Below are 254,117 nucleotides of genomic sequence, written 5' to 3'. Positions count from 1 at the left end.
CCATGAGCCCCTGTCCGCCATGGTAATGACGGACATCTGGAACGCCACCCTGTGCTGTTCTTCAGCCACCTTGTGGTCAGTGCAGAGAATACATCTCCATGCATTGCAACTATGAATGTACGGCAGAGTTTGCATGGGATTTCCTGCTGCACTTTCTCCACAGCAGCTGTTCCTTCCCCAACTGGAAGGCTTTTAACTGTTGTTTTTTTTAAAAGAGTGTTGTAAAAATAGTACAATATTGACAAGACTCTTAGTGTGATTTGGCAGCCACAGACATAACCCTAGTTGGCCCTCTGGAATTGTTAGCGTGTACAGCAGGGATCTGCAGCCGTTTCAGTTTAAAGAGCCAAACTCAGAGGGAGGGCCGGCTGAAGGAAGCCCATTTGCATCACTGAAAAGACACAATTTAAACGTGATTGGTACTTGACGTTGGGGTTAATCGTCCATAAAGTTTGTGCCGGCCAAACACTGCTTGCTGAAACTGGCACACACAAGTTCTCATGATAAGTAATAAATATGCACAGGAGCACCGTGTACCATTGTTTTAGCACATTGCCATAAACCCATGCAGGGTTCACACTTGGATTTCTGGCACCTGTTCCCATCCTTCTCTTTCCTTTCTGTAAGGCATCTCTAAGAAGTCTTCTAGTCCTATAAAAATCTTTGCCAGCCTATGTCCTCCATCTACGGATTGTTGTAGTATCCCACCTAACCCTCCAATACACCTTAACATATAAACTTTGTGGGAATGTTTTTAAAGTGGTATATTTGGTTTCATAGCGAGCAACATTTGGCTATCTTGTCCTTCTTCAAGCCCCTGCATCAGCCCTGACCTGGATGACCCACGCTACATGGCTTATGTAAGATCCGAGAAGAGATGCAATGTCAACCCTCGTTAGTGCTTGGATGCCAGGCCGCCAAGGAAAAAGAAGAGTTCGTTTTTATACCCCGCTTTGAGACTCCTTTGGGCAGTGAAAAACAGGGTGTAAAAACAATAATGCACGTTTTAAAAAGGAGTGTTTTAAACAGGGGCATCAGTGATCTGAGCATTAACAGCATCAGTGATCTGAGAACAATTAAAAACTGAATGCATCACCCACCCTGGGCTACAAATGCTCATAGATCCGATGTACAACACAGCCAGGGTTAATGGGGTCTGAATGCAAAAGGGGATTTAGGGTGGGGCTCGTCCCCTTGCCTAATCTTGCCAGGGCATGAGCAGCTTCCTTTCTGTCCCTGGTGAATCCCTGATGACTGGGATTGCCAAACACAGAGTTAAAAGTGATGAAAATGTAATGCACATATGCTTCACAAATTAAGTGCCAACAATTGTAGACTTTGCATTTCCATTCACAGTTCTTCCGAGTGAATTAAAGCCCTCGTATAGATGCCACAAGCAACTTGGAGTAGGCCGTGAAATATAAATTCATCCAAGCAGGTTTGTTATGCCTTTTTCACAAGAGGCTTCTTCATACAGCAGCAGACGAAGCTTAATATATAAAATGCAATCCATTCCGCATGCAGCCTTAATTTCCTGTCAGTCTGATCTGGCACCCTGGCTCTTTTGTCTTTCTTAAAGGAAGGAATGAACCTTCTAAGCAGTCCTGAGATCTGCCTACCGGCACTCCCTTCCACCCAGAGTTGGTGTGCACCGTAAAAGATCTAATGACCGTATCCAGTTTTTTAAAAAATGCAGCCAATGTTTCCAGATCAAGTTCTGCCTGATTCATCCAGGAGGAAGAAGAGGAGGAAGTAGGGCAGCAAACTCATGGGGTTGGAGAATGGACTGTGCTCCTTCAAATTGTGTATGAAGATCACTTTAAAAAATGCTCTCCAGTTTTAAAAAAGGAAATGTTTTGCAAGGATTTATTTATTTATTGGATTTATTTCCCGCTGCTATCGGCAAGCCATCTTGTGGCAGCTTACATAAATAGAGATAAAAGTTCACATAAAAGTTAAAACCATTCTCAGCCTCCTGATTATAAAACAGAACCCAGGTCCAGGGGTGCTGTCAATCCAATCCTTATACAGTAGATGTCTAACCTGGAGGAGCCCCTAAGATCTTCTGTATCCTGACCTCAACTGAAGACCTGTCAGAAGAGCTCCATCTTACAAGTCCTGTGGAACTGTACTAGTTCCCTCAGGGCCCTTGGGTCTTCTGAAAGCTCATTCCACCAGGTTGGGGCCAGGACCAAAAAGGCTCTGGCCCTGGCCCTGGTTGAGGCCAGGTGAACCTCCTGAGGACCAGGCACCGCTAACAAGTTAGAACCTGCAGCAGAAAATTAGATGGTCCCATCTGGTGCTCCAAGTGGGATGCCCCCCCCCCCTTTGGCAGCTAGAGGCTTGTGTCATCATGCAGAAATATGATCAATGCTATGGGCCAGCACACATGAAGATTGCTATCTGGACCAGCCATGTCTGGGAGAAAAGTTACATGTGTTCCAGCACAAACTGCTTGAGATGCTAGAGCTTTACAACCCAATTCCCTGGACATTTAACTGAACTGCAAAAAGTAGCCATGCATTATCTGTATAGAGATTTGTGGTGTTGAAGAAAGAAGATCATTGCTTCTATCTCAACTGGGTTTCAGTTTTCACAGTTGAGAACCTCTAGGGTGGAGTCTGCACAAATCTTTTATTCCAGTCCCAGGTCGATTCAGTCCCTGCCATCTCCACTGAATGTGATTTCCATTTTGATTTTGTCTGATTTAAATTTTCCCTCTGCAATAAGCATGATTGATCCAGAGTGACCCTACCTTTATCCAGCAATATCCTGGAGTGGTTTTAACCCTCAATATTTGAAGAATCGGATTTAGAAAGCATGAGAAAGCATGCGGAGCTCCGGCTGCTTCAAATTTGTTCCTGAACTCGTGGTAGAGAAGCCCTGATTGGCCAAGGCTGCCCAGGTGACAAGCTTGCCTTAAAGGGAAAGTCCCTAATTTCTCTCAGCAGAAGCTCCCAGAAGCCCTAACTTCTGTCAGTAGAGATTTGCCTCTTGGTTTTTTTTTTCTCCCTCCTCTCCAATCCTCTTACCCCCCCCCCCTTCAAGAAAACAAAGAAAGAGGCTCCGGCTGTGCTTGGCTCCCCACTCCCCTTCTGAACTTCCCTAACCAAGTGCAGAATACTTTTCTGTTTCAATGGAAGGGGGGGAGAGGAAGACCCAAGTTCAATTCGATCTGAATTCAGCAGGATCCACAATGGAATAAACAAAGTAAGTGCAGATTCAGCCAATGCTGCTTTAACCCTTGGTAAGGAAAAAAGACCAGCAGTATAAAGGATGCCTGTCTTTTCCCCCTGCTGAAACTTCGAGCAATACTGCAGGGAGCATTTTCAACTGGGGAAACATTACAGCAAGAGGATAATTAATATTCCACCTCCATAAGTGCTTTATCCTAGTTGCACATATAGCAGGTGCTACGGGCTGCGGGATTCCACAGGCCACACAGTGTTGTGCAGATAGGGGACCTTCACACTCTGATTTTTAGGGGGTCTTCATACTTATGTGGCTTGTGGGCCGCAATGGAAAAAAACGTTATACTCATCCTCTGTTGGTAACTGACATGCCCATCACTCATTGAGCATGTGTGCAGACCACCAGTCGCCCAAGTGTGAAGGTCCCTTGAGATAGCGGGGCATTGTGCTTGCACATCCTACCAAGGTTCAAAAATATTTCAGCACAGTGAAGTGGTTAGTTGTTTCCAAAGTTCCAGCTATCCCAGGGAGGGGTCCAGCACAAATAACAGTGCCAGCTGTGCTCTGGTAGGGCCCCACGAATCCTTAAACCAGGTCTGTTAACCGTCCAGCACCACAAGGGCATTGGGTGAAGATCTACAGATGGTGGTTCTCTGCAGTCTTGGAGAAACCAAGCCTGAACAAGCCACGGATTTGCAACACATTGTAAGTGGTTAAAGTGCTGGCCTAGGATCTGGGAGAGCCCGGTTCGAATCCCCAGTCTGCTATGGGAGTTGGCGAGATAAACTCAGCCTAGAGGTCCTCTTTCTCAACCTAACCTTACTTTACAGGGTTGTTGCTGTGAAGAGGAAGGGGGAGTGATGTTGTAGTCTGTTTTGGGTTCCTATTGGGTAGGACAGTAGGGTAGGAATAAATATAAAATCAATTTTTAAAAATAAATAAGAAGGGTTTCTTTTTTAAAAGGCTGCCACTTGGCCACCCAAAAATATTGTTTCCTTTTCTGCTTTACTGAAATCAGCCACTAGGTGTCAGGAGGCACCTCTGTAACCAGGGCAATAGAGCAAAAACCAAACATACAAATATTTAAGGCAGGGGTAGTCAAACTGCGGTCCTCCAGATGTCCATGGACTACAATTCCCGTGAGCCCCTGCCAGCATTCATGGGAATTGTAGTCCATGGACACCTGGAGGGCCGCAGTTTGGCTACTCCTGCTTTAAGGTCTCATTAAAGTCTGCATTCCTTAATCGAGGGTCTGAGAACCCTTGGCTGTGGTGTTTCGAGAGTTATCCAGAGGCCACCATGGGTGAGCTTTCTGTAAGGATGGTGTGTGAGCCCCTTCTCCTGCTCATCTCTCACAAGTAAAAAAATTCTAGGAATTTGGGCCAGGAATTCTGCCGCTTAGCAGAGAGGAAGGCTATTTCTCATTCAGAGACAATAACAACCAATAGCACTTTCCAGTTGAATATGGGAAATTTAGCTGCTGAATACATATAACTGTTTCCGTTCCCTGCACTTCAAACAAGATACTATAGCCTTGGAGAAGGTGCCGAAAAGGGCAACTAAAATGATTGAGGGGATGGAGAACCTCCTCTAGGAAGAAAGGTGAAAGAGGCTGGGGCTCCTTAGCTTGGAGAAACTATGATAGACGGCTGACATGACAGAGGTGGACGAAACTAAGCATGTGATGGGGAAGTTGGAGAATGAAGTCCTTCCTTCTCCCCTTTTCTCACAATACAAGAACTTGTGGGTGCTCAAGAGATAAAAGGAAGTACTTCTTTGCCCCAGAAGTAATTAGCTGTTTTAGGAAGCAGTGGCAGCAACAAGCATCGAGAGCATCAAGAGAGCACTGGCTAAACATAGGGTGCAGAGGTTCTTAGCCGCAAGCCATAGGTGGGACACTAGGCCTGGGGCAGTAAGGCGCTGTATTCCTGGTGCTTCTCTAATTTGCTCCCAGGCTTCCAGCATGGCCTTTTTCTTTTTGATATCATATTTTTGTTTCAGTTGTTTGATCTCCATTATTAGAGTCCCAGTAGGGTTAACCCTATAACAAGCGTGCATCCTCTCAGTGTCTTTTTGAGGGACCTGCACTCCTGATCAAACCGGATTTTAGAATAGCCATGCGCGTGCTTGCTTGATTCTGATTGGAAGCCGTAACTTCTTCAGGTATTCCTGGTGTTTACGGGGCAGCACTGGGATGCTTCTGGAGTTCTGGCCCTACTGGTGGACCTCCTGATGGCACCTGGGTTTGGGCTACTGTGTTGGATTGGATGGGCCACACTGGCCTGATCCAGCTTGCCTTCTCTTATGCTCTTACTATCTTATAGGATAGTTTTGGAGAGGAGCAAACCAACTATGTCATTAGAAGGCAAGATGTTATGGCTAAAGCTCACTTACTTTGGACACATCATGTGATCAAACTCGTTGGAGAAATCATTAATGCTCGGCATGGTCAGCGGCAAAAGGAAACATGGTCGCCAAAGCATCCGCTGGCTCGACACGATCAAAGCCGACACAGGGATGACTATGAACCAACTGAAAGAGGCAGTCAGAGTGGAGAAAATTTTCCTATAGAATCGCCGAGGGTTGGACACGACTGAACGGATAACATCATCATGCTCTTACTTGGTCTTTCAAGGATTATCTTTGCCTACTCTGATTGGCAGGCCTTTGCCTACTCCCCAGGCCTTTCACGTCACCTGGTGCCTAGTCCTTTCAACTGGAGATGCTGGGGATTGAACCTGGGGCATGGCAAATCAGGCACTCTACTACTGAGCCTCACCCTGCTATCTGAGAACAGCTGCATCATATTACTCTTGTGTATGTCCCCTTAACTCTGCCCTTCAACATACATTTTGCACCAGCAGACATTGTAAGCATGCCATCTGCCGGGAATCCCCAGCTCGGCTGGAACCCTCCGTACGGTGCTTTCTCTCTGCCCTGCCATGGAGCAGCTGCTCCCCATCCTTCATCTGCTTTGACACCCATTTATTCTCCCCGGTCCAGAGGCAGTGGTCACATGGGAATGACTCGATGGTTCAGTTATCCAGCTCGGCTAATGAGTCACGTGGGATGTGTTCTCGGTCCCCGCAAGCTGCGATCAGGAAACTGCCCTCCCAGCCTCTCTCACCATGGGGACCTGCTCACAAACAGCCGTATCGCTCAGCCTCATAGCATTCCTGGGTCTGTGTGTGCTCGGCTGATAGGACCCAAGCTGGGCGGGACCATTTGGCCCCAGCTGCTCCTGACAGGATAAGAGAACCCAGGGGAGATTCTTGGTACTTCCCTGCTTGGGACAAGGCAGGAGTCCCTGGAATGGATTCTTTCCTCACAAGTAGAACTGTTTATCAACCGGGCCCAACAGCTTCTAAGAGAGGCTATTCAGGCATGCTCTGTAACTCTCCAGAGCAGCGAAGAGACACGGTTTCTCTGTTTTCCCTTCCAACGACGGGGCTGTTTGATGCACTGTGGACTGTACCCCTCCCAAGAAGCACATCCGGAAGAAGTTCCTGACAGTTAGAGCTTTTTCTCAGTGGAACAGGCTTCAGGATGTCACAGAACGGCTGGACAGGCTCACCATGCCCACAGATCATTACCCCTTCCTTCTCATCCATGTAGGAACAGATAATACTGCCCAGCAGAGCATGGAACATATTAAGAAAGACTTTGTGGATCTGGGGGGAAAGGTAAGCAGGGGTAGTCAACCTGTGGTCCTCCAGATGTCCATGGACTACAGTTCCCATAGACTACAGTTCCCATAGGTTCCCATAGGTTCATGGGAATTGTAGTCCATGAACATCTGGAGGACCACGGGTTGACTCCCCCTGAGGAAATGGACCTGGGACCGCAGGTTGTGTTTTCATGAATCCTTCCTGAAAGTGGCCGTGACTTAGGAAGAGAGAGAAAAATCATGCAAGTAAATGACTGGCTACGTCACTGGTGGTGTTTGGCAGGGTTCATCCGGAAAACTTGGGTGCCCACTTGTATCCCAGAAAATCAACAGATAGTAAGCGGAATGCACACTTTCCCAGTTTTGTGTATAAACAATGGTCCCATGACCACTGCAAAACCTTTTGCACATGCTGTATGTGCCCAGTCTTGTTTCTATAATAAATTTAAAAATTGTCTAAACAAATGACAACAAAGAAGCCCACCAAATTGTGAAAGATGTCATTGATAAATTGTTGGAACCCTGCAGGTGCATTGCAGTACCCAAATAGGTACATCTGAGCAGTAACTACAGATCCGGTAATGACTTAACTCAAGAGTCCTTGTTCCCCAGTCCTTAAGCTGTAAGTAATTGTCTGCTTCTTTCATTCTTTTACCATAATGGGCACTTGTGGTTTATTGGGAAACAGCTCAAGCTTTGACAAACCCTTTGTTTTGATGTTAGGCACTACTAAGAGATACCTTGCAAAATATGCAATAGCAGTTTGCATGAGAAATAAACAGAAAGTGCTTTGAGCAGGAACAGGGATTGCACATTTCCCTGCAATTTAAAACAACCAAATAAAACAGTTAATTCCACACAAATAAATGTTGTTGATGATTATCGTTTTATCTTGCCCAACCACATTTCAAAGAAAAAGAAGAATTGGTTTTTATGCCCCGCTTTTCAATACTCAAAGGAGTCTTAAAGCGACTTACAATTGCCTTCCCTTCCTCTCCCCACAACAGACACGCTGTTAGGAAGGTGAAGCTGAGAGAGCTCTGAGAGAACCATGACTAGCCCAAGGTCACTCAGCTGGCTGCATGTGGAGGAGGATTTGGGAATCAAACCTAGTTCTCCAGAGGTTGCCACTCTTAATCACTATACCCCCCTAGCTCCACTTTCTTCCTGTAAGCTTTCTCTATTGTTGTTAATTAAATTTGTAGACCGCTGGTTTACATCATATTACAATCTAGTTAAAATACAATAAAACAGTTAAAGCAATCCTCTTTTATCTCACTTCTCAGCCACTTGTTCTGGAGAGGGAAGGAGGGAGAGTGAGCATGGTATAGTGGTCAAGAGTGGTCCAATCTGGTGAGCCGGGTTTGATTCCCCACTCCTCCTCCACATGAAGCCAGCTGGGTGACCTTGGGCTTGCCAGAGCACTGAGAAAGCTGTTCTGATTGAGAGTCCTGTCAGAAGCTCTCTCAGACTCGCCTACCTCAATTGTAGGGAGAGGGAGAGAAGGCAATTGTAAGCCACTTTTGAGACTCCTTCAGGCAGTGAAAAGCGGGGTATAAAAACTCTTCTTCTTCTTTCTTTATTTATTTACTTGTTGTGCCCTCAACCATATGCCTAGTGGAAATAGTGCCATTTCACAGGCCCTGCGGAACTTGAGTAGTTCCATCAGGACCCAGATCTCGACTGGCAACTGATTCCACCAGGTGACAACCAAGGCCAAATAAGGACCTCAGTGAGGTCTTCCGTAATTCTTTCAGGCCCGGGACCACCAACGTTTTGGATTTGAAGACTGTGACAGTCTTCTGGGAGCATATTGGGAAAGTCGGACCCTCAGATAAGCAGGGGCCTGCCCGTATAAGGCTGCTTCTTCCCCTGCAATTTGTATAAGAGCAAGAACAGGTATTATAATAATGCGTTTTTTTAAAAAAATCTGCCAGCCAATTTATGCTAAGTGCTGTCAAGTCGCTTCCAATTTATGGCGCCCTATTAATGTCCTCCAAAATGTCCTATCATTAACAGGTTTCACAGCCACTTAATAGGGGGTGCTTTTTTCCACTTAATGTATCTATGACATTTTTCATGGATTGATCCAGATGATTTGTTAAACATGGCCACTTACTGCAAAGACTTCCTTGGCTTATCACAGTCCATGTTTCTAAAATGCTTAAATATTATCATTTCCATAAAATGCCCCCATGACATCTTAATGTAGGGCAATAAGCATTCCCCCTATTAGGCTCTTGCTTTCAGAGGCCTAGGTGGGGCAGATAAGGAGAGGTTTTGCGGGTCTGTCCATGCTAACTCTGCACATGCTCTTTTTAATATCCGGGGGAGGGGCCTCTTTAGTTATGCTTTTCTGTCTCTATTTTGGGTTTTAGGTGAGGACAAGCCTCTGCTGAATCTAGACAAGCCTGATTTAGCATGGCCAGTGGCATCCACCCATAAATTAGCAACCTTCCAAGGGTGTAAGGTGTTTGTTGTATATTATCTGCTTCTAGTCTCAGCACTTTTTCGTTCCTAGTTGTGCTTCCAAAAGATCTTCCTGGATCCCCGTTTTCTCCCCACCCCTGCAACTAGACTTTCCTACACAGTACTTTTCGGCTATCCCTCCTCCTCCCCCCCTCCCCCCCATTATTTGGTAATTGTACCCTACCTTTGGAAACCACCCTATCTTTTCAATACAGAATAGGAATACAGAATAGGAATGCTATCTTCCAGGTGAGACATGGGGATAGCCTGGAGTTATAACTCATATCTAGACTATACAGCAGCCTTTTTCAATCTTTTTAACCATTGAGAAATCCTGGAAACTTTCTTCAGGCTTCGAGAAACCCCGTAAGTGGAATGATCATGTAGAATATGGTTGGGAAACAGAGCTATGTACATTCCTATCTGGGGCCCCTTCCCTTCCTACCCTCTCCAGGCCCATCATTGGCCATTTGGGGGCAGGGTGGGTGGGTCAATATGACCATATGTTCATATCACCTAGTAGATTTGTAACAAATTTAAAAAAATTATAAAACTAATTCCACATATCCAGGAAACCCTTCCAGGGCTGCCAAGAAACCCCAGGGCTGTCAAGAAATCCCAGGGTTTCATGAAACCTTGGTTGAGAAAGCTTGTTATAGTTTACCCTGGAGCAAATGAATGCTTTGCAGGGGAGACTCTATGACAAGGGTGGCCAAACTGTAGCCCTCTAGATGTCCATGGACTCCAATGCCCAGGAGCATTTGCTGGCAATGCCTCATGGGAGTTATAGTCCATGTACATCTGTAGAGCAATTGTTTGGCCACCCCTGCTCTATCTGTACCCCACTGAGATTCCTGTCCTCTCCAGATTCCATCCCCAAATCTAAGTAGTTCCCAACCTGGATCTGGCAGTCCTGCCCCTTCATCCTCTATGGGTGGCTCAGGTGGAATTGGCAGCCCTAATACAGAGTGGTGGCTGAAGTCTTTTCTCCATTGGCCCTGTGCTCCTGATCTGAATTGGGCATCAAGTGCATGGGAATTGAGAAGAGCCTGACTGTCACACAGCATGGGGGCTTCTGATCTAACCTGTGGACTCTGTCAGGTGTGAATGGGCTGTGGGGAGTTGGGTTTAAATCCTGACCCAGCTGTGATGCTGATGCAGAGATCTTAGGCCAGTCACTCACTCTCTTAGCCTAGTCCACCTCAAAGGATTGTCATGAAAATAAAATGAAGTGGGGGTTATGATGTCTGCTCTGCTGAGCTTCTAGGAGAGAAACGAGCCAGGAAATTTGACCACAGAACTAGGAGGCTGCATCAACAGAGGCATCACCTCAAAATAGAAAAATGTCATAGTCCCGCTGTAAAGAACATTGGTAAGACCCTACCTGGATTCCTGTGTGCAGTTCTGGAGGCCTCACTTCAAAAAGGATGTAGACAAAGTTGAGAGGGTTCACAGGAGAGCAATAAGGATGATCTGGGGCCAGGGGCCAAACCCTATGAAGAAAGGCTGGGGGATTTGGGCATGTTCAGCCTGGAGAAGAGGAGGTTGAGAGGGGACATGACTGTTCTCTTGAAGTATTTGAAAGGTTGTCACTTAGAGGAGGGCAGGGAGTGGTTCCTGTTGGCAGCAGAGGATAGGACCCACAGTAACGAGTTTAAACTACGTGTAGACCAGCTAGATATCAGAAGAAAAAAATCACAGAGTAGTTCAGCAGTGGAAGGAGCTACCTAAGGAGGTAGTGAGCTCCCCCTCACTGGTGGTCTTCAAGCCCTGAATTGACAGATGTTTATCCTGGATGCTTGAGGCTGATCCTGCATTGAACAGGGGGTTGGCCTAGATGGCCTATATGGACCCTTCCCACTCTAGGATTCTATCATTCTAAATGTTCTTGGTCCAGTATCTCTGTAGCCTCACAGAGGTTTCTTTGGGCCATTTAATTTCCTCGAACCCCCTGCAGCGATGATCCAACAGCTGCCAGAACAATTACACTGCTCATCTCAGACCAGTTGGAATGTTGACCTGTGGATTTGTATAGTGTGTGGTTTGGCCTGTGAGCATGCTTTCAGGCACATGCCTGCTTGGCCATTCAGTTGAAGCTGAGTTTACTTTCAAAATAAGCCTTTCTACAATGCCCGGCCATTGGCAAAGCTGTGACTCAGCTCCTCTGAACGCGCATGCATGCAGCTGATAATTCCTGAAGAGGTGGCTGCCATAAGCATAAGGCCAGATTCACTTTCCCAAGTATAGCCCCACTTCTGCACACAGCGTTGCTTGGCTCTTCTTGGAAAACAATTACAATGATGATGATTTTATTTCTAAACTGCCTCTCATCCCTGGGCTTGAGGCGGTTTACAACATATTAAAAAACATGCACATATACTTTATTAATAACATTTACATTCTAAAAATTAACCACTAAAACCTTATTTTAGACAATTAATTTTAACTACCTATTGCCCCAGCCCCTCTGCCAACTTTTTCTCTCCCCCTGCTCCCCAGTTGAATATGTAGGTACTTCATTGGCATGGACAGTAGGGGTGTGGGGAAGAACTGCAAGGATCAGAGGAAGACCCTTCCAGTAGGTCAGCCTGGCCTCAACTGCAGGCCTCTTAAAATCCGTAACCTGGAACATCTATCTCGCTTAAAGCTAAAGGTGCAAGATGCCCTGCTGCAAGGTTACTTTGAGGAAAAGAAACATGATCCAGAGGACCTGCGTTTCTTTGGCATAGAATCGGTATCCTTGGACACTAATTGCAGAACTGACATAAATAAATTGCCGCTTCAACGGGAGAATTTCTACATCTTCAGTTTCGACAGTTTGTTTCCAAATGGTTTAAATACTACTTGGGACCTTTCATGCCACTTATGAGACTGCACCTTTAATTAGGTCAACCCTGGGTGTACCTGGCATTTAGCACTACTGTTAAATACTTTAATGTAAGGGGGAGTAATGGGTTTTACTTGCCAAAGAGCAGTAAAAATGCCTCCTTGAAACTGTGAGCCTTTGGGATTGTATATGGTAAGATACATTGAATTGTTTTATAATATTCTTTACATTGTAATGTATGATAGAATCATAGAGTTGGAAGGGACCTCCTGGGTCATCTAGTCCAACCCCCTGCAATATGCAGGACACTCACAACCCTATCGCTCATCCACTGTACGTTTATTGTTTATTGTTACTGCAATAACCAGTGGAGAAGTTCATTTTGTGCTTATATTTTATACTTTTCTCACAGAAATAATTGGAAAAAATGGAAATTTAAACAAAGTAGGTGGAAATTCTACTGCATGTTTAATTTATTATTGTATACCTATTAATGATTAATAATACTGTAATGATTATTTTGAAGATTATTCCACTGTTGAAGAAAGAATTGAATATGTGAAACTGAAATATTGAACATATCTGGAACCCATTTGGGTTATTTTCATAATTATTTTCAACACATAGATATGATGATGGAAATATCTATTAAAATATAATTAATATATTTTATTAAATTAGAAGTGAATAATATATTCGCATTCATCAAAATAAAAGAGAAATTAGGATAGCCAACTAGTTGAAGTTTTCTTTTATCAAGGCCCTAGTCTCAGGCAGCAGATCATTCCACCAGGTTGGAGCCAGGGCCAAAATGACCTGGGCTCTGGTCAAGGCCAGGCAGATGGTTTTGAGGCCAGTAACTCTAAATAAGTTTGTGCCAGATGACCTAAGTGCTCTCCAACTTAAGTGAGTTTGTCCAGCACAGATTGAATGAGACTCAACAATTGTAGTAGGGTTGCCAACCTCCAACTGATCTCTAGACAAGAAAACATTTTCCCTGGAGAAAACAACTGTTTTGAAGAGCATACCCTATGGCATGATACCCTGCCAAGATCCCTCCCCTATCAGAACTTTACCTGCTCCAGGCTTCACCCCCAAATCTCCAGGAATTTCCCAATCTAGGCAACCTTAATTTGCAGCCTCACAAATGGGGACCGGATGCCATTGAAGAACAAGGATTCATGCTTGCTTTGATCTGAAGCAAGGATTTTCCAGCTATTTACAGTGAAACAGCCAAGCTATTCAGAATTCAGAACAAGAGGCTATTGCAGAGTCAATTTGTACAGCTGAGCATCTGGAGTTTAACATTGCAGATAATCAATGTATGAAGTAATAACCCATCAAGGTTGTGCCGCCCAAATACTTGTTTTTGCGAGTCCTATATTAGGGACCCTGAAGAAGGAAGACAGGAGGAGAATAGATGCTTTTGAACTATGGTGTTGGAGACGAATGCTGCGAATCCCATGGACAGCCAAAGTTACCAACAAGATAGTTTTAGAGAGGAGCAAACCAACTATGTCATTGGAAGGGAAGATATTACGTCAAAAGCTCACTTACTTTGGACACATCATGCGATCAAACTCGTTTGAAAAATAATTAATGCTCGGCATGGTCAGCAGCAAAAGGAAACGGGGTCGCCAAAGGATCTGCTGGCTTGACACAATCAAAGCCGATACAGGGATGACCATGAACCAATTAAAAGAAGCAGGTAGAGACAGGGATGTGTGGTGAAGACTTTCCTATAGAATCACCGAAGGTCGGACACGACTGAATGGATGACATCATCATCATCATATTAGGGAGTGGCGCATACAAGGTCTTACAATGGGATTAACCTCTGCCGTTGGTTTAGCATACTTGCATAAATCTACACCTGGTTCACCCTTGGATTCCTTGCAACTGTCCCCCTCTATTACTTCTCTTTCTGAAAAGCATTTCTCAGAAGCCCTTATCTCCTATAGAAACCTTTACCTGCCATCCCCTTCACTTCCTGCCTATTTTAGCATCCCACCCACCTCTTCAATAGACCTTAACTTCAAGATTTCATTTTTTTTCCTTTCAAAAGAGCCCCATTTTCATGGAATCATAGAATCATAGAGTTGGAAGGGGCCACACAGGCCATCTAGTCCAACCCCCTGCTCAACACAGGATCAGCCCAAAGCATCCAAGAAAAGTGTGTATCCAACCTTTGCTTGAAGACTGCCAGTGAGGGGGAGCTCACCACCTCCTTTGGTAGCCTATTCCACCGCTGAACTACTCTGACTGTGAAAATTTTTTTTCTTGATATCTAGCCTATATTGTTGTAGTTTTGTTCTGCATTCTGGAGTCATAGATTAATGACCTGTAATATGGAGGAAAGGTGATGCTTCCTCCCAGTAGCAACCCCCCTGGGCAGGTGTGTCAGGACACTGTTCACATGTTTATTGTTTTTCTGATCTTGCCATGCAATGTTTCTTTGACCTGTCTTCATGGTTACCATGTGATGTTTCCTTGACCTGTTTATTTGCCTTGCTTTAATTGTGTAGTAGTTTTTTGTTTTTTGTTTTAGATTAGGAGGCCTTTATTATTATATCTGTTGAGAGTGCTTTATTATCTGGACATCACTTGGCTGTTGTATTTTGTTAGGAATGCTTGAAGTATCTAGGTGGTTACACACACTTAGGCATGGGAATCTAGGTTTGGGAAACTGTTTTGTATGTTGTATAACATACCAAAATTCAAACTGTGGGGAAGGGATTTCGGGGGAAGCATAAAGGTATGCTTGTAAACTTGCTTTTCAGTTTTAGCCAGAAAAACCCTTGCTTCTGTTCACCATTTCTCTGCACTTGCATCGTCCCAATTATCAGTCTCCTTCCCGCTTGATGTGTGTGTGTGTGTGGGGGGGGGTCAGGTGAAGCTCCAGCCAGCACTGAAGGAGCATAAGGTTGGAGGGTGCTTTATTTCCTGCCTTTTGTTTCCTGACAATACAGCCAGAGTGAGCCAGGGGAGGGGCAAGTGGAGCACAAGGCTGCTTGTTTATCTTTCTTTTCCTGCATGAATGCGGGGGGGGGGGGGGAGGCAGCAGCCTCACAGAGAACAAGGAGGGGAAAGTAAGTCCAAAAGGTAAACTTTGGCTCATAGAAGTGTGGGCACAATCACTTTAAAACAGAACCCAAAATGAGGGCAAAACTATATCCTGAAAGGGAATGGCAACTGGGAACAAGTTTTCCTGCAATCTTTGAATTGACACCCTGACGAATCAGCAACAGATCGCTTCACTACATCAGTGTTGGAGGCCCAGAGAAGGGGAAGGAAGTTAATCTGGCAAACGCTGACATCTACACTTGCTTTCAGAGTGCTGTTCTCAGATGTAGCGAGTTATATCCACTCCTGGATATCAGGAGAAAAAGTAGTGTCACCACAGACTCAATCATGGATGTTGCAGAGGGAAAATTTAAAGCGCCCCAAATTAAAATGAAATCGAATGAAGTGCAGAGCGGGAGGGTGTGTGTATTATTGGGACTGGGAGAGGATAAAAAGCCAAGTGCAGACTTGACCTAGAATTAAGTAGACCAGAATGCTGGACTAGATGGACCCTCACTAATCTGAACCAGCAAGGTTCTTCTTATGTTCTTACAAGCTTGCTGGGTGACCTTAGATCAGCCCTACCTTTTCCCTCTTATTCATTTAAAACATTTATATGCCACCTTATTCCCTTGGATTCAAGGTGTCCAACTATGCAACATCAGGCTACAAGAACAAAAAGCAGTTAACAAGGCTTTATAAATGCTCTGTTTTAAAACATACTGCATGTTTTATTAAATACACATATTACAGATCAAACTACTAGACATGCATAATAAAAACCGCACCATTATCAACTTGCAGAATTAAAAATGCTCTCCCCATGTACACACAACACAATATATTTTTAATGCAGTTTTCCAAAGTGCTGAAACCATTACTTTCTGCCTACCTTGCAGGGTGGCTGTAGGGAAAAAAGTGAGAAGGGGAGAACCTTGTAAAACACCCCTTGAAGCAGGGGTAGTCAAACAGCGGCCCTCCAGATGTCCATGAACTACAATTCCCAGGAGCCCCTGCCAGCATTCGCTGGCAGGGGCTTCTGGGAATTGTAGTCCATGGACAACTGGAGGGCCGCTGTTTGACTACCCCTGCCTTGGAGGAACCGTGGGGATAAAAGCTCACTAAATAATTCAAGACCTAAAAGTGGTGATGGATCTCTGATCCGTATCATGCTTTGCTTCGGCAGTTCTTTAGAACCCAGTCGAGCAACTGTCGTTCCTGTCGTGGAAATCCAGCGTCTGCTTGTAATGCTGCTCTTGTTGAATTCCTGTTGCGATCCTCCTTCCCTGCAGCTGCTCGGTTTGCTTTTATGCCGGCAAGCAAATAGTCTTGCAGCGGGTTCCTTCTGACTGATGTCACATCTCAATGATACCACAGGGCAGCCTGGGATGGCTGAACAGGTATTTGCCCAATTAAATGTACATGCTTAAATGATTCTCTGAGCTGGAGGGCAGCCTTGGCTTCCTTTGACCTGCTGGTTTTGCAACAGGGATTTAAAAAGAGGCCTGTTACAAGGATGTGGCCTGGCTGGTCAACCCTCCTTGCTCAGTTTCTGGCTCTCTGATTGCTCTCCATTCTACTTGATAATAAGGACTTCACTTACTTTGCATTCCTTTCCTCTGATCCTGTATCATCCAATTGATTGCATTGATTTGTGTGTGTGTTCCGTAAAGCTGACTTCCAAAACATCCGATTATTAATAGCCTCGCTTGGGTCTTGCAGGCTGAAGGCTGTACCTTCCTTGAGTGAATCAGCTCATCTCATATTGGGTATTTCTCTTTTCTTGCTGCCTTCAGCTTTTCCTAGAATGATTGTCTTTTCCACTGATTCCTCTCCACTCATGATGTGACCAAAGTATAGTAGCTTAGTCCAGGGCTAGTCAACCTGTGGTCCTCCAGATGCCTATGGACTACAATACCCATGAGCCCCTGTCAGCATTTGCTGGCAGGGGATCATGGGAATTGTAGTCCATGATTCTGGATCCCCAGGTCCCACCTGGAGGCTGGCATCTCTAAGACTGTTTACGCACTGAGAACTTCACTGCCCCAGCTCCCATGCAGGAGCACAAATAGAGGGGGGCTGAGGTGCACCAGTACAAATGCTCTCCCGTGTGGGTGCAGGAAGAGGTGGGGCCATGATTAAAACTGCAGCCTGCAGCCTGGCATGAAACCTCCAGTGCATAAACAGTCTAATGGGAGACCATCAAGAAAACCCAGCATCGTCGTAAATCGGCTGCAACTTGAAAGTGCTTTCAGCCAGTTTGTAGAGTATTACTTTGGTTCTTTTAAAAAGGCAACCAGCTCTTGATGCATTCAGATCAGTGGGTGTAGCACCGAGGGAGGGAGGACTTATGCATGGCTTTGCAAATAGAATCTGACCACTCCCTGACACAGTTAATAACTACTGACAGGGAGAAAGGCAGGTAGAGTGCTGCTCCTGCTGAAAAGCAATGCTTTACATACGTCCAATTAATACTTTTGAAAGCTGGGTGGGAGCTTTTGAGTATTCTAAGTGTGTATGTGTATATATATGCTCAAAATTGCAAAAATAAAACCACCCTGTAAAACCAATTATTCTAGGAGGAGGGATGTTTAAACACAGATCATCCTGCAGTGCAATGCTATGTATCTTTACTCAGAACCAAGCCCTCCTTTGTTAGTGGAACTACTTCCTGAGTAAGCGTGCCTTGCATTACAGCTTTAATCAGATTGCTTATTTCGGGCCCAAACGGTCAGGTTACATAGCAGCATCTTTGGAAATATTTCTATTACATCTTGTTTGTTATATGTATATACCTGAAGAACTGTGTGACTTCAAGGCTTGCTCCCACAATTTTATTGGATTGGTCCAGTTGGGTCCAGGAGATCTCCTGGAATTACAACAGGTTCAAGTGGGTAGCCGTGCTGGTCTGAAGCAGCACAACAAAACAAAATCAGAGTCCAGTGGCACCTTTAAGACCAACAAAGAATTACAACAGTTAGTGTTCAAACTAATGTTCCTCTGGAGAAAGTGGCCACTTTGGAAGCTGCCTTTATTCATTTGTGCAGCGCCACACAATGTGTAAGGTTGCCAGTCTTTAGGTAGTAGCTGGAGACCTCCTGTCATTACAGTTATCTCCAGTTGATAGAGATCAGTTCCCCTGGAGAAAATGGCTGCTTTAGAAGGTGAACTCTATGGCATTCAAGGCTGCGCACAAGGTATTTTTTAACACCTGCCCTGAAGATTTAAAAAAAAGAAAAAAATATAAAACATTACTCATTGAATCAATGAAAACCTATTAACAATGGTACAAGAGAGAGAAAAATAACAGAGTTAAGAGATTCAAGAAAAAGTGAGAACTAATCAAGAAGTTTCACAAAGGTTATTACAACACACACACACCCCTTTAAAAATCCTGATGGAATTATAGCACACTGAAGTCCCCTCCTGCCTCAAATGCCGTCCTTCCCAGGCTGTACCCCCAAAAGTCCCCTAGAATGTCCTAACCCTGACCTGGCAACCATAGCCCCCCCCCCCCCCCCCCTGTAGCTATGCCTATGTCATAACAGCAAAAAATGCCACAAATATTCTAAAGAGACTCTCTCTCTTCCTGGAAACCTCTCCTAACCGGCCACTGTATACAGAAACCACTCTGGCAGGGTACAAGCAGTCTAGCAGTTCTGTGTGTTTTGGGCAAGGGCAAAGTTCTGTTGGTCTATTTCCAGGCTCCCCCAACAGCCTTGCGTGCCATAAACCCTGTCGGGAGGAAACCCAAGACCTCTGATGAAACAAACTTTGATCATAAACTTTGATCATAATTTCCTGGAGGTTTGTGGGCAGAGTCTGGGTTTTTTGAATTGGGGGGGAAGGGGGTTAGGGACTTGAGCGCAGTAGCTTGCGTGGAGTCCCCCCTCCAAAGCAGCCATCTCCTCCAGGGGAACTGATCTCCGTCGCCTGGAGATCAGTTATAATCCCAGCTCTACAGGCCCCACGGGGAGACTGGCAACCCCACGAGGGCTTGTTAACCATTTCGGTGGACAACCAGATGCAGCCACATTTCACGGGCTTTGTGCTTTGGGGTTGAAAATCGTGGGACGCGACCCCCGTTCTTAAGAGCCTGCTTGAAAGCGGCGTTCTGGGACGGCGCATGACGTCACGGCGGTACCCCGCGCTCCGAGATCTTATTGCATCACGACCCTTCTGAGCCAATCCGAAAGTATTGAGTCCCCCTCCGAGCAACTCGTTACATAGCATTTTTGTTTTTTGGGATTGGTTTATTTACTTATTTACTTATTTATGTTCATGCCTGCCTGCACTCACTCCACCCCCACCCCCCCCAACACACGAGTTTCTTCCCCTCCGCCCCGGACAGCACGGCGCCCCTCGGCTTCGCTCCGTCCCAAGAAACTCCGTCGGCGGTGACAGGCGGGGCAGGCAACCAGTGACCGGCGGCAACGGGGAGCGGGGGCGTGGCCGGAGCGCGGCCGTGACGTCAGAGGAGGCCGGCCTCCCGCTGGTGCAGGTGGCGAGGGGGAAGGACGGGCGCTGGAGGGGAGCGCCTTAAGTCTCCCGGGAGCGTCCTGGCTGGGGTCGCGGCAGGGACGGCCTTAGGTAAGGCTCGGCTGAGCCGCGGCGGGAGCTCCGGGGCGCCTTCTGGGAAGAGAAGCTCCCCAGTCTCGGAGCGCTCCGGCGGCGGCAGGTTGCGAGGGACTAGCGGCTTGGCTTGGCAAGCCCCGAAGAGGCCGGCGGAGGCGGCCACTCCTGCCCAGCGGACGTCCAGGGAAGTTGGTCCCTTTGCGGCCATGCGCTCGCCCTGCTGCCCTTTGGAGCCGCCTAACTGGGAGGGGGCGATTCTTTTTTTTGGGGGGGGGGCGCGTCGGCCACTTTCCCGACTTGTTGCCTTCGGAGCCGGAGCGCGGCGTCGGGGCTTTGGCCCGGAGGCGGCGTCGGGGCTGCGATGACTTTGCATTTCTGGGCTGGAGCGGCCGCTGACGTTCTTGCGATTACTCAGCAGCGGAGAGGGCGAAGGAGGCTGCCGGGGAACTTCCTCGCCAAGGCATTGGCGGCGGCGGCGGCTTCTCGGGCGAACTTGCGCGTCGAGGGCAGCTTCCCACCTGCTCTACTCCACGCCGGGGAGTTGAGCCGTTTGGGAGGAGAGGCGCGGAGGACTGGGGAGGAACCCCGCCGCTCCTTTCTGTCTCCCTCCCTTCCCCGCCCGCCCTGCAAGGCTGCGCCCTCCAGACAGGCTTGCGGATCCCACAGAGCTCCGAGCCAAGGCGCGGCCGGAGGTGGGTGCCGCCAGGGACGGCACTGCGGAACTGCTGCGTGTCGCCTGGAACGACGGCCAGCCACGCGCCTTGCCGCGGAAGGGCGGCTCAGGACGGAGCCCCGAGGCAAACTTTCTCTCCCGGGCGATGGGAAAGAAACAGAAAGCTCTTGTCGCCTTCCGCTCAGAGTTTTGACTTGTCGTTGGTGGTTGGGGCGAGTGGGGCTGAGAGTGGGAAGTGTCACAAGTCGCAGGCCGCTCTGTAAGGCAGGGGTGGCCAAACTGGGGCTCTCCAGAAGTCCCTGGACTACAATTACCATGAGCCCCGCAGGGGCTCATGGTAATTGTAGTCCAGGGACTTCTGGAGAGCCCCAGTTTGGTCACCCTTGCTGTATGGTGTCCAGGGCATGACACGTTCGTGGGTGGTCTGGGCGTTGCCTACCCCCGCATAGGGACCAAGACTCCCTTTGGTGGGTCTCCACTTCAGGCACTTAGCTTTCCAAATTTTGAGGACATGGGGCTAAGCACTAGGCTTCCTTGGTAATCTCCCATCCAAGTACAAATCAGGGCTGAACAGTGTAGCTTCCGAGGTTGGCCTAGGCTGGGCCGGCCAGACTATGGAATTGGGGAGGCTGTTGCAGGGACTAAAGAAGTGGGGTCAGCAGTTCTGTTGGGAGACAGTAGGAATCAATAAGAGCTGTCCACAGCCTAGACAAGCAGAGGGTACAGCCACTGGCCTTGGGAAGTTTGCCAAGCCATAAGGCTGGGAGCAGGAATGTAATTTGTACCTTAATAGCATTTTGGAGTGTTTTAGGCACTTTGCATTGCAGGAAATCTTTACCATAACCCTGTAAAGTAGGCCAGTATTACTACTGTTTCTATGTCGCAGACTGCAGAGTGTCTGAGGCTGGCTGGGAACTGGCTTGCTTTAGATCAACCTGGCCGTTCTCAACCTTTTTTTGGGGGGGTCACAGCCATTTTAGGAGCTCTTCTCAAATACCAGGGCCCCCTGCAGGAGGCTAGCTGCTGGTGCAGTGAGCGGGCCTAAAAAAGGCCTAAGCTAAGGGTGAAATAATTGTACTCAACTTTTATTTATTATTATATATACCGCCCTCCCTGGGGGCTCAGCTTGTCTTATAAATACATGATACAGATTTCTAAAACATTTGACCAAGAGAAGTATATGCATTTTTTTGTGTGGAATGTATTAATTCAAGCACACACAAAGGAATGAATGACATGATTTCTGTTTCTTTCCCTTGATGAATGTCACAGTCTAGCAATGAATGACATCATCATATGTTATAAAAAGGATATTTCTTCAGTTCTGTTACCAGCCCCCCCCCTCCCCACAAACCCTTTGGTCTCTCCTCACATTTTTCAGTCTGTGGCTCCCTTCAAATGTGCCAGGGCCCCCACTGAAAATGGCTACTTTGATCACTGAATGACTTCATTATAGCAGAGGGAACAATTCAACCTCCCCAATCTCAGGAAATTACCTTGTACTGAATCATGCCATTTGTCAATCAAGATTGGTCTTGGAGGGTCTCAGGACTTTCTTATCACCGATGTGGTCCTTTTAACTGGAGATGCTGCGGATTGAACCTGGGCCCTTGTGCATGCCAAGCAGATCCTGTATCACTGAGCCATAGCTCCTCTCCTTGCACATGAAGCTGCCTTATGCTGAGTCAGACCTTTAGTGTATCAAGGTCAGTATTGTCTATGCTGACTGGCAGCAGCTCTCCAGAATCTTAAGATATGAGCTTTTAAACTGAATATGTTGAGTATAAAACCCAGGACGTTCTGCATCAAAAGCAGCTTTATTGCTGCTCTGCATGCCAAATGTCCATCCGAACTCCTTCTCTTCATCTTTCTAAGCAGATAGATTCAAGTGGGTTGCCCTGTTTGCCTGAACTAATAGAGTCCTGTGAGTCCCGTGACACCCTTAAGACCAGCAAAGTTTAATTCTGGGTATAAGCCTTTGAGTGTATGCAAACTTTGTTGTTCATCCCCCTGTTACACATGGGGTGGGGATAAAAAGTGGGCCTAGGGGAAGTGGTACACTTATGAACATTGCAGGAATCAACTCAGCGCAACCTACTGAAGAGCACATGAATTACACTGCAAATCCTAGATTCAGGGGGGTAGCTGTGTTGGTCTGAAGCAACAGAACAAAATTTGAGTCCAGCCGCACCTTTAAGACCAAAGTTTATTTGACGTGTAAGCTTTCGTGTGCATGCACACTTCTTCAGATATGGTGAAATGGAATTTAACAAGCCATACACATAGGTAGAGGGGTGAGAGGCAAATTAACATACGACATAATGAATTTTTTTAAAGATGCAAGAACATAACAGGAACAGCAATCTTGAGTTTGTGCTAGGGATTCCCAACCAGGGGCCCTTGGCCCCCTGGGGTTCAGGGGAGGTCTGAAGGAGATCCATGGATGCTCTGAAGTGTTTTGTGGTATGGGTGTGTGTGTCTGGGTTGTGTTCTGAGCTCCCACTCTTCTTTCCGGCCTACATGAGGCAGAGCCAGTGTAGTAGTAGTAAAGGCAGGGGGAGGGAGCAAAAGGAGGGCTAAGGGTGCAGATAGTGATGTCACTTCTGGAGGCGTGGCCAGCTAATATCCCCTCCAGGGCGCCTCAAAGTCTGAAAAATTATTTCAGGGCCTCCTCCACAGTCAAAAGGTTGAAAAAGACTGGTTTATATGGTCACCATTGGTTTGGAATTAATTCCAGGGGGCAATGTCGTAAAACCAGTAAATATATCAGAATTGGAGACTGATGTGTAAATGTAAAAGGTAAAGATATCCCCTGTGCAAGCACTGAGTCATGTCTGACCCTTGGGGTGACGCCCTCTAGCGTTTTCATGGCAGACTCAATACGGGGTGGTTTGTCAGTGCCTTCCCCAGTAATTACTGTTTACCCCCCCCCCCCCAGCAAGCAAGCTGGGTACTCATTTTACCGACTTCGGAAGGATGGAAGGCTGAGTCAACCTTGAGCCGGCTGCTGGGATTGAACTCCCAGCCTCATGGGCAGAGCTTCAGACTGCATGTCTGCTGCCTTACCACTCTGCGCCACAAGAGGCTCTATCTGCATGTATCCTTCTTAATTGTGCAGTGCTAAGAGTAATTCCCCGAGACCCTGTTGTTACGCCCCGTCTGTCTCCTACATAGCTACTGCAGTTCCTGTTGACTGTAAACCGCACCCCTAGACTCACAAAACCAGTGATGAAGGACGTAGTTTTATACAGGTCATCAAACCAGTGAGATGCATGGAAGAGCTGTGTTGGAATGTAGTCCCCATAAAAATCGATGTTGAAACAACCTGTTCTTCCTTCTTTGGCCACTCCCCTGTTATGAATTATTACTGCTGGGGGAAATCAGAGGAATAAGCGCTGTCCTAAAATAACCGGGGGTGCGTTTTTTTTTGCCACAGGTGGGGTCTTCCATGTTTATGCTGAGCTTTGGGGTAGGCTTTCTGAGAGTAATTAGTTCACTGAGCTGGCCCTAACGGGGTTGGGTGTCGGTGAGAAAGACCAATTAGTGTGGCTTAGCTTAATGATCTGGTTAATAATTAAGCCTTGTTCTTTAGGCAGCTGTGCTTGCTGAGCAAAACAAACGTGTGCTCTGAGGCCAAGGAGAGCCTCATCAATGCTCCAGCTCTCAACATTTACCAGAAGTACAATGTCAAAAAACAACACTTAATAGCTCAGCCTAGACTGATCCTGTCCGAGCTTGAAAGCTAATCAAGTTGGGCCTGGTTAGTACTCAAATGGGACACTAGCAAGGAGGATGGGAAGGGCGCTCCATAGAAGACTGCAATGGAAAACCGTCTCTGGTTGTCACTTGCCTTGAAAACCCCATGAAGTGGAGTTTCATAGGGTTGGCATGAGCCAATTAATTCTGGATGGCAGACTTGACCCTACAATGTGGGGAGAACGATTTTTAGAAGGCGCTTGCTAGATAATGAAAAGATGGTATACAAAATCTGCTGTTGAGTTCCAGTCTTATTTACTTGATTTATACCACACCTTTCTTTATAATGGAAAATGTACATCATTCTCCTCTCTTCCATTTTATCCTCACTGGAACCCTGTGAGGCAGGTTAGGTGGACAGTATGTGTCTAGCCCAAGGTCATCCAGAGGTCTTTCATGGGATTTGAGGTCTTCCATGGGATTCCATGGGTCCCCCGTGGATCTAGCTGCTACAGTCCCAGACCTCTCCGCATTCACATCCAGGTTATTCCCATTGCCCATTACTAAGGTGCAATGCAGAAGGAGGCGGCTGGATTGGCAAATAGACAAGAAGTAGAGCATTATATAGTCTTATTTTGGTTTTAATTGTGATTTCATAGTATTATATGTGGAATATACATTGTAAACTGCCCCGAGCCTGCTTGCAGGGTGGGGTGGTCTACAAAACAAAAATATTCTCCTGATAGTCTGACTCACAGAGGTTATGTGGGACACATACCTGCTCTGGAGTTACCTGGTCAGGGCCCCTCACAAACACACACATAGAGACACCCTCCGCTTCTCTCCTCCCGTTTCCCCTTTTACCTCTTGGTTTCCCAACCTCCCTCCCTCACAAGCAAACAAACACACTCCCTCCTCCTGCTTACCTGCTTCTCCGCTGCTCTCTTGGCTCCCGTGGGTCACACAGCAGCTGCCTAGGCTCCAGGGGCTGCTGTGGGCACTGGATGAGCCCTTCCACTTCATGGGTGGGACTGTGGACATCACATCCATCTACATATCCGTTTTATGAGGCATGCCAGAAGATGTGTCCCACATCAGTAAATAATAACACAATATGCTGACTCTCAGTGCCCCACATAAGACAAAATTTTGCAGAAACAAGGGAGAGAGGTATGCTCCCTTCAGTCTCAAGTGAAAGATATGGAATAGGGGACAACCTATACCAGGTTGCCTTGCTGGTACCTCCCACGGTATATCTTTTGTATTACTCATCAGTTAAATAGGGAAAGTGCTTTGCTTTGGAGAAAAGGCAGTTTGGGTTACAAGCAAGTGGGTACCAGCAAACACATTGTATAACCTCATGCCCATGGGTACTGTGTTGGAGATTGTGAACCTTGTATGTACTTGTGAGGGGGAGTAGCAATGGATGTACATTTAGTTTGACTATATGCGACTGCCCCTTTAAGACTGAACCAATACAATTCTGGGAAAATGGAGATGGCAGTTAGTAGACTTCCGTTTTAGGGTTGCCAGGCACCCCCGGCAACTGGCGTGCAACTGAGACTTAAAGGCAGTAAAACTAGGCCTGAGGCTGCATCCCTGGTGGCATCACTTCCTACATGCACCAGAAGTGATGTCATTATGTCAGTAGCAACACTGGGATGTTCTGGTGGCCTGGTCACCTGATCAGCACTGGGCGGGAGGGGGCCTGGGGGTCTGGAGAGGGCGATTCCCCGCCCCTAGCAACTTCTATTCTGTGCTGATGTGATTTGGGTTCTGAAAGTGTTTTAGTTAGTTCTGGTTTGTTCTTAAGAAATCAAGCATTTCAACATTTCTGACGCCTCCCACCTTTCCCCCTGATTGGAGCGTAGCATAGCATATCGCATGTAAGGCATCAATAGTCTGGGATCATGCAGTGGAACTGGAATTAACGGTGCCTTTCCCGTTCGTAATTCCATGGGTGTGGATACAGATCCCGACTTACAGGCAAACTTTGGAAATCAATTGTGCCAAAAAAGTTTAAAGCCTGCGGAAGATGTGCTTAAATATTTCTTAGGTAGAGTGCTTTACTCAGACATCGACAAAAGAAGCGTATTCCATTGTGGTGTACCACTGTGCGGAGGAAATACACTTGGTGACCTTTGGCCTTTTATTTTCTCTCGGCGTAGCCTACCTTACAAGGCTGTTGTGAAGATAAATTTGAGGCGGGCAGAACCTACTCTGCCGTTCTGAGGTCTTTAGAGGAATGATGGGCTAAAAATATCTTTGGTAGTAATTAGCTCTCCTTGAGGGCTATAGTGTTTGGTACTTGATGGTATTGTTTTAAACTGAAGGAATGATATCTACCGTTAAGCTGTCCTGTTAGGACCCTTTAAAATGGCTGCTACAAATTCTCGTATCTGCTCGGAAATTTTCAAATCACAAACATCAGAACAGATTTGAAAAACAAGTCCTGCTTAAGGAACTTTGACGTCCCTGAACTCAGATGTGGCCGGTCTCTTTCCCAAGACCCTGGCTTGTGATAAATGCCATCAGACTGGGTACCTGGAACAACAGCTGTGCAATGAGGCACTCATGCCGTTGGCCTTCCAACTCCTGGGGAGAGTACTGCATGCTGTTCTCAGTGGAGCCGGTCCAAGAACAATGCGCCCTGTTGCACAGCAGAGGTTCTGCTCAGCTGTTCAGCTGTACTCCAAGCTACTCTTGCAGCAACTGATAACAGTTTAAGGTGCTACAAGAATCATAGAATCATAGAGTTGGAAGGTACCTCATGGGTCATCTAGTCCAACCCCCTGCACTATGCAGGACACTCACAGCCCTATTGCTCATCCACTGTCACCTGTCACCCCCTTGAACCTTCACACAATCAGCCTTTCCGTCAGATGGCAATCCAGCCTCTGTTTAAAAAATTTCCAAAGATGGAGAACCCACCACCTCCCAAGGAAACCTGTTCCACTCTAACTGTCAGGAACTTCTTTGGGATGTTTAGATGGATTTCTTTTGAATTAATTTCATCCCGTTGGTTCTGGTCTGTCCCTTCTGGCTAGCATTTGGATGGGAGACCACCAAGGGGTAGCAGGGTCATGACTTGGAGGCATGCAAATGCAAAACCATCTTTGAATACCTCTTGCCCTGAAAACTCACTGGGATCGCAGGAAGTCAGCTGTGACTTGGGTCACTATATACATCACTTGTTACCAGGAAATGTGCTTGGCCTGATCATAGGAACAAGATGCAATTCAGTAAGGAGAAGGTCAGAGTTCTGCATCTGAATCACTAAAATGAGAAGCAGGCATGCTAGATGTAAGATACACTTCTGGGTAACAGTGTGTGCAAACAAAATACTGTTGTCCTTGTGGACTGTAAGCTACAGAGAGCCAGTTTGGTATAGTGGTTAGGAGTGCGGACTTCTAATCTGGCATGCCAGGTTCGATTCTGCATTCCCCCACATGCAACCAGCTGGGTGACCTTGGGCTCGCTATGGCACTGATAAAACTGTTCTGACCGGGCAGTGATATCAGAGCTCTCTCAGCCTCACCCACCCCACAGGGTGTCTGTTGTGGGGAGAGGAATGGGAAGGCGACTGTAAGCCGCTTTGAGCCTCCTTCGGGTAGGGAAAAGCGGCATATAAGAACCAACTCTTCTTCTTCTTCTTCTACATATGAGCAGTGTGATACAGCTGTAAAAAAGGCGAATGCAGTCCTGGGCTGTATCAACAGAGGCAAAATTACATGATGCCGTAATCTCGCTGTACCAATGTAGCTCCTAGAAGAACTAAGGGCCCTGATGGAGCTCACTTTAGTTCTGCAGGGCCTGCGAGATGGAGCTTTTCTACCAGGCATTTGGTTGAGTCCGGATGACAGCTAAGATCAGGGGCCCCTCCTCAGATTGGCTGGGACATCAGGCCTTTCCCCCTATTTACATCTTAATATCCTGAGTCTGGGATAGGGTGGAGATTTGGAATAGATGGGGGGTGGGGGAGGGTAGCACTGTCATGGAAGAAAGAATGGGTTTTCTTTATATTTTACTCTTGGGTTTTTTATGTTGTTACCCGCCACAAGCCAGCTTGCTGGGACAGGGGGTAAGAAAGAATCTAATAATAATAATAGATATCAAGAAAAATGTTTTCACAGTCACGGTAGTTCAGCAGTGGAATTGGCTGCTTGAGGGGGTAGTGAGCTGGCAGTCTTTAAGCAGTGGCTGGACAGATGTTTATCCTGGATGCTTTAGGCCAGGGGTAGTCAAACTGCGGCCCTCCAGATGTCCATGGACTACAATTCCCACTGGCAGGGGCTCCTGGGAATTGTAGTCCATGGACATCTGGAGGGCCGCAGTTTGACTACCTCTGCTTTAGGCTGATCCTGCATTGAGCAGGGGGTTGGACTAGACAGTCTGGATAGCCCCCCCCCTCTGCCTCTATGATTCTGTAACCAAAACCTTGAATCTGATCAGCCTGGTGCCAGTGCAGCTAGGAGAGGACAGGTCAAATATGGACTCTTCATTGGTTCCTGGTAAGGACCTGTGCAGCTGCATTGGGGACCAGTTGAAAATGTTCAGAGCCCTTTCAAAGGTAACCCTGCATAGAGTGAGTTGCTGTAATCTGATCTTGGGGTGATCATTGCATGGATCACGGTGGCTAGGTCAGCTGTCAACAGATAGGGTGTAGTTGTTGCGCCTGGTGAAGATGATAAAAAGCCAGGCACCCAGCATTTGTGATCTGGACCTCCATAGATAAGGAGGCATCGCACCCGGACCCTTGACAGTTGTTGAAGTTGTTAACTGAGCTCTGTCAAGAGATGAGAGTTGTAGTAAAACATCTGGGTCATACCGGCCCAGCCTGAGGATCTCTATTTTGGCTGGATTTAATTTCAACCAACTCTGCTTGAGCCAGTCTGCCACAGCCTCCAAACATCTGGCTAGGAAGCTTGGGGGTGTCGACAGATTGCTGTCCATATAGCTGGGTGACATTAGCATTTTGATGACACCCAAAGCCAACACCCGAGTGTGAGGATGCATATAGATGTTAAATAACATTTGAGAGAGGAGAGCTCCCTGCTGAATCCCACATCTTGGGGCATGCTGCTGGGAGGTTCTCTCCCCTAATGTCATCCTCTGTCCGTGACCTTGGAGGAAAGATTGAAGACCTTGGAGGAAAGATTGGGCATCATCTTGAACTCCCATGTTTGCTAGGATATGGGCTAACAGGCTGTCAAATGCTGCTGTTAGATCTAACATTAGTGCTGACCTGCCTAGATCCAACTTTCTCCAGAGTTTGGCTATAAGGATGACCAGAGCATTTCCACCTGATGGCCAGGACAGAAGCTGGACTGAAGTGGATCAGAGGCTGATGTTTCATCCGGGAAGATCTGTAATTGTTCTGTGACCACACACTCAACCCCTTTACCCAGAAATGGCAGATATGAGACTGTGTGGTAGTTGACTGGGTAAGATGGATCCACCATCGTTTTTTTTTTTCAAAAGTGGCCCTTCAGTACTTTTGGGAAAGTCCCTGAAGTTATGGACAAGTTGATAATAGCGAGGAACCTGGGTCCCCTCACTACCAACTTCTACAAGCCATGAGGCATATGGTAGGCTAAGCTTTTGCCAGAGTTCTGTTCACATGGGACACGGAAAGCAGACTGAAGTGCTCGAAACGAGAACTCTGAAGACACCCAAGGGGCTTCCAGTTTCATTTCTGCATCAAGGTCAGCAGTCAAGTCATGGTGGAGCGATGACATCTTCTCTGCAAAAAAGCTCTCACGTGCCTAAAAGCTGGAGTCCAGTTGTAACATTTCGGACGGTCCTGTAGATCGGAATGCCAGGGATCGAATAGTTTTAAATGATAATGCTGGGTGTGAGCTAGTGGAGGCAATAGAAGTCGCAAAATATTCCCTTTTTGTGGCCTTTACTGCCATCTCATAAGCATTTTATAAGATGTACTTCAGGTTTCGTCTTGGGTTTGCTGCTAAACTTGCTCTCGCTGTTCCAGTTTCTGTTTCCAAACATGCAGTTTCAGGATACATGGAGCTGTCTTGGGTTGGAAGTGGAGAAGGCGTCACGGAACAATCCAGTTGATGGCTTCGGAGAGACAGCCACGCCAGTCCTCCACCAGCTCATTCACTAAGTTGCTGGGTGGCATTGGATCCCACAGAGCATTCCAGAAACCTATTAGATCCATTAGTCTCTTTGGGCAAGCAAAAATTTGTTCTCCATCTATACAGGGTGGGAGCGAGACATTTTCTTGGCCCTTCAGTGGTCTGACCATGGCATTCCCACAGATTGTACCAGACCAACCAAAGATCAAATCCAGGGTGTGGCCTGCTTGGCAAGGGACCAGTAACAAATTAGGAGAGTCACAGTGTTATGGCTGATACCAGGTTTGAGACCTGCAGGGTGTTGGTTTTCTCTGCGTGAACATTGAAATTCCCAGTAACAATTATCCCTGGGAACTGTAAGGCCCACTCAACCACAATCTGCAGGAGGTTTGGTATGGCATCTATTGGCGCATTAGGCGGTTGGTACACCAGCCGGGCAGCCAAACTCTGCTTCCCACACCAGGCCCACATATTCAACCCCTGGGATCCTTGGAGCACGAGTGCCTGGAGAAAGACTGCTGAATCATACGTGCTAGATCCATATTTTGCTCTGCAAAGAAACTGCAGAGCAGTGGTGTTTTTTATAGACCTGGCATTGCACAACACCGCTGTTGGAGAAAGGTTATTATTCTTGCAAGAGCGCACTTAAAACTAATAAAACATTATATAAAATTAGCAAATCAACCTCCAACCCATTTAGTCAGGCTTAGTTTCCATTACTATTTGGAAAGAAATGGTTGCCATGATTCGTTTTCTCCCATCCTGAGTATTCATGCTTTGCCGTCACTTGATGTGATTAAATGATGGACGTTCGATGAAATTCAGTCTTGGGTTCAAGAGAAGGATGCAGCATGTGATTCTGATTTGGTACGAAATTCAGAATTTTCTGTATGGTATCCTAGGCTTAAATCTAATAGATTCTTTTATTGTTATCTTAATGATTTATTCAAGGCTCCACTAAGGAAGGCCTTTACTTAGGCCTGGTTCCAAACCCTTCCACCAGCAAATTTATAGGGGAGATTTAATAGTTTTCTGCTAGATAAGCACTTGTGACCTTGTGCAATTATATTGTCCTCTATGATTCTATCCGACCTAGACTGAAACAAATACTGTTCTGTATTTCTTGTTCGGATGAGGATCGCATTAAATTTCTCTTGGCAGACGTGTTCTTAATGGTCACACTGAAGGCAGCCGTGTTTATATTATTATCTATGTCTATTAGGAAATAGTTTTTTTCTGAAACAATCTAGAGTGGATGACGTATAATTATACAACTGTACAACTATACAACTGCATGTTATTTTTTGACTGTATTTTAAACTTTTATATTAAGTTTTAAATCTTTTAATCAGAATTCAGTTTAACTATTGTCTGTTGATGTTTTCATTTTAATTGTTTTTATTTGGTTGTTAAAAGATTGTGACAATTTTATCCATCTATCATCTATCATCTGTCCATCTTTCCGTCCATCCACCCCATCTAATCTTTGCCCTCCCAATGAACCAGCTCAGGACGGTGTAAATTAAGACCAACAGCACCTTTAAGTGCAACAAAGATTTATTCAAAGTATGAGCTTTCGTGAAGGTCTTAAAGGTGTTATTGGACTCAAATTTTGTCGTGCTACTTCAGACCAACATGGCTGCTCACTTGAATCCGTGGTAATTAGAGGTGAAGGTTCAAATGATTGCAGTGCAGGAACAAGCACCGTGTCATATCTTTTACAAGGGCCAACCAAATTGACACAAAGCCTTGGGCAAGCTCACCAGACCAGTCCACCAGGCTGGCTGTTACAAAATTCTGCATCATTTGAAGCAGATTTTACAGGCCATGATATAACCATGTGACCTTATTGGCATCCTCTGTGAGATGCATGCAGTTGCAATGGTTTATTTGCTGGTGTTCTCTGGGAAGTAGAGTTCTGGTGGTGTCTGCTTTCGGACCCCACATTGGAAGTACTGCAACTGGTGGTAGTCTGGCTGGTCCCTTTTCAGAGTTACAAGAACTTAAAAAGAGACCTGCTGGATCAGACCAATAGTCCATCTAGTCCAGCATCCTGGCTCACACAGTGGCCGACCAGTTCCTCTGGAAGGCCAACAGCACGGCATAGAGGCCAGGCTTTCTCGGATGTTGCCTCCTGGTACTGGTATTCAGAGGATTACTGCTTCTGAATGTGGAGGTTCCCCTCAGTCACCATGGCTATGAATCTTATCCTTCGTTAAAGCTGCTTATTCTTGTGGCCATCACTACATCCTCTGACAGAGAACTGCACATTTTAACCACTCTCTGTGTAAATTAGTATTTCCTTCTGTCCATCCTTTACCCTGCTGCCCATCGGCTTCATTGGATGCTCTCGAGTTCTAGTGTTTTGGGAGAGGGAGAAAAGTTCTTTGTCAACTCTCTTACATCTGATGCATAATTATAAGAATTGCTGGGCCAGATTGAAGTCTGGTCAGCCAGTGGAAAGAATAGAAGTGCCTAGAAAAATAGGCTGAAATGGGGGAGGATGTGTTGCTGGGTTGGGAAGAGGGAGATGATGACAAACTAGTAAAGGAACAAGGACTCTGCCCAGGATGCCAGTTTGAAGTCCATGCCAAATTTAAACTAGACCTTAGATCCCAGTTCTGCTTTTTGATGTGAGAACATCCACTGGTGCCCCACCTCGAACGGAAATGATAATGGATGTCACGTCTGTAAGACAACCCCCAGGTAGTGCGTCAGTAGATAGGGGTGGCTGTGGGGTGGGCGGCTGAGGTGGTGGAAGAAGATGGGTAGCAACTGGCGAGGCCCAGCGCTGAGCCTAGTTTGCTCTGCCGCTGTCAGGATGAAGGAGCCGGGGAAAAAAGCAGGCCCAGGGTGAGTAGCTGAGGTAGCAGTGGAGGAATGAAGGAGCCAGGGACAGGAGCAGGCCTGGGCTCAGAAGACGGACAGTAGTGGCTGGCGAGGCCTGCAGTGCGCCCTGTTGCTCTGCTACTCCTGCCCAACTTCCATACCCGGTCCCACCCTCAGGAGAGCAGGGTGGCCGTGGAGGCCCAAAAAGGCAGCTTTTGGGTGGGCGACCGAGGCGGCGGAGTCTGTGTGTCCGTGCATGTGAGTGTATCTGTGTGTCTGAAAGAGAGACGGGGGGAGGAAGGCAAGGAGGAGGTTGGGGAAGCAAGAGGGAGGGAGAGAGAAGGGGGGGAAGGAACCTGTGTGTATGCATGTCTGTGTGTCTGAGAGAGAGACAGCAGGTGAGGGAGCAGGGAGGAGGTGAGGGAAGCCTTCATGCCAGGATAAAGGGGCGGAGGCAAAAAGCAGGAACCCCGGAACAGGTATATGTTCCCACATAACCTGTGAGAATCTGATGGTCACTATATTTTTCGTGTAGGAGCAAGAGATTAACTGCTGCACTCTCTTGTCTACATTTCAGTTGAGTCTTTCAGCATGATGGGTGGTTTTTTTTTTAATGAATGTTGCCAGAAGATCAGAGAAGGAAAGAAGTGGGTCACAGTAGGGAAGACAAATAATTGTCGCAAAGCCCCAGTGGGTTAGTTGGCTTGCCCAGTGGATTATGCTGTTAACGTTTTGGGTTTAGGCTCAGCTACGGCTGAAGCGTTCCCGTTCAAACCGGCAGCCCGTTTGGTAAACCCTGGAACTGGTTCCCTTGTGGTTTGTGCAGGAAAACCTGAACTTGATTCACACTGTGGTGGCTTGCAAAGCAGGGAGGAGCCCACGGAGCTGTTGTCGCTCAAGCTGTGATTTCCTGTGTGCTCACCCAGGCAGAGTCAGTCATGATGGTTTGAAATGGGGCTTGCTTCTGAGTAAACATGCACACGATTGAGGTGCCCTGCCCGTTGCAAAATGTGTGGAACTTATGTGGAGGAATAAAATGACCGGAATGAGTAGTCGCAGCTGAGCTCACGTAGCTTTGTGGCGAAGAGGCTGTGAAATGGGAAGTCATGGGTTCGAGTTGTCTCTCGGATGTGAACCCTCCGTGCGACCTGTTTATTTTAGCCTCAGCTCTCCCTGTGTAAAGTGGGAAGCCAGCCTACTGTAAGGGGCTGTTGCAAAGATCACAAGATACACTATCTTAAATACATAGGACTCTGAAAGTGCAGTTTGATGTAGTGTTTAGGAGCGCGGACTTCTAATCTGGCATGCCAGGTTCGATTCTGCGCTCCCCCACATGCAGCCAGCTGGGTGACCTTGGGCTCCCCACAGCACTGATAAAGCTGTTCTGACCGAGCAGTAATATCAGACCTATGTCAGCTGCACCCACCTCACCGGGTGTCTGTTGTGGGGAGACGAAAGGGAAGGCAACTGTAAGCCGCTTTGAGCCTCCTTCGGGTAGAGAGAAGCTGCACATAAGAACCAACTCTTCTTCTTCTTCTTCAGTAATATCAAGGCTCTCTCAACCTCACCTCCCTCACAGGGTGTCTGTTTTGGGGAGAGGAAAGGGAAGGTGACTGTAAGCCACTTTGACCCTCCTTCGGGTAGAGAGAAGCGGCATATAAAAACCAACTCTTCTTCCTCAGTGCTCCTGAAACCAGGGATTCCCCAAAATTTTTGAGCCTGCAGGCACACTTGGACAGGGAGTGATGGGAGGCAGGTCCAGCCACAAAACCCATTTGCCTCCGCTTAATTTCAGCAAGGCAGTACAGATCTTTGTGCTGTGGTGGCAGCTGCTAGCAACCCATAGCCTTGCTGAGCAAAGCCCTATCTGGTTTCGCTCACTTTCTAAAAACACTTGGCAAACACCAGAAAAGCGGTTGGCGGGCATCACGTTGGAGACCCCGGCCTTGAGCAGTAAGAATAGGGCCTAAGAAGAATACCCTGTTCTGAATTTTCATGTTCAATCGCAGTGGCTGGCACCCTTAGTCTGTTGTTTTCTAACTCTTTACGGATATATTCAAGTGGGTAACCGTGTTGGTCTGAAGTAGCACAACAAAATCAGAGTCCTGGAGCACCTTTCAGACCAACATAGATTTATTCAAGGTGTGAGCTTTCGAGTGCATGCACACTTCCTTATAAGTGCTTGCACTCGAAAGCTCATGCCTTGAATAAATCTTTGTTGGTCTTAAGGGTGCTACCAGACTTCGTCTTTATGAATATGGTGTTGGAATAGACAATGTCTGGTATACAAACATGAGAAGAGAAGAAGACCCTGAAGGTGGCAGCAAGAGGGCTGTTAGATAGGTCAGAGAGTTCAGGACCTTTCTCTCCTGTTAAGTGTGCTTTCCTGTCTGTCCCTAGATTGCTACTCTTAGGGCAATATCCTGCTTCTTCTCAGAAGCTTCGGTCTCTCTTCTACTAAGGTAGCCGTGTAGAGCAGACTCCTGTCCCTATCCCTCTGCTGCACTATCACAGACTGTAGTTCCATAAATAAATATTTGTATCTCTTTTGTCCTAAAATACAATGTGTGCATATCTATGACTTATTTACTCTGCTAACATATGGAAGGCTAGACAAACCTTCCCTATAAAAATGATCCCATAATTTAGTTTGCACGGTCCATTCTTAGAGGGGCTTGTGAGCGTATTGCTAAGAGAAACAGGCATTGGGTCAGACTATTAGTTCAAGACATTGACCTGACTTTTCTTTTTGTAAAAACTCTGGTCCCATTCAGAGATACAGATTTTCAAATAATGCTTAAGCGTTTAGTTTGGTTTGTGTGTGTGTGTGTGTGCTTGAGGTTCTGTATTCACGCCTTGTCCTGTGACTCAATGAATGTGGTTAAGGAAAGAACACAGTTTGAAATATGGGTTTCGGGAGGTGGTGGGTTCTCCATCTTTGGAAATTTTTAAACAGAGGCTAGATAGCCTTCTGACGGAGAGGCTGATTCTGTGAAGGCTCAAGGGGGTGGCAGGTTACAGTAGATGAGCGATTGGGATGTGAGTGTCCTGCATAGTGCAGGGGGTTGGACTAGATGACCCAGGAGGTCCCTTCCAGCTCTATGATTCTGTGATAATAATGAAAGGTTGCCGGTGACTTTTTCTGTAAGGAAATGCATTGAGAATGTTGCAAAGCGTTAAGCATGGGTCTCATCAGAGCTTATGCATGTGCAAATTTATTTATTTACTTTATTTGTAGCCTTCGTAGACTCGGAGACAGACTACAAGGTATAGAAACCGTGCGAGAAAACATTGTAAGACAAACAATAAACAATGTAGATTCAGGTGGGTAGCCAGATAGTTCTGGAGCAACCGAACACAGTTTGAATCCATTGCTATCTTTAGGATCAAGTGAAGATTTATTGAAAGTGCACGTACAGTTCCTCAGACACCAGTGTGTGCCCACAAAAGCTTGCACAATAAACAATGTGATGAGGATGAATTGGGCTATGTTCTTTAGATTGTACTTACAAGCATGTGCTATGCTTATTCCTGGAGAAAACATGGGTTCTGGATCCATTCCACTCTGGGTTCCGGCCTGGTCATGGGGTGGAAATGGCTCTGGTCACTCTTGCAGATGACTTCCAGAGGTAGCTGGACTGAAGGGGTCCAGCAGGACTGAAGGGGTCAGGGCTAGTCGTGTTACTAGATCTTATGGCAGCGTTTGACATAGTTGATCCTGAGCTTTTAGCGTGCCACCTCACCAACACTGGGATATGGGGATCAGCCTTGCAACAGCTGATCTCCTTTCTGGTCCCCTTTCTTCAAGGTCAAGGGCAGAGGGTCACTGTTCGGGAGGAATAATTGTGTTGCTGTGGACTCCGATGCAGGGCGTGGTACTTTCCTCAATCTTATTTAACATCCCTTTGTGCCCTTTTGCGCAGCTAGACTGGAGGTAGGGGCTTGGGGGTCAATAGTATGAGAGAGCCAACTTGGTGTAGTGGTTAGGAGTGCGGACTTCTAATCTGATGAGCTGGGTTGATTCCCCGTTCCTCCTTCACATGCAGCCAGCTGGGTGACCTTGGGTTAGCCAAAGCTCTGATAAAGCTATTCTGACCAAACAGTAGTATCAGGCCTCTTTTAGCCTCACCTCCCTCACAGGGTGTCTGTTTTGGGGACAGGAAAGGGAAGGCAACTGTAAGCCGCTTTGAGACTCCTTCGGGTAGAGAAAAGTAGCATATAAGAACTAACTCTTCTTCTTCAGTAATATCAGGGCTCTCTCAACCTCACCCACCTCACAGGGTGTCTGTTGTGGGGAGAGGCAAGGGAAGGCGACTGTTAGCCACTTTGAGACTCCTTCTGGTAGAAGAAAAGTGGCATATAAGAACCAGCTCTTCTTCTTAGCTGATGACTCCCAGCCTTATCTGCTTATGAGCAGCTGGCTGGATACCCCCCTCCCCAGATTCATTGGCCAGGTGCCTGGAAGAGGGGATGGAATGACTCTAGCAGAGCCACCTAAAACTGAGCCCCACAAAGACAGAGGTCTTGTGGATGGGAAGGAAAAGCCCAGAAGACAAAGCCTGTCGCCCTTGACGGTGCACAATTAAAAGGGTCATGCTCTGTCAGGAACCTGGGGGTGATCTTTGATGCTTCCCTTTCAATGGAGGCAGAGATCATGAAGGTATTTTTTCATCTCCATCAGGAGAAGCTACTAACACCCTAAACGACCCTGGAAAATCTAGACTCAGTGATCCATGCGACAGTCACCTCTAGGCTAGATTACTGTAACTATCTCTATGCGGGTCTGCCCTTAACCCTGACTTGATAACTGCAGCTACTACAAAATGCAGCAACACGGGTCTGTCCTAGGACACCATGGAGGGTTCACATTCTCGAACTGTCCTCCAGCAGCTGCACTGGTTGCCAGTTGAATTCCAGATCAGGTTTAATGTTTTGCTTCTGACCTTCCAGACCTTACGCTGTCTGGGCCCTGCGTATCTGAGGAACTGCCTTTCCCAGTATGTCCCCGGAAGAACATTGTGATCTTCTAACATCAACATTTCCCCCTCCTCTGACAAAGACTGCCAAGGATTCTTGGCTTTCAAAACCATCGGTATAGATTGTTGAACTAGGGAGGAGGTAATGTAGTTTTACCCAATTAGGTAATGAGTGGTTTGCCCAGTTAGGAATGTTGCAGCGAGAGAACTTTTCTCCCAGTTTCCCAGATCACTGGACACGGAATGAAACTGGTGGACAGTAGATGCTGGTGAGACAGAAGGAAGCACTTCTTCACATGATGCAGAGTTCACTGTGGAACTCAATGCTGCAAGAGAGCATAACAGTCTAAATGCCTTTTAAAGGGGGATTTCCTAGCAGTCAGGTCTGTTAATCACAGTGGGCCTTTATGTTTGTGGGGCTGGGGCAGGAGCTTTGGCCCCTGTGGGTCTTCTAGGGCAGGGGAAGTCAACCTGTGGTCCTCCAGATGTTCATGGACTACAATTCCCATGAGCCCCTGCCAAACGCTGGCAGGGGCTCATGGGAATTGTAGTCTGTGAACATCTGGAGGACCACAGGCTGACTACCCCTGTTCTAGGATGTCTGGTTGGCTCCTCTGGGAGATGAAATGCTGCATGAGATGGGTTTGTGGGAATGATTGATCAGTGATCTTCAAGACTTCACAGCCGTGAGGTCTAGAATTTTGCTTTTTGGTTTAGCAGCAATCCATGTTTATTTAGATAGGAGTTAACTGAACGACAAGCGTGGAATGACTTAAAGCATTTATTCTTGGGGAAATGTCAGCGTTATGTTAGGTTGTGTGTAATATACATTCAGGTAACTTGGTGAATGGTGAGTGCTACCCATCATGCATTGCTGATGAGCACCCTTTTACAGCCCCCTGAGATGCTTGCTCTTCCTCCCTGTGTAGATATGTTCCACCCCAAAGTTTGGAGAATGTAGCTTCATTTTGCCAAATGACTACACTTTTGGTGCAATATCCGCACCTTCTAAAATACCAGAATACTATTGCTGTTTGAGTGTTGACGTAAGATTTGAAGGATCCAGGTTCAAATCCTCACTTGCCAAAAATCTTGCGGGATGATCGTGCCCCGGGTAACTCTCCTCACCTAGCCTACCTCACAAGGTTGTTGTGAGGATAAAGTTGTGAAGGGGAGAAGGACATTGGAAGCAGTTTTTGGTCTGTGTTGTGGAGACAAGCAGGGACTTAAATACCTACATAAACATAATTGTTTTCTAGATGGCAACAGCTTGTTGGGAGGGAAAGAAATCAAACACGGTATAAGAAATGGATGGAGTTGCTATAAAAATATACTGCTTTTCCTGCCTGCCTTGCCTCATGTCCAGGTGATGCAACTCCCCCACCGTCTGAAGTTACTTTCTGTGGTTCTTCCCAGCTGGCAGATACCCTGGCGGGGTGGCCTCTGCCAGCTGGCCGAGGGTGAGAACAGGCTGCCGTTTCATTGCTCACAATGCATTTGGGGGTGTTTTACATAATCTGGACTTGCAAAACTGGCTCGGGAGCTTGGAAAATCTTGTGTGCTATTGTCTACTGTTCAGAGGTTAAGTAAACTTCCCGGATCGCTGTCCAACTGTTTCTGGGCTGCAGCAGAAAGGAGACCAGGCTTTTCCCTGCCAATGTGCGTGGGTGGTGGTTGGCCCAATTCTCTCCCGAAGAAACTATTTCTGTCTCTGCCAGAGGTTCTGTGCTGCTTCTCGTGGCTTCGTCAGGTCCTGTTCAGAGGGGCAGAATCCTCTGTCCAGTTAGTGAAAATAACCTGGAGTCTTGCGGCACCCGAAACGCTCCCAAAATGGTATAGCAGCATAATCTCCTGTAGAATTTTCTTTGTTCTGTTTTATGTTTTGTATTAGTTAGTGGAATTGCGTTGAGCCATAAGGGAAAGGCAGGGCGCAGTTTAAGGTACTGGCGACCACATGCAAAGCCCTTCATGGCCTTGGTCCCTATTATCTGTGGGACCACCTCTCCCCCTACACTCCACCATGATGGCTTCACTGATCTGACCAGGGTCTGTCTGTTTGTCCCTCTCTCCCTCCCATGTGGCTCAGGGAGGTTTACAGAAAAGGTTAGATGATTAACAGCACACAAGGTAGTTTGGTAACTGTGTCAACAATCTTAACATCAACCCACATAGTATGACATATCAAGTTTAGGTAACTATATCAGTGATCTTAACGTTTAACAATCATAATGTGAGATGTTTAGGTAAACATTTCATCCACAATCCCAGAAAGTGTGCTTATATGGATAGGAGGGGTCGGGGCCAATAGACGTGGTCACTGACCTCAACCAGATGCTTGGCAGAAGAGCTGTATTTTACAGGCCCCGCGGAACTATGATAGCTCGGACAGGGCCCAAATCTCCTCTGGGAGCACGTTCCACCAGGTGGGGGCCGGGATAGAGAACAACCTGGCCATGGTTGAGACCAAATGTGTTTGCTTGGGCCCAGGGATCACTAGCCAGTTGGTGTTGGCTGAGTGTCATGCTCTTTGGGGGTATAGGCAGAAAGATGGTCTCTCAGGTACTCTGGACCCAAACCACATACAGCCTTAAAGGTAGTTACCAAGACTTGAAGCCTGATCTGGTATTCAGCTGGTAGCCATTGCAGCTATTGGCACATGGGCCGGATGTTGGCCCTCCAAGGTGTTCCCATGAGAACCCTGGCCACTGCATTCTGGACCAGTTGTAGTGTCTGGGTCAGGGATAAGGGTAGGCCTGCGTCGGGTGAGTTGCAGAAATCCAGTCTAGAGGTGACTGTCACATGGATCACTGTAGCTAGGTGTTCCGGGGCCAAGTAGAGTACTAGTAGTCTGGCTTGGTGCAGGTGGGAAAAAAGCCAGCTGTGCTAGTTTTGTGACTTGCGTCTCCACAGAGAGGGAGGTGTCTAGGGTCATGCCCAGATTTCTGGTGGAGTGAGCCGCTGACAGCTGCACCCCATCCAGGCGCCAGCCTGCCAGTGGGCAAAATCAACAACTGCCACTACATGTGCCTTCTCTGTTGTGACTCCTGCTTTATGGAGAAGCCTGCCTGAGGTCAGGAAGAGCCCCACTCTCCTGGCTTTCCACAATCTATGCAAAATTTAATTATTAAAGAGGACCTTTCTGCACTGGTAACAGGGCTGCACAGTACAAAATGGGTTTACAAACTTGGAGAAATGATTAGGGACTGTGGTCAGTACTGTGTATAGCAGCATAAGCAGGATCTCATGTAATTTTTTCACTGCTCACTGCTTCGCGGTGGCCAAACTGTGGCTCTCCAAATGCCCATGGACTACAATTCCCATGAGCCCCTGAATGCCAGACTCGCCCCGTGAGAGAGCCAGACTATAAAGGTAAAGGTATCCCCTGTGCAAGCACCGAGTCATGTCTGACCCTTGGGGTGACGCCCTCTAGCGTTTTCATGGCAGACTCAATATGGGGTGGTTTGCCAGTGCCTTCCCCAGTCATTACCGTTTTACCCCCCAGCAAGCTGGGTACTCATTTTACCGACCTCGGAAGGATGGAAGGCTGAGTCAACCTTGAGCCGGCTGCTGGGATCAAACTCCCAACCTCATGGACAGAGCTTCAGGCAGCATGTCGGCTGCCTTACCATCCTGCGCCAAAAGAGGTTTAGTGAGCCAGACTATACCTAACGCAGTTATTTATTTAAGTTATTTATAGTCCACCTTTCACATGGGGCTGGTTTCACATGGCAGGTATCACAGATTGAGTCTGCTATTACAAATCCCAAAACATAAACAGCAATAAAACCAAATAAAACCAGTCTAACTACCCCCCTGTTATAAAAATCAGGTGATGAGGCTGGAGAGTGGAGAGATGTTTATTAGTATAAGCACCCGATGGTGTTTTATTTACAGAAATGTAAAGCAATGTTTTATTTGTATGTTTTTTATTGGGATTGTATTGGTTTTAATGATTGTGAGTCAGCCACTGCGAGCTGTCTGGGCTGGGACAGATAGAAATCAATCAAATTACTAAATAAATACATGAATGCATACATACAACCTCAGTGGCTGTAAGAAAATTACAGATAAATACAATGATCACATCATTTGAAAATCCTCATTAAAAAGTCAACTATACCAGTTGAGAGATCTAATCAAAAGTTGGGGTCAGAAAACTTTATCATTATTAATAATATGTATTTTAGCAGGTCTTTGGAATAGCAAGAGGCTGGTTAGCAAAGGAAGAGAAGAACTAGGTGATGGTGGGGGAGGGAACTGAAGTTCATGCTCTGAAAGAGAATTGCCACAAGAATAATACTGAAGGCCGTCAGATATCCTGAAGGCATGAGTTTGGTGTGTTCTTGCACCCTCCCTCCCTTTTGCCCATGTTTCCAGAGTGTGGCTGATAGCTTCTTGGGTTGTGTAACTATCAGTCAAACTCCGGTTTGGTCATAGAACTTGGGGGTTTGCACAGACTGGGTTAGAATCTGGGTTAGAAGCCTGCATTTGAATGTCAAGGCATACTGGAGCGTGATGGCTTCTCAAATCTGAAACCTTTGTGCACAGGAAGGGAGAGGAGAAGAGGCAGCAAAGAAGCAGTTTCTGTGCACATCATGGAGGAATTGCATTTGTCATGAACCTTGAAAGTGACTGTTGCCTTCTCCAGTAGCTGAATTATTCCAGAATCTCTACAATAGTAACTCTGCTTTTCTTGTCTTTTTCTTCTCTCCTTCTTGCTGCTACTGATACCAGCTTTATTGGATCACAGCAAGCATTGTGAGCAAATCCAAGTTGACCAGATGAGCCAGCTATGAAGAATGTGGCAGACATATATGCACAGGGATTAACATATACAAGGTGAGGACCAGGACATGTGGGCTGAAGAACCTCTCCAGCCCCATTCTCATGACTGTTTGTCATTGTGTTTAAATCAGACCAGAGTTTGTCCAGACATTGGAGAAGACCTTGTGGGGACACAAATAGAATCATAGAATCCTAGAGTTGGAAGGGACCATACAGGCCATCTAGTCCAACTCCCTGCTCTATGTAGGATCAGCCTAAAGCATCCAGGATAAGGAACTGTCCAGCCACTGCTTAAAGATCACCAGTGAGGGGAGCTCACCACCTCCTTTGGCAGCCTATTCCACTAATATTTTACTGATATCTAGCCAGTACCGTTCTACATGTAGTTTAAAGCCATTCATGCAGGTCCTATCCTTTGCTGCCCACAGGAATTTCTCCCTCCCCTCCTCCAAGTGACAACCCTTCAAATATTCCAAGAGAGCAATCCTGTCCCCTCTCAACCTTTCCTTCAGACTAAACATTCCCAAATCCCTCAGCCTTTCCTCGTAGGGCTTGGTCCTCGTCACTCTCCTCTGCACCCTCTCAGTTTTGTCCACATTCTTTTTGAACGGAGACCTCCAGAACTGCACACAGGACTCCAGGTGGGGTCTGACCAGGGTGGTATACAGGGGGACTTTAACATCATTTTTTTAAATGAAGTGTTGACTTCCTTTAAAACACAGTGGTGGAACTCTAATCCAGGACACTAAACAATTTGTCATTACTTTCCAGGAGGTAGCCATGCCCACATCTCTGTGCTGCCTGTGAGTTAGTATATCCCTTCTTTTGGCATAACGTGCCCTGCCCATCCAGAAAAAGACCCGTTGCTGAGTTCCAATCAATTTCTGTTCCTTGTCCGCCCTAATGTAAGCGTCTGTTCTTGCTGCACAGCAGCACACAAGAGGAAAATCCTCTTCTTACAAGTGATTTGCGATTCATTTGGGTTAGCCGGCAGGTCCGTAATTACTCTTGGCCATAGATGACCCCAACTGGATTTGGGCAAGCGGTCTGGAGTAGGAGTTCTGCATTTCTCCCTGCTGAATCTCGGAGCTGCTGTCTGTAGCCAGCGCAAAGCAATGCTCTGAAGCTGGAGGCCAGGGGTGTGTGTTTTAAAGCCAGGCAAGAAGGAAGGTGCATAGTGTGCAAAAGTCAAAACAACCAAGCAAAATGCAACTGTGTGAGCTGACTGTTCACAGCCCTGCATTTTGCTTGGTTGTTTTGACCCTGGTGCAGGCATTATGGAACAGTTCCTCCTACCTGGTGTTGTGACCAGGGATGCAGGCAGGTCAGCCACCTTTCAAGGACCTTAACTAGCATTTAGGGCAGGGGTAGTCAAACTGCGGCCCTCCAGATGTCCATGGACCACAATTCCCAGAAGCCCCTGCCAGCAAATGCTGGCAGGGGCTTCTGGGAATTGTAGTCCATGGACATCTGGAGGGCCGCAGTTTGACTACCCCTGATTTAGGGTAATGGAAAATTGTGGCTGCTTCTAAAATGCCTTCCTGAATAACCTTTTTGTAAAAAAAAAAAAAAAAAACCTCAAAGAAATGATCTGCTGCCTATAGGGATGCATGTATTTGATTAAAAACTGCTTTCTTTTCCAGATCCCCAGGAGATAATTCCCCACCACCACCACCACGAGCAGTCCCTATTTCTTTTCTAGAGCAGGGGTCCCCAGTGTGGGGCCTGTGGATGCCAGGCTACCTGCTAACAACTTTCCTGGTCCCCACCAAATGTTTTTAAGAAAGTGGGTGTGGCCCATAGGACTTTTGCCCAGCAGGGCTTCTGATTGGCTGTGCAGATTTAAAAGAAAAAAGCCAAATAAACTGCCATAACACAAGGATCATGGTGTGATTGGTGGTAAGCTGTGTGCGTGCAAGAAATTATTCTTAAACAATGTTCCTTTTAAAAGGCATCCTGCTAATTAAAGTTTCTGTCTGACATGATGGAGAGTTTAATGTTAGAGTTTTTCCTGATGTTTTGAAGTTGGCTCTGCTTCCAGAAGCAGCCATTTTGTGTTTTCGCAATGCAGAGGGGTCATGTGATCATACTGAAATTTTAGAATAATTCACACCTTCATAGATGCAAACCTGTTATTTCCCCCGGGATACTCGGGAGACGATGTCTCCACTCCTCCAAGAGCAGTTCCTGTTTCTAAGAGTGTGATTTCCAAAGACCAAACTCATCTCCAAGAAATCCAGGTTTCCAAGGCAGTCCACTTTGGACTCTAATCGCCATAGTCTAGGCCTGGATGTGAAAAAATCTGGGAAGGAGCTACACTCATGGGCTTATTCTGGCTATAACACAGGTTAACGCCTTTCCAGCAGGGGAGAAAGATAAAATGGCCTCCGTTTTTAAGAAAGTTTTTTCAAGATCCCAGTCCCAATCCTCTCAGGGGCTTTCAGGCACAAAACCAGCACTTGGAATGAACCCTTAACCAAAGGTATTGGTTAAAATGGATGTAACCTGATCCCTGCAGTCAGCCCTACCCCTTTGACCAACTAAACTCATCTCCAAGAAATCCAGGTTTCCAAGGCAGTCCACTTTGGACTCTAATCGCCATAGTCTAGGCCTGGATGTGAAAAAATCTGGGAAGGAGCTACACACTGGCAGGCATTGATTCAAGGGCAGGATTTTAGATAACCACCGGGCCTTTTGCAGGAGCTCCAGGTGATGATGGCTCCTGAGCACCTTTGTTCATTGCTAGGCCACTCGGTTGTGGGAAACCTGAAAACACCTGATGACCTTACAAAGTGCTCCGTGGTTGTAGGATTATTGCCTTTTGCTTATCTCAGAATGGCTTGAGTGGCTCGATAGGAGAGGAAGTGGAAGTAGACATTGTTCATGCAGATGGGGAGACACCATAAGAAGATGAAGGACGGTGAGCTGGGTTAGGGGACCAGCCCTGTAAACACAGGCTGGTGTTCGTACTCAGCTCAGCCTGGCATTGGCTGCTTTATGCTTGCCCTGTTCACATGTTACAGTGACTATACAAGTATGTGCATGCATGTATAGTGGATACAAATCTATGTGCATGTACTTGCTTATAAGAAATGTGGCTTCAGTTGGGAAATACGTCGGGAGTAGGTGCCAGTTTGATTGGACTTGACTTATTTGATTTTTATACTGTCCTCCCGGCAAGCTGGCTCAGTGCAGCATGGTCAGCAAGACTGCGGGCCAGGAAAACCATACTCCCCTTTGCTGCTATTCAACCCTACCTTGGGGGATTGCATGAACAACCTGGCATGTATACCAGTTTGGCTAGTTGTCAAACCCCTGTGTCCTGACATCTGATTTCAGTGGCTGATTCAATATTCCCATGGCTGATTTACTGTGGTTGAGAGAGGAGAGTTATACTGTACTAAAGTGGACTTAGATGTGTGTTGAAGGTTCAGTAAACCAGACCCGGCTCTGGTCACCTTCCACAGCTGAAGAGACATTCAGTTCCCAGAAACTTCAAGACTTCAAGAGCCAGTTTGGTGTAGTGGTTAGAAGTGTGGACTTCTAATTCGGCGAGCTGGGTTCGATTCTGCACTCCCCCACGTGCAGCCAGCTGGGTGACCCTGGACTCGCCACAGCACTGAGAAAGCTGTTCTGACCGAGCAGTAATATCAGGGCTCTCTCAGCCTCACCTCCCTCGCAAGGGGTCTGTTGTGGGGAGAGGAAAGGGAAGGCGACTGTAAGCCGCTCTGAGACTCCTTCGGGGTGAGAAAAGCGGCATATAAGAATCAACTCTTCTTCTTAGGGTTTAGCAAATGTTTGCTGTAGAAGGTTTTATGGTCTCAAAAGATTTGTCTGAATTTTTTTTTGGGGGGGGGGGAGGCTGCGACAAAGCAGAATTCCTACTGGGAAAAGCACCATAAGAGTCGATGTTCTCTTGGAGAGCCTTTGGCTAAATGTCATAAACCTGCTGTATGATGACTCATGCATGTTTCTATATTCAAGTGACTCTGTTGGAGGATGCAAAGTAACACTGAATTGGTGAGAAGTAGGGCAGACTGGCACGTCCTGTGCAAGTGCTGGAAAAGCGCCAAAGACGGCACCAGCTAGAGAATTCAGGAACCTGGGTATCTTTCCTTGCTTAGTTTTGTAGGAGGAAACTGGTCCTAGTCCTCAAGACTTCTTTGGCAATTTTGAAAGTATAGCCTAACCATTGTTGAATCGCAACAAAAATAGAGTCCAACAGCACCTTTAAGACCAACAAAGGTATATTCAAGGCGTGAGCTTTCGAGGGCATGCTGTGGCTGGAAATCCATGCGCTTTAGTTGCTAGCATTCCCAGCATGTTGATGTACTTCATGGCTAGCATTGCTGGCATGTATATACGCAACTTGGTGTTATTATGTGTACTGTACTCCCATTACCTAAATATAGCAGCATGATTCACACTAAGGTAGGGAACCTTTGATCACCTCTCTCATGCCAAAGAACTGCTGACTTGGCTTCTGTATCCCCAGCTTAAAGAGATGCATCCAATTTGCGCAGAAATTAAAGGGTCTTTGATGAGATGGTGAAGTTTCTTCAGATGTTTGGAAGAAGTACTGAAACTCAATACGGGGGAAAGCTGAGAGAGGGAAATAGCACACACGAGAAGCCATGCTAACAACAGGCAGGCATCAAGAGTACTAAATATTCGATTGCCCATGGTAAGATGCAAGTGCTCACACACAATACCATTCAGCCTGTAGCACTGAAGAAGGGGGCAGGTAAGAGACCAAAAAGAAGTACAGCAAGAAGATGAACAGGGTTTAGAGCTATCCACCTGCCTAGGTTAAAAGAAGGAGAAGAGTTGGTTCTTATATGCCGCTTTTCTCTACCTGAAGGAGTCTCAATGCGGCTTACAGTCGCCTTCCCTTTCCTCTCCCCACAACAGACACCCTGTGAGGGAGGGTGAGGCCGAGAGAACCCTGATATCACTGCTTGGTCAGAACAGCTTTATCAGTGCTGTGGGGAGCCCAAGGTCACCCAGCTGGTTGCATGTGGGGGAGGAGCAGAGAATCAAACCCGGCTCGCCAGATTAGACGTCCACACTCCTAACCACTACACCAAGCTGGCTAAGGTTATTCAGGAAGGCAGGGGTCTCAGATAACGTGAGTTTGGACCCCAAAGGTTATTTCAAGAGGGAAGAGCAATGAGAAGAGGCAGGAGGTATGTCATGTGCGGTGGAAACAGAAAAAAAAACTTCTGTTGCTGTACTCAAGGGCAGGAATGTTTGGAATGGAACATTTGGAAACTTCTCTTCTAGGATAGATTTGTGCTTCAGTTATAGGTTTTGGTGCTTGAATGGTAGTAAAAGTGGCTTTGCCTTATGCTTGGCTCAGGGGAGCTAAGAGTAATGCTTCCTAATGGTCAAGGGTGAGAAGGGGTCATGGTTCCCAAATTCAAATTCAAAAAACCTTGAATGGCATATAAAACATCATGATTCTTAGGTTCTCAAAGTACTGGGAACATTTCTATATAAGGCATTCATTGAGCTGGGGATTTCATCTACAACTGACGTGTTCTCGGTCAGTGTGAATGGAGAAACTTTTAACTGAGAATGCTAATACGGGCCTAGGATTTCATCAGCACGAGTGGTAATGCGGTAGGAGCCTGTGCATCTGACAGTATCTTGATTAATTTATTGGGAGGTCCTGCAGAATGGTCCAGAGGCTTTGCTTCCCAAGACAGCCTTTGTTTCCTTGAACGTGATGGCATTATGTGGTATTATCTCTGATTTTGTCGCTACTCTGCTTGCTTCCCTCCTCTGTGTGATAGCTGAAACTTGCTTTCTGGGTCTCAGGTGACTGGCAGCTTGGTCTCAGTGGTCACAGCTCTGTCTGTGAGCTGTTCGCCAGGGTCCATAATGTACTCAAATGCAACCAGCTTACTGTGATTCCAGCAAGGACCTTTCAAGACAAGTGAAAAACAGAGGGATTGAACCCAAGAGCTTCCTGAACCTGTGTGGTGTAATGGTGAAGAGTGGCAGACTCTAATCTGAACAACTGGGTTTGATTCCCCACTCCTCCACATGAAGCCTTAGGCCAGTCACAGTTTTCTCAGAGGGGGAAAGGAAGGCAGTTGCTGAAAACATCTGATGACCTTCCAAAATGCTCTGTGGTTGTAGGACTCAGGCATTTTGCTGTTCGTTTGTGACACACAAGAGCCACTGCATTCATTTGGTTGGGAGGGGTGTCAAAGTTTTGGCATTGTGGGGCTATTTAAAAAAAACAAACAGGTTGTCATGGATGCTGTTGTCTACTGAGCCAATGAAATAAATACATCCAACTGTATGGTCTCTGCATACACCGGAAGCATCTGTTCAGGGCTTCACCTGATCTTATTGGATGGTTCTTTTTTCCATTGGAGATGCCAGGGATCAAACCTGTGACCTTCAGTTCGTAAAGGCGGGGCAATGACCTCTTCTGGAACACCAAGTAACAGTGTTCAGGAAGTGTTTCTAGGAATCCTGGAGTTCATTGGCAAGAAAATTGATGATGATGGATAAGTTCCTTGAGAGACATTGTGTTTCTCACTGCTTCCAAGAGGTGTGTTCTGGGCCACACACAGAGCTGGGACTAACTTCCCATTCACAGTAGTAATATGACTAACCTTGTATTTCTGGATCCTTTGCAATGGGTAGGCATTCCTAGCAAGACAGGTCCATGTCGAAAGAGTCCCTGAAGGTAGGGAAGTTTTAAACCAGGGGTAGTCAAACTGTGGCCCTCCAGATGTCCATGGACTACAATTCCCAGGAGCCCCTGCCAGCATTCGCTGGCAGGGGCTCCTGGGAATTGTAGTCCATGGACATCTGGAGGGCCACAGTTTGACTACCCGTTTTAAACAATGGCTGACTAGACGTGAGGTGGGACCAGACAATGAGAAGGTTCCCCGATACTCTCCCTGGCCTTGCTGGAGTTGCAGCTGGTCAGAAAAGAAGATACTAAACTAGGTTGGACGATGGCTAGACTCCAGGGCTGGACTAGATGGCCCTTTCCGTTCTCTTCCAGCTCTCTGTGATTCTGATTCAGTCCTTCAGAGGGGGTTGGAATCTTAGTAGTGGAGCTTATCCTCTGGATGTATAAGGCCCCTGGTTCAGTCCTTGATGTGGGAAATTAAATGGATGTCAGGTGCTGGACAGACCCCTGGAGAGACAGCCTATCCAAGGAGATGCTGCTGAACTAGATGGACCGAGGTGATGAGGCAGTTTCTTGTGTTTGTGTCTTAGGGACTATGCACGATAAAGTTCTCATATCCACCACCAGAGCTGGTTTTTTTGCGCCTCCCTGATGCATGATGGCCTTTTTCTACTCGCTGCCATGGTATGTGGGAGAAGTGGCATTGTTTTCTCTCCCTACACCATTTCAGAATGCTCACAATGCCACAGGTGACTCCATTAAGTAATATTAATTAATTAATTAATTTTTATATTTATTCCCTGCCACTCCCGAAGCCGGCTCGTGGCAGGTTATATAAGTCCATAAAAGCAAGTTAAAGCCCCCATTAAAAGGACATAAAAATTACAATCACGGCAAAGTAGAAAAGAAGAAGAAGAAGAGTTGGTTCTTATATGCCGCTTTTCCCTACCCGAAGGAGGCTCAAAACGGCTTACAGTCGCCTTCCCATTCCTCTCCCCACAACAGACACCCTGTCGGGTGGGTGAGGCTGAGAGAGCCCTGATATCACTGCCCGGTCAGAACAGTTTTATCAGGGCTGTGGCGAGCCAAAGGTCACCCAGCTGGTTGCATGTGGGAGAGCGCAGAATCGAACCCGGTATGCCAGATTAGAAGTCCACACTCCTAACCACTGCACCAAACTGGCTCTCATGTACCCCAAAGTAGAAAACATGTCAGAAATATAACCCCACCCCAACCCTACCACTAGAAAGGGGAGGAAGGGGGGCTAGATGGCTCAAGATGTTACGTAACGTTGGACGGTGGAGGGGGGGTGCGTATATTAAATTTCTTAGAATTCTCACAGTAGCTCCAGTAGTGGGTCCAAAGGACAATTTAAGCCTACAAAACCCCACCTACTACACATGGTGCCTATTGTGGGAAAAGGAAGGGAAAGGCGATTGTAAGTTGCTTTGAGACTCCTTAAGGTAGAGAAAAGTAGGGCATAAAAACCTACTATTCTTCTTTACATTGCACATCCCGTTTAAAGTTCCTATAGTGGATGAAAGAATGTTGTAATATCCTTGTCCTGACTGGGATGGCCCAAGCTAGCCTGTTCTTGGAAGCTAAGCAGAGTCAACCATGGTTTGCATCTGGATGGGAGAGCACGATGGATATACAGAGTTGCCACATGGAGGCAGTCAATGGTAAACCAATGTTGTTTGTATTTTGCCTTGAAACCCCCTGTGGGGTCACCATAAGTTGTAGCTTGGTGGTGCTTTACACTGAGAATCAAAAGGCTCATGAAACTTTGACTCTTACCTTCCTGGTGTGGTGAAGTTGACAGAAGCAAAACTGTTGAAGCTGGTCTCCTACCAAACTCCTTAAGGTGCTACTGGACTCTGATTTTATTGTGCTACTTCAGACCAACACGGCTACTCATTTGAATCTACCAAACTCCCTAGGAGCTCTAGCCCAGGCCCTTCTCTTCCTTTTGAAAATTGCTTCTTTACAGAGAACTTTGGGGAGAAAACACTCTCTATTCTAGTTTTTATCATATTTTGCCCTTTTTTGAGTAGCTTCATTGCTAGTGGGTCCCCCCCCCCTTTTAACAGTGTGTCTATTCTTCCTGCAGTTCAAGCAGCTTTGAGGGCTTGGGGTGGGGGGGTGGGGGGAGGAATTGCCGGGCCCTTTTAAAATACATTAAATAATAAAGGGACAAGGGAGCAAAACTGAGCAAAATTGGAGTAAGTGGTAATTGAGAACAATTTGCAACGGCCCCAGTTTGATAAAATGTACGTGGAACAAAATATATGCGGAAGAACTGACTGGGAATAGAAGTAGCCTTTTAAAAAGAAAAAGCCCATTCCCTCTCCCCCTCCTCCAATTTGATAAATACGCACGAAGAAACCTCTGGGCGTTGAGTGCAGAGTTAGCATTCTAAATAGTAAATATCTGATTACCGGTTGTCTCTCCAGTACCAGCTTGCTTAAGTACAGTATTAGGCCTCAGAGCAAGCCAGGGCGAAATGTGACCCACTTGTTTGCTTTCTCCCCCCTCCCCCCTCCCTGCCACATGGTCCTGTAACGTGACTTTCCCGCGGGGTTGTTGACGTTGTAAGGGGCCGCACGTGGCGTGTGGAATGTAAGCCTCTCTCTGGCAGGACCGCCTTGCCCCTTGCCGTTCCGTGGGTCGCGTACTTCTTCAGGCTGGCAGATGGAGGGAACAATTGCTCCGGGATTTCTTGAGATGCAGAGCCCAAGATCAGAAGAGAACAAGGGGGAGAGGACTTGCACGCAAGGGAGTTGGAGTAATCTGCCACCCACGGGTGTGTGCTGTGCTTGCCATTAGAGCTGTGCGTGTGCTCACCTGCTGGAGCATGTGCGCGCACACACACGCCGTCCTGCGTTCTGATTTGCCATTCGTTTGTGACACACAAGAGCCGCTGCGTTCATTGGGCTGGGAGGGGTGTCAAAACGTAGGCGTTTGGGGGATATAAAATAAAACAGGTTGTCTCCCGTGACGTCCGCTCAGAAGTCAGACTCATGAAGTCGCTCCGGCGAGCACCTTCTGTATATTTTGGGGGACATGAGATTGGCTGTGTGTGTGCTCCTTATCTCAGTTTGGTTTACCCCCCTAAGCTGATGCTGTTTCTCGGTGTGGCTCCAAAGCCACACAAAAACAGTGGATTTGAGAGCACAGCCCTGCATAAGGCTTTATCCCTCATTCTGTTTTCAGACAAGCCTTCTGTCAGCTGTCTGAAGTGCGCATGACTGCTTGTTCTTTAATGCTGATGGCCGAGCATCCTTTCACTGAGACCGTACGGAAATCCCTGCACGCTCTCCCCCAGGACCCCCCCTCCCCGCATGGACAGGCCCAGCTGCAGTTCTTTAGCTTACAGCCGTTCCGCCATGCAAATCTGCCATCCAGACCCTAAATGAATACAGGGCCGATGTCATCATGTGCCGTAGGGCAATTGGCCCATCTCTGTTTCAAGCTCTGCCTCTTTCTTTCCTGTTCTCTTTATCATATTTCGTTAGATCTTTTTCAGTTGCTACTCATCTGGAGGGTCTTGCGGTGACTTGCAGCGCTTAAACAGTGTCAGCACAAATAAGTTAAAAGCCAACCAAAATTAAATAATATGTACGGTATGATAACATGTATTGTATATAGCCAAAGGGCGTTACCAAGCACAATTAAAACAATATGGCACAGATACGAATAAAACAACATTTCTCCAATATTGCGTACATAAAATTGTAAACATGGGCTACTGAGTTACAATAAGGGGGGGGGGAATGGTGCATCAAGGTGGAGACGCCTGTAAAAATGCTTTCGCTCGGATCTTCCTGGCAGCCAGAGCTAAAAGTGCCACCCTATATGAAATATAGGGGTCGACGTCCGATAAAAGATAGGTGACTCTGTCAAAATCAGAAATAGGGTATAAATAATATGTAGAAAATATTATGATACGACTCTTGAGATCTGTAGCTCCTGCCCCCCTCCTGTTTGACTTGGAGCACCTTAAAAATTTCATGCGTATGCCAATCATATGGACTAGATAACCTGTCTCTTTTAGAAGCTGCTTTACCCCCAGAGTAGGTTGGTTGCCTTGGCATGAATAGTTTGTGACAAACATGCCCGTCCCCCAGCCTCCAGCGGCACCCTGCCACTCTGCCCGCCTCCCCTCCCTGCTCCCATTTGAAGGAGGCATCTCATTTGCACAAGCGTGTTTAATTCTTTATATGTTATAATCTCTGGGACCATCTGCGTCCCTGCCTAGGCTTTGGGAGGGCATAAAGCTCTTGGGATTTATTCCAGAAGGTGAACGTAGAGTGGAGCTGTTTATTCACTCGCTGCCCAGATAATGTTCCCAGGTCAAAGGAGGACAGGTGTTTGTTTGTTTTGCTCCCCCCCCCCCTTTGTTTGATGTTGAAATCTCCAGGCTGAGCTGCTCTCATTGAGGCAGGGAGCTCTTGGCAGGGGGTGGGGGCGGGCAGCATTTGCGACTTAAATTGCACTGATTGCAAAATGCCCCAAATCTGCTCCTTTTCCTGGCCGGGAACTAAAGCCTCTTTCGACAGACCTTCAAACAACAATTCATAAAGCCGGCCAAAAATGAAAGTGAATCAACCACAAAGGTTGTCTTGGAAGATCCAGATTTTTTTTTTTTAAGGGATGCAGGATGTGCAATCTTCTAACATGCTTTGTAGGAAGGCATTTTAACGTGGGTTTTGCTGTGTTTTTGAATGAAATGATGTAAGTCTCCTTGAGACCATGGCGGGACAGGTGGGGAATAAGTCGTTTACTTACAGCCTTTCCCCACTTTTTGACTGTGGAGGAGCCCCTGAAATATTTTTCTGGCTTCAAGGAGCCTTGAAACCAGGCCAGAAGTGATGTCAGCTAGCCACGCCTCCATGCCATGCTGAAGAGGACTGAGGCAGGGAGAGAAATGAGGTGGTTTCCGGTTTCCGGCAGGGGTAGACGTCCAAGACTTCACCCTGTTTCTCAGATCACGCAAACGCCACCCCCAGGTCAATGGAAGCGTCCAGTTCCCTACTTTTTTGACAATGCCAGGAATAGCTTGTGGCTGAGTCCCGAAAGGGAGGAAGTGGAAAAGGGGGAAGAACTATGGGAGGCTGCAAGGGAAGCGTAGAGTACTGGTCCCCAATCCCCGGTCCGGGGACCGTTACCGGTCCATGGATCAGTCGGTACCAGGCCACAGGTCTTCCTCATCCTTCTCCCCAGCTGCTGCCTTGGGGGCTACCCTGCCACTGGCTCACCTTTGGTGCTCTCCAGTGGCTACCATGGCAAATGCTGGCAGGGGTTCATGGGAATTGTAGTCCATGGACATCTGGAGGACTACAGGTTCTGCCTCTGGCTTACACAGTGTTGCAGGCTGAAAGCCAGGGCTAGAAGACCTTAGGCTCATGGACAATCTGGGCCATGAGTAAGGGACAAGGCGGGTGGACTGGCTCAGATGTTTCCTGTCCCCACACTCCTCTTAGCGCCTCTACTATTTATCCGACACCTCTTGGAACTAATTACATCGTTCAGAACAGACTGGGGCTGGGCTGGGATGGTGTTGTGTCTAAGGGCCAAAGTACACAGTAAACATAACATGGATTGCTCAGGACATGGGTGTCAGGACCAGGTTGAAATACATAGGATTGGTGTAGCTCACCTTCAAAGTGTTGTATTGGTTCACACAGCTCCAAATGCTGCTGGAGAAAGGGGAAGAGGAAGAAGAAGAGTTGGTTCTTATATACCGCTTTTCTCTACCCAAAGGAGTCTCAAAGCGGCTTACAGTTGCCTTCCCTTTCCTCTCCCCACAACGAACACCCTGTGAGATAGGGGAAGCTGAGAGAGCCCTGATATCACTGCTCTGTCAGAACAGCTTTATCAGCCCAAGGCCACCCAGCTGGCTGCATGTGGGGGAGTGCAGAATTGAACCCGGCTCACCAGATTAGATGTCTGTACTGGCTCTGGAGGAACTACAGGCTAATTGCTTAAAGCAGTGGTCCGCAACCTTTCTAAGGCTGCGGACCGGTGGGGGGGAGAATGATATGGCGACCGTGCATGCGTGTTTGCGCTATGTGCGGCTGCAATCGCGTATGCGTAGCATTTTTGCGCATGTGTGATTGCGTCGGCGGCCCTGCTTCCCTGTCCCCCCCTCCCACAAAAAGAAGCTTGCAGGGCCGCAAACTAATTGGCAGCCAAAGCGGCCGATTTGCTTGCGGCGGCGGGGAGAGGGAGCCGCGGCCCGGGGCCTTCGCGGCCCAGCACCGGGCCGCAGCCTGGTGGTTGGGGACCACCGGCTTAAAGCACATTTTTTCAACCATGGTTGCACCCTTGCTGGGGTTTCTTGGTAGCCCTGGAATTGTTTCCTGAATGGGTGGTAGTAAATTAATGTTTTGTATATTTCTTAAATTTGTTAAACATTTATTGGGTGATATGACCATATATAATCGTGTTGACCCACCCACCCCTCCCAAAATGGCCAATGACGGGCTTGGAGGGGGTAGAAAGGGGAGGTGCCCCAGGTGGGTGTGTACACAGCTGGGCTTCCCAACCACATTTTACATAATCGCGACACTTCTGGGGTTTCTCGAAGCCTGAAGAATGTTTCAGGGGTTTCCCAATGGTAAAAGGATTGAGAAAGGCTGGCATAAAGCAATACAGGGCTTTCAAAATGAGTCGAACCAGTCCTGTGCGTGACTATCTGTTGGGCTGGGCATCCATGTCCTGACTTGTGCTATATGCTTCTAGTATTTTGGTCTCAAGCAAGTCAGCTGTGATCTGGAAGGTTGCTGATTCAGATCACTCCTTCGTCATAAACTTAGGCAAGCCATGTTTCTCTCTCACCCCACTGCAGTTACCCTTGCCTGCCCTGCAGGGCTGTTTGTAGGGATTTCTACAATTTATATTGAACATGGAAATGGTTTATTAATGATCGCAACATAAGGGGGAAAAGCCCTTTCCGGGAAAGCCAGTTGCATATAAACCATTATTGTTCCGTCTCCTTTGAAATATGAATGGTTCAAAAGTGAGAGAAACTTTTCAAAAAGTTGCAGGGTTGGCTCCTGTGGGCAAGGCCTTGTTCGCAATACTGTGTTCAGTAGTGGTCATCCTATCTCAGAAAGCATATTGTAGAGCTGGGCAAACAACAAAAGATCCAGGAGCTGAAGCCCCTCTCCTCTCAGGAAAGGCTGAAGAGCCTGAGACTTCTCAGATTAGGAAAAGGACAACTACAGGAGGACACAATAGAGATGGACAAAATGGTGGATGAAGAAAACGGATAGAGAGAGCTGTTGCTGCTGCTGTCAAAACACTAGAACTCGGGCATCCTGGATAGGCCATAGACTCACGACGGGTGGAAGGAATTACTTGAGAGCCAGTTGTGGTTAGGGGTGGGGGCTTCTAATCTGGCAAGCTGTGTTTGATTCCACGCTCACCCACATGCAGCCAGCTGAGTGACCTTGAGCTGGCCACAGCACTGAGAAAGCTGTTCTGACCGAGCAGTGATATCAGGGCTCTCTCAGCCTCCCCTCCCTCACAGGGTGTCTGTTGTGGGGAGAGGAAAGGGAAGGTGAGACTCCTTCGGGTAGGGAAAGGCGGCATATAAGAACCAACTCTTCTTCTTATACTACTTTTGTACTCAATGAGTGCTTCAGTTGTGGAATTCACTGCTAGTGGAGGTTGTGATGCCTGTGAACATAGATGACTTTAAAACGGGTTAGACAGATTCAGGGAGGAGAGGGGTCCCTCAGTGCCACCAGCCATGGTTATTGAAAAGAAACGCAGGGCATTTCCGCACCCTTTAAATGTAGTAAAATGCTTACCTAATGTAGTTGTTATATTCTGGCCCATTCATATGCGTCTGGGCAGTAACCGGCTAGCTACATCCTCCATTTTAAAGTGCTAGTTGGGGAATCGCATAAAGTGGATTCCCAACCTATTTAGCGCTAGCTATGGGAGAGCAACCAGCAGAAGGAAGGTATGGAGGCTCAAAGGCGCTAAAAGCACCTATCCGCCTCCCTCTCCCTTGTTCCCAGGGAGGGCAATTTCTTTTTTAAAAGGTCTAACATACTGGAGCAACAAATAGGTGGACAAGCGTGCAGGTGATGCCAGAAATAAATGTCCCCCCCAAAAAAAGTTGTAACACAAAAGCATGCCTCTCTAAAGTCCCCCCCCCAATATAGGCATTTAAACGGGGAACTATGAATTAAAAATAAATTATTGAGGATCTAAAGGATCTTTAAAACATGGAGAAAGGGGATTGGCTGTCTGGATTGATTGACAGGCGGAAGAGAGTCGTGTGAAAAGTGCGTTGCTCTCTTCCACCATTTCCAGCAGCACTTGTGGAGGGTGAGAAGTGCGAAAAGGCGGCAGATGAAAGTGACACAGCCAAAAGGTGAGGAGGGGCTTGGAGGCACGATAATATTTAGTGCTATGCCATTAAGCTGGTGTAACGCTATTTTTTCTGATGTGTTGTAATGCCTTCAATTTAGCACAAGAAAAATACCAGCACAGGGAGGGTAGCCAGAGGTGTGTGTGTGTGCATACGTGTGTCTCGACTGCTATTCCTTTACCCAGAATTCACTGGAATATAGCTTGGGATGCCGTCTTTCATTTATTTCCTGTCTAGGCTTCTAGATCAGAGGTATAACTCACCTTGCCCTGCTTCAAACTTGCGTGCCATGGCTTGTCGGAGTGGCACCAACAGTGTCAACTCACCTGTGTTTCTAGCAGCTGCTGTTACAGAATTTTCCCATTCCACAAAGGTTGCTTTTCCCGGGGTGCTTTCTCACACTGTCAGCAGCAGGGATGTTGCTCGGTTCCTCCCCCGGAGTCCAGGATTGGGTGTGTCTTTTGCAATTAAAGCATGCACCCTTGCCAGTGAGCAGCACAGTTGAGCAACGCACAGGCTCACTCCTTGCTGTTCCCATTCCCATCTGATAAGGAAGCCATGCCTCCCCATTGAAACCAAAGAAATCAAACAGTGACTTAATGGATCATGAGTTCTCTGTATGCCGCCTCTAGCTTTGACCACTGTAATGTGTTTTCAGTGGGGTGGGCTTTGCCTGCTCAAACTTTGCCTGTCCTTTTTATCAACAAGGTGCTTCTTTCAATGAACAAAGCCCCTGTACATCTCATCTTAACCACACTGAACTCTGCTGTGTCCCAGAATGCTCCTAGAAAAGGACCAAGAGCACCTTCTCCAGTGGTCCGGAGTGGGGCAGTCTCTGATTTTGGGAGAAGCTCTCTCCAATTGATAGGCAGGGCTGCCAATCTTTGTGCATTTCCTGGAAGGGGAGGGTCTGCTCTCTTGGATCTCCACTCATTGGCTTTCCCTTAAGGCAGACGGGCGTCATTGACAGCGCTCCTGTAAAGTGCCATGATTCCTATCATAATTTCTACTTTTTCAGAATATATTTTTGTGTTGTTTGTTTCCTGGAGAACAGCTTGGTGTGGTGGTCGAGAGCAGTTGCCTCTAGTCTGGAGAACATGGATTGATTCCCCACTCCTGCAGCTGAGTTTACCGGGTTGGCTGGGCACAGCAAGCCCAAGTCTTAGCTGCACCAACAGCTCTAGGCACAAGTCTTGAATCCCAGTAACAAAAGGTCCTTACTAGAAGCCCTAGTGCGGGTTTCTCTTCTAAAACATTTTTCAAAGGGTGGGAAATGATGGTGCAGGCAGGCCTTTCTGAGTCCGTGTTTCAGGCTTGTGTAGCTCCTAGTTTGGAGCTCCTCCCTCCCCAGCCCAAGTCTCTGCAGGTGGCTCCCAAATGGACTGTTTTGGATCTTTCAGGAGGTAATGGCCAGGCTAACCTCCTAGCATGGATTCGAGAAGAAATGCAAAGAGAAATCTGAGTCGCCGTTAGTGAGGTTATTCCTAACCTAGAGGAGTCTCTTAAATCTGCCACTAGATATGGCAGGCACTCTCCTCTAATGGCGTGTCCCATAGTCCAGGGGTAGTCAACCTGTGGTGCTCCAGATGTTCATGGACTACAATCCCCATGATCCCTTGCAAAAATGCTGGCAGGGGCTCATGGGAATTGTAGTCCATGAACATCTGGAGGACCACAGGTTGACTACCCTGCATAGTCGGTTCCCATTAATCCACCTCAGGTTCATCGTTTCCTTACTTGGAGCCTTAATATAGTTCTTAAGGCACTTTCCTGAGCTCCTTTTGAACCAAAGGCCAGGTGCAGCTTCCAGGGGAGATGGTTCCATAATTGCGAGGCTGCCACTGAAAAGCTCCTCTCTTGTGCACCCACCAGATGTGCTGCTTTGGTTGATGAGACAGTCAGGAGGGCCTTTGCCGTGATCTCAGTTATTGGTTAGAAATTTATGAGAGTCAGCTGTTCTTCAGATACCCTGGTCCCAAGCCATGTAGGGCTTTAAAAGTAAAAAAACCCAAAAAACCCAAAAAAACCCGCCTTGAATTAGGCTTGTGAATGGATAAGGCCCCTCGCAGGGCCTTGCGCTCTGCGGGTGAAAACCTGTTGGTCGTTCCCGGCCCTAGGGAAGCACGCCTGGCCTCGACCAGGGCCAGGGCCTTTTCGGTCCTGGCCCCGACCTGGTGGAATGAGCTCCCGGGAGAGCTGCGGGCCCTGCGGGATCTTTCAACATTCCGCAGGGCCTGCAAGACGGAGCTCTTCCGCCAGGTTTATGGTTGAGGCCGGGGCTGATAATAGATCTATGCCTCCCCCGGGGACTCGGGTTCTGGACCCGAAGCAAAACATCATCAGGACCTCCTCTCCACCCGCTAGTAGTGGGAGGGAGGGGGGGAGTTGAGCTGCCATTCTTGCCATGCCGGCAATATTGGCAATGTTATTATTGTTTTATGGGGTTTTAATGGGGAATTGCGATATTGTTACCCGCCACGAGCCGCAAGGGAGTGGCGGGCTATAAATCTAATAATAATAATAATAATAAGAAGAAGAAGAAGAAGCCAGAATAATTGCTGTAATATTGGGTCACACAATCCCAGTAACTGGCCCTGACCAGGGCCCATTCTGCACACATAGGATAATGCACTTTCAATGTTCTTTGGCAGCTGGATTTTCCTGTGCAGAACAGGAAAATATACTTCTCAAGTGCATTATCTATTGTGTGCAGAATAGGCCCAGCAGTCTAGTTGAAACATTCTGCACTAGCTGCAGCTTCCATATCCTTTTCAAGGGTAACACAAATAGAACGTATTGCAGTAGTTTAGTACAGGGAGGGGGGCATCCTGGACTTTTTATCAGAACTCCAGAATCATTAAAACCACACCTGTCTGCCTGGCTCTGCAGGAATTACCTAAATCAAAAGGCTGCCTCCCCCCAATGTGACCAGAACTAGCTACTTGTTCTATTAGAGTTTGCATAGGAACTTTTACGATACTGTAAGAAGTTCTCGTTCTCATACTGCAGGAATGATTATACAAACTCTCGAAGAAACACTTATATTAGCATAAGAATATCCTCAGCTCCAGTTTCAGTTTGCTGAAGGGGCGGAGGGCAGCTCCCGTGTGGAAAAGCACACCTTTGGAACCAGCCCAAAAGAAAATCCAATTTTTTTTGTTTGGAATGTTTTAACTGTTTTACTTTTAATTTGCAATCTCATTTAAAAATTTTTAATGATAGTATGCTGTTGCCCACCACCTGGAGCCAAGCAAGTGGGAGGGCAGCATACAAATCAAATAAATGAATAAGAACAATTATTTTTTATTTGGGCAGGCACCGTCAACTGGTTAGTGGAAGTTTCTTGAATTGGGCGACAGTCCTCTTAGTTGTATATTTCATGCAAAGCTAGGAGTCAGATTCTGAAGCAGTGAGTACAGTGCAACCCTCTCCTTGGATGCTCAGCAAAGTTATGGTGGGGAGAATGGCTCCATAGAGTGGCTAAACAGTAACATCAGATGTCATAGAGTCAGCTGGGGATTGAAACCATTGTGCGGGAAGTTAAAGAGTACTGTGGTTTCAGGATCAATTATATTCTTTAAAAAAATATCCCTGCCAATTTAACTGTTCCTGCTTTGTGGGAAGAGTTTGGGATTATGGGATGCTGAGAAGTGCTAATTGAATTGATATATATTTGACATATTTGCTAGAGGGTTCAGTCTAAATGCATTTGAACTTGTTGGGAAAATTCCGATTACTGTTGTTTCATCACAACAATGTTTATGTTGTGTAACCACCAGTCAATTGTTCGGACAAAGCGGTAAGAAAGAACGTCTATAGCTCATCTCTTTCCCTCTGCTTGCAGTCTTTTCTTGCTCAGTTGGATTTGATGGGGTTTTTTTGGGGGGGAGGAGGGATTGTCCTTATTTTTATACTAGGGTATGTGCATGCACAAAAGCCTAATCCATGTCAATGGGGAATTGTTGAATTTAAATAGAAGGTGGTCACATACCCTGGACTCAACAAGGACATAGGTTTTTTAAAAATCCAAAAGTAAATAGACAAAATAAATAAAATCAAGGATAGTAGCAGAAGAGGAAAATGTTTACCTCATTGCAGGGGTCTGTCATATCTGCATTAAATATCATGTGGTGGGCTTTGTGTGAAAGTCCAAAACTATCCGGATAACTTTATAATGAAGAAATGGTCTAAACCAGGGAGCCTCACCCTTTTTGAACCTGTTGGCATCTCTAGAATTCTGACACAGGGTGGGCGGTGTAACTACAAAATGGCTGTCACAGGAGGTGGAGCCAACCACAAAAATGTCAAGAGAACATACATAACTGTAGTCGTACCTTGTCAATATTTCAGACAAAAGCTGCATTTTAAACTCTTGGAAAGTGCTCTCAAGTCTATCCTGTAAAAATTCAAGAGACCCTGCCAGACTTCAGAGAAGGGAAACCTATAGATATTTCTGAAATCCAATTTTTAAATAATCTGAACAGTAAATTAATAACTGTTTCCTTGCTTTGCAGCAAGATAGCCCATCACATAAAAACTTTTCTTCTGGCTGCTTCTCAGACGTATCTTTTTTTGGTTATGAGCTTTTGTGTCCTGGATATATGTTTTAAGGGGCAGTTCTTGGCTAATCAACATGTGCCTTTTCTCTTTCCGTTTCTTTCTCATGGATGGATTCTGCTGGCTCATCTGTGGGCTCCCTCCGGCTGGCTCCTCTTCCGGTGAGTACAAGCTTTTTGTCATAGCTGGACATCTTGTTTCTTCTTCTCTGATTTGGAGCATCTGGCTTTACCCTTCAACACATGGAAATAAAATACTTTATACTGTTGGTTTTGTTTGTGCTGGGTACTTGTTTGAAACCAGGAGATGGGACTTAAATGCATTGAAGTTTCGATACTAGCAGGTATCTTCACTGCAGCTGAATAATTTTTTTTAAAGGACACCATGTTGTTGCCCTGAACTCTGTTCCGGATTATGCTTAAACCTTTGAGTGGAAGAAGTACTTTCAGCATTTGGCAGGCGGATTAATATTTGATGCCGTAGGGTGGGTCTACAGGCTATGGGTAGCTCTAGCAATCATTTTAAGAGATGCCTTTCCCCCTCTTTTAATAATGCAGCTGTGATTTCCAGTGCTCCTGAAAAAATTGCTGTTTTTCCAGCATATTTATTTTTTACTTTTGTAAAACGGCATTTCTCCCCCTCAAGTGTATGGCGTTGTATATTGGTGTGTTTTGCCCTGATCTGGGCAGACTCTGCACTGGGCTTTTTAGCCCTTGTGACTCCGAATTTGTGCTTCAGGCAATTCTCAGAAGTTTCTCCAACCTGTGGATTATTTCCCATCCCCCTCACTTTTTGCATCTTGTCCCTTCTCTATACAGCTCAGGATAATGTTCCTGGAATTATAATAATTGAACCACCCTGAACCATGAGAAAAGGCAAGATGTAGATGGTTTAATTAATAAATAAAATATAAATAATTATTGCATATTCTCTTTGCAACAACTCTTAGACATATAATGCACATACAGTTTCCCTGTTGCATTAAAGCACATTGCCCTGGACTCATTCTTGTCTAGAAAAACGGTGTAGGGTGAAAACTTAAACCTTCTTCAACTATACTCTGTAACCATGAACTAGACTGTGACTCCTGCAGTTTTTCGTTAGGAGAAAAACCTTGGGGCTTGCAGAAATGGTGCATCTGTTTAAGCTCTTAATGCTCTGTCTGCTACTCTGCCTTGATAATAAGATAGATCTGGCTTCCTATCCTATCTCCCCTGGGCAATAGACCTGTCGTCACTGCTAGAGAGTAAAGCCAGTTTCAGCTTCTGTGCTTCCCTTGTTATAGCTATGATGAGTGCCAGAATCTCCTTAGTTGCAATGGCATGAAGCAGTTAAAGAGTCTGCTTAGGTAGGTAGGTAGGTAGATAGATATTGATATAGATGATATAGATTAGATAGATAGATAGATAGATAGATAGATAATCTTTAGTTTTCCAGACAAAGTTTAACAAAAACAAGGTGCTTAACGGAAATTGTTTGAGAACTAAAACTTGCAAAAATACCAGGTCTTTTACTGTCTTTTCCCCGCCTTTTTTTTTTGCAATAGCAGACCTGTCATCTCCTGAACCCATTCATACGGTGACTTTACCTTCCTTATATACATACATAGCTTCCACATGGTAATTCATGGAGAGGGGGAGTTAAAAAGCTGAGTGGTCTGGGTGCCTGAGCTTTGCTGGCTAGCAAAGTACCTACAATGGCCAAAATGCTATTAAGGAGGATAAAAGAACAAGAGGAGGCTGACAGAAGGAACCATGGAGACCAAAGCAAACAATGGTGTTATTGCCTTTTTTTGCAAGAAAGGGACAGGATGAACAGCAGTAGATGGTGCATCTTCAGACAGGAAGAACAGGATGGGTCTGAGGGGAAATGCCATGAGAGTGATAGAAGCAAACAAGCAGGCTGGAGGGCCACACAGAAAGAGGTTGGGGGCTGCATGTGGCCTGTGGCCTTAGGTTGGAGACCCCTGTTCTAGATAAGTACATGTTTATCCCACCCTTTCCCCAAGGCATTCAGGGTGATAGTTCTCCCTTTCTCTTTGTATTCTTGTAACAACCCTGTAGAGTAAGGTGACCAGATTTTAACATTAGTAAAGTGGGACACCATTGACCGGGGGGGTTCTTGATTTAAAATTTGGTCTATATGGAGCAACAAAAAATTTCATAGAACGCATAGAACAGAAAAATAGTATTCTACTATATATATTTTAATTTCAACATAAGTACAATTTGCCAGGTGCTCCCAGATGTCCCTCCAAAAGTGGGACGATCTGGTCACCTTACTGTAGAGTAGTTTAGGCTGAAGAAGCATAATTGGTTTAAGGCTACCTGGACCCTTTCCTGTTGTGTGGGTCTTATCAATTTTTGCCTTCTACGATGCCAAGTAAATGTAAGAACTATCATTGCCAGCGTCCAGGTGGGGCCTGGCAATTTCTTGGATTTACAGCAGAACCCCAGACTACAGACATCACTTCCTGTGGAGAAAATGGGTGCTTTGGAGGTTGAACTCTATGATATTACAACTTGCTGAGACTATAAATCAGGGGCCCAAACCTTTTGTAGCCTGTGGGCACATCTGGAATTCTGACAGAACATGGTGGGAACAGCAGCAAAATACTGCACAAAATGGCCGTCACAGGCGGGACAGCAAAAGGATTGTCAATCAGATCTCCGATCTCTGGTAGTCAGTCGGAAACCTTTGCTAGGCAAATGCCCTATCTGGCCCTACCTCTTCCTAAAAAAACTTGATGGGCATGAAAAAAGGTGTTGGCTTGGTGGCACCCTGGCGTCCACAGGCACTACATCGGGGACCCCTGCTATAAATTATTTTTAATTCCCTCCCCAATCTCCCCCACTTTCTCCTCCAAATCTCCAGGAATTTTCCAGCACAGAGTTGGCAACCCTAGTCAGAACCCCAATTTTATCTGGCAAAGGAGTATGAGTGAGCATTGATGAACATTGTTTCCCCTGTATTTTTGCATAGAGTCATTTTATTTTCTGAAGAGGCAGCTGAATTCCTTGGGCGGCCTAACGTCTAGTAATCCATCCGCAGATTTTCAGTCTGCCTGGTATATTAAAAAGGGACAAAGAAATTCACAAGAAAGGTTATAATGAGAGTCTAGTGTGGGTTGTACATCAAGGAGAGTCGGGACAACTTTGAAAAATAGTTGTGTGCTGGGAGTTGCTCCTCAGGTTGATAGTGTGCCTCTCAAGAAGATGGGGATTTTGCCACGACGTGAACCCACTGCTAACTGTTTCAATTACGCTCTTGCCAGAGGAAATAAACGGGGAGAAGAGGAGTGGTTTAGCTTGGATCTGCCTCCGTTAGGAGAATTGCAAAACCATTTCTCATCGTGCTGATCCCTTTGGTATAGTCTTTTCCAGCTATCCTTTTCGGGGGGCTAAAAATTTCCATCCTCAGTCCATCTTCAAATGTAAATGCCAGCGGTTATTTATAGCCTCAGAATAAAATCCTTTTTGCTTTTCATGTTGCAAGAGCATGAGAGGCAGCCAGATTTGATTCTCGTTATATTCTCAGGAGCCTGGTGATATCCCCCCCCCTTTTGTGTGTCTGTGTGTGTGCAAAATCCTAGTTCCTGTTGATGAAAACTGTTTTTGGGTACCAGCTCAGTTTGTTATCATGGGGAAAACAAAAAGCAAATCAGATAACACGCTGACACACAGGTATATGATTTTTCTTTATAAAGAAAATAAACTGATTAAAGGAGGATTTTCCTTTAATAATAATTTTTTTTCTGCACAGTAGCAAGTTGAAACCAGCTAATTACAATTTAATTTCCAGGGATTTAGCTGCATCTAGTTATTCTTGGTATGTTGCCCAAAAGATTGCTAGTTCTTTTAAAATTGTCAACCCAGTCTTGTAATTCAGAAGTTAAATGAATTTAATGCACATTTATTATCCCATAGATAGACTAGAGTTTTTACCGTGATGTGCACCGTGTAATGTTTGTCATTCTTATGAACTAGTTATAACCAGTTACATTCATTAACAGGAGATTTTCCCTCCTTTCCAGGGAAGCTCACTTGACCTCATAACTAGTTGACCTCAGCCAGGGCCAGAGCTTTCTCTATCCTGGCCCCCACCTGCTGGAACGAGCTCACAGAGGAGATCAGGGACCTGACGGAACTTGAACAGTTCCGCAGGGCCTGCAAAGGGAGCTCTTCCACCAGGCATTCGGTTGAGGTCGACCCGTGCCATCACTTCCCAAGTGTCCTTCTCCTGAGCCCCCTCCTATGGCACCCACCATAATTCCGCCCAACCCACTGGGCTATCAGTATGACTTAATTGAATGTTTCCCACATTTTTCTACTGTTCCATGTCACTTGTTGTTTCACTTCATTCATTATTGTTAATCTAAGTCATCTGTATTGTTTCTGTTATGTTTTATGTGAACTGCCCCGAGCCTTATATAATATTTATTATATAAATATAATAAATAAATAACAAAAATATAGGGATTATTTCCCTCCCCCTCTCCTTTGGTCCTGGAATATTTCAAAGCTTTCATGCTTTTTAATGTCATTGTGATTGTTATTAAGCGGTGTTAATTGGTTTTGGGTTTTGGATGTCCTGTTGGCGACCTCCCATGTTTCTGTTGATACCTGGTTTAGCCCTATGGTGTCTTCCTGTAGAGAAAATGCAAGTGTGAACACGACCGACTCCAACCCTGTGTCCTGCTTGCAATATTTACAGTCCTGGAAATTTGCCTTGGTTTCCAACTGGCTTGAAAGTCTTCCAGATGCTTGATAAGGGTCCACAATTTAGCGCTGATCAGAGTTTTCAATGGGGGAGGGAATGCTGCCGAAGCTCTCTAATGAAGAAGTGCTTCACTTCAGTCTTGTTTGTACCGAGCTTAATTGAAGTGAACTCAGATGGTGTATTCTGTTTGGCATTTTGCTTGTAATGAGGCTGCGCTGTTTTAAAAACATGCTAATCTCCAGAAAAACATGCTAATAGCCATAAGAACAGTTTCACTTTGAGCATCCACTCGTTAGGGCTGGTCTGTTGGACTAGTCAACAAAGATTTGGTGGATGGGTCAAATAACGGTAAAAGTTCTTAAAAAATATATTAAAGAAGAAGAAAAGTTGGTTCTTATATGCTGCTTTTCTCTACCCAAAGGAGTTTCAAAGCGGCTTATGTTCGCCTTCCCTTTCCTCTCCCCACAACAGACACACTGTGAGGGAGGTGAGGCTGAGAGAGCCCTGATATCACTGAAGAAGAAGAATTTGATTAGAACAAGCATGTGGAATGATGTGATTCTGTCCAGGATGGAGTGGTAGGAGCTATCAAAGAGATATTTAGAAGTGCCTATTCCCAAAGAAAAAGGATTTCCATTAAGACTTGAAAAGTGCTTAAAATAATCAGGTGGCAAAGCCTTGTCAGTCCTTCTGGGGAGTGAAATTGACACTGTGGTGCCACCATAGAGAAGGCCCCAGTCAATATGCTTGCACGTGTAATAAAGAAAATGACATTAAACCGGGCTGTCTTTCAGGTCCTGACCTGGATGGCCCAGGCTAGTCTGATCTCTTTGGATCTCAGAAGCTAAACAGGGTCCAACCAATTTAGTCCTTGCATGGGAGACTTCTAAAGAATACCAAGGTTGTGACATTGAGGCAGGCAATGGCAAGCAACCTCTGATCATCTCCTGCCTGGAAAACCATCACCATAAATCAGCTGCAACTTGATGGCACTTTACACACACACACCTCTCTGGGGCCTTCCTGGGAGAATTAGGGTCACTACTGAGTAGGTGTGCCATTAGTATTTGTACTACTTCAGTGCTGTGGTGGTGTCCAAGTGATTACGAGGGGTGATCTGAGGCATAGTGGCTGTGGCAGATTGAACTGAACTGAAATATGTGTCAGAGCATGCAAGTGTGTCCAACTCTGGCCAGTGGGATATTATTGGGTTCTGGAGAAAATACGTTATCCAGTTCTATTAGGGACATGTAAGCCTAGTTAAGCTTCTACATGCGTAGAAAGCCCCATTTCACTGAGAGCTATTCACTACTTTCCCTTTTTGCCAGCTAGCATCTAGATATCATTTTGAAAACTGAAACCCTTTCAGAACTAAAATATGAACAAATGACTCGCTCTGTCTTTTTGAGTTCTAAAATGACAGGGTGTTAAAACTCTGGACAGTAGACTACATTTAAAATCTTCAATGTCTGTGCTTAAAAACCCCTCTGAAGCACCAATGCTTAGTTTATTTCTCCCCCTCTGCATTGTTTCTTGTGACCTAATAAACTCCTTTGATCTCTTGGCTGCTCTTTCTTCTCCTTAATCCCTTCACCTCTCTATCCACTTAGCTATTAGCTAAAGGATCCTTTGCTTGTTTCACTTGCCTCATTTCAACTCCACTCTTAATGACCCAATGTTTGTTTTGGGTTGGATGACAACTTGAAAGAATCTGCAATTCAGAAGGATCTGCTGATTCAGATGGCCTCCATTCAAGAAGCTGTCAAGCCCTGAGCCGCCTTAATATAGCCAAATGTCTTTATTTTAGGAGATCTTAGCGTAAGCAGCAAGATATTAATATGCATGACCAGAAACACTTTTTCCATAAAGGGGGTGGGGGGCTGCATCTGTGTATGTTTCAGCGACACGAGCGGTCTATTGTTGGCGGTTGGCATCTCCTGCAGTGCCGTCCCTGCTTTGGAGCCCAAGAGAGAAGGGGAAATGGTTTTGAAATTCCCTGAACACAGATTTGCTGGCAGCTGGCGCTTGACACGCAAATGAAGGGGGAAAGGAGACTGTTTTGAATGAAGCACGTTCTAGTGTCCTTTCTTTCCCTCTTGGAAAGTTATTTTTTTTAAGAAGCACTTCATTGTTTTTTAGACAATTGCAAGATTTTTTTTAAAGGTGGAAGCCTCGTATTTTGATGACACCATAGACACCCTGAAATTAAGGTGAGATTCTCCAATTTGACAGTGGCTTGGCAGTTTTCTCTAATAGTTTGTTATTTATGGGAGGGGTGAGTGGAACGACCACACAGACACAGTCTTTTCTCTAGAGTAATAACAAAAGGAGAATCTAACATTTGCTTACTTATTACTTTTCGCATATATAGCAGCATAAGAGACGAGTTGTTTCCTTGCAAGTAAATAAAGTAGTTTTTCAGCACACCCCTACATGTCTACCCAGCCTCAGCAGCCAAGCATTGCTGCAATCCATCTTTTGCTTTCCCCCCTTCTCTTCCCTCATTCTATCTTTGAGGATATGTGCGTACTCCTCCTTGTCATCCCACCCCCCACCAACGACCCTGTGAGGTAGTCCCACCCAAGCAACCAGCCACGGGATTCCCAGGCAACAGGGTCCTAGCTCAGGAGGGAGGATGTCTGAATGTGGCTCTCCCAGACCGCCTGGCGCCTGCTTCTCACCTCTCCTGCATTTCCAACAGAAGTGGCAGAGTTGAAGGGAAGTCCTGATAGAGAAGATATTTCAGAAACTTCCAAGGGGTGCTTTTATGTCCTCCTGGGATCCCTTTTGTTTCATGATGGGGGAGGGTAGGTTGCTGTCTCCCACCCTCCCCAACTCTCACCCTGCCTCCTGGCTCCATGACCGTTCAGGTCTGTGATGATGACAGCAGCACCCTTTCCCCCCTTCACTCCTCCTGTTCCCAAGGCCAAGATGGTATACACAAGACATCCCAGCTGCCTTTCAATCCATGTGCTGGCCCTCCTCTTCCTCTCTACCCTGCTGCCCCATCCCTTCTTAGGCAAGCTGCCATTCTGCACACCTGCATTCACCAGCTCCCTCATGATCACTGTTTCGCATAACGGTGGAGGTCCCAGTTGCTTGGCTTCATCCCCCTGTGTAGTGGCTTCCCCAGTTCTTGCTGAGCTGTGATGAGAGGAAGCAGGAGAGAAAAAGACAACACCATTCTCTGTATTCTTCTCCAACTTCGCTGCCAATCTTGCCACACTATTTAATCTCAGCCAAGGTATTTTGAGAGCCATTGTGATGTAGTCGTTAAGAGCGATGCCCTGTAATCTGGAGAACCAGGTTTGATTCCCCACTCCTCCACATGCAGCTATCTGGGTGGCCTTGGGCTAGTCACTGTTATCTTAGAGCCATTCTCTTAGAGCTCTTCCGGCCCCACCAACCTCATAGAACGTCTGTTGTGGGGAGAGGAAGGGAAAGGTATTCATAAGCCACTTGGGCACTCCTTCAGGTAGTAAAACGTGGGATTTAAAAAATATCAGCTCCTTTTCTTCTATTTCTGCACTGTAGGAATTTCCTTTCTATTTCTTGATAGTTTCCACCACACACATCTCACTGAGCTCACTCACCTCCTCCAAGCAGCCTCCTGCTTTCCCTTCCTCAAACCAGCTGCTAGATGTTTGCCTACCCATCTTGAAGAGATGAGTTGTGCTTTCTAGGAAGTCAAATGCTGAGATCATGACAATGTTTGCTGGGGAAATAACCGGCATGGTTCTCTAATGTACCAAGAAAAGAAATATACCTAGTTTATATTTGGATATGTATTTGAATATATATATTACAGCTTTTCAAAAAATGTTCTAAGAGAGTATTGTGTGTGTGTGTGGCTGAGAGTGGGATTGTGGAGACGAGCTTCACTTCACTTTACACATTCATTGGAACTCTGAATACCATTATTTCTGAGGTCAAGAGTGTGGGTTTATCTGCTCTTCCCTCTCACAGCAGCCTGAAATGCCCCTGAAATCTTGTTCTTGGAGAGGGGGGGAGGTCCCCTTTCCATCAAGGAACAGGATTGGTGTGGCATTTCAGGCTGCTGCAGATGGGGAGAGGTCATGGCCTGCAGGTGGAATTCTTTGCACCTGTTAAAATGCTATGCTGGATCCAGCCCTATGTAGTGGGTGCATGTATACAAGTGCTGGTCTTTCTCCATGTGACGAGGAATGCTGCTTTTTCTACGTCATGTAAGAAGAGTAGTATGTGCATAAGCATTCAAACAATGCAGATAGGTTGAAGGGGAACCTTGCCACCCCAATCCCATTCTCATCTTCCTGTGTGTGTATGTATTTTCCACTCCCTTTCAGATTTTCTACTATGCTGGAAGAGCATAATTTGTGTCCACTAGCACCTTAAAGCCCAACAAAATTTCCAAAGTGTTTCAAGAGCAAAAGCTCCTTTCATCCAGTATCTAGAGCCTTCCCAGATTTTCAGGATATTTCAAGAGCAAAAGCACCTTTCAGTAAATATCTTATACCCTAGAAATCTTGTTGGTTTTTAAATTGATACTGTAATCAAACCTTGCTCTTCCTTTGCATACCAGGGCTACCCACCTGAAACCATCTACGAGACTAGTGTTACAAGACACTTTTCTTTCCCTTTTCTGTCTCTTTCTATCCTAGGGGATAACTTTGCTCAAACCCTATTTTTTTAAAATGAATATAATAATATGAAAATATCTTTTCCTTTAAAATCAAAGCTTCCTATATTGGTAGAGGAAAGAAGGTGCAAATCGTATATTGATGCTTCAAAAACAAACGTCACAGACTTGCTCAAAAATGTTTTAAATCACAGTCTTTAAACACAGTCCTGCTTGTGCTTTTTGAACATGAGTGAAGAACAATCCCATAATATTTCCCATCGCTTCTTGCTTTGAGAACATTAATATATAGTATTCATTGGCTGCAATGTTAATTCAGCAGAAGCCAAAGTCTCACTAGATGCTGACAGTAACCATGACTGATATCCTTGGATTGCAACCCGCATACAATTTATTCCATCATCATGGATAAATTGCTTATTGCAGTGAATCCTCATGGCAGCAGAACAACTTCTCAAGTTACACTGTTAACTGGTGTACCTTACGGGCTGCTAAAAGTACTGCTAGAAGATATGATATCTCTGTTAGTGTGTGAATGACAGAGCTACACAAAGGAAGGAGCTGGGATTGGACTTGACTTTGATCTGTAGGGTGCTTGCATTTTTTTTGTAAAAAGATGTTGACACATCCAGAGCTTCTGTTAGTGTGCGCATAGTGTGAGTCTGTAAAATGCAGGTGATCAAACATGCGAGGACGGCCCTTTTAAATACCAAGCAGCTGTGGACCATAGAGAGCTGGTGTAATTTATTTGGGTTAAATGTAAAAAAAAAAAAAAAATCCATTGCCTTGGAAGCACAGAAGCTTTATACAGTGAGTGTCCTCAGTCCTCCAAATTTCCAATTTAAGAGGAAATACTTTTCAAACAAGTTACACAGATGATCTGAGTCCAATGGTAACAAGAGAAAGAAATTTTACTTACAAAAATGGAAACATATCTTACATGACACACAAACTTATATAAAGACCAAAGAGGCCCAACATGAAGAAGAGTTAGTACTTATATGCCACTTTTCTCTACCAGAAGGAGTCTCAAAGCAGTTTACAATCACCTTCCCTTTCCTCTCTCCACAACAGACAAACACCCTGTGAGGTAGGTGAGGCTGACAGAGCCCTGATATTACTGCTCGATCAGAACAGCTTTATCAGTGCTGGAGAGCCCAGGGTCACCCAGCTGGGGAGGAGCAGAGAATCAAACCCACTACACCAAGTTGGCTCTAACTAATGAGAGGCTGTATTCAGTGTATTCAACTGAAATAATTATTTTAATCCTTTCCCTCACAGATCCTCTTGCATGCAGAGTTACAATAAACTGCAGTTTTAAAAAATTGAACTGGGAATCACTTTTGCTTTTATCCTTGCTTTAATGAACTTACAGTGGCTTCAGTCAGGTTCACACTTGCAGGTGGTAGACTAAAGTGCATATAACTGAACATTTCTGTGCATAAAAATTTCCATGTAAATAAAAAAGTACTGCAGGGGAAAAGATGCTAGCCAGCACCGTTCTTTGTTTGCTGCATTGGTCTTCTTGCAGGCAGGCTGTGATTCTAAAATGTGATTTCCCCCTTGAGCCTTTATCTGCTATGGTGGTGGAAAGTGCCATCAAGTCACAGATGGCTACCCCTGGTAGGGTCCTCAAGGCAAGAGATGTTCAGAGATGGTTTGCCATTGTCTGCCTCTAGGTAGCAACCCTGCACTTCCTTGGTGGCCCTCCCATCCGAATACTAGCCAGGCCCAACCCTGCCTAGCTTTTGAGATGTAGGCCATTCAGATTGGGGTGGTCAGTCTGTTCTGTCAATTCAAGTCTTTGCAGCTTAATTGCATGCATGAATAAGCCAGGCCTTAAGCAGTTCAATGCAAGGACCACATCTGAATGCAAAAAATATCTGTGAAATTCTTTCAGATGTAGTCAGCATTATAAATAGATTATTCGTTGGTATGCTTCTTTCTGATAAATTTGGTGTTGGTCACTGTTTGAAATAGCAGATGGCATAACATGTTTGTTGAGAATCAGCACTGAAAAGCAGATCCACATGTACCATACCATGAGAGGCAGTGTGGTGTAGAGGTGAGAGTGTCGGTCTAAATAAAATCTGGGAGACCCAGGTCTGGATTCCCGCTCTTGCCATGGGGTTCACCTGCTGACTTTAGGCCAGTTGCACACTCTAAACCTAATCTAACTCTCAGGGTTGATGTGAGGATGCATTGGAGAATAACAGAATGATGTAAGCCATTTTGGACTCCCATTGTGGAAAAAAAAGTGGGATATAAAATAAATTATGGTGATGGAAATTGTATCCTAAAAAACTTGGGACATTTGCCATTTTCCCCCCACTTATGAATCATTGTAACCATGCATGTTTGATGAAGAAAAGGATATCCTTGCATGCTTCTTTTCTGCTTTGAAATGCTACATATAAGGCTGTTATAACTTTATCATGCTGCCCCGAATTCTTTGAAGGGTGGGGTGAGAATGTATCAAATAAATCAATTCAAGGTTAAATGTTCTTTGCTGTAGTGGGTACCTAGTAAGCTTAAGATGACAATTGTGTTGTATAATTTGAATGTCTGAAATCAGGTAGTATAGAACTTGCCTTGAGTATGTTGGAATAAATGTTGCTAGATTTTAAGGGACCACCAGATTCCTGTCTTATTTTGCTGCTACAAACTAACATGGCTACCCATCTAGATTGAAATATACTATAGGAGAACTTCCTTGCCTGCTTCAAAAGTCCCACCTTACTGCTCTTTTCTTGTGCCAGTCTGGGTTACACAGGTGTGTGCTATATATATATGCCATCAAGTCACAACTGGTGGTTTGCCATTGCCTTTATCTGCAGAGACTTCCTTGGTGATCTCCCATTCAAGTTTCAACCTTGCTTAGGTTCTGAGATCTGACACAGTCAGACTGTATCATTCTGTCTTTTCTCCCTCTCCATGTGCAATACATATAATATATATGTACACATCTTTCACCTTGAAGTGAATGAGTAGGGAACAATCCCCTTTGATTTTAAAAGAAAGGTTGTTATTCTGTTGTTATACAAATGTGCAAACTATCTTTCTAATCTTTGCTCTCCCTTTTAAGTAACGTCATGTAGCATTCACCTGTCAAATTAACTACATTTCCAGTGATTTACTGCTCCCTTTCCCGCAAGGTAGCTCCACTGCTTTGGGAGCAATTCCTCCCCTCGGAAATTAGCGTTATTGACTAGACTAGCAGCTGTGACCCATTGGGTTTGGAAGAGGGCCAGGTCTGGAGAAAGAAAGCTGGCCCCAGTGGCACAGAGGTGGAAGAAGATTTCTCTCCCTTCCTTGCTCTCTAACTCGTGGTTAAGCTGTAGGTGTTTGTGGAACCACACTTGCTTCTGTTGAAGGCAGGAGAATGAATGGCTGAGAGGGGGTTGGGGGATGTGGGAGCAGGAGAAGGCTAATGGGAATAAGGGCTAACCACAGATAGAGGCTTCTAACTACTACTTTAGGATCATGGTAACCTATTTCACAAAGCTATTGCACAAAGTTAGCACTGAGCCAAATAAACAAGGGAGGGTGCTATTAGGATTGAAAAACACAGTAACAATTGGGGATGTACTTTTAGCACCTGCAAAATTTCCCCCCTGCTAGTGAAATAGCTGAATTTAACTTTTACATGAGCATTAAAGGAAGAGTGGCCTGCCGCTTGGAGCAAAGGTTTACAAGCAGTGGGTAAAAATGTCAGTGCTTAAGAGTGTTTGTGTGGAAATCACTGCATGCTTTAAAAGGGGGGGAGGAGCCTATAAATGGTGTTGATGCTGAAAGGATGCTGCTGGAGCTGCCTGCCTACCCACCTGCTGATCTGCAGTTCTATATGGGGAGTGTGTTATGTAGTCTGGCCCTGTGGTTTCTTTTTAAAATGTAAGGAATAGGAATGGTGCTAATTTGAACAGAATTATCAGTGTCTTATGCTTGTAAGCAGTTACATCAGCCAATGAAATCTGTTGGCCTCACGATCAAGATGAGGCAAAAGGGAGATCTTTTTTTCACATAGTGGCTAATTATGAAACTTGGAATGTGTGTTTTCCTTGCAGTCATCAGGGAGTATGATAGCCAGTAGCTTAGACTGCAGAAGTTTATAAAATTACTAAACCAGGAAGTGAATAGACACCTCTCCACTTCTGCTTTCCTAATCTAGAAGCACTTGGGGATACCCAATTAAGATTATGGACAGGAAAGATGAAAGATATTTGTTCATCCAATAGTTTATTGTGGAATTCACTAATCTGCTGACTCGGTGGTGGAGAGTGCCATCAAGCCTCAGCCAATCTATCATGACACCATAGGGATTTCAAGGCAGGAGACTAACAGAGGTGGTTTGCCATTCATCTGTCTCTGTACAGTGATTCCTTGGTAGTCTCCCATCCAAGCACAAACAAAATCTGACTCTGCTTATCTTCTGAGATCTGATGAGCTCAGGCTAGCCTGGGCGGTCCGGGTCAGGCACTGCTGGTTTAGGTAGCTTTAAAAGCGGGATTATCTAAATGCATGGAAGTCTGCATCCACATTTTATTGCATAACTGTGTGATAGCAGTCGTTTGTCTTTTGCTGGTGTGGATGAGACAACCCATTTACAAATGGTTGCTAAATAACATAGCCAGCTACATGTCGATTCAGCCCAAGGCTTCCATTAGCTGTGGTAGCTAAGCAGAACCTCTATGTTCAAAGACAGCTTGCCTCTGAATTCCAGTTATTGGGGGTAAACAATAAGAAAAGGTGACATGTTGAGACACATAGTGTCTGAGATATCTGGGAGACCCAGGTTAGAAAGCCAGCTTTCCTTCAAAGCTCTCTAGGTCAGGGGTAGTCAATCTGTGGTCCTCCAGATGTTCATGGACTACAATTCCCATGAGCCCCTGGTAGCAAACCTCTGGCAGGGGCTCATGGGAATTGTAGTCCATGAACATCTGGAGGACCACAGGTTGACTACCCCTGCTCTAGGTGACTGTGGGCATGTGTTCTGAGTTTAGCCCCACCTTGCAGGATAGTTGTGAAGAAAAAATAGAGGGGGTTCACTGTGGGTGGACAGGTAGTTGTGGATTTCCTGCATTCTGCAGGGGTTGGACTAGATGACCCTGGAGGCCCCTTCCATCTCTATGATTCTAGGAGGGAAGTGCTGTCTTGAGCTCCTTGGAGGAGGGGCTGAATAAAAATGCAGTAAATATATACCTAGGTAGCCAGTGTGATCGACTTAATGGGCAACTCCATCTATTTGTGGCAACCCGGTGCTTAAGATGTAAATTATTTTTGTCTTTAGAAAAGTGCTGTGACAGGAAATTATGAGACACACACCGCTCAACTTGATTGCTGGGGGAGAAAACCGTTCCTTGGCTTGAACCTGACATGATTTACTGGAAGTCGCTTCTCCTCCCCTCCCCTCCCTGACCCAGATGGCGGGTTTTAAGGTCTCGCCTCAACCCGAAGCCATCCTATCGCTGTCTTTCTCGCGCGCGCGCACGGGCGTTTATTCGTCGTTGTTCCCCCCCTCCTCTTTTTTTTTTTTTTAATCTCGCCTTCCCCGCTGCCTCCGAACTCCCCTCCCTCCTTTGCGCGTGCCGCGCGCGCGCCACCCCCTCTCTCGCCAACCGCCTCTTTTTGCCCCTTCTTTCCTCTCCCCTCTCCCTTCCCCGCTTCGCTAATGGTTAAACCGTTCGGCCCCGGCCCCGCCTCCTCCATGATCGGCCAATAGAAACTTACTACTATGTTATGGGGCGGGCGGATTGGGGAGAAAAAAAAAAACAGCGGTGGGGGAGAGGGGGATTTGCGAAAGAGTCAGACCCGAGGCCTTCTCTCCCCCCGCCTCTCGGCCACTGGCAACCGTCACTAATACTATCAACCGTGGAGCATCAGTCGGGGAGGGGGATGCGCGCGCACACGCCTGTGTGAAGGGAGCGGGCGACAGGGGGCCGGCGAGGCGACGGCCGGATTCTCTCCGCGGCTCCATTGATTCCGAGCGGTCGGTTGTTATTTCGGCGGCTCCCTTTCTTCCCTCGGCGCGGCGGCGGCGGCGGCGGCGGCCCAACGAGGTGAGCGGGGAGGGACATGAGGTGACTCCATGGCTCGCACGGGCGGGTGGGCTGCCGAGCTAGCGGCGGCGGCGGCGGCGCAGAGAAGAGCCACCCTCGCCGTCGTTCCCCCTCTCTCGCCGCTGGCCGGGGACTCGGGAGGGAGATGTTGCTGTTCCGACTGCCGGGCTGCGCAGGGGGCCATGGTTTGCCCGGAGTGGGACGGCCGGGTGGCTTTCTGGCCCGGGGTTGGCCGTGCTTCAGGCTGGCATGTCTCTGGGGCTGGCGGGGGGGGGGGGGTCTCTTGCCTTGTGCCAAACGGAGCATACGTCAAGGCGATGTGTGGTGCAGAAAAAGGAGGGGGCGTGTGGGGGTGTCTCTGCCCCGGAGCTCTTTAATCTTCACCCCCCTCCCCTTTATTCTAAGTGGAGCATTATGGGATGGGAAATTTGTGACTCCCATAAGGTGATCCAGCTGGAATGGGGGGAGGAGGGGGCTAGGGTAGGATGGGAGATTAGATTGGGAGATGGCGGGTGAACATCCTCTCAGGTGTCCATTGAGCCTTGGGACTCTTTCCCTCCTGCTAGGCTTTAGGGAGGGGATGCATACCTTGAATTGGAAGCTGGATTGCTTCTCCTAATATTAACCTATTACAGATTTTGTGCATGGAGGAGAGGGAGAGGGAGAGCATGGAGGGAGGTAGAAGGATAGGGGGGTGACAGCCCACCCCTTGAATGGTGTGGTGGTGGTGGTGGGGGGGCTCAGCTGTTGTGTAAGCGGACGGGGGATAGAGAGGTGGGGGCGAGGACAATGGTGCTCAGGTAAAAAGAGATGCGTTGCCAGCTCTTGAGATGGAGCCAATGCCATTGTTGTGACCAAAGGCACCCCCCTTCCTGTAGCCCGCTGCCTATGTTGTTGACTTGAAAGACTAAAGATTTACACACATGGAGTTATTTATAAATACTCTCGGTGGATGTTAATGATAATCGGGTCAGGCTTAGATTGGTTTCTTCCCGGCATGCCTTGCTTATATAAATCTTCCTATATGTGGTCCAGAAATATTTCATGGCTTAATTTTTGCTAAATGACACGGTGCAGTTAAGAGACATGATTTCTACAATAACAATCATTGTGTGACAATTTTTTTTTAAAGCATCAGAGGAATGCTGATTGTTGTATGTGAGATTAGGTATATAGTTCCGGTTTTAACATAAACAGGAAAAGAGATGAGCGCCTCTTTCTTTAGATAAGTCTATGGTGTTTATAGAAACTTTGAAGCTGATGTGATACATGGGGCAACAAATAACCTACATTTTCTTTAGCTTTTTTTCCATGTTGTGCTTCCATTTACTTGCACTCCTCTGAAAGGAATAATGTTTCACTTCAGTCTCTAGAATTAACTGAGTTTCGAAGTCTGCATACTTCCCCCTTTAAAAAAACACACACACACTTCTTATTCAACTATATATCATTCCGTTATGGATGTGCTGAGATGCAATTGGATGAAGCAGTCTAATTATATCCATATAGTGGCTAGTATGCACAGCAAACTTAGGTGTTTTAATGAGTTCTGTTCCAGTTGTACTCCAGACATGCTGTGTTTACTCAAAAAGAAGATGACCCCTGCTTCCAAAGATACACACACATACAAAAAGAAATACTGGATATATCTCTAATTTGTATGTGAATGTAAGATGATCCCCTCTTTTATTTAATGGCATATTTCCAGAAAAAGTAGTCTTGCATTTGAGCAAGTTCTGTATGTTCTGCAGGTTCACTTTCGTCCCTGTTAATAAGAAATGGCATGTACAAAGCTTTGGAACTATAAATTTATTATATTTATAGAATTGCTGATACACTGAGCACCTCAACCTTCAAGTATAAACTGGTAATAACAGCTTTATATAATAAATAACATATTTCTGCCTTTATGAAGTACTGCATCATGCCAGGTTGTAAAATATAGGCTCAAGAGAGAGAAGGGTTTGCAGAAACAATTCTCCCCCTAGCAATCTACTATTCATGGCTTTAGCAAATATCCTCTTTATCTTGACTCCACTGGCAGCTTTATCAGTTGTGCCGGCTGTCAGAGTTTTGTTTAATGATGTAATCCCGAGTTAATAAGAGAATTCCAGCTGCTGTATGTGTTGAAGCAGTGTGCTGCATGTAGACTACCTTTTGTAGCAATATCTTTGAGAGCCGAAGCATCATATATATTCTTCACAGATGTCAATTGTATTAATTTTTGAAGAGGTACAAAATATACAGGAATATACATGTTTTATTGTTTCATTCATGAGAGTAAAGTGAAATGGATGATATCTGATAAAGGGAGCAAATTATTACTTAAATAGGATCAATACTTTGGCTGCCATAGGATGCATCATTAGAGTTTTCTTCCTTAGTCAATAATGGCTCTGTCTGTACCAAAGTGCAAAACATCGATAAGAAGCTGAAACTCTATACAGACTGTAAGGCTTCTATTGGTTTAAGCTCAACTTTCCTTTTAATGATTTCCCCCCCTGTCAAGTTGCAGCTGATTTCTGGTGACCCCATAAGGTTTTCAAGGCAGGAGACCTTTAGAGGTGGTTTATCATTGCCTGCCTGTGATTAGCACCCTTGCACTTCCTTGGTGATCTCCCGTCTCAAGTATACTAACAGGGCTGACCCTGCTTAGCTTCCAAGATCTGACACGATTGGGCTAGTCTGGGCTATTCAGATAGCACTGAGAAATCTGGTCAACTGTTGACCTGTCATATCCTAACTTGGTGTTGCTGCTTCTTCACACTTCAAACCCAGCAAAACCATATTCCTGTTTGAGAGAACTATATGTGGGAAGCATGTGTTACTCAGTCACCACCAGCATCTATGTATCCATGTAGTCATATGCCCAAAAGTTGGCTTTTCTGAGCAAACAACAAACTTCACTTAGAGTGGCTCAAAGTATGGCTCTCCAGATGTCCTTGGACTACAGTTCTCATGATCCCCTGCCAGGACAGGGGCTCATAGAAATGGTAGTCCGTGGACATCTGAAGAGCCAGACTTCGGCCACCCCTGACCTAAAGGATAATGGTTGGTCATGCTACACAAAGCCAGAGTTATGTATGTGTGTGTGTGTGTATATATATATATATATATATATATATATATATATATATATATATATATATATATATATATATATATATATATATATATATATATATATATATATATATATATATATATATATATATATATATATATATATATATATATATATATATATATATATATATATATATATATATATATATATATATATATATATATATATATATATATATATATCTGTCAAAATGGGCTGTGTCTCATAAATACATACACTGAAATAAATGTCTTTAAAGTACCACTAGACTTTTGTTTTTTCCCCTCTATGACAGGCTCACACGGCTACTTCTCTGGACTTCATAGGCCAGTTGCACTCGTGAACTGTACTGTCTTTAAAGTGCCAGGAGTATTTAAAAAGTTTGTGGTAGGTTGGTGATTAGAGCTGTATTCTGTATAATCATGATGATGCATTTAGGATGAGAAGGGATTTGTGAAGTTTAGAACCGTTGATATGAAAACATATTAATTCACATATGAATATCCTTTTATTTAGGATTTGCTGCTATAGTTCTTGCTACTCAGTAGGACAAGTGATGCTCAGTATTATCGGGAAAGCAGTGTGACATTTGGGTGTTAGCATTTTGATCCCGCCTACTGGAAAGTCATCACTGTTTCCTGCAACAAACAACAGTGCTTGTTGGAAGTATTGTTAAGTGGTGTTGGTAATGTGCTGGACCTTTTATGTGATTATCTTTTCTGTTTAAAGAATGCACTGCTTTTAGCTTCCAAATTGTGATTTCTGCAGCTTAATCCAACGTTACAACAATAAAGTAGATAAAAATGAATACTTGCTTGAATCTGACAAATTATATTATGATTTGTGAAGTATAGACTAATAAGTAGATTTACTTTTATTTGTTTTTGTGCATTGATTGAAGCCAGCTTGGTGTAGTGGTTATGAGCGGCAGCTGCTAATCTGATGAGCTGAAATTGATTCCCCGTTCTTCCACATGCAGCCAGTTGGGTGATCTTAGGCCAGTCACAGCCCTGATAGTGCTGTTCTCACACTTTTGTCAGAGCTCCCTCAGTACCACCTATCCTCAAAGGCTGTCTGTTGTGGGGAGTGGAAGGGAAAGGTGATTGTAAGCTGCTTCAAGTCTTCTTTGGGTAGTTAAAAGCCGCGTATAAAAACCAACTCTTATTCTTATAGTTGGAAAATAGCCCGCTGCATCCAGAAATACAACGGGCGGTAGTGGAGGGCCCCAACGGAGGAGCAGGCTTCAGTCCTGCCTTGAGTCATGGCTGGGGCTAGTCGGATGGAGGTGGGCGTGCTGGCACATGGCGCTGGAGATGCGCAGCGTGCTGGTGGCTGGGGCAAGGCAGCCGGGTGGCAAAGAGCGAGGCAGGTGAGCCTCTAGGCCTGGGCCGATGTATACAGAGGAGTGGCATCCTCGGTGGCCAGGCAGTGTTTGGCCACGAGGCTGGCTGCATGGCTCATCGCTCCAGGGGCTGGCCCAATCCGGTCAGGTGCAGTCGGATTGGCCTGTGTGGGCGGAAGTGCAGTCCGGACACTGGATGTGTCCCGGACAGTGCTCCACCCACAGGGGCCTTTCTCAAATATTAGGGAGAACAAATGGTAAGGATATCAAATTCACAGAATACATACCGTATTTGCCGGCGTATAAGACGACCCCTCAATATTTCCACTCAAAATATAGAGTTTGTTGCATTACATTGTAGTACTATGGGCCACTATGGGCAGCTATGTCTATCCCAACTGAAGTGCACCCGGCGTATAGGATGACCCCCCCACTTGGAGGCATGTTTTTCAGGGGGGAAAAGTAGTCTTATACGCCAGCAAATACTGTATGTTGGTCATTCTTGCACTATTCTACAGTCATGGGTTTTTCAATAAAAGCATCGGTAATGACAGATCCTGAAAGAAAGCTTACTGCTGGTTTTCTTTTTCACTGTACAATAGTTGGGTATATTGAGGGCTCAGGGTGGTTTACAGAAAACAGGGAAGGATACAATTAACACATGGTAACAGGTAACAGTAACAGCAGTAATATTGTAACAATTGTTATACTGATTTGCTTGGATACATGACAATAGCTACGCAACCCAATATGGAATCTGCATTGTGGAAAGCGTAAAACTCTGTCGGAAAGTCCAGAAGTATCAGTAAAGGGATTCATTAGTTGGATCTGTCTTAGAACTGTCACTTTTCTGACTGGAATCATCATCAAATATTTCAGTGAGAGTTACTTTATATATTTTGGGCATTGACGCTCACTAGTTGGGAGTCTAGTGATACTCACTCTGCAGACCCTAGAGGACCATATTCACAATTTCTATTAACCAAAAGCATGGTATGACCATCTTACCCCCCTATGCATTATCTCAGACATGCTTTTTAATTACTAAAGTACCTCTGAGTATGGAGAACTTTCTCACTGTAGTATTATTGAACCTTGGCCAGCCCTTGTTATCCAGTTAGAGTTATGATGCTAAACATGTGCATGCAATTCAGTTCTCCAGAGTCATAAATATTTTGTTAAAAGTTCCCTTCAAGTTTTACTCTAGTTCTGCAGGAGGGTAGTGGTTGAACCTCTCTTTGTCCTGAGTTTTCTGCTTGTAAGAAATTTGGACTAACACTTAACAGTGATATGCCCCATTCACCTGATATGCCCCATACAGCCTTGTACACAGAACAACTGCAGCTCCATAGTTTTATCACCATGGGCAAGGTATGTTGTGTATTAAATAAAATTGTTTTTACCTTGGGCCCATCTCTCTCCCTCTCTCTCTCTCTGCATATCTTAAAGTTGCAACTAACTTATGGTGACTTAGCAAGGGGCTTTCAAGTCAAGTGAGAAGCAGAGGTGGTGTGTCAGTGCCTTCCTCTCCAGAGTGTTCCTCAGTGGTTTCCCATTAAAGTACTGTCTTTGTTTAGCTTCCAAGATCTGATGAAAATGGACTGTGCCATGCTGCCCCCCCTTCCATCCCCAGGCCCATGGTAATGATGAAATTATACCATTTTGCATAAATTTCCCACTTTCCTGGGATATGGGGCAGAAGCATGCAGAAATTTCTCTGGTTAATGATGGCTGACGTGTGCAGAACCAGTACAAGAGTAAACAAGGCAGGAGGTTTTAGAGAAGGTGGAAGTAGAATCATTATTAGCCTAGCAAAGGAGAGTGAAGAAGTAGTTCAGAGCAACATGATTTTCTATATTAATGTTTTATTAATGTTCATGTTTTAATGTTTTATGTGATATGGGTTTTTTATCCTGTAACCCGCTGTGAGACGTTTCAAGAGAGTGGCGGGTAATAAATCTAATCTAATAAATAAATAAAATAATATCAAAAGTTATTCAAAATAGCTTAAAACTCCACAAATACAATAAAGAGAGCCAGCTTGGTGTAGTGATTAAGAGCAGCAGCCTTAATCAGCCTTAATTTGGAGAATAGAGTTTGATTCCCCACTCCTCCACATGAAGCCAGCTGGGTGATCTTGGACTTGTCACAGTTCTCTGAGTTCTCTCCACCTCATCTACCTCACAGGGTGTCTGTTGTAGGAAGAGGAAGAGTAGGCAATTGTAAGCCACTTTTGAGACTGATTAGCGTAAAGTAGGGTACAAAAAACAGCGCTTGTTTTCTAAAATAAAATATTGAAAGTGTATCAGAAAATATTTGGAAAAAGCCTTAATCAAAAGATATACACTCACAGTTCAATTCTTTAAAATATCGTGTTTAAATTTTAAACTTCCAGAAGTGTTGTGATATTATTGGATTGTATTCAGACTAAATTTTCCCCTGATGTAAGGGGAGATGTAATTTCTGCCAGTTTTGCTTATCTGTTGTAACCCCCCTCCCCGATTTGTTAATCATGCCATTCTTCTAGGTCTTCTTGAAGTATTGCTCTTTGGGAATGTTTTGTTCTGCCATTTGAAGCACCTTCCATGGGAAATTTAATTTGGGTCTGGGTGTATGCTTTGTAGTGCAGATGGCTCTCAAATTATGGAAGTTATTGTGAGTGTCCTGCATAGTGCAGAGGGTTGGACTAGGTGACCCATGAGATACTTTCCAACTCTATTATTATATGATTCTATGATTCTACTACAATTCTAGCAAAATAAACTTGAAAGTATGACTTGGAAAAGAAATGTATTTCAGATGTTAAACATTTCATTTACAGACTTCTTGCTGTGTGTAATTCTCTCTTGTACTACTTTGTTCTCAGTGATTGTGCCAAGTAAAGTCAGAGTCATATTCTTGTATCTGGCACTCCCATCTTAAACATACTTCTTGAAAGTGTGCCATTGATTCAAGTGGATTAGAAGCAGAGCTTTCTGCCCTAGTGCAGTGTTATAAGCCATCCTCTTGCATTGGTTCATCAACTGAGACAGTGGAACTGATTGCTGGGCATAGAAAGCAATCATTTATAACTCAGGCCATTTTCCCATGTAGATCAATACTATACAACCCAATTGGCAATGACACTTCTTTCCCAGCCCTGTTTTGGAATTTTTTAAAATGGAAGTTAATAAGGGATTCAGTATGGGACTTCTATGCTTGCACATCTGTACCAGTGAGCTGCCCTTCCATCTCAAATAGTTCATGTATATGTGTTTTAAAGCAGCTGTCCCTAAACCCCGGTCTGGGGACCAGTACCGGTCCACGGATCAGTCGGTACCGGGCCACGGCTCCTCCTCATCGTACTCCCCAGCTGTTGCGTTGGGGGCTGCCCTGTCACTCTGCTGCCGGATCACCTTTGGTGCTCTCTGGCAGCTGCCATGGCTGGGGCTCCCCCTTGGCGTGGCACTGCGCAGATGCTGCTGGCAGCACCCCCCAGCGGGCAGTGGGAAGTCAGGGGTGCCGGCGGGAAAGCAAGTTGAGCAGGGGCTCAGGCAGCAGCAGCGACATCCCTTGGCAAAAGACTCCCCCCCCCCCCCCCGGCCTCAGTAAAATTGTCAAGCATTAACCGGTCCCCGGTGCTAAAAAGGTTGGGGACCACTGTTTTAAAGTAGTCTCTACAGACCAGTTACTTAAAAAAAAAGTAGGACCATACGTTTTTGGGAAATAGCATCCAGCTTCTGGCAACATGTTCTGTGTCCAAGGGAAAAAGTGATGAGGGAAGCCCAGAGACAGTCACAGTTATAAAGAAACTGAAGCAAATTATGGGCTGTTTTGTGGTCTGCAGTCTTCATTTTGTGTTTCCCCTCCAATGCACTTGTATGTGGGCACCTCCTAAGATTGACAGTACTTCCCTAATTTTTAAATAGAATCTATGCTGTCAGATTTTGCTGCTGGGTCCTTAGGGAAGCATTCTGTTACACAACTATAAGTGAATGTTCTTGTAAGAAAGAAGGACAGTCTTTTACAGTGAAACGCTGAGTGGTTTTAGGAATTCTTGCACGATGGCTAATTCATATTCTTACATGATTTGTTCATATCACCTTGGGAGGGGTGGAACCTTCATGGAAATGTGGTCATGTTAAATGCAAGCCACAGAACGTCAGCCTCTTGATGCAAGTGCTGATAAAACATCAACTCTAGGGAAACACCCCTATGAGTAGGCTTATAATAGATTACTCTAAACTGAGGCTGATGATTTGTAAACTGTAGGGATTACTGGTATTCAAGTTGCTTGATTTGTACTCAAAATAATATTCAAAAGTGGTGCTTTGATTTATTTAATTACTATCATTTTGGATTTCCTCATTGCCCACTCTTTGTGAGGACTTGAATTCTGTGTTGACTGCTATTCTTGGCTTCTCTTTTGTTTTAAGGGATCTAGTTAAATATTTTTCGATGAGTAATTCATCCTTACAAATGTTACAACCATTAATGTGGCATGTTCAAGTCTGACAAATTATGCTTCTTCTGCTTAAGGGAAATCACTATAGAGAAAGTTTGCTTTATTCTTGGTTATCCTGGTGACCCATACTAATGCATTACAAATCACCCTCTATTTTGCTATCTAACCTTTTTATAGAGGCAGAAAATAATTTTCTTGCATTGATTTTCAGCAGAAATCCTTCTTTCCTGTTTACAAGAGTAGTATGTTATACTTCTGGATTCTATTTCTAGAAAAAAAAGCTTGCTTCACCTCTTACTATACCCTATGTAGAAATCATTGCTTGGCAAGAAATGGTAAATGTCTCATGTCAAGGTGGTGTGTATAATGCTATATAATGTTTACAGATATATAATATTACATGTAGGATTGTAGCATGATTCCTTTATGCATAAGAATGTGATTAAGTGCTCCTCAGTCTGTAGTGGAAAAATGCTCACTGAAATGCACTTTCCATGCTGAAACTCTTTACACTTCTCACTGCCATCCTTTCACAGCCTTTCTGTAGGATCAAGATGGTTTCTCTTCTGTTTGGATCACTTGTAATTAGGATGAAGTTTGGTGGCAGCAGATTCTGTGTGTGTGTTTGTGAGAAACATGGCATAATTTTATTTACCGCTCTTGAATATTCTTACTTTTGCAAACAGAGCTGAGATTCACTGTTGAGATCACTCTTCCTGTAGTCAACCCTGTAGTTGTAGACAGTCCTTGCATGTAAACAGGATGGAATCTGTAATCTGGCTAAACCTGACATATCAGAGGTGGATTTTTAAAACTAGTTTTACAAAGCAGTCACAATGGCATGAAATATGAGAGCTACTTTAAAGTGTAGGGCAGCTTCAGCTGTTATGTAGTCTACCATCCCATAAAAGCAGTGAGTATCACATATATTTAATGATTTTTGCCGCATTATAAGAAATGGGTGTGACCCTGTGACAGGCCCCATCAGTAAAAAAATCTCTAAGAAGAGAAGACATTCCTTTGATCATTCTGACAGAGTCAAATTGAGCCTCCGATGGCGGACTTCCAAGTCCAGTCTCTTAAAAGGAAAAGTTCTCGCCATGGAGTGAGGACATCTTGCTGGGTGAATTTCCATCAGTGAACCAAGTGAATCGGGAACTTCAAGTTCTTCCAGCCACCAGGTGGCGATCACCTGGCTTCCTCAGTTCGGTTTTTGCCTTGGAGGGAGAGTAGCGAGATTAAAAACAGCAACTTTTCTTATCTTTACCTTTTCACTCTAATATTTCTCCTCTACCCCTTCTCCCCAATCTGCTTACTTAAAATAAACAAACAAAAAAATCCCTTCAGTTTTTGCCTTTTCTTTCTACTCTGGGCATGAAAGCTGTTAAAAGCCTACTCACACCCTAACAGCACTTTGGAGACGAGCCGCAAGTGCTGAGATGGTGGAAGATCTGTTATCCAGAGGATAGCTGGAGTCACCCATGAAGCCAACAATCAGGAGCCTTACATGCTGGACGCCATCTCAAACCCAGCTGACAATGAGCCTAGTGCAAGAGCACCAAGAAGCATAAGAAGAGCGATGTGCGGGAAAAATCCAAGGAAAAATCATGCAGTGGCCATTTTGAAGGACAGTGCACCTAAGGCTCCACTGCTGCTACCTACTTGCTCGCAAGGAGACCATGGACAAAGACCAGCTGAGTACAGTAGGGCCCCATGGGAAAACTTTAATTGCTAAGGAATTAATCCAATGTATTTCTGAGGTAGTGAGGTCCCAAAGGGTGAGAGAAATGGAGGAACGCAGTCACCGTAGGCAGCTCTTTCTATAATCAGACAGGAAGAAGGATGGTGCACAGAGGACATCATGGCCGACAAACACCCATGCTGGAGTCCAAGCTGTGAATATTCTCCATCCACCGCAGGTGAATCCTTTGTGAAGGAGGATGGTGATTTTTGTCTGATGAGGAAATTATTGAATAGATGGAACTACCAGATGTATCCAAAAGGTTCTTTAAACATGAGGACTATCAGTATCTATTCTCTAAATGTATAAATGCCTTAGACTTAAAATGGAAATGGGGAGGATGACCAGGTTAAACAGTATCCTAAGAGACATCTGGGAAGAGGGGATACTTTCCCCCAGATGAGGATACACACTGGAATTTTCCTTAACTTTTTTTAAAGAAGTTTAGAGCTGAGTGGGAAAAGCCAATGGCAAACAACTACCAGCTTACACTAAGAAATTATACACAATGCCAGATTATGCTGAGGAACTACTCAAAACCTCAACTGTAGATGTGCCTCTGGTGGGTCTAAAAACTGATGAGCAAGGGTTGACTGCTTACCATCTATGTCCAAGCTTAGTTTCAGCCTATATCAACGCAGGCTTGGGCTTCTCAAATCTCCAAACCCCACCTTTGCAACCCTATGGGATTTTTTCTTCTGGTGCTGTTTTGAGGGGAAGGTGAAAAATGAGAACCAAATTACTATCCCAACAGCTGTACAGACTGCAAAGCAAAATCATGGGCCATTAAATCAGCAGAATTTTCTGTCAGGCCTATTATTAAGCTTTACAGTGACATTTCTGTTTAGTGTTGTGGTTTGGTTGCGTTTGTATGTGTATTGGGGGCGGGGGAGGAGAAAGCCTATTTCTCACTTACTACACTTTCAGCTTTGAAATCTGCACCAGGTCACCATGTTGCCTAGAAATGTCATTGTTGCACCTAGTATTTTCTGCAATTATTTTATTGTAGCATATCTCAGCAGTTCTCAATGGAACATGTTCTGTGACTTAAAAGTAAATGCTCATGAAGTGTTTGTCTATCTAAACCTAGCTTTATATTTGTGTGAGTTGAACCCATTTTGCCTCTAGTTGTTTTCTGTACTGGCTCCAATAGTTTATTAAATGGAGCTATTTAAGAACAATAATGGAATTATGAAAAATTGAGAATTGGCTTATGGTTAGAGATTAACATTAATGTATGATGATAATCAGAGCCTCTTGTGGCGCAGAGTGGTAAGGCAGCGATATGCTGTCTGAATCTGTCTGCCCATGAGGTTGGGAGTTCAATCCCAGCAGCCGGCTCAAGGTTGACTCAGCCTTCCATCCTTCCGAGGTCGGCAAAATGAGTACCCAGCTTGCTGGGGGGTAAACGGTGATGACTGGGGAAGGCACTGGCAAACCACCCTGTATTGAGTCTGCCAAGAAAACGCTGGAGGGCGTCACCCCAAGGGTCAGACATGACTCGGTGCTTGCACAGGGGATACCTTTACCTTTACTATGATGATAATCAGGTTTCCCCATATTTACTTATATACAATGTTTTTGTCATAGCCATAATAAAATTACAAGAAATTTGAAGAGGTTAGGAATTAGGTGTTATGGTAGTGAGAGGTAGAAAATATGGATATGAAAAAAACAAACTTGAAGACAGAAAATGTTCTATGATAAACCTGAAGTGCATTTTATGGTTTGGTAATCAGAAGGGTTGGCAGTACATTATATACGGATGTTTACAGAAAGCCCACAGATGCCAATTCATCTCTAGCAGGACACAGTTTCCATCCAGCTCACTTAAAGAGAAATTTGCTATATTCCCAATAATTAAGATTAAGGAGGAAAAGTAGATTCTTACTTTTGCAGGCAAGCTGAGATTTAAATGGATCAGCTCGCAGATAGGGGTTATTCCTCAAAAATAGCAAAAAGAGCTTTCAATGGAGCTTTTAATACACCAAGGGCAATTTTACTTACTCCGAGAGTTAAAGAATACGTTACTGACAGGATGATAATTTCTTTGACATATAATAGACCAGTTTGGGCAAAAACCTTAAGGACTTGCTAATGAAAAGTAGATTTCCTGAGCTGAAGGGAAACAGGTGTGTTAGTGGGAGTATATCAATAAAACATTTTTTTCTGTGTGGTTATTGTGCAGGAAGCCCTTCTGCAGTTGACCAGGAATTTTTTTTTCTAAATTCCTCTAAAACCAGAACTTTAGCAATTGCAACTCTATAAAATAATATATGCTATTTTATGTCCATGCAATCTAATGTATAGAGGAATGACCACCTGACCTGTAAAATCAGAATTGGTGAACATAATAGCTGTATCAGATAAAAGAAAATTCAGGTTCCACTTTAGGTGATACTGAGAAATAACTGCAGTTCTGAGTTGTGGAGTATGTACAGTCTTCTCCAACCCTGCATAAACTCCGACCTTCTGGATTCATCATCTTCAGACAATGAGACTCATGGGACTGAATGAAGAAGTGGATTGGATGTGCTTTGTTTAAATCAGATTGTTATATAAGACTAAATACCTGATGTCCTTTGTTTCAACATGATATGGTATGAGAGCCAGCTTGGTGTAATGGTTAGGAGCACCAACATCTAATTTGGCAGGCCAAGTTTGATTCCCCACTTCCCCCACATGCAGCCAGCTAGGTGACCTTGGTTTGCCAGAGCACTGATAGAGCTGTTCTGACCAAGCAGTATTATCAGGGCTCTCCCAGTCTCACCTCCCTCACAGGGTGTCTGTTGTAGGGAGAGGAAAGGGAAGGCGATTGTAAGCCGCTTGGAGACTCCTTAGGGTAGATAAAAGTGTCATACAAGAACTAACTCTTCTTCTTATAAATCTTGAGAGCCTACTGTTTGATATCTAGTAATGCTGAACTTTCAGCATTTCTTTTTGCTCCCCCCTACTTTCTTCAACCTTGTGGAGGAGGATTGTAAAGGGAGGCATTGCATCATATAGCTAATACAGCTGGACAAATATGCTGTTCTTGTTGATGTTACACGCATTCAGTGCTAGTGGAACTTTCATACCAGATTTGTTTATGAATCCTAAGATTTCTAGATTTTGATGGTTGTTAGCATCTTAAGAATAACTGATTTTTTAGATTGTGTTATTTGTATGAGTATAGGCATCATGTGGAGGAACCCATATAAAAATTCTTTGCCTAACCACTCAGCAAAGGAGGTGAAATAATTCTTCATTCATACAAAATTCTAGTTGGTATAAAAGGTTAAAATGTAATAAAATTTTAGTTTAATGCCAATTGCAACTATAATATTTTTAAGTTTCCCCCTTTTTTAAATTATCAGAGAACAGCACTTAGTTGTGAAACATATATAATGCCATCTGTATGTGTGTTCTTTATATTTAATGTATTTCTGACCATTGAGAAAAGCTGTAGAGGCCAAAACAAGTCTGGCTCCATGTGGTTCATAGGATATACTCATCTACTAGGAATGCTTATGAATTGTACAGTCTGATATTCAGACAACTAATGTTGTAAGTTCTACATATGTCCATGCTATTTAATAAGTTTTTTTTATTTTGTTGTAGCTTTAATCTCTTGCCAAAATTGGAATATTTTGGATTGAATTAATTCCCCCTCTTTTGTTGTTGGCTGAAAAATGAGCCTGGCTTCTCTTACCTCTCAGTAACATTTATCAAGGCCTGTTCTGTGGCATTTTTCCCATAGAGTTTTTATTGTGAGTGAGTGAAAAACCCTAGCGTTTCACAAAACCCTAGTTAAGAAATCCTGAAATGAGCACTTCCCCTGCATGCCTGGGACCGATGCATGTGCAAAAGCATGTCAGTTTGAAAGTCCTCATGACAGACCTGGACGTGACACAAGAGTTTCAAAACATGTAGTTAAGCTACCAGCCTCACACTGTTACCAGGTTTCTCTTCCTTCCTAATATTTTTCTACATTCCAAGTCAACTTAGAATCCCCATCAATAATTTGTGGATGGCCAGCATTTTCTGCTTTTGTGATTAATATGTGGAAAATCTGTAAAGAATCACAAATAAAAGGATGATAATGACAGGGTCTACCTCATCCACATATGTTCACTGATGCAAGGATGCAAAAATGGCCATGGGAAAGGAGGTTCCTTGATGGCCCTGGAAGGGTTTCCCTAATGGGTCTGAGTTAATGAATTTTACATATTTTTGGTTAAACATTTACTGGGTGATATGACTATTTTATGGTCATGTCAAACCCACGAACTGGCCAATGATGGGCCTGGGGAGGGCAAGTACACAACTATGCTTCCAACCATATTCTGTGCAGCCATGTCACTTCTGGAGTTTCTCGAGGCCTGAACAATATTTTAAGGGTTTCTAAGTGGTAAAAAAGTTGAGAAATGCTGGCTTATTTGGATCAGGGCCATGGCATTCAGGGCGGGGATTTTTAATTTCTCCCCCACATCATTTTCCTAAACGAAAAGGTTTCTTGAAGTATTATTTGCTGTGGGGGGGTTAGTGTGGGTACACTGATGGGGGATGCATAGGTTTCTGGTTGGGAAAACAGTGCAGGGGGAGGAGTAATGGCTCCATGTGCTGTGGTCCCTCTCTGAATTGTGATCCATGGACCTGAGAATTGGTTTCCTAGTGGGGAGCTTGCAGTGTACCTTTCCTCATGGTGGATTTTGGACACAATGCATTTGGCAACAGGGAGGGAACCTACCTCACGGGCTGTCAGCTTTTCTTCTCCAGCATTAAACTTCATACTTGATCGCCGATCAGCCAAGCAATGAAATGTGACTTCCCAAAGATAAAGGATTGCAGAAAAAACAAAGTCATTTTTTTAAGAGAAGAAAATTCACCAAAATTGGCCTGATGAGAACAGGACTTTTTAATGCAGTCCAAGCTATGTTTACGTCCTGCTGTTTTTAATGGAGTTTGCCTCCTGGGAATTGAGTTCAACAAGATTTGCAGCCGTACTTATTCAGCTGCTGGACAGCTCCTTAGTAAAATTAAAGCTGTAAAACAAATGGGAGGAACAATGCTTTGCGTTTATGTCATATCATATGAATAGTTAATAGACTTTCAGTGGTCAGCCATGCTACGTTCTTACAGCTGAAGAACAAGCTGTAAGAAATTTTCATTGGCTCTAGGAGCCATCCCAGGAAATTAGGAGCCAGGCTCATTTTTCGATCTTCAGAGTTTTTCATGATAAATACCACATTTTCTAATTACTGCTAGGCGACAACCTAATTCTAGCTTCGTTGGCTTCACTTGGCCCCCTCAGGCTACTGTATCATCAAGCATACCCCTCTGGTGGTTGACTTGGGGGGGGGGGACTTCTCTATCGTGATGCTTTGATTGGAGTTGTTTTTAGGGAAGGGGTTTAATGGGGTATGCTTTTATGTAAACTGCCTTGAGCTTTCGAATAAGGCAGGCTATACATTGAATAATAAATAATAATTGGGGTTTTATAAAACAATGTTGTATATAACTAAGTATAGGTAGCTGTAGTTGTCATAGCTACAGCAAAAAGCTCAAATTTCTCCCCTATTTCTGATGATTCTATTATTATTTTAAGAGATCTATTTAACTGAATACTAGAGACAATTAAAAAAAACAACTGGCTAAGAAAGGAGTTCACCCACTGCCACTGAATGATTCATAGTAAACATATAAACAAGCAATGACAATGGAGGTGCAGGTCAATAGAGTAGCCCAACTGGTGTTTTTTCACCTTCACCAAGTGTGGCTACTAGTGCCCTATCTGTCTCCAGAACACCTGGCCACAGTGATCTATGTGACGGACACCTCCACACTCAACTTCTGTAACTCACTCTACATTGGCCTTTTCTTGGCCTTGAACCAGAAGTTACGGCTGGTGCAAAATGCGGCTGCTAGGGCCCTCATGGGAACATCTTTGATGCCCATATTCCGCCAATGCTGAAGCAGCTGCATTGGTTACCAGTGATGTTCCTGATCAAGTTCAAGGTTCTGGTTTTAACCTTTAATGCCATCTGTGTTCTGGGCCTAACATCCCTGCAGGACCCGTTTATCTCCCTATGTTCCCTGCAGGGCCCTGACTCTGTGGGGACAAGTAGACAGGTGGTCCCTGGCCCACATGTAGTGCACCTGGCCTCGGTCAGGGCCTTTTTGGGTCTGGCTTCTATCTGGTGGTATGAGCTCCTGGATGACCTGAGGGCCCTGTCGGAGCTATCACATTTCCACAGGGCCTGCAAGATGGAGCTCTTCCACCAGGCATTTGGTCAAGGCTAGGGTTGGGAGATCTGGAAAGAGCTATTGATGGCCCAGGGCCTGGTCTGGGCCTTTTAAGATCGTTCGTTTGCCTAGTGTGCAGTATCCAAATAGAATGACCACTAGACTGGAAAAACCTTTTATGATTTTATTGAATTGCAGATGAACAAAATGACACAGGTAGGCTGGTCCCGAAAGAGCCTGTGTGTCGAACAATAGAGATACATGAAATTATATAACTTCTCATTGGAGGTGGGTAAAGGTCAAACCAATAACCTTACAAGTCAAACCAATAACCTTAGGTCTCCTTCCTTTGCACATCCCCCTGGACCACCCCTTGCCATTTTGCAAAGTCACTGGAAAGGCCCAAAATGGCAATTTTCCGTTCATCCCAGCCCTTCACCTGACTCCAGTGGTTTAGTATCAACAATTCTAGTGGCCTTGGAAACAGGCCAGCCTGGTACATCAACACTGGCACTATTTGGCAGCATTTCAAGAGATGGTCAAGTACATCCTCCTCACAAGGCCTTCTGATTAAGACACAGTTCCAGAAGCTAAGTTACAGAGACCTTTAACCATTGAATGGGCACATTGAATGGGAATTTCAGCATTTCATAGCATAACAAAAGTGAAAAGTTCAACCTCTACTCCATCACTATGGGCCTTCTGTCTTTACCATTCTAGGCATCTTGTCATCTAACCCAGGGGTAGTCAACCTGGGGTCCTCCAGATGTCCATGGATTACAATTCTCATGAGCCCCTGCCAACAAACACTGGCCGGGGTCCATGGGAATTGTAGTCCATGGACATTTGGAGGACCACAGGTTGACTACCCCTGATCTAACTATCCACCCATTGCATGGGTCAGAAGTGGGCTGGGTTTGTTTGAGTGGGGGATTAATTGGAAGGAGGGGAATTTAACTGGTCGTATATTTGCTGCCATTTTATATTTTATACTTTGTAGTCTCTATTACTGTAAAGGCCTTGTTTTATTGTAGTCTGATGGATTTTAATTTGTAACCTGCTGAGAGCAGTGGGAAATCAATCAATAAAATAAATGTAATAAACATGGTTTTTTATGCCATGTAACATCTCACTTTTATGTGAAATAAACAAACCCTACAATAAAATCATTGCTATGAATACCAGACACCACAGTGAAACTTCTAGGTGCCATGACGATCAGCTCTGTTTTACAGTATCACTACAATATTAAGTGTTTCTGATCAGATGCTAGCGTTAATTGTTTATCAGTATATATAATTTTCAGCATGGCTAAATAATGGAAATAATGTTGGGAGGCAATACAAGGGAAACTAAGGTGCCCCCCACAAATCCTTGTGTGTTACAGAAACTACAAGAGGAAGAGAAGGAGGGAAAGACAGGGGGAGATAAAGGTAGTTGTGTGGAAAGGAGAGAAGGAACCAGGAAAAAGGGAGAGATCATGGGTACTTTCAGAGAAGGGAAAGAAGAAATGGAGGGGAGGCAAAAATGAGATCCCTGCACAATTTGTTGTAGGTAACCTGCTGATTCTCTACATTTCATTCCTTAATCGTTATTCTCTAGAAATGCTTTTGAATCATTTAATTTTTATAGTAGTTTACCAAAGAAAATAGTTTCACTTTGCTTTTGAGGAAATCCAGGACAGCTGGATTTAAGAATGGCTTCATTCCATAGGCAGAAAACTGATTAGAATTGTGAGTGATCACAACCAGGTCACTTGCTGGGGTTTTGCTTGGATTCATTTGAAGGGGATTCCTGATGGTGGTTTTAACTCTTAACAATGCTTGCAGAAAAAGTGTTTGGGTTTTAAAAAAATTATGCTCCAGGAATGCATCTTTTTTTACAAAATTTTCGTGTTGGTTCTGTTGTCAACTACACACGGAAACTAATAGGTCATTTGTTTGGCATGAATTTAATGAATTTGTTTTTGAAATATTTCTTTTTTAAATAATAGCTTGGAGGACACAGAGTTTCTACTAAGTTAGATAGAGCTAGTTAATTAGATATAGTTAGAATATAGTCATATACTATATACTGTATAAGAATGATATTCCTACAAAACGCATCAAGGACATTTACTAATACATGTAATATCTGACATTGATTTGGTTTTGTTATCAAATGAAGCTTTTCAGCAGTTTTGTTGTGGCTAATTTGAACTTGGCTCTCTACAGCTGTTATAAAATGTGTCACACTAGATTTGCCATTGTAGATGTTTTCCTTGTATGTATGAGAGAAAAAAGGAGCCGGTATAGACTGCAAATCTGATTAGAGAGGATTATTTTATAACCCTTTCCCGGAGGCCATTTTCCTGATCAATATTGCTCTCCACAGTTTGGTTTTCAGCTTTCAAAGAAGGAAACAAAATTCCTGAGAAAAATTGCGCTGGGCAATTTTGAATGGAGAAAAAGCACCTTGTGGGGAAAGGATTAAGCATCTCCTAATCAGATATTTCAGCTGTTCTCCTAAAAAGAAAAATCAGTAGAACTCTGAACATATCTTTCATGTAAAGAGTAGTCTTTGTCCTAATGCAGTGGTTCTCGACCTAGGGGTTGCTACCCTATTTGGGGTTTCCTGACCCCTTTAGCGGGGGTCGCCAGGCGGTGGCGGGTGGCAATGATATCTGGCAGTGGTAGCAGGCAGTGATAGCAGGCCGGCGGCGACAGTGGAGTCATGGCACTGGCCGCCTTCACTCCGCCTCCAGATGTGCGCCTGCGTGGATTAAATACCTCTACTGTAAACACGCCCCCATTTCCTTTTTCCACACATTGGCTCGAATCCACCCGGGATCATGCATTATTATCATCATCCACCCTATCAGGGGAAGGAGGAGAAAAGAATCTCCCAGCTGGAGATCTGTCAGCCTTGCGACAAGAGCAACAGGAGGCTTGATGGGCATGAAGCGATGGGCTTGATGGGCACAAAGCACCTACCTGCCTCCAAAGGTGGCTTTTGAACTGAGCAGGCGGATCCGGGTGAGCTCAGCCCCCCCCGCCCCCCACTTTGCCTCTTTCCTGCCTTGGAGTTTCCTTTGGCATCCACTCCCTATCATGTGACTGAAGCCCAGCCAGAGACCTGGCAAAGGCAGCCCGATCCAGTCTCTGCTGGAGCGAATGGATGGCTGCAGGACCCTTTGGCGCCCCCCACCCCACCCAGCAATGGCAGGTGGGTGGTGGAGCCTTGTCACTGGCTGCCTCCAGATTGTTGTGCACCGCTCCTGCCACCCCCACAGTTGGGGTCGCGGCTTTAGAGGGGTTGAGAACCGCTTCTCTAAGGAGTATTGTTGTTAGTTGCAAAGTCATGTCCGACCCATTGCGACCCCATGGACAATGATCCTCCAGTCCTTCCTGTCCTATACCATTCCCCAAAGCCCATTTAAGCTCGCACCGACTCCATCCAGCCATCTCATTCTCTGTCGTCCCCTTCTTCTTTTGTCCTCAATTGCTCACAGCTTTAGGCTCTTTTCCAGGGAGTCCTCCCTTCTCATGAGGTGGCCTAAAGCAGTGGTCCCCAACCTTTCTGAGGCTGGGGACCGGCAGGGCAACTGCCCCGCCCGCGTATGCGCAAAAGTGCCACACATGTGCGATTCGGCCACGCGTGGTGCATGTGTACATGCGCGGCCCGGCCGCGCATGCGCAGTACGCAGTGTGGCCCTGATTCCCTCTCCCCGCCCTCCCGCAGTAAGAAGCTTCCCAGGCCGCAAGCTTGCGGCCTGGGAAGTTTTTTACTGCGGGGGGGGCGGGGAGAGGGAGTCGCGGCCCGGCGCCATGGCCTTCGCAGCCCGGCACCGGGCCGTGGCCCGCAGGTTGGGGACCACTGGCCTAAAGGGTGGCCCTAAGGGGTAATTGAGATCAACTAAAATAAGAGTGTATTGCAGTTTACTTGAATGAGTGGCATGGATTGCTAACTAAGATATTCCTAAAAAATTTCTTGTAGTATTGAAAATTAATTCTGTCTATCTCATCCATTTAAAATAGATTTCCCATTTGACTTTTATCATATGTTTCCTGTAGAATAGCGATCCCCAACCTGTGGGCTGCGGACCACATGTGGTCCGTCGACTAATTGGAGGTGGGCCGCAAAGGATGCCTCCCCCCCCCCCGGCCCTTTACTTCATCCCCCCCCCAGCCCTTTACAACAACACCTCAGGTGTCATTGTCTCCCATCACTCCCAGATGGGACTATCTCGTTGCAGAGAAACAAGCTCAGGGTTCCCATTGATTTGACATTGTCATGAGTTAAAATGTCCATGAAAATAAAATGTTCCTTATGTTCATTGTGTGGCATGTCTGTATCTTATTTTGAAGGGATGTTTAAACATTACCATAGCGATCAGAGAGCGTTAGGGCAGTGGTTGAGAGCAGAGGAGTAAACTACCCCCCCCCCACACCGGGCCTCAGTAAAATTGTCAAGCGTTGAGTGGTCCACGGTGATAAAAGGGTTGGGGACCACTGCTGTAGAGCTTCCTTTCTAATACATAACTACTGCAGCTAGATTATTTAAAATTTCAAAATATTGCCAAAGAAATTTCTGGCATTTGTGCATCTAGCTATTTTTACTAAGTTTCTTTGGTTTACTGATTGTTTCTTATGCATTTTCAATGTTATATTATTGACTCGTTTAGGGAAGTGACATTCAGGTTGCAAGACCTGAGCACGGCTGTTAAAGATAGGATGTTTTAGAGGTCATTAATTTATAGTGTCAACATAAGTCAGAAGTGATTTGACAGCACTTAGTACACACATGCATTAGTATCCACACAAATCTATAAATGTGGATTTTAGAAACTACAGTGGAATACCTAGTATCTTAAATCTCTGAATATTAATTGAATCTGCAGTCTGTCATCTCCTATAGTCCTGTGTTCTCAGTAAAAAGAAACAAGTTATTTCCTGCAGTGTTTTCATGGTATCCAGTTCCCCCTCCCTTTTTCTTTTCCTGTTTTGTTTTTGCCTTTGACTGCCCTTATCTAAACAGTGATGGCTTTCTTGTGTGTCTTAGTTAATGCTTCCTGTTTGGATTTATATCTTAGGAACAAGTTATATTTAAAATGAAAATCACAGATGTTGTCCGGAGATGTGCTATATTTGGAAATTCAGGGGTGAATGGGAAAGGCATGTTTAAAGATTGCCCCAGATTTTTCATATCATATGCCCTCCCTCCATTTATCTGCCTGGGAACATCTGCTTTGGAGATTCTCTTAAATGGAGTCAAAGGTAGCAAGCATGTCCCAGCTGAGTGTTTTTAATATAAAATGAAACAAAAGCTTAATAAGGCAGCTGGTGGGGGCCTACAATTCTTTGGGGAAATTTTCATCAGCTGGGTCTGAACTGAAAGAGAGGACCTGAAGAGGGAGGGAATTGCAGAATTAATGGTAAGAACAAAGATAAACACAATTATATGGTTGGATAGGGAATGATGAATGGCTAGTGAAAGCACTGAACTGCAGTAGTAGTTCAGATAGTTATCCAAATTAGCTTCATTTTAGTGTGAAGTATTCTCAGTTAAGCTTGTCAGTTGGTCTTCAGTATTGCTATATTTGAATGGTGAGTGGCTAAAAATCACCTGAAACAAGAGAACTTGTATGTGATTGGCTATAATATTGTATCCAATATGCTGCAACAGCTGAAGCAATGTTTAACATATCACACAAAAATGCACACTTTTTTTATAAAGCCAAGAAGAAGATCAGGTATAAAGTCCCCCAGAGATGTTCACTTACTGCAGGACTGCCGCTCTGTTTGTGGCATAACCCTAGGATTTGAACCCAAATTTAAAATGACCCTTGGATATTCACTAAGAAGAGTCCTTCTCCTCAGGTTAAGGAGGACATCTCGGTGGGGGATTTCCACCATGTATTCAGGAAGGCAGGAACAAAACTGCACAGACACTATTCAGGCTATTTCCCTAGATGGGAAAATGATTGAGTCTAATGTGACATCTGCACCAAACGTGACAGCTTTCAGGAGTCTGTTGGCCCCTTTTAGAAGCCTGTGGTAATTTTCTTGAAACAGCTTTATGACCTTCCTTGCCCATACTATCACACCCCTAGAACTATTAAAGCAGTGGTAGATGCCCTGATAGTGATAGCTGTTGCCTCATGTGCCCTTTGTAATCAAACTTCTGCCTTCTTCATGGTATCCATTAGGCTACCCACCCCATCTTCTGATGGGAGGCTTGCAGTTTGTAAAGCTTTAACTGGAGCATCTACAAGTGGGTCTCTTCAACATATCCCTGTAAAGTATACAATTTCTTTATGAAGGATGATAATTTCTTATTGATGGCTTCTGCCACTCTGTCCTGATATTTTTTCCAAAAATTTCTAGAGTAGAAACTGCTTTTGCACAACCCATGTTCTAGGTGGAAAGTACTGATGTTGTAAAAATAAGCCCTTCCTACCATAAACTATATTGCTTCTACATGGGCAGGCAGAAGGGGCCAGCATAATTATGTTGCTTGTTGAATATGTACTGCACCAAAGAGCATCAGTGGGATTCCAATGGCTAAAAAATCGAAATTCAGGATCATCCCCCCCCAAAGGAAAATTAAAAGATTGCTAATCAAGCTGTTTTACAATGTAATCCATGTCTCTTCCTCTTCTTGTGATTTATTTTATGTATTTTTATCAACTTAAAAAATGGATGTCCACACAAAATGATTGCCTACGTCGAAAAATTGAACACAAACATAATCAAGTGAATCTTTTTTTTTTTTTTTTTTTTTTTTATAATGATTTTTTTTATTTTCATAAAGATAGAAATATAATCATCATTTGAGAATATACGACCCCACATTGACTCCACAGTGATATAAACTTTTGCCCAAAACTCTAAGAGCCATGAGTCTAAGAGCCATCCACATTTCCACTACATTAAAAAAAGGCCTGTTTAGATATACAAAAGAAAAGTTATTATTAATCAACTTACTTGTGAGATCGTAGACCTCACATTAACTGCTTGATACAATCTAAGAGCTATCCTAGCAGATATTTCTAGGTTTGAGTTAGATGCTTAACATTAGACATTTCTTATAGCACAGTATGAGTTTTGGCCCTGTATCAATACCCTGATGAAGGGAGAGGAAAGTAGGGCTTTGCCTTAAAGATGTACAAAGAAAAAAAATTACAAAAGGATTTCATAATTTCTCCTTATCCTTAATACAGATACATCTACAGACCATTTATACTTGACCCATTCTAAGAGCCATCCTGACAGGTATAAGTTGAGAGCTTTGCATTTTCTACAGATCAATATGAGCTTTGGCCCTATAACAATACACCAATAAAAAAAAGTAATAATAAGGGGGGAAAGCCCCATTTTATATTTCCAACGCTAACGATTATATTACCTATATGCCTACTAAGAAAAAGAAACAAGAGAGAAAAAAGGCACTGCTTCCCCTTTTTCATAAAAATAGCAATGTAGGATACAGTATATGTTGTTAATACAGAGAATAATAAGATTTCCAGGTTTAGATTAAATGCTTAACATTAAACATAGAACAATATAAGCTTTCAGTCTTCTATAGCTTCTCCTTATCCTTGGTTCTGATACATCTACAAAACAATTTATGCTTGACCCATTCTAAGAACCATCCTGACAGATATATTTTCAGATTTAAGTTGAAAGCTTAACATTAAACATTTTCTACAAGTCAGTGTAGGCTTTAGTCCTAGGACAATACCCTAATAGAAGAAAGAAAAAATAAGGGGGGGGAACCCCATTTTACATTTTCAGCACTAATGATTATATTACCTATATGCCTACAAAAGAAAAGAGACAAAAAAAAACAAGAGAGAAAGAGACACTGCTTCCCCTTTTTCATAAAAATGGAAATATAGAATACAGTATAACATTAAACATAAAACAATATGAGCTTTCGGTCTTCTTAAGGGGGTCTCATCTCGAGGCTTGCTACATCTTGTCGTTCCCGTAAAATTATATTCTGTCCCATTGGCCTTTGGCGTAGAAAGTGCAGTTGTACTCTTTCCCGCAGAATATGCATCGATAAATCTTGAGGCCGTTGCACCTCCTGGACTCCAGTATCAATACAATTTTCCCCCCAGAGAGATCCTTTAAATCGGTTACTTTCACTGCAGATCCATATTTCTTTTGATTGATTTTTGTACACTATTGCTTTGAGATGGCTGTATGTCTTTTTAAAAAGGGTGTCCTTATCTGGGCTGCAGAACTCCGGCATCCCATTTTCCGTCTCCAGAATTTCAGATTTCTCTTCTACTGTTGGTTTTCCACCTTGTTTAGAGCTGTCATCAGCCACTGTTATTGATCCATTATTCCTGTTAAAGACGTCTTCCTTGGCATCTTGGATCTCCTTGAAGATATGAATTTCAGATTTCCGTGGGGATCCCCTCTCATGATGGGGAGAAATAGATTTGCACTGCCTGTCTTGAATTTCAGATTTCTCTTCTGCTGTTGGTTTTCCACCTTGTTTAAAGCTGTCATCAGTCACTGTTATTGATCCATCATTCCTATTGAAGACTTCTTCTTTGCCATCTTGGATCTCCTTGGAGATATTTTTGATCAATCCATCTAAAAATACTTTGTAATCTTGGGTTTGTATCTCTATTAGATGAGCCAATCTTTTTAACATAGACATGATTTTGACTTTAAAAAAAACGGCCCCAAACAATTTTACAAGTGGCCAGTAGAGGTCCTCTGTTTTATCCTCTAATGTTCCGGCACAGGCATGTGACGTATTGAAGGCAGAGATTCTCGTGCTGGCACAGAGTTCTCGTGAGATTTTCCCATTCACAGCTTATCTTATCTTCGAAAACCAAAACAATTACAATAAGCGCTTTTGCCAATTAATTCGAGTTGATTTGAGTCCTTCTTCTGCTTGGTTAGGAGAATTAGCCTGCCTCTTAACGAGGTGGCTTCGGGCAGAGCAGAGTAAGAGGAGGGGGGAAACAAAGGGCTTTGATGCAGGAAGAGAGACGGAGAAAAAAAAAAGCGAGAGATACTTGCAGTAAATGATGTTTTGGAACTCAGCCGATGTCCTCCCCTCAGTTCAAAGCGTTCATTTGTGGTAAATCATCATGTAGGGTTGAAGCAGATACTTTAAGATTAAAGAAAGAAAAGAAAGTCCGAGGTAGAAAATGGCAGTCGTCCTCTGGACCTGGAACGCTGACAGCCTATAATCCAGGGAGATATACTCCCTAAAGGATTGGAGACGGCCCCAAGAACTTCCTGGGTAGAAAGGTGAGGTGGGGTTTGCGTACCCCTCCTCTTTTCTGCCAATTGCTTGCACAATTGACCCCTGTCAGGCTTCAGAGATAGCAGAGCAGATGCCCTGCCACCCTCTCAGGACGACATCTTTAGCCACACCCCCCAAGTGAATCTTGTTTTTGCCAGAGCACCAATCAACATCTGATTGTGCTGTCAAATTTTGTTCATTGAAAAGCAGTTGCTTTCATATGTGTCATATGTTGGTTGAAAAATAATGTGCTTTAACAGCTGAGAACTACATATGGAATGGATTTTCTGTGGTTGTTTTTTATTCTGCTGCAAGGTAATTTTTGTAGATCTTACATCTGATCCACTTAATATGTCTGGTAAGGCAGTGGTCCCCAACCTGCGGGCTGCGGCCCGGTGCCGGGCGCGGCCCGATGCCCTGCCGGTCCCCAGCCTCAGAAAGGTTGGGGACCACTGTGGTAAGGACTTGGAGGAGGAGCTGGTCTCATGACTTAAGTGCCACTCAGAGCTTAACACTCACTCATGGCAGCTGTCTCACCCCTGAGTGCCTCCTCCTCCAACCAGCTTGCCTGTCTGTCCAGCAGCCAGCCAATCGCCTTCCGTCCCCCACCCCTGATCACCCCTCCTCCTTCCGCTTCCTTCCAAGGCTCAGAGGCTGCAGATCTCTGTAAGAACTCTAGAATGGCATTCACTGTGGTAGTCATACAATTCACCTGTCTGTGTCTACTGTACTTTGAGTGGAACCTTGAGGGAGATGTTTGTCAATCTCTTTCTCCTCTAGTAAGATTCCCCATAGTGGCTTCAGAGGAAAGAGAAGTAGGGAGAGGAACAAGTAAGAGATTAAGTGAGAGGGAGAAGAAAAATAGTATTTAAGAGTTGAAGAATGTAGATAAGAATAAAGATAGTACACCATCTACCTGCTCTCCCCAAAGAGGCAGGAAGAAGGCTGAAGAGTGGATGTGACTGCCAAGGGTTTTCAAGGCAAGAGACATTTAGAGGTGGTTTGCTATTGTCTGACTTCCTTGGTGGTCTCCCATCCAAATATTAACCAGGCCTGACGCTGCTTACCTTCTGAGATCTGATAGGTTTAGGCTAAGTAGGACATCTAACTCAGGGCAACATTTAAATTTAAGCTTATATAAGTGAAAACATTTGATCAATTTGCTTGCTCTGTGGCCTCCCTTGGCTGGCTGGCTGGCTGGCTGGTTTGTTTGTTTGTTTGTTTGTTTGTTTGTTTGTTTGTTTGTTTGTTTGTTTACTTACTTACTTACTTACTTACTTACTTACTTACTTACTTACTTACTTACTTACTTGATTTCTTGCCCGCCACTCCCAAGCGGCTTGTGGCAGGTCACAAAACATCTGTATAAAATCCCCATTAAATTCCATTAAAACCACAGACGTAAAAAGACACAATAGAACCAAGAAAATGCGGCAAAAACCCATATGTCCCAATTCTACCCACAAGGGAGGGAAAAAGTGGCAGATGAAGCCCAAGGCCACCAATCACATAATGACAGTATCTATTAGTCCTGAGCGGAGTCATACAAATCTGCCTCAGCGCGCTGGCCTCAACCGTAGACCTGGTGGAAGAGCTCCGTCTTGCAGGCCCTACGAAATGCTGGGAGCTCCTGATCTCAATGTGTGGTAATGACTTTTGTGTGTGAAGTCTGATTTGTTTGAGCTTCTTAAAGTGAAAGTTTGTGTTTCCTTCTCCCCTTGTGCAGTATTTTTCTACCTATACCTCTGTGTTATTTTTTCTTTCTGGGGATTCCCTGTTTTTATTAGTAATGTTTTTATTTTTCAGGTGCCATAGACATCTATTAAATAGAAGGATGGTGGCATATAAACTTAAGCCATTATTTTATTTATAAGAACTTAAAAATGATGGATAGCATTTTAAGATCTTAAAATATGCCATATAACATATTTATTTAAAAAGTATTTGTCTGAATTAATATGTTCTTCAATGGGATGCTTTACAACAAGGTTGGCAGAGTAGTGAGATTATACCCTTTAATTACATCTGAGGCTTCATGTTAACTGATTGTTACAAATTAGTTACATTTTGGTTCTGCCGGATATGTACATATGTGAGAACAGACTATATAAATCCATTATTAAAATCCTTATTAATGAGATAAAATCAGATACAAGCTATCTGTAGAGATTGCATCAGTAGGCCATTACCATTTTACAATAAAAGTACAAGATTAGGTGAAGTTTAGGAATTTATCATTTGTGAAAGGGCTTAGCTAAAGTATAGATTTTTTGAGTGGAGAGCATTCAGTATGCTGGCATTTGGAAAGCAAGAAATAAATAAACTCACCACAATCCCTGTAACTTTTAGTAAGACTTCATGACATAACATGACACCATAATGTCTTCTGTTAATGCATGACAAGGATACAAAGGATGAGCAAAAGAAAACAGGAGACCACTAGTACGTGCTCAACTCTACATTCTCAGGTGTTTGTGCTAAGCTTATTTTGCCGAAGCCGCTAGGAAGTCCTTGTACAAAGCACGGTTGTGACGTAATTGTTACAGAGACAGAGGAAAGCAAGGGAGACATTCATCTACACCAAACCCCACCTAACGCTTGGTTTCAAAGCTTTATGGCCTATGAACTCACCAGGCTCTATAAACAGGCATCTTTTCAAACAGACTTTGTTATCCTGATTTTGAAATGGGAACTCCCCCCCCCATGTCCTTATTTACCTTGTTAAAGTAAGCACAAGGCTCTAGCTGTAGATAAATCAATCTCATATTATCTGCTTTCAGTGGTTTGAAGTGGTTTGTAAAACCTTATGCTTTTATTTATATTTCCCCAAAGGCTCCTTGGAAAGCAGGCTGAGTTGTGCTTTGGGCTGCATGCCAACCCCCTCCCCCAAATAAACAAAAATCTCAAACAATTATCCCACCCTCTCCCTTAGTGCCGAATGCCAGTTCTGCACTTTGATCAGTAATATGATGCAACCATATTACTGGAGATAGAGTCGCTCTTTAGGCAGTATAGAATTCAGGAATATTTTATCGGCTCTCATTGTAATGTTTAATTAGTGCATGAGCTTTAATTATGAATTAATACTGGATTAAATGCCACACTTTATAATACTTTATAAATTAGATTGGCTACTAATTTAGTTGGAAATCTGAGCATATTTGGAGAATTGATTCTGAACTTACATTTTGACTTAATAGCAGTTTTAATTGTAAGGTGAAATATGGCAAATGATGCACTTCCGGTTTCAGGAAGTAGATACTGAAATTCCTTTTCTCATTTCTAATTCAGCAAGAAACAGCAGTGCTAAATCTTTACACAAGTCTCATCTCAAATGTTTTTGAATAGGTAAATGAGAATACATGTCAAATCAGTTATTCTATCTGTGAGGTGAAGTGGAAAATTATTTTCACATGCTATATATTTCTGTGGAAAACGCTCTGCCCACATATGGAGATGTAGTTTATTTACCTATAGGTATCAGGCCTGTTGTGCTGCAAATCAGTCATGTTTGATGGGCTAAATGTGGGATTTTAAGGCTGAACAATATCCACTGCTTGTATGTGGTATGTTTGCTTAATTTCGCTAACATTATTTAAACACTGTCCACTATAGGTTTTAATATGTAGAGCAGTGGTCCCCAACCTTTTTATCACTGTGGACGGGTCAACGTCTGACAATTTTACTGAGGCCCGGGGGGGGGGGGTAATGCTGAGGGACGCCATGCTCCGCTTGCTTTCCCACCAGCGCCCCTGACTTCCCGCCGCCCACTGGGGGGCGCTGTCAGCAGCAGCTGTGCAGTGCCACACCAAGGAGGAGCCCCAGCCATGGTGGCTGCCAGAGCGCACCAAAGGCGAGCCGGCGGCCAAGTGGCAGGGCAGCCCCTGAGGCAGCAGCCGGGGAGGAGGACAAGGAGGAGCCGCAGCCCGGTACCGACTGATCCATGGACTGGTACCGGTCTCCAGATCGGGGGTTGGGGACAGCTGATGTAGAGAACTGAAATACATATGTTGGTTATATAGTATTTTGACCTTGTGTAGGCAGCAGTAACGATATTTATGCCTCTGTATGTATGTTTATGTATGAATCAATTAAATAATGTGTTCCATCCCTACAAGGTGCAACAAAACATTTTGCGCCCTACATAGCAAGCTTGCGTAGTGTAGTTGCTGCTAAAGATACAAAGTATGAATCAGGAAGTCCCTGGTTCAAATCTCTGGTTGGCCATAATCTGACACAAGCCATTTTTTCCTTAGCCCTCCACCTGCAGTGCAGGGATAATATTACTGGCCTGTGTTATAGGGCTGCTGTAGTGATTACATATGCTTAGGGAGCAATCCTAAACAGATCTACTAATAATCCTACTCAGGTTTATTCTGTGGGGCTTAATCTCACAAATTTGTTTTTAGAATTGCATTGTAAAATGAGGCATTGAAGTCCCAGAAGCTTGAAACATGGAAAGCAAATGAGCTTTTTAGTCGTTCCCTCTCACCGTCTGAACTTTGTGCTAACTTTGCAACCGTTTTATGTTTATACAGAATTTATTTGATTTTATTTCTGTTAACAGATACATCATGACAACAGAAAAGAGTTTAGTGGCAGAAGCTGAGACTCCAAAACAGCAGCCACCAAAAGAGGACGAGGTAGCTGCTGAAACTGGAAATCAAGAAGCCTCCTTGGAGAAGGGATCTCAGCAAGCACCTGAGGGGGATAACCAATCAAAGAAGAAACAGAAAGCATCCAATGGTGACACGCCCACGCGGGAAGACCAGAGCAAGAGCAAAGAACGCACTTCCGAAAGTCGAGGTCTGTCACGCCTGTTTTCATCATTCCTCAAGAGGCCCAAATCTCAGGTCTCTGAAGAAGAAGGGAACGAGGCAGAAACGAAAGAAAGTGGTGAAGGCCAGAAAGAGGCAGATATAGGAGATGATCCCAACGATGAGATTCTGCTGAAAGCCCCCATAGCAGCTCCTGAACCTGAGCTCCGAACCGACCCATCTTTAGATCTCCATTCACTCAGCAGTGCGGAAACACAGGTAAAAAAAGAAATGCGGGTTTCTTTTTAAAAAACGTATTAAAAATCCACTACATGTTACAGAACTGCCGCTCCCTGGCTCCCAGGTCACATCCCTAGTGCTCCCACCCACACATACAACTATACACATCTTTCCTGGTGTTAGGTCTACTGCAAATTGAAAACACATTATATTGCCTACACTTCTTTTTTGGTTGTTGTGCTGTGGTCATATTTAAGTCTGGAAAAAAGATATAAGTTCTTTAAGTCATTTCTAAAAACCACTTTGGGACCTCATTTGGGGAGAAAGAGAGAGAGAGAGAGAGAGAGAGAGGCAAGCAATGGGAAATCTCACTGCCAAGAGCAAGCAGGAGATGACCTTTCCATCCTTCCGAAGATGGAGACTTCTAGGGAAAGGTTGCCAGTTCTGGGTTAAGAAATTCCTGGAGATCTGGGGTGGAGCCTGTGAAGGACAGAATCTGAGGAGGGAAAGGAGCTCAGCAGGAATATGATCCCATCCAGCCCTCCTTCTGGAGCTGTCATCTTTTTCAGGAAGCTAAGAAGGGGTGGCCCTACTCCGTACTGGAATGGGAAACCACTACTAGCCAGAGGCAGGCAAAGACAAGTCACCTTGGAATGTCTATCACTAGAAAAATGCAGTCACAGCAGGAAGAGTCAGATTCCTGCCCCACTACTGCCCCAAAATTCCTCACCATGTCCCTGCATCCTTCCATCGTCCCCAAGGGGGGCATACCTTCCACTTTGGGAACCCCTAGTTTAGACCATTTTGCACAACTTACATTTTTCCAAAATTTACACTTACAGTTTGCCAGTTATACTTTTCCATTTCATTTTACTGAGCAGTATAATCTCAAATTGTACTCCATTTCTTTCTAATATTGATCTTTTGTTCATCAAATATGTAATTTTTGCCACTGTAGCATAGTCAGTAATTTTGCCTGACCATTCCATAGGACCTAGTAAGGTTTCTCTTTGCCTTCTTGATGCATTCAAGATCCTGGCAGCAGTTGCCATAAACTTAACAAGCTTGCTATACATTTTAATATTATTTGGTACCACATTCAATAAGACATTTTGGATTCAATATAAATCTGATTTTCAGTATCTGATTAATCGTAATCCAATATTTCCTTGTTTTCTTGCAGGTCCACCACATATGGTAAAATGATGCATTTATATCCTGACATTTCCAGCATTTCCCATTATAACTCTTATTAACTCTTACTATATATTTGGGAGCAGTATACAATCTAAAGAACATTTTTTACCAATTTTCTTTTAACATTTGACTTTTAGTAAATCATCAACCCACAAAGCGTCCCATTGGTCCATACTTATATTTTCTCCCGATTCTGAGCCCATTTTATCATTCTGTCCTTAACATGCTCTGTTTCACAATCATATTGCAGTGACAGTTTATAAAATTTGCCTAATAAACGTTTTGTGTCATCACTATTAGTTTTTCATAAGCAATGTTTTCTCTCAGCTAACCTCCTTTCATAAATTGTTCTATGAGTTTTGAGATCATTTGACAATATATTAGCCAGGGTATATTCATCATGTCTTTTGGTTAAAGTCTGATATGCCCTATGAAAATCTAATAAACACGTCTGACTACGAACTCCCCCCCCCCCCCAGCCTCACAAGGAATTCTTGGAGGACATGGTCACTCCCCCCTGGGGTCCCCAGTTCCTTCACCCCATCTAACTCGCCTGCTGATCAGTATTAAGTCGAGTATGCCAAGCCTCTTGTAGGTTCTTCAACCATTTGATAAATGAAATTATCATCCAGGGAGGTTAGAAAGTAGCACGTCTCTGGATGCTTAGCAGAGCCACATTAGGGAAATTGAAATCACCTATAATTACAACATTTCATAATACTTTGAAGCTTATCTTTGACTTTTTCCCATCCCATATAAAACTATTCAATGCTCTTTGCCATGATTTTATAGATGCCTCTTCAGTTTCAACTGGTAATATTTGAACTAAAAAAATTCATTTTGGCAGTATACTCATTTTGACTGTTGATATTTGTCCTACCCAAGACATTCTTAGTTTTTCCTATCGGTGTATATCTTATGTTATTTTTTCCCCACGTTTTCTATTAATCTTCTTTGAAAAGTTTGTTGCTGTGTTCTGTTACATTTACTCCAGGATATTTAATTGTTTTTTTAGTTAACATACATCCTGTCGGTTTTTCTAATTGTTCTTCTTACATGTTTAGCAGTATGATTTTAGCCTTGTTTTGTTTACTGTATCTATAAATTTGGACCATTCCACGTTTCATGGAATGTTCAGATTTGGTTAACAAAATAACAAGATTGTCAGCATAACTTTTCAGTTTATCTTTTTCTTCACTGTTATTTATTCTAGTAATATTTTTATCTTTTCTTATCCTAGTAGACAATATTTCCAAAAGTAATACAAACAATAAGGGTGAGATTGGACACCGTTGCTGAGTTCCTTTTCCAGTTTTAATGTTCTCTGATGACCCATTTATTATGATTTTTGTATGCTGCTTTGCATATATTAAAAAGTTTTTCCCACATTGCAGATATTTCAGAACTTCAGGAATTTTCAAGAAACAGTATCAGGTGCTTTTTCAGTATCTAAAAACATAAAAGCAGTCTTTTTACTTTTTTTCTTTTGAGTGTTCAATAGCATTTAATACGTAGTTAGAATAATAGAATCATACAGTTGGAAAGGGGCCCAGGGGGAGAATCCAGATGAGGGTTCCTCTAGGTGGCCAACCAAGGTTTCAAGGAAGCACATCCATACTGTGTCCTTCAGAGGGGATTCCTCTGAAGAAGGTTTAGAAGACAGAGAGAAAGGAGAGTTCCTCTCAGAATTAGATGGAGATGATGAGGAGGTTCAGCCTCATGAGTCTTCAGGATGCCAGGTGGAAGACTACCAGTTTATGTTGGCTAAGGCAATAGCTATTTAACACAGGAGATCAGCAATGGTGAGGTCAGGCAAAAGCCAAGAAAATTAAGGGGGCAAAGGGACATGAGGATCTCTTTCCAAGGTCTTCAATGGTCCAGAATCATTTCTTCCTTCTAGAACCTTTTGAAAAAAAAAGATTAGAGAGAACTGGAAAAGACCCACCCTTAACAACAGTACCCCACATTTATTAAGCTCCTGTACACTCTTCAGAACCACAGGGAAGAGACTCTTCGGGTTCCACGGATTGATGCTCCTATTTCCACTTTACAGTCTTATTGTTTATTGGTGGAGAGTGGCCAGGGTATGTTTAAAGACCCAATGGAGAGAAAAGCTGATGCGGTGTCAAAGAAGGTGCATGAGGCAATGGTCATGGCAAATAAGACATGTAACACTTCTATTATGTGTAGGGCAGCTGTAGCATGGGCAAGAAAGATCCTGCCTTTAATTACAGAGGGTTGCCCCAGAGGTATAGAGGTGGTAAATAGGTCTTCAAAGTCGCAGTTTAATCTCCTGATGCATCTCTGGACTCAATTGTCTTTGTATCAAGGGCAATTGCTATTAATTCTGTGATCAGGTGAACCATTTGGCTGCGGGCCTGGCAGGCCGATGCGGCATCTAAAGCTGTTATTATTGCCTATCCCTTTTACAAGGGATAAGTTGTTTGGCCACTCAATTCAAAAGAGTCTAGTTGAGTCAAGGGAAAAGAAGAAGGTTATGCCTCATTTTTTTCTGGGATGGTAGACGTACCTTCTATAATAATAGACCTTTTCGCACCCAAAGTACCCCTCAGAAATACAAAGCAGGAAATAAGATAGGAAACTAGGGCAGTTTCAGTGGAAATTTCCAGAGAGGTACCCTCGGAAACAGGATTCAGAGGTCAGGATCTAGAAGAGGGAGTCCAAACTCACAAAAGCATGACTTGCATCAAGTTTCTGCGGGGAGCCATGCAACTCTTTTTGCCCCAGGCTGGGAAGAGTGCCAAGCGGACATGTGGTTCAAAGAGATAATTTCACAGGACTACAAACCGGAGTTCTTAGTGATACCACCTCACAGGTTTATTTCTTCCGAATTTCAAGAAATCTAGATAAGAGGTTGAGAACTCTTCAAGCTGTTCAGCACCTACTGGACATTTGAGCCGTAGAACCAGTGCCTCCTTCAGAGTTGTTTCAGGGCGTACATTACATCTTTTTTTTACCCTGTCCAAAAGAACCGGAGATTGGAGAGCCATTCTGGATTTGAAGTATGTCATCTTCTTCATGAGGCTCCGACGATTCAGAATGGAAACCTTGTGCTCGATCATGGGGGTGCTGCAGAGTGAGGAGTTCCTAACCTCTAAATCTCACAGAGGCTTACCTCTATATCTCAATTTATCATGGGCACCGGAAGTTCCTCAGGTTTTGTTTAGGGGAAAACCACTTCCAATTTTGAGCCCTTCCAATGAAAATATTTCTCAGTTGACTTGTAGACTATTTAACACATGCATTTTGTAGAACAAATGGGCTATGTGCTAATTACCAGACCCTGAATTAGTTAATAGTTGTAAAACAATGAAACTAAATCCTGAACTCTTCTGGTCTATTATTTATAGCTGGCAATTTAATGCAAATGTAGACTTGTATAGTCAAAAGACTGTACTTGTTTTTGGCTTTCATCCTGGAAACGCAGGAATAGCCTAAACATTTGCAAATTTTGTGTAAACAAAACAGAGTCAATTTTTAAACGAGATTATAATTATAGTGCTGGGTCAATGTCTTCTGCCAAATGAAATTTCTTTGTATACTTATGTGTCCTACAAGGTTAGTGATCATGGAGTCTCACTCCTGCCTTTACTATCGAATGTTACCATAATGGAATTAGAAATTAAGCTGCAGTCAAATATTATCAGATAGTTAGTGAATGTCTATAAATGTCTATAAATTTATATTGTGTTCCGTGCTAAAGGCTTAGGTGGCTTAAGTGAAGTTTATTCGACTACTGTGTTAACTAAAAATGACTATTCTTCTTTTCCTCTATCACCCAGAACTCCAGAATGAAATGCTACAAATGGTAGCTGATGTAAGGTTTCATCATAAATGTGCCAGGTGGTGTTCACATTACTGACAGTTTTTGTTTCAGAAATAACACTTAATTTAACTTTGTGCTACTATATTAAAGTTCATTTTTGAAGGAAGTAAAAAATCTTCAAGGTCCAACGAATTCCATACCTATCAAGTAGTAGTTTGCTTTACTAATTCACCTTGAAATGTGGAACCATACAATATATTTCTAACATATATTTGTACAAGTGTTCAAGCAGTATCTTATTACCTCCAGGTAGTAAAAAGCGGGGCACAAAATCCCCCCGCTTTTCTTCTTCTTGTGCTACATTTTTTTATCTGTGTTTTCAGCCTGCCCAGGAAGAAAGAAGAGAAGATCAGGATCAAGTTCAGGATCAGGATCCAGATCAAGATCCAGATCAAGATCAAGATCCTGAGAACAGGGATTTGGAGATTAAAGAAGAAGAGCAGGTGGAATGCTGTAATACAGAAGAGAAAAAAGAGAACAAGACAAAATCATCATCAGACAAAGAAATAAAAGGTGCTCAGAAGACAGCACGAAGACCCAGAAACAGCATGCACTGCAAGGTTTCTTTGCTGGATGACACCATTTTTGAGTGTTTTGTGGATGTAAGTGTGTTTCTGTATGTAGAAATTTTGATAGGTTTACTAGGATTAGTACTTCTGTCGAAATGGGGTCATGCTGTGCTGTGCCCATCGTGAGGGAATGAAGGAAAAGTTGTATATGATCTTGTCCCGTAAGCATTGTAGAGTGTAGTCAACCTATAGCCAGAACATGGTTGGGATCAGAAGGTGAATTTCTTCCAAGTCAGACTGGCCAGGGATTCTGTTGTGTGTGTGTGTCTTCATCTGGGCAGGGTATTGGGGTCACTGTGGTTGTGCAGGTAGTTGTGAATTTCCTGCATTTTGCTGGGGGTTGTACTAGATGACCCTGGAGGCCCTTCCGGCTCTATGATTCTTTGATTCTATCCCTTCTGCCTAATTTTTGCTGCAGACATGTCATCTGGGTAAAACCAAAATTTTTATCCCCCCCCCATTTCTTGATTTGACCGTAGTGTTTTATTTAGTTTTTGTTTTTTGTTTTGTTTAGTTTTTACCTTTTTACTGTTTGTGTTACTCTTAGCAATCCTTGCCATTTATGTGCTGTGTTATCATAACTTTGGCTTTGGTAGGCACCTGGTGTTATAGCAAAAGAATAGTTGGGACATACAGCAAATCCCTCGCAATTGGCCAACTTAAAAAGTAATTAGGAGTGCTTTTGTTCTCAAACCTGTCCTGCAACTTGGATTTTATGAATTCTTTATTTACATATTTTACACTGCTTTTCCTGAGAAGAACATCTGCTTTGTACTCAGAAGGTCCCGTATTCACTCTCTGGTATCTCCAGTTTAAAAAGTGAGATAGTAGGTGATGTAAAAGACTCGAACTTATAAGTCTGGAGAGTCAATGCCAGTCAAAGTGGACATTCACCAGTGATAAACCAATGGTCTGACTCACTATAAGGCAGTTTGTGTTTCATGTGAGATCCCCAGCAAATGTGTAGTAACCACATCCCTCAGGCAGGAGTAGCAGTAATGGCCTTCTTTTAAAAAGAATGCCCAATGAAATGAGCAGATGAGAGCACAAGATCTGGCAGAAGAAGTAGAAATTAATATTTATACAAACAAAGAGAGAATTTGAGAAATAGATTTAGCATTTCTTTAAATATATCCAGAGCACAAAACTGGTTAGGGAGGCAGGTAGACATTTGGATGACCGAGGGAAAAAAGGGATTACTGAAGGAAGATTGAGAGGTGCCAGAGAAAGCTACATGAATTACTTACGTCTGTGTTCACTGTGGAAGTATGGGGTATGAACCCAGGTCAGAGCAATTATTTTCAAGAACAGAGTCTGAAGAACTGAGCCAAATTGAGATGATGAGTGATGACATTCTAGACATACTGGGGAAATTACAAACAAGAAATTACAAACAACTGATGGTATAAATCCAAGTGATCTTAAGGAACTCAAATGTGAAATTGTTGCTTGGTTAACTAATGTTCAATTAATAAGTTATTCTGGACCAGCAACATAAAACATACATTAAGAGAGCGATTGTAATAAATAATTCAACCCTATAACTTGGCAGTCTCTGGCAGCTACACAGAATCTGGCAACTCTGGCAAGGTTCCAGATTTAAAGTCTGCTAGAGGAAAAGTAGTATACCATTCTCCTGATCATACTAGAATCTTTTGCAGGATAGGCATAATAACCTTAGATTATATTTAGTATATAATAAGGTCCAGTGCAGCAGCAAATGTCCAGCCATTTCAATTTCCTCAGTAGCATAAGAGCATAAACCATGGCACACCACATCATCTTCTTTTTAATAAAGCAGACAGGAGAGTACTAAGTTGGGCCAGGGTGAAATCTGCCCTGTGTTTGGGGACCATTATATTAGCTAACACCAGTGTCTTATTCTTGAAGTGTTGGTGCTTTTTTGTAGCAGAATATACATGGTGTTAAAGTTTAACATCCTAGATGCTTTGCTTCCTTTCAGATTTAGCTTTGGAATAACCTAAGCTACTAGGAGAATATCAAATGGATTGTAATTTCTCTGAAAGGAACCTTTTCCATCTTGACTGAAGAGTGTCTCTCGGTGCTAAAGGTGCAAGACAAACAAAAGAGAAAGCAAGGTTAAGCCAGTAATTGATCCTGTGTATCCATGTATGATACACAGAGATGAGATGATATGAGAAATTCACTTGTAAGCATAAAACTGTGTTAGGAACACAGTGGAGGATAACCAGTGTATGTCACAGTACTAAAATCAGCCACAGTGGACTGGAGCATGGCAAATGTTACAGCAATTTTTAAAGATGATGCAGAGAGGAGATAGGAAACTACAGGCCTGTTGGTTTATTGCAGGGATTATCAACTGGTGTGTTGCAGCATAGTAGTATGCCATTGGTGCATCTACAGTGCGTCACCCAACTATGTGTTGGATTTTCCTCTAGGGAATCTGATCTCTCTAGTCTGCACCTAAAGACTGGTGTCCCTAAGAGCTACTGCACCTGGATCTAGTGCAAGAACTGTACACTGCCTGCACAAGGATTCCTTTTCTCTCTGGTTTCCCCTTGTTCTGGCAGCCATTTTTGATCCTGGGAAAATATATTCCCAGGTCTTTCTAGGCTTGCCAAGTTCTTGGTGATGCCTTGAAATCCCTCAAAGATACAAATGATTTCCAAATCACAAAGATCAGTAAACAAATGAGAGTTTTCTTAAAAAGATGATTTTTCAAATCTCCCAGTGATGTGTCACTTCTGGGGTGTGTGGCAGGGGGCATGGTCAGCTGACATCACTTCTGGTATGCCTTGAAGCTCAAAAATAATTTCAGGTGTGCTTCCACAGGCGGACCAGCTCCTCCATACCTGGAGGAAGCTTCAGTGCTCGATTCATACCAGTCGGGCTTCCATCTTGGCCACAGAGTGGAGATGGCATTGGTCGCCTTGAAGGATGATCTCTGGTGCCAGTTTGATAGGGGGCGATTTGGCCATGCTTGTGATGCTCAATCTGTTGGCTGTGTTTGACATGGTCAACTATGAATTATTGGCTCACCGCCTTGCCGGAATTCGTGAGCTAGCCCTTCCGTGGCTGCGCTCTTTTTCTCTGGAACCAGAGGGTGGCTGTGGAGGAAGATCTATTGCTTCCCTATTGTTACTCTCCCCACGCTATTTAACATTTTATGTGCCCTCTGGCACAACTGGTCCAGAGCTGTGAGCTTGGTTGTAATCAATATGTGGATGACTCCCAGCTCTATCTCTTCATGGATGGTCACCCAAACTCCCCCCTGGATACATTTGCCAAATATTTGGAAGCCACTGCTGGATGGTTAGAGCAAGAAAGGCTGGATTGATTGGTTAGTTGGTATTTATATGCCACCCTCCCTTGTGGCTAAGGGATGCTGACTGAGGATTTGAATCTGGGTTTCCCGTTGTTGAACAAGATTCTGACCCACATGCCATTCTTTCAAAGCAGCTATATTATGAAGATATTCATAAGCAGTTGTAATATGAAGATATTCATATTGATGTCTACCGCAGCGACTGTGTGATATTTAATGCACATATGTATATATGCAACACTGACCTGGACAATCCAGGCTAGCCCGATCTCATCAGATCTAAGCAGTGCCAGCCCTGGTTAGTACTTGGATCGGAGCGCACCAAGGAAGTCCAGGGTTGCTACATGGAGGCAAGCAATAGCAAACCACAACCCTCCCTTGCCTTGAAAACTCTACAGAGTCACTGTAACCACTGTGTGTATACAGATGTGTGAACTGAAGTTATATCTAAATTGATGTGGCATTCTTATGAGTGCTGATGCACAATTGGCATATTTATATCTAGGCAGGCATATACAGAGTACAAATATGACGGGGATAGGCAAGTATGGCAGCAGAACGTACAACTATGCCCCTTTATAGTTGTTGTTGTTAGGTGCGAAGTCGTGTCTGACCCATCGCGACCCCATGGACAATGATCCTCCAGGCCTTCCTGTCCTCCACCATTCTCCGGAGTCCATTTAAGTTTGCACCTACTGCTTCAGTGACTACATCCAGCCACCTCATTCTCTGTCGTCCCCTTCTTCTTTTGCCCTCGATCGCTCCCAGCATTAGGCTCTTCTCCAGGGAGTCCTTCTCATGAGGTGGCCAAAGTATTTGAGTTTCATCTTCAGGATCTGGCCTTCTAAGTTGTTGAGTTTTCCCCCTTTATAGTACTTGAAGGCAAATAGGCATACAAAAATCCTTGCCTCCAAGTATGGGAAATCCTAGTATGATTGTAGTATGTATAAATAGTGTACCCAGAATTGGAGGGTACTGCAGTGTTTTCTCACCTTTGGTCCCAAGGGAGGGTATTTTACCATACTGAGCAGCCTGAGATCAAAAGTCAGTAACCTGTTTGTTCCCTGAAAGAGAGATTTCCCCGTAATTCACAACATAGTATTGAGATAAAAGTATCAATTACTCAGATTCCTCATTGTTTTTCAGATTAGCCATACAGGATGGGTTTTATGAATGCATGATTGCTTTCTAAGCCAATAAGGCTCTGTTTGGGATGGGTTGTTTCAGTGTGGAATGCCAGCAGTTGCAACATCAGCGTTTGTATTTTTCCCCCAAAGGCCTTGCTTGCAAAATTATAGACCTGGCGGCAGTTAATGTAGATGCCTTTGTGTCTAGCTGCATGGATTTTGTAACATTAGATCAATCAATTAGAAGGTGGTAGGAGACATACTTCTAAAGAATTACATATTAAACCTAACTGGGGATGTACTAACAACCATATCGAACCATGGTCTAGCCTCTGTAGAAGCCGTTTTCTTTAGGGAAACTGATCAGTATAGCCTGTAATTCCAGGGGATCCTCAAGTTCCACCTGGAGGATGACATCCCTAGTCAAGTGCTAGTACACCTGGATCCAGTGCCTGGATTGTGCACTGCCTGCACAAGGATTTCTTTCTTCCCACATTTCCCCATGCCCTGTCAAACATTTCCGACTCTGATACAATGTACTGTCGGGTCTTGCTTGGATCGCCAATCTCCTGGTGCTGCCTGGAGATCTCCCAAAGTTACAAGTGATCTCCAACTTGGTGTAGTTGAAGAACAGCAACTTCTAATCTGGCAAGCAACCCCCCTGAGGTGGATGGCTGCGAGGTAGAGGGTAGTTATGGAGTGTGTTGCTAATCTTGGGTCTTGTTTTTATGTTGGTTTTATGGGGATTTAATGGGTATGGCATAGGGATTTAATGGGTTTTATATGGACTCCACTCCTCCATATTCTCCACTCCTCCATATTCATTGAGCTGCGGATACCATGGACAGCCAAAGTTACCAACAAGATAGTTTTATAGAGGAACAAAGTATGTCATTAGGAGGCAAGATATTACGGCTAAAGCTCACTTAGGACACATCATGTGATGCACTCGTTAGAAAAATCATTAATTTTTGGCATGGTCAGTGGCAAAAGGAGGCGTGGTCTCCAAAGGATCCGCTGGCTCGACACGATCAAAACCGATACATGGATGACTATGAACCAACTAAAAGAAGCAGTCATTGACGTATGGCAAAACTTTCCTATAGAATCGCTGAGGGTGGGGCACGACTGAATGAATAACATCATCAGTTAGAGCAGGGGTAGTCAACCTGTGGTCCTCCAGATGTTCATGGACTACAATTCCCATTAGCCCCTGCTAGCAAACGCTGGCAGGGGCTCATGGGAATTGTACTCCATGAACATCTGGAGGACCACAGGTTTGACTACCCCTGAGACTACCCCTACTAGAGCTGTTCTCATAGAGCAGCCCTCTCAGAGCTCCCTCAGTCCCATCTACCTTACAGGGTGTCTATTGTGGGGAGAAGAAAAGGAAACTTTGATTTGAGATTCCTTTGGATAGTGAAAACCGGATCTTCAGATCACACAGATCAGTTCTCTACCCTATTTACAGTTTCACCCCAAAGTTGTATCAAAGTTTCACTTGACCCAGGAAATTGTACTATCTGTTTTTTCCATCACACACTTCACTTGGAGAATATGCTCTTCCTCTTCCTCTTCTTCCTCCTCTTCCTCCTCATCATCATCCAGTTCATTATCCGCCACTCCTAGAAATAGCTCATGGCAGATTACAAATGGGTCCAATAAAAACCACAATAAAACCCATTAAAACAGACAATAAAACACAACCAAAGCAGCAACAACACGGCGAAATCACCTCCTCAACCTCCCCCCACCCCCCCATCCCTACCTCAAGGGGGAAGAAAGATGGTCAAGATGGCACTGACTGCTGCGGGAGGGGGGGGGGTCAAATGATCTTCCTCAGTGCCCTCGGCCTCAACTGTAGAGCTTTGTTTTTCAGTCACTGCGGAAAGCTGAAAGCTCCCACAGGGCTTGCAGCCCACCCAGGAGCTCATTCCACCAGGGCTTGAATGTGTTACCTTGAAAGAACCAGGCCTTTTCATAAAGATAAATCTTTATTTGTGCATTATTGGGGTCCAAGGAAGAGAAACGCAGCTATGTCAGTCAGTTTTTAGGTGGCTGGTAGCTGCTGTCCGGTTCTGTTACCGCTTAGTTGGCAGAAACTTAGTTGGCAGAAACAGCAAACTCCACTAAATCTCTAAGTTCTTAGGTTGCCTTCCATGAACGTGTTCCTCTGGTGGATATCTGTAATGTCCTGACATGGGCCTCAGAAAATACATTTGCGTGACATCATTCTATCAGTTGACAATCTCTAGAAGACATGCCAATGTCGAAAGACCAGTTTTACACACTTTATTCAAGTGAGAACTCCTACCTGCCTCCTCAGCAAGTAGCTCAGTAATGTCCTAATATGGGGCTGCACATGAAAATGGAGTTATTGTTCATTAATGTCTTCAGTGCAGACACACATTCCCACCCTCCTGCCCTGCTATGGACTCTCACTTAAACCTTTTTCAGTTGAGTTTGTGGCAGCTTAGGGGAACTGAAGAAAAAGAGGTGCACTGATCAAGCACATGTGATGTCCAAAGCGAGAAAATTGGTGCATGAATTGGACCCAAGGGTGCATCATGTTCCCTGCTTGAGCATTTTTATGATAAGGAAAAATATGTCCATGGCAGTCCCAATGGGTGTCTGCACTGAAGGCATCAATGAACAACAGTTATAGGTTAAGTGCAACTCTGTTTTTGTATTGGAGCAGCCATAGGTATAAGATCTTTATTTATTTATTTATTTATTTATCATACTTATATACCGCCCTCCCCGGAGGCTCAGGGCGGTTGAGGCTCCAGGGGAAGCCAGTGGTTTTATGTACAGTACAACGATCCAGAGAAATGCAGTCGGCTTAAACAGGCCATAATTTTACTACCTGTTACTAGATTTATTTATTGTTTTTTTTTTGTTTATTGTATGTTTAGAGAAAACATTACCTGGAACTCAGCTTTTCACAATAACATTAACATTAAATTATAACAGAGGTAACAGAGTATAACAATGCAAACAGGTTCAGAGCAGAACGTACGGGTGGATTTCTGGGAGGGAGGGAGCAGGGGCCCTGTAGATGTTGCTGGTCACCTGGCCTCAGTCAATTGCCTGGTGGAAGAGCCCCCTTTTGCAGGCCCTGCGGAACTGTTTTGGCTCCGTCAGGGCTCTGATCTTCTCTGGCAGCTCATTCCACCAGGTGGGGGCCAGGACAGAGAAGGCCTAGCCCTGGTTGAGGCCAGGTGGGCTCCTTTAGGGCCAGGAATCATTAGCCAGTTGGTGGTGGTGGAGCGTAAAGCTCTTTGAGGGGCATAAGCAGGGAAGCGATCCCTCAGGTACACTGGGCCCTGACCATGAATGGCCTTAAATGCCAAACTACTGAGCTTCTTACTTTCTCTGATATCAATTAGTTTACAGTACAAAACCAAATAAGGAAAATACAGAGTTTGCTGCCCCCTATTTTTCTTGGAAGGCAAGTGTAAGGAGAGTGTGGAATGGATGTTCCTCAAATGTAGACTTGGCAGGCAGCGTATTTAGAGAACTTCTATGCTACCTTGCTAGAGAGCCTGCCTGAGGCACCTGTCAGTTCTTGTCTGCACATCTCCTCCTCCTCCCTGCCATTTTATATACTCCAGCCAGGCTGAGAAAAAATCTGGGGAATGCATGAAAGAGAGAATTTCTTCTGTCCCTCTGCCTCCAGGTTTCCACCACCACAGAAAATGGGGTTTGCTATAGCAAAATATAATTTTGGGGCCATGCATTTTCCATGATAACAGGGAGTCCCATCCCCAAAATTCAAAGAATTTGCCGAATATCCCCCCGAGCAGGACAAGGTTGCTGTTTAGTCTCTTGTTTTCATGATCAGTACCCATGTCTCAAGCCATCTGCCTCGGTTTTAAGCAGTCAGAAGGCCATACCCATATAGCAAAGGACCTTTCCACTGTTGTTTTGCCCATCTTGATTTATAACCAGCAATTTGAGAATAATAATACCAGCCTCATCTTACTCTTTTTTTCATTAAGATGAGACAATGCTAATGAAAGTCAATATAAGAATGGCTGGTATAAATTCTCTTTTCTCAGACATAGGCCTTCTAAAGAGTAAGTGGGCTGTGGTGTCATTGGCCAAGATTTGAATGGAAACAACCTAAGTATATGATTATGAAGTTCAATAGAAAGTGACCTCACACAATCATGTGTTTGTATTTGTGTGCAGAAACATGCCAAAGGACAGGATCTGCTTAAGAAAGTATGTGATCACCTCAATCTTTTGGAAGAAGACTATTTTGGTCTGGCAATATGGGATACCCCAACCTCCAAGGTAAGAAATACAAAAAAGTGGAGACTGTCCTCGGAATTTACTATTTCTGTTACAAGAAGCATATTCCTTCTAAATAAATAAATAATTTGACTGTATTACCTGGCTCTGCTAGAATAAGAATAAGAATCCCCTCTCACCCATCCCAACCATCCCTGCAAATCCCTCTCACCCTTACCAAACCACCAGAATTATGACATATGTGTCCAAAAGATGTAAACTCAGATGCAGAACACTTAGGAGACTGGAGAAGGGGTCAGATCTTTATCAACCTGCCTGGTGGAAGAGCTCCATCTTACAGGCCCTGTGGAATTGCAGGACCCTCAGCTCTTCCAGGAGCACATTCCAGCAGGTAGGGGCTAGGACCGAAAAGGCCCTGGCCAAGGCCAGGTGAGCCTCCCAGGGGCTGAGGATCACTAGCTTATTTAGTCACAGAGCGCAAAGGCCTGTGGGGGACATAGGGAGTCAAACAATCCCTCTAATACATTGGTCCCTGATCGCATATGGCCTTGAAGGTTAATACCAGTACCTTGAACTTGATCCAGTAAAAAACTGGCAACCAATGCAGCTGTCTGAGCACTGTCTGGATCTGGGCTCTCTACAATGTTCCAGTGAGAGAACCTCAGCAGCTGCATTTTGCACCAGAAGAAGTTTCTGGGTCAAGGAAAAGGGACAAGGCCCACGTAGAGTGAATTACAGAAATCCAGTGAGGAAATGAAGCATGCCAGCTCAGCTCTGCCCCCCGTTGTCAGCAAGTTGACCTGCCCCTTTCCAAAGTAGCCAATGATGGTCCTGGGAGGAGTTGGAAGGAGAGGGGGCCCAGCCATTCGAATGTTGCCGGCTGAGCCTTCTCACAATTGTCGACCTGTGATGGTGGCAGCTGAAGTCGAGCGTGGTGAATCCTTTGGGGGGTTGGCTGAATGGCTTGGTGGGATTCTTTTTGTGTCTTTGTTTTAACTATCAGGTGTAGGCTGATAGAAGAAAGGCCTACTTAGCCTAGCTTCTGCTTGCTGCCAAACAAGATCCAAAGTGGATAACCTATTTGTTGAACACTGAAGAAATTTATGTAGACCTCCATATTTTCCTGCGATTCACAACATAGTATTGGAATAAAAGTATCAATTACCTCAGACTTCTCATTGTCTTTCAGATTAGCCATACAGGATGGGTTTTATGAATGCATGATTGCTTTCCAAGCCAATAAGGCTCTGTTTGGGATGGTTTGTTTCAGTGTGGAATGCTAACAGTTGCAACATCAGCATTTGTATTTTTTTTTAAAGGCCTTGCTTGCAAAATTATAGACCTGGCAGCAGTTAATGTAGATGCCTTTGTGTCTAGCTGCATGGATTTTGTAACATTAGATCAATCAATTAGAATGGTGGTAGGAGACATACTTCTAAAGAATTACATATTAAACCTAACCGGGAGTGTTCTAACAACCATGTAGAATAAAATGTCTCGTAGGCTAAAAAAAGATGAGCTTAAGGGGCTCAGTAGGTTAAGTCAACCATTTGTTTACCTTAGTAGATTGGGATTCCAAATCCTACCTTGGTGACATGAAAATGTCGCCCAGTGACCTTACTGTAGTCCCTATTTCCTTTTTTTTGGTTTGTCAAAATGGATACAATTATTAGTTTTGTGTAACTGACTATGCCAAAGAAAAGCTAACTAAAAGGAATTTTTAATAGTCTTCTTTCCATGTTTCCTCTACTTATTAAGAAACCTTAAACTAATGCCAGGTGATTTAGAAATAGGGTGACACTGTTTTCTAAAGATAGGTGAAAGATCTGGGAAGTAAGCTTTTCATTCATATATTGTCATTATGTTACATAAGACTATGATCAGTTAAGTGTAGCGTGAGTGAGAATATTCCTAAAAGCAAAGATGTGACAGAAATAAGGGAAATATGAATAATTTATTTTAGGAGCTGATACTGAGTATTCAGTCTTGATTGGTATATAAGCTCAAATTAATAAAAGCTCGTGGCTGCAAGACCAAACATGCAATGGGTTCTACTTGTCAGCCTTAGAATGGCAGGCTCTAGGAATGCACTGGGAATTTTTTCTGCTTTCCAGTCCTGGCTGCTCTTTCTCCATGAAGGCTGGCTGGGCAGCCTCCTAACTGGGGCCCCCTTTTGAAATAAAGATGTTTATATTCTGCCTCTGGTTCCGCTGCTTTGAATCACTGCTTTTAATACTTGTAAGGAGGTGATTTAAATTTCTCTCTTCAATTCCGTCAGCCTATTCCAATACAGATTTAAATTTTCCCAACCCCTGTGAAATCATAGATTTCAGTGCTCCTCTCCACATTTTGACGTGACGAGCAGACGAGTATTTTAAAACTCCACCGCTGTGAATCCGAAATAAATAAACTTCTTTGTGATTTGTCTCTGCTGAATTGCAAGCAAGATAACGTTTAGCTGGGGCCTAAGTAAAATCATAAGTGTTCATCTACAAGTGAGAGTGCCTGACTAACTGATCAAAATGCAAAATGGTCTGGTCTTGATTAATCATTTATGCAGTCATATTGGAATTAGCTTACAAATAGTGCACTTGCTAGCTTTGTTGTATTACTGTATGCCACATTATCCAGACTGGTTCACAGCCTTGTTGCCAGCTAATTCAATGCAAACGGTTGCTACTATCTCTGACTCAGATTAGGACCATGTTTAAGAAGAAAATCATTACTAGCTTTGTGTACTTTAGATCAAATTAAATTGCTGATGCACAGCGGTGCCGTGACCTTGAAGGAGGTTGAGCTGCCAGTCATTTTCTGGGTTTTTATATGATTTTCTTTGTAATCCGCATCAAATTCTGCTGCTTTTTTTCTTACAGACATGGTTGGATGCTGCCAAAGAAATTAAAAAACAGGTTCACGGTAAGTGACTTGAATCCACTGACCTGCCTTTAAAAAAACCCGGTATTTATAGTATTGATGTGCAATTCTGAGAACATTTTAGAATCAGTGGAGCTTATGTAAATATGATGGAAGTGATCAGTACAGACTCAAATGGATAGGATCCTCTTATTTTAAAGTGCATTATTTTTTTTTCTTCTGTAAAACAATTTCTTCAATATCGTTGGGAATTGTAGAAGATATGTTCTTGGTATTTTTTAAAGTATTTTTTATTAAGTATCTGAACACCGCCCACGGAGCCGCGGGCGCCGTGGACTAAATAAAAGAGTAAGGGCTTTAGGGGCGGGATGTGGCCGGGATGAGGAAGGGTCCGGATTGGACCCTTCCTCCGGACAGACCATCGGAGGGACCAATCGGCAGGCGCAAAGCGCCTGCGGATTGGTCCCTCCGATTTCCGCCCTGGAGTTGCTCTTTTGCCGGCGGCCTGACGCGGCCCAATGAGCCCCCGCCAGCAGCCCTGCGCCCGGCTGCCGGGGCCTCACTTGCCTAGCGCCCGCTGTATTCAGAATACAGCGGGCTTGATTACTAGTTAGTAATATATTACAGATGTAAGACTATTACAGGTGTAAGACAAGGGATAGTTTTGGTCTCTTTTAATTAGGCTGATAGACTTGAACACAATCACAGTACACAGAGAAAACCAACAAGGTTTCTCCAGGTTATGTGTCTCTTAATATAGATGGAGAACTCAAACCTTCCAAGATGAAGGCCCTGCGGCTAGGTAGGAAAGGACCAGGTCAAGAAGTGGGCTTACCCTGCTTGGATGGAGTGTGACTTCAGGTTGACAGTCCTCCAGGAATTTGGGTATGACCTTCAACGCCTCCCTTGTGAGGCTAATAGCACCCTATCTGGACCCAGAACACCTGTCCATTGTGATCCATGCAATGGTCACTTCCAGGCTAGACTTCTCCAACTCTTTCATTGTATTTTGAAATGTTTAATGCTTTCACATTGTTGCTGAGGAACAAGCATACCTCGTGCCCTATCCCCAGGCCAGTCAACAGAGAAGCCAAATTTAGATGCTTACAAAATTAAATCCAGGGACTGAAAATAGTGGGGAAGGTCCATAATTGGAGAGCATGCTGTAGGATATGGAGTCCTAGAGAAAGAGTCATGGTGCAGGTGGGAGGAACTCTGTTTTTCCTAAAACAAAATCTTTATGGCAGACTCATTTGCTTTATTTTCCTTTATTGAAAGGATGGGTGGTAAAGATGCAACTATATAGTAAGCCAATATGTATTTCACCTAGTAATTGTTGCTGTCTCATGTTTCTTGAAAGCAATATTGGTTGTGAGCTTTCACATTTACAGTATTCTATTTTTCTGTTTTGAATTGCAGGAGGCCCTTGGGATTTCACTTTCAATGTTAAGTTTTATCCTCCAGATCCAGCACAGCTGACAGAGGATATAACGAGGTTTGCAACATCATTAGGGGAACATTGCTTGATCAATCAACAATCAAGTAGTAGCCATGTTCAGGAAAGGCAATGCGAGACAGAGTATAAATGTGACCAATAAATAATAATTGAAAGTGTAAAATGAAAATACCACTTAAGCATGCAAGCCAGAATCCAAAGAACCGTATAACTAATTCTCTGGGTGCGCAATTTTAAAATTGAGCTTCTCCAGCATTGGGTCCTGGGCCTATTGGCCCAGTTGGGCCTAATTTCAGCCATATGAAACTTCAAATGGTGGTCAATAAGAACAGACAGAGGGGGGGAAAGTCTGATTCCTGCTTGCCTTCTTCCCTCTTTCTTCTTTTCATGTTTACCACTGCCTTTCCCTGATGGTTCTGACTGCCTATGGCAACCCACAAAGCTAGCTGAAGTTCAGCTAGATTTGGGTTTTCTATAACCTCTTGAAATTTGTCTTTATAATTCTGATTTTTCTGGAAACCTGAAGTTTGCAGAACTTTAAGCAATAGCTGTGGTCAGGTCTGCTGCATGTGTTTCACTATGTGCACAGGAGTCAGTCTTTGATGGTTGAATTGTTAAGTATGTAGAACAGTCTTTCTCAACTTTTTTACCATTGAGAAATCCCTGAAACATTTTTCAGGCTTTGAGAGACCCTAGAAGTGGTGCAGAATATGGTTGGTAAGCCTAGCTGTGTACATGCCAACCCAGGACTCCTCCCCTTCCCACCCTCTCCAGGCCCATCATTGGCCATTTGGTTTGGGGCAGATCAATATGACCATACATGATTATATCACTTCAAAAATGTTTAACTAATTTTTATTCTTAAAATATATAAAAAATTAACTCCCACCCATTCAGGAAGCCCTTACAGGTTTACCAACAAACCCCAGGGTTTCACGAAACCCTGATGTATATTGAGATCATTTTGTAATTTTATCTAGTGCTGTAGAGCAGCGGTCCCCAGCCCCTGGTTTGGGGACTGGGACTGGTCCATAGATCAGTCGGTACCAGGTGTGGCTCCTCCTCGTCCTCTTCCCTGGCTGCTGCCTCGGGGGCTGCCCTGCCACTCTGCTGCTGGCTCACCTTTAGTTCGCTCCAGCGGCTGCCATGGCTGGGGCTCCCCCTTGGTGTGGCACTGCGCAGCTGCTGCTGGCAGCGCCCCCCCCAGCGAGCGGCAAAAAGTCAGGGGTGCCAGCGGGTAAGCAAGTGGAGCAGGGGCTCAGGCGGTGGCGGTGACGGTGACGTCCCTCAGCAAAAGACTCCCCCCTCCCCCTGGCCTCAGTAAAATTGTCAAGCGTTGACCGGTCCCCAGTGATAAAAAGGTGGGAGGCCACTGCTGTAGAGAATGTAGCCATAATTCAGTCCTTAACAGGTTTGTAATTTCCCTTTATTATTATTCTTTTCCCTCCTTTGCAGGTATTACTTGTGTCTTCAACTGAGGAAGGACATAGTCACCAGCCGGCTTCCTTGCTCCTTTGCGACACTAGCTCTGCTGGGTTCTTACACGATCCAGTCTGAGCTTGGAGATTATGATCCAGATTTGCATAGTGCAGAGTATGTCAGTGAATTCAAGCTAGCCCCAAACCAGACAAAGGAACTGGAAGATAAGGTCATGGAATTACATAAAACATACAGGTAACGTCTCAGTGATAAATAAAAATACGTTTATGATTTCAGCTGAGGTGAAATCCATATGTGGGTTTTTTGGGAGGGGGGATGTGTATGTCCATGTGCAGGGATACAAAATTCCAACCTCCTCCCTTCCCATTTAAATGGCACTTAAAAATGAGTGCAGTGGTTGGCATCCGAGTTACTGCAGAGATTAAGATGCATGTCTTGCTATTAAATATGGGATGTATAATAGTCAGAAATGATTTATTCCTCCTCAGGTATTGTTTATGTCTATGATTTTTTTCACATGTTGAGCATCCTTTAATTATGCTTAGGAATTCTGCACGCTGAATTATCAAAGCTTTTGGTAATAGATTTTCAGCCAGACTTGAATTATCTAGAAGCAAAAATGATATGGGCTTCCCTAACTGAATGTGATTCAAGCTAGCTTCAAAGCATTTTTGACGCCTTACAGTGTTGAAAGATTAAAAATATTTGGTAACAGTAGCTCTTACACTTGCCAAGAAAAGCTGCAAAACTTGGTATTTTGAAATGCTGGTCTCCGTGTTAAACTGTGACTCAGCTCCGAATAGACCATATGGCTGAAAGAGGAATTTCATACAATTGGAAGTGTTTGGAATAGTTGGTATATGCACATTGGTCGTTCTGTTCTATTTTGGATACATGCCAGGATAGAAAAATGGGGAAATTTAAATATGGCAAGAAAAAAAAGCACTGATCTTCATATACTACTAAAATGGAGCTTGCTAGCATAGTTCACTAACACAGAAAGAAATCTCCTGGTAAGTAAACTTGCACTTAGCTTGCACATATATATCAAGCTCCTTAGACATTTTGATACCCTTGTTCATTTACCCTGCCTTAGAAGAAGAGAGGCTTCTTTTGAGCAATTCCACATGGACAACAAAAGAGGGACCAAAATAACAAGCTAGAAACCTTAGAGGTTGAACAACATCCAGAGCAGGTTGACACATGGGTAAATGACCTGATACAAAACACACACACACACACACACATTTCAACCCTTCTTGGGGTGTTCCCCAGTGGTCTAATATTTAAATACACTTGTGTAATGTAGTAATGGGGACTATAAGATGGCAAAAAAATCTGAAATAGATAAAAATATATGTTATGAAGAGCATTGTTTCTCCCCTTTATTTTTGGAAACATGAACATTGGCTACATTTTCTGCCTTTGTTAGTTTGCTACCTATATTTTTTCTGGTGAACATGTTCTGGATTGTCATGGGAAATGGATATTCATAGGACCAGGTGTAATTTTTAATTACATTTTTAAGAAGTAACAATAAAGGGAATAAAAATATTGGCTTACCAGATTGATTGTCATGTTAAATGCATATGCAATAACTAAGTGAATTCCTTTAATTGTACTGTTGCAGATCAATGACTCCAGCTCAAGCTGATTTGGAATTTCTTGAGAATGCCAAAAAGTTATCAATGTACGGAGTTGACCTTCACCAAGCGAAGGTAGGAAAAAATTGTTTTTCGAGGAAGGGACGTCCATATTAGGTTAGTTTTAGTACTGGCATTTTGAGCAAAATCTTCCCTTCCGAAAAGCAAAACCAGTTTCATGAGTAAATGAAGTTTTTAGTTTTGTAGGGTTGCGGAAGTGGTAGAAGCCAAGGCATTTCTCAGCCAAGGAGGCCACATCTTGGTGATAGTTTTGTGTTGTTGCTGCTCAGCCCCCTATGTATAACAGTGTCACTACATTGTGAGGCATGAGGTTGATTTGGTTTTGAAGTATGTGGCTTTGTTCTGTCTAGGCTCCAACAATTCCTATATTGTAGGTTTGAAGGGAACAGCTTTTGATGCCACAACTGATTCTGAACCTGGGGCCTTTGGGTTTAAGGACTTGGTAGCATCCCATTAGTAAGCTCTGTTTCAAGGAGACAGTTCACTATTGACCTTCAGTATACATGGGGATTGCATAAGCATAAGCAGGCCTGCCATTGGAGAGATTCTGCAGCTAAAATGTCTCTAGGGCAGGGGTAGTCAACCTGTGGTCCTCCAGATGTCCATGGACTGCAATTCCCATGAGCCCCTGCCAGCAAATGCTGGCAGGGGCTCATGGGAATTGTAGTCCATGGACATCTGGAGGACCACAGGTTGACTACCCCTGCTCTAGGGGTCTCTGCATGCTGGGACCAAAGCCTTGGATACCACCTGGGAAGCTAATGCTCCTGCCCAACAGCGCCCCCATAGTTCCTCTTTTGCTGCCGAAGGGGTAGGTTTGTCCTAGTTGCAAACACAGCATGTAGACAGAGGCAGTAACTAGCCATTAGAGTTTGTCAGGTCCAAAGTCCAAAACCAGTTAGTCCAAACTCACAGCACCAATTCCAAGGGGAGATCCAAAAGAAGAGTTCCGAAACAAAATTTAAAGTCCACGATGGAAGAATCAGTTCAAGATGCTGGCTGCAAGGTCAGTAACCAGTGGATGCATTGTTTCCACACAGGACCGCTGTAGAGATGTCAAGCAGTCAGGGAGGATTCTCAGCACATAGAAAGTGCTGTGACTAACTCAGTAGAATGTTAAAAACTGAGTTCCAGGCTGGCCAATTATGAATTTGGAGGACTGGGCGGAGAGCAAAGAACATGGAGAAAAAAAGTGATTTTAATTGTACCTGTTGGACTGTGGAATGTAACTCCTGTGAAACTCCCATGTATCCAACCTCTGTTCACTTTTGCAGGACTTGGAAGGAGTGGATATCACATTGGGAGTCTGTTCCAGTGGCCTTCTTGTCTATCAAGATAAGTTGAGAATCAATCGCTTCCCTTGGCCCAAAGTCCTGAAGATTTCTTATAAACGCAGCAGCTTTTTTATAAAAATTCGGCCTGGAGAGGTAGGTTGTGGAGGCTAATGCTATTCCACTCCATTTTTAAAAAATAAATGTTCTTTTAGCTCTGTATGACATCGACTGAGCGAGAGGTCCTCAAGCTTTTTGAACCTTTGTGCCCCTTTGGAATTGTGAAACAAGGTGGTAGGTACAAAGTGGCTGCCACAAGAATTTAGAGCTAAGTCCAAAAAAAGCCAAGTTACGCTTACTCTCTTATAGTAACTCTTCAGAATTTCAGGCAGAAACTTTGTTGAACAAGGTGCCCTTTAAAATTAACAAACTTAAATATATGTTCTTGTCTTTACTCATACAAGGGAAGACCCTTGTTCATCTTTGTGGCTTCTGTGCAGTTGCAGGCTTGCTTGTTTTAGGGGTGGTGCTCCATGGTTTCTTCCTCTGAGAGATTCATATCTACCTCCTTTACTCAGTGAACTTGCTGCTATTCCGCAGCAGGCCTGCAACTGCATAGCCCCTCCCCCCATGCCTGCCTGCACAAAAAACTACTCAATTAAACAAAATTACAGGTAAGGGCAGCCTTGTTTGCTGTGGTGGCAGCTGCTGCCAAAGGCACTTTTAAAATATCCACGCACACAACGTCAGGTGTTGGTGGGTGTCATGGTGCCCACAGGCAGCACACTGGAGACCCCTGGCCTCAGCAGATGAACTGCCCAGTAAGCACCATTACAATCTTTATCTTATACACAGAGATCTTTTCACCGTCGTCCCCACTTTGGTAACTTGTTAGCTTGATTCCATCATGGTACTTGACACAGAATTGTTTAACCTAGTTGCATCTAGCAGCTGGGAGGAGCTTCAGAAAATACATAATGTCATATTAAATCACTCAATTAGTTATCCTGTTGGAGCTCAGTTTGTAGTATTAGGTGTTCAGGACTCTAAAGCCCTAAATAGCCACAGGCTCAGATACTTAAGGGTCTCCTCCTTCATGAGCTTCTGTCTGTTTTCAGCCTGCTTTCATATTCCTTTGCCATCAAAAGCAAAACTGGTCACCATAAGAAGCAGGACCTTTTCTAAAATGGAGGCTAGTCCCCCATCATTCAGGTTTTCAGGAGGGCTGGTTATATCTTTGGAGACTTCAACTTCAAGTGGCAGCAACTGTGGTGCTTTGTGACTTTACTTGTGGAATTTGGTGTATTCTGCTATTGATAGTCGCATTAACAGGTGATTGACCATTAATTTTTTCACCAAAATCTGAGCTCTTTCAAATTTTAATGTCAGAATATAGACCATGATGCCTATTGAGTGTTAATGAGGTTTCTCCCCCCGTTATATTATTGTTTTTGTTGTTGTTGTTGCTGTTGCTGCTGTTGTTGTTATTATCATTATTATGAGATTTATTTCCCGCCACTCCCTGTAGGAGTATGTATCGTCTCAGCAAGACAATGCTCTATGCCTGGGAAAACTTACTCTGTACTGTTGTTTTCTGTAGCATGAACAATACGAAAGTACAATTGGATTCAAACTTCCTAGTTATCGTGCAGCCAAGAAACTATGGAAAGTTTGTGTTGAGCATCACACATTTTTCAGGTATGTGTTTGTTCCCCATCCCACATGGCCTGGTTGAGTTGTAAACAGTATATGTAGAGCACAACAACTTTTTACTCCACTGAAAATGCTACATAGCTAGAGTTCTAAAACCAGCCGTATAGGTTCCAAAATACAGCAAATAAATCAAGACCTGTGAAAATTCATGGGGATGGGGAGGCAAAAGGACTGTCCATAATTAAAGGCATAATGCATCTGCGCTTAAAGTGTAGATTGCACAATTCTGAGGGTCCCTGTTGTTAGAGACTGGGCCCCTTAATGCCAGTAATGTTGGGTGGGCTTTCCTCCTACACTGTTACTAAGTGCAGCAATTTAATCCTTTCCCATGAGCAAGTGAATGGCACTAGTGTGGGAGGAATATCATTGTGCCCCGACTTAGCATGAAGCTGGCTATTATTGTGCAGATCGCTATAATCACGGCGAGATGTTAAATATTATTTTGCTCTATGTTGTTGGTTTGTTGGTTAGTTTAGTTTGGCTAACTATAACACGTGTGCCATCTAGGCTAACATCCACTGAAGCAATTCCCAAGAGCAGGTTTCTGGCACTGGGCTCTAAATTCCGCTACAGCGGTCGGACTCAGGCTCAAACGAGGCAAGCCAGCGCTTTGATCGACAGACCCGCGCCACAGTTTGAACGGACAGCAAGTAAACGGGCCTCTCGAAGCCTTGATGGGGGTGAGTATCTAAATGTTCTCTTCCTCTGTCGTTGCTTCTACAGGCTAGTCAAAATTATTGGAATTATTTAGTTATTAATTATTGGAATTATTGAGTTTTATAAAGTCATTATGTGTGGCACAAAAGAGGAGGGTATAACAGAAAATTAACCCTGTCTCTTAACCCTGTAATCCCAGTGGGAGGGGCAATTTCTAGAGAGTTGATGCTGCCGACATGGGCCTCCACTTCTAAAGTCCGGGGCTTCTTATGTTACCTGATAGCATTGAACAGAGTGGTTCTGCAGGCCCCTGAAATTGTAATAAATCTGGCTCCTGGGATTCTGAAAAGAACATTGTGAAAAGCCCATTATTCTTCACGTTTTAAAATTGATTTTATTGATATCTAACTTAGATCCCACTTTTGTGCTATGAGGCGCTCAAGGTCATTTGCCACCATGACTGAAACACAAGCATAGTCTTTTTGGATCGATATAATATTTCTTAGATCAATATAGTATGAAAAAACTGAGATAATTATGGGTAAATCATTATCTGTCTAAAAATGCAAGTGTATCTTAAAAACATTCCAGTATTTTTAAACAAATGCAGTAATCCCGGAGGGCTACCAATTTTCAACCTGGGGAAGAAAATCAGCCATTTATTATTTAAGACAAAGTCTAACATTCTTAAATGCACAGTTGAAAGTCCAAAAACCAGCAACAAAGAGAGGCAAACAATCCTTGTCTCTGCACTGCAGCCTTCTCTTTCTGTACACTTTGTTTTTTATATTATGTAACATGTGCACAATTTCTTCAGCTAAACGTACCTCTCAAAAAATTGAGTTCATACCCGTAGAGGAAGAGAAGCAGGAGGATATGGTGTTTGTTGGGGTTCCGGAATCAGAGCCTGTGGAACAAATTCAAGAGAAGCCAGGTATCTCTGTGGGTAGCTCCGATTCTCTCTATCCCTTGCTCTTGCTCTTCATCTCTCTCTGCAGTGCCTTTCCTGTCCCTTTCGTGAGCTGGGGCATCTTTTCTGGTTCTGAAATACTTCATATTTTCTGGCACATTGTTTCCCTTTTGCAAAGAAATAAAAGGAGTCCTAAACTAGGGAGTGCACAGATGGCTGCTTCTGTACTTTGGGTCTTCAAGGCATCTGAACCAGCAGTCCCACTGCAGGCTTTAGTAGCTCTGACCAAAACTTTCGACCTTTAGACTAGTCAAATGGAGAATCACATTAGGTTTTATCAGGATGAACTTCCTGTAATAGCAGAGGGACCTTTCTCTTTTCCCAGTGTTCTCTAATTTGAAAGCTTTGCAACTGCTGTGTAGAAAAAAATATTAACATTGAAATCCTAAAATGATCTTCCCTGAATTGATAAGCCATGTTTCCTACATGTCCGTAGTGTCTTCTGAATTTCTTGCTTAAACATGTCTCTAAGCACATGACTTAAAAGCCTGACTTCCTTAACACTTCCTTTTGGAAATAAGTGATGCTTTCAAGCTGGATGACATTTCTTTGTGGCATGCACTTGTTGCCTCATAAGGAATCTTGAACTAATTTCAACCTTGTTTCCTTGCTTTAACACTTTTCATGCTGCAACTCTTCTTGGAAGTTGGATTTATTTGTCTCTAAGGAAGCTCATCTTTTATATATATCCGAATGAAGTATATTTATTCGCTGTGTGTTCTGTTTTGCATGAACCCTGCTTTCTTTCAAAGTTTTGCATCTTAACACTCGAAAGTGATCTCCTGGTGTGTTAATGTTGCACACTATAAGGTTAACCAGTGTTGAGCACCCCAGCCCTGGGCAAAATCTGTTTACTTTTCTTCATAGTGCTTCATTATGCAGCTAATAGAATTATGATTTGTATTTGAGTACACAAGTATCCCAGGGAAAATTACAGAATACTGTTGTTAGATGTATTCATCTCTTGTGGGAAAATTTAGCCCAATTTTTAATGTTTGTATATCACTTACTGATTGCATTTATACTATGCTTTTCTCCCCAATGGAGACCCAAGTGGCTTACATCTCCCCATCTCCATCCTTGTTCTCTCAAGAACCCTATGAGGTAGGTTAGGCTGAGAATGTTGTGATTGGCCTTCCATGGCAGAGTGTTGATTTGAATCTGGGTACCCCAGACCTTGGCCCTGGGTGCTTAGGAGAGGGTTAGATTGTAATCCTGGAGGCACAGGATGTTTCACCTAACATCATAGAATAGTTCTTCTTGCAGCCATACTGAAACCTTAACCATGCCATTTCTTTAGCTAAAGATGTCCTTGAGAATATTAAAAAGAAACATATAGTGACCGAGGAGGAGGTCAGCTTGGAAGTTCCTGTTGCAGAAACAAAATTAGTGGAGCCATTAAAAATACATTCAGGTACAAGTGTGATGGCCTTCCATTATAACATAGTTGCTGCTTCTTTACTCTATCTCTTGTGCTTTAACTGCTTTATGTGAGAGGATTTGGGAACATAATCCAGTGTTTCTTATTTTTCGGTGCTATTGTAAACTTCATTAAGACAGAGTAGGCATTACTAACCAGTACAAAAAAGTAAAACTCTTTATTCATTATGTGTAGATATCAACAATACCCATTGCTAGGAGTAGCAAGAACTGTTTTGTTGTGATGATTTAGAATCCCTTTTTAAAAACGTAGATAAGCAGTAACTCTGAAACGTCGCCATTCAGGCTAGGCAAATGCGGCCTGCCAATTTAGTGCTAGTAATTCCACCCTCTCTCTTTTGCTCTCTGAAGATTTAAATACATGTATGACTTTTTTTAGCTGTACACATTCATGAACAATTTGACCAAAGCCCAATCAAAGAAGAAAGAACAGAAGAAAAAACAGTTGTGGTGCAGAACCTAGAACAAAAGCCACTATTACTTGAACCGATTCAGGAGGAGTCAGGTATAGCAGTAATGACTTCTTACCCTTTCTGTGGCTAATATATACTCAGCCTGGCTATATTCGCATTTTCCCACTCACTGCATTGGAATTCACTAACGCTCATTTCAGTGAGCAACCCTTCCCCATGGCATAACACTCACGGATCAGAAAGAGGATGACCAGGCGTCACGAGAAGCTTAATGCTATTATTGCTTTATGGAAAAATTGACAGGATTTCTTCTTTTAGGTACTGTATTGCGTTGTGAGTGTGAGGGAACATCCAGAAACATTGACGTTTCAAAGGCTCAGATATCTATTGGATGCATTTCTAATCTTTCCACTGTGTATGCTCTGAAGGCTCATTTTGCCCATATCCCTGCCCATTCACATCATGGTCTGGGGCATATGCATGATCAGTGTGTGTAAGGCACACACTGTAAGCGCACATTGAACTTGCAGTGTTAGCATGAGTAGGCCTGGGACACGGAGATAGTAAGGACAGACATAGTAAAGACATTACAGATGGAGAGGAAGTGTATGATCCTGTGGGCTTCTCTTAACTGTGTCTTAGTTCTTCTCCCCTGGTTCTAGGACTCCATCCCTGATGGGTGGTTCTCACCGCTGCTGCTAGGACTGCAGGACTGCCTCCCCTTCCTATCTTCCTCCTGTGCCGTTTTTCTCAGCTAAAACAGCTGTAATTTGCCCATATCTGGAGCGGCACATGAAATCCAGAGCGTAGGAATAGTTGACACCTGCATATCATACTTTAGTTTGGGTTTGTTCAGGATGTCCTCAGTCGACATTTCTGAATATCAGTATTCTGAGGAAACAGTCCTTTTACAGGGCATCCTGGATTGCTAAGAACCTCTGCATCACCTGGTTCCTAGCTACCCTTTAATAAATTCCTATTAGTTGTGTCATTGGCAGGGATATTGCATTTATGGCACGCTTTCTTGTTGCGGCTGAAGCTATTGCTGAATGGAAGAAACTGAATGTGTCTTCTTCCTGTGCTGGAGGCATTCATGACCTAGCTTCTTCCCACAATCGTTTGCCTCTAGTACCTGAGAAGAGGAGAGTTATGTTCTGGACTTCCCATGTAATCTGGGGTTTCTTACTTTGCCTTTGAAACACATTGAAAAGCCACACTGCAACAACTTCCACGACATGAAGATAACTTCCAAGGCCCTGTGGGAGCTTGCTTCCCACTTGTGCAGGCAAACACCTGCTAGTTTTCAGTTAGTTGAGAGCCATTAAAAGTATATATTTATTTTTTATTATATTATATATTTATATACCACCCTCCCTTGTGGCTCAGGGTAGATTACATTGAAAATGTCATAATGTGGCACAGAATAACATTTTGATTTGGAATACATAACATTTTTTAACATGGTTGAGGCCATGGGCCAAGAAGAAGATCTGGTAGGGCCCCCCACCTTGGTGTCAAAGACAGCCATACACCAGGGTCACCTGTTGAGCAGTGTGACTCAGTGGATGGGATTTTGGGCTGTATCAAATGGAGTATTGTGTCCAGATCACAGGAGGTGATGGTACCGCTTTACTCTGCTCTGGTTCGGCCTCACTTGGAGTACTGTGTTCAGTTTTGGGCACCCCAATTGAAGAGGGATGTTGACAAACTGGAACGTGTCCAGAGGAGGGCAACAAAGATGGTGAGGGGTTTGGAGACCAAGACATATGAAGAAAGGTTGGGGGAGCTTGGTCTGTTTAGCCTAGAGAGGAGATGACTGAGAGGGGATCTGATAACCATCTTCAAGTATTTAAAAGGGTGCCATGTGGAGAATGGAGCAGAATTGTTCTCTCTTGCCCCAGAGGGACAGACCAGAACGAATGGGATGAAATTAATTCAAAAGAAATTCCATCTAAACATCCGGAAGAAGTTCCTGACAGTTAGAGCGGTTTCTCAGTGGAACAGGCTTCCTCGGGAGGTGGTGGATTCTCCATCTTAATTTTTAAACAGAGCCTCGATAGCCATCTGACGGAGAAGCTGATTCTGTGAAGGCAAAGGGGTGGCAGGTTACAGTAGATGAGTGATAGGGATGTGAGTGTCCTGCATAGTGCAGGGGGTTGGACTAGATGACCCATGAGGTCCCTTCCAACTCTGATTCTATGATTCTATTTTATGAGGGCATGGCCAGACAAGCCCTGGTTTGCGACCCACAATCTACTCCAGTTTGTGGATTCACGGAGACCTGTGGGTTGGCCCGTGCCTATCTTTAGAAGCAAGTATCATATGGGAAAAGGAAGTACTTTCAGAATGGTTTACAAAACTAAAGGGACTGTCAGAACAAAGGTCTCAAAAACAAAATATGGCCCAATGAAAATGCAGCAATGGAATGAGACCCATGAGGGTCTCTGCAGCCTTAAACCCATGAGGTCCCTTCCAACACTATGATTCTATGATTCTATTGGCGTTGGGCTATGGTTCCTTCTCGCCACTTCCCCTATTGGATGTTATTATGGGGGGTTGGATAGTTGATTTATACCGCCATGTTTCTTACTCATAGGTTCAAATTTTTTACATCCTGTCTTAATTTTTAATGGGGTTTTATTGGGGTATTTTTTAATTAATGGACTATTGTTACCCTCCATGAGCCAATTCCAGGAGTGGCAGGAAATAAAAATCCACAACAATAACTGTGAGAACAATTTAGAACAGTGAGAACTTATAACGTAATATAGTATAGGACGTCTTGGTATTTCTGCTCCGAGTTAACATTCAACAATGAATATTTGGGTTGGTTTTGCTGCACTGTGGGTTTGGTCTTCTTTTGTGAGTGCAGCTTGATGGTGGGAGGAATCTTTGGACTCTAGCTGGTGGTAGATTCATTTGTCTTGACCAAAAGCCTGACGGCAGAGCTCCGTTTTCCAGGCCCTGTGGAATTGTTTTAGGTCCGGTTTGTTTGTAGCTAGGGAAGATATATATTTCAGAGGTTCGGATAGTAATTCTCAACAGAGTTATTAGTTTAAATAAGTCTAAACTTAGTGGAACTTTTTTTGCATAAATATGTATAGGATTGCACTGTTAAGTTTTCTGGCTTAGCTGTAGCATGATGTGCTTATTAACAGCAGTAATCCATGGAGCAATCTTATGTTGACAGTATTATTCAGCGTTTGTACCAATGGCATTTGAAATGGATACGCTTTTTACACAGTGTGCTATTGGTTAACATTTCCTGTGTGTCTCTCCTGCAGTTTCTAATGTTCCTGACATATTAAATTTTGTTTAATATTTCTCCAAAAGAAATTAACTCCAGCCTTCTGCTCTATACCTGTCACTGCTTTGCCTAGCTTTTTTGTTGTGGTGGTTGCAGTGCTCTTACTTGAAAATACTTCTTTCTTTTTTGGTGATGGGCTGGGATCTTGAAATGATTTTATTTTTACTTTGATGCCTTTAAAAAAATAACATTATTTCTACTCAGCAGTAGCAGTGGTTACACCTGACCGAAGCACACGCCCTACATCTGCACCAGCGATTGCTCAGAGCCACGTTATCGAACCTACTCCACCAGCAGTATCTGATAACAAGGAACCAGCAGTTACTAAAACAGAGGAGACACAGAGAAAAGAATTAAAACATGAAGAAACATTACCAGAGAAGCCCAAAACTGGTCCTGCTGAAGAGTTCCAGGTATGCTGGACTACAATGATTAACTGTATAATATTGGTTTGAGAAAAAGAGGTATAATGTCACGGTATCCTTTGTTTGAGATATGTCTGCAGTCAAGGCTGACCAGGCGCCACTCCTTTTTGCTTGTGAGGAGCTGCCTTTGAAAGCATTCCCTAAGTTTACTGAGAGATAATGTCCTCACTTCCCACTTGTAGTCTATGTTGATGCCAGAGTTGAAAGTATGGGTTTATTGTACTGCTGTTGGCCCTTTCTAGCAAAGAAATATGCTTGGGCCCAGGTTCCTTCAAGTTTGTTTTATGTGACCAAATATTTCCCATTGCTATTAATCATTGATTGGCTGATCCTTGATCACTGATTGATATTCCAAATTCTATTTCTCACTGACCTTGTTCCCTCTCATGTATTCTAAGCAGGTCTACAGAGCTCATACAGTATATAATTTAGCATGCCTTATCTCCCATCTCTGCTTAGCCAGGTCACTTTTTGTCCGTCCCCCTCCCCTCCCCTTAGCTTTACCTTCTGCTGGAGAGAACTGCCCCAACTTTTTGGTTGTTCTTTGATAACTGTGTAAGCTCCCAGTTTAGTTTCCCCTTCTTGGATTCCCTATAAAGTTCTCAATTGGAGTTGCATACCAGTTTCTCCTGCAGCATTATGTGGAACCCTGGAAAGTGACCATCAGACTGCACGATGTTTCATAGCTACCCTAAAGCAATTATTTGGGTTGCTTGTGCAATCAGACATCTTAATCCCAATGTGGCATTTCAAGACAAAGCATTTGATCACAGTTGTGAGAGAGTTAAAACTTGTATCAACTTCCATTGACATCCATGAAAGTTCTGAGGAGGGAATGGAGCTGTGTTCTGGATTTCCCATGTGATCTAGGGTTTCTTACTTAGCCTTTAAATCACAGCAAGGACTCATTCTGTAACAGCTTGTGTTTCATGAAGTTAATGTCCAAAGTTCCCAGTGCTGGGACCTGGCCAACCACTTGTACAGACATCTGTCTACTGATTTTCAGTTCATTGAGCATCCTTAAAATATTTTTGTAGCTGGGGAAGATACATCTTCCAGAGGTTCAAATAGCAGTTCAAAATTCCCATATTATTGCCATTGTGGTGCATGCCCAAGTAACATCTAGATTAGATGATTTCAGTACATTCTGCATCAGGCTGCCCTTCAAGACTGTCTGGAATCAACAATTGATACAGAATGCCCTGACTAGAATGTTGACTGGAAAGAGTCATAGGGATCGTATTATTCCACTCTTAGCCCTTCTGCACTGGCTTCCAGTTTACTTCCAGACTCAATTTAATATGCTCGGATTTCAAGCAGTAATCATATCTTTAAAAAAGATATATGTCCATGTATAGAACAAGATTTGTAAGTTCCCCAATAAACTTAGAAACATAGCTAAGGAATGCAATTGCAACTTTGCTACAAGAGATAAAATCAGACACGGAAGGTTCAAGCTCTGAAGAAAGAAGAAAATGCAACTCTCATAGCTCTGAAGAGCAAATGTTAAATCTATGCCAATACCAAAACCAAAAGGGAAGAAAAAGAAATAATATAATGATTGTCATCAGTTGCTGTCATCAATGCTGCTGCTGCTGTCTCTGCAGCCTGTGTTGAGTCCACACCGCTGGCTTCTGTAAGCAATGGAGGGTCAACCTGGTCTCCAGGGCTGTGTTGGTGACCTGGGTCCTCCATCATTATACATCTGACCTGGGCCCTGTGCTTGATGATATTGATGACATGATGGTGCTTCCCTGTCCTTCTCAGCTGGCCCAGGACCTCCATTTCCAATTACCCCCCAGTCTTGCATTTAGGGTTTCTGGGAAAGGTGATTGAGCCAGCTGCCATGGATCAATTGCAGGCATTTCTTGATGAAGCATCAGTCTTGGACCCATTCCAACCTGGTCCACTAGGCTTTGGTCACCCTCAAGGACTGAACCAGGTCAGTGCTGCCAGTGTTATTAGATCTCATTATAATACTTGACACAGTTGATAATGAGCTTTAGGCTTGCCACTTCACTGACGTAGGGAAATAGTGGTAGAGATCCAGGCGCAGATAGTGCTGTTGAAGTTCCACGGTGCCTGTAAAATGGTATTCTTCCACCAGACCTACGGTGGAGACTAGGGTTGTTTGAAGCTTTATGGAGCCTCCATCTTCCTCTTCCTTAGCTCTTTCCCTGATCTATTTATCATGTCATCTCCAATTTGGAGTAGTCAGTGGAGGGAGTTAAGAGGGAGAGGGGAGGATGGGGTTGTTAACTGTGATTTATTATTGCATTTTATTATTTATTGTATTTTTACCATTGAGAAACCCCTGAAACACTCTTCAGGCTTTGAGAAACCCCAGAAGTGGTGCAATCGTGGCAACCTAAGGGAGGACCTTCTTGGCCTTTTTATATTCTTTGTTGTATCCCAAATAACTGTTGTAGGTCCTTCTCCTTGTTATGTTATTTGTTTTTACTGAATTGCCTTAATATTTTATATATGCTCTATTTTAAATGTTGCTTTTATGTCTTAACTGATTAATATTTTTATTTTAATCACCTTGGAGACCTGCTTTGGGCGGAAAGGTGGCACAGAAATGTGTAAAGTGAAATAAGTGCAGAATGAAATGTGGTTTGGCTGTACATAAGTGTGCTTTTATGCCCCCACTGTAGGCATAAAAGAAACTTATTTGATTAGAGTTTAGAAGAAATTCTTCTTCTCACTCAAATTCTGATTTCCTTTTTCTTTGAAATCCTATAAAGATGTTTGCATACTTCTGACAATTTTCCTTTGATATTTCTGGACCAGGCCTCCATAAATCCACTTTCCTGGCTGATTGACATGGGCTGATGACTTTCTTCTCCGGTCTTCTGGGTCAGGGGGTGGAAGGGTTTCTCATAGGCCCATTATGCATGGCCACCGAAACGGCGATTTCGGGTCACATGGAAAACACGGAGGGGGAAGATGCGATGCATACCGGTTATGTACGGGGCGGGGCGCGACAGCGGCAAAACCCAGAGTAACCGATTATGCACGCGGCGATCCGGGCGCCGCTTCTGGTTGCGCCCCGGTCACCCGGAAGCTGCGCTTTCTTCCGCGTTTCACTGACGCGGCTTTTTCGGCGGCATGCACCAAAGCTGCGGCCAGTTGCAGCCGGCTCCGTGCGTTATCGGTGATTTTAGTTGCCACCATTCCACCCCGAATGTGCGCTAAAACCCCCGTGCATAATGGGTCATATAGAGCTGCTGAGTTGTGAAGGAGACAGGAGGTTCTGCAACCCAACCCATTGTGAAACATTCTGCCTCCCTTCTCCCCATGAGGGGAAGTAGGCGCTTCTTGTTCTGCTGCTGAACTCTAGATGGGCAAAAGGTTATGCATGTTTCAAGAAGGGCCTCTTTCCTAGGTGGGGGAGAACAGGAAAGGCTTCTTGTGTCATGCTGGTGAATGTTGAAGCTGGCAGAAGTAGCACAGGAGACCATTTCTCTATTTCCAAGCCATGAGTCTCAGTAAGAAAGGTGGGTTATAACTGAAATAAACAAATAAGCCCAGGGCAATATGGGAGAATGTTTTTATCCCAAACTGAGGTTTTCTGGCTTGAACTGGATATCTGGAGAAAGAAGTAAAGAGATAATAAAGTCATTTGGGTTGGACCTAATAAAAGGTCAAGTACATTTTGTTTCTTGTTCTGGATTTGGAGTGGGCCAATATGTCTGTTAACAACTCTTTCTTTAGTAAAACCACTCCATTCTGTAGTTCTGTTTATTCATCTGTGCAGTCCATCTAATTCTTGTCAGTGTTGGTGCAGGCCTATCCCTGAGTTGGCCTATGGTGCCTTAACGGCATTTACAGACTGTCAGTCTTGCCCTGAATTCAGGCTTGCCCTGAATTCCGTAAATTACTTTCTTTAACTGACAAGAAGAATTAAAACATCAGCTTCAGTGTCCTATTATTCATGGGAAGCAAGAGAATCAACTTTTTTCTCTGTACAATGCTTTTCAAGGGGAGGGTCTCATATGAACTAGGATCTCCATGGAGACACGTTTTCCAGCTTAAAATTCTCCTAACACTGAAGGCATTTTCAACAGAATCAAAATTGAAAGTGTAAATCAGCCTTTTAATTGTTTATATTCCTGCAAATGATTTTTAAAAAGTTATAGAGCATTAGTGATTAAAATATGGAGTGAGAAAAAAAATTTAAAGATGTAAGCTGAAGAACTGCAACTAGTTTATTTAGAATATGCTTTTGATGTGTAGTTTGTTCTAGTTTCTACTTATGAGTTTTGATTGCTTCTGAAATTATTGGAGAGCTCCCTTGTAAAGTGGTATGCAAAATAAATAGTTCTGCTTGTCAGACAGGCTTTTGTTTTCTGAAACAGCTGTTCCCTGTGCCACTTGGCAAGCAACCTTTCAATGTAAGGGGGATTTGATTAGTAGTTTGTGATAGTACATGGGAATCTGCTGTATAAAGGGGGGGCATCTTGGATTTGTGTCATTTAACATATCTATTGGGATTCTGACCTAAAGTATTAAAATGTCTTTTAAAAGACAAGGTAAAATTTGGTAGGTCAGAAGCTGTATAGAAGAGCAGAATGTATAGAAACACGCTTTTTAATATTTTCTTATTACCGTAAAGCAATACTTGCAGCAAACTCATATAAATTGTATTAACAACTGCTTTTTTCAGCTCCTCTACTTTTTAGAAAAGGCTTTCAATATGAGACGAGGATAGCTTGAAATTATCATAAATACAAGGAGCCTTCAGCCTCCCAAATTGCCTGAGTTCAAATCAACATGTGAAATTAATCCTCCCCTCCATTTTACCCTTATTGCCCCTTTAGACTTGCTATGTGCTTCATAGCTAGTAGAAGTCAGTATTTACATCTGGCAGTCTTGGCTCCCTCGTAGTCTCCCATCCTAATCTAAACCAGGGGTAGTCAAACTGCGGCCCTCCAGATGTCCATGTACTACAATTCCCATGAGCCCCTGCCAGCGAATGCTGGCAGGAGCTCATGGGAATTGTAGTCCATGGACATCTGGAGGGCCGCAATTTGAATACCCCTGCTCTAAACCCTTCCAGCCTGCTTGCAAAAACGGTTCCATCTCTATGACCGGTCTTTAGTTTCACCCCAGATCTCCTTTGCTTCTCTTTTCTGCAAGCTGGATCCAGAGATGTTCTTTCTCTCATGGAGATGTGTTTCCCTCATGGAAGGCTCATCTTCTATCTTGTGCCACGGTGTTGTATGAGATTAACTGAACTGAATCAAATGACGTTTGAACAAGTTCTGGCATAGTCATGAGAACAACCGTAGAAATCAGCTTTCCACTGTGCCGTTTGATTCACTGTGCCTGTATGAATATTTTATAGAACACTACCAGAGAATATTTTCCTTCTGCTCCAAACACTTTGGATCCAGAAGCATGTTTTTACTAGTCATTGCTTCCTTACATTTCTACTTTTCAGGCCACTGCCTGCTCTGTACCATTTCTGTTAGCCATTGCAGTCTGTGCACTTTCTGGTTGCTCACCACTTCCTCTCTTCTGTACACCATAGCGCTTTCCGAACGACGGATACACTTTTTCTCATTAGCTGCCTTTTCCTTAGTTCCTTGCTTTTTCCTTTTTCTTTCCTCAAGCTTTCTCAACTCTGCTTTCAGATTCTTTTTGGAATGCATTCCGTCCTTTGCACCTTTTCCTTACAAAAGCTGCCTGCGGTCTGCTTTGTTTCTTGAGCAGCTAAACATTCTAAATCATCCCATCAGCTCCACCTGTCTATTACTAGAGATTCACTGCCAGAAGGGCAGTATAAAATAGATTTCTTATAACACTCCTGTAGTGTTTTCCGTATTTGGTGTTACGAATACCAGGAAGTTTGTGATATTTGTAAGGTGTATAGGTTTTGAAAATGTATTAACATGTAAATCTGCTTACTAAGGGGCACTGTTATTACAAAGAAAAAAAGCATTTGGAACATTTTGGAATATTTTTATGTTGAACTAATAAATTGTCACTGTGAGGTATTACGTCACTTATTTCTGTACCGCTTCAGAGATTGCATGTTAACGGGTGCATGTTTACCCAGTGTTTCAAAAACAGATAGGTGTGTTTTTGAAACTAACTTGTCTCCAAGACCCTACTAACACGCAAAAAAAATGTTTTTACCACTTTATTTCTTAACATAGGTGGGGAAAGTGCATATTGAAATGTCAGTACCCACCAGAAATGGTGACCAAACTCAGGTTTGTCTAGTCAGGTTACTTGTATGTATTTTTTTTTCTTTTTAAAAAGAAGACTGAAATACAGTTTAGTTTACAATAATTAAAATGAACCCCCTTTTTTGTCTTTTTAAAAAATTGCCACAAAACAGCAGCGTGCCGAAAAAGAGGAAGACCCCATAAGAATGAGGAAGGTTAGCAGGTTTTTTTAAGTGCCATCAAGTAAAACTACCATATCACTCATGCATATTTGATGTATTTAAAAAGACGGAGTTCCGGGTCCTTCACAAACTTTTACTTTAACAAGTAGATACTGCTCGTTTTCCAAATTAAATGTATGAATTTAAAAAAAAATCCTATCAAAAGAATCAGAAGACTTATTGACATACAAAAAAAACAGGACAATATATCAGAAAGCCTGTCAGTCAATAAATCCTATCAAAAGTATTGATTACATTTTGCATTTCCTAGATTTGTTTTAAAAAAACAATCCAGGTAGCACTCAGGAAATGCTTGACTGCAAAAGTTATCTAGCATCTAGCAAGAAATATATTGCTGCAATGTTGAGAAAGCCCAAATTGTCTTCTACAGAAAGCATTGGATCTTTTCTTGTTGAGGGACAGCTGGTAGGTTTGAAAAAACAGTGAAGCCCTGGGGAGGCTGTCTTTTTAAAGGGAACCATTCCATTCTCCCATCATTCATGAGCACAACCTTCCATTTCCTCAAATCCATCACAGGTTCATATGGCTCAGTCCTTCATGCCCATTGGCATTCCATAGCTCTCCGATTTGTTTAGTTAACCTTTTTTGGCTTTCCAATTTGCAATTCCTGCAAGAAAAACCTTTTAATTTTTTGTGTGCTTTTTTTTTTGTTCTTCCCCTCCCCTTCTTTCACTTTCACAGAAAAGATCAAAGAGACTAGATGGTGAAAACATTTATATAAGACATAGCAATTTAATGTTGGAGGTTTGTATGAATTTGAAGCTTCTTTCAGTAGCATTTGCCTGGACCTTCTGCATTCTTTGCTGAACTCTTTTTCCTCCTCTATTGCATTTGTGTGGGTTTTTTTGTTTGTTTGCATGCTGTTGCATGAAAGTGTTAAATATGCTTTTGCACGCCAACAAGAAACATGACACTATGCAGCCATTTCTCCTATCTGTCTTAGACTTTTTTCCTCTGCTGTATTTACTTGAAAATATGCGATTGGGATAATTCTGCACTTCTGTGTATGGTAAATACTCAAGAACTTGATTCCAAGTAGCAGTCTCCAAGCCAGAGCCCATGAGATTAGACTTTCACCAGAGGATTTTTCAGCATTATATTTTATGCTTTTCTGTTACCCTGTGCAGCTCTGAGAATGGATGTTTAAACTTAACCATTCAGTGCACCAAACTTACTCTTTGCACTCCCCCCCCCCCGCCCTGATCCCATGTCTTTTCTACTTAAGCTGGGTGAATAGTTTCTTACTAGAAAAGTTGTACTTCCCCAGCAAGTTAAACTCAGTTTGCAAAGGCGGAGGGCATAACAGATCTAATGACTAAGAGAGTAAGTTTCTTGAGGATTGCACAGCTAATATCTCTGGTTTGGCTGTTGCGTGCGGGAGGAGAGCATTGTCATATTCCATAACGGTATTGCAGGTGCACCCTGTGTGTTTGTGCAGGGTTTATAAAAAGGAGCAGGGACAGGGACCGCAATAAGCCCAGGAAGCGTGTTCAAGGCCACAAGTTGAGGAAAATCACCCCGGCCCAGTTCCAGATATGTGCAGCATGTTGTGATACCTTCTCAGCTATGCCTGTGAAACTGGAGAAGCCCAGGGAAAATGTAAATCATTCAGAGGAGGAGGGATCAAAATACTAGTTGAGCTGCTTCTTTGGCAGAACTCAGTGTAGCTGTGTACTATATTTAGAGGTGTCATCCCAGATTCTTCATTTGCATTGAAAGCATTATTTTTAGAAGAATTTGGGGATTTTTTTAGAATGGAATACAAGAATTAGAATATGATTACAATAGAATTTTCTGTGAATTATTATTTTAAAAGAAATGTGCACAGCTGCTTCCTTGAACAGACGATATCTCTTCTCCCTACCCACTCCCTTGTCTTTGCAGAATGCCCTTCACTGCACTTCTTGGAATTATCTGAACATTAATTTGTTTTTGTCATTACGACTGCATGAAAGGATCTTGGCTACATTACCTTAAGATGTACAGTTCTTATTTTAATTGGCTCTCATACCTACTTGAAGTGCTGAACATGCCAATCATATATTTATTTTGGGAAAACATGGCTTCTTTTACTGACACTGTTTCTAGTTATGTGTCTTGTCCACAATTACAGAAACAGCAGCTAATAGGAGTTTTTCGTAGTATATCTCTGTGCAGTAACTCAATTTTGGACATTTTTAATGTAGTGCTTTGCAGCTTTTGGTTTGGTTGCTACAATGCCGAGCTTTTGGACATCAGTAAAATGGTCTGTAATCCAGCAAACAGGAGATCATCAAGAAAGAAGCAGTGAAGATTTTACACAATTTATTAAAAATCCATCCTTAAAACAGATTGTTTAATCTATTACCTCCTCCCATTAGAGGTTTTTTACTTGATGCATTTGTCTGTTTTCAGTATTGTTACCTTCCTGTTCTTATGTAAAACTGTCACATATCATGTGTGGTCCAGTGCCTATAACTAACTCTTTTTTTATATGCCCTTTAAATATTTTGTTACAGGTGTTCAGAGGTCATCAACAAAAGCTTGGCTAATCAGAGTTTGGGATGATTGCTTGACTCTCTTTTTTGCTCTATTTGTTGGGTAAATAAGATGGGTTCCATTTGATTATGTTTAGGAGGGGGAAAAATAACCCACTGAAGCAGCTCAGCTAACCAACTTTAGTGAGATGAACACAGCAATCTAAAATTCATCTTGTGATGTCTTTTCTTCAGTGGTGGCTGCTGATATAAAAGCATAGCAAAAACTTGGTACTGTACAATAGTTCATTTTTAAACCCTTTTCTGTATGTTTACGGTCCCTTAAAGAAAGCCCTTTAGAAAAAGGCATGCACAACCAAGAGGGAAGGAGGGCTCCCTCCCCCTTGATTTATACCCCACTTTTCTCCTCAATGGGAACCCAAAGCAGCTTACACCATTCTCCTTTTCATTTTATTCTCAAAACAAACCTGTGAGGTAGGTTTGGCTGAGAATGTGTGAGTGGCCCAAAATATCAAATAACCTTCAAAGAGTCGAATGGCACCTTTAAGACCAAAGATTTATTCAAGGTGTGAGTTGTCACGTGCATGTACACTTCTTCAGTGTTCATGCACTTTGTGCATGCGCATGGAAGTTCACATCTTGGTCTTAAAGGCACCGTTGAACTCAAATTTTTTTGTGCTACTTCGCACCAACACAGCTATCCACTTGAATTCAGCTAATATTGGTCAACTATTTTTGAGTAGTGAATATTTTCTGTGCATATGCTATTTTGAAATAATGCAGTAATCTGAAATTGAGGCTGGAACTACCCCACCTTTCTTCAGCCTACAGCTAGTAGTGCTGCTTTAAACATTAATCCACATCTCCCATTCCATGGACCATCAGCTACTTGTTAGCATCGACCCATAAGGGGTCGATGTTCCAGCATATGAAAATTTAGAAAGTTTGGAGGAGGGGACAGATAGATCTTCTACATCCTGGCCTCAGCCAAATACCTGGTGGAAGAGCTCCATCTTGCAGGCCCTGCAGGATTGTACCAGCTCTGACATGGCCCTCAGCTTTTTTGGGAGCTCATTCCACCAGATAGGGGCCAAGATCAAAAAGGTCCTGGCCCTCAATGAGGCCAGGTGCACCTCTTGTGGTCTGGGGATCACCACCCTGTTAGTATTCACAGAGTGAATGGCTCAGCAAAGGGGATAGGGAGTTAAATTGGTCCCTCAGGTACACGGGACCCAGACCAGTGAGCGGCCTTAAAAGTTAAGACCAAAACCTTGAACTTGATCCAGAATTCCACTGGCAACCAATGCAACTGCTTCAGCACAGGCTTGATGTGGGCTCTTATAGATGTTCCTGTAAGAACCCTAAGCAGCTGCATTTTGTACCATCTGCAGTTTCCGGATCATAGATGGGCAGGCCTGTGTAGAGCGAGTTACAGAAGTCTAATCTTGAGGTGACCGTCGCATGGATTTGCTCAAGGGTGCTCTCAAGCTGCCACCTCTTACAGTTTCCTTTCCATTCAGAACTTATGTCATAAGTTCTGGCCTCTGTAGATATAGTGATGCAGGTCTCTTATCCCAGTTCTCAGGCACAACCAAGAAGAAGCATGTCACCTGCTACCTTACATGAAGGAAGGCAGCATGCTATAATGCCTGATCTTGTCTGGTCTTGGAAGCTAAGCAGGGTCAGTAGGTGGATGGGAGTCTGCCAAGGAAGACTCTGCAAAGAAAGATAATGGCAGACTACCTGTGCTTCTCACTTGCCCTGAAAGCCCCTTGCTGGGGTTACCAAAAGTCTGAATGCTGACCCATAGACAGCGCTTACATGGTTTCCCAGGCTGTCCAGAATACAATGTATGATTCAGGGCCTTAATGAGAGACAGCAGTGTTTTGCTGGGCTCTGTTCTAGAGATTGATGATTGTGAATTTTCATTTGCACAAAGTGTGTACCCTGTAGCAATGTATCATTGATCCTGATTACAAAGTACCCTGATTTGAAATGACAAGGGGCGAAACTGGAAGCCATGTAATAGCATTATAATGTAAGGCTCCAAGTCATATCACTGTCCCTTTACCTTACTCTTCTTGCTGGTGGGCAGCGCCAGAGCAGACATCTGGCCTGTACCAGTCCAAGGGTAAGTTCAGTTTTGTGTCTCTTCAGAACAACAGCTCTACTACTTGAGAACTGTCCCCTTTTTGCTACCAGTCTGCTTCTTTTGCCTTCCTTAACAAGGCTGCGGGTTGGGGATAGCAAGGTGCAACATTCCCCTACATTAAAAACTTTGTAGCATATTGAATACTAGCAGCATGCCAAAGGAGTTCTTCCTAATACATTTTCCATAAGGGAGCATTCAGCCCTGCAGGCTTCCTGCCTGTCTTCCAAATAATTCCAAAAGGATTATTTTGTTTTGATTTTCTAAACTTGCCTCTCAAGTCACCAACAAATCTAATTGCATTCCATTCAGTGTGCGAGGAGGAGGTTACAAGTTTGTCAGCCACCCTTTTACTGATTTCCCCTGCCCTCCCCCTTGTAACGGTAAAGGTTCTCTTTTAGCATCTAGAAAATATTGTTAGTACTGCTTAAACCACATATGCTAATGCTTTGCCAAAAAGAAGTGTGTGTGTTTGGATAAGCCGCTTTTTGGTATGTTCTTTAGTATATTCAACAGTATAGAATCGGATACTGTGACCATTCTCTTCAAAATGCTAACAGTATTTGTGGTGCATTGGGAATTTATTACATTTCTTTTAAAATCAGTCAAAATTGGCAACAACAATAATGGCAAAATACTCATGTTGAAATAATGGCCGAGAGCTTGTTAATGTAAGTGGCAATTTCTGAATTCAGAATCATTTGACTCATTTGTTGGGGAGGGTATTTTTTTACTCATTAGTAATACGCATCCCTCTTAGTGTGAGGGGAAAAGAAAATATGTTCCCAATACATATTTGTTCACATAGCAAGAAGCCAAGTGCAACAAATTTGATGGCACAGGGGACTTGCACTTTAAAAGTTTTCTTGTTTTCTCTTTTGGATTTTTTGTTTAATGCTAGGATTTAGATAAAACTCAAGAGGAAATTAAGAAACACCATGCCAACATCAGTGAGCTGAAGAAAAACTTTATGGAATCTGTTCCTGAGCCACGGCCAAGTGAATGGGACAAACGCTTGTCTACTCATTCGCCCTTCCGGACCCTGAACATCAATGGGCAGATCCCTACAGGAGTAGAAGGAGTGAGTACTTTACCTAATGGAGACTCATGATGTCCCTGGCTTTGCTGCAGGAAAAAACACAGTTTACGCAGAAGTGTTGACTGTTTCATTGCCAATTCATTATCTGTCGTGATTATGTTTCTAGTTCTTTGATGACATTTTTTTGGTCACTGCTCGTATCTGCTGCAGAAATCAGGGAGTTGGACATTGTGGCAAATAATTCTAGTGAGTTAGATTCTCTTTCAGCATCTATGTGGATGTAACTCAGTTGCCGCTTATTAGCATGGGGTCTCGCCAAGTGGTATTTTTTTGTGTGTTCCTGTACTAGCAATATATAGTTTGCTGTCATTATCCAACTTGATGCCGAACTTGTAATTGCAGTAATTGGGTGCAATATTAAGAAACTAATACTTAAATTACATGTTTAGTGGCAGTTGATGGTAATTGAACCTTCAAGACAATTAAGTTTGTTATTTTGAATTATCGCAGCATAGTCAAGAATTTCCATGAGGCTGTTGGTTAATGGGGAGATGAGGGACATTTTATTGCAGCTGGTTACAATTATACCTATTTGAATGATAAAGTGTGAACTGATGCATTTTTGGCAATGACAGTGAAACACAACAGAAAACTCCTCATGATTGCCTCTGTTCAAAGGTACCTTCTTGCTTGATACTGTTTAAGCAGGTGTTACATCATTGGAAGTGTTTTATATCTTCAGCTGACCTTATGCTTACCTTTAGCCTTTCTATCAGCAGTCTCTTCAAATGCCGTTTCCCATGATCTCTGTGCATGTGTCAGTCTCCATAATAAATTTGATGGGTGACTTTACAACAGAAGAAATCAGCAGTCACAAGAAGAGTAGGAATGCCAGACCCCTGCTTTAGTGTTCCCCCCCAACACTTTGGGGGTTTCAGAAAGCAGGGGAAATCCCTGCCAAAACAGCTACTTTCATGGCGATCCTCGCCCCCACCACCATGCACTCACCAGGACCGGGAAGAATGTCCTGACATGCTGACATCTCCCAGAAGTGATGTTGGTACACTGGGATCATCGAGGGGTGACATTCTGGGTTTGTGGCAAAACTTCACGGTTTGAACCCAATTTTATACCATGGAGTTTTCCCAAAAGCTGGATTGTTGCCCCCAACATGCCGATGCTACTTCTGGGTGATGTCAGCATGTCGGACACTCTTCTGGGTTCAGGTACATGAGAGAGGGGAGCTCCCAGAGAGTGCCCCCTCCCCCTTTGACAGTCGAGCGGCACCTGGCAACCCTAAACAAGAGGCTTCTGCAAACATTTGCATTATAGTTCGCTGCTGTGAGATTGTAAATCTTGTATTTTCATTTTGTTATCAGTCGTCATTTGTAAATGGGGGAGGGGGAGTGTGGAAGCTTTCTATTTTTGTATTCTACAACATAAGACCACTAAATTTTACATACTTTGTGTAGGTCCAGGTCAAGAAGCCCACATTTCAGTCATGTGAGAGACAGGTTGGTGGGCCAGAGGTAAAACCACTGTTTTGATATGTGTTTTTGAAGCAGGCTTTTTTGTTATTGTAATGGCACTGAGCAAAACAAAAACTACCCCGCTCAGAACCCTCTATGACAGCTGCTGATTGGCGTTTTCTTTTTGGCTGCCTTTTTAAATAGTTTCATCTCTCACAACCTCCTGATCTAATACCATGGAAAGATTTGCACCGATGCCAGCTTTTGCAGCTTTCAGTTGCTTTTTTTACAGTGCATGGCTGGTTGACCAAGCCGCATGCAGATGTTGCCATGTATTTGGGGAGAGAGAGCAATTATGAAAGTTTAACTATACCCTGTTTTTTTTACGTTGTCTTCTTATCTTTTTTCTGTTTTTTTCTTTTTAACTCTCATGTTACTCTTGCATTCTGTATCATTTCGTTTTGCTGCCCAGCCCCCTAGCTACTTTTTCCCTGATACCCATCACTTGGGGGTGTGCAAAGACCCTGTCCCCAAGTATCACGCTGATCAAAGACGATTAACTCAATTGAGGGAGCTTAGAGCTAAATTTTTCCTTTCGTAGATAGCGCCTTTGTTTTCCTCTCTTTTGACAAAGAGAGAAAACACTCTGCAATTGGATTGAAGACCATTTCCCCATGTGTTTTTTTCCCTCCACACTCCAAGCTAATTTTTCTCCACATACTGCTGCAAATATATAATTATACATTCCTTAAACACTGAGGTAAAATGAAGTAAAATGTGGAAGAAAATTCCATTCTTTTTAACTTCAGTATTAAAAAAAACATGAATATTGCCTATTTCTGTTTTTTGAGAAAAGAATACTTTGCACTTTTTTGAAGGATAAATTTTGATACTATCTATCATGGCAGTTATTCCCACAAAACTCAACGGTGTTTTGTACTATTATTCAGGTGTTGTTACTGATGAAGAACTAATGCCATTTTGAAGTTCAGTATACCCTTGGAAGTTATGGCAAATACTTTGTAGAGGGTCATTTCCCTCTTTTTTTGTAATGTAAAAATATTACTCTTTTTCATAGTTCAACAGCTTAACTCTTAAACATATATTTTAGCAGCCAAGCAGAGTTCATATGAAATGAGTTCTATTAAAGAGATTCCTTAGCAGCTTTGGATCACTTCACAGAGTCAGAAAGTGGCTTGTTTCTCCATGGAGCTTGGTCCCCCTATGTAGGACTGAATGAAGGGAAGTGTTATGTTATGACTTCTCTGTAGCAATTTTTTATTTGTGTGCTTTCGTCCTTGCACATCTCCAAGTGCCATTTGAGCATTTTCCACCTGTCATTTTGTTCATCTCTGTCTTTCTTGATCTTCTACCATGAAAGCAGACACAGGAACGTCCTCTGTTAGTGCAGGATGAAGACAATATTAAAAAACAAGAGACCGCTCCTTTGGGAACTTTTCTCCAGCAAGCAAATGAAGAAATCCAGGCAAAGATTTCTATTCCAATTCCCGAGGAGCAGAAATCATTCAAAACGTGCCACTTGTATTCCGGTGCTTTACATTCTCCACGCATTCGCTTTGTGATGTCTTTCTTAGTGCTCTTTGCACTGACTGTGTGGTGGCTAGTTTTTCTGTGATTTTGGGACCCAGGGGGTGGGCGCCAGTCATGTGAAACATCAGAACTAAAAACTGCTGGCTGAAGCTGCCGTGTCTTCTTGCAAATAGATTTTCATTTGCTCTAGTTCGCTCTCCTAGAGAGTCTCTTGAGACACTTCTTTTAAAAAGTGTATACAGTCTTTCTGCTTGACAACTAGTTTGGGATACTTGGAAGAGGCCCGGTGGATTCCAAGGAAAGCTTCCCTGCAAGAGTCTGGATTTCCGCAGTCCCTAAGAAAAATAAAACTGTGTTGAGCATGTAACTGCTCAGGCGCTTTCTAAAATGTCTGCATGCAGTCACTAATTATTTTGGTTTTTATATTTAGCCTTTCTAAATGTAACGTAACAGCTTGGTGAGAGACTTCCCTTCAGAAGTCTTTTAGCCCATCCTCCTTAACATAACACAGTCCTTGGGGGAATTGAAAAAAGGTCAAAATCCATTTCAAAACGTGTCTTATTGTTCATCGCAAAGTTGATATGTTACACTGCCTGTTCTAAGAAAGCAGAAAAACTATATAACTGCCAACCTGTAATTAAACAGAGTTTTATGGTTATGGCTGGCCAGAATAATTCAGCCAAGTAGATTTTATACATGTCAAACAGTCTGGAGAATGAGAGTAATTCACTTAAGAATACATTGAAGATCAATATTAAAGATATTTCCTGTATTCATCCTGAAGGCAATATTTGAAACTATGACCTGCTTATCAATATGACTTTAGGGGGGATAACGAGAATGGGAACAGCCTGGGCACCAAGTGGGATTTGCATTCACAGTGAGTGGTTTTAATCAGTGTCTGTTTGCCTTGTGTATAAAATACAGCACCAGTATTCATCTGTGTCCATTTTTCTTATCTGTATTAATCTCCACTGGGTAAAAAGGATAGCAATACCTGGTTTCTCTTGGGGGGTTGGGTGCTGTAGGATTGGAATGGTAGAAAAACCAATATTCTTGTTAGAGACAATACTTATATAATAATTATTATAAACTGAAATTGCTCTCTTATCCCATGTTCAGTTCCTTCTGTGCTTTTACGTTGTATCTCTTTGCTGTGTCATTCCTGCTCAATTGTGTTTCACTGTAACAATTTTATATATATAGAAGTGACATGGACATGTTACACATTGAAGTGTGAATGGGGGGGGGGAGGGATTGCATGTATTTTTTCCCCCTGAGCGTTAACGTTTCTTTAAACATTGTAATACAGAATATGTTCAGATTGTAATTTTGATCTCTAATGACTTATTAATTGTGTTTGTCATGAGGTTTTTGCATCACCCAAATGTAATCTTCTGGATAGCCATCTGCTATTAAGACTCTTTATATAATTTTAAAACATAATTATAAAATCCAAGCTTTGCCTGATCCCTGATGTAGTGTGCTGACCTAGATGGAGGGATGCAACTTCGGCAAGTAGCGTATGCTGAAAGTTTCATGTATTATTTGAGAGCAATGATGTAATTTTTAGCTAACTAATAATGTGAGAAAGACCTGTTGTGTTGTGGTCGTAGTGATAGCTTGACATTTGGGGCAGGCTACTGGAAGAGAAATAATGTTGAGAATTAGCTAGAACTAATTCCACTGATTAATAGTTAGTGAACATTTTGAGATAAGCCTTCAAGACAGTGTGAATGAGGGGTCATGCACTGTTTTCAAGAGAATGGCAGCAAGGGGACCAACTGTGTAGGGAATTGTGTACATGTATTTTTAGTTGCAGGAGTATTAAGTTGTACACTAGGTTGTCATGTAACATGGGGAAAGAATCTCCTTGTGGCATATTGCTCATAATAATGCTCATTAGTTTTGCTCATAACTCCCTATTAGGATGCTTGAAACACTATAGTCAAAGGTAGACTACTTTTGACGGAAAGCGTACCAATAGTCTATGTCGTTTGAGTTTGAGAGAGAAAGCAGTATCAGTATTAATATTTGTTTCTTTCTGTGAACAGAAAGGCTAAAACCTGGTATCAAACATTTTAAGGGAATGTCTTAATGAAATCTTGCTGTTCGGCTACTGTTTTGCAATAAAAGGGAGGGATGAATCACTAATTTATTAACTAGCTGTCTTCATCTTAGTGCTGATCATGAGTTTGCAGGGAATATCTGCATTCCTTTTAATAAAAAAATAGGGTTTGCAATGTGCTTGGAATATATAGAGAGGAATGAAGAAGCATTCTGCAACTAGCTTCAGAGCCCGTTCCGAAGAACGGGCCTTGAAAGGGCCCCCTCCCCCAGCCCCCGGCCAGGCAGCTTTAGGTGGCTTTGGACCGCAGCTCGCAGCCGAAACAAGTGGGGCAGTCGGGGGCTGGGCAGCTCATTAGCAGGGCCGTAACAGAGGTCCTTAGCAGGCAGTCAGCAGGCCCAGTCTAGCACGCCGGGAGGCCCTCGTTAGCAAGGCTAGCCGAGCAGGCCAAGAGGCCCTCATTAGCAAGCCCTCCACCATGACCCTCTGCCCAGGGCCCTCTCCCCTTACCGGCTGCTGGCTCCAGGCATTGAGGCATCTGAGAGCAAAGAGGCTCCGTCCAGGGACGAAGGGCGGGAGCTGCAGAGGCAGGGCCAATCAGGACAAAGCTAGCTGATTGGCCCTAATCTAACTTGGACAACTGGACACGTCCCACCTCCTAGGCTGTTTCATAAATATATAGAGGAACAACAATGGATAAGGATACGTTGCAGTTGAATATTTCATGAGGACATTATGATTGCTGGCTTGATGGCTTGATGAAGCCTGCACTCGTGTTTATTTTCTTAGTGTGATTTCAGTTTTGTGAGAGTGTTAATACATGTGTGAAGAACAAATTTAGAGTCCAGTGGCACCTTTAGGACCAACACATTTTTATTCAAAATATATATGAGCTTTCGTCTGCATGCACACTTCCTCAGATATCAGCGTACACACGAAAGCTCATACCTTGTATAAAAATGTGTTAGTCTTAAAGGCTACCCACTTGAATCTATCCGTGTGTGTGAGTATAAATTCCATATTCCTATCCGAAATATTTAGTGTGAATAACTATATTTGTAAGAATTAAAGGCCTCAAGGTTTGCAGAAAATATTTTTTTTAACTCTGATTTGGGGTTTAACCTCTCACCAAGTTAATAGTGACATTTCTGATGGCACCAAAAACTATAGCAACCCAAAATGGCATACAAACTTTGACAGCAGCAAGCAGAAGTAAATGAGTGGGGGAGGCCAACTGCAACTAATGTGGGGGGCGGGGCAGAAGAGGGCCCATGGTATGGCAAAGAGGATGAGGGAAGGGAGTAGCATAGAGGAAGCTGAAGTCTCCCTCCCCTGCCCTTGTGGCATCTGTTCCTCCGGGGCCTACTATCACCTAACACAAGTTTAGATTGACACTGCTGGGAACAGTGGAGTGAGGCATATGGGTCTAGTTAGGGAGTGCTTATGCCAGCCATCTTGTTATTTAACTTGCTATTTAAATTGGGATATTGGATTTTAAATGTACTATCAGTGAGAGGGTGTTCTTGCTGTCTAATGTTTTTATCTTGTTGTAAACCTCCATGAGCCAGCTGGTCCAGGAATAGGCGTTATATACATTTATTTATTATTATTTAATAAACATAAACATAAGCGGGAGTGGAGAAATGGGATTTCCTGTCCCTTGCAAGCCTTATGGATTCTCCCTTGTCCCACAAAAGCCTATTCTAGAACAGTCAGTTTAAAATGAATAAAAGAGACGTAGTCAAACTTTTTAATATGTACATGTTTAACACTTTTGGCTGTCAAAATCGCGACCTATGTAAAAAGACCTTGCAATATTTCTGAAATAATTTTGTAGTTTGGTATGTGTCTAAGGAAAAGTGAATTGCACTGCTGTGGAGAAGTGATTGAGCCCTTGCTCTTGCTACCCCAGCCTGTGCACAGGTAATATCTTCCAGAAGAGAGCTCAGTCAGTGATTTATTTTCATAAAGGCCTGATCCTCTGCAAAGGGTAATGCTCAAAAGGAGTTAACACTGGAGCTTTTTTTTAATCCTGTGTGTAAGCTGCTTTATCTAGCTCCTTGAAAGATAAAAGGCCTGATAACGTTGGCAACTGGCTGAAATTGTAGATACTGATCATTGCCTAGAAACCACTTGCCTTGTAATGGTATCTTATTGATTTTAGTGTAATATGCTTGTGACTCTCGAGGGAATGTATTTTAAAGTACAGTCCTTAACAGAGTTGTGCCTGTCTAAATTCCTAGAATCCAGTGGGTTTAGAAGGGTGTAGCTCAGTTTAGGACTGCACGACAAGTTTTAGTCATAATCTCTTAGAATGAAGGTGACTGATCACCGTAACTGACTCTAGCCGAAACTTGACTCACTGTTTGTTAAATTGGCCATTTTTGATGGCTTCCTGATCCTTTGAGAAGTTAACCTACTGGTTGTTGTCAATTAAAAATCTTTCCAGACTATGCAGATGTACACATCATATATTTAAAGTATTGGCTAGCTCTGGACATAAAGAACATAACCTTTCTTTTTATGTTTAAAAAAGGGAGAAGGGAGAAAGAAAAACAGCATTGAATGGGAGGGGGGCGTGTCTCTGTTTTCTGCTTGCTAATACTTCTTGCTCAGGTACTTTAGCTGCCATATTGAGATTGGAGGTTGTCCATCAGTTGGTCTCTGGAATTTTCACTGGTGAGTGTGGCATATTACAAAGTTAACTCCTCCTTTAAGGCGCTTTTTCAGTATGTCTGCTTCTGCACAATGCCGGGGATAACCTAATATTAATCTTATATTCCACAAGATTAGGATTCCTAAATTAACAATTTTTTAACTATAGCAAATTGGGAATATTGGACTGTGAAGATTTTAGCAGCTGATAATGAATTTCTGAGGGGCTATACTTATTTTAGGCATTCTCTCTCTACATAAAAATGTGATGGGCACAGCACATCTTTTATATTATTTCATTGCAGGAATGGAATCTCTCCTATTAGTTTATCCCCTGCGTTTTTTTTAAAAATTCTAGTGCTACTTGATAACACAAATGCAGGTCCGAACCAGGCCCCCATCAGGGATGGCCTTCATGCACTGTGATGTCAAGGGCAGCACTGTGCGGTTTTTTTTGCATGCAGCTGCCAACAGCAGTAGCAGTGATAACAAGCTCTTTACAAACATAGTATATTCATGTACGCATCAGAACTGGGCGCGAGGAGTTCCATGGACATGAATGATCACTGCTGGTATTCAGCTGCCTGCAGGTGGCAGCTTACAAAGCTAGTTAGAGAACGTTGCATCTTGGCTCGCCTTCTTTCAAAGCAATATTTGTATGGCTGTAGAAAAACTGCCACGGTATAGGATCCCAATGTTTGTTGAAAGTCAATGGCTTTCTAATTAGCAGAGGTGGAGTCTTCAGCACCTAAGTTCAGACCATTTGGGGTTTTAGAAAACATACCAATACCTTTTCAAACAAACAAGCTAGAAGCTTGGTAAAATCAGATAGTTTTAAGTTCATGCATCAGTATTGTTCAACAAATAATACAGATGTGCTGGTCCAAGACAGAGATGACCGTTTGTTATGTGGATTATGTCTGGGCCCTAGAGTTTTTATACCTTCCCAGGAACCTGGTGGTTCTGTATGATACCTTCTGGATGTATTAGAGATGTTTGTTTCCCCAAGCCAGAGTGGCTAGCCTCTCTCTGCCCTAAATTATGCTCTTAAAAGCAGAAAATCTAAGCCTCCCTAAGGGGTTCAGCAATGTTCCTTTACAGAGTGTATTGCTCATCTCCCAAGCAGTTGGTGCCTAACATAGCCACTCATGCTGAAGAGTGATATAAATTATCTTAATTATTTATTGGGGTGGCTCTCTTCTCAACAAAGTGGACACTAGGCTCATGAAATCAGTTATCAAGAATAAATGCTTCCCACCACCTGATCTTACCACCTCCTGTGGATTTGCATGTGGCTGATGATTTACAGGTGTTCTTTTATTCTTTAATTGAAAGCTTTTGTGCTGTAAATATTATGTGAGTGTTTCTACAGTCATTCCCAGTCAAAGTTGCATGTGTTATACAAAATATTTCCTAAGCTTAAGGCATTTGACCAGTTACTTCTAATTCATATAAGTTTCTGCCCGTTATATTGAGATCAGTTTGTTCAAAGTTTCTATAACAAGCTTGTATGTCACTTTCTGGCTGTTTTAAGTGCCAGTCGATCAACTATTAAAGTGTTGCCAGCATGTTCCTTGAGATGCTTGCATATTTTGGAAGTAACTCGAAACAGTGGCCAAGCACAAACTTCCTACTTCTGGAGCAAGGAAACAACTTGCCCTCTGAAAACCAGCCTTGTCCTTAAGAACTATTGACAGCAGGTATTGGTAACAGCTGAATTGTGGGAAACCACAAGGTAGCGCAGAAATGCCACATGATGTGCTTGGAAGGGGTGAAGCTGAGGGCAGGATCATTTGCATCTTTACTGTGTAGTTAAAACTGCTTCAAGAACAGCCCATCTTTTTAGAAGCAGTGCATGTTTTGCATGGTGCAGTGAGGGTTATAAGAAAACCTTAGCGGTCTTAATTGTCTTAACTGGAACAGAAACTTGTTTTCACTGAAAGCCATGATTTGTATCTCAACAGCCAATATGCTGAATAGTATCAAACTGCTACAATCAGAATCCTGAGTCACCAAGGTTTCCCATGTGAAGTAGGAAACTCACAAAATTATTTTCTGCCTAGTGACTGATATAAATGCAGATTTTCAAATATATATCTGTTGAAAGACACTAATAATTAGATCTTATGTGTTACTTGAAAGTAAATCTCGCTGAGTTTATTAGTGCTTGCTCCCAAGTGTATACAGAAGGTCAACCTAAGTAATTCTTCTGTTTGCAATGAATAATAACAGCACACCCAAGGAAAAAGATAATTCAGAATGCAAACAAAACACCCAGACCAAATATCTGACAGGGCTTGTTGGACTGGCTACATGAATTTGTGGCTACTAGTGAGCAAGTAGTCTAGCCTTATAAAGAGGCAAAGATGAGTGTCCCTTTCTCCATTTAATGCTTTAGAAGAAATTCGTTCTTAATACTTTTCCTGCCCTTTATTGAATAAAGCAGAAAATTAGAATAATGTTTTGGCTAGTAGCCATAGTGATCCTGTAACAGCAAATGTCATTTATTGCCTCTACTGACAACTCTTGTACTTCAGTGTAGAAAATTTAGTGTATAAAAATATCCCCCTTTAAAATTGTAGCCCGCCCTCTGGAAATGTTTGTAGTACTCTCAGTCTTAACCCCCCATCCAGAGGACAGCTGGCAAATGGCTATTTTTGTGCACATCTTGTGATGTTGTGTATATTTTAACTCTTTGTCTTTTCTTCTACCATTATTGCTTTCCTTCAAATTCTGACTAGCCGGCTCACAGATACATACAAAGACCTAGTTGAGAACTTTCTAACAGGCGCCCAATGCAAGATAGAATAGCACCAGCCTTAGTTAAATCCTCTGGCTTGGCCCAGTCTTCCAAAGTATCTTGGGTGTTAACATTCTTTTAGGAAAACTGGATATCTTTTTGCTTGCTATGCACTATTTTTTTTTGTCCTGTCACTGAATTTATTGTAAAGAAAAAGAGTTGGTGCTGCAAGGATTTTTAACTGTAGCATCTCTGCAGTCAGGTATGACACCCAGCGTTCAGACAAACAAAGCCATTGTGAATAGTTAACTGGGAAAAATGAATTGGCACCTTGTATGATGTGCACTTCACACCTCCTGTGGCCACATATCATGTTAAAACGTGGTGTCCCAATTCCTTGAAAAATGGGATACTGTCTCCTTTAGACATGCCTGTTCTTCTGTTCTTCAACAGCCACAGAGTTTTGTTCACAAAAAATGGGAATCACTTCTCACTAGAACTTTAAACATGGGGAAATTGTCCCCTGACCCTGAAAAGAGATAATTTCTTTAGGTAACAGCTCTCTACATAAGAAAAGTCATTTTGGATCAGTCCAAAGGCCCATCAGGTTCAGCATTTTGTTCATACAGTGGCCACCTAGCTGCCTCTAGCAAGCCCACATGCAGGACGACTGCAACAGCATCCTCATGCCTGTGCTCCCCAAAGAGGTTTACTGCTGCTGACATAACTGCCAGCCATTGTCCACTCCCCTTTTCACACCTTCCAGGTTGGCAGTGAATTCCACAATTTAACTATGTGCATCATTTTGGTTGCTCCTTTTTGCACCTTTACATACTCTACAATATCCTTTGTTAGGAATGGTGCTGTATATTATAGTTTCTGAGTGGATATACTAATTTTTCCAGGAGTAGTTATTTTCCCCCACGAAAAGATAGACGTCACCATTCATAACAAGAAAAAGGCAAACCTTTCATATTTTGTTTTAGAAAGAATGGTAATTAGATTTAGATATTGTTGAAACAAAGATCATGGCAGCCGGCCCTCTCAATTCCTGGCAAATAGATGGGGAAGAAATGGAGATAGTGACAGATTTTATTTTCCTCGGCTCCAAGATCACTGCAGATGGGGACTGCAGCAAAGAAATTAAAAGACGCTTGCTCCTAGGGAGGAAAGCTATGGCAAATCTAGACAGCATCCTAAAAAGCAGAGACATCAGCCTACCAACAAAAGTGCGTTTAGTCAAGGCTATGGTATTCCCAGTTGCAATGTATGGCTGCGAAAGTTGGACCATAAGGAAGGCCGAGCGTCAAAGAATTGAGGCTTTTGAACTCTGGTGCTGGAGAAGACTCTTGCGAGTCCCTTGGACTGCAAGGCGAACAAACCGGTCAGTCCTAGAGGAGATCAGCCCTGACTGCTCTTTAGAAGGCCAGATCCTGAAGATGAAACTCAAATACTTTGGCCACCTCATGAGAAGGAAGGACTCCCTGGAGAAGAGCCTAATGCTGGGAGTGATCGAGGGCAAAAGAAGAAGGGGACGACAGAGAATGAGGTGGATGGATGGAGTCACTGAAGCAGTAGGTGCAAACTTAAAAGGACTCCAGGGAATGGTAGAGGACAGGAAGGCCTGGAGGATCATTGTCCATGGGGTCGCGATGGGTCGGACACGACTTCGCACATAACAACAACAATTGTTGAAATATAGATACAGAGAGAATGCCAGTCTGGCATGTGTTTTTGCTCTGCTTTCTATGCTACTGATATGTGTGGTGATCCCAGAAGAATGTATTCAAGACCACCTGGCCCCAGTTCTGGAATTGTTTCCCTTCTGGCACAGAACAAGTGGCTGGACACGGTTGAAGGAGTCCAGTAATGTCCCCCACCCAGTTTCTCATCTGTCAGAAGTAGGGATGTGCACACACACACAAATCATACTGTTTTAGATGCAGCTCGAAAAAAAATAGGCCAACTCTGAATCACACAAATACCCCTTCACCTTTTTGGATTTTGCTGAATCGATTCAGCCAAATCCGAAAAGTTCTTTGGGGATTCTGGCCATATGCTTTCCCCCTTTCCAGTCAGCAGAAAATGTTTCTGGCTTCCTGAGAAGTAGGGGAAGAGAGCGCCTGCCAACAGCTGATAAAGACAGGTAGGCCACTCCCTTTAAAACTCTCCCCAGGTGAAGAGGGATTTAAAGGGAACAGGTGGGGCACCTGTCATTATCAGCTGTTCAGTGCACTGTCTGAGAAAGTGTGTGCATGGAGGGTCCATTTAAACAGGTCGAATTGTGGCCAAATCACAATTCAACCATCCTGCTGATAGCTGAAAAAGTACATTTAGACTTATCCAAGCTGAACTGCCCATGCCTAGTTAGAAGGCATAATTTCCACTGAAATGCTGTAAGTTACTGCAGTTAGAGGGGATAATCATTTTAATAATAGTTGGGCCTGGAATAATTCCAGCAAAGGGAGAGCCTTATACCTACTGTTCTACTCTGGCTGTAGAAGACCTTATCTCAAGTTATGCAGAGGTGTTAAACCCAGTCTGTCTAGCTGCTCATAAAGTACTCAGTCTGAAAATGTTTGAAGACCAAAGACATATTAATTTTTTTCCCCCTGTTTCCAGATCTGATACACTTTTTTTCCTAATTCTTTCTGGCCTTTTTCATATTTGTTTTCTTTTTAGTGCATGAGTGACTCTCCCTTCAAAGAGGATGAGGATGCAGTGGCAGAGGGGGAACATATTGCCTCCAACTTTGACTGGGAGGTCTCAAAGCACTCAGTAGGCTTTAGTGAGAGTCCGGTGTCAGCTCCCCAGGTGCCTGCACAAACTCATGGAAATGACACTACTGCTTCTATAAGCGGCAAGGGTGCTGCTGCTCTCACTGAGAGTGAGGAAGACCTGAGGAGTGAAAAGGGATTTCATTCAGATGTGGAAAAACAGACAGAGCTGGATAGCTCTATAATCCCTACCTCCCCTCCAGTGCAGACCCATGAGCAAGAGGAGGCATGTGGTGTGGAAAAGGAACAAAATTCAAGAGAACTACTTAGAAAACTAAATGAAAACTGTCACCACTTAAATGTTGATAATGAATTTCCTGCCCTCATTCGCTGTTTCCAGGTAGTAAATGTCCACTCAAAACCTCTCTCTTTACAGTTTCCTCCGCTTCATTTTCTGGAATCGATCCCCAAACACTGCAGCAAGCATATGCCACAAATACACAAAGGAGGGTGATGTTTTAGAAGGCTTGAAATGATTCCCCAAGCTAATTATATCCTTAATCTCATATAGTCTATGCAGAATGAGTCTCCACTTCTCCTTTATACTAAAATGGCTTACTTGGATAAAGTGCTTTATCTCAATTGAAGCATCAGGGAAACCTAAAATTATCAGCTACATCTTATGATGTGTGTTATGAATAAATTGCAGTCTCAGGTCTTATTTGTCTGGTCTGTAGTCATCAAATGTGAGAATCTTCTCACATGCACTCGTACAAAACCCCTGCCCAAACATGATGAGTATCTTGCCTGCTTCAGTGTTCTGACCATTAATACCATCTGTTTGGGTACCCAAACTTACTAATAATTAAGGTGATTTCAGATTTTGAAAAGGTGGCTGGGGCTAGACTGAACGGGTACCTTGTGGTGTTCTTGCTAGTAATACATTCTCTTTTGGGCTAATTATCAGGTGGCGGCACAACTGATCTTGCTTTTTCTGTTACTCTTGAGATACATGTATCATAAATGATGATCTGACACTGATTTCAGAAAAGCCTAGTGGGCTTCACATTTTTTACAGTGTAGGTCTTGTCTCTGCACTCCAGTATTTTCCCTCCCATGAAACTTAAATCTGTCTGTCTTCTGAGCAAATTAATATTTTGGCATATAGGCTGAGTTAAGCTCCTCCGGAAGATATTCATACCTCACATATTTTGTTTGGCTTACTCTTTAACCCTGAAGCAATTTTTCATGGCTTGGTTTACAGAAAGAGGTATGTCTGGCCTGGAACGGAAAGAAAAAATGCATTAATGTTTGCATTTTGTCACCAGATTTTTATCTTGATAGTTCAAACAGTTAACCACTTTTTTGTTGAGCTTAACGTTGAGTATTTAGCAAGTGAGTCCCTTGTGCTTTTGTCAGATCAGTGTCAGAATGCTTCTCGGTGTGGGTAATGGTCCGTAATGATGCTAATTGTGTTTTGTTTCTGAAATTCTATTTTGCAGCCGCCCCTTGTGAAGACTCAGACTGTCACTATCTCTGATGTGTCAAGTTCTGTGAAAAGTGAAATTCCAACTAAAGACGTTCCTATTGTCCACACAGAGACCAAGACGATAACTTATGAAGCTGCACAGGCAAGGAAGTCTAGAATATGATGGAGCTGTAATAGTAGGGCTTGTTTGAATTTTCTGATGCACTTTAAAGAGGAGAGATTAAAATATTCACTAAAAATGTAAATTCCAATCTCTAGAGTAGCTCACTGTTTCTGAATGTATTTCTTTAACAACAGAGTAAGTCTGCACAGTAAAGGGCCTTGCTTTTGGTACATCAGTAGAGGCTTGCAGTGTCCGATCTATCCCCAGTTCTCCCTCTGAGGTAGGGGATGTGCCACCCTCCATTTGTCTTGGTGGGAGTCATCCCTCAGTTCCTTTTATGCTTCTGCAAGGAGAGCAGTTTAGAACAGGGGTAGTCAACCTGTGGTCCTCCAGATGTGCATGAACTACAATTCCCATGAGCCCCTGCCAGCAAACTCTGGCAGGGGCTCATGGGAATTGTAGTTCATGAACATCTGGAGGACCACAGGTTGACTACCCCTGGTTTAGAATACACTGTATCTATCCTTTCTAATTTTGATTCTTTGCTTCTGCTGGGTCTTAATCTTATTGTAACTGATTTCTCAGTTTTAAAACAACTGTGGGTGCCAGGAATTGGACGCAGTGCCAATTTTTTTGTTTTAAAATGTCTCTTTAAAGAAGAAGATGAGTTGGTTCTTTTACAATCGCCTTCGCTTTCCTCTCCCCACAACAGACACCCTGTGAGGGAGGTGAGGCTGAGAGAGCCCTGATATCACTGCTCGGTCAGAACAGCTTTATCAGTGGTGTGATTAGCCCAAGGTCACCCAGCTGGCTGCATGTGGGGGAGTGGGGAATCAAACCCGGCTCACCAGATTAGAAGTCCACGCTCCTAACCACTACACCAGGCTGAACATACTTGCTCAAATGAAAATCTGCATGTCTTTCTCCTGTGTGACAAAAGGCTTTTTAGATTGATAAAACAGCTTGGAGGGAAATGGGTAAAGCTTTCGTTATCACATTGCAATTTGCCACTGCTCCGATCCAAGTTAGGCCTTCCAAGATAATTTGTAATGGAATAAAATGGCCAACTGTTTGAGGGGCTTAGTAATTTTTAGAAATGAATGCAAAAGCTTCCCTATTTCATAGAGCTTTCCCAGATGTATTTTTTAAAATAATATTTCTGACTTGTTTACTGGGATACTTGTTTAAAGTTTTATTGGCTGTTTTGTTATGTTGCTTGTTACACTGATCAGGCTTTTTTCTGCATTGTAAGCCTCTCCAGACATGATCGGAAAGGATGAGCTATAGATGGACAAACAAATAAATGCTTGCTTCAAACATTTGCTTTCCGGTTCCAAGTACTGGTTCTGCTCTTTCAAAGTCTGCAATCTTTAGGGATAGTTTGATTTTATGTATTCCACCTTGATTCCTGAGATGAGTAGATTTCCTGTTCTGTATTCTTTCCTTGTCTTAATTGAATTTAACAAGGATACAAGGCAAAACTTCGTGGAATGCACTTCCTTGGGAGATATACCTTGCTTCTTCTTCCTTGCTTTTCTGTCAACAAAAGAGAAATATGTTCACACAAAAATGCCTTTAAAAGTAACCGTAACATTCATATTAGATCAGACCAAAGGTCTGCTTTGTAATTATTTATTTCATTTATGCCATGTTTTTCACTCCAGTGGAGATGCAAAGTGACAGACACACTCTCCTCTGTTTTGCCCTCTCAGCCATTCTATAAGAGAGGATAGGTGTGTCCAAGTTCACCCATCAAGTTAGCTGTCCAAGATCATTCATCATGTTTTCATGGCAGACCAGGAATTTGAACCTGGGTCTCCCAGATCCTAGTTTAACTACTATACCATGCTAGGATCCTGTTTCCCACAGTATTTCTGAAAAGCATGCAAGCAGGTCAAGAAGGTAATAGCTCTTTGTTCATGGTCACCCCCACCCCCCATAACTTGTATTATGTGGCACTTTGAACAGGGTGGTTCCATTCAGCAGTTGCAGCTATGAGCCATTGGTAGAGCTGTTCTCTGAATGTGCGTAATCCCCTTTTCAAGCCATCTATTTTTAAGCCAGTTTTAAGCCAGTCAGGGGAGATAGAATATAGCAGCACTTTTATTGTTAGTGTTCTAGGACATTCTGATTATTCTTTTATTGGTTTTTTAAATTGCATACAGTTTCAAGTACTCTGTAGAGACCATGGATTAGAAATGCCTCCAATACCAATAATACATGTATGATAGGGAGAGTGGGCTACTGGAAGGAGTGCATGAATTTTTTAGCTGGCACATGCCCAAAGTTCTGCATAGGCTGATTCGAGGAGCATATTAAAGCTTCTCTCTCTACAGCAGCAAATATTTAAATGGTTTTGTATGTAATAATTAGAGCCTCTTGTGGCGCAGAGTGGTAAGGCAGCTGTCTGAAAGCTTTGCCCATGAGGTTGGGAGTTTGATCCCAGCAGCCAGCTCAAGGTCGACTCAGCCTTCCATCCTTCCGAGGTCGGTAAAATGAGTACCCAGCTTGCTGGGGGGTAAACGGTAATGACTGGGGTAGGCACTGGCAAACCACCCCGTATTGAGTCTGCCATGAAAACGCTGGAGGGCGTCACCCCAAGGGTCAGACATGACTCGGTGCTTGCACAGGGGATACCTTTACCTTTATGTAATAATTGATTTGTACTTTTTTTTAAAGATTCATGTTAAAAGTTCCAGAGTGTGATTTGGTGACCTGCTTAGAGATGCCTTGTCTGAGAGAGAAGTTTTGTAGAGATTAACTTGAATAAGTTGCTGTTGGGTACCCAATTACTATGACAGCACTCTGTTAACACCCTGCTGTAAAGCCCAACTGTCCAGTTTCCTGTCTAGTTCCAACAGTGGAGTTTATAGAGCTTACAGGTCGAACTGGAAGATAACCTGTTAGTTAGGTTGGGAACCCACAAACATTGAGTTATACCACAAATACAATAGTAACATTTTTAAAGTGTTTGGAAGGCTCTGAAACACTTTGACTTGCATGGAACGTGCTTCCACCTAGTGGCTAATCTGTAGGTATCACATTTGGTTTCTTTTTTTTCTTTTTTTTAGTTTCTTTGTTAAGACAATAAGTCATCCATTCATCCCATAACAAGCAGGTCTGTAATTAAATTGGGGTAACATGTGTGTTAAATTTTGGGAAAGCTGGCATTTATCTGCCAGATGCTTAAAGAGGATAGTCAGTGTAAATTATAGTTTAGTCTGTTTTGACTAAACCAAACCCTTTCTCCAGCTTCTTCTCACTTTTAAAATCTTTTTTTGTTTGTTTTTAAAGACCAATCTGTCTACCATTTTGGTAGCAAGTCTCCTCCTCCTCTTCCTTCGAAAGTGTTATATCTTCCTTCAAAAGTGTTATATCTATCTGTTCATGCAGAGCAGTTCTATCTGGCCTTTCTCAGCCCCAGCTACCTCACAGGGTGTTTGTTGTGGGGAGAGGAAGGGAAAGATGCTTGTAAGCTGCTTTGGAACTTCCTCAGGTAGTGAAAAGCAGGGTATAAAAAACAGCTCTTCTTTCTGTTCCTCCTCCATAAGGGGGGAATCTGGTACATCGGAGTTGTGTACTTGAGACCATAAATGAGTGAGCTTTTTCCAGATCAGTGTTACCACTACTTTAATGCAGATTTTGTTAATTTTTTAAAGCAGATTAGCAACATTCTTTAGATTATTATACCTTATCAGTATGAACAGCCTACTTACCATAGATGAGCAATAATTTGATGTATACTTATTATTATTATTATTATTATTATTATTATTATTATTATTATTATTATTATTATTATTATTAATCTCTGCCATAGACCGATGATGGGAATGGGGATTTAGATCCTGGAATTCTGCTAACTGCTCAGACCATCACATCAGAGACCACCAGCAGCACTACCACTACCCAGATCACAAAGGTAAAAGACATGGCTAATAAAAATGTGACCTCCATGGTAAACTATCTAGCGTGTCAAGGAATGTCTTGTGTCCTGCTGCTGTCTGTGTTTGGGTGGCCCTGCTAATGGGACATATGCAGGTCTCCATCAGCCTTTAATGTATGTGGTTTGTAAGAGGTCTTGTTTGTTTTTCTTCCAGATAGAACACTAGAGTTTATTTTTGGGGGTGGGGGGGCAGGGTTCAGATGGAATGAACACACAAAATACTAGCAAGTTAAGACTTTTCCTTCTGCTTTCAGCAGAGATATTTCCCATTGTGGTAGATAACTCACAGAAGCATTTCTGTATCATTAAAACTTTTTAAAGAGTTAGCTGCCTGTTACTGTAGACTTAAATTTCCTGTCCATTTTCAAGTATATAGTAGGTTCTCTTCAGTGTGCAACCTGAAGCATTGAGGTACTGCATACATATGTTTAGTCCTTTTGCATGGTTGGTATTTCAGAAACCAGTGTGGGTACACTAAATTGTTAGAAACATAATCTGGAGTGAGACTACAACCAATCTGTATGCAATGTGGAACAAAATGGATCTTCGGTTCCCAGTCGCCCTGAAGCATGAACATCCACTTTGAAGGCATTCACAGTGGTCTCTACGCAGAAGATAGTTGAAAATTGTTTCTGTATGGTCAGTGCTCTACAAGATGGCTTTAAAATCCAGTTCAGTCATCTTAATTAATCTTCATGCAGTGTAGTTTTAGGCTTTTCGAAAACATTTTTCCCCCTTGTGGTTTGGCAAATCATAAAATGGCAGTGTATGATATCAAGGTATGGAGTTAAGTTAGTAAGAAACCTTTTTCCATTTGTTGTACTGGTAGAAGTGCCAATATATTTTTACTTCCCGTATACTGGATATTCTGTTTCAGAAAGAGAGTTACATGTTCTTAGTCCTGCAAAGCGATGGAGGCATGCAAGCTATCACATTGGTACCAGAGCCTTATGTCCTATTAAAAGTTTGAAAGTATTTCAGAAAATGCAAGGGACCCAGCATTAGAAGCTACCAATGGTTCAACATTGACCGATGTGTTCGGTCTTCATCACTTTGGTTAACTGGAGCCAAGTAGTTTGCAAATCGTACAAAGCTCTTTAAGGGCACTTCAGTACTTTCAGCTTGACACTGAAGTGCACAGCTAGAAGTCCAGGGGATGTCCCGGTGAACCATGGAACATCTTCCCTGGGGACATTGAAAGACCTCATACAAATGGGACAGTATACACTGATGCTGACATCATTCCCATCTACTATGTGGATGAATGTGTGTGTTGGGGGGGTACAATGTGGACTAGAGCTGACATGGGCTTTGAATGCCCCTAAAATTCTCAGAAAAGAATACCCACACATGGTTATTACTGACTAAGGATTCTCTAGAGCAGGGGTAGTCAACCTGTGGTCCTCCAGACGTTCATGGACTACAATTCCCATGAGCCCCTGCCAGAAACTGCTGGCAGGGGTTCATGGGAATTGTAGTCCATGAACATCTGGAGGACCACAGGTTGACTACCCCTGCTCTAGACTGTAGCCAGAAGGGGTCTATTGAATGCCCAGCCGGTTGGTGAGTGTCTACTTAACTTTTCTCCTCCCATTCCCCAAATGTGGATGTGTGATTACCACTGTTCTTTCCCGCCCTCCTTCTTTGGCCAAGGATGCCTGTTTAAAGCATTGTGTACCTGTATGATTTTATTCTTAGGACATGAAATGTAACAATATCAGAGTGATTTCTCTTCATTTAATCAATGTGTTAACAAGAGAGAATGGAAGTGTCCCATGCTAGTTTTTCCTTCCATAAGCGTCTTGGCTGATAGGCAAGATCAGGTTTATTTATATTTATAAATATAAATAACACATAATATATATATATGTATGTATGTATGTATGTATGTGTGTGTGTGTATATATATATATATATATATATATATTTCATTTCATTTCATTTCATATATATATTTCATTCCGGGCTAATAGAACAAGAAGAAGTATAGGTTTTCTAGTAAAATAAGAACCGAACATTATTGCAGTTTAACTACTTTTCATGTCAGGTAGAATAAGTTACCAACTGTTTATACATCTTTGCCTATGTCTTTCTTTGAATACAGAGGATTAGTTGCAAATCTCTTGGCATATGAGGAATATGTGCATCTGTAAGAGATTAAAATATTTTAAGGAGATTTTTCAGAAACTGGGATAAAAATATATCCTAAATAAATACATAAATGGCTGCTACTGTCAATTCTGGTAGAAAATCAAACCACAGCAACAACTGCTTCCAGTGCTTTGTTTTCCCATGGTTGCTTCTTAGGACCAATTCCAACCTGTCCTGTCTATGTGAATATTCGTCCTCCTAAACAAGTCAGACCATAGGACAATGACTTGTATTTCTGTACATGCTTTTTGGACTCCTGACTTCTTGTTTCTGTTAAGGACAGTAGCCAGATCATTCAAAACTGTCGTCCTGACAGTAATGGAAGTAACAGCTCTAGGCTGCCAAAGGAGACTTCTTGCTTTCCTCTTCTTATGCTCTAGCAACATATTGAACTTTGGGTGCCCCTCTCCACCTCTGCAAGGCTGGTTGTCTTTCAAATGATGTTCTGTCTTTGCAGTTGTAAGCATCATTGTTAATGTTCACTTTCTCACAATAGATGGTGAAAGGTGGAATTTCAGAAACACGAATTGAGAAAAGAATTGTCATCACAGGGGATGCGGATATTGACCATGATCAGGTAAGCATATTTTTATTTTAGTGAGGGTTTTTAATGTTTGTAAACTGTTTCAGGCATCTTTATCAGTGGGGCAATTGGAGGATCCAGTTGCATTTCCTTTGGGTCTCTGAAGTAATTTTGAGTTCCTCTGCCGTAAGATGGGACTTTAAAAGCCAGATTTGGGACTCGTTTTAAAGCCAGGAAAGTTCTTGTTGCCATCTGATTTGCGAAGAATAAAGGAAATCACAAGGCTGAAAAATGAATTCTTCCAAACTTAATAATGGGGTTTACTTGTGAATTTACCCCATAATGTATGAGCAATGCTTATGTGATACCATGTAACCTTGATTGTGTTAAATCATCTTTATATTAAGGAGAAATCACTGAAAAAGTACCTGGAAAATAGGTTTATTACCTAGGATCCCATTTTGATAACTGTAGGATTACTCAAAATTGGAATAAATTATTGAGATAAATCATTTTTCTGCCTCTTGATTTCCCTTATTCTTCACTGATTACTTGTGAGGAATCGTTGGTTCTTCTCTGTTTCTATACTTCTGATGATTTGGACATATGTTTTTCCCCCCCTTCACGATAGAAGCAAAATGTTGTCAAAACAAAAGTGAAAGCGGTGACAAAGAATTTCACTATGCTTCATTTTTTATAATTTCATGCCCAAAATTAAAATTTTGGAAAAAAGGTCAGCATGACTTTTGGGGTGGTAAGATATCAGATATTGTAAAAGCTAGTACAGAATATGACCCCCATATGTATAAAATTTCAACTGTTGGCATGGTTAAGTGGGTAGTACATGCTGAAACTAAGTCACGGGCCAGACTGGAGCCTTTGTGCGTAGGACTAGGATCAGAAGGACATGGGTTCAGATCTCTGATGGTGCATGAGTCTCATGAGGTCATATTGGGTGGATTCCTCTCTGTTAGCCTAACATACCTCCCAGGGTTGTGAGGATACAGTGGAGGAGCTGCTGTGTATTCTCTGAAGAATGAGCAGGGCAGAAATTCAATTAGTATAAAGACTTTAGGTTCCCCTGAAAACAATTCAAATCACTTTGTTTACTGATTCATTCTTCAGGTTTTGGTTCAGGCCATCAAAGAAGCAAAGGAGCAACACCCAGACATGTCTGTGACAAAGGTGGTGGTCCATCAGGAGACAGAGATAGCAGAATAGCGAGACCAGCTATATATATAATAATATATATATGTATATCAAGGTAATGTGCTTATTTTGGTGCTGTAGTGCATGCTGAAGCACAGTCGGATTTTTTTTGCCTCCATTGTAAATGCAGAGTGCATTTTTGACACTTTTGACACTTTCTCTCAGGATCATAATGGAAGACTGTATGTTGTGAATCTGTTAGAGCAGTGGTCCCCAACCTTTTTATCACCGGGGACCACTCAATGCCTTTTACTGAGGCCCGGTGGGGGGGGGGGTAGTTTACTCCTCTACTCTTAACCACTGCCCTAGCACTCTCTGATTGCTATGGTAATGTTTAAACATCCCTTCAAAATAAGATACAGACACGCCACAACAATGAAGTGTGTTGTAAAGGGCTGGGGGGGATGAAGTAAAGGGCCGGGGGGGGGGAGAAGGCGTCCTTCGGGGCCCACCTCCAATTAGTCGAAGGACCACGTGTGGTCCGCGGCCCACATGTTGGGGATGGCTATGTTAGAGCAAAAGCTCTATAGTATAGCGATCCCCAACCTGTGGGCCGTGGACCACACGTGGTCCTTCGACTAATTAGAGGTGGGCCCCGAAGGACGCCTTCTCCCCCCCCCCCGGCCCTTTACTTCATCCCCCCCAGCCCTTTACAACACACTTCATTGTTGTGGCGTGTCTGTATCTTATTTTGAAGGGATGTTTAAACATTACCATAGTGATCAGAGAGCGCTAGGGCAGGTGTTGAGAGTAGAGGAGTAAACTACCCCCCCACACTGGCCTCAGTAAAAGGCGTTGAGTGATCCCCGGTGAGTGGTCCCCGGCGTTGAGTGGTCCCCGGCGATAGAAAGGTTGAGGACCAATGCTATAGTACACTGGCAGTTAGTGGACTATAAGCCAATTCTGGACTTCTAGCCTATGTTTTATGGCTTGGCCATTTTGTATGTACTAAGGAGGAAGCCTGGTTCAGGGACTTTATTTATTTTATTTATATTGCACCTTTCCTCAAGAGAAACAGATGAAGTCAAGCCAGCTTGAAAAATTAATTTCTCTTTGCTGCTTCAAAGGCTCCATTGCAGAGAGTAGACGCTTGAATGCCTATTTTATGACACAGTGCATAGGTTTATGTAGTCTTTTAAACACAGACCTGGCCTGCACAATGTACACCCTGAGGGTACAATACATCTTGCCAGTTTTTACAGCTTGCTTATGGTTTCTGCCATCCCTGTTATGTGTCCTGGCCCACCAGCTACAGAATGGCCAAGTGAAATAGTCCACTGACTATTCAAGTGGTTCATATCTGAGAGGTCTATCCCCAAATTCCCAGCAATGCTGAGATGGATGTCTGGGCAAGTTGGAAATAGCCCTAAAGGGTCCCCCTGCTGCCTACGTGTTGTATATCTTTTAAATATGCTGCATGCAGCCTGCATTTTATTACCATTAATAGTTAATGTGGGCTGCAAGCAATGTGTAGCCTGCTTTAACTATTAATGGTAATAAAGAGAGCTTCAAAATTGTGGGGTTGCGCCATCCCGCAATACATGCCCACTTTCATTAAGAACATGCTGTTACAGAATTCAGTTAACTTACAGAGGTCCAAGTGTAATTTTTAACTTTAAAAAACATCTGCAGTGTTGTGCTGGGTTATGCAGCTTTGTAATGTGGGAATGGAAGCTCACTGCCACAACTAATCTGAGATGTATATCCATTGCAAATGCACCCACTCTCTGAATTAGTTATATGTAGATGTGCTGACTGTAGGATTGACTTCCTAGTAAACAAGCATAGGCTCATGGTTGCATTGGCCAGTTCTGAACACATAGTTTACGCCAGAAGGCAAAAACTGAAGTTTCCATAGATGGTTTGGTGCCAGCACTGAAGGCTGCCTTTAATTAGACATGGTTTTAAACTTCCGGTTCATGGTGTATCGCACAAAATGTTGCATGGGCAAAAGGAAGTAAAAGTGTTTGGGTCCATGCTGCCTTTATATTGTTGTTAGAATTAGAGCCATATCTCTCCTGAGTGTTTGCATTCTGCTCCTCATATCCCCAGTTTACTTAATGCACAGATCACTCAGAGTATGAGGCCGTGCCTGTGTGGAATATGTGCCTATGTTGGGCCCTCATTACAGGGTTACAGGGGCAACTGCTTCACAGATCTTGCATAAACTGATTGATAACCTTTGTGTCTTCCCCAGGCAATGTCTATTTCTGTCTGAAAAAGGCCACCTGAAATATACCAGCAAAACTACAAGGAAACTACCTTGGAGCACCATGACCTCAAACTTGCCAGAGTTACTTTATCAGACATTCTATCACTTATTACTTGGAGTTGGGCTTTTTGATGTTTACTTGGGATTCTCCTCAATACAGTGGATCCTTTTTTCTTTTTCTCTTTTTTTTTTGATTATCATTTTTATATATCGTGACCTACAATATGCCATACTTTTCACTGTACTGAAGTGTGTTTTTTTACAGTCTTTTTTTTTTTTTTTTGCATTCTTTCCCCCAACGCCCATTCTTTTTCCAACCTGTATCATGAAGCTGGAAGGCCCACTTGGCCAAAACATAAGGCTTGCTGAAGGGGGCTTTCTTTAACTCTATTGCCCCCTCATTGTTGTTATCCTTCTGCCCTCTGCATTCTCACCTAGTGAATTCTCACTCCTTCTTCTTATAGTGTGGGGATTGTCAATAGTTTAGAAGTGGATCTTCTTACTAGGAAAGTCAGCAAATCAGAGTCCAGTTTGTGCAGCATTTTTGCTCTCCTCTTATGACTTGTCCTGGAGTTTTTATACGGATACATACGCATTTATACAAGGCACTCACAGATACGTCTACCCTCTTTTGCTTCTGAATTTTCCCTGTGTTGTGGACTTGTGAGCCTCTAGATGTTTCAACGTAGCAGGAAGCTGTGGAGTAATACATTCACTGCAATGGCAGTAGGATGCCTGCGTTGAGGGAGAATGGAATTTGCTTCACTTTTATACTGTGAATTTTAGAACTTTTCAGTGAGCTATGACAAGGAACCTTTGCCTTCACCCACCCACCCACCCCCTTTTCTCTCATATTATTTTGGGCTTCTTGGAAGACTGTATCAAATCTTATCTGTCATTTCCCCCCATTAAATCAAGCACTCTGAACGCTATGAAGTAGGGCTGTAACTTTGCAGTAATAGATTTTTTTGGTTTTTCTCCTCCCCCATGTGATTTGTGTTTTGTTTTGTTCGTAGGGTAAGCGTAATATTTTTTTTGGGTTTCAGCAGCACTATTTAAACTTAGCACACCGGCCAGCTGTCCACACAAGAGATGTATGTATGACCTTTAACAGCAGCTGGAGTCATCCCTCAGGCAGACAATCCAGAATTCCTAAGACTATATTCTTTAAGCAGGTGTGCCATCAAAAACTAGGATATTTCCACCAGTTGCTGTGAAAACTGAGGCTATTTGGAGAGCAGTTAAGCATAACTAACACTATCCTTCTAATATTCTTTGGTGAGATGATCTGAATGTTCTTTTTGGATGCAGATAACGGAGCATGCCGCCACTGAGTATCCTTCCTCCACTTTAATGGGATTGCGCAGAAGGCCTTCCCTAAGCCTCGCTAAAAGGAGTGGAAGATGCAGCGCGGCACTGCTTAGTGGATGGCTCCCTCAGGCTCCCTCACTGGCATGCTGGAAGGAAACAACAGAGCCCAGAATTGGCTGCAGCAGGTCTCAGTCACTTGATGCAGATGTGATCTGATTTGCTAACAGTGCAGGATCAGAGGAAGACCAGGAGTATATGGAGGAGGTTGGAGTTTCCTCCAGACTCATTATTTTTGAATTTAAGCTTTTAATCATGTTTTTATTTTATTTTTTAAGTAAGCATGAATATTGTGCTTGGACATGAGGTTCAGTTCCTGTGTATGTTGCTGCCACTTTTGCAGTGAATGAGAGGACTCACCATTGGGAGAGGTTGTGCTCCTTTCTGGCTGTGCTCAGCCTTCTTGTTTCAGTTAGGGGGGCAGCATCCCCCTCCCCTCACGGCAGAACGAAAACTGCCAGCTCAACTCTTCTTTCCAGCAGCATTTGAAAAACTCTGTAAGATATACTCCGTAAGAGTTGCAAACAATATTATTTCTGAGAGAAGTGTGACTCTGAAATAGTGTCAAATACGCCACACAGCACGGGCCGTGGAGGGGCAGGCTCCATTTACAAGCTGAATCTTAGGCTCTGAGAAGTGGAGATGAAATACTTTCTGCTCTTTCGGCTATTTAAAAAGCCAGACATACTGTTAAAAGAATTTGAGTTCAGTGAACTGAAAAGTCCAGTGTACTGTTTGACTGTAACTTCACTTGCTACAATGTCATATCAGATTTAATATTTTTTTTTCTCCTCCCCCCGTCCCTCCAGGCTTGAGTTCATTGTAATTGAGGTAGTCAAGGCTGTGGACTGTTAGAGCTGCGAGGATTGGTTGGGTTTGGGGGGAGGAATTCACCACTAGTTGAGTACCTTCGCTCTGACATGCGTTGGGGGGGAGGGGGGGACTGGCAGTCACAATCAGCTTCCAGAGCTGGCAGTTGCCACTTAGAGGCTGCAGTCCTGTGCTCACTGAGCTGTGAGCAAGCCCCACTGATAATTGTTTCCAAATGAACCTGCCTAGGGCTAGGCTTTGAGGCTTCTGAGGAGAGTTCTATGGATCCTTCTCTTTAATCTCCCCTTACCTCATTTCATGCTTTTGTTCCCCAGAATTTTAGACTGCTTGTTTTCAATCAGGACATAGCACTTAATATATTATGAAAGAAGGCCTTGGGTGTGCCACTTTCTCAACTGCCGGCTCTTTGTCATTCTTGTTGGTTTTTCACCTACAAGATGCTTGAGGCAGCCGTCTTGCAAGAGTTTCTTCTCCCTACAGAGGTCCAAATCTTCCCAGTTTCCCAGCTCAAAGTTATCTGATTTCCCCTCCTCCCTGCAGACCCCATCATGTGTTGCTATTTATACGTGATTCCCTAGCTTAGCTTTTTGGTGGTCAAAACAGGCCCCTTCCTCTCCTTCAGCAGTGGGGAAAGAATCTGCTAGGATCCGACCTAGGATTTAATTGGTGCAATGAAGTAATGTATCATTTGGACACAGATGAAGCTGTCTTATACTGTTTACTTAAACTGGCAGCAACTCTCCAGTATCTCAGGCAGAGGTCTTTCACATTGCCTGTTAAGTGAGGAATTCCCAATTTTTTCCCCATCATGCTGCCATTTTGTGTCATCATCTGTGCATTTTCACCTCACCCTCCTGCCCCCACCAAAGCTGTCTTTGAGACATCAGCCATTTGTTAAAAACATAATGTTGATTGCATTACAATGCAATTTTTACACTGATATATAGCAGTGTTGTAGAACTTAATGTTAAAACCTACTGAATAGGATGGTGGAAGGTTGAGGGAGCCTGAATACAGGAAGATCTGGGAAGGAATGCTGCCTGCCTTTCCCATGCATTGCCCCTGTCATGAGAGAGAGTGAGAGAGACAGCCCCCTTGGTGACTTTCAAGTGTCCTACTTATCTCCAGTTGTCTAGCATTTTGTGGACTGGCTCTCAGCTGACTTGAGCTGCCAGAAAGAGGGACGCTCTGTGCGTGTATTAGATGTATATACCATGATTTCTGAGGTGTTCTTCTTTAACCTGAGACACAGGCTCAGAAGTCTTTCCCAGAGTTACTTTTAAAAGAGCCCCCCACTCCACACACACACACACACACACACACACACACACACACACACACACACACACACACACACTTTGGGAAGAAACAGGAGATCTCTTTTCCAGTCCAGGTTGCAGAAGAAAAACACAAGGGAGCAAAAGGCAGAGGGGTTTTGTGGATGTGTGTTTTGCCATTTTTGCCAATGTGTGTGTGTGTGTTGAAGTGGGGGAAGGGAGATGATGCAGGGTCCCTTCACACTAGAGGAGGACGTTTCCATTGTCAGCGCAAAGTGAAGTCCACCAGTTGGGCTGCTGCCACTTGGATGACAGCTTTGGGCTCTGCCATGGGTGCAGTGGAGGACTGAAGCTCAGCAAGGACTGGCAACTGCTGCAGCGTCCACATATTCTTTAGCTGAATGGGGAAGACTGGGGCGTGAAGGGAGAAGAGGCCTCTGGATGCCTTGTTTTCCCCGGTGAGGGAGCAGCAAGGGAGTGGAAATCTGTTTGGACATTTGGACGGGAGGTGTCTCTGTCCCTTCCACTCCCATCACCAATCACCCCCCCTCCCCTCCCCTCCGTGCACCATTCTCTGTAGCTGAGAGCCAGGTTTATAATAAGGACCCCAAAGAAGGCCCTCTCCTTCCTTTTTAAAAATGCAAGTATGATGAAATGCGTGCACAGGAAGAGGCTCTAAACATGATGAAGTGGGTGATGGGAGGCAGTCCAGGCCCCTTCTGACATAAACATGGGATGCGTTAAGTGGGTCTGATCCTTGATTAAAGGCCGTGTTGTGGAGGGAGCGCCGCAAAACTGAACCATCAAATGGGGCTTCAACTTGACAATTGAACGAGGTGAGCCTGTACTGTGGAAATGCCCCGGGAAGAAAGAAAATACCGTTCTGCATGCCAGACACCAGCATGAGGCCAACCATTGAAGTACTAATAAAGCTTAGTCGTTTGGGGGTTTTCATAAACAGTGGTTTGCCATTTTCATACAGAGGAAAATTAACCCTTGGTGTTCTTAACATTGGGTTTGTTTTTGTTCTTTTTTTTTTTTTTTTACATGATCAATCACAGACTATTTCACTGCACATATGAAGGAGCTTTGTAAATTTTTTAAAAAGAATGGTGAATTGTATAGAATAGGGAGTTGCATCTTTCTTTTAAAAATAGAAAATATTACAGAGTTAAAAAATAGATAATCTTTATAGTTTAAGTAGCTGTTATTTTGGACTTTTGTAGTCGAAAGAAAAGTGGATGTAACATTTAGACATAAGTGTTCAATCTTGCTACTTGTATCGCATTTTTTTTCCAATAAATTTTCAAATAAAAGAAACAGCATCCTGATTGTCCATGAAGCTCTCCTTTATTTTTTTTTACTCCTCTGTGCTTTTGAAACTGCCAAAGCTTAATTTGTAAAGTAAGAGAGGTTTGCACATCGCACCCGTAGCAAAGATTAAGAATTCTGGAGAGTTGGAAGTCAATCCTGCTACTGGATTTTATAAATTTGGGATCCCGGTTTCACAAACACTCTTGTGAAAAACATGGTGGAAAACCCAGCCTTAAAAAGTGTTCTACAGAAATATGCGGAAATTGGAGCCTTACACAGTTGTGGCTGGCCTTATAAAGTTCCTGAAGGCAAAAAGAAGTCCCCATATGTGGACATTCTCTTGAGTCCACCCTTTCTCAGGCTGGTTAATCACAATGTTACTTGAGGGTTCAGTCCAGTAGGATTTGAAACCAGGGTCAATTGGGTTAATTTCCCTCATCAGTATGAACTTTCTCCACTAGCATGCATTCTTGATGTATTCCCTGCTTCGTGGTGTGGTTAAGAATGGCAGCTTCTAATTGTGAGAGCCACGTTTGATGCCCCACTCCACCACATGCAGCCATCAGGGTGACCTTGACCTAGTCACAGTCCTGTTAGAGCTGTCCTTGCAGAGCAGTTCTATCTGAGCTCTCAGCCTCACCTACGTCACAGAGTGTCTGTTGTGGGGAGAAGAAGGGAAGGCAATTGTAAATCACTTGGGGATTCCTTTGGGTAGTGAAAAGCAGGGTATGAAAAGCAACTCTTCTTGATGAGATTTGCATATTTGTGCTGTTACTCTATTGCCCCCTGAGAAATGTAGGTTCTTCATACGGGTTGAGGCCACTTGGAAATTCCATTACCAAACAAACATGGGGGGTTGAAGTGGGAGAGGATAGGAACCACCGAAATGCCTGCAAGGCATTGTTGAAACAATTGACTTAGACCGTTTATGCACTGGAGGTTTCATGCCAGGCTGCTGGCTGGAGTTTTAGTCATGGCAGGTTGCCCCACCTCTTCCTGTACCCACATGGGGGAGCATTTGGCCTGGTGCACCTTATCCACCCCCGATTTGTGCTCCTGCATGGGAGCTGGGGCAGTGAAGTTCCCAGTGCAGAAATGGTCTTAGTGAAGTTACCAAAAAATATATGGAATGGCTGATATCGCTAGAGTAGTTGCAGCTACACTCAATCCTTTAACCTTTAAAAAAAGTTGGGGTTACCACCTTTTTCTGTTGTCAAGTCTGTTCTCTGGCCTAGAAGAGTAACTTTGGGTTAGTTCCACAGGTGATGCAGTCATGTTAGAGTGCAATATCCATCATAGAAAGCAACTGACCCCAGGCCCTTGAGCTGTCTCTGCGTTTCCATGCTAACCTCTCTTTCCCCACTGCAGAACTCCAAACTCCCATGTCGGCTTCACCAGCAAGGGGGTAACCAGATCGGGTACGACAAATACATTTCGTGTCAAGTGTCTGCGTTTCCGAACTAGACAGGGAACTTTCCCGAGTCCCGACTTAGTGAATGTTTTACGCTGCAGAACCAGTGGAGGGAGCATGTTACAAAGTTTGTCTGGGAGGTGACATTTTTCCAGATCTGAGATGAAGCAGGTGGGTTATCTTTAGCGGCTGTCCAACAGCACACAGGATAGTCCAGCTTTGCCGCCACGATCTGTCCTTTGAAGACACCTTTCCATATATAAGCTGGTTCCAGGCATTTGGTATTTGTTTTTCCTACAGTTTTCTGCAGCATTGCTACCGGCAAAACATTTCCACCCATTTTAACTAGAGATAGCAAGGACCAAACTGAAAACTTTGTGGAAGGGAAATGCTTAACTGTCTAGCTCAGGTTTTCTCAACCAGTGGGTTCTTGACAGCTCTTGAAGGGTTTCCCAAATGGGTGGGAGTGAATTAATATTTTAAAAATATTTTTAATGTGTTGAATATTTATTGAGTGGCATAACCATATATCAGTAGTCCGCAAGCTTCCGCTTGCTGCAGACCGCTGCGGCGTAGTGAGCAGAGAGGGCAGCCCGGGGGCCCGTGCATGCGCGGCAGCCCCAGTGCAAACGCGCATGCGCGGACTGCCGTGCATGCGCGTTTGCGCCGCTTCCATGCCGGCGGCTGCGGCTTCCCCTCCCGGCCCCTCCGGGCCGCGAGCTAAAGCGTCCAATTAGCTTGCGGCTCGGCAAGCTTCTCGCTTCGGGAGGGGAGGGAAGAGAAGCTTGCCGGGCCGCGAGCTAATCGGCCGATTTGGCGGCCGATTTGCTCGCGGCCTGGCGAGCTTCTCACTTCGGGGGGGGAGGGAAGAAGGAGCCGCGGCCCGGCACTGAGGCCTTTGCGGCCGGGCCGCGGCCCGCAGGTTGGGGACCACTGCCATATATGGACAGTCAGCCTGATAACCTCCCTGAGTCCTTGGCCAGATACCTGGAGACTGCAGCAGAATGGTTCTGGCATAGTTGCATGAAGCTTAACCCCTTGAAGATGGAGGTCTTTTGGATAGGTGGGAAAGGGCCAGATCAGGGAGCACGACTCCCCAGCTTGAACGGTGTACCACTCAAAACAGCACAATTAGCCAGGAACCTGGGCTTGATCCTTGACTCTTCCCTAACCATGGAGGCTCAAATCACAAGAGTAGTACAGCTGGCATTTTTCCATCTCAAGGGGGGTCGCAGTATTAGAAAGGTTGAGAACCACTCTTCTAGAGGTACCCAGGGAGGCAAAAAGAGGTACTGCAAACACAGGTTCCTCCTCTGGCCTTCCAGGTTTCTGCAGCCCTCTTTGCGGGCCATTAGTCCATTGCAGTCAGGATAATGCTTGCCCCTGCCAAATTGCTTCGGTGGCTTGGCTGGGTGGAGAAAGTGTGAACTCATAAAGACAGAAAATTGCATAGCTGAGTATTTTTAGTCTGTTTCTGTTCTGCAGAACCAAAAGCACTTAGCCTGATTGGTGGCGGTTTGAGTTTATTTAACTGGGAACATGTCAAAAGGTGGCCCCTGCCCCTTAGGGAACCTTGGGAAAGAGATCAGCAGACCCAACAGTGTCAAGAGCTGGCTTCCCAGCAGAAGTTCAAGGGCCTAGCTATTTCAGCTTGAGAAGGGCTGTAACTACAGAATGAATTTGCCCGAAATTTACATTTGCCTAGTTAGCAATAGAAATGTCTCCATCTTCTATAGCAGGGGTAGTCAAACTGCGGCCCTCCAGATGTCCATGGACTACAATTCCCAGGAGCCCCTGCCAGCATTCGCTGGCAGGAGCTCCTGGGAATTGTAGTCCATGGACATCTGGAGGGCCACAGTTTGACTACCTCTGTTCTATAGGGTGCGTTGTAAATGAGAAGAGATGAAACTCTGAAGCTTTCTAGTCATCAAATTCAAAGAGAACCGTGACGGAAGGTCTGTCAATCATGGCTGAGGAGAACATTCTTGCTGCTATATAAACATAAGCAGAGACGATCCATCAGCCGAAGATGAATAAACAGAAAGAAATTGATAAGATGGTTCCCTTCATGGACCTTTGATACTAATAGACCCAAATAATATGGCTTAAAATATAAAGTATAAGATATATAAAATATAAAAATTAGGTAGTGGCGTGAAGACTTTGTTTGTATCCCTGAAAAAAAAACAGCTAAGAAATAGGTTTACTGAGGAAGTAAAATACGAAAACGAGGTTTTATATCTAAGAACTCGTTCTGAATAAAGCTTTTTGCCATTTTTGGAAATTTCTTTCTGGCTGTATAAACACAAGCAGCTCCTTTCCTCTTGGCCTGAGCTAGTTTTCATCTCTTTACAACTGAGCCTTTTACAGATTATCCCTATGCTTTGACAGTTAGTTTGCCCTCCAAAGAGGAGGAAATAACTAATTAGGCTGGTGGGAGACCTAAAGGTGGAAACTGTAATGGAACTGTTGCTCTGAGATACTTAAGTGACGCTTGGCTTGACACCAGGAGTTGAAATGGCATTTTGGGAGCGGTGGGATATCACAAGCCCTGCCTGGAAAACACATAGACCCAGGGTGGCCATACTGTGGCTTTGCCATGTGTGCTGGCAGGGGCTCATGGTAATTGTAGTCCGCGGACTACATTTCCTTTTCGACTGCTTGAGCAGTGGCTATTGGGGGGGGGGGGGTGACAGCCACTTCAGCAACGCCTTGTTTGAAAAGCGATTAGGTCAAACAGTTGCACCATTCAGCTTTCTTTGAGAATTGCAGGCAATATTTTGCCGAACATTCAGCACCCCACACACACACACATACACACACACCTGGTACAATTCCATTATGCTTGATGTTCATAATGGCTTAATTAGATAAATCGAAACTTGCGTTTGTGCGGCTGGGAAAGCCAATCTCGAGAGAGATGCCGCAGACTCTTCCTATAACGGCCCGGATCCAATTCCCTGACTAATAATACATAATACATTTCCTCTCAATCAAAATTGAAGGTGCATTTTGCTTGTGCGTTGAAAACAGTTTTCTTTTCAGCATGTTAATTACCTGTTAGCGACTCGTTGCCATGCATGGATCTCTCTATAATATGTGATTGTAAGCACTTCGAAACAGTGAGTACTAGCCCCAATCCCGCACTTATGGCTCCTTGCACCCAGCTGCCAGCAGATCAGTGACCCACCTTCAGCTCCCGCTAATTTAACTACTAGATTCAAGTCCAGAAGCATCTTAGAAACCAACAAGATTTTTGAAGTATAAGCATTTGAGAGTCAATGCTGCCTTCATTAGAGAGACACAAGTAGGAATGAAGATCCTTATTCCCCAGTCCAAAGAGGGAGATGTACAGTGCAAACTGTGAATAGCTTGGTGTAGTGGTTTTCAGCACCGATATCTAATCTCGCTCCACATTCCCCCACATGCAGCCAGCTGGGTGACCTTGGGCTTGCCACAGCACTGAGAAAGCTGTTCTGACAGAGCAGTAACATCATAGCTCTCCCAGCCTCCCCTACTTCACAGGGTGTCTGCTGTGGGGAGAGGAAAGGGAAGGCGATTGTAAGCTGCTTTGAGACTCCTTCGGGTAGAGAAAAGCGGCCTATAAGAACCAACTCTTCTTCTTCAGTGATATCAGGCCTCTCAGCCTCCCCTACCTCACAGGGTGTCTGTTGTGGGGAGAGGGAAGGGAAGGCCATTGTAAGCCACTTTGAGACTCCTTTTGGTCGAGAACAGCGGCATATAAGAGCCAACTCTTCTTCTTCTTGATTAGCGTGGGGGAGAAATGCTGAAAGCTCATGTCCTGGAAATCTTGCTGGCCTCTTAAGGCCCTCCTGGACTTCCATCTAGTTCTTCTGCTACGGACCCACAAGGTTACCCTCCTGAAACTAATTCAATGTGACATCAAATCCTGGACACATTTCGGAACATGGGTCATTATCACCATCAAGGGCAGCGTTATGTGATCCTCAGCAGATCTGTGTAGCAGTTTCATCTATGTGCCATCACCCCAAGGCAGCAAGCAAGCTCTGTGGCGCAGCAGGAAATTGACCCTGTGCTTTGCAGGGGTTAGGGCAAATGCTGGCAAGGGCTCATGGGAATTGTAGTCCATGGACATCTGGAGGACCACAGGTTGACTACCCCTGGGTTAGGGTGTCAGGGTAGGTTTGGGGAGCTCCGGGTTTGAATGCCTTGCTCTGCCAGAGAGACTTACAGCAGTCTCTCCTCTGCTCTGTTGTCACAGCAACCCTGTGTGGCTGGCGGGGCCAAAAGTGCATGACTGGTCCAAGGTCACTCAAATACCTTCCATGGAGGAGTGGAGAATTCAAGCAGGGTCTCCCAGATCCTGACACTCTGCCCTCTCTGCATGATGGCAGAGTGGCCAATTCTCTTATGATGATGGGAGAGAATTTTGAAATGTGATTATAATGGCTCATAGAAGCCTTTTTTGTTGGTCTTGGTATTGTCCAGGCTAGCTTTATTATGTTAATGCTTTTCGAGCTGAACTTTTAGCAAGATGAATTGAGCTGAATTCCAACCACCGCAACACTGCACTACAGGCTGCCTCAGAAAAAGTTATGAAATTGTTCTGCAGTTTTAAACGAGGGATCAGTGTTGGATCTCTTCCAAAACTGAATCTAACACTTTGATGAGTGAACAAAAGCCAGGGCTCTTTGCCAGCTCAATTCCCTCTGTGTGCCTCTGCTGGAGAACAGTTCTCTGACTACGGTGAACGGCTTTTCCTTGGCCTGCAACCAAACCCACAGAAAAAGGAAGAAGGGAACAAGCACACATCTCTCTCGTGCTTTGAGATTACTGGGAGGGTGCAGCGCATGGAAGGCAAAGTTTTTAAAAACAGCAAGAGGCTTCACTGATCCCCAGCACTATTTATCTGCAAATCCAAATCTTGAAAAGTATAGTGCAAAAAGGCGAATTTAATCAGGCGGCTTTTCTAATCCCAGCACAGGGGTGGTCGGAGAAGTTGTTGCAGGCAGTAATTTCTATTGCATTTTTTAGTCTGATCCTTCTTCCAGGGAGCCCAGCCTCGGTTCAGCCATTTTAGTCTTCTCACATCATCTCTGTGAGACGGAGCAAGCTAGAAAGGTTGAGAAAGTGACTAGTTCCAGATGTCCCAAGTAAACCTCTTAGCCTTGTGGATGTTTGAACTCATATCTCACCAACTCTATCTCAAAATTGTAAGTTCTGCACATTGCAAGGTTCTATTTATCTATGTGCTTTTGCTGTCAAGTGGCAGGTAACTTATGGTGATCTCTGGTGGGGTTGGCAAGAGGCATACAGAGGTAGTTTGCCATTTCCTGGCTGCACATAGTCAACCCTGGATTTCTTTGGTGGTCCAAGTACTGACCAACTTTGACACCGTTTAGCATCTGAGATCTGGTGAGTTCAGCCTAACCTGGGCTATCCATGTCTGCACATTCTTCAAAGGATCTTCACATAGCAATCATTGTCAGCAACTTCAGCCAATGAATTGCTGAATCTGACCCTCAACACAGGCGGCTGGATCAGATGTGGTCTCTTCAGACTGAATAGCAGCTCTCCAGGGTCTTTCAATCAGCTGTTCCTTATCTTTTTAACTGGACATGCTGGGGACTGAACCTGAAATACCATTGAGCCATGGTCCCTTTCTCTAATTTGGAAGAAGATCATTTTAGCCTTCCAGCTCTTTGTTCAATTAATAAAATATGTGAAAAACCGGAGAAAGGCCGACATTTCTGATGCGCTCAGCACCTCCAGTCTGTCCAATGAAGTCTCCACTCACAATGGAATCAGGCATGTCTGATCAGGCATGTCTCTAAAGCAACCTTTTGACCATGGAGGAGCCCCTGAAATAATTTTTCAGACCTCAAGTAGCCCCAGAAGTGATGGCCATGCCTACTTGCCACACCCCCTGGATGTGACATGTCACCTGAAGAAATATCACTACATGCATTAACAGGCAGCCTTGAGGACAAGGGGGTGGTGGAGACAGGAGACAGTTTAAGGCAGGGGTAGATGTGCAGGCTCCAGCCCCTCCCAGGCACAGAAATCACAAGAGAACTCACTCATGCTCGGGGGAGGGGAGTAATGGAAGTAGCCAGTTCCCTCTCTTGTGGTTGAGACCATTATGGCAGGAGGGGAAAGCTGCGGATCCATTCCAGAGCTTCCACAGACTCCTGGTTGGGAATCCCTGCTCTAACTCAACATGAACTCCATGGCATGAGACACTCAATCTGTGGGCCAAGTCATAACAGCAATATCTGATATTGCACTGGTATTCTGTCCTTGGAAAGGAGACTATTAGCTGGAACTCTTACCCCACAATGCCATCAGCCAGTTCCCAAACAAAGCTGGGTTATCCAGAAGTTGGTGGTTGTGACTATCACCCTTGGCTCCTTGTCCTGGGCCTGTGGTGCCCGTCCATATGCACCATCAAGTTGCAACTGACTTGCGGTGACCACGGAAAGGGGCTCTCAAGGTGAGTAAGCAGCAGAGGTGGTGGGCCATTGCCTTTCTGTAGAATCTTCCTTCGTGCTCTACTCCCCAGTCCTTCATCGCCCCACCTGTCTTCTCGTGATCTGAGACTGTGATATCAGTGAAGTGCTGCTCTGGGGTTTGCAGTGTTCTCTTCCCCTGTGAACTTGGTAGGAGGCCTCAAGTCCACTCAGTTTGGGCTCCTGTTGAACCATCAGATCTTGGGGCCATGTTTCGCCATCTTGCCCTGCACCACATCTATCTGGCCAAAGTCCCCCTCCCCCAGCTCACATTATTCACTCACCCAGGGAACTTCAGAAGAGAAGGGTAAGTGACCCATGGGAATATCCCAGAGAGACTCAGTAAAGGGCTGGGCTCAAGGTTGGGTATGATGGGTCAAATGATGGGTCAAATGTTGGGATTCATGGCCTGGCATAGGAGATGCTTGAATCACCTGCTTGCACTAGGTTTGGATAACCAACCAGAGACTGCTGCAATGCCGGTTCATGTTGGGAGGACCAAAATGTGACACCTTTCCACTTCTTTTACCCTTAGTGTCACTGAAGGGGCTTAAAGGAGTATGAAAGAGTCATGCTTGTTCTTGCCTTCAGAATGCTGGGTGTATACATGCACAAGGGGGTCAACATACTTCATTGTAGGGGGTAGGATCAGAGGACAACTCACTCATCTCCCACCTAATCCATAAATCCCCGATGGGCACCTGAAGCACAGGCTAAGCTAGTCTTCTCAGTGGGCTTTCCAGCTCATTCATTGCCACCACCGCAAAGGAGCAATAAAGCTGATCTAGGATGGCTTACACTCTAGGCACTTGGCCAACCCAACTCCTCTGTTTTGACTGCACACCATATAATTTGATTTCAAGACTGATTCTGAATGGTGCGGAGCCCTTGCACTGACAGGCAACCTGCCCAGTTTGCTAAACCAGCGATTGAGTGTGCATGACTTTCCATTTCAGAGCTCTTGCAGGTTTTCTGAAGCAGAGTTTCCCACCCACGACTTCTGCACTAGTTTGAGCCAGTATTGCTGGCGTGGATTGTCACTGCTGACAAAAGGCCAGGGGCTAGACCAGCCTTTCTCACTATTTTACCATTGAGAACCCCCTGAAACATTCTTCAGGCTTTGAGAAATCCCAGAAGTGGCATGATTGTGGAGAATCTGGTTGGGAAGCATAGCTGTGTGGTATGCCCACCTGGGGCTTCTCCCCATCTCCTTCAGGCCCATCACTGGCCATTTTGAGAGGGGGAGGTGTGTTGACAAACCATATGACAATATCACCTGATAAATGTTTCACAAATTTAAAAACATACAAAAGAAATTAATTAACTCCCACCCACTCAGGAAACCCTTCCAGGGCTGTCAAGAAACCCCAGGGTTTCACAAAACTCTAGTTGAGTTTTGTGGGTAGACTCAGGATGATTGTCATAAAGAACTCGATGCATGTGTGTGGATGTGGTTCAGTGGTAAAGAGCTTGCTTGATGTCCAGAAGGTTCCCGGCTCAATCCTCACCTAAAAAGGACCAGATAGCAGGTGAGGTGAAAGACCTCTACCCGAGACCATGGAGAGCCATTGCCAGTCTGAGGAGAAGACCTTGACAGTTGGTGTGAGGCAGCTGAGTCAAAGGAGGGAAATGGGGCACTATCTGCAATAACTATCCATTCTGAGCCCAACTTTCAGGCACTAAGTTAAGTTCTTCTGGATATCCTGGTATGCTCCCACTTTTAGAAACTGTCAGAAGGGCCTCCATTGCTGTGGCAACTCCCCTTTGGAATTTACTCCTACAGAGTAGCAATCCCCAACCTGTGGGCCATGGACCACATGTGGTCCGTCGACTAATTGGAGGTGGGCCCCGAAGGACGCCTTCTCCCCCCCCCCTGGCCCTTTACTTCATCCCCCCTGGCCCTTTACAACACACTTCGGGTGTCATTGTCTCCCACCACTCCCAGATGGGACTATCTCGTTGCAGAGAAACAAGCTCAGGGTTCCCACTGATTTGTCATTGTCATGAGTTAAAATTTCCATGAAAATAAAATGTGAGGACCCAAATGACATATGATGCTGTGAGTGGGCCAGAAGCCACTTTTGGGCAGGCATGAAGTGTACTAGGACAGTCAAGCTCAGGGAGGGTGTTAACTCTTTCCCCAATCCTGACAGTTCCCCAATGAAAACTATACCTGCCTTAGCTTTCTTAATACTCAGCAACTTTAAAAGACCTGCGCAAATACAGACACCCATCTTCTTCCCCTAAAAGCAGGGCATGGGTAGGGCATGCTTGGGTCAGTGATACAGCTCAGGGATTTCAAACTGGCTGACCCAGAACTTTGTCCGATGCACAAACTACAATGACATGTCGTGAGCCAGCTTGGAATAGAGAGCTGTGGCTTCTAATCTGGCAAGCTGGATTTGATTTCCGGCTCCTCCTCCACAAGCGACCAGCTGGGTGACCTTGGGCTACACAGAATCCTGTTAGAGCTGTTTTCACACAGCAGTTCCATCAGAGCTCTCAGCCCCACCTACCTAAAACAGTGTCTGTTGTGAGGAGAGGAAGGTGACTGTAAGCCGTTTTGAGACTCCTGGTAGCGAAAAGTGGGGTATTAAAAAAAACAAAAAAACAGTTCTTCTTCCATAGAAAAAAGGCAGCTTGCAAGATAATACCAAATTAGAGCTCCCCTCCTGAAAGTTCATTTCCGAAAAATCCTTGGAACCTGGAAGCACTGCTTCATTTTGCCCCTAGGCCTCTTACCAGAATGTGTTTCACTGAGTATATCAGCATATTTTCATGAACTTCTGACATTAAGGCAAGACATTCCTGCAGTTCTACTGATAAATGACTGTGGAGCCAAGAAGGGAACCAACTATGATAGAAGGCAAGGGTTTTTTTAGGCCAAGGCAATTCCCTACCACTTTTACCACCAAGCCCCACATTTTTTAAAAACAGCCCTGCCACAGATTTCCAGCTCACAGCTGCTAGCTCAGCAGGTGAGTTTTTATGTTCCTTCTGTCTCCGACTTCATTTTTTGGTATGCGCCGTGCATTCCTGCCCATTGAGGGGCATGCAGGGGGCCGCTTGCTCTTCCTGAGCATAATTGTATCCCACTTTTCAGCCTGGGAAACAGCTCTCAAAGTGGCAAATGGAACATAAAATCCAGCATAAACGCCAGTGAAGACGTAGTGCAAACGGCTGTTCGGAGAGTGGCTCTCAGCAAGGACCAGTTCCAGGCAGGTTGGAAAGTCCTGGTGCCCCGGCCGTAATGGCTTCAAGTTCCCTCTCCGTCGGTTGACCTCCATCCCTGCAGACGCTGACGCTCGCGGCTCATGACTGGACCTACCCTTGGGATCTTGTTGCTCGTATTGCAATTAAGAGAATATACATATAACTAATTCTAGATGCCGAAAAAGGCTTCGGAGCACCGGTGCCAGGGAGGTCTCGACCGTCTTTCTGGGCTTCCTGCCACAATGGAGAAAGCACACCAAACTAGATGGGTTTGGTCCCAGTAAACCCTGGGCTGGTTCCAGCAAAACACAACTGAAGAAAACTGTACTCCAGAGGTCCCCAGGACTATGAGCACCGGGCAGAGGGGGGGGGGGAGAAGCATGGGTCTCAGGACAGCTGAATGGGAACTCAACAGAAGGGTGAGAGAAAGAGAAAAGGGCAATTTCCCTGAGACCAGATGGTGTACATTCCACATATATACAGGAACCAGGGAATTCTTTGAGTACAAGCTTCTACTTTTCATTATACATTCTGTGCCCAAGCAAAAGGCTCGTTTGTGAGGCTTGTTACAAATGTACTTCCTACATGCCCAGGGGTACCTGGGCAGGCACTCGTCTTATCCATTTCAACCAGTCATTTAGACCCAAACTTCATGGTGGTGTTTCATCCCCTGGAATTTGGCTCCTGCTGCAGATCTGCATCTAGACTGTAATAGTACTGGGCACCCTCTATAAATCTTCCCTAAGAGAAGAAATCTGTATCATGCCACCCCCCCCCAGTAGCCCAACCTAGCCTTATCTTGTCAATGCCCCACCTAGCGCCACAGCCTTGATCTGTATCAGCCCCCCCTCCCCAATTCTATAAGAAGAAGAGGAGTTGGTTCTTATATGCCGCTTTTCTCTACCCAAAGGAGTCTCAAAAGCAGCTTACAGTCGCTTTCCCTTCCCTCTCCTCACAACAGACCCCCTGTGAGGTGGGTGAGGCTGAGAGAGCCCTGATATTACTGCTCGATCAGAACAGCTTTCTCAGTGCTGTGGCCAGCCCAAGGTCACCCAGCTAGCTGCATGTAGGGGAGTGCAGAATCGAACCCAGCATGCCAGATTAGAAGTCTGCTCTCCTAACCACACCAAACTGGCAAAAGGTTCCAATCCCTGCACTCCAGGGTCCTGTGCCACTGGGTTGCTTAAACATTCTGAATACCTTGCTGATGGTCCTGGGGCATTTCCAAAAAGTCATCTTGTCCCTTTGCCTTGAAAGAAATCAAGACCAAAAAAAATCAGCTGGATGTGCTTTCACACAAGAGGAGAGCTGAGGTCGTGGCAGAAGAACTGGAAAAATATGAAAGGCATCTGAAGCAAGACATTCCGAAATAGCAAGGGGGGGGGTTGGAAATGAGAATCAGATGTTTTCTCCTTTCCTTGGAAGCAGAGTCAAGGCAGATAACCAGGCTGGTGTCACACTTCGGGGTCAATACACACATTGCAAAAATCATAATACTCCACCCCCATGCTTAGTTGTTATTACTGCCATCAAGTCACAGCCAACTTATGGCAACCCAGCAATCCTGAGAGAGTGTAGTGTAGTGGTTAAAGGGTGGTGGCCTCTAATCTGGAGAGCCGGGTTTGATTCCCCACTCCCCCACATGCAGCCAGCTGGGTGACCTCAGGCCAGTCACAAGTCTCTTAGAGCTGTTTTTGCTGAGCAGTTCAGAGTTCTCCCAGTCCCAGTGAGGAGATGAAGGGAAAGGCGTTGTAAGCCATTTTGTTACTCCTTCAGGTTGTGAAAAGCGGGGTATTAAAAACAGCTTTTCTCCATTTGGGTTTTCAGGGCAAGAAACAAAGAGAGGTGGATCGTTGTTGCCTTTATTCAAGATCCTCTTAAGATCTTACCATGTAATGCTTTTTTGGTTTCTTTCATGTGTCATGTTCTGTTCAACACTTTGCTTGGAAGATGTGACATTTAGCCTGTCTTTACCCTGGGTCTAATTAAGCAGCGCTTTCTCACATCTCTCTTGCAGGTGTTTGTCTTCTTGACCTTGTGGGGCTGATCTGGGCTCTTAAGAATGACAAGTAGTGCCTGGGAATTTATATGCACTTCGGGGCTTGGGAAAATTGATCTGGGAAAATAAGGGCCAGGAAAGCTAAGTTCATACCAAGATTTTAATTGGGGGGAGGGGGTTGCAAAGGACATAAACGTAAGTTGGCAGCTTGGTGTTTCAGTTCTGGCAAGGAAAAGCCTTGCCCTCTGTTTACTTCCTACAATAGATTATTTCCCCACATTGAGCCTGCTTATTGCAGCTTCTTTGTAGGAACCCTGGACTCTATTGGCGGCTTCACATGCAAGTATTGACCCTACCTAGCTTCCAAGATCTGAAGAGACTGGGCTAGTTAGAACCATCTACGTCAAGGGAGGTCTATCCATACTCTGAATTTAATTTCCAGGTGGGATTATGGTACTTGTGTGTGGGTTTCAGCCATTCTCTCTTCATTGTCTTCCTAACCTCAAACTGGAAGAAGGGCTATTTACTACTGGCTGATGAAGGATATATAAGGTTCCCCAGAAAGGCAAACAGTGACTCCATTGGAGTAATTTGTGGTTGAGAAAACAGTTTCGGTCCCTTCTTCCCAAATCCAAATTGGTCTCACATGTGCCTGGGACATAAGCTTTCAGCATGAGCCTCCCAGAGAACATCAGATAGATGCAATCTTTGGGAAGGACACCTTCATGACACGCGACTTGGCACTCAGAAGGTGCACCATCTCAGCTAGGGACAAAAGGAGAAGGAGATGATGCACAAAAGCAACATGACAACGAGCCATTATACAGGTGGGCCCTGCCTCCAATCTCATTTCAGCCACAAAACACCAGTGGCAGTGCAGTGTAATGGCTAGAATGTTGCCAAAGATGGCGGACATTAGAATTTGTGCTCAGCCATGTTGCCTGCAAAGCATTTCTCAATCTACTACGCAGGGCTGTCATGAGAACATCATGGTCACCAGAATGAGCACCTTAGGTGAAAGGCAGGATAAAAATGATTGCCAGAATCTGCTTTATACTGAATGAGATCCTTGATCCATCAATGTCCATATTGTCTACTCAGACTAGCAGTGGCTCTCCAAGCCAAAGTCCTTCACATTGTGTACTACCTAATCCTTTAACCGGACGTGCCAGGGACCAAACTTGGGACCGTCAGCATGCCAAACAGATGCTCTACCACCGAGCCACAGACCCTCCCCAACTGGATTTTAAAATGTTCTTGTTTTCATGGCTTATTGTTATGTCATGAATCACCTTGAAGAGGTCCATGAAAAAGTGGAATGCAAATTTACTAAACAAATACTAAACTTGAGACTGAAATCCATCTTCTTTCACTGAAAGTTCCTAAACCAACAGGCTGGACTTTGCACTGGTTCTCAAAAGTGAACAAGCCAAATTCCCCTGCTTCAAATTGGCCGTGCTTCATCATCTCCTTCACACTATGGTAGAAAATGCTATCAAATTGCAGCCAAGTTACTGCAGCCCTGTGCAATTTTCAAGGCCAGAGATGGACACAGGTGGTTTGCTTCCTTGGAGGTCTCCCATCCAAGCATCAACCCTGCTTAGCTTTTGAGATGAGATGAGATCAGGCTAGCCTGGCCCATTCAGGTCAGGGCTCAGACCATAGATGTCTTCTTTGGGCAAAGATTGCACAAGGTAAGAGAATGCCTAGAAACTTGCAGCACTTTTCTCTTTAAGCTGAGGAGCCAGACTCCAATGTCTGAGAAACAACACTGTCCTCAAGAACTCATATCTTCCCTGTTTGCAAAAGGCAAGATGTGTTATAGAAATGCACATTCAAACATCTTTCACCCCCAAGAAAAAAACTTCTGAAACTTTAGAACTTCCCCATGTCCTAAAACATTAATAAGTTCAACAAGAGCAACTTCAGATGGGTAGCCATCTGCAGAAGAGCAAGATTTGATTCCAGGATTCCTATACCCGCTCTGTGGGTATGAATCTGCGGGTTGTCCTGGGCTCCCCGGGACATTCGTCTGGCCTCGACTAGGGTCAGGACTTTTTCAGCCCTGGTCCCAACCTGGTGGAATGAGCTCTCAGAAGAACTAAGTGCCCTGCCGGATTTATCAGCTTTCCGCAGGGCATGCAAGACGGAGCTCTTCCGCCAGGCATATGACTGAGGCCGGGTTGAGGTCTCGGAGTTACCATCAGGGGATCTCCTAGAACTAGTGAGATCAGGGCCCTTGCTCCTAAATGAGAGACCTCCTGACTGCAAGCTGGACAGGGGGGAGATGGAGAGTTAACTCTAATGGATAGCCATCTTTTAACTTGTTGGGGATTTTAAGGGTTGGGTTGTTTTTATTATTTTATTGTAAACCGCCGCGAGTCCTTGATGGCGCTATATAAGTTAAAGAATAAATTTTTAAAAAATAAGGATCACTTTAGAGGCCAACAGGGCTGCCAGGAGAAAAGCTTTTAAGAATCATAGCTCCCTTCGTCATATACAAGTAGGAATGAAGATCCCCGCATCTTTATATCCCAGTTGGAAGGTGCTATGGGGTCTTGCAAAGAAGGGTGTCAGGAAGCAAAGGTACAATGCAAAATGTAATCAGCTTGACTAATGCAGGGGAGAAATGCTTGACTTTTACTTGGTGAAGGGAATTTTGACCCTTGAAAGCTGATACTCTGGAAATCTTCATATTTTAAGGTGCTACTGGACTAATAACAGTCTAGAAAAGAGTTAATTTTCTAAGGAGGGCTTAAGAAGGCCTGTATGGTTAGGCAGCTCCATCAGGTCCAGCATTCTGTTTCCAATTTTGGTCAAGTCGAGGTCTCCAGGTGGCTTACCAGCAAGCTACAAAGGCTAAATCCTCTTGCCTGGTGTTGCCCCTAGCAACTAGCATAAAAAGGTACACCAAACATGGACATTCCAGTCCCTTTCAAACAGCCTTTGTAATTCACTATAGTAGCCCGTTGCTAACGTATCTTTTTTTTTTTTACTTTTTAGACCTAACCATTTCAGCAACCAGCGGCAGACAGATTTTATTTGCCATTTCATACAAAACCACTTGCCTCTGGTTAGTAAAGCCAGGATGAGCCGTTTGAGGTAAACTGCTTTCTTCTTCTTTGGGCTTCTGAATCATTGTAGTACGCTGTCTATAATGTCTGCAGTGCTTTCAATAGTGCTGTCCCCCCCCCCACACACACACAGACACACACATACTTTTTTTTTGCTCTGTGGTCTTTCTGACTTTTTTCTTATCATTCCAAGTTCAGCGCTATAGCACTTCTCTTATTGAGTGCTATAGCACTTCAGTTTTGGTCTAGCACTATAAGGTTCAACTTAAAACAACCCAAAACAAAAAAAGTCAGAGAAAGTCTGTGGGCAGGGGAGGAGGAATGGTGGTTTGAAATGGCCAGAGCACTTTCAGAGACAGAATGTAATTGGCTGTATGAAACCTCCATCTCTGGGTCATTTAACTTAGAACTGGGCCAACAACAGGTCACACATCCAGTTTAGAGCAGTAATGTGAAAGGGGCCTGCATTTAGCTACCATGACTAAAGACGTTTGATGACCTCTCCTAATTTTCTCTAGAGAAAATAATTTTCTCTAGAGATTTTCTCTACTCCTGTTGTAAAGCCCTCCAAAACCAACTGCCATTTCTACATCCTGAGGTAATGACTTCCATGCCTAATTGAACTGAGTACTTAAAAAAATGAGCCTCTTGTGGCGCAGAGTGGTAAGGCAGCTGTCTGAAAGCTCTGCCCATGAGGCTGGGAGTTCAATCCCAGCAGCCGGCTCAAGGTTGACTCAGCCTTCCATCCTTCCGAGGTCGGTAAAATGAGTACCCAGCTTGCTGGGGGGTAAACAGGTGATGACTGGGGAAGGCACTGGCAAACCACCCCGTGTTGAGTCTGCCATGAAAACGCTAGAGGGCGTCACCCCAAGGGTCAGACATGACTCGGTGCTTGCACAGGGGATACCTTTACCTTTACCTTTACTTAAAAAAAATCTACTGCCCATTCTTTTAACTGGCTGTCCCCAAGTTCTAGTATCACAAAACAGGGTAGAGAAATAATCTTTATCTACTTTCTGGGCATACAGCAGGGGCCATAGGGGGGTATATATATGAATTTTCTACATTGTGCAGGGCATTGGACACTATGTGATCTTTGGAGTCCCTTCTAGACCCATGCTTCTGTATTTCTCTACATCATGCATAATTTTATAAATCTTTATCGTGTCCCCCTTTCTCTTTTTTTTCCTGAACTTAAAATCTCCAAGCTGTTTGCTCTTTCTTCATAGGGAAGGAACAAGTATGTGCTGTTGAGTTTGGACTGAAAGTTAATCTCACACATTTGGTTAAGTGACTCAAGATCTTGGAGAAAGAGAGCCTGCCGTCCAATATCCCCGCTTGGCTGTACATATCTCGTGGTTCTATAAAAGTCCTGGAATGGAAGACTCACCAGTTTGCCAGATCCTACCTAGAAATGGTCATCTTTCTCAGAACCCGAATTAATAGATCGGCAAGAATACACACGCCAGAAATAAGCACACACAACCAAACACAAAAGCCTCTTTTTAAAATCTTGCTTCTCAATGTGGAGGGGGGGGGGGAAGCCCAAAAGCACAGACTGCAAAAGCTTAGAAAGAAGAATCCGGTTACAAAATATATAATCTCATGATGATTTTTCAAAAATCCACTCTTTGTAATTTAGGAAGCACTAGGTTGCTCATTCCTCAGGCGCTAGGAACGGTCACCCACTCACAGTCCAGTCAAATGCATTGGCTGAAAAAGACCGCAGAGGGGACTTCACAGAGCGTTAGCAGTTCCCAACCAACATCCCCCGCTCAAAAAGCTAGGATCTGTTTCTCACAGGCAGAGAAAGGACAAAAGGTTGCTTTGGGCTCTGGTAAGGCAAGAAGGAAACAGGCCCTTGAGAGACAAAAACCCTGATCAAGTAGCATCTGATGCCTTTCTCCTTGGCTGGTCCATGCCTGGTATTGCAAGCAGTCGTCACTGCTACGTTAATTCCAAAATGTACGTATTCCAAAATATATGTAAGCTTATACCTTGAATACAACTCCGTTGGGTCTTAAAGGTGCCACTGGACTCAAAACTTTGTTCTATGCATTTGCACCCGCTCACATCCGCTCTTGGCAATACCTGACACGATCCAACAGACTAACGGGTAGGAGAAACCGGAAACTCCCACGATCCCCTGCAGCAGAATCAGACCCCGGAACCTGCTTCCATTGCAACCTCACGCAAATCCTGTCCGGTCTCACTCCCAGTGAGCTCCCTAGCTGCCTCCAAAAGCCGGTCAGAGGACTCGCCTCTGCTTCCCAGTTTCACGCAGTTGACCAAGCCAATCCGATCAAGCCTCGGCCAACTCCTGTGCTTCCTTTCTTTCGCCGGGGCTACCAGTTGCACTCCTGGCTGGCCAAGATCCAGGGACCTGGAGTGCCCCGACGTGGGGATCTGAGTGTCTGAGCCGAACCCTCTCTTTGCGCATTCAGCATGCAGAAGTTTCTCGAATGAGGCGGCAGAGGAAGACCCGCCATTCATATCGATCGTAATGTGGCTGCCGTGGAGGTCATCTCTACTGGAAGAGATGCTGCTGGCGCCCCGAGGCAAGACTGTCCATGAGAGCCTCAACACTTCATCTTTCTCCTCCGGCAACTGAACGCAATCGCTTTGCGAGTCCTCGACCGGACAGACGCCCTGGTTTTCAAGAAGACAGTTGTTGAGCTTAATGAGAGGCAGCGACAGGGCATTGACAGCTGAGGAGATGACCGACACTGCTCCATGAGGCAAGGACATGTTCTGGCTGGGCTTCCCTCGCACAGAGTTACTAGAGTCCGCGTGGACGCTGACCAGGGAAGCAGAAGGCGAGACGTGGTGAAGAAACTGAGCTGTCGTCTGAAGTCTACTCGTCCATTTCTTCACGGGGCTGGGGTAGGACTGGAAGGCCCCTGAGGAGAGGTCCACCTCGTAGCAGCCTTCCACACACTTCGTGGTGGCCCCGAAGGTGGATGGGGGAAGCTTCCGCTGGAAGTAACTGCTGACCTGGCTAGCGTCCTGAGGAAGACCCAGGGTCATAGAATAGAGTTCCCTCTGCATCAACAGGCGGGTCTCCATATCCCTGTTCTCATAGAGCATGGTGTTGGCACAGATGAAGATGAAGAGACCCACGCCCATTATCACAGGCCCAATGAGCTTCAGCTTCTCACTGTATGGGAAGAGGCGGGGATGGGGAGAAACATTCACTTCCTTCTTGAGAGTGTCTGAGGTGCTCGAGTTCCCCGGCCTGCTTCTGAATCTTGTCCCGTGCGGGCAGCAGTGAGGCCAATACCCAATCACAGCTATGGTCATGCCCACCAGGACCACAGAGACGCCCACCATCACAAAGGCTCCTGATGGGGAACGCATCCGCAGCTGTCCTTTCACGGTCACCTCAGAGGGAACCTTGCGCCTGAACCTGCGCTGGTGCCACCGGGAAGGTCTCCCCGGCTTCTTCTCTGAAGGGTTATCTTTCTTCATGGTTCTTGCAGTTTCACCGCCTCCCATCGCCTTTGGGTCCACAGGCCATCTTTCAAGCGTTGGTGAGAGAAGAGAAAGAATTAATAGTGAAGGGCAAGAAAAGGGGAAGATTCAATTTATTTTAACATTTCCGGTAGCTGTGCAAAAGTCCCCTCCACCCTCACCCACTTTCTAAAAACAGGTGCCAGGAAAGGTGTCGGCAGGTGCCAGGAAAGGCTGGGGACCTCTGATTTAGATAAGTAGCACTGAAATTAGATTGCATCATTATTTTTTCCTCCTCCCCCCTTTCATGCAACTAGAGAGGAAGAAGGAGGACCATTGCACCCTACTTGAAACATCTACCAGCAAAGTGGTAGCAGGCTTCCTAGTTCAGTGCATCAACCTAGTTAAGAGTCCTGCTGAATTAGATGGCCAAGAAACTCAGCATCCTGTTTCCTCAGTGGTCAGTCTCTGGAACAGGTATTCAGTAGCATGCTGCCTCTGAATGTTATGCCCTTTGGACTAATACTTGTTGACAGACCTGTTCTCCATGGTTTCTCGCCCCCTCATGAAAAGAGAGGACATGTTCAGTTTTCCGTTGCGAATGGAATTTCTACTGTCGTTGATACTCTCAAACTCCAAGACATTAAGTTATCCCCCTCCCGAAGTGGAGGCCCAGAAAATTGTAAACGTTTTGCAAAAACGACAATTTGACATGTCTCTGTCTCCCTTCCCCGTATCTGTTGTTTCCTCTCCTTTTATTATCGAGTGCCTCTGACCAATGCTCTTTAGTAAAATAAAAAATGAAAAGAGAATGAAATACAAAACAGTAAACATTAAAATACAGCACAACGAATTAAAACCCATCTCTCTAATGGCTTAGGAAATGCCACAAGCGCTAGAAGTCTGGCAACAGAGTAAGTTGTTTCCAGATTAGGGTCTGCCAGTAAAAAAGATCATGTGAGATTTGACAGGCAGCGGATATTGACTCAGGACAGGGGTAATCTTGACGTCTTTGAATGGCCTCCTTTGATTACAGAATAAGATGATCTATAATCTCAGAAATAAGTTTGGATGGGAAAGCTCTGAGTTACGCAGTCGGCAGGGCATTCAGTCTTACATAAAGGCCACACTTATGGCCAGCAGTCTCGGTTAGCCCAGGTTAGCCCTCATCATTTGGATGGAAGGCCTCAAAGGAATACCACAGAGGCAGGCAATGGTAAACCACCTCTGTAGGTCTTTCATCCTGAAAACTTACAGGGACACCATATATTGACTGTGACTTGAGGCTATTGTACCATGGTCACATGGAGGTAAGATTCACTGAAAAAGAAATAAGGCTAGGAAAAGCTGAAGGCAGCAGGAAGCGACAGGACTTCATAGGGTCACCCATAAGCTGGAAAGAACTTGACAGTACTGAATGCACAGTCTCTCAGGACAGGAAGAATTCTCCACGGTCAAGCACCTTCCCTGCCAGCATTCTTGTGCATTTCCCCAAAGCTGAGAACACTGGATAAAACAGGAAAAGGAGAATGAATTTATTTATCAAACATATATCCTTTTCCCTCTCTCCTGAATGGGACTCGGAGAAACTAATAGCATATAAAATACACCCGATAAAAACAATGAAAAAGATACAATCAATAAACTTTAGAAATCTAAAATGATTAAAAATCTATTCCCATTCCCAATAAGCAAACTTGTTGTTGACAAGAAGCTTCTTTATTAAGAGAAAAAGTTAACAGAAGCAAGGACTTTCCTTGATAACACTGAAAAGCAAATTTAAAAGCTCTCCTTTATGCTTCTCCTGTGCTCCCCCCCCCCCCCCAGTTTGAATCTTGGCACATTATACAATGTACCAGGCCCTGCAGTTTCCTAAGCCCAGATTCCTATGCAAAAGCATGCATAACAGCCAAGACCCTGCAAACATTCCTAAAAGAATACAATAGCCAAGCAAGATTAAGATAATAAAACCACACAATTAAAACAAAGCAAAAAACAAGTCAAGGGAACATAACAGGACAACCATGAAGACCAGTCAAGGAGGTGGCAGGTTACAGTGGATGAGCGAGAGGGTTGTGGTTGTCCTGCATAGTGCAGGGGGTTGGACTGGATGACCCAGAAGATCCCTTCCAACTCTATGATTCTAAGCATTACACAACAAGATCATGAAAACAGTGAAGAGGGTCTTGACAATCACAATCAACCGAATGCTGCTCCCAAAAGAGCAGCCTTTCATGCCTGCAGAACCCAGAGAGGTCCCACAAGGCCCTCACCTCTTCAAGCAGCTAGTTCCACAGGATGGGTGATGCTACTGAGAAAGCCTATGCCCTTGTTGACACAAGGTGGACAAATCATGGACCAGGACCTTCAATCAATGCCGAGATGAAGATTGGAGAAGACAAGGAGGATCGTATTAGAAGAGGCAGTTCCATCTTTTGCCAACTCTGAACCATTTGGAATAAGGGTGAGGGCTAAAAAACCACATGAAATCTTCTGAATTGTATTGCAATAGGTTGCCCTTGCATTGTGTCTTGAGCCCCCAAGGTTGGTGAGAAACATGGCTTCTCTCTGTGTGTATGCGTACACACACAAAAACAAGGATTTTAGTATAGAAAGCCTGGAGTTTTGTAGAAGGATGGCCAGACAGGTGTTTAGGAACAAACAAGAAAGCTTTCTACATGAAACAATGTTTTGATTAAGCCAGCATGGTCCTAGCCTTCATGGTTGTGGAGGTATTGTTTTAATTTGCCAAAATCTTAATTAGGAGCAGGGAATTGATGCAGGGATACCAAGTGGCCTGCTTGCTGGAAAGGGAAGCATTAACTTGAGTCAGGGGTGTGCCTGCACACACGTGCAACTGGGATTGCTCTCAACTCTCAGCTGCATGCAAAAGAACACCAGCAGAGCCAGCATTCTGAAACTCCTCTCTTTCCATTTTCCACATTTTAAAAGGCATTATTAGTCTCCTGGGAGGGGGGGAATTAACTGTAAAAGCTTGCTTATGAAAACTGCAAGTCAGAGGGAGGCTGCCAAGCTATGACAATTTCCAAGGGGGAGATCGGAGGAGACGAAAGGGGGAGAAAGAAGAGATGACAATTCAAAGAAATCTGGGGAACGCTCTGCTAATCCTTTTGTATGGTACGTTTCAATACTGTCTAATGATGGAGCCACCCCCAGAGCTAGCCTTTGTGCTCCTGGTCGGAAAAAAAAATGCCATGTGTTTTAACCCCCTTGGTACATTCAAGCTTATTTTTTTCTCCCTGCATTTCAGCCCGCAATTGTTCCCGCCCCCTCAAACCTCTGCTGAGAAGAGTGTGGCTTTAATAACCATCTGAGAGGTGACCTCCCTTTATAGAAACAGTCCAGTCAGCCTTCTGCTGGCTTCTTTCTTTTTGCAAAAATCTGGTTGGTGTCTCTATAAAACTTTCAGATGTTGTGAGTGCGTGGGATAAGCAATGGGGAGGTTGATCCTAGGAGGCATGAGAATTTCACGCAGATCCTTATTTGCCGAAAGACTCAAGTTCAACCCCCGGCCTCACCAGTTAAAAAGGACCAGGCAGCAGGTGATGTGAATGACCAGTGCCCAAGACCACAGAGAGCGCCTGCCGGTCTGTGTAGGCAATACTGATGCTGGCGAACCGAGGAGCTGTTTCCATGTCAGGCAGCTTCATGTGTCCCATGGGTACTGAACTGCGCCCCATTTCTGATTATCACTCCCTGCAGGACAATATTCTTTCCAGTTCATGTTACAACACCCATTCAGCCAGTGGGGTGCAGTGGGGACGAGCGATTCAGTTCGGACAAGCTGAAATATGCCCGAAGCAATGCTGATTCAGGGACTTACTGACTGTATCTAAGCCGAATTGCCCATCCTTGTCCTTTAAACTGGCTGAATCAGTTGTTTCCAAATCACAATTTGACCAAACCCGAATAGTCCAAATCCCAATCACCGTGCCAAATCATAGAATCATAGAATTGGAAGGGGCCATACAGGCCATCTAGTCCAACCCCCTGCTCAACGCAGGATCAGCCCAGAGCATCCAAAAGCATCCGAGAAAAGTGTGTATCCAACCTTTGCTTGAGGACTGCCAGTGAGGGGGAGCTCACCACCACCTTAGGCAGCCTATTCCACTGCTGAACTACTCTGACTATGAAAATTTTTTTCCTGATATCTAGCCTATATCGTTGTACTTGTAGTTTAAACCCACTAATCTGTGAGAGTCGAATTCGACTGAATTGATTCGAACCCATATGAACACTGCTGAATTTTACTTGGTGCACATCCCTAGTGGACAGCGGGTCAGATTAGGATCTGAAAGATCTCTACTGTGCCAAGGAAGCTTGCTGGGTGACCTTGGGCCTGACCCACCACAGGTCTGTACTGAGGGTAAAATGGAGAACACATAGGTATAAAAGAAGTCAATAGATTCCAGAGCCTAGTCAAGCACTTTAACCACTATACCAGCTGACCAGCTAAGTTTAGCTGTTGTTAGCATGACCTTATACTCTATCAAGAGATGCCTTAATAAGTTGAAGTTGGTCCTTAAATATAAAAACTATTGTCCCTTGAAAAAGCTGTAAGGCGAAACACATCGGAGACTTGTGTGAAATAATAAGAATAAAGAATTACTGAAGAGAGAAGACTCTATATAAGTCCAATTTGGATATTTTATTGCCATATTGGTTTCCCAGTGCGTCTATGTCAATTTTATCAGCATCTTTCACTAATCCTCTGACAACCTAATAGAGCATAGCTCCTGTGCTGCTACAGAAAAACTTGAGTGATTTATTTACTTCAGATACCTCGCCTTTCTTCTCAATGGGAGTAATCAATGTGGTTTAAATCCTTCTCCTCCCCTCCATTTTAATCTCACAACAACCCTACCAGGTAAGCTACATTGAAGTGGCCCAAGGTTGCCAGGTTGGGGATTCAAACTTCAGTCTCCCAGTTCCGACATTCTAATCAGCACTGGAGTGATACAAGGTGTGGTTTTGGGTAGGAGGGCCATAAATCCATCCCTGGGCATGAACTGGAAGGAAGTAGTGCATGCCTCCATTTAAAAGAATTAATATTCTTTCACAGGTTCATTCTGTTCAACAGCATTTGAATTTAAATGAGCAGAAACCACATGTGAGTTAGTGCTCTTGCACAGATCCCACAAGCCTCCCTCCTACAACCACCACTGTGTAGACTCGCCCACCCCACTGGGCCATCAGTATGCATTGACTTATTGTTCTCCCCGGTGTTCTATTGTTCCACAATGCTGTTATTGTTATTATTGTATTATTATAAACTGAGTTATTATAAAAAGAGCCTCTTGTGGCGCAGAGTGGTAAGGCAGCAGACATGCAGTCTGAAAGCTCTGCCCATGAGACTGGGAGTTCAATCCCAGCAGCCGGCTCAAGGTTGACTCAGCCTTCCATCCTTCCGAGGTTGGTAAAATGAGTACCCAGCTTGCTGGGGGATAAGCGGTAATGACTGGGGAAGGCACTGGCAAACCACCCCGTATTGAGTCTGCCATGAAAACGCTAGAGGGCGCCACCCCAAGGGTCAGACATGACTCCGTGCTTGCACAGGGGATACCTTTACCTTTACCTTTAAAGTGAGTTATCTGTATTGTTCCTGTTTGATGTAAACCACCCTGAGCCTTCGGGGAGGGCGGTATACAAATGTAATTCATTAATTTATTAATCAGGATTCAATGGAATTTACATGGGAGAACTTTCTACCAGTTTGGGGGCAACGCAGCAAGTATTTCTCCTGCACAGGCCCACTTAAGAGCCTGGGAACGGGGCTTCAATTGATGCTCTGGTGCAGATCATATTCATTTCAATGATGCTAGCACAGGAGAACTGACCACTGGGTCACTTCCCCTAGCAACAACTGGTTGCAGATTACGAACCATCATCGCTCAGTGCTACAAAGATAAGCCTTTAATTCTAGATCTGACGTTATTTATTTATTTAAATTTATAACCCACCCTCTGCCAACGGTGGACTCAGGGACCATTCCCTGCAATGTGGCACAGATCCTCCCTGATCTTGACCTTTCATTATGAGCTTCATTATGTTGCATTCAACCCAGAGTTGGCCATCTCGCTCTGAGTTCAGTCTGGTAATCCTCAGCGACTTCCCCTTCAGTATTCTGCAGTGATGAGGGAGGGTCGCCTAGCTCCCCTTTGGAGGAGTAGTTCCCTCCCCAACTCACAAAAACTTTGAATTTCTTAGCCTTATAGTCTGCCTTAAATGTTAAAAAAAAACAGCTGGCAAATCAAATGAGCTGGCTTCACATACATTATCAGCCTAAGATAGCTGTGCTTGGTTCTGATTGTCTGGAATCCACTGTAAAGTGGCCTGGATAGACTCAGCCTGTAGCATTCCCATATCTGAAGAGCAGCTAAAATAGCCACTGCAAGATCCCAGCTAGAGAGAGGATACCCGCACCTGGATGAGGCTGTGTCTGTGCTTGGGCTTTTTGGTGTGCAAACTAGATTCCTTCTGCTGCTCTGCCACAACTGATGCAGCCCTGATTGGGAACGTGCTGGTCGGGACCATAGAAAACCAAGGGTCCAACGCCACTGGGGATGCTACCTCTGAGTCAGATCGGAAACCATCCTCTCTGTGTTGATCAGCCATTGTTTCACTGTAAAATTGGTCCACGAGGCATGACGGGCAGGTGCTGCGAAAGCTGCAGTTTTTTTCTTTAGCCTTTCCCGATACGCTGCCAGCCAGGAGAGAGTGAAAAGATCAAAATAAAGGCACAGGCTCCAAGACGGTTGAGACAGGGCAGAGGAGAGTAGAATAAATATTAAGGACCTAGACAAGAGAATTAGGACGCCTAAGTGGTCTGCACTCCCTACCAACACAGGAATGAGACCGAGCAGGGAGTGACTCCTACATTAGAAAACAGGAAGATGAGGAAGAATAGTTCCTGCCTCCCTGACAATGAACTGGAAATCACCCAGTCAAGATGTCTCCTGCCTCCGAGGGAGAACCCACATATTTGTCTTTTTGGTGGTCCACTGTATCAGTAAAATTTTCTTCCAGCGCCACATTTCAAATTAAACAACTTCCTCTCAGCTTTCTTCATTGCCCAACTTTCACACCCATATATAGCGAGGGGAAATTCCACGGTATGAATTATCTTGATCTTGGTTTCCCATTAGTACAGGGAATACCTGCCTTCAATGCTGGGGAAAAAACCCCATGTAGAAACAACATTTGCTTTTTTTTTTTTTTTTACAAGAACCAGTATTGGGAGGGGATTCCAAGCTAAAAAAAACCCTTCCTCGCTTTTAGCCCTATGAAGAACTCCCCACCGCTTCTCTGCCCAACTGTGCTGAAGCATTACATCGGGGTAGTCCATGGACTACAATTCTTATGCGTCCCTGCCAGTGCTTGCAGGGCCGCAGTTTGACTACCCCTGCATTACATCATCCCTCAATAAGGAAGCACAATAAAATCAAATAGCACCTTTAAGACCAACAAAGATTCATTCAAGGCATGTGCTTTCCAGTGCAAGCACTCTTCCTCAGACTTGAAAGCTCACGCCTTGAATAAATCTTTGTTGGCCTTAAAGGTGCAACCGGTCTCTGATTTTATTGTGCTACTTCAGACCAATAAGGAAGGTTAGGTTAAGGGGGCATGCCTCAGGGAGGGGAAAATGGCCCAGCAAAATGCAATCACACCTATGCTTTGATGGATGTGTAATAAGAAATGGGATGGGGGGTATAGCCAGCAGCAGCAAGCAATGCAGGGGGACAGGATGAAAGCAAATCTGTGTTAGATGCTTGGTGATACAAAGCAACTTCATGGGTTCAAGACTAGAGGTGTTTGGTCTCCTCTGGTTCATACAGCAAAAGGTAAAAGGCAGTTTCATTTGGAGAAGGGCTCTGGCTTGATGACAAAGATTCTAATTTGCATGCAGAAGGTATCTGGTTCAAATCCCAGCATCGGTGAGTTACAAGGATCAGGTAGTAGGGGCTGTGAAAGACCTTGTCCTGAGACCCTCAAGAGGAATTGCCATAGTAAACATACTGACCTTGACGGATCGAAGGTCTGATTCCGTCAAAAGCTGTTTCATGTATCCACGCGTGTTCATCTTTCAGGGACTTGGCCGTAACAAAAAGATTTCTGTTTTTTTTTAAGGAAATAAAAAGTACAAAAGAAGTCAGCATTGAGCTCTGGAAAGCTGGTCTTTGTATGAAGTTCAGGATCACTACTATATTATTAGTTTATCAGATTTCCCAAGGAAGGTTTTTAAAAAACCTAACATTAACTTCTAGGACTTGTTGCCACCGTCACTTCAGCTAATTGATTCATTCCATATTTTACTAAGGTATGTTCAACCTTTCACAATACTAAGTCAGTGCATGAGGCTGTTCCCTATCTCTGCCGTTCCCCATCCATTCCCAAGCGGGAGCTGTTTGCTCCGCGTTGCCCCGTTCCTGTTCTTTCTTATCTTTGAGGGCTTGCAGCTACGGCGTTCAGAGACTCTGCAGAAATGAAAATATTTTTAGCATCAGAGAGTAAGAGAAAAGCTGTGTTTTCTAGGCTGCTTTCTGTGACCCTGCAAGCGGGCAAGGTCAACCATTAGCCCAACCTGGTGCATTCTTGCCATACTGAATGACCTGCGGAGATCAGGAAGGTTCCTGCACTCTCCTGTGCAACGCTGAAACACTCAGGAAGGCGCTTTTACAAAAATATTGTGTCTGTATAATGGAATGGTTCAGAGAGATGCCTTAAGAAAAGGAAAGAGAATGTGGACTATACTACTATGTATAGTATGTACTCTTGGTCTTATTACATTCCTTATTGGATGCCCTATCCTAGTGACTGCATTAATGTGCACTCTGAATCTGCCTCGACTCAGACAGCGCTGTTCTGCCCAGGCCTATAGATTACCAGCAAAACTGGCCTCTTTACACAGAAATTGCATAGGAAATAATTGTTAGAAATCAGACATTTACATCAGCATAGCAATTCACCCCACCACACAGACACACACTGGAAAGAGGAAGGTAGCTCCTATGTTTTTAATATGCCTTATGACAACCCCTTAAGCTTTATGGCTTAAGTAAATTGATTTTTAATCATTTAAATATTTTAATTTATTGTATTAGTACGTTGTGAGCCGCCCTGGGCCTCCAGGAAAGGGCGGTAAAGAAGTGTGATAATAAATCAAGAAAATAAATGTCAATCAATCAATCAATAGAATTTTTTAAAAGGGAGTATGATTTTCCCTGCTACGACCCTTATCACATGCAGCTTTCCTGTTCCTTGGAAATTTAACTTCCCTCCTGTATGGTGATAACCCAACAGAAATGGTCTGGGGAAGGAACTACTTTGGCCTGTCATGGAAGACTGTAGGACAGTAGTTCTCAACCTTCCTAATGCCGCGGCCCTTTAATACAGTTCCTCATGTTGTGGTGACCCCCCAAGCATAACATTATGCCAGTGTTCTTTCATAGAAATTAAACCAAAACTGACCAATGGCTTGAAGATCCATTGTTCATGATTGGATATAAATTGTTTTTCCCCCCCTGGGTTTCTCAATTCAGTTCTGCTTCTTGTCCCACCATGCCAATCTCTCTCTTTTCCGCTGCTCCAGAAAGATGGACCCTCTATCTCAGTCTACCCTGCAAGGCTGTTGTGTGGATGGCACTTCCCTGGCCAAGCTGCTTGCCCTGCTGCGACCCCTGTAAAAGGGTCATTCGACCCCCAAAGGAGTGCTAACCCCCAGGTTGAGAACCACTGCTGTAGGACAGGCTGGAGCTCTTTTAACCCCGACCCCCCTCTCAAAAATTAGCAATTATGGAGGCCGGAGGAGTCCTGCAGAATGCTGCTGGCTCGATCTCAAGAGTCCCCTCCCGGCGGGGAGAGACAAGTGTCATAATCATAGCCTGCTTCATGACAGGGCATTTAAAAATAGTTCCTTTCCGACGTCACCTCCGTGTGCCACCTACATGGAGAAAGCAAGGAGGTGGCACTTAAAAGTTCCTTCGCCAAATTGCCTGCTTTGTTAGGCATGCCAATAATTCACCTCTCTCTACTCCCAGACCACAAAGTCAAGGGCCTATCCAGAGCACACCTCCGAGGGGGGGAGAGAGGAGAACCCTGCTGACAGTTGCTATATTTATACTGCCAGACTAGTCTTCTTAATGTGAAAGATAGAGAACTTCCCCCCCCCCCAGCTCCTCAAATATGGAAACTGAAGGGGGTTAGCTTGAGAGGCTTTCTTGCAGAAGTTGTGGCTGTCTTATGATGACCCCATAAGGTTTTTAAGAGGCCTTGGCTCCAAGACACCTTGGCTGCTGGACGCCAGGTGGCACCTGGAATATGCCACTATTACAACTGATCCACAGAAGACGGAGATCAGTTTCCCTGGAGAAAGTGGAAGCTTTGGAGGGTGGACCATCCCTGGGGAGGCCCCTCCCCTCCCTGAACTCCGCCCTAATCAGGCTCACCCCCAAAATCGCCAGGTCTTTCCCAACCCAGAACGGCAGCCCTCAATTTCCTTGGTGGTCTCCCTATCCAAATGCCAGCCAGGGCTCGAATATCTCATGAGATCAGGCCAGCCTGGGCAACCCACGTCAGGGCCACCCATGCGCAGCTGAAATATTTACAAATGCATAGCTGAGATTTTTTAAACAGAAGGAAAAATACTTTTAAAAACTTTATCCTTCAGCTAGATCATATTTAACTGCTTCATCCTACCTATTGGGTTATAAAAATTAACTGCTTTGTGGGTGGTCAGTCCCAGCCAGATTTAAGGTTGTCCTCCTTAAGAATATTTATTTGGCATGCATTTTCAACTGATTAACTGTCTGGCTTTTGAGGGATTAAATCAAAGGACTTATCAAGGAGGTTTAAATACATATACGTTTCTTATCAATGTTTGCAAGCCATTCTCTTTGGTACAGTACAGTAAACATAAATCCCTGGCTAGATATACACCAGAAGGGATAACCCAGTCTTTTTCACCCTTTTGGCTGTGGAGGAGCCCTTGAAATAATTTTTCAGGCTTTGAGGAGTTCCAGAAGTGGTGCCAGCTGGCCACGCCTCCCTGCTACCTCCCCCCCTAAGACGTCACATGTCATCGGAAATGACCTCACCACCCATGTTAACAGGAAGTCTTAAAGAAGAAGAAGAAGAGTTGGTTCTTATATGCCGCTTTTCCCTATCCGAAGGAGGCTCAAAGCGACTTACAGTCACCTTCCCATTCCTCTCCCCACAACAGGCACCCTGTGAGGTGGGTGAAGCTGAGAGAGCGCTGATATCACAGCTCGGTCAGAACAGCTTTATCAGTGCCGTGGCGAGCCCAAGGACACCTAGCTGGCTGCATGCGGGGGAGTGCAGAATCGAACCTGGCATGCCAGATTAGAAGTCCGCACTCCTAACACTACTCCAAAGAGAACTGAGGGAGGAGACAGCAGAGGCGGTTTAAGGCAGGGATAGGCATGCAGGCTCCACCTACTCCCAGGTGCAGAAACCACAAGAGAATTCACTCAAGTTCAGAAGGAGGAGTAATGGAATCTGGTTTCCTGAACTGTGGCTGAGACTGTTAAGGCAGAAGACAGCAGACCCCTTTCAGAGCTCATGTGGACCCCTGGGGGTGAACAGACCCCCGACTGGGAATCCCTGCTCTAACTATTACACCATACCAACTTGTAAAAATATTTGCCATTTTAATAGTATTTCAACACTGCCAATACACAACCAGTCATTTAAACACCATTTATATATGCAGTGGTGTTGGAGGAGAGTTTTACAGATATTGTGTGATGCCAAAAAGACAGTAAGTAGATTCTTGATCAAATCAAGCCTGGACTCTCCCTGGAAACTAAAATGACTAAACTGAGGCTATCATACTTTGGTCACATAATGAGAATAGAAGGGTCCTTGGAAAAGATCATGTTACGAAAAGCAGAATGCAGCAGGAAAAGAAGAATTCGCAACATGAGATGGGCTGACTCAGTAAGGGAAGCCATGACCCCTCAGTTGGCAAGACGGGAGCAAGGTGGTTAAGAAGAAGAGTTGGTTCTTATATGCCACTTTTCTCTACTAGAAGGAGGCTCAAAGCGGCTTACAGTCACCTTCCCTTTCCTCTCCCCACAACAGACACCCTGTGAGGTGGATGAGGCTGAGAGAGTCCTGATATCACTGCTCAGTCAGAACAGCTTTATCAGTGCTGTGACAAGCCCAAGGTCACCCAGCTGGCTGCATGTGGGGGAGTGCTGAATCGAACCTGGCATACCAGATTAGAAGTCCGCACTCCTACCCACTACACCAAACTGGCTCTAATAGGATGTTTTGGAATTTGTTCATTCACAGGGTCACCATAGGTCAGAAATGACTTGATGGCACTTGACACAGGCAAACGTACACAAAAACAGGTGTCTGTTTGCTTTTCTGTTAAATTTTAGCGAGGGGCTTGGGAGAAAAGGACAGCAGTCATTTCATTCCTAGCAGGGAAAAGCTGTGTGAACATGAAACTTTTGCACCAAAATGACACGCATGCAAGATCCAGGAACATCCTCAAAATGTATTCAGGGTGGCACACCCAGGTCTGCCACAAGGAGGACTAACAATAGTACAGGGAGTCAGTGTGGTGTAGTGGTTTGAGTTTTGGCCCACCTTTGACTCTCAGATGCTTAAATCCTAGAAACTTGTTGCTCTTTATAGCAGATGAGTGTTCAAGAGAATTGCAATGAGACCGGGGAAAGAGTAGAGGATGAAGCAGCTTGCAAGGATGCTGCAAAAAGTGCCCTGTTCAGGATATGTGTTTCTGTTCCTTTCTCAGGCTGCTGAAACACCCCAGCCAGGTGCTAAGGGAGGAAAAAAGGCCACTGAAAGGGGGCGGGGGAGGCTAAGAAATAAAAGCATAGCCGGGTTCCTTGCTTCCAGCACCCAAGCTTTGTTCTTGAGCCCAATTTGCCTGAGCTTGCAACTTTGCCTTGTTTAGTATTCCATATGCTTCAGGCCCCGCTGCCTACTCAGCAGCATTCTAACTCACCCAAAAGGGGCATCCGCAGGCTTTGGCGCCCCATAAAAAATCCAGTTTTAACAGGATTTGAGTAGAAAGTCCAAAGCTCCAGAGGAAACTGTGAAGGTTTCTTCCTGGGCTCGGCTGCTGCTCAGCTGAACATTCCCCCACCCCCTGCAGTGCTGGCTTCATAGAGATGGTCGACATGAGATGGGGGTAGGAATAATTTAAGGATGCCTGCATTTAAAGTATTTCTATTTATTCCATCTTTCTCTTGCCCTCTCTTCAAGGAACTCGTTCTTGTAGTGTGTCCCCCCACCCCCACATTTAGGCTCACAAAAGCCCTGTGAGGTAGGTTAGGCAGGTAGAGAGGCTGGACCAAGGTGCCTTCCGGTGAAAAGAGTTTCAGAGGGGAGCCATGATGGCCTGCAGTAGGCAGCTCATCTAAGTCGCTGCAGGACTCATATCTAACAGGGCCAAGATTGTGGTGGTGGTGGTGGTGGTGGGGGAGACATGAACCTGCATGTCAAGACCAGTGTTCTACCTGATACACCACTGTTCACCTAACAATAAAGTTCTGCCTCTTAAAAAAAAAGAAATCTTGCCCAAGGCAGCCAACAACAAAACCGTAAACAAACTACTTAGTCTGAACTTGAAAACCAAATAACAATAGATAACATACTCAGCCGTAAAACAATAACCACTTAAAGCAAGTTTAGAATTCAAGTGCTTGGTTTGCTTTCTAGCTCGCCTTTCTCCCCAAGGCTGGACGTAGATTACAGCAGGGGTAGTCAACCTGTGGTCCTCCAGATGTTCATGGACCACACACTGGCGATTACTGGCAGGGGATCATGGGAATTGTAGGACATCTAGAGGACCACAGATGGACTACCCCTGGATTACAGAATAGAGAACAATGCACTTGGACACCAGAAGACATCCAGCAAATAATGTCCTAGAACTCAGATCTCAAGATTAGTAAACAATGCAAACGAAAGACATCTTAAGTCAGACCACTACACCACACTGACTGCCTGTACTATGGCTAGTTTCTTGATGGGCCTGGGTTTCCCATGTTCATCTCCACCACCACCCTCCCCCAATGGCGAATGATGGGCCTGGAGGGGATGGGAAGAGGCCCTGGGTGGGCGTGTACACAGCTATGCTTCCCAACCATGTTCTGCACAATCACGCCACTTCTGGGGTTTCTTGAAGCCTGAAGAATGTTTCTGGGGGTTCTCAATGATAAAAAAAGTTGAGAAAAGCTGGCTTAAGACATGGCATTCCAATAAAAGTGCTGAAAGAGGAACTGCAGAAGTAGAATAGACTGCGGTTCGGAGCAAGTTAATACATACTCCAGTTCCCTTTACAGAAATGCCCTCCTGAACCATTTGGTTAACACAACCTGCGGCATTACAGTAGCATGGGAGCCATACTGACCACCTCGGGCTGGCCATTCCTTAAGGCAGGAGCCACAGCAGAAAATGCCCCTGTCCAGGCAGCTGTCGATCTTACCGATTTGCAAGATGGCAAACCTTTCAGAAACCTTTGCCTGGATGAGTGCAGCTGTCATGACGGTGCATAGTAGGAGTGGCAGCTCTGCAAATACGTGGATCCAAGTCCATGAAGGATTTGTAGGTGATAACCAAAATCCTGAACTGAGGCCAGTAAATGATGGCTAGCCAACATAGTGAAAATGCACATAATATGCATATTCTGCTTAGCTCCCGGTAACAGCCAAGCTGCGTGGAGGGCAGAATGACCCATCAGCCGAATATGAGCAGGAGAAATGAAACTGACGATGGGAAGTTTCTTATTCCAGTCCCCAAATTGTTTGTTCCAATCAACGAGTCAAAACCAGTTCCTGGGTATATCCTCTTTTTGTTATATTCTTCTTCAGCGACTCTGATCATCAAATAAAGTATTTTCTGTAGCAGTAACGTTGTCAATAGGCTATGTCCACAGGATCCCCGATGTCTGTTTTGAGAATATTAAAAAAAACTTTGGTTGGATTGAGACTAGTAGAAAAGCAAGACTGACAACTCTACTGTTATAGAAAATGCTTTATTTGATTATCAGAGTCACTGAAGAGGAATATAACAAAAAAAGGGATATACAGAGTAAGAAACTTGCCATCGTCAGTTTCAATAGCTGCAGCATTCTGTACTAGCTGGAGTCTCCAAGCTGCCTTCAAGGGTAGACCCATGTATAGTGCATTACAGCAGTCTAATCTCAATGTTACTATGGCAAAGATCCGGATAACTAGAATTGTTGGAACATCTTCTTGGCTAAACTGAGTTGGAAAAAAGTGTTTTGTTTTTACAGCTGCATTAACTTGTTTCTTAAGTAGTGATGCTGGATCTAGGGTAACCGTCCCTAGGCTTCAAACTGAGCCAGAAAGGGGCAGAAAGGGGCAGGTGCACCCCCACTGAAGACGAACAATGACCCTCAACCTGTTCACTCTTTAACCACTTAACTACAGCAGACAGGCAGCAATTCAGGACCTCCAATGCAGCACCAGATTTGGATGAACAACAAGAAGAACCCCACCTTTAAACCAATGCATGACAAAGAATATGCTAGCATTCTGGAACAGAATGTGTTATTTTCTTAACAACGCGTTTCTTATTTGGAACAACTTCAGGTGACAAATTTAACTCTGGCCCAGAAAAGCAAGTACAACTGTCTGACCACAAGAATGCAATATATAAAGATGCCTTTCCCCCACCATAGGACTGCTATTATAGGAGTTACTCCAAAGAGCTGGACTTGGCAGGGCTACATGATTTGTGAAAATGCCCTTTCCTGAGCGATACAATCGTTTGCCCTCCCTGGGAGAGTTGTCAATGATACTACTCTTTTATGCAGTTGGCTCTGGACCACCAGTCACAACACCACAGCAACCAGCTCAGGGAAGGGGTGGGGGAGTGTGTCAGTCCCTGAAAACAGCCAGAATGTCCTGGGCAACGTTCCCTATTCTGTCGTGTCTTGACTCGGAGACTCTAGGCGGGATTTGTTATGCAGCCTTATTCTGAAAGCCTACCCAGAGCGCCTGGATAGACATACATCAGATGAATTCAAAAGGCTGATGGAATCCCACAGGCATTCCAAGGCCAGCTCTTGGGGGGGCTTAATGGCTTTGCTCTTTTGCAGTGCTTCTTTAACCACGAAGAAGCCTGCAGTGAAGGATGGCAGCTTCCTTCAAGCCCATACTTGGAATTCAAGGACCCTCTGCTGCCTGCTGTTCCTCGTCTCTCCATTGCTACGCTGCCCCAGTGACACTAGCACTTGCCTTTCCGAACAGAGACTTGGCACCAGATGCCCTCTGCTCCCATGGGTCTCCCCCAATCTTCAGGTGACAAACTTAAGTCTGGCCCAGGAAAGCAAGAAAAACCAGCTGGGCGCAGGGGTTAGGAGTGCGGAATTCTAATCTGGCGAGCCGGGTTTGATTCCCCGCTCCTCCTCCACATGCAGCCAGCTGAGTGACCTTGGGCTTGCCATGGCACTGATAAAGCTGTAATCTCAGGGCTCTCTCAGCCTCACCTCCCTCACAGGGTGTCTGTTTTGGGGAGAGGAAGGTAAAAAGTAAAGGTATCCTCTGTGCAAGCACCGGGTCATGTCTGACCCTTGGGGTGACGCCCTCCAGCGTTTTCATGGCAGACTCAATACGGGGTGGTTTGCCAGTGCTTTCCCCAGTTGGGGAGAGGAAAGGGAAGGCAATTGGAAGCCGCTTTGAGACTCCCTCTATTAGAGAAAAGCAGGATATAAGAACCAACTCTTATTCTTCTTCAGTAAAGTCAGGGCTCTCTCAGCCTCACCTACCTCACAGGGTGTCTATTGTGGGGAGCAGAAAGGGAAGGCAAATGTAAGCTGCTCTGATACTCCTTCGGGTAGAGAAAAGTGGCATATAAGTACCAACTCTTCTTCTTCCAACCTCAACACCCATTATGCCTTCATCTTCTCTCACCTCTCAAAGCACTCTGTTTAAAGCATCGCCTTCCTTAAACACTCGTCTTCCTTCCTCTTGAGCACAAAGCCACTCCTGGTGTTTATTGTTTATTTAATTCATTCATACCACCACCACCCTCCAGCTTTCTCCCCAAGGGGTGCCTGCAGCAGCTTATGGCTGTCTTCTCCATTTTATCCTCTCAACAACCCTTTGAGGTAGGCTAGGCTGAGAGAGTGCAACTGGGCCAAGATCGCCCAGCGAGTTTCCATGGCCCAAGTGGGGATTAGAACCCGCATCTTCCAGATGCTAGTCCAACTGAAGTTGCTGCCTTGCAGCCGGTTTGCTGCGTGTGCTTCACAAAGTTGCGGTTCTCAACAGGATTTGTGTGCAAGCAACATAACACAGGATGGCAAGCAAAATGATCTTCTGTCCTATGTTGTGCTTGCAGCAATGATGCCCCTGACCGGCCGAGCTGCTTGCTGAATGTTCAGTCACTCCAGGAGTAGATTGTGCCATGTTTCTTCCAAGTCTGCTTTGCCCCAGAGCTCTTATCTTCCTCGGTTCACTGTTTCCTCTGCCAGGATCTGTCTGTTTGCCAGCCTCCTGTCATGGCTATTTGGTACTGTCATTTGCCAGGTATCAATGATGTAACAATAGTCACCTTTCACTCCCAGCTGTCACTGTATTGGCATCTGATGATACCTTTATTGGCATAAAACAAGTGAGAGACAGAAACAATCAAGCAAAGTAAATAATTAAAAAAATGATTTAAAGTCTCTTGGACCTAGCACGATATACAGCCATTAAAAATTCAGCCACACACCGTGTGGTCTCTGCAGAATGATCATTTAGCAGGAAATGAATTGTAACATCTTCGTTTGTCAATTCGCTAGAGAAAAACAGGGAAGAAGGAAGCCCACTGCAAGGGGTCACGTGAAGCTGACAATCCAAAATAATACGCTGGGTTGAAACAGAGTTTGCGGAGCAAACTTGCAACTGCCTTAGTTGCTTTGCCTCTGTGGCATATCTCTTGTTCTTTTGTGCAGTCTAATTGCCAATTTTCACATCAGAAGAGGGAACAGCGGGAGAGGGGAGCTTGGACATTATCTCTCGGATTGGCCATGGATCACCCTTGAACGCGCAATGTCATGTGCATCTGGGCACAGGACTAATTTGTACGCTTTCCCCTGCAAACAGGGGAAACCTGCCTTTTGGCCAGTAGGGCAATTGAAATGTGTTTGGGGATTATATCAATCAGTGTATTGCCTATCAATTTAGTTTCAGCAAGAATGACCATGAGCTTCATACCATGACCTCAGCATGCTGCTTTTGCAGTTATACTAAATGTGTTCATTGAAAGTCTACAAGGGTCTGACGTTCTCAAGCCTCTTTAGCTACAGATTCTGCTTTTTCTGTCCATTGCCCACTTTGTAGCCTTTCTCCCGCCTCCTTACTTCTTGGCTTCCCAGCTTCCCCTTCCTATCCACTGCCCTGCTCCTCAGTCCCAGCCAAACAGACAATGCTCCTTCTCCTCACAGAAGACACACAAAGCATTTTTGTCTGCCAACCCTCATTATGCTGTGTGTACACAAGCCCTACTGAAAACTATAGGGTGTAAAGTTCGCATAGCAAACTGGGTGCAGGGTTGGAAGAAGAAGAAGAAGAAGAAGAAGAAGAAGAAGAAGAAGAAGAAGAAGAAGAAGAAGAAGAAGAAGAAGAGGAAGAGGAGGAGGAGGAGGAGGAGGAGGAGGAAGAGGAAGAAAAAGAAGAAGAGGAAGAAGAAAAAGAGGAAGAGGAAGAGGAAGAGAAAGAAGAAGAAGAAGAGGAAGAAGAAGAAAAAGTGGAAGAGGAAAAGAAGAAGAAGAATTGATCCGTATATGCCGCTTTTCTCTACCCGAAGGAGTCTCAAAGTGGCTTACAGTCTGCTACAATGAAGGCACTTTTAGTGGCTGGCTGCCCAGGTAGTATGTTTAGCCAGTAACATGACACACGCACCCCCTTCCTGCAGGTTGCACTACCTCATTCCCACTGAATGACAGAGCATCATTTTACTTCTGGAAAGGGAAAAAATAATCCAGCAAGCATGCCCACAATCAACAAATTTCATTGCATTTTGTGGCATGATCAAATGGTACAGGTGCTATTTTAATATCCCTGGGCATCTGGTTGCTACAGATAAGGTGCTATTTAGGATATAGATGGTGGAAAACAAAAATACTAGGGCAGCAAATTAATTAACTATAAATTGAGAAAGGAAACATCTGTGCATAGAGGAAGACCAGTTGCCAATGGGGAAAAAGGCACTTGCAGAGAAACGAGACCCAAAGATTTGGGAAGGATCTCCCGATTTCCACCAAAAGGAACTTAGCCCAAATTTCCCTTCCCCAAAGACTGCCCCAGGACCTTTCTGTTGCCTTCTTCTTTGTCTTGGGGCCGGCAGGCTGAACCACCCAGACCCTTGCTAATTGCAAAGCTCTTCCCAAATTGCCACATGGCTAATTAAACTCATCTCTCCAGCTGGGAAATGCAGCCATTGCTTCTCATAAGTGTGAGGTCAACTAAAACATTAATTTGGGGCAATCCAATTTGTACTGAGACTTCGCAGATGCCCTGAGCACGTTCTCACTGTATTAAAAAAAAGATAATCATCAGAAGACACGCATCATCGCTCAACCCCACTGATATGCACACACACAAATAAATTATACAGGGTAACTAGACTGCTCCTCAATGCATCCTGACAGTCTAAACCGGTGATTCTCAACCTTCTGAATGCCGCGACCCTTTAATACAGTTCCTTGTGTTGTGGTGACCCCCAGCCATAAAATTATGCAAGGGTTCCTTCACAGAAATTAAGCCGAAACTGACCAATGGCTTGAAGATCCATGGTTCATGATTGTATATAAATTGTTCCCCCCCCCCCCGGGGTTTCTCAGTTCAGTTCTGCCTCTTGTCCCACCATGCCGATCTCGCTCTTTTCCGCTGCTCCAGACAGACAAACGTTCTATCTCGATCTACCCTGCAAGGTTGCTGTTCGCCTTGCCGTGACCCCTGCGAAAGGGCCATTCGACCCCCAAAGTGGTCTCGACCCCCAGGTTGAGAACCACTAGCCTAAACCTACCTGCAGCTTCAGTTGGAGGGCTGAGCTGAAAGCATGTCAGAAAGTCATCCTTCGATGCTTTTGCACCAACCACAAGCCCAATACGATCCCTCATAATTGACTCAAGAGAACATGGCAAGGAACTTCACAATGCAACTCGGTGTGGTGGTTTAGACTGCTGTACTGGGACAAGGAAGGACTAACTCTAGATTTGACCCATGAGGTCCCCTTCCAACTCTATTATGCTATGATTCTAAATTCAAATCTCTATATTCATCATCATTCAAAATAATTCACAAGGTCATCTCAAGCTAGTCAATCTGTGTCTCTCAGCCTACCCACACGACAGAGTTGTTGTAAGGATAAAATGAAGCCAAGCCATATGCATCCTTGACGGACGGGTGAGATAAAAACAGCTAGATCTCTCCTCAAAGTCCTCCAGTTACTATTCCCAATTATTCCACAAGACATACAGTCCTCCAGCTGCTCTTCACATTAGCCACAGAAGGAATACAATCCTCTGGCTACTTTTCCCCCTAGCTCCATAAGACATACGGTCTCCCAGCTACTTCCCCTGCATGTTTCAGAGATGACCGGCTGCAGTCTAGTTATCAGAGGATCCAGATTTCAGCCCGTTCTCTATTCTTACCTTGACATCAGCAGCGGCGTCTACAGGCAGAGCTGGTGGAAAGACGTAGAAGGATGTGCTCATTTGGGGCAAGTAAAAATAAACCTGCTGCTTGAGAGAACGCGCTGGGAAGATCACGCATACGCCTCCCATAATCTGACCAGCGGTCCAGCTGTCTGATCACCGGATTCTGGATTGGCAGGAAAGATTCCCCTGGTCTTGCCAGCCACTGTAGCACAGAGCTTTCCCAGCCCTTCAGTCAGCAGTCTAGAATGATCCACATTTTGAGCACTGACCGTATTTCTAGACTGCCAAATCTTCCTTTCCCCCCCCTCCCCTGAGCTTTCTGAAGCTTGTGGTTTTACATTCACTGATCTTTTCTGTTCCACCAGCCTGAACCTCCTCAGTGACTTTCTTCCCTGTCCTACTTCTGTTGTTGGATGGCTTGCTGGTTGGGAAGTCTCCCCGTCCCTGTCCCCACCCCCCAATCCCTGAATAATTTACTACATTTAATATATTTGCTGGCCTTAGTAGCGTATTCAAATGCTGCTACGATGGTACTGGTTTTTGTTTTTATTGTACTGTTGTCATTCTGAAAGGTTGCTGCTGGTTTTATTACTTTGACTGGTTTGAGACCATTGTTGCTGAAGATGAGTGGTCTTTGACTCATAGATTGAGACCCTCAGATGGATTGCAAGCCCCTATGGACTCCGGGGAATGGCAGAGGACAGGAAGGCCTGGAGGATCATTGTCCATGGGGTCGCGATGGGTCAGACACGACTTTGCAACTAACAACAATAGCAATGGAAGTGCCAGCAACTTTCTAAAAGGACCTGCTACTAATGCACAGATACAGACCCCTTACCCTCTTTTTGCATGCACACTGGCATGAACAATAGGTCAGTGAGGGAACATCTCACAGTGATGGAGAGAGCATTCCTTTTTAGCACAGGGAGATTTGGAGACTGGGTCATCGCCTCTTCCTGTCACATGACTCCCCTGCCATGTGTTGGCTAGACTAGGTGATGGTTTTAGAATCGTAAAAGCATAGTGTTGGAAGGGACCATAAAGGACATCTATTCCAACCTGCTGCCCAATGCAGGATCAGCCAAGGCATTCAGGATAAGGATCTGTCCAGCCGCTGCTCGAAGACTGCCAGTGAGGGGGAGCTCACCACCTCTTTAGGCAGTTGATTCCACTGCTGAACTACTCTGACTCTGAAAAATTTTCTCCTGATATCTAGCCGAAATTGTTCTCCATATAGTTTAAACCCATTACTGCGGGTCCTGTCCTCTGCGGCCAACAGGATCCACTCCCTGCCCTCCTCCAAGTGACAACCTTTCAAATACTTCAAGAGAGCCATCACGTCCCCTCTCAACCTCCTCTTCTCCAGGCTGAACCTTCCCAAGTCCCTCAGCCTTTCCTCACAGGGTCATCCTTCTTGCTCTCCTCTGCACCGTCTCAATTTTGTCCACTTGCTTTCTGAACAGAGACTTCCAGAAATGCTCCAAGTACTCCACCTGCGGCCTGTCCAATGCGGTATACAGCTGCACTATAACGTCTTGAATTTTGATGCGATGCTCTGTTGATACGACCCACCCAAGACTCTTTGACTTATCTAAAGCCACCTTGTCTGCAAACTGCAGAGCAGATGAGTATAAATATTTTAAATAAACCGGGGGCCCCAGTCACGTGGCACACATGCACGCCGTGAAACATGCATAGAAATACATGTTAAGGCTGCAGCCCTGTGCGTAATAACTGAAGATGACATCCTATTTGGCTCAGACTGACCATAGTTTAAGCCAGGGGTAATCAAACTGCGGCCCTCCAGATGTCCATGGACTACAATTCCCAGAAGCCCCTGCCAGCGAATGCTGGCAGGGGCTTCTGGGAATTGTAGTCCATGGACATCTGGAAGGCCGCAGTTTGATTACCCTTGGTTTAAGCGTTAGAGCAGGGGTAGTCAAACTGCGGCCCTCCAGATGTCCATGGACTACTATTCCCATGAACCCCTGCCAGCGTTCGCTGGCAGGGGCTCATGGGAATTGTAGTCCATGGACATCTGGAGGGCCGCAGTTTGACAACCCCTGTGTTAGAAGGTCTGCCCCACACTCAGAAGATCCCAGAGCCAATCACTTCTCAAGGGATCGCAGGTTCCAAGAGCTAGAAAAAGGCTTTGCCGTAACGGAGACGTTAAGAAAGCTACTGTCAATCAAAACTGACAATACTGGACTGCAGGAACCGGTGGTCTCACACAGTATAGGGCCAGGTTCACAAGGGAATCTGTTACTGCTTGTGAGTCAGCATAAATACAATCCCCTGACCTGAACGGCCCAGGCGGGACTGCTCTCGTCTGTTCTTGGAAGCAGAGCAGTGCTGGCTTGGCTCAAAATTTGGACGGGAGGCCACCAAGGAAGGCCAGGGTTGCTACGTAGAGGCAGGAGATGGCAAGCCAGCTCTGAACGGCTCTCGTCTTAACCCCCCCCCTCCGTGTTCCCATGAGTCAGCTGCGATTTGGTGCACTTCCCAACCCCACCCCCTCCCAATCAGGCTCCAATCCCATGCAGACTACTCAGTGGGGTTCACTTCCAAGGACCAGCACGAAGGGCTGTGCTCTCAGAGCACCCTTGTGAGAAATGGTCTCTTAGTTAGTGAAATCGCTCAATCAGCCGACTGACAACCCAGAAAACATGCCCGGCACGGAACTGCACCAGCGTCCCAAATCACAAAGGGGAAAGCGAGGCTCACGGTGACACAAACCACAGCGATGCCCGAGCTAAGTTTGAACAACACTTCCCTCAAATCTCTGTTGCAAAGTGTGCATGCAAAAAACAGATTGGGGTGCTTTTTTTTGGGGGGGGGCAGATTTTGCCCCCAAAAAGGAGGTAATTTAAGGTTAAAAGATAAAGGTAAAGATATCCCCTGTGCAAGCACCGGGTCATGTCTGACCCTTGGGGTGACGCCCTCCAGCGTTTTCATGGCAGACTCAATACAGGGTGGTTTGCCAGGGCCTTCCCCAGTCATTACCGTTTACCCCCCAGCAAGCTGGGTACTCAGCTTAAGGTACTGCAATTTAAGGTTTCGGGGGCCCAAATCCAGATTTGTAGTTCCAGCAGGTTTCAGCAGGGTACCTGTAGAAACCAGCCCCGCTCTTTCCTCTGCCCCCCCTGCTGTCCATGCCTCCTCTCCCCACCCAGCACAGATGGCTCCTTGCCAACGGGGTTTGTGCCCCACGCATCACAGCCTGCAACACGGCCGCCTCCTCCTCATTACCGACAGCAAAACCTTCCAGCACTCCTGCGTTCCCACTGGCCCCATAAAACTCTCTTTATTTTGACTTCCAGCCAAGAATCTAGATTTATGACTGCTCAGGCATTCGCCCCCCCTCCCCTTTCCATCAACAGCCTTAAAACCAAGGTCTCAATCCATCTCCCCCTCCCCCCTCCCAAATCTGCCTTTGAATGGGATAACAGAGGGGGGGGGGAGAGCCCCATTCAGAAATTATTCTCTCTTTTAAGAGACTAGCCTCAGATCTCCGAGCCCCCCTGTGAAAACGGAGCTGCGGCTGGGCGCACGCCACGCACTTCGGAGTTCGGCAGGCAGCCGGCTCCCAAGTCCAGCAAAAAACATTCCTTATGTAAGGTCTCGAAACGCGGACCCTGCAAAGGGAAACATCATCCGTGCATCAACCCCCCGTGCATCGACACACGCGCGCGCGCGCCATGCACTGCCACAGGATCGAGAGCTGCCTCGAACATTTCCTGCGCTCTCCCGGCTGCCCGCTTTCCAGGCCGCCCGCAGCCTCCGTCTGGCAAAGGGATTTTGCAAACTCCACCAGAGAGGAGAGGGGGAAAGGGAAACGCTTCTCTTTCCCCTTTCCCCTGCACGGACTGCAGCCGCGGGGGAGGCATTCAGACGACCGTGCACGGGGCTGGGGGGGGGGGCAAATAGCTCGTGTTCCCCCCCCCTTTCTCCCACCCCGGTGGCGCACGCGACGATCAGCCCGGCAAGAAGCGACTCACCACGAGCCAAGGCGCCGCCGTCCTCCGCAATCGCGCCGGACTTTCCTTCCGCGGCCGCCCAACCACCTGCAATCCGCTCGTCCGGGGAAGAGAGCTTCTCGGACCGTTGGAGGCAGAGCATCTAACGGGGAGGGAGGGGGAGGATCAAGGCCGTTAAGCCGCAGCTTTGCAAAGGAGGGCTGAACAGCAGCAACCAAAAGACCTCGCTCAAGTTTGGAGGGGGGGACGGGGACGGACGACCCGGCGCTGCAGCCACGTGAAGCCGCCGCTGCCTGCCCCCCCGAGGCACATGGGCTGCTCGATCTCTCCCTTTCCGCGGGCGGGGGGAGCATTCACCATTTCCCAAAGCGGGGCTCCTCCGGAGCAGGCAGGCCCGTCCCGCGTCGTGCCCCGAAGCCGTCCATGCTGCGCATCGCGGAGGTGCCTTCTGCGCCACCCGTGGGGACGAAGACTCCGATCGAGGGACTCCGAGTGGAAGGGGTCGGGTCCTTCCGAAGCCGGCCGAGGGGGCCGCCGTGTCTCCCGGGACTGGGCAGCTGGAGTCCCAGCCGCTTCTTTGCCCCGCTCCTTGCGTCCCCCTTAGCCCGTTTTCGGAAGGGGAGAGCGGGCGGCCAAGTCGGCGGCGGCGGCGGCCCCGAGGCAGGAGCCGGAGGAAGTTGCAGGGGCGATCCCGCCACCGAGCCCTGCCTTCCCGCCCTATCTCCCACCCGGGGCGGGCCCTCCACGTCGGGGGGTTATAGCGCCCCCAAGGCGCCAGCCCATCCTTCGCGGCCCGCCTCTCCGCCCCTTCCTCCCCCCAGGCCGGATCCTTCGGCCAACAAGTCCGCTTCGCGCCGGCCAGATGGAGCCGCCGGGTGGGGAGGGGGGCGAAGGCGGGGGCGGGAGAAAGCGTCGGGATCTTTCCAACCGGCCGGGGGGACCGCTGGTGGGTCCCCTTTTGCGCCAAACTGCGAACCCGCCTGCCATGCTGCGCCCCAGATCGCCTCGCTTTCTGTGGTTCTTTCCAGCGCTGGGATCGGGTTTCTTCGCTTCCTCTCGTGCACGGTGATTTGGTTGACGGCAGGCCCGTGCGAAGGATTGGCGGGGGGTGGATGTTACAATACATTCCACAACCTTAATTCTTCTTAATTCTTAATTCTTTCTCACTTTCTCTTGAATTTCTAAACTCTCTGGCCATTGTTTTTCTCTGGCACCATTGTTAATAGATTTCCATGGATTCAATTAGTAGCTAATTGAATGGATCGATAATAGAGTTGGAAGGGACCTCCTGGGTCATCTAGTATAGAGGATGGAGCAGAGTTGTTCTCTCTTGCCCCAGAGGGCCAGAACCAATGGGATGAAATTAATTCAAAAGAAATTCTGTCTAAACATCTGGAAGAAGCTCCTGACAGAGCGGTTTCTCAGTGGAACAGGCTTCCTCAGGAGGTGGTGGGTTCTCCATCTTTGGAAATTTTTAAGCAGAGGCTGGATAGCCATTTGACGAAGAGGCTGATTTTGTGACAGTGGATGAGCTATAAGGTTGTGAGTGTCCGGCATAGTGCAGGGGGTTGGACTAGATGACCCAGGAGGTCTCTTCCAATGCTATTATTCTATGATTCTAAGTAACAATTTGAACCCAGGTCTCCCAGGTTCCTAGTACCACACTCTGCCCACCACACCATGTCGGCTCTCAAGTGATGCTGGCCTTTGGTCCTATTAAAGGTCTTTAAACCGAGGCTATCCTAGATACCAGTCCTGCTCAGTTGCTAGAGTTGCATGCATGCATGGGACAAAAAAACATTATCTGCAATCTTCACAATATGGGCCACTGATGGTTCTCCTGAAGAGAGGCAATGTTCCCAGCTTCAGACCACACATAGCCATATACCAAAAGTGGGACATCCATGAGCTGCCCCTTTCAGAAGAAATTCAGTCTGCAGATATCAGGATTGTATGGAGCAGCATCCAGTCAGAACAGGTGGACACAGCATCCTGATATGTTTCCATGCCCCCCCCCCTCCCACAGGTCCATCTTTTCCCTTACAATCTCCCAAGAGCACTACAATCTCTGGATCACCATCTGCTCAGATCCCCCAGCCTGAAGGAGATGAAGCTGGCTTCAACCAGATCCAGGGCCTTTTCTGTCTCTGGCCCCAGCATGGTGGAATATGCTGTCAGGAGACATCGGGGCCCTGTGGGACCTTAATCAAATCAGTGGGGCCTTTAAGACAGAGCTATTCCATCAAGCTTATGGCCGAGGCCCAAAATAAAACGACACCCACCAATAAAGCTGACCTCACCACCAGAGGAGGAGGAGAACTAGAAGAACAGCACCTTACAATACACCCCCTATCTGGGAATTTAATTGGGGGCATTTAGAGAGGCAATGTTTTCATGTTTAAATTTAACTGCATTTTGTACAGAAGGGCAGGCTCAAAATAACACCATTTATTTATGACCCCATACCAGAATATGAATAAGTCTTGCTTTTTAAATTAATGTTGTATACCTCTTTTGAAGAATAGGTTCCAATCTTGCCGTATTAATGGTCTCTTTCAGGTATTTATATATTTGATTCATATCCTGTTTTTCCCCCCTCTTTAATCATCAGTCCCTCAGCATTCACAATGTTTGAAATACCATTTTAATTATTTTTCTTCTTATCACTTGCCCCAGATATTTGCAATATCGTAGCCCTTACAATAGGGCACGGTTATCCCATAACCCATTCATCCACACGATCCCGTAATCTGTCCCTCCCTGTGATCTTCTCCATGCCAAAATGTCCCCTGCATGATCCGAAGGGACATTAGACCTTAGGCCCTTTGGCAGCTCAGTTGAAGGACGTTCATTGGCCTGCAGAGCTCTTTTTACAGTGCATCTGTAAGTGGAATTACGCTCCTCTAAGCCCCTGGATTTCAGTGCATTGAGAAAAAACAGTATTAATGCCCTAGATCCAAAGCGAGGGACTGTTCTGACTGTTCTGACCTTGCTCTTGTACTGATTCTCCCTAAGTACACCCCACCGAAGAGCATCTCTGCCACTGCATGGCTGCCTGCTTCTAGTTACAGTAGGCGCATCACACTTTGGACCTGGGTCACGCTTCACCTGCCAAGTAGGCTGGCAACCGGCTGCATTACTCAATGCGCTGACCACGTCCAAGCCTTGGCAAGTGCTTGGCTCTCACAGGTGTGGCTTCTGTCCGATCAGAGCACTCTGTTCAGTTGAGTGACCCTCGTTTCGGGAAGTGGCTGTAATTCTGGGAAAGGTCCAGAGGAGAACTATGAAGGTGACAAAAGGAAATGCTACTTTCTACATAAAGAAGGGATTAAAATGGGTAGTCAAACTGCGGCCCTCCAGATGTCCATGGACTACAATTCCCAGGAGCCCCTGCCAGCGAATGCTGGCAGGAGCTCCTGGGAATTGTAGTCCATGGACATCTGGAGGGCCGCAGTTTGACTACCCCTGGTAAAATGTGGAATTCGCAGCTGGGGGGATGTCGCGATGGCCACAGGAATAAACAACCTTCAAAGGGGATTTGATAGATTCAAAAAAGATGAGAATATCAATGGCTACTAGCCATGGTGACTCAGTGAAGCCTCCACATTCAGAGGCACCAAGGCCCTGTGTCCCAGAGCCAGGGAATGTCTCTGTGCTAGCCTTTTCCAACCTTTTAACCACGGAGGTAAGCCTGAAATATTTTTCATGGTACACTGGAAGTGATGTCATCTGGCCACTCCTCCCTGCAGTCACGTGTCACTGGAAGTGACATCACCCAGATACCACTGATCTACATAACTCGGGCTGCCACCTTCTAGGTGGGGCCCGGAAATCTCAAAAGAACTACGCACTGATCCACAGCCAAGATCCTGCAGAGTAAAGAAAGAAAGCCATCTAGCTGGGAGATTCACCCACTCACACAAATCCTGGTGAACCCTAATCTCTTTAAAAAGAAAACATCTTTCTTTTTTTAAAAGCTCATACTTGTTTACCGTGTGCATGGCAACACTAATGAACGAAAATGCCTGTTCAATTATAAGTGAGTTTCATTTTTGTGTGTGCAGTATGCTGAATAGCAAACCCTGACTGAGCAGAACAAGGAAGCGTGCAGCTCAGCTGACATGAAGCCCACCGTGCAAATACAGGAGCTCTCCTCAGGAGAACCGATTGCTGTGATTTGGCGATCCCTTGTAACTTTGGGAGATTGCCGTGTACCACCAGAAGGCTGACCATTCTAGCAAGACCTGAGAATAATATTTTCTCAGGGTCAGAAATGGCTGCCAGGGAATGAGGAAACTTGGAAATATAAGAATCCTTGTGCAGGCTGTGCACAGTCCTTGCACTGGATCCAGGTATAGTAGCTCTCAGCTAGGGATGCCAGCTTCCAGGTGGGACCTGGGGATCCCCTGGAATTACAGCTCATCTCCAGACTGCAGAGCAGTTTCCCTGGAGACAATGACTGATTTGGAGGGTGTCAGGTAGACTCTGTGCCATTGGACATCACTGAGGTCCCTGTCCTGCCTACATCTCCAGGAGTTTTCCCACCTGGATCTGGCAAACCTCCATCCCCAGCCAGATGCCATAAGGGAATTGGCAATTGTGGGGGCTTGCATTTCTAGATCCAGGTTGGGAAACCTCTGAGATTGGTGGATGAAGTCTGGGAAGAACAGAAACCTCAGTGGGATACAAATCCACCCAGACAAGCCTCTCTACCAACTCCCAGCCTTCTGCTTCTCATGCAGGCCCAGAAGTGCCCAAGGGCCCAAAACTGAGGCCCAGGCAGGCCCCTCTACCACCCTCCAATTAAAACACACACACAATCCAAAAAGCCAGGGACTCAGCACACTTGACTTCAGCGGTCACCAGCGGAGGTTGACCATGTGAGAGGAGCCTCTGCTGGCGATGGCCCCACCCCTTCCATTCCCCTCCAGGCCCATCATTGGCCACGTTGGGAGGGGGCGGGTCAACTGCCCCAATAAGGAAATAACCTCAGCTGGCTGGAAGATTTTTTTTAAGCCCCAGACTTCCAGGGTTGGCTGCATCAACCCTGCTGAGTGTTCATGGGACTGTGATGTGTTACCCCAGCTAGGAAATGCTGCTCTGTGTCCTATTATTGGCCCTCCAGAGGAATTGGTTGGTCACTGTGTGAAGCAGGATGCTGGACTCGATGGACCACTGGCCTGATCCAGCAGGGCTCTTCTTCTATTCTTCCCAACTCACCCTGTGGCTCCTTAGACCAGTGGTTCTCAACCTTCCTAATGCTGCGACCCTTTAATCCAGTTCCGCATGTTATGGTGACCCCCCAAGTATAACATTATACAAGTGTTCTTTCACAGAAATCAAACCGAAACTGACCAATGGCATGAAGAGCCATTGTTCATGATTGTATATAAATTGGTTTTTACCCCCTGGGATTTCTCAGTTCTCAGTTCTGCCTCTTGTCCCACCATGCTGATCTTGCTCTTTTCTGCTGCTACAGACAGATGAACCCTCTATCTCGATCTACTCCGCAAGGCTGTTGTGTGGATGGTGCCCCCCCCCCGGGCCATGCTGCTTGCCCTGCTGCGACCTCTGTGAAAGGGTCGTTCAACCCCCAAAGGGGTCCTGACCCCGAGGTTGAGAACCACTGCCTTAGAGGAAGGATGGGCTGAAAATGTACTAATAAACACCAGTGGCCCAGACCTGAATGTCCCAAACTAGCCTGATCTCGTAAGGTCTCAGAAGCTAAGAAGGGTTGGCCCTGGTCAGTATTTGGATTAAATGATGGACCTCCAAGGAAGCCCAGGTTTGCAATGCAGAAGCAAGCAAGGGCAAACTACCCGTCTCCTGCCTTGAAAACCCTATGGAAGGGCTGTACGTTGGCTGCAATCTGGCAGTATTTTAGAAGAAGAAGAAGAAGAAGAAGAAGAGTTGGTTCTTATATTTTACACAAACACTCACAAGTCAATGCTTGTGGGCTGCTTCACACATTAACCCGGTCCTCACCGCACTCACCACACTTCTAAAAAATAACATAAGAAAATAACATAATAAGAACATCAGCTTGGGTCTTGTCCAACAATTTTGGAGAGTGGTTGAAAAGCAGAGTAATTCCCTCTGCGACAGCGCCAAAAGGTACACTTCTGACCTTTTGCTGGAACTGATGCTGGAAATGGCCTTTCTTCTGGTAAAAGACGCTGGACGTTGAGAGCAGTAATCATAAGGAAGCACTTTGTCCTCAAAAATATGAAGGGTGATGAACACCCCACCTGGCTGTGGGATTGAAGACGCTCCAGGCCTGAAAATTAGAGAGAAAACAGAAAGAGCAAGAGAAAAAATGCCATCAGATAGCCCACCCCTCTGGAGCTGTGCAAGATTGGAGGTTATATAGACAGATTAAGGATCAATTTGAAAGGGACAGGAAGGTATGGGAATTTGAACTGGAAAAATCACAATTAGAGATATACCTATAAAGATTAGTATCAAAGCCCATTTTAATATGGCCTTTGAAAGGGCTGGCAGGCAGGGGGGTGTAAGAGGGTGGCTGCGGCTCCCCCCCCCCGCCAGCGGTGACAGGGCTTTGCAGCCCGCAGGGAGGCTACAAACTCCCCCCCCCCCAGGCTCCCTCCCTGCAGGAGTGTACCTGCAGGCCGCAAAGCCCTGCCGCTGCCGCTCTCCTCGTGGTCGACAATGGAGGCCGCAGCCACAAGGCTTCTAGCAGGCAAGGAGGGAGGGTGGGAGCTGGAGGGGGAGGGCCAATCAGGGTGGACCTGAACGGACAGGGCCCTGGACCGTCTCCTCCCAGGAGGCTGTTTCCCAAATATATAAGGGAGAGAAGTAGTGCTAAGGATGACAATCATTTAACCAAGAAGATGTATGAATTGTGTTAATTGCATACTGAGGAAGAGATATTCAAAGATTTTAGGATTGTTTGGACAAGGCACCTTGGATATATTTCACTGGAAACCTGGCAGAAAATGTGGAATAAAGATCTGAAATATATGAATAGCTATTGTATTAAGGAAATCTATTATAAATTGCATTATGGTTGGTATATAAATTATCAAAAATAAACAAAGGCATCTCAGAGATGTTGGAAATGCAGGGAAGCAAAAGGGACAATGTTACGCATGTAGTGGACCTTCAACTGAGCAAGTCAATTCTGGCAGGATATCCATAAAGAAATTTAAAAAAAACCTTAAGGACGCTACAGCCTTAAATCCAATGAAAAAGACAAAAAAATGGAGAGATATTTAGATACTTGACAATGGTCGCAAGGATTCTATAGGCAAAAAAATTGGAAGTTAAAGGTGATAGCCACTATATTTGATTGGCAGGTGAAAATGTTAGAGCTCGCCCAGATGGCAAAATAGACAAGATATATTGAAGATAATCTAATATTAGGCTTCAAGAGAAAATGAAATCTTTGAATAGAGTATATTAGAAACAAGTATAATTGCGGATTTATGACTATTGGTTATGATTTATGATTTACTAGAATTAAAGCCCGTTGCAGACGTAAATGCAATGGCTGCTAGGATGGGGGGAGGTGGCGCAGGCAGCTGTGGTACTTTGGGGGTCGGGGGTCGGCACCCCCGCAACCTCCAAGAGCCCTGGCGAGGGCCACGGAGGGGCTTTAGGGAGCGGGGAAAGGCAGCTGCCACTCCCCTCTCTGCCCCCTACCCCCAAGAGTACTGGCGAGGGCCGCGGAGGAGCTTTAGGGGGCGGGTGGTAGTGGCAAGCAGTCCCCTCTCCCTCTCTGCCACCCTCAAGAGCCCCGCCAAGTGCCATGGAGGGCATGGCGGGGCTTTAGTGGTGGGGGACGTGGCTGGCAGTGCCCTTTCCCTCCCCGCCACCCCCAAGAGCCTCACCGAGAGCTTCACTGTAGAGGGGCAGGGTGCAGCGGCTGCCAGTTCCTTCTTCCTCCCTGCCACGCCCAAGAGCCTCGGAGGCTGCAGCGGGGCTTTAGAGGTGGGGGGAGACGGCTGTCATCAATATGCAGATGACACCCAGGTCTACCTCCTCGTGGACGGCTACCTGGACTCCTCTGTCTTTAACAGCTGCCTGAGAAGCAAAAATTTAGCGAGTGATACTTTCACCCCCAAAATGCAGATACAGGGATAGGGAGGGAAGAAGAAAAGCTTTATTTGCTCCCCACCTCCAGCCAAAAAGCTATTAAAAGCATAGAGTTCCTGCCAGGGAAAAAGTTGGCCATCTTAATCTCTGACTGCTAGATGCCAGGGACAATCCATAAAGAGAATGCTGTTGAAACAAACTGGCCTTGGAGGGGCCCCAGGTTTTGCTGTCCCCAGTGCTTCTCCCTTTAGAAGAAACCTGATCTGCAAGGATGAGCAGGGATGATTCTCATTTCCATTCCACAAATAGCTCCGCTTGCCGATTTCTGCAGTTTCTTTCCTTCTGATCGGTGTGCATAATTCCTCTGAAAACAAGGAACAAAATCCACAGGCACCTTAAAGGGGATGTCACCTATGGCAGGGGTAGTCAACCTGTGGTCCTCCAGATGTCCATGGACTACAATTCCCATGAGCCCCTGCCAGCAAATTTTGGCACAGTTCTTTGGTTTTGATCTCTCTCTCTCTCTCTTCTTAAATTAGTGTTTGGGGGAAGCTCTTTGAGAGCTCTCACAGCTGACAGTGTTTATATAGTGTTTAAGTGGTTTACATTCAGGAGTTTTATTTATCCACAGATCAGCATCAGCATTGCTTTGTTGGGTGGGCCAAAGCCATGCCAGCTGACGAGTCTTCAACAGCAGCGTATCACCCCATGATGCCAAGGTTGAGGGGCATATGCTGAATTCGAATTCATAAATGGGTTTGAATTGTGTTAACTGCATTAGGGACAATGTGTTTCTCAGCCGCTACGGATGTTAAACATAAACAGTGAGGCTATATTCACAAAAATTATAGCCGCTGTGAATAATCATTGTTCTTTGATTTATTTTCGAGTGTGGTGTAGAACCTCCCACCTGGTTTGGATAGCTCAGGCTAGCCTGATCTCATTGGAGCTTTGACGCTAGGCAGGGTTGACTATGGCGGGTATTCAGATGGAAAGTCTCTGAGGGATGCTTGTGACACGATTGCAGGCAATGGCAAAACACCTCTGAGGGCCAAAGAAAGAAAGAAAAAGAATCTTCCAAACTGTTATTCTCTGTGGCCTTTGGTTTCCTCTGTTCAGAATTCCACCACACATTCCAAGTGTGTTGACTTTCTTGTTAGACCTTTTCCACAATACGAACTTGCTTTTAAAAATCTTTGTTTTGAACCCTCCTGGGATGTTGTAAGTTGGCACCAGGCATTCCACAGTTGGGCTTTTCCCTCAAGTTTTCCTGTGGTAGAACCCACAGCATGTGTTCCACGTTTGTTTGGGAATGAGGCGGCCTTTGGTTGTCTTGCCATGCCTTTGGTTGTTTTGCAGTAGTAGTGCATTCACAATGTCCGGATGACGCTGTGTTACTTGGCCTATGCCATTATTATTCCTGCTGCCCATGCCTCTGTTTTCTGCGCTCTCTCGTTGTGTACTTTATGTACTGCCTCCCTCTGCTAGGGAAATATGTATCTTTAACACTTTGCTCCTCTGTACATTTTGGAAAAGCCCTCCTGGGCGGATACTGTCCGGGGTTGTCTGGGGCTGGCTGGAGTTTGCTTCCAGTCCAACGCCCAATCAGGAAGCGTGTGCCGCCTCCTGATTGGCCGGTCCCTGCTCACACCCGCCCCCCCCCCCAGGGCCAGCCCTCCCTGCATAGCTCAACCCAATCCTGGGAGAAGCTCGTCTTTGGACATCAGCTGTTTGGTGGGCTGTCAGTGTATGTGGAGGAGGTGTTGGTTGAATTGGCCCAAGTTGATCGAGGGAGAGAAGCCTCTCTGTGGGATTAGCTGTTTGTTGGGTTATGCAGAGAGGGCCCGTTTGAACAGGCCCTCTGCACGCAGTCCATGTTGATCACAGGGACAGGTTTGTCTCTGGGGATCAACTATTCGGCAGGCTTTGGGTGATGGTTTGAACTGTCCTTCCCTGTGCAACCCAAGCTAACCCCACTGGAGGACTCCCTTCTGGAGACAAAAGCAGCAGCCAACTTCCGGTTTTGAAACTTAAAGCTCAATGCAGCTATTATGTTGCTTCTTAATCGTGCTGTAATGTGATTAATATTTTCTGTTAAGGCGGACAGTTTGGAGACAACGGAGGAAGGATGGTGGTAGGCAGGAATATATGCATCAATGATGAAACAAAATGGAGGTTTCTTCAGATTATTGAAAAACACAAAGCCTTGACTTGGTGCAAAAGACTGAGTTTACTGAGAGCAAGCAAGTTAATCCAGCAGTACCTTGTTGGAACTAAGGCATGGCAGGATAGATGCAGCATATAACTCTCAAACCAATTCCCCCCTCCTGTGAGAACCGGTAAAACAAGGGAGATCTTCAAAGGACCAGATAGCTTGGCCCCTGATGTCGAGGTACCACATTCCAGGGTGAAGAGGATATGGAGTGGGGGGGGGGAGGGAAGGTGAGAGAATTAAACAGCTCAATCCATGGGCCCTACATCTACACTTCTAACAAATGCTAACAAGCATGGCAGAAGCATGGCACTTGTGCCAGCGGGGGAATGCCGATTCAAATTCCGGTATTCTTCACTGGAAAGCTATGAATTACCATCCACAGGAGAGAATGACCTTTACTCTGCAAGATTGTGAAAACTCAGAGTAAGGGGGCATGAACCTCGAATGTAGTCCTCTGGAAGCAGAATTCTGTGCGGAATTTTTTTACATTGTTTGGAGCTTTAGGAAAGCTGATGAAGGGTTTACTGTACTGAAACGGTACCAGGCATGAAGGCTCCACAAGACTCTTGATTGTCTATTACGTTGGCAGTCCTTGGAGCTCCACAAATGTACATTATCTGTAAAAGGTAGCTGCTTTGTGTGCGTGGCAGGGTTGCCAGCTCTGGACTGGGAGGGCAGGGTTTGGAAAGTGTGTGTGGGGGGGGGGGGACCTCAGCAGGGTAAAAGCCACAGAGTACACGATCTAAAGCTGCCAATTTCTCTAGGGGAACTGATCTTTGTTACCTGGAGACCAGTTGTTGTACCAGAAGATATCCAGATCCCACCTGGAGGCTGGCAACCAGTGTGTGTGGGACTGTAGTGCAGGAGGGGATAATAGAAATCAGGGAACCTCCAATAGGATTGCCAGCTCTGAGTCTGGAAACATCTGCATATTTGAGGGGAGGAGACGGAGGAGGGCAGATCGATTGCAATCCTAAGACATCTCCAGCTACCATCTGGAGGTTGACAACTCTAACTTTAACCCAGAAGCCCTGCTTGCAATCAAAGGTGACTCAAAACAAGAAGAAATAAACTTTCAGTTTATTTCATTCCGAGGACGTAAACTCAAGAAAGGACATTGTTTAAAAACATTCATTACTATTGTTTAATGCTATAAGGCAAGGGTAGTCAAACTGCGGCCCTCCAGATGTCCATGGACTACAATTCCCAGAAGCACCTGCCAGCATTCGCTGGCAGGGGCTTCTGGGAATTGTAGTCCATGGACATCTGGAGGGCCGCAGTTTGACTACCCCTGCTATAAGGGGTAGGTCTTCTTGTTTCGAGTTATTTGAGACCGTCCTGTGTTTTTCCTATTGTCACGTTGTGGAATAGAAGGTGGCCAGCACTCTTGTCTTATTACCAAGCGGGGCTAATAGCAGCTCTCCTGAGTTTTGCTTCTACTGGCAAACAAGGGAGAAAAGGGTTAACAGTAAAGGTAAAGGTAAAGGTATCCCCTGTGCAAGCACCGAGTCATGTCTGACCCTTGGGGTGACGCCCTCTAGCGTTTTCATGGCAGACTCAATACGGGGTGGTTTGCCAGTGCCTTCCCCAGTCATTACCGTTTACCCCCCAGCAAGCTGGGTACTCATTTTACCGACCTCGGAAGGATGGAAGGCTGAGTCAACCTTGAGCCGGCTGCTGGGATTGAACTCCCAACCTCATGGGCAAAGCTTTCAGGCGGCTGCCTTACCACTCTGCGCCACAAGAGGCTCTGGGTTAACAGTACTAGATTGCAAACAAAGTTGTCTCGCTGCTTTGCAAAATAGGCTCAGGACAACAGTCAGTTCAGCCTGAAGGTGTAACGCAGGAGTAGTCAAACTGTGGCCCTCCAGTTGTCCATGGACTACAGTTCCCACGAGCCCCTGCCAGAGAACGCTGGCAGGGGCTCCTGGGAATTGTATTCCATGGACATCTGGAGGGCCGCAGTTTGACTACCCCTAATGGAACCACACATTGGCTAAAGAAAGCCTGGCTGCTTGCCAATCCTCCCGATCCTCCAGGGGCTGCGATTGGTGTTGCAGCCCTGGAAATCCCTCTCATTTGAGCCAGGGCAGCCCAGGGGCGCCACATTGGGGAACCCTGGCTTCGACACACACCGAGCAGCAGCTTAAAAACAAAGCATTTATTTAGGAGGAGGATTTATGAGCATGGCGGCTGATTTAACGCTGAGAAAATTGCTTGCCGAGAGGTGCGCAGAATTCCGCTGGGAGTCGTGGGAACGTGTGTGTGCAAAAAGCCGATTGACCTGCGCCGTTGAGAAGGAACATGTTGCGGAAGGAACCTGCTGAGCAGCCCCACGTAGATCGGGAGATGAAAGACTGCCCGCTCCCAGCCAACAAACCGCACGTGAGCCAAACGGGCAGGCAATTCGAGCATCCCAAACGGCAACCCTAATTGCTCCCAGAACTGCTTTCCCAACCTTGGCCAAGTTCCTGTAAGACTTGAGAATTCCCAGCCTTGTAGTTAAAAAGCTTAACGCCACATTTCAAATCCCCCTTTCCTCTATGGATTGGGGGAGGGGGGCTCTCTGTATTCTGCGCACACCAGGAAGGGTAGAGAAAACCCAAACCTCCCTGTTGTTCATAAAGGGAAATTCGATCGATGTTCAGGGGCACCGAGCACGTATCAGAAAGCGTGCAAAAGACTTTGAATGTGATTCCGTTTCCAGAATCCCGGATCATGTTCGGTATCTGCTTTGGACTTTAAGCCTGTTAATGGAGACTGACCAGCCTGGTGGCCATGAAATCACCGCCATCTTATAGCCACCCCACTGGGTTGTCAAGGCAAGAGATATTGAGAGGCGGTTTGCCATTCCCTGCCTCTGCATAACAACCCTAAGACTTCTTTGGTATTCCCCCCAAGACTGACACTGCTTAGATTCCAAGGTCTGATGAGATCAAGCTAACCGGAGCTACCCAGGTCAGGCAACAGATGATAAACTTGTTGGTCCGCCCACAAAGGCTGACTATCAAATTTTGACTATAATTCTGGAGTCCCGGCGTGGTTCGAGAGGGACAGAGCAGAACAAATGGGATGAAATTAATTCAAAAGAAATTCCGTCTAAACATCCAGAAGAAGTTCCTGACAGTTAGAGCGGTTTCTCAGTGGAACAGGCTTCCTTGGGAGGTGGTGGGTTCTCCATCTTTGGAGATGTTTAAACAGAGGCTGGAGAGCCATCTGATGGAGAGGTTGATTCTGTGAAGGCTCAAGGGGGTGGCAGGTGACAGTGGATGAGGGTTGTGAGTGTCCTGCATAGTGCAGGGGGTTGGACTGGATGACCCATGAGGTCCCTTCCAACTCTATGATTCTATGATTCTAAGTATGGTCACAGCAGCAAGGATTGTTTTCACTAAGAAATGGAAAGACCTGCAAATACCAACAATAGAGGCTCAGCAGATCTTGTCATAAAGGATTGGAAGCCTGTATTAAATGACATATTAAATGAGATAAAAGTGACTTACTAACTGAAGGCTTTGAAAACTAAGTTTAATAATAAGTGAATATAAATGTATTAAAGAATCCTATATAAGAAGTTAGTGGAGAGAAATAGAAATAATGCTGTTTAATTCTTCTGCAGGAAACTACTGTTAACATTTTGTTGTGCATTTTTTCCTTTCCCCCCTTTTTATTTTTCTCCCTTTTTACTCTGTCTTTGTTTCACTCTGTTTTATTAATGACAATCTTTAATTATAATATAGACATACAAACCCCCAAAAGTCTATTGATTTTTTTTTGTACACTTCAGTCCTGGCCTTGGCACAGGTAGGGAGATAACTTTAGCCCACGCCTTCCTGTCACATGACTCTGATGTCACATGGCTTTGCGTCATGTGTTTGAAGGTGTGAAAGAGCTGAAGACCATGGCCTTACAAGGACCCACCAAAATATCCCAAAACAATAGACGAGCCTTCGAGTTCATCATTTCAGTGCAGAAAGGTGGGCTGGAAAAGAAAGAGGTCCCCAAATTCCTCATGTGGTGGTCCTAATCAAAGGCTGTTAATTTTTTGAATTGCATCTTTAAAAAATAGTCTGGCTATAGAAATGGATACCAAAAAGCAGTGGTACAAGATGTTTTGGAGGGACAAGGCAACAGCTGAATCTCTCTCCCATTATCCTTGTGTCTGAGCTTGGAAAAATAGGAAGAGCAAAAGGAGGAGGGAGGTGTTAAATTGCATTCACGGCTTTCCTACAGTTGACATAACAGGACATTTGCCTTGATATAAACAGAGATCCATTTGCATTTTAAGCTCCGTTCCAGTTTTGCAAGAGGACAAATCGTAACAATGTGTGGCTAAATGTATCCTGCTGTGAGAGCTAGAGTTGCCAGCTCCATGTTATGACATTCCTATAGATTTGGGAGCAGAGCCTGGTAAAAGTGGGATTTAGCGATGGGAGGGACTTCAGCAAGGTATATTTGTCATGGAGTCTACCCCCTAAAGCCAGGAACTGGTCCCTATAGTCTGAAAATCAGTTGTAATTTCTGGAGATCTCCAAGCCTGACCTGGAGGTTGGCAGAACCAGAACGACACCCTTTTACCTTGTACAGGTCTTCCTGAAGTACACCACTCTGAATGCATGGGTAGGATCCTGCTGTTGAATGATCCTCCATGTGGGAAAATGTTCCTTACCTACTATGTGAAAGTGGGGGGAAAGTTTGGTTTCTGTCCGGCATGCCAGGCAGAGAGTAGTTTTTTAAAGGGCATATCTGTGAGAGTCTACCCGATAGCAGGTTTGTTCTTTTTTGTAGGAAAACCTTTTTATTGAAGAATCAATGAAGTAAGCATCTCTAGGTCCTTGCTAAGACTGACTCCTCTGGGAACTGTTATCCCTTATCAACCTTGCCCCCGCACCTCCCCTTGGTCACCAGTTTGGGCGCAAAACTGCCTAGGTGCGTCCTCCCACCCCGTGCACCAAAAGAAAGCTGGTACCAGCCAATGCCTCTGCTTCCCAAGGCCAGAAGGAAAGACAGTGTGTTCTCACAACATCAAACAAGCCAAGGGCAGGAAACACTAAACTAACTACTTTCACACCTATGACCATGAATAACAAGAGATCAAATGGCGGCTAGGCAAATGTAAATGTGACAGGTAACACATTTGTGACAGCTGGATATTATAAAGAAAAATGTGCAAAAGCATGTGACAACAAGGTTTTGACATCGTCCAGTTTTGCAATCCCCCTCCTTCCAAAAATCAGCAGTAGGACAATCCAGGGAGAACTATTGCACATGATACTCTTGGTCCTCCAGCCCAGCTTTGAACTGTACATGCTTCTGAGTCCTGAGCACCTCTCTTGACTGAGTGGTCCTGTCAATCAACACGAGCCAAGTGTTTGGGCCGCCCTAATGAGGACTGGTCTACAGCCATTAAACTTCTAATCTGCAGCACCTCATTTGGGAGATTGAAGCATCCAGCTCGCGAAGGAGGGAATGTGTGCTAGGAAGGCATTTTGTTCCTGCCAGGACCTGAGTTCACAGCAAAGGAATGTGGTTCTGGAGAAGCATTCAGCTGGGGTGGGGCGGGGAATGACTCATGCTAAAAAACATACAGCTGGAGTTGTGCTCTGGAGGGAGTCTTGGGGAGATGGCAGAGATGCCCCTTCAACCAGAGTCTGTGTTCCTGGATTCTGTTGTCAGTATTTGGGCCAGGATGAGGGGGTGGTGGTGATGGAAGTGCTGGGGAACTGCCAAGGCCCCTCGGCCTTGAGGCTGAAAGCCTGCTATAGTGATTCAAATGAGATCTGGAAGACCTAGGTTCGAATTCCTACTACCATGGAAGGTCACTGGGTAGCCTTGAGCCAGTCGCTCCCTCTCACACTGCCTTTCAGGGACATTGTTGTGAGGGCAAGACAGAGAAGGCAAAAATGTTGCAAGTGAGCTTATTGGGAAGAAAAACAGGCAATTCATCTTTTGCTTGATTCCCGCTTTCCCCCATGCAGTTCTCTGGGTGACCTGGGGTGGCAGTCATGCACACTCTCAGCCGGTCCTGCTTCACAAGGTTGTTGTGAGGCTGAAGTACAACAAGGAGGCAAAGGAAGTTCTAGCGCTTGAGGATTTTGTGTGGGCAGACTTGCTTGCTTGGCCAGAAGTGGATACAGATTTTTAAAAAAGTATAAGATGCAATAATCCTAATTCTTTGCAAAGTCAGATGACAGCAATTAAGCAATTGTTCACAATGTGCAGAAAACATGTGTGCCACCTATGAACATTGGACACTTGGCTTTTCTTTATATGTGTGCTGCGTAATTCTCACCTGACGTTCGAGTCATGGACTATGGAACTGAATGCTTAAAACAACACATGAAGCTGCTTCCCAATAATGAGTCAGGCCAGTGATCCAGCAAGGTCAGGACTGTACTATTCCCATCTGTGTTGTGATAATCCGTATTTATTTGAGTTTTATGCCATTAAAGATAATCTACATCTATATCATGTACTAAGACTGTCAGCAGCTCTCCACAGTCTCAGCTTGAAATCCTTCCCATCACACACTACCTTTTCTTTAGCTGGAAATGCTGGGCTTTGAGTTTGGGACCTTTGACCGTCAGGCAGATGTTCTGCCCCTGAGCCCCAGCCCCTCCCCAAACCTCTAGGAAATGTATTTATTTATTTTCTTATATATTCCTATATCACCCTCCCATAAGGTTCAGGGTCCCCAGTTTCATTGGCAAAGGGAACACGAGCTGGTTCTTGCTTACACATTATTGAGATATTTGATTAATATAGCAGAGTTTGCCCAGGCACAAAAGCATGATACCCAAATTTCCCAACTTGCCTTTATTCAAGTAGATCCAGTTCACATCCAGGGTGCAGCTAAAAGATGGGAAAGAAATCGATTCTGAAGAGTACTTTCCCTATCACAAATGGCCAGCTTGTCCGGCACCAGGTGTGTGGGAGGATGAGGGCATTATCTCTACAGGAGAGACCTGCAGAGACGTTTGTCTCCATGGAAGGCCATGTGCAGCGGGGAAAGGACAAAGTGAGAGGAGAGGTCAGAGGGTAGCTCCCAGGTTAAGACAAAGTGAGGCATCCCATACCTAGAATGATGTAGCACAGCTTTACCCAACCCCAGGTCCAGGGACCGGGACTGGTCCGTGGGTCAGTCGGTACCGGGCCGTAGCTCCTCCTTGTCCTCCTCCCCAGCTGCTGCCTTGGGGGTTGCCCTGCCACTCTGCCACCGGCTCACCTTTGGTGTTCTCCGGCGGCCGCCATGGCTGGGGCTCCCTTTTGGTGTGGCACTGTGCAGCTGCTGCTGGCAGCGCCCCCCAGTGGGCGGCGGGAAGTCAGGGGCACCAGCGGGAAAGCAAGCGGAGCAGGGGCTCAGGCAGCGGCGACGTCCCTCAGCAAAAGACTACCCCCCCCCCGGGCCTCAGTAAAATTGCCAAGCATTGACCGGTCCCCAGTGATAAAAAGGTTGGAGACCACTGATTAGCACACACACACACGTAGTGTCCAGGCAAGCCGAGTCACTCTCTCCAACACACATATACACATGCAGGATAAACTTGTGTTCACTGTAAGATGAACAGGAGCAGTGTTGTTCAGCAGTTAGAGCAGGGGTAGTCAAACTGTGGCCCTCCAGATGTCCATGGACTACAATTCCCAGGAGCCCCCTGCCAGCGTTCGCTGGCAGGGGGCTCCTGGGAATTGTAGTCCATGGACATCTGGAGGGCCGCAGTTTGACTACCCCTGAGTTAGAGTATCAGACTAGGATCTTGGACACTCAGCCATGACTCTTGTGGGGTGACCATGGGCCAGCGATTGTCTCAGCGTAGCCTACCTCGCAGGGGGATTTGGAGGACAAAGTGGGAGGAAAGGAGAACCCGACATGCCACCCTGAGCTCTTTACAGTTACGACAAGATACAAAGGTGAACAGAAAGAGAGAAATCAAGGCTAGAACATATTGTCCCTTCCTAAAATGACACCCACTGTTATTCCCCCATCTCTTCCAGTTTGTTTGGATCAGGAGCAGCAGCTTAGACTGATTATAGAAAGCTAACTTTGTTAGTGACTTTCTGCCCAGAAACCAGACCACATTTTGATGAGCAGAATTCCTGGGATTGTGTTCTGCAAATTAGAAAGTCCCAGGAGATTGGGTTGGGGAGGGGGCAAGTACATGCAGCCAGCCTAGGGACCCTTGATTGACAGTTGCTGGTCAGATGGCAGATGGCAATATAATCAGTGATGATGTGGAGTCATGTGAAAAAAAGAGGAAAAACAGAGAGCGGAGAGGAGGAGGAGAGACACCTACCATTCAGCTGGCAGCCTGGCTGGGTTCCCCTCCGGTTGGTATGGCTGTTTTCACACCAACATATGCAAACAAAGTTAGGTGCTTCTACCAAGATTGTTGGGGCCTACGCATCAGTTGTTTAGGTTCAACGCAAACTTATAACATGTCCCCCCCCTCCAGTTCTTGTTATAGTTAAATATAATATAATGTTTAACTGCTGTCAAGTCAGCACCAATTTATGGCATCACTTCATGAAGTTTTCAAGACAAGGGGAAATTCTGGGGTGGTTTACCATTGTCTGGGCCACCCTGGTGGTCTCCTATCCGGGACTGACCATGTTTTGTTTCCGAGATATGATGAGATCCAGCTACCGGGGGCTAGTCCTAGTCACGCTTCGGTGACCTTCGTATTGTCAAGAACCAAGCAGTTGAACCCCAGCATACTCACTCCACAGAGATCACTCTCGGGCTTCAGGGTGAAACTTTAAGTAGAAAATCTTTATTTGGAAAGGTCAGCAAAGAGAAGAAGAAGAAGGAGGAGGAGGAGAAGAAGAAGAAGAAGAAGAAGAAGAGGAAGAAGAAGAGTTGGTTCTTATATGCTGCTTTTCTCTACCCGAAGGAGTCTCAAAACAGCTTACATTCACCTTCCCTTTCCTCTCCCCACAACAGACACCCTGTGAGGTGGGTGAGGCTGAGAGAGCCCTCATATCAATGAAGAAAAAGAAGAGTTGGTTCTTATATGCCACTTTTCTCTACCTGAAGGAGTCTCAAAGTGGCTTATAGTCACCTTTCTTCACAGACAGGAAACTTTGACACAGATACGAAGGTAGGGGGATGACAGGACCTATATACCTGGGCCGTGGGAAAGGGGGCAAGACCAGAGATTGGCAGTAGGTGAGAATTGGGCATTCACACAGGATCGGACCGCTCTTTGATACAGCTAAGTGGAAGCGGGATGAGATATTTGAAATGCAAGCGAGGAAAAAAGATAGGGTTACTGCTTCTGAGCTCGGCTGAGATGCCAAAGCCAGGTGGGAGTTCCGGAAACTACTGGGAAAATGAACACAAACATGTAGCAAACGGGACAGGAACCCAGGGTTTGTGACACATACGATCTCTAAAAATGTCGATGTTTCTGCAACATTGTCAATAAACCATAAAACTAAACTGATTTTGCAGTCTAGAGCAAGACCTATCTATAGTAATATAATTTTAAAATGAATGTAAGAACTAAGTGCCATTCAAGCTGCGATTCTCTTATGGTTACCCCCCCCCCACACACACACACATACTTTGGATTTTCAAGGCAAGAGACTAACTGAGGTTTGTTGCTATTGTCGGCCTCCATGTTGCAACCCTGGATTTCCTGGGTGGTCTCCCCTCCTTGACCCTGCTTCACTTCCAAGATCTGATGAGAAAGGGAGAGCGAGAGAGAGCACAAGCCTGGGCTATTCAGACTGCTCATACCTTCTTTAGGAGCACGTCCCCACTCTCCTCTGCACATGGTCTGCAAAGTTCTCACATATATTCCAAACAAGGCATCTTCTGTTCCCTACAACTCTTGGGGAACAACTTTGTCTGGGCTAAGGAGATGGAAAATCTTTTAAAACCCACACTACCAACACCCAAAATGCCTATAGGGATTTGGGAGGCATTATGACGCAAGGTAGCCAATCGGATTTGGCTGTGAGATGATGTGACATGGGGCCAGCGAGGGCGTTAGAAGGCCACTGAAATCAGTACATGAACTTTTTCACAAGAAGCACTACTCGTCAAAGGAGGTGTCATTGAGTGCTACCAAAACCAATGGTCAAAACGAGGAAGAAGTTCTAAAGATGCCATGCCTACTGCTGGTCGGAAATCTGGGAAAACAGGGTGATTCGTTTCGTTACATGAGGTGTGCAAAGTGCCATCAAATCACATCCAACTTGTGGCAACTTTGTAGGGCTTTCAGGGCAAGAGGTAAGGGAGGTTTGCCATTGCGTGCCTCTGCCCAGCAACCCTGCAGTTCCTTGGTGGTCTCCCATCCAAGTACTAACCCTGCTTAGTCTCTGAGAGCTTGGGCCATCGAGATCAAGGCTCCTTATATTGTGGGACTTAGTCAAGCTTCATTCTGGATTTCAGACAGATTTGCTCAGAATAAACAAGTGGCCAGTGGTCATTTCTATCCCCCATAAAGTCCCCCCCCCACCTTATATCAGGAATACCCTTTGTCAAGGCCAACTCAGGTTTATTTGTATGGCCACAGACCAAAATGCAGAACTGAAGCATGGTAAAACGTCTCTTTCCCAATGCATTTTATTTATTTACTGCTCATTTATATGGGAAATTGAGAACCTGCTTTTCCCCTGAAAGGTGTCAGAGACTGTCGTTTAAACATTTTAAGTCACAGGATTGCAAGATGACATTATTTTGCCTAGGAATCCAGGAGAGAAACTTGTGATGGCTAAAGTAGTGGAAACCATTCTGCCAAGTGGAGACTCTTTCTCTGCGGAAGTTGGTGCAACCCTGTTTTCATCTGTGTGGCCTCTGTGCAGTCCCACATGGGAGGTGAGCAAGATCCCGTACCATGGAGGAGGGTGTGGGCCGTTTAGCAGAAGATTGATTATGGCTTTCCCCACAGCTGCCTCTCTAGCGCTTTGGGATAACTACAGTCTTCCTCTCTGATTTTACAAAGACTGTCCAGCTTCTTAGGCTGGGGACTCCCAGATTTTCACAGCCACCTCACTGATCCCCTGGTCTCTACAGTGCTCCTGGACTCAAATCTAGCCAATCTCTGTAGGAAGATTCTTTCTTTTGAAGAATCCTCTTTCGGTAATGTTCTTCTACCAGCGGGAGACTCCGCACTTCAGGAGAAACCCAACCCATATTTACCTTAACCTGGTGCCAAAAAAGATGTAAATGTATGTGCCAGAGGAACTTTATTACAGTTCCACAACTAGGGTGCCACCACAGAGAAGCCCCCTCTCCCCAAATAACCAACCACCTTACTTCAGATGAGAGTTTTTAGTAAAGATTTGATAGTAAGTTTATTTGAAAATGCTTCATTTAGAAGTCCAGAGTTTGGCAATCTAGGAGAAGAGTGAGTTTTTATACCCTGCTTTTCACTATTTGAAGGAGACTCAAAGCGGCTTACAATTGCCTTCCCTTCCTCTTTCCACCTCAGATACCTGGTGAGGTAGGTGGGGCTGAGAGAGCTCTGACAGAACTGCTCTGTGAGAATGGCCGTAAGAAAACTGTGATTAGCCTAACTAGCTGGCTGCCTGTGGAAGAGTGGAGAATTTAAACCTAGTGCTCCAGATTAGAGGCGGCCACTCTTAACCACTACACCAAGCTGGCTCCCCGTTCAGGCTCTCCATTTCGATTTTGGCTTGGCAGCTATTATTTGGGAAGACAGAGATCCATCCTGGCCTAACCAGCAAGGAAACGAAATATGCATTATTAATCACAGACATAATTGAGTCATGCATTTTCTCTGGGCAGTATGAAAGATTTCATTCTTGTTTGGCTTTTATAACATTGTATTATTTATCTCTAGATAAATTTTAATGCTACTGCCAAAAATAAAAGGGGGATAAACATGCAAGGACTCGTGTAAATGTCATCCAAATATTGAAGCATAAGAGGATAAGATTAAAAATGATTTGCTCCTATAACTTTTTTTTTTTTGGCAAGGCAGTTAATTTTCTGCTCATCACACTGTGCCCAGATGCTTACCCTATCAATGTGTCTGGCTCCCCAGGACTTGTCTTGAGGGGTTACAGCTCTACCACCGCCGCCACCAAAGCTAAATCATGGATATCGAGACAGTGAGATGAGTGTTTCTGAGATGCTGAGGCAGGGCCAGGCTCAAGCTGGGAGTGGCTACCAGGAGAGCCAGGGCTGGCACCAGCTGAGGCAGGATAGCTGGGCCAGTTCTCTCTGCAGGTGTGGGCTCAGCTTGATTGCAGGAAATGAGAGAATGGGGGCATGGTTAAGAAGGCCCAAGGAGGGCCCAGAGAGAAGATTGGAGTGGGGAGATAAGGGCAGCTCACAGAGAGGACAGGGAGGTTGAGAATCAGGCTAGTGTTGATACAACGTGTTTCTGAGAATTAGGTAGACAACTCTCTCTCTTCTCTGCATCTGAGGCCTCCTGAGTGCCCTAAACAAGGGAAACAAGACAGTGGAAGGTAGCATTGTTCGTAGCGAGAAGCCTAAATGTGACACAATGTTTTCAAGGCTCCCAACAAATCTCATTAGTGGGGACATATAACCCAATAACATCACTGAAACAGAAATAATTGATATTGTGTATGTTCAGTGGCCAGTCTATCAGTATGGCTGCAGTTTTAGTCCAGAAGCTGTCATTATACCCCCTTTTAAAAAAAAACAATTTGTGATCTTCTAGCCATCTATCTGTGCTGTAGTAACTGTCAGGCTAGACTACTGTGACATATTAAGTAAGGGCTACCTTTGGAAGCTTTAGCTATTAAACTGTTTTGTAATGGTCTGGGACCTTAACAAACCACTTATTTAACTGTTCATTTATTTAGTACCTTTGTGTCCTGCCCTTCTTCTAAGCAGTTCAAAGAGGTTCTCACAACAATGAAATTGTTATTGATGTATGTTTTAAATTTATGTACCTCCCTCCCAGTGAGCTGGCTCAGGGAGGTGGGTTAGGCTCAAAAAAGAGTGGCTGGCCCCAAAGCCATTGTGCAAACTTACCTGGCAATTAAAATAACCATTAGATATTCTTTTCTCGGTCCTTCTGCCTTTGGAAGGTAGAAAAATGTCTACTGGAGATGGGGTCCTCTCTCTGGATGCACCCCTATTATGGAACTCCTTCCTGAGGGATGCTCACCTGGTGCAATCTGTGTCATATTTTACACATTGAGCAAAGTCTAGGCCCATGGGGCATGTGTTTGCTTTCAACTTTAGTGGCTCTTATAAGTTTTGCTGTTGCTTTCTATATTGCGGCTGATTGTAATGATACTGCCTTTTATATTTTGCTGATTTTGATTTTCACATTTTAATGCTGCTGCTTTTAATATTGATGCTTTTAATGCTACTATTTTATGATGTTAAGGTTCCTGTTTGCATTGTTGCTAAATTTAATGCTGCTGCTTTTTATATTGTTTCTGCTTCTAATGCTTCTGCCTTTTGTCATTGCTTGTTTGTATGCTTTATATTTTTGACAGCAAGGCAGCCTCAACGACTATATTCCTCAATCCTCATCTAGTGGCAAGTCTATACATATGGGGGAGGGGGTTGGCATCACCCTTGTGGGACCATACTACTTCCAAATGCAGATTGGTGATTCATGATAAAATGCTTCTGTCAAACCCCCACTGAGTCCCCAATAAGCAGATCCATTGTATATGAGAAATCTCTTTATTGAAGAAAATGGTAAACAAAAGCAAGGATTTTCCTTGCTAGAACTGGCAACAAAACTACAAGAACACTTTTATACTACCCTTGTAACCCCTCCCTCTAATTTGAATCCTTTGGGAAAAACAATTAATTACCTATATCTGTGAAGCTACCTCACGAATAGGCAGCCAGTTTGCTGTGGTGGTTAGGAGTGCTGACTTCTAATCTGTCATGCTGGGTTCAATTCTGCACTCCCCTATTTGCAGCCAGCTGGGTAACCTTGGGCCCGCCATGGCACTGATAAAACTGTTCTGAATGAGCAGTGATATCAGGGCTCTATCAACCTCACCCACCTCACAGGGTGTCTTTTGTGGGGAGAGGAATGGGAAGGCAACTGTAAGCCGCTTTGAGCCTCCTTTGGGTAGAGAAAAGCAGCATATAAGAACCAACTCTTCTTCCTCTTCTTTGTCCGTCTTCTTTTCTTCATCTTCTTCTGATTCCTGGTCTAGCTCAGGTTTCTCTATGCTGGTGGATCCTTGGCCAAGAGAAGTCTTTCCTAACACTTGCTACCTGAGCTTCTTTAATGGGAGATGCTGGTAATTGAAACTGGAACCTCCTTTATGCAAGGCAAATGATCTTCCCCTGAGTCACAGTCTCTTGCAAAGGACATGCTCATGAAACTGCCTTATAGTGGCTCAGACCATTGGTCCATCAAGCTCAATGTTGTCCAAGGAGGAGTCTTCCAGTCCCTATCACTCAAGGTCCTTTAATTAGGGCCGATAATTGAACATGTCTTTTTGCATACAGTCTCCCACTGAGCTACAACCTATCTGTAGAAGCGAATGGATCAGAGATGAAGGTTCGAGAACATCTTCTGTGACATGCTCACTTCTAATAAGTTATTTCTGGTCTTGTCTGTCTGACAACCTGATAAAGGATTGACTCACATGTGTGGATGGCTCAGGCTGGGAGTGTGAACTGCTCCTGTCAGCTTGAGGGCTCCCGGATTGCAAACCAAGAGGTACCTTTAGGTTGATATCATATAACGCAGAAATTCTAGGATGTTTGACCCGTGTGGCTTTCTTCTAGACAGGTAGAGAATTTCAATGTTGCGGTTCTCTATTAGTGTTTTTTGTTTGTTTGTTGTTTTGCAAAGTGAATGTAAATAAGCCCTTTAAAACAGGGTGCTCGCCCTTTTAAATTCTACAAGTACGGTTGGAATTCTGACACGGCGCAGTAACAAAATGATAGCCACAAAATGGCTGCCACAGGAGGTGGAACCAGAGACAAAATGATTGCCACAGCTTAACTTCATCAAAGTTAAAGTCTTGTGCTGTGCTGGCATCCTCTGCCAATGCAACATCCCATCCTAACAGCACTTGGCATGTGCCATGATACCCAAAGGGACCCATGCTATAAGGGTTTGGGAGATCTTCCAGTTTGGCTGACCCATACATGACAATGGTAGCTGAGCTGGTATTTTGTGCCTTCCGGTGAATCCAGACCAACATTGTCCCAGGCACAAGGATCTTCTTCCTCCTCCAGATCCCAGCAGCCCAGAATGCACCTGAAATCCTGTTCCTGGGAGGAGGGGTCCATTCTCCGATCCAAGAATAAGCATTGGGGGTGAATTTTGTTCTTGTAGGAGAGCAGAGGCAGGGAAATAATTCCACACAGGAGAAAAGCATGGTCTGACTGTGGAATAAACTGTGGAATAAAATTCTGGGATTTTCTGTCACCCCACGTGGTTATTACTACCACCTTGGATGACCCTAACAAATTCCATGGTTGCTGTATGAAAAATCCGTGTTAAGAGGCTGTGTATGAGTTGCTAAGAGGCAGCAATGAGGAAGAACTATCATTTTGAGTCATCTTGGTAGCCTTCCCCAGACACATCTGGATGGCCGTTGTGAGGAAATGGGATACTGGATCAAACAGATGTTGGGTCGGATTCAGCTGGCTGTTCCTATTTTTGTATGTATAACCCTCACTAGCCCTGACTAGAATGATCTTGTCAGTTTTTCAGAAGCTAAGAAAGGTCGGCTCTGGTTTGCACTTGGGTGGGAGACCACCAAAGAAGTTCTGGGCCCATTCTACATACACAGGATAATGCACTTTCAATGTGCTTTGGCAGCTGTATTTTCCTGTGTAGAGCAGGAAAATCAACTTCTAAAGTGAATTGAAAGTGCATTATTTATTGTGTGCAGAATTGGCTCATGCTAGCTACGCAAAGACAGGCAATGACGGTTCACCTCTGAACATTTCTTGCTTTGAAAATCCCATGATGAGTCACCATAAGTGGACTGCAACAGCATTTTTCTTAAAGCCCTTTCCAATATTGGGCCACCAATGGGAACAGTTCCCAGTGCATACCTCACCCCCCCCCCTACGTTTTGACAACAATCCCACCTGAAATCATATACCCCAAATACCCCTGACCTGACCTTGCCTGTAGTTGCTCCAAAGACATATCTGAGACATCTGGATGTTGCACCATTGAAGGAAAGGTGGTGGGTTGATGTTGCATCAATCCCATTCCATGAGAATGTGTCAGGAGTGGAGCGTGTTTTTAAAAGCTTGCTTGATGGGTCTTCTGGGATCCAGTATGACCTGTCGGCTAAGCCTGCCTCTGACAGGGAGCAAAAGTTCAGGCTAAGAGGGAGCAGCAGACATAAGCCAAGTCTGAGAAGGATAATGATTTTTTAATGAATATTCTGGGGCCTTGAGCCAAGTAGTGAGAAAATGTGGAGACAGAGATCAAATGGCCTTTCAGAAATGGGTACGCAATGGTGGGGAGTTGTGAAGTAGGGCTGAATTTCCACTGAACAGTGGTTTGAGGTTGCCTCAAAAGTCCTCAGCTACTACACGGGACAAACCATAAAACAAAACATCTGCTAACCTTTGTGGTTTGCGGAGTAGCTCACAATATCGCCGAAGGGACCACAAATAGGGGCATTTCTGTGCCCAATTGCTCCGCTAATCTGGAGGTTAAGATTTTCTTTCCTTGCCCTATATTTTGTAACTTGCACATCTTACATATATAGCCCTATTAAATTGTCCTTAATTAGATTAGTCCTCCAGGGAGAATAGGGAGATGACCTGCAGATTTATTCCCAAACTACCCATGTGATGTGATTCTGACAGCATTGCCCTCCCCCAGTCCTGGGCATCTAAGCCCAGAGACATGAGAACTTTATTATGAAAGTTACAGCCTTGCCATAAAAGGGAAGGAAAGAGAAATGGAAACTGAGGTCAAATCACAAATGCAACAGCACTCCAGGGTCTTTTAGGTCACCTACCACTAGAGCTGCCAGCCACAGGCCAGAGATTTCTGGGAGAATTGG

At 44.6% G+C, this 254,117-nt stretch overlaps 2 protein-coding genes across 28 annotated transcripts; one reads left to right on the top strand and one right to left on the bottom strand.

The window, feature by feature from the left end:
• Positions 1 to 19,659: 19,659 nt before the first annotated feature.
• On the top strand, positions 19,660 to 182,606 carry EPB41 (erythrocyte membrane protein band 4.1). Of its 20 annotated transcripts, XM_077337185.1 has the most exons (25): positions 19,660 to 19,807; positions 42,796 to 42,900; positions 108,515 to 108,983; positions 114,312 to 114,590; positions 123,186 to 123,290; positions 126,122 to 126,164; positions 127,542 to 127,617; positions 129,034 to 129,252; positions 130,649 to 130,736; positions 131,957 to 132,109; positions 133,554 to 133,651; positions 134,174 to 134,346; positions 135,141 to 135,257; positions 136,594 to 136,707; positions 137,113 to 137,238; positions 140,658 to 140,866; positions 147,228 to 147,269; positions 147,978 to 148,040; positions 152,824 to 153,003; positions 166,127 to 166,561; positions 167,664 to 167,792; positions 171,574 to 171,675; positions 174,347 to 174,427; positions 175,499 to 175,637; positions 177,780 to 182,606. In XM_077337185.1, exons 2-24 carry the CDS (start codon positions 42,854 to 42,856, stop codon positions 175,592 to 175,594), a joined length of 3,444 nt encoding a protein of 1,147 aa, XP_077193300.1. In that variant the 5' UTR covers positions 19,660 to 19,807; positions 42,796 to 42,853; the 3' UTR covers positions 175,595 to 175,637; positions 177,780 to 182,606. The 20 variants fall into 20 exon arrangements, with proteins under 20 accessions (XP_077193300.1, XP_077193307.1, XP_077193316.1 ...); XM_077337192.1 differs by lacking the exon at positions 42,796 to 42,900 and having other exon boundaries at positions 19,697 to 19,807; XM_077337201.1 differs by lacking the exon at positions 42,796 to 42,900 and having other exon boundaries at positions 19,704 to 19,807; positions 108,532 to 108,983.
• TMEM200B (transmembrane protein 200B) lies at positions 168,939 to 227,888 on the bottom strand. 8 transcript variants are annotated; one of them, XM_077337206.1, is made up of 5 exons: positions 227,246 to 227,846; positions 226,910 to 227,030; positions 210,264 to 210,355; positions 208,814 to 208,943; positions 200,260 to 202,289 (listed from the first exon to the last, which is right to left on the bottom strand). In XM_077337206.1, exons 4-5 carry the CDS (start codon positions 208,834 to 208,836, stop codon positions 200,930 to 200,932), a joined length of 1,383 nt encoding a protein of 460 aa, XP_077193321.1. In that variant the 5' UTR covers positions 208,837 to 208,943; positions 210,264 to 210,355; positions 226,910 to 227,030; positions 227,246 to 227,846; the 3' UTR covers positions 200,260 to 200,929. The 8 variants fall into 8 exon arrangements, 7 of the variants coding, with proteins under 7 accessions (XP_077193321.1, XP_077193320.1, XP_077193322.1 ...); XM_077337205.1 differs by having other exon boundaries at positions 226,910 to 227,846; XM_077337207.1 differs by lacking the exon at positions 226,910 to 227,030.
• Between the last annotated feature and the right edge of the window lie 26,229 nt (positions 227,889 to 254,117).

The sequence above is a fragment of the Paroedura picta genome, chromosome 5, assembly GCF_049243985.1.
Source record: "Paroedura picta isolate Pp20150507F chromosome 5, Ppicta_v3.0, whole genome shotgun sequence".
Classification (NCBI taxonomy): Eukaryota; Metazoa; Chordata; class Lepidosauria; order Squamata; family Gekkonidae; genus Paroedura; species Paroedura picta.
Note: the sequence above shows the minus strand (reverse complement) of the source record. Positions and strands in the feature narration are given on the sequence as shown.

Coding starts and splice junctions, on each gene's coding strand:
- EPB41 (XM_077337185.1), top strand. CDS start 42,854: ATGAAGAATGTGGCAGACATATATGCACAGGGATTAACATATACAAG. Junction 133,652..134,173: donor GAGCATCACACATTTTTCAG/GTATGTGTTTGT, acceptor TGTGCCATCTAG/GCTAACATCCACTGAAGCAA. Junction 148,041..152,823: donor ATAGCAATTTAATGTTGGAG/GTTTGTATGAAT, acceptor GTTTAATGCTAG/GATTTAGATAAAACTCAAGA.
- TMEM200B (XM_077337204.1), bottom strand. Junction 208,944..210,263: donor CAGACCTTCGATCCGTCAAG/GTCAGTATGTTT, acceptor CCTGGCTGGCAG/CGTATCGGGAAAGGCTAAAG. Junction 202,290..208,813: donor GTTTCCGATCTGACTCAGAG/GTAGCATCCCCA, acceptor AACGCTTGAAAG/ATGGCCTGTGGACCCAAAGG.